Source organism: Prunus avium, chromosome 2 (genome assembly GCF_965620075.1).
Source record: "Prunus avium chromosome 2, drPruAviu1.hap1.1, whole genome shotgun sequence".
Taxonomy (NCBI): Eukaryota; Viridiplantae; Streptophyta; class Magnoliopsida; order Rosales; family Rosaceae; genus Prunus; species Prunus avium.
Window position 1 is genome coordinate 41,233,909 of NC_142285.1, and position 239,857 is coordinate 41,473,765.

The 239,857-nt window shown below is 38.8% G+C and overlaps 32 protein-coding genes, 2 long non-coding RNA genes, 6 other non-coding genes and 8 pseudogenes across 61 annotated transcripts; 31 read left to right on the forward strand and 17 right to left on the reverse strand.

The window, feature by feature from the left end:
* Positions 1-8,510: 8,510 nt before the first annotated feature.
* LOC110768858 (putative casein kinase II subunit beta-4) lies at positions 8,511-10,839 on the forward strand. Its single transcript, XM_021972722.2, has 5 exons — positions 8,511-8,895; positions 9,446-9,667; positions 9,778-9,890; positions 9,973-10,138; positions 10,235-10,839. Exons 1-5 carry the CDS (start codon positions 8,748-8,750, stop codon positions 10,366-10,368), a joined length of 783 nt encoding a protein of 260 aa, XP_021828414.1. The 5' UTR covers positions 8,511-8,747; the 3' UTR covers positions 10,369-10,839.
* A 105-nt stretch (positions 10,840-10,944) lies between these two features.
* Positions 10,945-17,306, reverse strand: LOC110768843 (DUF724 domain-containing protein 7-like). 11 transcript variants are annotated; one of them, XM_021972703.2, is made up of 12 exons: positions 16,674-17,306; positions 15,275-15,703; positions 14,648-15,022; positions 14,258-14,342; positions 13,929-14,077; positions 13,327-13,423; positions 13,159-13,212; positions 13,010-13,081; positions 12,419-12,493; positions 12,275-12,343; positions 11,866-12,036; positions 10,945-11,791 (listed from the first exon to the last, which is right to left on the reverse strand). In XM_021972703.2, the coding sequence occupies exons 1-12, from the start codon at positions 17,145-17,147 to the stop codon at positions 11,151-11,153; spliced, it is 2,691 nt and encodes an 896-aa protein (XP_021828395.1). In that variant the 5' UTR covers positions 17,148-17,306; the 3' UTR covers positions 10,945-11,150. The 11 variants fall into 11 exon arrangements, with proteins under 11 accessions (XP_021828395.1, XP_021828394.1, XP_021828393.1 ...); XM_021972702.2 differs by having other exon boundaries at positions 12,419-12,484; positions 14,198-14,342; XM_021972701.2 differs by having other exon boundaries at positions 14,198-14,342.
* A 143-nt stretch (positions 17,307-17,449) lies between these two features.
* LOC110768844 (DUF724 domain-containing protein 3-like) lies at positions 17,450-23,474 on the reverse strand. 5 transcript variants are annotated; one of them, XM_088248179.1, is made up of 11 exons: positions 22,904-23,474; positions 21,528-22,004; positions 20,947-21,306; positions 20,609-20,672; positions 20,271-20,413; positions 19,576-19,642; positions 19,427-19,498; positions 18,897-18,971; positions 18,748-18,816; positions 18,405-18,575; positions 17,450-18,327 (listed from the first exon to the last, which is right to left on the reverse strand). In XM_088248179.1, the coding sequence occupies exons 1-11, from the start codon at positions 23,375-23,377 to the stop codon at positions 17,687-17,689; spliced, it is 2,613 nt and encodes an 870-aa protein (XP_088104305.1). In that variant the 5' UTR covers positions 23,378-23,474; the 3' UTR covers positions 17,450-17,686. The 5 variants fall into 5 exon arrangements, with proteins under 5 accessions (XP_088104305.1, XP_021828399.2, XP_088104304.1 ...); XM_021972707.2 differs by lacking the exon at positions 18,897-18,971 and having other exon boundaries at positions 18,670-18,816; positions 20,947-21,300; XM_088248178.1 differs by lacking the exon at positions 18,897-18,971 and having other exon boundaries at positions 22,904-23,473.
* A 735-nt stretch (positions 23,475-24,209) lies between these two features.
* On the forward strand, positions 24,210-36,008 carry LOC110768830 (metacaspase-1-like). Its single transcript, XM_021972693.2, has 6 exons — positions 24,210-24,467; positions 33,513-33,864; positions 34,388-34,718; positions 34,932-35,052; positions 35,142-35,345; positions 35,692-36,008. Exons 1-6 carry the CDS (start codon positions 24,456-24,458, stop codon positions 35,749-35,751), a joined length of 1,080 nt encoding a protein of 359 aa, XP_021828385.2. The 5' UTR covers positions 24,210-24,455; the 3' UTR covers positions 35,752-36,008.
* A 440-nt stretch (positions 36,009-36,448) lies between these two features.
* Positions 36,449-38,215, forward strand: LOC110768855 (metacaspase-1-like). The gene is made up of 5 exons (XM_088247938.1): positions 36,449-36,848; positions 36,939-37,269; positions 37,360-37,480; positions 37,587-37,790; positions 37,955-38,215. The coding sequence occupies exons 1-5, from the start codon at positions 36,500-36,502 to the stop codon at positions 38,009-38,011; spliced, it is 1,062 nt and encodes a 353-aa protein (XP_088104064.1). The 5' UTR covers positions 36,449-36,499; the 3' UTR covers positions 38,012-38,215.
* Positions 38,211-39,415, reverse strand: LOC148297050 (uncharacterized; annotated as a pseudogene).
* Positions 39,416-39,907: 492 nt separating this feature from the next.
* Positions 39,908-42,636, forward strand: FSD2 (Fe superoxide dismutase 2). Of its 2 annotated transcripts, none has more exons than XM_021972727.2 (9): positions 39,908-40,088; positions 40,183-40,235; positions 40,388-40,465; positions 40,892-41,080; positions 41,418-41,589; positions 41,689-41,807; positions 41,921-41,947; positions 42,067-42,090; positions 42,200-42,636. In XM_021972727.2, the coding sequence occupies exons 1-9, from the start codon at positions 39,995-39,997 to the stop codon at positions 42,407-42,409; spliced, it is 966 nt and encodes a 321-aa protein (XP_021828419.2). In that variant the 5' UTR covers positions 39,908-39,994; the 3' UTR covers positions 42,410-42,636. The 2 variants fall into 2 exon arrangements, with proteins under 2 accessions (XP_021828419.2, XP_021828420.2); XM_021972728.2 differs by having other exon boundaries at positions 40,391-40,465.
* On the reverse strand, positions 42,240-45,778 carry LOC110768862 (cell division cycle 20.3, cofactor of APC complex-like). Its single transcript, XM_088249365.1, has 8 exons — positions 44,830-45,778; positions 44,584-44,682; positions 44,165-44,356; positions 43,808-44,077; positions 43,593-43,695; positions 43,182-43,498; positions 42,904-43,068; positions 42,240-42,807 (listed from the first exon to the last, which is right to left on the reverse strand). The coding sequence occupies exons 1-8, from the start codon at positions 44,902-44,904 to the stop codon at positions 42,664-42,666; spliced, it is 1,365 nt and encodes a 454-aa protein (XP_088105491.1). The 5' UTR covers positions 44,905-45,778; the 3' UTR covers positions 42,240-42,663.
* Positions 45,779-47,575: 1,797 nt separating this feature from the next.
* Positions 47,576-51,215, forward strand: PABN1 (polyadenylate-binding protein 1). Its single transcript, XM_021972687.2, has 6 exons — positions 47,576-47,830; positions 47,926-48,028; positions 49,051-49,121; positions 49,830-50,021; positions 50,130-50,254; positions 50,802-51,215. The coding sequence occupies exons 1-6, from the start codon at positions 47,708-47,710 to the stop codon at positions 50,845-50,847; spliced, it is 660 nt and encodes a 219-aa protein (XP_021828379.1). The 5' UTR covers positions 47,576-47,707; the 3' UTR covers positions 50,848-51,215.
* Positions 51,216-51,854: 639 nt separating this feature from the next.
* Positions 51,855-54,669, forward strand: MED31 (SOH1 family protein). 3 transcript variants are annotated; one of them, XM_021972692.2, is made up of 7 exons: positions 51,857-52,021; positions 52,243-52,340; positions 52,449-52,545; positions 52,714-52,792; positions 52,928-53,196; positions 53,318-53,379; positions 54,410-54,669. In XM_021972692.2, exons 1-6 carry the CDS (start codon positions 51,975-51,977, stop codon positions 53,328-53,330), a joined length of 603 nt encoding a protein of 200 aa, XP_021828384.1. In that variant the 5' UTR covers positions 51,857-51,974; the 3' UTR covers positions 53,331-53,379; positions 54,410-54,669. The 3 variants fall into 3 exon arrangements, with proteins under 3 accessions (XP_088103986.1, XP_021828384.1, XP_088103987.1); XM_088247861.1 differs by having other exon boundaries at positions 53,318-53,374; XM_088247860.1 differs by lacking the exon at positions 53,318-53,379 and having other exon boundaries at positions 51,855-52,021.
* Positions 54,670-55,894: 1,225 nt separating this feature from the next.
* Positions 55,895-59,022, forward strand: LOC110768827 (glutamate dehydrogenase 2). Its single transcript, XM_021972685.2, has 8 exons — positions 55,895-56,306; positions 56,416-56,529; positions 57,260-57,556; positions 57,650-57,766; positions 57,849-58,099; positions 58,282-58,357; positions 58,444-58,530; positions 58,629-59,022. Exons 1-8 carry the CDS (start codon positions 56,199-56,201, stop codon positions 58,812-58,814), a joined length of 1,236 nt encoding a protein of 411 aa, XP_021828377.1. The 5' UTR covers positions 55,895-56,198; the 3' UTR covers positions 58,815-59,022.
* Positions 59,023-59,210: 188 nt separating this feature from the next.
* On the forward strand, positions 59,211-60,650 carry LOC110768866 (light-harvesting complex-like protein 3 isotype 1, chloroplastic). Its single transcript, XM_021972729.2, has 3 exons — positions 59,211-59,893; positions 60,067-60,204; positions 60,358-60,650. The coding sequence occupies exons 1-3, from the start codon at positions 59,530-59,532 to the stop codon at positions 60,624-60,626; spliced, it is 771 nt and encodes a 256-aa protein (XP_021828421.2). The 5' UTR covers positions 59,211-59,529; the 3' UTR covers positions 60,627-60,650.
* Positions 60,651-64,081: 3,431 nt separating this feature from the next.
* LOC110768852 (receptor-like protein EIX1) lies at positions 64,082-65,849 on the forward strand. Its single transcript, XM_088247859.1, has one exon. The coding sequence runs from the start codon at positions 64,095-64,097 to the stop codon at positions 65,847-65,849; it is 1,755 nt and encodes a 584-aa protein (XP_088103985.1). The 5' UTR covers positions 64,082-64,094.
* LOC148297051 (receptor-like protein EIX2) lies at positions 65,846-67,155 on the forward strand. The gene has a single exon (XM_088247858.1). The coding sequence runs from the start codon at positions 65,846-65,848 to the stop codon at positions 66,983-66,985; it is 1,140 nt and encodes a 379-aa protein (XP_088103984.1). The 3' UTR covers positions 66,986-67,155.
* Positions 67,156-67,912: 757 nt separating this feature from the next.
* Positions 67,913-68,965, forward strand: LOC110768860 (receptor-like protein EIX1). The gene has a single exon (XM_021972723.2). The coding sequence runs from the start codon at positions 67,913-67,915 to the stop codon at positions 68,963-68,965; it is 1,053 nt and encodes a 350-aa protein (XP_021828415.2).
* A 183-nt stretch (positions 68,966-69,148) lies between these two features.
* LOC148297052 (receptor-like protein EIX2) lies at positions 69,149-71,062 on the forward strand (annotated as a pseudogene).
* A 295-nt stretch (positions 71,063-71,357) lies between these two features.
* On the forward strand, positions 71,358-74,688 carry LOC110768861 (Mitochondrial import inner membrane translocase subunit Tim17/Tim22/Tim23 family protein). The gene is made up of 8 exons (XM_021972724.2): positions 71,358-71,840; positions 72,091-72,230; positions 72,340-72,439; positions 72,550-72,648; positions 72,786-73,133; positions 73,548-73,640; positions 73,758-73,964; positions 74,179-74,688. The coding sequence occupies exons 1-8, from the start codon at positions 71,496-71,498 to the stop codon at positions 74,437-74,439; spliced, it is 1,593 nt and encodes a 530-aa protein (XP_021828416.2). The 5' UTR covers positions 71,358-71,495; the 3' UTR covers positions 74,440-74,688.
* Positions 74,689-74,904: 216 nt separating this feature from the next.
* LOC110768856 (Ankyrin repeat family protein) lies at positions 74,905-76,862 on the forward strand. 2 transcript variants are annotated; one of them, XM_021972720.2, is made up of 3 exons: positions 74,905-75,575; positions 75,930-76,436; positions 76,512-76,862. In XM_021972720.2, exons 1-3 carry the CDS (start codon positions 75,003-75,005, stop codon positions 76,695-76,697), a joined length of 1,266 nt encoding a protein of 421 aa, XP_021828412.2. In that variant the 5' UTR covers positions 74,905-75,002; the 3' UTR covers positions 76,698-76,862. The 2 variants fall into 2 exon arrangements, with proteins under 2 accessions (XP_021828412.2, XP_021828411.2); XM_021972719.2 differs by having other exon boundaries at positions 74,906-75,575; positions 75,930-76,862.
* Positions 76,863-77,316: 454 nt separating this feature from the next.
* Positions 77,317-78,420, forward strand: LOC110768837 (uncharacterized; annotated as a pseudogene).
* A 1,514-nt stretch (positions 78,421-79,934) lies between these two features.
* Positions 79,935-87,460, reverse strand: SRS2 (P-loop containing nucleoside triphosphate hydrolases superfamily protein). Its single transcript, XM_021972694.2, has 27 exons — positions 87,210-87,460; positions 86,518-87,127; positions 86,263-86,426; positions 85,922-86,177; positions 85,738-85,843; positions 85,518-85,651; positions 85,302-85,376; positions 85,028-85,153; positions 84,796-84,927; positions 84,623-84,706; positions 84,149-84,262; positions 83,915-84,015; positions 83,561-83,627; positions 83,121-83,171; positions 82,885-82,962; positions 82,524-82,730; positions 82,339-82,377; positions 82,071-82,142; positions 81,904-81,990; positions 81,781-81,837; positions 81,299-81,504; positions 81,121-81,214; positions 80,979-81,029; positions 80,768-80,830; positions 80,558-80,617; positions 80,403-80,465; positions 79,935-80,284 (listed from the first exon to the last, which is right to left on the reverse strand). Exons 1-27 carry the CDS (start codon positions 87,368-87,370, stop codon positions 80,195-80,197), a joined length of 3,348 nt encoding a protein of 1,115 aa, XP_021828386.1. The 5' UTR covers positions 87,371-87,460; the 3' UTR covers positions 79,935-80,194.
* Positions 87,461-87,590: 130 nt separating this feature from the next.
* LOC110768847 (U6 snRNA phosphodiesterase-like protein) lies at positions 87,591-89,163 on the forward strand. The gene is made up of 6 exons (XM_021972713.2): positions 87,591-87,765; positions 87,872-87,964; positions 88,138-88,387; positions 88,512-88,608; positions 88,786-88,851; positions 88,946-89,163. The coding sequence occupies exons 1-6, from the start codon at positions 87,615-87,617 to the stop codon at positions 89,138-89,140; spliced, it is 852 nt and encodes a 283-aa protein (XP_021828405.1). The 5' UTR covers positions 87,591-87,614; the 3' UTR covers positions 89,141-89,163.
* A 93-nt stretch (positions 89,164-89,256) lies between these two features.
* Positions 89,257-92,263, reverse strand: LOC110768846 (protein ORANGE-GREEN, chloroplastic). Its single transcript, XM_021972711.2, has 8 exons — positions 91,726-92,263; positions 91,365-91,479; positions 91,178-91,288; positions 90,953-91,039; positions 90,680-90,756; positions 90,266-90,393; positions 89,730-89,863; positions 89,257-89,567 (listed from the first exon to the last, which is right to left on the reverse strand). Exons 1-8 carry the CDS (start codon positions 91,923-91,925, stop codon positions 89,490-89,492), a joined length of 930 nt encoding a protein of 309 aa, XP_021828403.2. The 5' UTR covers positions 91,926-92,263; the 3' UTR covers positions 89,257-89,489.
* A 1,634-nt stretch (positions 92,264-93,897) lies between these two features.
* LOC148297053 (small nucleolar RNA SNORD34) lies at positions 93,898-93,992 on the forward strand. The gene has a single exon (XR_015834262.1). It is a non-coding gene; the product is annotated as a small nucleolar RNA SNORD34 (small nucleolar RNA).
* A 3,934-nt stretch (positions 93,993-97,926) lies between these two features.
* LOC148297054 (uncharacterized) lies at positions 97,927-98,955 on the forward strand. The gene is made up of 2 exons (XR_015833541.1): positions 97,927-98,348; positions 98,818-98,955. It is a non-coding gene; the product is annotated as an uncharacterized LOC148297054 (long non-coding RNA).
* LOC148297055 (small nucleolar RNA Z107/R87) lies at positions 98,051-98,155 on the forward strand. The gene has a single exon (XR_015834245.1). It is a non-coding gene; the product is annotated as a small nucleolar RNA Z107/R87 (small nucleolar RNA).
* LOC148297056 (small nucleolar RNA R30/Z108) lies at positions 98,252-98,352 on the forward strand. The gene has a single exon (XR_015834243.1). It is a non-coding gene; the product is annotated as a small nucleolar RNA R30/Z108 (small nucleolar RNA).
* Positions 98,441-98,529, forward strand: LOC148297057 (small nucleolar RNA snoR31). The gene has a single exon (XR_015834244.1). It is a non-coding gene; the product is annotated as a small nucleolar RNA snoR31 (small nucleolar RNA).
* LOC148297058 (small nucleolar RNA snoR31/Z110/Z27) lies at positions 98,601-98,697 on the forward strand. Its single transcript, XR_015834240.1, has one exon. It is a non-coding gene; the product is annotated as a small nucleolar RNA snoR31/Z110/Z27 (small nucleolar RNA).
* A 1,590-nt stretch (positions 98,956-100,545) lies between the features above and the next one.
* On the forward strand, positions 100,546-101,303 carry LOC148297059 (uncharacterized). Its single transcript, XM_088249555.1, has one exon. It carries the CDS (start codon positions 100,582-100,584, stop codon positions 101,089-101,091), a length of 510 nt encoding a protein of 169 aa, XP_088105681.1. The 5' UTR covers positions 100,546-100,581; the 3' UTR covers positions 101,092-101,303.
* A 581-nt stretch (positions 101,304-101,884) lies between these two features.
* Positions 101,885-103,794, reverse strand: LOC110768848 (cyclin-U4-1). Its single transcript, XM_021972714.2, has 2 exons — positions 103,250-103,794; positions 101,885-102,445 (listed from the first exon to the last, which is right to left on the reverse strand). Exons 1-2 carry the CDS (start codon positions 103,594-103,596, stop codon positions 102,175-102,177), a joined length of 618 nt encoding a protein of 205 aa, XP_021828406.1. The 5' UTR covers positions 103,597-103,794; the 3' UTR covers positions 101,885-102,174.
* Positions 103,795-106,112: 2,318 nt separating this feature from the next.
* LOC110768850 (peptide methionine sulfoxide reductase A1) lies at positions 106,113-107,965 on the reverse strand. The gene is made up of 2 exons (XM_021972715.2): positions 107,308-107,965; positions 106,113-106,604 (listed from the first exon to the last, which is right to left on the reverse strand). The coding sequence occupies exons 1-2, from the start codon at positions 107,836-107,838 to the stop codon at positions 106,353-106,355; spliced, it is 783 nt and encodes a 260-aa protein (XP_021828407.1). The 5' UTR covers positions 107,839-107,965; the 3' UTR covers positions 106,113-106,352.
* Positions 107,966-108,592: 627 nt separating this feature from the next.
* On the reverse strand, positions 108,593-111,901 carry LOC110768854 (stellacyanin-like). Of its 2 annotated transcripts, none has more exons than XM_021972717.2 (3): positions 111,716-111,901; positions 109,152-110,726; positions 108,593-109,056 (listed from the first exon to the last, which is right to left on the reverse strand). In XM_021972717.2, exons 2-3 carry the CDS (start codon positions 109,315-109,317, stop codon positions 108,665-108,667), a joined length of 558 nt encoding a protein of 185 aa, XP_021828409.1. In that variant the 5' UTR covers positions 109,318-110,726; positions 111,716-111,901; the 3' UTR covers positions 108,593-108,664. The 2 variants fall into 2 exon arrangements, with proteins under 2 accessions (XP_021828409.1, XP_088105095.1); XM_088248969.1 differs by having other exon boundaries at positions 111,626-111,901.
* A 2,036-nt stretch (positions 111,902-113,937) lies between these two features.
* On the forward strand, positions 113,938-117,787 carry LOC148297060 (8-amino-7-oxononanoate synthase-like; annotated as a pseudogene). The gene is made up of 11 exons (XR_015833518.1): positions 113,938-114,285; positions 114,375-114,478; positions 114,557-114,664; positions 115,033-115,272; positions 115,373-115,414; positions 115,549-115,638; positions 115,887-116,020; positions 116,273-116,361; positions 116,863-117,013; positions 117,097-117,157; positions 117,525-117,787. The product of XR_015833518.1 is annotated as an 8-amino-7-oxononanoate synthase-like (transcript).
* Positions 117,788-117,919: 132 nt separating this feature from the next.
* LOC148297061 (uncharacterized) lies at positions 117,920-119,063 on the reverse strand. Its single transcript, XM_088248709.1, has 3 exons — positions 118,876-119,063; positions 118,441-118,672; positions 117,920-118,357 (listed from the first exon to the last, which is right to left on the reverse strand). Exons 1-3 carry the CDS (start codon positions 119,061-119,063, stop codon positions 117,920-117,922), a joined length of 858 nt encoding a protein of 285 aa, XP_088104835.1.
* A 574-nt stretch (positions 119,064-119,637) lies between these two features.
* Positions 119,638-120,798, reverse strand: LOC110768838 (uncharacterized). The gene is made up of 3 exons (XR_015834076.1): positions 120,768-120,798; positions 120,262-120,696; positions 119,638-120,113 (listed from the first exon to the last, which is right to left on the reverse strand). It is a non-coding gene; the product is annotated as an uncharacterized LOC110768838 (long non-coding RNA).
* Positions 120,799-152,503: 31,705 nt separating this feature from the next.
* Positions 152,504-156,404, forward strand: LOC110746989 (uncharacterized). Its single transcript, XM_088249544.1, has 5 exons — positions 152,504-152,793; positions 153,236-153,377; positions 153,906-154,105; positions 154,936-155,193; positions 155,784-156,404. The coding sequence occupies exons 1-5, from the start codon at positions 152,752-152,754 to the stop codon at positions 156,030-156,032; spliced, it is 891 nt and encodes a 296-aa protein (XP_088105670.1). The 5' UTR covers positions 152,504-152,751; the 3' UTR covers positions 156,033-156,404.
* Positions 156,405-157,403: 999 nt separating this feature from the next.
* LOC110746988 (putative expansin-B2 pseudogene) lies at positions 157,404-159,466 on the reverse strand (annotated as a pseudogene).
* A 5,733-nt stretch (positions 159,467-165,199) lies between these two features.
* On the forward strand, positions 165,200-167,044 carry KUOX1 (KAR-UP oxidoreductase 1). The gene is given in 4 exon segments (XM_088247742.1): positions 165,200-165,436; positions 165,531-165,778; position 166,335; positions 166,475-167,044. Coding segments are annotated over 4 exon segments (1,056 nt in total).
* An 889-nt stretch (positions 167,045-167,933) lies between these two features.
* Positions 167,934-168,626, forward strand: LOC110764779 (uncharacterized). Its single transcript, XM_021967802.2, has 2 exons — positions 167,934-168,274; positions 168,418-168,626. Exons 1-2 carry the CDS (start codon positions 168,013-168,015, stop codon positions 168,609-168,611), a joined length of 456 nt encoding a protein of 151 aa, XP_021823494.1. The 5' UTR covers positions 167,934-168,012; the 3' UTR covers positions 168,612-168,626.
* Positions 168,627-169,920: 1,294 nt separating this feature from the next.
* Positions 169,921-173,335, forward strand: LOC110764710 (GTP-binding protein YPTM2). The gene is made up of 8 exons (XM_021967723.2): positions 169,921-170,135; positions 170,766-170,838; positions 171,471-171,518; positions 171,598-171,645; positions 172,121-172,192; positions 172,289-172,444; positions 172,550-172,653; positions 172,902-173,335. The coding sequence occupies exons 1-8, from the start codon at positions 170,122-170,124 to the stop codon at positions 172,993-172,995; spliced, it is 609 nt and encodes a 202-aa protein (XP_021823415.2). The 5' UTR covers positions 169,921-170,121; the 3' UTR covers positions 172,996-173,335.
* A 505-nt stretch (positions 173,336-173,840) lies between these two features.
* On the reverse strand, positions 173,841-176,176 carry LOC110764777 (myb-like transcription factor family protein). Its single transcript, XM_021967799.2, has 6 exons — positions 175,733-176,176; positions 175,030-175,244; positions 174,847-174,909; positions 174,708-174,767; positions 174,504-174,620; positions 173,841-174,337 (listed from the first exon to the last, which is right to left on the reverse strand). Exons 1-6 carry the CDS (start codon positions 176,034-176,036, stop codon positions 174,047-174,049), a joined length of 1,050 nt encoding a protein of 349 aa, XP_021823491.1. The 5' UTR covers positions 176,037-176,176; the 3' UTR covers positions 173,841-174,046.
* Positions 176,177-179,413: 3,237 nt separating this feature from the next.
* Positions 179,414-180,676, forward strand: PEI1 (Zinc finger C-x8-C-x5-C-x3-H type family protein). Its single transcript, XM_021967686.2, has one exon. It carries the CDS (start codon positions 179,513-179,515, stop codon positions 180,353-180,355), a length of 843 nt encoding a protein of 280 aa, XP_021823378.1. The 5' UTR covers positions 179,414-179,512; the 3' UTR covers positions 180,356-180,676.
* A 9,057-nt stretch (positions 180,677-189,733) lies between these two features.
* On the forward strand, positions 189,734-193,194 carry LOC110764677 (cyclic nucleotide-gated ion channel 2-like). 2 transcript variants are annotated; one of them, XM_021967688.2, is made up of 8 exons: positions 189,734-189,939; positions 190,026-190,617; positions 191,250-191,471; positions 191,551-191,840; positions 191,925-192,036; positions 192,132-192,368; positions 192,447-192,533; positions 192,630-193,194. In XM_021967688.2, the coding sequence occupies exons 1-8, from the start codon at positions 189,920-189,922 to the stop codon at positions 193,107-193,109; spliced, it is 2,040 nt and encodes a 679-aa protein (XP_021823380.1). In that variant the 5' UTR covers positions 189,734-189,919; the 3' UTR covers positions 193,110-193,194. The 2 variants fall into 2 exon arrangements, with proteins under 2 accessions (XP_021823380.1, XP_088105414.1); XM_088249288.1 differs by having other exon boundaries at positions 192,465-192,533.
* Positions 193,195-211,387: 18,193 nt separating this feature from the next.
* LOC148297062 (small nucleolar RNA R71) lies at positions 211,388-211,494 on the forward strand. Its single transcript, XR_015834233.1, has one exon. It is a non-coding gene; the product is annotated as a small nucleolar RNA R71 (small nucleolar RNA).
* A 3,583-nt stretch (positions 211,495-215,077) lies between these two features.
* Positions 215,078-219,207, reverse strand: LOC110764678 (protein-tyrosine-phosphatase MKP1-like; annotated as a pseudogene).
* A 74-nt stretch (positions 219,208-219,281) lies between these two features.
* LOC148297063 (uncharacterized) lies at positions 219,282-221,996 on the reverse strand. The gene is made up of 3 exons (XM_088248711.1): positions 221,907-221,996; positions 219,482-220,060; positions 219,282-219,362 (listed from the first exon to the last, which is right to left on the reverse strand). Exons 1-3 carry the CDS (start codon positions 221,994-221,996, stop codon positions 219,282-219,284), a joined length of 750 nt encoding a protein of 249 aa, XP_088104837.1.
* Positions 221,997-222,607: 611 nt separating this feature from the next.
* LOC148297064 (uncharacterized) lies at positions 222,608-223,435 on the reverse strand (annotated as a pseudogene).
* Positions 223,436-225,140: 1,705 nt separating this feature from the next.
* On the reverse strand, positions 225,141-227,117 carry LOC110764679 (beta-glucosidase 32-like; annotated as a pseudogene).
* Between the last annotated feature and the right edge of the window lie 12,740 nt (positions 227,118-239,857).

A 239,857-nucleotide genomic window follows, 5' to 3' on the forward strand; every position in this document is an offset into this window, starting at 1 on the left:
TTATCTTCCCTTTTCCCGATATTGCGAAGGGAAAAATAGAAAAAGACATCATAGAAACTTCCTTTCCAATGTCTTTATATGTATATACACATATTACATGAAAACATATCACAAATTATCGTCCAAATGATTACTATGACACATGGAAATGCCCTAATTAGTTCAACAAACTAGATGAGATAGGAAAAATAGATCAGTGCAAGTTTATCATGCCGCCCATCTGAAGGCGATCCTTTTTCTCTACTAACAAGCTAGCAACTTCCTGTTTCTTCTCAGTCCCTTGAAATGGTCTTTCACAAATACTGCAAAAGTATGAGCGGAAGCTGGATTATAGAGTGTAATCCAAAAGACTGCTATCTTTGCACATCCCCTGGGCATCTTCATCCATCCACAGGCTACGAATTGCATCCAAGCATTCATTGACCTAAAGTTTGTTGGATAATTTGTTTTATGGATGCTACTTTTCCTGCAAAACATTATATGAAATAATTATTAGAAAATTGTAATTTACATTGATAGAGTAGATTAAATAAAATCAATGAAAATTACAGTAAAATACTTATCTTTTGGGATGTAGAAGTTGGTCTCCATTGATACTTAATAGTTTTAGGTTGAGGCGTGTAGTCACTGTCCTTAAGAGTAGATTTCGCCCCTCGGAGACAATGTCTCGGTGTAGCAAGGTTGTATGGCGCTCTACACTCCAGGATACAACAACCTATGACCCTCATAAGCGTACACTCACAATACTTGGGTCAGATGAACAACTTGAATCTTTCCCAAGATAAAAGAAAACAAATTGGAACACAAACTCAAGAATGTGGAGGAGAAAATAATGAAGAAATGTGTCTATCTAATTTCTCTTCTCATCTTTAACACATAGCTCGAATGGTTTATTATATTGGAGATTGCCAACTCCAAGTGAACGTTGGGTTTTTAACCAAGCAATTAAACCACATAAAACACTTGCATGTTAAGAACAAAATTTGATCCCAACTAAGCAATTAACTCACGCAATAAAGATTGGAATCAAAACTTTCACCAACTATTGTAAACCAAATACATTTAACTTATTTAAATGATAAAATAAATTGATATAAAAAGTAACGGTAATAACTCAATTAAAACCAAAGAGGAGATATCAAAACCGACAACGCTAACAATTAATATAAAAGTATCAGGTCATAGATTTTATAAATATAGAAAATAATTGCAGTTTTAAAGAAGTAATCAAACCACTCAAAAATCTGGAAATATAAGTTCAACATAAAATAAGTAATAAAATAATTGTTTGTATTTTGAAATACTTACACAAATTCCAACAAAGTTCACAACAAACATTATAGATTGAAATCAGAAAATTCTTTTGCTATCACATCCAACTGTCAGCCAACGAGTAATACAACCATATGCAACACATGAATGTGATGCCCATATCAAATATAACAAATTGAAATGAAAATTGCTATATAGAATTTCCCTTGCCCATCTTGGCGAAGACGTTTGAAAGGTCAGTTTGAAATAACAATCAACGTATATTTTCTGATAATAGCCCCTCAATTTTGTCCACAAGACTTAAAATACTCTGTTATGTGACAACATTTAAACAAAATGGTAGTCAAGGGTGCATAGATAAAACAGCAATAGGATTGTAAAAACCCCTCCATGATACAAAAGATAAATGGTGTTTGTGCCTGAGCAATTATGTGATCATTGTTCATATGCACAACAGCTGACTCGTCAAGCCTTGTTCAGGTAACAGTAAGTACACTAACAACACATTATACAGCATGTGATGCTTGCAAAAGCTTGCGTTCCACACTCACAACTGAAAGATACTTGAAACTAACTATAATTAAATTAACCACAAAACATAACTGATACCTCAAGGCTGATCAGGGAACTTGACATCTTGTTTTGATCACATTGAAGGGAGTGGTGAGATATGCACTAAATGCTACTTGAACTTGCGCGCGTATGAATTTTTTCTTCCCCTAGCCAGTCAAATACTCAAGCCTTCATAAGAACCTGCATGGTGCAGATAATAATCATAATTTTGAAGAAATAAGAATCAGAAGTTATAAAGGAAAGAGCAACAGATAAAGACAACTAAATCATTTAGAGGCCAAAATCCTAACTGCTTATGATTCATCAATGATCAAAAGACGGTATGTCTGAACTTTCCTTGCTGGGACAAAATAAAACAATAAACTAGCGTGGTGAATGTGTGTTAAGAAGTCACAATCCTATTTGAAAAAAATTTAGTCATTTGGAGTTGCAATCCTATTTTCCCAGTGGTACAAAGCAAATGACGTAAAGGCAAAAATAAAACAGTGAGACATACAAACTATCACTATTCTATACACCTACCATTAGACCAGCCAAATCTACATCCCTTGCAGTGCTGACCACTATCTGCCTAATGAAAGAAAAAATAAATCCACAATTACGCCACAACAATATGATCATAAGTCATATGAGTGCATATGCCTGCCTTTCGGTCAATGTTGTGTGAGGGTGCATACATGGATGGGGCCACAAGCAACAGGCTCCAGTATTTTATTTGAATATTAGACTCACGGTGAAACTAAATTGGACGTAGTACAACCTCAAACTAAGTCAGTTTTTTTTTTTTTTTTTTTGGTAAGAAGCACATAATTTATTAATGATAAAAGAGTTAGAAAGGGGATGAAGGCGATATCCACCTAAAATCCTGTTAACATCCTCAACCCCAAACACAAAGTACTATATAATCAAACTAACTACTGTAACCAAAAAATATATATATATTCAACCTAACTGTGTGGAGGACACATAACAGTCTTCATGACTCTTAATTGCCTGATCGCAATCATAATGTAAAATAGAGAGAGGAGGGAAGCAGGAGGAGGGGATACCATACATTTGGATACCAGGCTTCAAAGCTAAGCTATAGAAAGACTATACCAAGAAAATGAAATGCCATATCCAATGCTTGAAAACTTACTTTCTTACAAAGAATCTCTATGAAGTTCAATGCCATCCATATGATTACTGTTGTAAAATTGGCTCACATTTAGTATGCAAGCGAAGGAGTGAGCGACCGGTCGCAAGGTTTGGGCGACCGGTCGTTTAGAAGCAGAGTCGAAGTCTGAAAAATTCGCAGGAAGCGACCGGTCGCAAGGTATCAGCGACCGGTCGCTATGTATCCAAATGGTCGTAGCGACCGGTCGCAAGGTATCAGCGACCGGTCGCCCCTGTGCTGTGCTGATGTTTTCCTTACGTGTTTTCAACTACTTTTTCGGTGGCTATCGCTTTCCACAAGATTGCAGGTGTTTAATGGGTCACTTTTGAGGTAAAAGAAGGTGGACTACCTGCTGTATAGTTGGGAGAGCACTCATTGCCAATTGGTTGTCTTGGTTTGGAGAATCCATTCTCCATTTTCTGGTTTTGTGGAAGGTGGCTGAAGTGGGATTTGTTTACTTGCATGATCTGATCTTTAGTCTAAGTGGGAGACTAAAGGAAGGAACGTGGAAGACAAGATGGTGCCTTATCTTGTGTCCATTGGTTTGTGTAGGTAATGGAGATAAAGCAAGACATTATAAGATGAGAAAGCAAGTTGAAGTTATGTGTGGTTAATCTCAAGGTGGTCAAGTAGCTGGGTGCTATTGTGTTCAAAGGAGGTTAACTCACCAAGGGAGAACGTGAGGGAGAGCAATCAGTTCAAGTTAGGAGCTAAGTTGGGGTCTTGAGAGTCTAGACACCAAGGAGGGAAACACCAAGGGTTGTGAGAGTGTTCACAAGTGCATCAAAGTGTTGAGCAAGGGGTGTGAGAGGAAAGAGAGCTTGGGGAGAGAATAGAGTTCTAAGGGGGTTTTTCTGTGTAAAACCAAAGTTGTAACTTATTCTTTCATGAAGTGAATTTCTCAAGGGGATCACCAAGAGGACGTAGGCAATTGCTGAACCTCTATAAATTCTTGTGTCACTTTGTGCTTGGTTGTTGTCTCAAGTGTGTGTGTAAGACTCATCCATCATTGAGTTCTTTGTCCAAAGTCCATCAACAACAAGATCATTAGGGGAGTGAGTGAAAGTGTTTGTCCATTTTTCACAACAAGTGGTATCAGAGCTGTGTTGGAGCAGCAAGTGCTAGTGTGTTGAAGATGGCAAGTGACAAGGAAGCTGAAGGTGGAAGTAGCTCTATGCATCAGAGGCTACCACAATCTGTCAGCATGAAGGTGGAGTTGAAGCCTTTCACAGGGAAGGAGAACTTCACACTTTGGCAAAGGAGGATGAAGTCAGCCCTTACACAACAAAATCTCAGTGTTGTCTTGGAAGGCAAAGAGAAGAAGCCGGTTACCATGACAGATGCGGAGTGGGGTGTGCTAGATGAGTTGGCTAGAGGAGCCATCGAGAACTTCATCTCCGATGAGGTGCTCATCAACGTGATGAAGGACACAGCGAAGCAAACATGGGAGAAGCTCGAAGAGATGTTTGCAGGGAAGTCGCTGTCCAACAAGCTCTTCCTCAAGGAGGAACTCCTAAATCTTCGGATGGCGGAGGAAGGAAATCTAATGGAGCATTTGAGCAGCTTCAATAGATGTGTTGCTGACTTGCAAAGAATGGATGTGCTGTATAATACGGAGGATAAGGCACTCATGTTACTAACATCCTTGCCTCCGTCTTATAAGCATTTCCGAACTACACTTATGTTCGGGAAGAGTACTTTGAATTTTGAGGAGGTGGTGCAAGATGTGATGTCGCATCACAGGATGTCTCAACGTTCGGAGGAGAACTCTCAAGATGCTGGTTTGTTCGCAAGGAGTCGTTCAAGCAAGCAAGAAGGCAAGGGCAGAAAAAGGAATACTAAGTCCAAGGACAATGAAGGGTGCTTCGAGTGTGGATCTATGGATCATTGGAGACGAGATTGTCCGGTATGGAAGGAGAAGCTGAACAAGATGAAGAAAGCTGGAAGTTCAGCCCACGTGTGTGATGAGGACACATGTGATGAACTCTTGACGGTTACGGATGAAAGTAACGGGGAAGTCATGGCAAGTTCTTCGTGTAAGGATTCTTCTTCAAGTTGGATTTTAGATTCCGGGTGCTCATATCATGTGTGTGCAAATAAGTTGATGTTTGACACGTATGAGGATAAGGATGCATGCAAGATTATGTTGGGAGACAAAACTACATGTGAAGTTTTGGGCATAGGGACTGTGAAGATCAAGTTGCAAGGTGGTGAAGTTTGGACTCTTAGTGAGGTAAGGTTTGTACCTGCACTAAGAACGAATCTAGTCTCTCTTGGTTCTTTGGATAGAGAAGGTTGCTCTTACAAGGCCAAAGGAGGGAAGCTCATGGTCACACAAGGTTCTGTGGTGGTTATGAGGGGGGAGATTCAACCAAACAACACATACAAGCTCTTGGGTGGTGCAGAGATTTGTACCAAGGAAGAGCAAGCAACAAGTCTTAATGTCAAGGAGCCAGTCCAACATAATGTAGCTGCAAGTGTGCTCAAGAGAAGTTGGGCAAGGAAGGTTAGTCAAGGTTGTATGACTAACGGTTCATCATCAAAGGTGCTTGATTTCAAAGCTGCAGAAAGTGTGGAGAGGAATATCCACAAAGGTGAAATCAAGACAAGGAATGATGGGGAGGATGTTGTTGAAGAGAAGCTTCTTGCCAAGGTGGTCATGGAAGGGACTCCATTTGAGGTGGAGCTTGACACAAGGGCTGAAGAAGGAGGGCAACAACAACAAACTTACAAAGGGGTTCTACTTGAGGTGGAGCCATCATCAATTGCAAGGTCCGAGCCCAAGGAATCCATCAAACCGTCCCTAGGTTTTGGATGGAAGGACCAAGTAGTTCCAGCCACGTTTCGGAGTGCTATAGGGAGCATGAAGCGGGAAAGTTGGAGAGGTGCATTGATGAAAAGAAAGGTGTTCTTAAATCCAAGAGCAAGAAGTGCTAAATGGGGATTTAGTGAACAAAGGTTTGGTATGTGGTTTGCATATCAAGGGAAGTCCAAGGTTCAAGGTTCCAAGGAAGCAAGGAGCAACGAATTTGGCAAGGGGGAACTCTTCTCTGCACAAGAGGTCCAAGTTACTCAAGTTTAGGCTTGGGTGGAGCACCTTCCACCAAAGGTGCATTGAGGCAAGAGGTGTATTGCCATGGTGGAGTTCTTGGAAATTACTAGAACGATTTCTAAGAGGTTGAAGATGTTCTAGAGGTCAACAATGGTCCATGGGGTGATTAAATGGTTCGCCAAGGTGGAGATTGTTGTAAAATTGGCTCACATTTAGTATGCAAGCGAAGGAGTGAGCGACCGGTCGCAAGGTTTGGGCGACCGGTCGTTTAGAAGCAGAGTCGAAGTCTGAAAAATTCGCAGGAAGCGACCGGTCGCAAGGTATCAGCGACCGGTCGCTATGTATCCAAATGGTCGTAGCGACCGGTCGCAAGGTATCAGCGACCGGTCGCCCCTGTGCTGTGCTGATGTTTTCCTTACGTGTTTTCAACTACTTTTTCGGTGGCTATCGCTTTCCACAAGATTGCAGGTGTTTAATGGGTCACTTTTGAGGTAAAAGAAGGTGGACTACCTGCTGTATAGTTGGGAGAGCACTCATTGCCAATTGGTTGTCTTGGTTTGGAGAATCCATTCTCCATTTTCTGGTTTTGTGGAAGGTGGCTGAAGTGGGATTTGTTTACTTGCATGATCTGATCTTTAGTCTAAGTGGGAGACTAAAGGAAGGAACGTGGAAGACAAGATGGTGCCTTATCTTGTGTCCATTGGTTTGTGTAGGTAATGGAGATAAAGCAAGACATTATAAGATGAGAAAGCAAGTTGAAGTTATGTGTGGTTAATCTCAAGGTGGTCAAGTAGCTGGGTGCTATTGTGTTCAAAGGAGGTTAACTCACCAAGGGAGAACGTGAGGGAGAGCAATCAGTTCAAGTTAGGAGCTAAGTTGGGGTCTTGAGAGTCTAGACACCAAGGAGGGAAACACCAAGGGTTGTGAGAGTGTTCACAAGTGCATCAAAGTGTTGAGCAAGGGGTGTGAGAGGAAAGAGAGCTTGGGGAGAGAATAGAGTTCTAAGGGGGTTTTTCTGTGTAAAACCAAAGTTGTAACTTATTCTTTCATGAAGTGAATTTCTCAAGGGGATCACCAAGAGGACGTAGGCAATTGCTGAACCTCTATAAATTCTTGTGTCACTTTGTGCTTGGTTGTTGTCTCAAGTGTGTGTGTAAGACTCATCCATCATTGAGTTCTTTGTCCAAAGTCCATCAACAACAAGATCATTAGGGGAGTGAGTGAAAGTGTTTGTCCATTTTTCACAACAATTACATACCAAAAAAGTGAGCTTTACCCACTAGCCATGGATGTTACATCTATAACATGTTTACTCTATTATCATCCTGACTTGCACAAGGAAGAGATTGGCCCCAAAATTCCCCAGCTCCCCCGAGCAACTCCCTCCAAACTACATTGACAGACTAAAAAATCAATCACGGAATCCCTACAAGTCCTTAAATATTACACAATTCTACTATGAGACAAAAAACGCATAACCAGACAATTTTATACACATTGGCATATACAAATATACATTCACTAAACATCAAAAACCTTAATTTCTTCTCTCCCAACAATATTTTTCCATAAAGAAACATAATTTTTGCGTTTGATTTCTATCTTTGTGTGAATTGGTTCTTTACAATATTGCAAAAAAGGGTTTCCGGCTGCTTCAAATTCCAAACATGTGTAGTCAATGGTTGCATTTTTCTACAAGATTAAAACTTTATTCTTTCAATTCAACTGCTTGACGTCAGAATCAAAATTTTCTTTTTGCTTTATGAAATTCTGGCTATTTATATGAATTGGGAATGTAACTGGAATTCCAAACAAAAAGACAACGAATTGGTGGGGTTGTGGTCAAATGGGATCAGAGTTGAAAATGTGTGAGCTCCCATCACTCCCATGGTTCTTCTTGCTTGTTGCCATTTGAGAGGAGCGAGGACGGAGAAAGCCTAGCCTTTTCTCCTGCCGTCGATCACATCTCTCCCATATCTATCTTGGTCAGATCGTTTCGTCGAACGGTAATCTGACTCTGGGGATGATTTTTAATCGTTGGATTTGATGTGGAGAGGCAAACACATGTCGATCGAAAACTTTTACGACATGTTGCTAAATTGAAAAGTCAATACTACCCTTAAGGTAGGGCCAAAACAACAACATGGAACAAAATTACCAATCAGCAGGATGTGACGATATGACCCAACTAAAATAAGATTGATGGCATGTTTACTAATCCGTAATTGAATTAGATAGAATTCAATTCTTGATGAGAATTTCAATTCCTGATTAGTAAACACACCATAAAAGTCAATTTGGCCAAAGAGTGTTGGTGGAGTTGGTAAGAATCGTTCTCTTTGCTATCAAGGTCTAGGTTCGAGTCCCTCTGTCAAATAAATAAACATTATTAAGTAACATTATCTAATATAATTTTTTGATTCGCCTCCTCTTGTATGTTAGAATAATTTACAATATGGCTTTGTTAAAAAAATGTATAAATAAAAGGTTTTTTTGTTTCATTTTTTCTTTTTGTCTTCTCTCTTTGATTGCCACTGCAGGGCAGATCCAAATGTAAATTGAAATCGCCATCGATGCATGATCGAAACTTGAGTGTAGGAAAAATCCAAACTTTGTTTTGAAGGTTAATTAGTGGTGCATTAACATTTGAGAGAGAGAGAGAGAGAGAGAGAGAGAGAGAGAGAGAGAGAGAGAATGAAAAATAAAGATGAGCGAGGTGTAATTAGATCACGTTCTGAACCGGCTTTGAATCCCAATCGACTCAAAGACAAATCTTTGGCTCCCTCTACCTCTACCTCACTTGCCGCCAATTATCGCAATATTGATGCATCCTATGATCAGGGTCAGTTTCACTTTCAATGCATAATAACATGCATTTATTATATGATAAACTTCATAACAATCCATCATATTATCATATATAATAATAATTATTATTATTTTCCTAATACTGGGTTTTGCTGTAATTCATATGTATAATGTTACGTTATGATATGATGTTTTTTGTTTTCGCACAATGTTATGATGTTTTTACACAAAGTTACTTGCTCTTCTACTCTGTCTTTTGATTTGTGAGGCCTGTTATTGAAGTTATTCGACTTCCTCGTATGTTTTATCCAAGCAGTTTGAAACTTGTTTGGACAGACTAATTCATGTATATATCTTGAAGAGGTTCTGTATTTGGTGTCAAGCTATTGACTTTTCTCATCTAAGTGATCATGCTGCCAAAAAATCTTTTGTTGAAATAGAGTTATCTCTCTAGCCCATCTTAGTTTAACAATTTTGGTTCTCATTTTGATCATATGAAGGTTACATTCTTGCTGAATATATTTATAGTTTTCTTTTCTTTATTGTGTGGCTTTCAGTTAGTTTTTTCTTTCTTTATTGTGCAGGGGAATCAGCTGAAACAAGTTGCAAAGGTTCAGATGTTAGATGCCTTGATGATGAAGATGCATCTTGGATATCATGGTTCTGCAATCAGAAAGGGAACGAATTCTTTTGTGAAGTGGACGACGACTACATCCTGGATGACTTCAACCGTTCTGGTTTAAGAAATCAAGTCCCATTCTATGATTATGCACTGGACTTAATTTTGGATGTTGAGTCTTCCAATGGTAAGATATTTGCCTATCTGCAATATGAAATCAATAACTTCTTATGTAACCTGTAAGAAATGCTGTTTGAACATGAATAATAATTTGTTCTCCATTGGGATCAACAACAGATGGTACTTTAACTGATGATGAACAGAACAATGTGATCGAATCCTCGGCAGAGATGCTCTATGGTTTAATTCATGGCAGATACATAGCTACTAACAAAGGATTGTCTGCAATGGTAAGGTGTTTAACAATGCAACTTTATATGGTTTTTCATGATGTTGGATTTCAGGCTCCTAATGCAACAGTGTGCAATTCAGTTGGAGAAGTACAGGAACTATGACTTTGGCAGATGTCCAAGAATGCACTGCAATAAACAACGATGTCTGCCTGTTGGCCAGTCAGACATCCCAAGGTTAAGTACTGTCAAAATCTACTGTCCCAAGTGTGAAGACATTTATGCCCCACAATCCAGACACCAAGATCGTATCCTTGTAATAAAATCTTTATGACTTTTGCAAATGACTTCAGTTATGTTTTGTTGAACAGCAGTTTTTCAATGTTTCCTTGACAAACTCTTAGAAATTGATGGAGCATATTTTGGAACCACATTTCCGCACCTTTTTTTCTTGACCTACGGCCATCTTAAACCGCAGAAGGCGAGTCAGAATTATGTTCGGAGAATATATGGCTTCAAAGTCCACAAGGAGGAATGATCAATCTTTTAGCTGCAAAGGTGCTCCTCTTGATGAAGAAAGGTAAGGGGGTCCAAGCAGTGTTGTTTCCCCTTGTAAGGAAAAAAAAACACAGGGCAGTTCCCAAAAGCCCTGTTTTCATTGTACGTACCGGGTTGTTCATAATGGTTATTTAACTTGTTTAGGTTGAGCACCATGATTCTTTGGCAGTTTTAAGTGGAAAAGTTCATATTCTTTCGCGTCATGATCGATATGTGGATGGTGGCCATTTACTTTCTGAATAGAAAATTTGAAGTGTGTCATGGGGCTTTCCAAAGAAGCGTACCTTCTTTCAAATTTCATGCTTATAAAAGCTGAAGAGCAACCTCAGCCCTACTTATAGTGAGTTTTTTTAATTTTAACTTTTCTAGTTTTACCACCGCTCTGCCTTTCTAGCAGATAAAAAGCTCATAACTTGCTGAAAGGAACCAGAAGCTTTACTACCAGGAAAAAATTGTGGACAAGACATTTTATAGGAAACCAAGAGAGTGATATAGGCAGTAAACCGGTCTATAAATATGTCTTGAGTAGCATTAAGTCTAATACTGGCTGAGGATATGGTAGTACAGATAACTGTTACCAGCATTCAAAGGCAAATATCTGTTACAAAAAACAACAGTTTGGTATCACTTCCATCATTACATTACATTCAAAAGGGTATAAATATTATATATCAGTTTCCATGGACAAACCTATCTCCGAACCATTCAAGGGTTGGGTAAAAGAGTGCTAATCTAAAGGGTCATCCATCAAAATCACAACAATCACCACGCTGCAGCAGCTAATTTCTCAAAATCATGATGGATGCTCTGAATGCCTTCAGTGATAGCATTTACTTCTGATTGCAGCTTGCTAATTTCAGAACCTTTGGCCACATCGATTGACATCAGGGTCGCCCGTTTTTCCTTCAAGTCCTCGATCTCCTTATCAATCCGACTGATTGTTTCACTATTTCTGATTCTGTCAAGAGTACACTCCGTGATCTGAATGTCAACTTCTTTTGATTGGTTCTCAAGTTGCCCCAACTTAACTTTCATTTCAATCAATTCCTTCAGACGATGCCGTACTGCCGTGACATCAAATCCCAACACTTCCAAGTCAACTAGTGCCTCCAAATTGCTATCAAATAAGTCTCTAGGATCGCCAACTTGCAACTTGGAAGTCTTCTCCACCAAAGAGGCAAAGGTTATCATATTTCCAAGAGCGGATCCTTCACGACAAACCGCTTTACACTTCATCAGAGGATGAAAATGTGGCCTTTGTGGAAATCTTTTGAATACTTCCATGGATTCAATACTTTTCCAAAATGGAGAACTTCTCACAAAAGGTGAATGTGGACTGTCTTGTTGCTCAACTTGTGTTCCTCTAACATCATTTTGTTGGTTGGCAGTCCTGGCAGGGTTACCTAGAAACAGTCTTGATATTAGTCAAACTAATGACAGCCAAAGGAATCCATTGAAAATTTTCACAGTAGCTTACTTGAGCACTCTATGGCTTTTACAGAATGCATTTCATCTATGCACAGTGATAAAGGTTGATCATGGGCAGATGCCGTTGCAGATATTCCGGTCACAGCCACCTGAACTTCTTTTGTCGAGTAATCCATTGCAGAATCCACATTTTTTGTCTCTTTCATCACTTCTTCAGAAGCTGCAAATTTAAGAAAGACAAGAAATTTTAGACAACACAAGATAAAAAAGAATAGGATAAGCAAGTACTTCCAAAAGGGAAAAACAATAAAGGAAAAGCATATCCCTATTATGTTAAGCTAACATTTTTTTTTGGTCTAGCAACACTTCGAATACATCCGTGGTTTCAAATATTTTTCCCAACTGGAGAACTTTTTAGAAAAGGGAGAGTGTTTGACTGTCTTGTTGATCAGTGTCACCTGTTAAACCAGTTTCAACCTGTCTTCCTCTGACCTCATTTTGTTTGCTGGAAAACCCTGCAGGGTTACCTACAACACAACCTTAATGTTAATCAAACAAACCAAAGCCAAAGAAATACTCTGACAACTTTCTCAATTGCTTACTTAAGCCCTCTATTATTTTCTCAATATCCATTGCAGTATCTTCAGCTTCTGCTTCGACCGTTGCATCTTCAAAACCTCAGATTTTAAGAAAGGTATGAATTTTATGCTACGCAGGATAACAATAAATAGGATTAAACAATTACTACCAACATTTTAAAAAGTGAGAAAAGGATAAGTAAATCCAAATTATTTTCCTTTTTTTTGTTCGTCTACCAATATGTTGTACTTTTCCTAATTGACTCATTTTGACAATAGAAAAATCTTACGGGACTTAATTGTAGCTCCCTCACACATGATTCAGTTGCAGAATCTACACTCAGTATTACCAAAATCAGTGTATTTCTTGAACTGCAAAATCATGGTTTCTTTATTATGTTTCACTACCTCTATTCCTTGACTCTTCCAGTTTCATTTTCCTAATCACTCATCCAAATATTGTAATTGACGAGTATCTCTTTCACAGCAAAAAATTATAGAATAAAAAAGCAAAAGCATACCAGTCATGGGGAGCATTCAAATTAAATTGCACACGAGTTCCTGTAATTCTTTTTACATAAACTAAAGGTTTTTCCAGGTTCTGATGTACCATACCATTATCATTGACAACTTGAGTCTTAGTCGATTCAACTTGAGCAACAACTCCAGTTCCGTTGTGCTTCTCACCTGCAAAAAATAGAATTTATTCAGGCCACAAGTTTTCTATTCCATTGTGCTTAATTCAGGTTGTTAACTACTCATACCTGTCAAATCCCACATTGTTATTACAGGCAATTCAAATATATCATTCGCATGATCTGCAGCAAAAGATCCAACGCCATTATGTGCCTCACCCATATGCTGGTACAAATTAGATTTTCAAAATATACACGTCTATCGAGAATTGTGTAGCTCTGACATATTATACACACCTGTTGCTGGATCTTTTGGGTGTTCAACAAGATATTCAGGCAGTTTTCCCTTCCCTTTTATTTCATTGCTCACCCCATTTTCATTCCATTCAACCTCCTGAATGAATCAATAAGAAATATGATGATCAACAAACTTGGGTTAGAGGGAAATAAATCTCAATAGGATGCCTCAAAAATTAAAATAAAACATCATAGTTTTTTCTATTAACAATTGTCTTTTAAAAACAAAAAAAACAAAAAAAACAAATCCTCTAGTAAGGTCAATATTAAAGATTTCTAGAATTATGGGCATGCGCCATCTTAGTCCTTCCTTTCACTTTTACCTCTGAAGTATAATTAAGCTCTCTTGTTTTATGTAACACTGCTATATATAATTAAAAAGAAAAAAAAAAGGCCACTCTGTATTTCAACCGTGACTACTTTAATTGCCAAATTAGCATGTATCCAGTTAGCTAACAGGAGAATCATTCCTTTCTCTTGAACATAAATGTTTTATTCCTTGTCATCATATTGGCCTTTCTACCCCAAAGCTTAATGCAGACCGCAGTTTTGATACGTAAAGAGATATAGAAGGAAGCATAGCATACAGGCTTCAGATATACCTCTACAGGGAGCAGACATGATGTTCCAGCATGAGATCCCCCTGTTAGCTCAGAATCTGACCTTATACCAGAAGATTCAATGTTGTCCAGTCCATACTCATCTTCAACATCTTCTTCATCAGCATTTTCAATTTCACTGCCCTTCTTGACTGCAACAATTTATGCAAATTTGTTTTATGTGGATTACACAATGAATATGTTAATACAGAAATAATATCATGTAATGTTAATCACTGTGGATATATGCCTCTGGCTAGTGATATTTTCACCAGGCAATTTCAGTGGCCTGCCCCTCCCCTCATGTCTCACTCTTGGCCAAGGGATATCACCTTGAGAATTTCGTGGTTTTCCTTTTTGTTTATAAGAAATGATTTCTTGATTGTCCAGTTCTCCAACCTGTTGTTGCTTAGTCTTCTGCAATAGGAATAAAATGCATTCCAATCAGGACCATCAGGTGTCAGAAGAAACAAATCTCGAGAAAAAAATAATGCCTCTCTTTGATTTTTCTTTTTCTTTTTTGTTTATATAGCACTTCTTACTTTCAAATGGCAGTCTTCAGATGCTATCAACGCTATCAACTTATAAAATTCATAGAATGAGAGCAAGTTAATGAGGTTTTGAGAGGGAAGACTTGAGTCATGGTTTTGTTTACCCCAAAGGAACACTCAGCAATAGGAGAATATATATACCAACAACATTTGTTTTGACAGATCACTTACCGCACCCTTTCTAACTGGAGCTTCTTTTTTCAATGTTTTAACTGGCGTTCTCCTTGAAAATGATGGTGTAAAAGATAAGGAGTCTTCTGGATGTCCCCATGTTAACTTCTTGGAAGGACGTAAAATTGTTGCATCATCATTAGGTTTCTGATTAATTTTTAGTTTCTTTTTGGTCTTTCCATAAGGTGATTTATCAATGCAAGGACTCAAGTGCTCCAACTGATTCTTCCATGAAATCCTTGAACAAGCTGTTTTTACTTCATTATTATCCTTGGTAGCACCTGAACTTTCAAGTGCTGTAGCTACCTCGGAGCTTCTGAAACTCTCGCATGCACGCTTTGATTGTACTTCATAATCCACACTAAAGTGAGCATCCTGAAACGAAAGGCCAAAACTTTAGCCACCCACCAATAATTTGAGCCCATGTATGCTTTCCAGCATAGAAACTTAAATTTACCTGATAAAATTGCATCTTAATGATTATATTTCGAAGACCGAGGATGATTCAAACATGTTTACAAGTTTACAACTATACCCACAAAGACACAAGCCATGACAACTGCGCAACCCCCTCTCCTCTCCCGCTCTCTTTTTTCCCAATATAAAACAATGGAAAAATATGCATACCTTAGAGCAATCAACCCATGTTCCATTGGTCTTTGTAATCCATCCTCTCTCCGTCCATTCCACATGAGGCCTCAATTCTGAAGGACTGCATTCCTTTACCTGCTTTGTGAATTTTAAACGGACCATATACTTTTCTTCTGTAAGAATTTGTGTAATCTCTCCGACCCACCAACCCATATCATAGAATGCATCCACCATTTCCATCAAGTTAAAATCTCTTTTGCCTGACTTCGGAGGCTGAGGCCGAATCTGGTGGCCATTTACTACCACTTTAACATCACAGTTGTTTGTGCTCTTATATTGAAGCAAGAAAGAGTTAACCCCTAGTTCACCAAGATAAATTGCTGGGAACCAAGCATACAATAGATTGTTTTCGTTGGGATTTATTTCCACTGCTGTCCCATGGCTGAAAATTGTCTCCTCTATCCTCTTTGAACCATTAGTGACAAAGATCAGTTTTCTTTCTCTCAAAAGCATAGCATATAGAAATTTGTATCATATCTCAAAAATAGAAGGAAGCCAGATATATTGCTAATGAGATAAATGAATAAACTGAGATGGCACGAAGTTGCAAACATACAAGTAAAGACCTCTGTAAATCCAAACTTCAAACTACAGAAAATCACAAGTTCGTGATTTGAAATACCCCAAGTTTTAGTGCCATGCTTAATATTACAAATGTTCACATGATTAATAATCATTCAAGTTTTAGTGCACCATTTTTTGCTTTAGAAAGAAAAAGATAGCAAACGCAGAACCATGGATCTTTTTATAAGTAAATTGATACTGATAGACAGATTACTAAAAGTATCTGCTTTCTGTAAAATTTCATCAATTAATGGTAAAAGATTGAGTTCACAATAAAACCGTTTAACTTAACTTGCCCAAATATGATTTAGGGGGAGGGGGGACTTATTTAAGAAACACAAAACCCAGAAGAAAAAAAATTAGAAAGCATAAACAAACATGATATCCAGTACTGGTTCGGATCATCACATCATCAATTCCCCAAGCAATAAAATAACAACTTTGGTTGATAATTCAGGAAAATCAATAGAATAGTCAAGAGAACCAATGATACCAATGACAACCGGTATTAAAAAAACATGAACACGGATAAACTGCTCTTAAAAAGTGCAACAACATAAAAAGATGATCTTTTTAGGAAAATAGAAATCTTTTGAAGGAAATAAAAAAGAGAATCTAAAAGCAGAACAACAAAGGCAAGGCCAATGTACAATAAACAACCTGCATGTTCTTAAATCATGAAAACCAATGGTAGAAAGCTCCAAAGAAAATTCATAAATAAACAAAAGAAAGCGCATGCAAGCATAAACCAAGTACAAATCCTGTTTAAAAAGACAAACCCACATGCATTATTAAAATGTAGAACTAGTACCTCCTTCCGGGCTCGAATCCATACGCCGTCCAGAAAATCCCAATGAGGCCGCAGCTCAGAGCGCCTTAACTCAAGCAGATCAGGTGGGTTTTTGAAACCCACCGTATACTTGTCATCCTCAAACCTCATCACAACCCCCACCCACCAAGCTTCAAGGTAAAAGGAGTCTACGACGTCTGCGGGCTCGAAGGGCTGGTCAGGATTGTCAGGAGGAGGCACGGGCCGGATGGAGCACACGTCAACGAGCTCAGTGAGTGGCTTGTTTGGGTCATCGTCGGAGACCAGAGTCTCGTACTGCACCAGAGCCTTGCTTGAGTTGCCAAGGCTCTTCCTTTTCTTCTTCGCTGAGAGATCTGAGGGTTGTGGGTCAAGGATTATGGCAGGGAACCATGCACCTCTGTAACCCTCTTCGTTGCTGCAAACTTCCACCTTTGAATCCTTGCTCAAATGCGCTTCGCTCCGCTTCACCACCATTTCTTACTTGTTTTCTCTCACTCTCCAGAGAGACAAACACACTATATTTAGTAGTGTTTAAGCAGAGCGGTCAAGGTCAAGTTTTGGGAGAAAAGTAGGACTTTTTTGTGTCCTTCGATCATAAATGTTTCATTGCTCCAAGACTCTCATATCTCTAGGTAAACGACGGATCGTAAAATTTGAACGATTTGTCGTGTAGATCAAGTTTTGTTGGAAACGACAGGCGTTAGTTCCCCCACTGAGAGTTGTTGGATTGGAATTTGGATGTTTTGGTTGTCCCTAGACCCAAAGCTATACTGGTGTAGTGTTGTTGGGCTTCGGCCCACATTCATAGCACTGAGGATATGGTAGTACATGGTACATACAGATAATTGTTTGTTACCAGCATCCTAAGGCTAATGGCTGTCATAATAAACTACAGAACAGTTTGGTATCACGTCATCATTACATTCAAAAGGGTACAGATATTATATATCAGCGTCCAAGCTTAGCAAAAGGAGTGGTAATCTAAAGGGTGTCATCCATCATAATCACAACAATCACCACGCTGCAGCAGCTAATTTCTCAAAATCACGATGGATGCTCTGAATGCCTTCAGTTATAGCATTTGCTTCTGATTGCAGCTTGCTAATTTCAGAACCTTTGGCCACATCGATTGACATCAGGGTCCCCCGTTTTTCCTTCAAGTCCTTGATCTCCTTATCAATCAGACTGATTGTTTCACTGTTTCTGGTTCTGTCAAAAGTACACTCCGTGATCTGAATGTCAACTTCTTTTGATTGGTTCTCAAGCTGCCCCAACTTAACTTTCATTTCAATCAATTCCTTCAGACGATGCCGTACTGCCATGACATCAAATCCCAAAATTTCCAAGTCAACTAGTGCCTCCAAATTGCTATCAATTAAGTCTCTAGGATCGCCAACTTGCAACTTGGAAGTCTTCTCCACCAAGGAGGCAAAGGTTATCATATTTCCAAGCGCGGATCCTTCACGACAAACCGCTTTACACTTCACCAGAGGATGAAAATGTGGCCTTTGCGGAAATCTTTTGAATACTTCCATGGATTCAATACTTTTCCAAAATGGAGAACTTCTCACAAAAGGCGAATGTGTACTGTCTTGTTGCTCAACTTGTGCTCCCCCAACCTCATTTTGTTGCTTGGCAGTCCCAGCAGAGTTACCTAGAGAACACAATCTTGATATTAGTCAAACTAACTACAGCCAAAGGAATCCATTGAAAATTTTCACAATAGCTTACTTGAGCACTCTTTGGCTTTTATAGAATGCATTTCATCTATGTACAGTGATAAAGGTTGATCATAGGCAGATGCTGTTGCAGATACTCCAGTCACAGTCACCTGAACTTCTTTTGTCAAGTAATCCATTGCAGAATCCACAGTTTCCGTCTCTCTCATCGCTTCTTCAGAACCTGCAAATTTAAGAAAGACATGAAATTTTTTACAACACAAGATAAAAGCGAAAAGGATAAGCATATCCCTATTATGTTAAGTCTAACAGTATACATCCATGGTTACAATTTTTTTCCCAACCGGAGAACTTTTCAGAAAGGCAAAGTGGATTGTCTTGTTGCTCAGTGTCACCTGTTACCCCAGTTTCAACCTGTCTTCCTCCGACCTCATTTTGTTTGTTGGAAATCCCAGTAGGGTTACCTAGAACAAACCTCAATGTTAATCAAACAAACCAAAACCAAAACCAAAACAATACTTTGAAAACTTTTTTAATAGCTTATTTAAGCCCTCTATTATTTTCTCAATATCCATTGCAGAATCTTCTGGTTCTGCTTCGGACATTGCATCTTCAAAACCTGAGATTTTAAGAAAGGTATGAATTTTATACTACGCAGAAAACAATAAATAAGATTAAAAAATTACTACCAACAGGTAAAAAAGTGAGAAAAGGATAAGTACATCCCAATTTTATATTTTTACATAATATTAAGGGATTTAAATGTAGCTCCCTCACACATGATTCAGTTGCAGAATCTACACTAAGTATTACCAAAAGTATGTGTTTCTTTAATTGCAAAATCATTCTTTCTTAATTATGTTACACTACCTCTATTTATTGACTCTTCCGATTTCATTTTCCTAATCACCCATATATGTTGTAATTAACTTGTATCTTTTTCACGGCAAAAAATTATAAAACACAAAAGCAAAAGCATACCAGTGGAAGAGAGCATTCAAATTAAATTGCACATGAGTTCCTTTATTCTTTTCACATAAACTAAAGGTTTTTCCAGGTTGTGATGTACCATACCATTAACATTCGCAACTTGAGTCTTAGTCAATTCAACTTGAGCAACAACTCCAGTTCCATTCTGCTTCTCACCTGCAAAACATAGAACTTATTAAGGCTACAAGTCTTCTATTCCATTGTGCTTAATTCGGGTTGTTAGCCACTCATACCTGTCCAATCCAACCTTTTTATCACATGCAATTCACTGCTCGCTCCATCTTCATTCCATTCAAACTCCTGAATGAATTAATAAGAAATAGCATGATCAACAAATTTGGGTTAGAGGGAAATAAATCTCAATAGGATGCCTCCAAATTCGAACTTATTCCAGACATTAAGTAAAGTTGAACACATTTTTTGAATTAATTAAAGACAAATTTAAAATAAAATACCATAGTTTTTTATTATTAATAATTGTCTTTTTCTAGTAAGGTCAACATTAAATATTCCTAGAATTATAGGCACAGACCATCTTAGTCCTTCCTTTCACTTTTACAGCACCCTCTGAGGTATAATTGAGCTCTCTTGTTTCATGTAACACTATTTCAAACATTTTTTTAATATATAAATTTATTTAAATTAAATAATAATAATAATATAAATAAATAAATAAAAAAGACGCCACTCTGTATCTCAAACCATGGCTACTTTAATCACCAAATTAGCATGTACCCAGTTAACTAACAGGAGAATCATCCCTTTCTTTTGAACAGAAAAGTCTTATTCCCCGTCATCATTTTGGTCTTACATTTGTTTGATAGAAAGCACACTGGTCTTGCATTTTTACCCCAAAGCTTAGTGTAGACTGCAGTTTTGATATGTGGAGAGATAGAGAAGAAGAATAGCATACGGGCTTCAGACATACCTCCATGGGGAGCAGACATGATGTGTCAGCATGAGATCCCCTTGTTAGTTTAGACTCTGTACCAAAAGATTCAATGTTGTCTACTCCATACTCATCATCAACATCTTCTTCATCAGCCTTTTTTATTTCCCTGCCCTTCTCGACTGTAAAAAATTATACACATTTGTTTTATGTGGATCACACAATGTTAATATAGAAATAATATCATGTAATGTAAACAGTGTGGATATATGCCTCTGGCTATTGATTTTTTCACCAGGCAATTTCAGTGGCCGGCCCCTCCCCTCATATCTCACTCTTGGCCAAGGGATATCACCTTGAGAATTCCGGTACTTTACCTTTTCGTTTAAGAGAAACTATTGCTTGATTGTCCAGTCCTCCAACCTGCTGTTGCTTAGTCTTCTGCAATAGGAATAAAATGCATTCTAATCAGGACCATCAGGTCTCAGGAAGAAACAAAACCAGAGGGAAAAATAATGCGTCTCTTGCATTTTTTGTATATAGCACTTCTTATTTTCAAATGGCAGTCTAAGATGCTATCAACTTATAAATTCATAGAGAGCAAGTTAATGAGGTTCAGAGAGGGAAGACTTGACTCATGATTTTGTTTACCCCGAAGGAACACTCAGCAATAGGAGAATATATATCAACAACACTTTTGTGAGAGTTCACTTACCACACCATCTCTAACTGGGGCTTCTTCGCTCCTTCGAAATAATTGTGCAAAAGATAAGGAGTCTTCTGAATGTCCCCATATTAACTTCTTGGAAAGACCTAAAATGGTTGCATCATCGTTAGGTTTCTGATTAATTTTTAGTTTCTTTTTGGTCTTTCCATAAGGTGATTTATCAATGCAAGGACTCAAGTCCTCCGACTGATTCTTCCACAAAATCCTCAAACAAGGTGTTTTTTCTTCATTATTATCCTTGGTAGCACCTGAACATTCAAGTGCTACAGCTAACTCAGAACTCCTGGAACTCCTGCATGCACGCTTTGATCGTAGTTCATAATCCCTGCTAAAGTGACCTTCCTGAAACTAAAGGCCAAAAATTTAGCCACCACAAATAATTTGAGCCCATGTATGTTCTCAGCATAGAAACTTAAACTTACCTTATGAAATTGCATCCTAATTATTATATTTTCAAGACAGGGTGATCCAAACATGTTTGCCATCATATCCCATAAAGTAACAAGTCATGACACCACCCTCACACCCCGGCCCTTTTCCCAACATAAACAAGAGAAAAATACACATACCTTAAAGTAAGGAACCCAGTTTCCATTGATCATTGTAACCCAGTTTCTATTGATCATAGTAACCCGTTTTCCATTGATGATAGTAACCCATCTTCCATCCGTCCAGTACATGTGACGCCTCAATTCTGACTGACTGCATTGCTTCACCTCCTCTGTCAATTTTAAACAGACCAGATACTTCTTTCCTGTAAGAACTTTTATAATCTCGCCGACCCACCAACCCATATCAAAGAATGCATCCACCTTTTCCATCAAGTTAAAATCTCTTTCAGCCAACTTTGGAGGCTGAGGCCGAATCTGTTTGCCACCTACGACCACTTTAACATCACAGTTGTTTGAGCTCTTATATTGAAGCAAGAAATAGTTGGCCCCTAGTTCACCAAGATAAATTGCTGGGAACCAAGCACAGAATGGATGTTCTTTGTAGAGATTCACTTCCACTGCTGTCCCAGGGCTGAAAAATGATCCCGCCATCCTCTTTGAACCATTAGTGAGAAATATCAGTTTTCTTTCTATTAGAAGCACAGCATATAGAAATTTCTATCATCCCTCAACATAGGAATCCAGATATATTGCAAATGAGATAAATGAATGAACTGAAAAGGCATGGACTTGCAAACATACAAGTAAAGACCTCAATAAATCCAAACTGAAAACTCCATAAATCACAAGTTCATTATTTGAAATACAAAAATCAAAAAACAAAACAAAAGAAGACATGAAAGAAAAGATCTTTTGAGTTAAATATCCATATTGAGAAGCAGACTGCATCAGACCTAGCTAGATGCTGTGGCTAACGCACCATTGGCCATCCATAGCACTTAAATACTCAATAGTACAAATGTTCACACAATTAGTAATCATTTAATTCATGGTAAAAGATTATGTTCACAATAAGACCGTCTAACTTAACTTGCCCAAATACGATTTAGGGGGAGGGGAACTTACTTAACAAACACCACAATATCAGAGAAGTCCCATAAAAAAAATTAGAAAGCACATACAAACCTGATGTCAAGTACTGGTTCGGACCAAGGACAACAAGCAATAAAAATAACAACTTTGGTTTGGTTGATAATTCAGGAAAATCGATAGAATAAACAAGTGAACCAATGATACTCATGACAACCGGTATTAAAAAAACATGAACACGGATAATGGTACTCACTGAGCTCGTTGGCCTTGTAACATAAAAAGATCATCTTTTTAGGAAAATATAAATCTTTTTAAGGAAAAAAGAAGAATCTAAAAGCAGAACAACAAAGGCAAGGCCAATGTACAATCAACAACCTGCATGTTCTTAAATCGTGAAACCAAGTACAAATCCTGTATTAAAAAACAAACCCACATGCATTATTAAAATGTAGAACTAGTACCTCCTTCCGGGCTCGAACCCATACGCCGTCCAGCAAATCCCAATGAGGCCGCAGCTCAGAGCGCCTTAACTCAAGCAGATCAGGTGGGTTTTTGAAACCCACCGTATACTTGTCATCCTCAAACCTCATCACAACCCCCACCCACCAAGCTTCTTGGTAAAAGGCGTCTACGACGTTTGCGGGCTCGAAGGGCTGGTCAGGATTGTCAGGAGGAGGCACTGGCCGGATGGAGCACACGTCAACGAGCTCAGTGAGTGGCTTGTTTGGGTCATCTTCGGAGACCAGAGTCTCGTACTGCACCAGAGCCTTGCTTGAGTTGCCAAGGCTCTTCCTTTTCTTCTTTGGTGTGCCATCTGAGGGTTGTGGGTCAAGGATTATGGCTGGGAACCATGCACCTTTGTACCCGTCTTCGTTGCTGCAAACTTCCACCTTTGAATCCTTGCTCAAATGCGCTTGGCTCCGCTTCCCCACCATTTTCTTGTCTTCTCTCACTTTCTCCAGAGAGAAAAACACACTATATTTACTAGTGTCTAGTAGCAGAGCTGTCAAGGTTTTGTCCTCCTTGTTCTTCCAGGACTCTCAAATTGTGCATAACCCAAAGAAGTGTACTTTTGTTGGGCTTCGGCCCACAGCCAACCACTCCTCCACCAAATGGAAGATTCCAAACATTTCCTAGTGTAAAGAAAAACTCTAAAAACGTTGTCTTGAAATTTGAAGTGTCTTGCTTGGTCTTATTTAAAGCGTGTCATATTTACAGTTACATCTAAGATTCTAGAAGAAATATACATCTGATATATGTTTTGTAATTCACTTATAATGTTTTAATCCAAAAGTTTTAACTTATAATGTGATTTTATTTGGACATTACATCTGATTTTGTATCTCAATTTACTGGTCGTCTCAAGCTAAAATGGAAGAGTAAATGAGAAGTAAAATCTTTTTATTTTTTTCTCAGAATAAATGAGGTGTAAATGAGATGTAAAATCACTATCTCTCAATTTGGTGGTACATTGCAAAATGCAAATATTATTATTTTTTGTTTATGAAAGAAAAGTTTAGGTGGAGATTAGTTATTCTTATCATTAGTGCTAGGACATACCCACAACCCTCAAGCCAAAAAGACTTATGCATGGTACCCGCTGTCACAAGTATGAATTTATCTAAGAAAATGCAAATATTCTTTAATATTAATTTTTTTTGGCCATTAAGAATATAATATTATTTGGCAATTGTGTTGTTGGTCCAAATAATAATTAAAGCAAAGTCAAATTTGTCTCCCTCTCCCTCTTTTTTCTCTCGTTTTTCTCGTCACCTTCCTCCCAACCCAAGTCATTACCCACTCAGCCATTTCCACAAGTCAAAGAAACCATCTTTTTAACCAATCTCCCTCCCCATGATCTCATTTTTCATCAAACCCATCTCTTTCCTTCCCTTTCTTTCAAAATCTTAACTTCACAAACACCTCCCTCATTCTCAATTTCTCACATTCTATCATTCTATCTCTCAATTCAATTCAATTCAATTCATCTCACGAACCAGTTTCTCACCCACCATGTTGATGCTGGTAGATGTAGTGTAGATACAGCTGCACCAAAATGGATTCAGTTGCATCCTCAACTTGTGATACTCGCAAGTGCACGAGCCGTTAGGTAGTATAGCATATGTAAGTGCGAGGTCGATCCCACGAGGATTGGTGATTGAATGATCCAATTCATTTCCCTACACAAAACATAAATGAAAACAAAAGGAAATAAATAAAACAAGGAAGAAAGAAATAACTAACTCAAGCAGATAAGTTCCCAAGTTCAATTTAGATTAATGGATTGATTCTAGCTAAAGTATGATTAAGCCATGGTGTGTGGTCATAACCTTGTGTTCCTAATTCCCTAATTTGATCATTTGTTGTCTAACCTAAAATTAAGCATTAGGAACCCATTAAGCATAGAAGAACATTTTAAACAACCAAGTATGTATCTAATCCCTGTTGTCGAATGTCCATACATACTCTTCCTATTCATAGTTCAATTCGAATTAAAGCATGGTGTATACTCTTAATTCAAACCAAGATAGCTAACATGCAAGCCTAAATGGTGATCAATCATTCAAACTAGCATATTAACTTATAAGCATAATGAATAAGAACATGAACCATAATTGAAACTTGGAAACTAATCAAACTTGAAAAACTAAAGAAAAGAATTTACATAATGAAAAGTAAAGTGGAACTAAGAAAAACTTAAGGAAAATTTTAGCACAAAAGATTTCATTACAACAATTGAAAACTAGAAAATGAAACTAAGAGAATTTGAGGGAGAGAAGGGAAGGGAGCTCTAGAGAAGTGTTTGAGAGCTCCCCCCCTTGGGGTGTTTTTACAAGCTTGGGAAACCTCACTATATATAGGCCTAAGGAAGCTGAAAATCTGAATTAAGTATGGCTAATGCATACAACACTTGTTTTATAAAATCTGAAATGGTTGATGCACTTCACTAATGCATACAACACTTCCATTATAAAATCTGAAATGGTTGATGCACTTCACTAATAAATCCCACCAGCAGCCCTAGCTCATCTTCATGTCACCATGACCAAGCTTCCAACCAGAAATAATAGCTCATCCTGAGGTCAGCATGACCAGCAACTTCAAGGGCTTACGAATTGGGCTTCCCTTAAGCAAATTAAGACTTTAAGCACTCAAACTTGAAGTTCAGAATGTCTTCTTTCCAGCCATATATCATTTGGGCCAATCCAAGGTCGGAGGAGGAAGTTAAGGCCAAAACAAATTGCTAACTCATTTTGCGCGCTGATAAAATCCATCCTGAGCATGGCTCTGTGTTTGCTAGGTAACAGACTCCACAATTATCCAATGGGGCTGAATTTCGGATATGTTATAGTATACACCCATTGGAACAACTTTCACGAAGAATGTGGCCTCAACCGAGCTATGTAGGTTGCTGAAACAAAGCTTGCAATATGACCTACGAAACTGGGCTGGCAGGGGACTGTAGCCAAAATTGAGTTTGTCTTTAAGCTCTTCATCCATTCATCCAAATTAGGCCCTAATATGCATGGATTGCATCATTTACTATCCAAAGCCCTCATTATTACCTAAAGCTCAATGAACTGAAAGATAAACACAAAAAGGATTAAAAGCACAAGTTTAACTCAAAAACATAACCAAATCATAAGCTAGAAGGGTACAAAATGATATACAATTATGAACCGATCAAATACCCCCAAACCTAGATTTTGCTAGTCCTCGAGCAAAACAACACAAAACAAAGTTAAAAACAAAACAAGAAGTTAACTAGACCACTTTCGTAGGTAACTCGATTGCATTGAGCGAATGCAACAAGCCTTTAAACCTCTAGGCATCCCTAGTAGGAGGAGTTGTGTCTCCTGAGGGTTTAACAGTTACGATACCCACAAACGTTTTTCTAACTCTACAAAACAAAATGGTTAGAAAACTTATTAGATTTGTTAGTTCTTAAGCAAAACCAAAACCAAAAACAAACATAAAAATAAAAACAAAACACAAAACACAGAAAATAAAAAAAACAAAATCAAAATAAAAACTCAAAACAATCTTTCCGAACATTTTGTGAAGAGAAATGACTCATGCACATGACTTAAACGTTTTGACAATAAAAGCTCAATTTTAGACATTATTCACAAAGCGGCAAAGTTCAAAACATAATATGCTCAAAGTGTAGTAGTGTGATAGCCAAATGCAACAAATTCCCCAATCTTAGTTTCCACACAATTTCAAAAATCATACCAAGCACAAATGCAACTTCAAATCTCACCAAAGTTGTCCTCTCACAAATGAATCACTCAGAAGAGGGCTACAATGCAACACTCAGTTATAGACATGGGATTAGAGTTAAATCATAAGGTACTTAACTCAAAAATAGGAAGATGAAGAACTTGCATTAATATGATCTCAAGAAGGAGGCCAAACACTTAAAAGTAGAAAAATGAATGCAATTCAACCACATGACATTTAAGATCAATTTAGGTCTTTATTATAGGTTGTAATGGGGCCAAGGGTGTAAGGTGAGTGAGAAATGAAAGGTATGGATAATACAAAGTCCAAGGAACTCAAAATGTAAGAGCATAAAATAATTGTTTACAAGACTTCGAATCATTACGATTAGATTTTTTTCTTTTACATAATCAAAACTCCTTATACCTTCATTTACATTGATTCAAACTCCTTTCCAAACACCAAATTATTTTGAAGGCCCAAAAATGAAACCCAAAAATGAAATTTCATTCAACCACCACTTAATCACAATTTTTCTCTTTTCTTTCACCAATTGTGTGATTTTTTTTTTTTTTTTTTTTTTCTTTTTTTTCTTCTATGTAATATTCCTTCCCAAACTTAGCATGAAAAACACATCCGAATTAGAGCTCATGAGTTCCTTAGAAAGGTAAATATTTGTTTTTCGGGCTAAGGCGAGGAAATATAATTGGTAAAATGAAAGAAAAGGTTTACATGTAGGCTCAAAATGGTTAACAATGGAAAATCATGCTTAAGCATGCATAAGGTTAGCTTGAAAGGCACAAACGATCCAAAGAAGGCCTTAATATCATTTCTTTAAATGTCATGAAATCAAATTGCATAAGAATGAATGACTTTTAAGTGTTCAACCAAATCAATGAATAATGAGATCAAACAACAACTTTGATGACAAGAAAATAAGAGTATGTGTATAACACTCATGAAATGAAGCACAAGGCTCAAAAGCTCACATTATATGGTTATATAAGTCTAATTTATGCTTGATACAATTCTTTGGGTCATGCAAATCCTTTAATTGGAAAATTATGAAACAAATGGCAAGTGCAAAGAAGGTTTCGAACATATCATGCTAGAACGATGACAAATTAATTAATTAATGAATTTTTTTATTTTTTTTTATTTTACAAGAAGAATTTACAAGGAACAAAAAATAAATAAATAAATAAATAAAATTCAATTTTCATTTAAGTCATGCAAACATTTATCACAATCTCATCAAATGTGTTCGGAAAGTGACTCAAAACAAAACAAGACTCAAAATATAGAAAAAGAAAAAAAACAAGCAAGAAATATATATATTTTTTTTAATAAGAGAAACTAAATTTACTTGGTAAACTCCAATACCCCCAAACCTAGATATGAACATTGTCCTCAATGTTTAAAAATTAGGAACAAGCAATGTCATAACAAGAAATGAAAGGTACTAAAGTAAATATAAAATCACAAAACACATAAGAATTGAAATAAAATAATTACAAAATAAAAATTACAAACAAACAAAAAAAATAAATAAATAAAAAACGAAACAGTAAAACACTCGAAACAGAAAACAAACAGTCTTACACAAACCAAAACCCAAACGATTGAAAGCCCAACCCAAAAGAAGTTAACACACTTTGAAACCTAACAAAGGTGAAAACCCGAAGCCCACAATGAAGTCCGAAGCCCACATGTTATTATTAATTTATTTATTTTATTTATTTATTTTAATTTAATGAAACGTGAATTGGGAGTGCGAAGGCGGGTATTTACGAAACAGAAAAAGTGTGGTCCTTGATGCCTTGGTTCCTGGGAAGTCACGGGGAAAATAGGTGAGGGACGTGTCGGCATGCAGAGGCCGCTTTCACATCCCCCAAGCTAGAATTATTAGACTCGTAGGAAGGCGCGACGACTTTTTCACTTGAAGGTGGTGAAAGGTGAAAATGCAATTAAGGGGGTTGGGAAACGGGTGCGGCGACATATAGAGATAAGTGGTAAGGGCCGCACAGAACTCAGAACCGCAGCGGCTAGGGTTTAGCAGACTAAGTCTATAAAAGGTAAAAAGAAAGGGTAAAAAAAAACACAAACTCAGAAACACACAAAAGAGAAAAGAAAGAAAGAAGAAAAGAGAGTGAGAAATCAAATGGCCTCTAACTACCCATTTTCGTTGGATCTCAACCTAGCTCCACCGACTCAGACACGAGGCCAAGCAGCGGCACCAGTATGGATGCCCTACTTTGCTTCCGCACGGGGGCCTGTGACAGTAACTGACTCAATACTCCTGGACAACGATGTTGCCATTGGAGTGGCTAGAAATTTAGTGACTCCTAAAGATATACGTGTTCTGGGGACAAGGGATGACAACCGGGTCGTGAGCGATGCCCTGGCACTGAGCGTGCAGAGTACAGCAACAGTCGCAAGTTTGGGTCATCGCCTACTTGCGAAGTCCCATGAGGTAGAGGTGCTTAAAGCTCAGTTGGCGGCGGAGCGAAGTATGGTTGAAGAGTGTCAGACTGCTATAAAAAGCTTGAAAAGGGAGAGGTCAAGGATAGTGGAGGTGAATCGACACCAGCTAGAAGTATTGCGGGACGAGAATAGAAACCTATCAAAGATGGTAGAGTTGTACTCTCGCGACATGCGAAAACAGCTGGAAGACCTAGACCGACCGGGTAAACGCAAGCAAGCAGATCGTGAGAGTAGTTACGCTCAAGCTAAGATTGCGATCTTTGGGAGCTCAAGTGGTGAGCCCCAAGAGGCTGTGCATGAAGCCCAGGAAGAGGACAGCCAGAGGGCCAAACTCAAAGCTCCAATGGTCGAGACACCGAGCACTGTGAAGAAATGACTTCTACTGCATTATTGATGTTTTTATTTTAATTTATTTTATTTTTTTGGTTGTTTTTGTCTTTATTTTGTTTTGGAAATAAAAGAGTAAATTTGCAGAAGGAAAAAGAAAACGGAAAAGAAAGCACACTTTCCAAACTTAAATCAAACGAAGACGACAAACGGAAATGGAAGCACAGTTCCCTAACTAAAATAAAATAAAGATGACAGCTGAAAGGAAAAAGCAAAAACACAAAGCTCTAGAAAATGAAAGTAACGGGCAAAAACATAAAACACCAGAAAACACGGAAAAAAGAAAAGTAAAGTGAAAGTAAAGGTGCTCCCCCTTGAAGCGATTAGGTCGAGCATGCCCGGGAAATCCGAAATGGTGTTGGCTCTCTCTCTCATCAGCGTATGTCTATTTAAACCACACCTCTGCAAGCGGATGATACCCAGCATTTCTTCCTGCAAACTCAAGGAAAAACATCAAAAAATTCAGAAGCAAAACAAATGGCATCCTCATGCACTCACCTTGATGATCTCGACCTTGAGCTGTCCCTTGCACCTCCGAATGCCCAGATAAGGGCTCCTCCAAACCGTGTCTTCCCAAACTCCACATATCATCACGGTACGGCCTCAAACTTTGCTGAGGCAATACCGAACTTTTCTGAGGCACTGCCGAACAGAGCAGTGCTGCTAGGAGGCATGATTAGCAGCAAGCTCACTCCGACAGATCATCTGCATGTGGCACAGAGGTCTGACAAGGCAGCGGTAGAGGAGTCCCACAATTTAACTGTGCTCCACGCGGTCTCCGCTACCAATTTGGGCATGCGCCTACTAGCGAGGACAAGGGAGTGTGCCGCGATGAGCGAGGAAATAGCTTCCTTGAAGGCTATGGTGGCGGACTTGCAGAAGCGGCTCTACGGTGCCAATCAGCACGTGGAAGCACTGCAAAGAAAAAATGAGGACCATGTGGAGCTGCTGCAGATTCTACAAGTGCGAGAAAATAGAGGCAATCCATGATGATGAAGAAGATGAAGAATATTTCTTTTTTTTTTTTTCTTTTTTTTTATTGTTTTTATTTTGTTTTTGTTGTTTTGTTGTTGTTTTTTTTTTTTTTTAATTTATGCAATGTTTGAAATAAAAATGTGTTTTAACACTCAGAAATAAACTAACCAACCAAACCACGTAAATAAAAACATAAACTAACTTAACGAAACAAAAACAAAAACAAATCAAAAACAAAGACTCAACAGAAAAGAAAACAAAGAAAATAAAAATAAACTTAATTTAAAAACACACGAATATACAAGCAACTCACGGATGACCAGTTAAGGGCCTCAGAAAACACAGCCAGGGGATCCGGGAAGGTTGGAGGGGTCACAATGGTCCCGCTTAAAACCCAAACTTCTTAGACACCGAAGGTGTCGCCTATAGAACTCCTAGACACTATATTGACGGAAGTGCTCACTGGAGTTACCATAAGTCAGCTCATATGAAAAATCTTTTTAAAATTTTTAAGATAAGAAACAAAAACAAATTAAGATAAAATGGAACAACAAACCATAAACGAAAATGAACTAAGTACTCTAAACAAATTCAAACAAACAACATAAATTGTTGTACTAAAAGAAACAAACCAATAAACCAAAGAAAAACACCAACAGCACTTTTTATCACCCGTTTATCACCATTTGGACAGATTCGTTTCTCTGTTTTTCAGCTTCGACCTCTGTTCAGTTTTTAGGCTATAACTTTCCAACCGTAAGTCCAAATTTTACGTTCTTTATATGGTTGGATTCAGAATAGAAAAACAAAGAACTCAACGCGGACCAAAAGGCAAAAACAACTACGAAAATAAACAGAATTCAAAGAAGAGAAAGGATTGAAATGCTCCCCCTTGAAGCGATTAGGTCGAGCATGGATGCACTTGGAGGTCGCGACTTCTCCCACTACTCCACACTTCCTATCTTTGAAGTTGCCATCTCTCTCCATTTTTATTGAGCTATTTACATTGCTAAAACAAACACATACAAAAACTTGAAACGGAATTAAAGGATTACGAAATATATATAAAAAAACTAAAAATGAAAGGGAAAATCAACACAAGTCCAATTCCATGCTTCAAAGCAACAAGCACCAATGGGTTGTGTAAGCTGGGACTTAAACCCAGTTCTCTTGCTTGTTGGGCAATTGTCCTTTTCTGTTGGACTACAAACACAACTTGTCCATTAACGTCATTAACTTTAAAACTTGAAATTGTCTAGTTAAGAAAAAAAAATAATAATAAAGTAGGAAAGCCAAATAGAATCAAACAATGTTACCGATCCCCGGCAACGGCGCCAAAAACTTGTAGTGTAGATACAGCTGCACCAAAATGGATTCAGTTGCATCCTCAACTTGTGATACTCGCAAGTGCACGAGCCGTTAGGTAGTATAGCATATGTAAGTGCGAGGTCGATCCCACGAGGATTGGTGATTGAATGATCCAATTCATTTCCCTACACAAAACATAAATGAAAACAAAAGGAAATAAATAAAACAAGGAAGAAAGAAATAACTAACTCAAGCAGATAAGTTCCCAAGTTCAATTTAGATTAATGGATTGATTCTAGCTAAAGTATGATTAAGCCATGGTGTGTGGTCATAACCTTGTGTTCCTAATTCCCTAATTTGATCATTTGTTGTCTAACCTAAAATTAAGCATTAGGAACCCATTAAGCATAGAAGAACATTTTAAACAACCAAGTATGTATCTAATCCCTGTTGTCGAATGTCCATACATACTCTTCCTATTCATAGTTCAATTCGAATTAAAGCATGGTGTATACTCTTAATTCAAACCAAGATAGCTAACATGCAAGCCTAAATGGTGATCAATCATTCAAACTAGCATATTAACTTATAAGCATAATGAATAAGAACATGAACCATAATTGAAACTTGGAAACTAATCAAACTTGAAAAACTAAAGAAAAGAATTTACATAATGAAAAGTAAAGTGGAACTAAGAAAAACTTAAGGAAAATTTTAGCACAAAAGATTTCATTACAACAATTGAAAACTAGAAAATGAAACTAAGAGAATTTGAGGGAGAGAAGGGAAGGGAGCTCTAGAGAAGTGTTTGAGAGCTCCCCCCCTTGGGGTGTTTTTACAAGCTTGGGAAACCTCACTATATATAGGCCTAAGGAAGCTGAAAATCTGAATTAAGTATGGCTAATGCATACAACACTTGTTTTATAAAATCTGAAATGGTTGATGCACTTCACTAATGCATACAACACTTCCATTATAAAATCTGAAATGGTTGATGCACTTCACTAATAAATCCCACCAGCAGCCCTAGCTCATCTTCATGTCACCATGACCAAGCTTCCAACCAGAAATAATAGCTCATCCTGAGGTCAGCATGACCAGCAACTTCAAGGGCTTACGAATTGGGCTTCCCTTAAGCAAATTAAGACTTTAAGCACTCAAACTTGAAGTTCAGAATGTCTTCTTTCCAGCCATATATCATTTGGGCCAATCCAAGGTCGGAGGAGGAAGTTAAGGCCAAAACAAATTGCTAACTCATTTTGCGCGCTGATAAAATCCATCCTGAGCATGGCTCTGTGTTTGCTAGGTAACAGACTCCACAATTATCCAATGGGGCTGAATTTCGGATATGTTATAGTATACACCCATTGGAACAACTTTCACGAAGAATGTGGCCTCAACCGAGCTATGTAGGTTGCTGAAACAAAGCTTGCAATATGACCTACGAAACTGGGCTGGCAGGGGACTGTAGCCAAAATTGAGTTTGTCTTTAAGCTCTTCATCCATTCATCCAAATTAGGCCCTAATATGCATGGATTGCATCATTTACTATCCAAAGCCCTCATTATTACCTAAAGCTCAATGAACTGAAAGATAAACACAAAAAGGATTAAAAGCACAAGTTTAACTCAAAAACATAACCAAATCATAAGCTAGAAGGGTACAAAATGATATACAATTATGAACCGATCAGTAGACTGCTCAGGCTGCCGCACGCCTCTGCAGCTGCCACCTGGAGCTCAAACCATCCGCTGCGCCGTCTGCCAAGCCGTCACCCGCGTCGCCGACTCGCGCGCTCTTCCTCCTGCGTCCTCCTCCTCCTCCTCCTTCCACCGCCCACCTCCTCCTTCCACTTCTCCCTACAACCACGCACCACCGGGGCCTCCTCCTTCAGCTCACGGACGCAAGCGGGCTTTGATATGCGCCGTGTCGTATAAGCGCTCCCGTCATGAGCTCAAGGGCTGCATTAACGACGCCAAGTGTATGAAGTACTTGCTGGTCAACAAGTTCAGCTTCCCCGAGTCCTCCATTCTTATGCTCACTGGTAGCTCTCCATTCTCATTTCTTCAATGTTTGGTCTTTTTTATGTTGCGTGTGGTTTGAATTTATGGGTTGTTTTCTAATTAGACTTTAAATTTATGGGTCAGCAAAGACTAGTTCTTGTGTTCTTATCCTACAAACTTTTGCAATTGGATCGTTGAATTATTCTGCATTGGTAGTAAAGCATCGATCTTTTTTTAAAAACTGATGTGTTTCTGTTGATTTGAATGTTATATATATTATGACTAATTCTGTAATTACCAATTAAGTGATATTACTATTACATTTAAGAATCTTTACTTGGGTTATCTTTCTCATGTTTCCATAAACAACTGAGTTTTGTATTATTAGTAATTGAGTATGTCATGTTGTTCCACAATTTCAATGATGAGATATGGTTGTAAAAAGTCAAAAACGGGGGTTATGCTGATGCACCATGGTTTGTTTTAGAAGGTAATTGAACAATGTGCATAGCATGTAATGCAGATAAGTTCTGATCTTAATCTCTATGTGACTGTAACTTGCAGAAGAAGAATCTGATCCTTATCGGAGCCCAACCAAACAAAATATGAGAATGGCGATGTTTTGGCTTGTGCAAGGTTGTCAAGCTGGGGATTCCTTGGTGTTTCATTATTCTGGTCATGGATCACAACAGAGGAACTACACTGGAGATGAGGTGGATGGATATGATGAAACACTCTGTCCCTCGGATTTTGAGACTCAGGGAATGATCGTGGATGATGAGATCAATGCGACAATTGTCAGACCTCTTCCTACTGGGGTTAGGCTCCATGCTATTGTGGATGCTTGCCATAGTGGTACTGTGCTAGATTTACCATTTCTCTGTAGGATGGACAGGTAACTCCAGTTTGATATTTTGTTTCTTCAGATCTTATCTTATGTGTCTTTGCATAGTGTAATCTAATCTTTATTCTCCATCTCTGCCCATATTATGAATATATGAAAGTTATCTATGCTTTATTCTTTACTCTCCATAATGTTATTCTGTATTGTTTTGTGCTTAATATTGCTCTATGTACTTTCCCTATTCATTCTTGTGTGTGGATGTAGAAGCGGAAAGTACGTATGGGAGGACCATCGCCCTCGGTCAGGTGTTTGGAAAGGAACCAATGGTGGGGAGGCCATTTCCTTTAGTGGCTGTGATGATGATCAAACCTCTGCCGATACCTCGGTAAAGTCTTATTTCAACTACATTAGCCATCATGCCTTTTTCTATCCTAAGGATATTATAAGAACAAAGCTAACACTTCATCTGTGCAGGCCCTGTCAAAGATTACTTCAACTGGTGCCATGACTTATGCTTTCATCCAAGCCATCGAGCGTGGACATGGAAATACATATGGGAACATGTTGAATGCAATGCGATCTACCATCCGTAACACAGATAATGATCATGGAGGTGGTATTGTGACGTCTCTTATCTCCATGCTTTTGACAGGAGGCAGTCTTGGTGGATTGAGACAGGTATGATTGTCAATCTTTCAACACCAGTTTGACCATATAACAAAATCTGATGTTTCTTGGCAGTAGTTTGATTAAAATCAGCATGCCAAATTTTGTGAGCAATTAATTGATTCCTAAAAGTTTAGTTAGACACTGCAGTATGAAGGAAAATATAAAAGAAAAATAATGTTTCATATCTTTAGAAGATGTGCAGTCCTCTGTTTTTGCACTGTGAGAAATGCATTGGTAGATCTTAAATTTTATTTTTGTGTATTCGCCATATTGCGTTTTGTTAAACTTGATCTCATGTCTAGTAAGCTGATTTCAGTTAGCATCTTAACTTTCCTTTGAACTGTCTTTGCTGCAGGAACCACAGCTAACTGCCAATCAACCATTTGATGTGTATACAAAGCCTTTCTCCCTTTAGTCAGTGAAACAGTATTTCCATCTTCTAATCATCCAGCGCGTCCCGACCTCCCAGAAGTGCGTACAGTTCTTCCCAGGGAAACCCAATTTTGTCATCCGATTGCTTCCAGTTTTATTGGTTGTTAATCTTATATTTTATAGAATGGGTGTGCACCTTGTAAATCCAATTTCCAGCAAACCCTGACCTAGTTCCTTTTGATGGAACATAATTGGTCTTCAACAAGATCCAATGCAAAAATTCCCCCGATTCCTCCTGGTTATTGTTGCTTATCAAGCAAAGCAGAACGAAGAAACAATGGAAACAGCTCCAAAACGAATGATTTTCACATAATATATATTTTTTCCAGTTATTTTTATAGATTCTGTCAAAAGCTGAGGCATTTCAAATTATTTGATAGCTTAGATCTTGGGCATGTATTTTGAATTCTTCCACAAAGTTCTTATTCTTTGTCCTTGAATTTTCACATATGCATAGATTGTGGACTGATTACAATAGAAAGAGAACAAAACAATGAAAAAGAGGCAAATGCATATAAATATATTCCAACAGAATAGAATACAAGAACAATATGTGAAGTATTGTAGCCAAAAAGAAGATGCAAAAAGCATCACGGATAAAAGTAAAAAGAAAGTAAAGATATGTTCGAATCTGATAAAATTAACATGAGAAGTTGGAATGTATAAAGTCCCATGATTTTTAGGACAAGATCACAACATCTTCTCTTCCCTGACCCTCAGACTCTCTCACTATGTTGATGCCTGTTCAGTGCTCAAAATGCCATAAAAATGTGCAGCTACTACCACCAGGCGCACCCTCCATGTGCTGCCATGTTGCCGCCTATGCAGCTCCATACTCCTACTCCCACCACGATCCACCTCATCAACTGCCACTCACCGCCCTGCCTCCGCCCCCTTACAGCCACTTGCCACCCGGGTCACCTCTGTTCACCCGTGTATGCAAGCGAGCTGTGATATGTGCCGTGTCTTATAAGAACTCCAAGCATGAGCTTAAGGGGTGCATCAACGATGCAAACTGCATGAGGTATTTTCTTGTCAACAGGTTCCACTTCCCAGAGTCCTCTATTCTCATGCTCACCGGTAATTTCGATGTGAAAACAATGTTCCTAAAAATTTTATGCAGATAATTATTTGTGATCTTAAATCTCTAGCTGAGAGTTACTCTTGCAGAAGAAGAGGCTGATCCTAATAGGCATCCATCCAAACAAAATATGATAAAGGCTCTGTGTTGGCTTGTGCAAGATTGTCAACCAGGAGATTCTTTAGTATTTCATTATTCTGGTCATGGAAAACGCAAGAAGAACAACACTGGGGATGAGGTGGATGGATATGATGAATACTTGTGCCCGTTGGATTTTAAGACTGGGGAACTGATTTCAGACGATGAGATCAATGCAATAATTGTCAGACCTCTTCCTCATGGGGTTAAGCTCCATGCATTTATAGATGCTTGCCATAGTGGTACTGCTCTAGATTTGCCATTCCTCTGTAGAATGGACAGGTAATTAAGTCACAGCTTAATACTTTCGTTGCTTAAAATCTGATGTGGTTAAGTTCAATCCCAGATTTTAGTATTGCTTTATGGATGCAGAAGTACGAGATATCTATGGGAGGACCATCGGCCTCCATCCGGTGTTTGGAAAGGGACAAATGGTGGGAAGGCTATTTGCTTCAGTGGCTGTGATGATCACCAGACCTCTGCTGATGCTTCAGTACTAGAAAAAAATCTAAGACACCATCTTAATTTCTTAAACTAAGTATTCTGCTTAGAAGTGACTCATAAAAGAAACAGGGCTAATGCTAATTTTGTATGCACAGGCTCTGTCAAATACTACTCCAACTGGTGCAATGACTTTTTCTTTGATACAAGCCATTGAGCATGGACATGGAACTACATATGGAGACATCCTGAGTTCAATGCAATATACCATCCGCAATGCAGAGAATGAAGACTGTGACACTGGGACATCTCCTCTTCTCAATATGACTAGAAGAGGGAGTCTTGCTGCCGGGTTTACGCAGGTACATATGATTGTCAATGCTTTCAAATTAGTTTGAAAGCATAGGAAATTCTGTTGTTTGTTGTCAGTATTTTGCTTGGATTAATAAGGGTGTGCGTTTTTGGTTATCTTTACATAAACTTGACCTCATAATCTTCTAACTTTCATTTATCCCCTTTTCTGCAGGAGCCACAGCTAACTGCAAGTGAAAAGATTAAGCTGAAGAAGCCATTCTCCCTGTGATTTTTATCATCTGTTTTAGCTCTACTGTTATATAATAAGCAAATGCACAATGTCCACAACACTAGAAAACCACAGGCTAAATCCCATATGAAAAATCCCATTACAAATTGCTAAAACCATCTCATCATGTCAAGAGAAAAGGGAAATGTAAAAAAATACTAATAATAAATTATAATAAACATCTGGAAGCCATGTCTTTCTATCCACTTCTTCTTCCTTTTTGCAGTACTCTGAGTGGCTTTCCCATCAACTGCATGCATTGCATCTTGTACCTTGCATTGTCCTTCATAGCCATCTCCTCGTACAACTACAAAAACATATTATCATATTTTAGTTCTCTTTTCCTTCCAAAATAAACTAAAAGAAGAAAGCTGAATTGTTCATGATTGAAAAAAATCAGAGAGAGAGAGAGTGAGAGAGAGATTGCAATGCAGACCCTTTTCTCTGTTTGAGGGAGTTGGCACCACATTCGACCAAGTTGCTTACGTGTTTCACCAAATGAAGAGGACTTAATAACACCCCAAGTTGCCATCACAAAGAAAGAATAAGAAGTGCATGGCTTTATAGGGGAACTATGCCTTCTAAGCACTCTCTCAAACACATCAAGCTTTCCTCTGTTTTTCTTCCTTGATTTCTCACTCCCACCACAACAAGGCCTCATTAAACTCCTGCCTGATGATATTGGAGGAAAATAGTTGACAGGAGATATCACCCCACTTCTCAGCCTTGTCACAATATTTCTTGTCTCAATAGACTCAATTACTTCATTACCCTTTGAAGGTTGTGTACAAGAAGCACTTTGGTGATCTTTCACTTCTTGAACAGCATTTGGGGTCATATATGAAGAAAAACTTGAATTCTCAGAGAAATGGTTTTCTGGGTAACATGCATTTGCATCCAGAGAGTTGAGGAGGCTGTGGTTCTGATGATCAGGTGTATGTTTTTCTGCACACTGAATTGTACTGAGAATTTCAAATTCCCAGTGTCCCCTTTGACTTCAATAGTGTCTCCACTGAGAAAACCAGACAGTTGGAGAGGTGTTGAAGGCATTACAGTGTTTGGTGATTGAATTGATTGGTCAAACTGCATGTCTTCTGCCATTGAAGACCAAAATCCAAGATTGTAATGGAGGGAGGAACTGAGAGAAGAAGCAAAATGGGTTGGTTGTAAGTTTTGGTGATGGTCGTTAGAAATTTTATTGCATAAATGTGAAATGTTGCATCTTTTGGCCATTTGGCACCTTCTGCATAACGTCGTTTCGTCACATGGCATTGGGTTTGCTTTGAACTCTCGAGATGCCAGATAGATGATGTGCGAAATCAGTGGAACCGGTGTGTCGTTTTAGAATTCAACACAGTTTTGTGGTTTTAGTATTGGTTAATTAATGTTTATCAATGTAATTTTTTTTTTTTTATCAAAGAGAGAAAGAAATTCATTGAAGAAACATTGGATGTTTATCAATGTAATTAGATGAACTTATTCCATTAATTATACTATTTATATATGTAATTATTGTCTAAGAAGGTAACAAAATATCATAACAATACCAGCCAAATCATCGAAATGTTGATACCTCTTTCAACATTAGAAAGATAAATACCACTAGACCAATAGTTAGTTGGTCATTGTGAGCTCAATCATTTCTTCTAGCTTGTATAAACAGAAATATATAACTTAATTTTGTTTTTGTCTATGCCACATTACCTAATTTAGGTACATCATGTTGACATATAAGACCCAACAAAATCGATCAATTTTACATATAAAATACCACTAAACCAAGAACTACTTGATGTATGAACAGAAATATATCTTAATTTTGTTTTTGACAGTGCCACATTACCTAATTTGTCGACACATAAGACCCAACAAAGTTGATATATTTTAATATTTTCACACTTGAATTGAAGCCCCTCCGAAAATATAAAAACCTTCCCCTGTTAAAAGCGTTCAGCTTTATCCAAAGTTTTCAACTTTGTGGACATGGTTGCACCACCAGTAGCAGTTGCAACAGCGGCAACAACAGCGCTAGCTACGCCTAGTTCGCTAACGTGCGCACTGGTTCCATCATGGCAAGGTCATTAGACTCATTACCGGCCTCCCCGCTCCATCTCTTCCTCTGTGTGCAAATGGGTTTTGATTGAATTTTAATGGTTAATCTAAATTTGCAGGGCTTCGTGGAAGTCTGGGACCAGCTCGAAGCTTGCAATGGCCAAAGAAACAGGTTCGCCTACTTCGAAATTTTGATTTCGTTTCACACTTGCATAAATGGGCTTCCTTTGGTTTCTGAGAAAATTGAGAAAAAGTTTGAAAATTTTGAGTTGGTTTTATGTATAAATTTGTTGTATTTGATTTGGAATTTTAATGTTGTCAAAGCAGAGACAATGCAGAAGGAAAGCCGGTGGCACTAGTGTTACTGCCCAATTTGAGCTAAAGCCTCCTCCATATCCACTGGTAAGATACTAAAAGTTATGAGGTTTCTCTTTGCAAAGTTTCTTATACATTATTAGACATAAGCTGATTTTGAGTAGATAATTACTATTTTACCAGTGGGTTTAGGCTTCATGCACCAAGTTCCAAATTTAGTGTGTGAGCTCAAGTTAAGTTTAATTACTACTAGCCGCCCTGGCGTTTGTCAAATTTACTTGACTGCTTGGTGTAAAAATTCTTGTTACAAATAAAAATTTTCAATCAAGTTTCAATCTTTCATCTTTTATTTACTATATTGAATGGAAATCTATTAGGAGAAATATACTGAACATTGTAGCAACTTTGGCTGAAAATGGGCAGTAGAATTCGGGGCACTGGTTCACTTTAGATGACAATGTGAGCCAATATTGTTTAAATCATAACACTGCTTTGATATTTCATATTGAGCAGGATGCACTGGAGCCGCACATGAGTAAGGAGACCTTAGAATATCACTGGGGGAAGCACCATAGGGGTTATGTGGATAACCTAAACAAGTTAATAGCAGGAACTGAACTAGATGAATTGTCATTGGAAGATATCATACTTGCTACATACAACAAGGGGGATCTTCTCCCGCCTTTCAACCAGGCAGCACAGGTATGCTATCCAGGAGATTGAATGCTTACCATTATCTTGAATTGTTTGATGTGATAATGTTTTGAGGTGCTTGGGGAAATGCATCGCAATTTGAAATTGTACATTTGCGTCGAAAATTAATGTTAAATTCAATATTGGTGAAGTTATAACTACTTAATGTTAAGGTAGATACTGATGAAATCCACCTGATGCGTCTGTGACAATTTATTTAAACTTCAAGCATGTATTAGATTGACTATATCAGTATATGACTCATACATATACTGCACACAGAAGCAGTCTTTTTTATGAGTGATTCCTGAAGTTAACTACCTATTGCTTTTTCACCTGTTTGCAGATCTGGAACCATGACTTCTTCTGGGAATCAATGAAACCAGATGGTGGGGGAAAGCCATCAGGTGAACTTCTAGAATTAATTAATAGAGATTTTGGTTCTTTTGAGAGATTCATTGAAGACTTAAGGTCAGCTGCAGCTACACAGTTTGGTTCTGGTTGGGCATGGCTTGCATGTGAGTGGTTGCCGTCCCATTTGACATCTTTAAGATTGAATTCTGCTGTCACATTGAATTTGGCGTATGCTAATATATCCTTGTGTTTTCATTTTCCAGATAAAGCGAATAGACTTGATGTTGGAAATGCAGTAAATCCTAAACCATCAGATGAAGACAAGAGACTTGTAGTTGTGAAGGGTCCTAATGCCGTAAACCCCCTTATTTGGGATTTTTCTGTGAGTATTATGACTTGTTCAATTCTTCCTAACTCATTTTTCATGTCAAGATAATTAATATAGTACTCTATAGGAAAATATGTATAATGACTTTTCTTATTCATTTCATGCAGCCGCTCCTTACTATTGATGTTTGGGAGGTATTTGACATTTACCATGTTTCTTCCTATTTCAAAATGGTTATATTTTATAGTGATTTTGTTAAAAACCATTACTGACTGATTGTTAAATCACTGGAAATTTGTTTTTGTTTCAACAGCATGCTTACTACCTTGATTTTCAGGTAAGCCTCCTTTTATTGAACATATGAATTTCCTTCTTATGAGAAGGGATCTATGCATTCTGTCCAATACAAGTACATCTAACAACTGAATCTCTGGTTCTTCCTCCAGAACCGGCGGGCTGATTACATATCAATCTTTTTGGAGAAACTTGTATCATGGGAAGCAGTCAGTTCTAGGCTTGAAATTGCAAAGGCTCGAGCTGCTGAAAGAGAGGAAGAAGAAGAAAGGAAGAAAAGAGAGGAAGAGGAGAAAACATCAGATGGCGAAGTTGAAGAGATTTATGTGGACAACAAGAGTGATGACTCAGAGACTGAATGAATTCAGTTTATTTTGCTTGCAGTGAAGATAAACTGGAAACAATTTTGGGTTGGTTGCCTTCTGGTTTGCAGTAAATGTGATACATACAGAGGTCATTCGAGTTTAGGCAGCATGTACTAAATTGTATTGCACCCGAGTAGATAGAATTTAGGATCTTAGGGGAGCATGTATATCTCTGTGGTTTTCTACAAAATATAAAGTTGATCATCTACATTTGGTTTTCTCTATACCCTAAACTACATCTTGTATTCATATCATCTTATGGGAGAAATCTTAAGAGACAATAGACCATCCAGAGGGGAGATCCTTGATTTGTCAATGCTTGGTGGTCCAAAGACCTCCAAAAATCGAAGAGAGCCATCTGCCACAGCTGATACCACAGTTAACCCATCAGGGCTCTGCAACAAAAATCAATAAAAAGAAACCATGTCAAAGGCATCGGACAGTCAAAAGGACCCAAAAGAGTTGAAAAATGAAATTTTGGGTTTTCAAACCTGAGAAAGATGAAGGACTCTGGATGTGTAGCGATTCAAGCTTCCGACTTTATCCATGGAGGGATACCTCCAAAGGCATAGCTGATTCTTGATGAGCTCGCTTGCACTATAGCCATGGCCACTCATTATCTCCTTGTGATGCCTGTTCCACTCCAGTCCACAAACCTAGAAATATAGCACAAAGTTATACTTTTTGTTAATTGAGTAGAATATCATAAAAATAAAAACATGAAAACCAGGGAAATCTTGTAAAATGGAGATCAAATCCTATAACTTGCCTGAGATTCGGTAGCAATGCTTTTGATGCAGGTTCCCTTTTTCGTGTTCCATATCTTAATACACCCATCTTTCGTGCCTCCCCCAGAGGCTAGCACTTCAGACTGATAAGGACACCATGCAAGGGCCTTGACTGCAGCACGATGGTCTTTAAGACGAAACAAGAATCTCTGTGAGTTCATTTTGGAAGAGTCCCATATGTACAGAAGATTTTCATTGCCGCCGCTTGCCAATACATTGCCTTCTCCTGACCATTTCAAACCACAGACTTCTTCAGTGTGTGTCCGTAAACGGCAAGTCACATTGCTTCCTGCTCTGACTGTCAAAGAGACTTCTTCAGTGAATTGTTCCATTAAATCAATGATTTAGAATCAGAATAGAATTGCTAAAGGTGAAAGGGTGTTTGTCACTACCATCATGGTTGATGATGGACTTGTCGCGGCTGCCGGATGTTAATGTGTGGCCATTCCAGGTAATGCTTGCTATCCTGTCCTTGTGGCTTTCTAGGCTTCTAACCTTTGTGTAAAAAAGATGAACCAGAAAATGGTTTGAATTGCATCATCAACTAAATGTTTCAAAACAATGGATAAATTTAACAAGCATGAGGAGGTGTTTGAGAGAGCTTTACAAGCTTAGAAGTCTCAGCATCCCACAGTTGGAGTTTTGAACGCCTAAATCCAACTGCTACAGTTTTGGCATCTTGAGACCAGGCTACACTTGATGGAAAATCGTTCAGATCATCAACTTGCAACAGCTTATGAACCTCTCGGTTCTCTGCGTTCCAGAGGAATAAATCTTTGCCTAAAGCAATTGCAATTACATTGTTCTTCCCCCAATCCATGGTGCTCATGTAAAAGTCATTTCTTATGTTTGGTGCATCCAGAATTCTAGCTTCCCCCTGCAGCATTCCACACTTAGAACAAAGTAATCACAGAGAGCAAAACAAGAAGGAAATGGGAAGGAAAAAGTGATATGTTTATAGTACCTTAGGCAATCTTCGAGGCTGATGGTGTTTACCATTACCATCCAATTCCTTTGCCTCATCCTGTCGCATCAGATCAACACAACGAATGGACTTTCTGTTTGATTTTGGACTTCCCCTAAAAACCAACATCCTAAATGGGTTCCCTTCTGAATCCAAAGTCAGTTTGTCCTCTATGCTCTTCCTGTACACCTCCTGGAAGACCCAAGAACTAAGGATATCAGTTCAAGAATTGTTTACAAGAAACTAAAATGCAACTACGACATACCCAATTCTTGAAATTCAGCAGAAGATAACATGCAACATTCAAAAAACATCAAGATCCCAAAACAAAGTCCTTTTTTTTTTTTCCAAATAGAAGTAAAAACTAAAACCCAATTAACAATTTATCAGAAAAGACTAAAAAAGCAATTAATTTTTACATTGAAATTGGAGTTCCGGTTTGGTGTTGTCCTGTTTGACAGTAAACTGCGGGCTTGATCAAGATCCATCAAACTCCTATTGGGTATAAACCGATCTCCCTGAATTTGCAGATGCACAAAACCCAAAATTCAAAGAAGAACAAATCAGCAACCAAACGTCAAAGCAACAGTAAGGCATAAGGGAATGACATAAAGAAAAGTGAAATCTTGCTGAAGATAAAGGGAAATGTATAGAGTAATTTGTACCGGAAAGTCGTATTGGGTAATGGGGTTGCTGTTCAGGCGAGTAGGGGAGTACCAATCCGATTGAAGTTCCCACATTCTTGATAAACTGGTTTCTCTCTAATTGCTAATGCAGAGAATAAACAAACTCCTTCTTCACCAGGCAATAAAGAAGAAGAAGAAGAAGAGAGAAGAAAGAAGAAATCTTTAACTAAAACAGTGGCATCTCCCGCCAAATAGATTTATGTATGGTGGAAATCCAACCGTTGTTTCTGTTGAGACAATAATGAGCAAGAACTTGGGTTTTGACTAAAAAGACAAAGGGTTTACTTGGGCTTTAAAAGCTCAGGCCGAGGCCCAGCAGGCCCAATACCTTATTGCTAATAATGCAATTATGCAATGCAATTGCAAGAAGTGAAGAACCCTTATAGCTAATAATGCAATAATGCAATGAAAATGAAAAAGGTCACACCTTTTCTTCAACAAAGAACCCTCATTTCTCCAGTTCTGATCATGGAAGAAGAGAAGGCCTGGCATGAGGAAGAAGAGCCTGTCAGTTTAGCCTGGATGACTGCCTGGCCAAACAGAAGCTTCCAATCCAACGAAGTTACACCAATGGAGAATTGGTCTCTCTGGTAGAGCAGGCAAGTCATCCTTGGCTACCAAACTAGGCTCTTGCTCTCATGTTAGGCCTCCCTTCCTCTCTCTCCCTCCACTCCTCCTGCAAGGCTGCAATGGGATGAAAAATATTGCATTTTGAGCTCTCTCTTTATAGCCTGTAAAAGACAAAGAAATATTGCAGACCAAATCTTTTTTATTATTTCATCTGTGTGTTTGCACCATTTGGCTGACATGATGGAATATATTCTTTGGGGGAAAAGGAAAACCCATGGAGGTCAATCTGCCACACTGATCAGCCAAATTGATCAAATGTGTCTCTTGACTCTTCTATGAAAAAACAAATGCTTTCACAGCTGAGTTTTGGTCATGGGCGTGCAAATTAATGCTTTTAAGTCGAAATGGTATATGTATATAATAATGAATTGGTTTCTTGCCTCAAACAGCCAGTTGCCATTTCTGGCCAAAAAGGAGTGATGGGTTTTGGCCTTTTGGGTTTTAAAATGCAAATCAAACTTCAAAGCATCTTTTAACTGCTCATGCCCCAACCAGAGTCCTTCACTTTATGCTAACAGTGATTCTTGTGGGGCAACACCAACATCAACCAAATTGAAATGCCCCACCTTGAAAATTAAAGTCAATGCCTTGGCCACTAACAAAGATTTTGGGGCTCATCACTTGATCCATTTGGTTAAAGGTCTTTGCTTTGATTTATAGATAGTTACCTTTTCAGGTTTATGCAGAAACACATTCATTACAGTTAGCATACAAAGGAAAAGAAGGGCACATTCATTACATATATCTATCTATCAGAATGCAAGAAACTGAAAGTTTTGAAGTTCAACGTGATTTGGCAAAATTCATCTATAGGCATGGACACAAAATAATCATATAAACACTGAATTACCGAAATTCCTAGAGATTTTCTATTCAAACCCTGCACTTCTCTTTATTCACCCCAATACTTAAATCATTAAGCTGTAAGTTTTATTATTGTGTAAAAAGACAAAAAAGGTCATCCAACTTAATAATTAACCCTAGTACATCTATACACACACCCCCACTCTTCATATCAAGTTTTAGAAAAATACAAACTCATCTACATCATATTGCCAAATTACTCTTCTCTTTTAAAGACATAGAAAATTAACAAGCCTACCTCTTTAAATATGCGAGGGAGTTGATGGAAAGACTTGTTGATTATCAACTCAACAATACCCAAGTGTTGGAATTCCAGTTACAGTTCTTGAAGAGAGGTAAAGTTGTTCTCTTTCTCTAGAAAGTATTAACTTTCGGGTTTAGGGTTCTATTTGTTTGTGGTTTTTTTTGTTGGAAACAAAGAAAATTGTGGGGTTTAAATAGAAAATCTCTTTTATTTCTTATTTTTTTTAGTTTGGGGTGTATTTAAGGGTAGTTTGGGAAGATAGCGGGGTTTTCTTAGAAATTGTGAAAATTTAAATTAAAAAATGGGGTGAACTAAGAGAAGTGTGGGGTTTAAATAGAAAATCTCAATTCCTATTATACAAGATAAAAATAACCTATATCTATTTTTCGATTCCTTAACTTCGTCATCATAACATAAAACACGTTTTTAGCGTATAGTATTTCGTCCATCTTAATTAACCATCTACTATTTATGAATAAAATGATATTTCTCTATACTTCGTTGGATAATATTCAAAGTTTGAATTTTTTCTGTCCTCAAATTAAAGACAAAAACTTTCTCATGTTTACATGAAAGGTTATAAATAGGGCAAACCAAATTTTATGAATCGCATCTCTCTCACTACCTTTGGTTCTATAATATCGCACATGCATCACATTTTGTGTGACACTTTTAGTAATAATTTAATATTTAATTTTAGTTCTTACTCTGAGAGCTTAGAATAATAAAAGCCAACGACGTCGTTTAAGGGCAGCTAACTAAAGCAAAATGAACTAGAAGAGAAGAAACGAAACGCAACCGAAAGATTTTTTTTTTCTACGACGTGGTACAATCTCGTACGTTCATCATCAGCCCGACGCAAGCAATAATGCAATCATCAAGTAGAGTTTCCGAATCCAATGAGGTAATCAAATACAAACGGATAAAAAAGGCAAAATCCCAAAGTGCCCCCACGGGTTCTCAAAATTTCAAATTTGAGCCACGTTTCTCCTCAACCCCAACCCCAACCCCATACACATCGACCGCCCGATCCCAAATATATAATCCCCAAACCAAAAACCTCACAAAACCAGACACACCTCTCCGAATCACACTCACGCAGACAATAGAGAGAGAGATATGGAGGAGCAACAAGAGCACGAGGTTTACGGCGGCGAGATCCCAGCCGACGACGGCGAAGACGTCGACATGTCGTCCAGGGCCGACGACGACCAAGACTACAACGACGACCCTAACTCCAAGGTACTGCAATTTAGTCTCGTAAATCTCGATTGGTAGCTTCTTGTTTGTTTGGACCGGTTGGGTTGATTTAGGTTCGGTTTTTCGTTGTGATATAGGAGCTGGAGGACATGAAGAAGCGGCTCAAGGAGATAGAAGAAGAGGCCGGCGCTCTCCGCGACATGCAGGCCAAGGTCGAAAAGGAGATGGGCGCTGTTCAAGGTATCAATCCCCTCCCATTCATCCACAAGAAACCCAAGTTTTAGTGTTCTTTTTTTTTCTTGCTTTCTTTAGGTATTGTGGGCGTGATTTGTTGAGCTAGGGTTAGGCTGCATTTGATTCTTTTGTGGGTTTGAGCTCAGTGATAACTGTTTAGCTAATGCTAGGTCAGAATCCACTTTGTAGTCCTTTTGTGCTGTATGATTGGTGAATTCTTACATAAAAGCTTAAAAGAACATGGAAATTTGATTCTTTTGAATATTGATGCGTTGAACTGACCACGTTGTCACTTGGCACTGATTAATTGGGTGAATAACCCGAATTGGAAGGTTAATTATTTTGCACAATTGGAGTTTGGTAGGTTTGATGTGTGTATGTGCACGAGCACGTGTACCGTCTCGAATGGTTATACTAGAGTTATTGTTCTCTTATATAAGATACTGTAAAGACAGGAAATTTTTAATTATTTCGAGTCTTGATGCGCCGACCCTGGTTGTTAGTTGTTTGTCGCTGATTAAATGGATCGATTGCCCAAGTTCCAAGGTTTCTCATATTGTATAATTGGGATTTTGTAGATTTTGTTCTGCATACGTGTACGCTTATCGTCTTGAATTTTTTTACGAGGAGTTACTGTCCTTTTATATAAACCCGATTGGTTCTAGTGCATAACATTGTGTCTCTAATATGATAACTAACCGGATTCTCTTAGTTGCATCTCCACCCTCTGCCATTGTTGTCTAATTGTGCGTCATTTGTATTTTCTTTGTTGGTCAGCCCATCGAGGGCACCGTTGAATTATACATACAACGGTTCTTGTAGAATCTTTCTGTCATACAATAGGCTTTTATAATGTGTATCAGCAGTAGTTTTGAACTGTTCATGCTTTAAATGTGATAAAACATGATTTCCATGGTTTGATGGTGCTAGATTTTAAGTTTTACTTCAAGGTTTATTGTTTCAAGTAATGATATCTATCAATATTAGCTAATAGTTTTTGTTTTTATGTGTTTTGATTGTGAATGAAGATTCCTCTAGTGGTTCTGCAACTCAAGCTGAGAAGGAGGAGGTGGATTCTCGATCCATCTATGTTGGTAATGTGAGGCCCAACAATCCTATCTTTGTTTCATTTTAATTTGGAATTCATTATACTATATTTAGTGTGGCATGCTCTGCTCTACGTCTTTATCATTTTCCTTATGAAAATTAGTTCTTGGAGGGATCAATCTTTTAGAATTAGAAGATATCATAGTTTAGGATATCACTCAGTTTCCTAGCAGACATTTTATTTGTTGCTTTTGGAGTTCCCTAGGACTGAGTGGCATCCATAGAGTTTGTTTGTTGCCCTTTTTTGCATTTACTCTGTGATTGTTATGTTTCTTTAGATTTTTTTTCCTGTGGGCTGCAAATTATTGAAGGTTTCTTAGCCTGATTAAGTTGTAGTTTGAGATTTGAATTTCATGTAGCCATCTATCTTCCATAGCCATGCTATCTTGAAAGAACTAGTTTAGATAATTTCTGGTGCAGATAGAGTTGGGTTGATAAACTTAAAAAGTTTAATGATATTTGGTATTCATTAATGTATAATTCAAAACAATTTTAAACAATTTAGCCCAGCATCTTTAAGTTAGCTCTATGTAGTTTTTGAGATGCAGTCTCAAATTAGTTTGATTTCCTTTGTGTTTTGATTAAGTCCAACTGCAATAGGTCGAACGTTCTTTCTAAATTGTAACCATATGTGATGTTTTATATCGTCTCTGGAAGCCTCAAGACCAAGAGTGAGAACTTCGTTTGATTTTAACTTCAGGTCGACTATGCATGTACTCCTGAGGAAGTCCAGCAGCATTTTCAGTCTTGTGGAACTGTGAACAGAGTTACAATTTTGACCGACAAGTTTGGTCAACCAAAAGGATTTGCTTACGTTGAGTTTGTTGAAGTTGATGCTGTTCAGAATGCTCTCCTGTTAAATGAATCAGAATTGCATGGCCGTCAATTGAAGGTACTTGATTTATTTTATATAGATAGTTCTCTATACTCATTCGAATTAGAGTAATAATTTTTTGGTCAATCATTTGAGCTATAGTGATTGGTTTTGGTATATTCACAGGTCTCTGCTAAGCGGACAAATGTTCCTGGAATGAAACAGTATCGGGGAAGGCGTCCTAACCCATTTTTTCGATCTCGGAGGCCCTTCATACCTGCTGCACCTTTCTTTCCTGCGTATGGTTATGGGTAAGCCCTAGGATCTCTTTGTTCTACTTGGTTGCCTTTAAGGAAGTCAAAGAGGCATGCGAATTTGGAAATTACTATTTCTCTCCATCAAATTCATCCTTTACTTGCCTTATGACCATTTAGTCTGCTTGAGTGTAGATTTTAGATTCGTATAAGACACACAATATATGTGAAATGATATAAGGCCACACAACATGCGCTGCTGAGAGTATATAGACTTTAGTGGTATTATTTGAACTAAAGGTAATATTGTACTTTGCATGCCTCACACACTTCCGAAAAAAATAATAAAAAGGAGAAAAAAATGAATAAGCTGAAACTGCCAAAACTAGAAACTATGACAATCTTAAGCACCTAGTCAATTTCTCCTAGGCTGTGCGGCAGGTCCTTTGACAAATTGACCAGGCTGCAATATTGGCAGCTTGTTTGTGTTATTTCCTTACCTGCACTGCTGGAAACTGTAGGTTTTTGTTTGTCTTGCTCACTCTGAGATACAAATAAGATTGTTTCTATACTTATGCATTCATTTGTTTTTTCTTGTATGCAGGAGGGTTCCAAGGTTCAGGCGGCCCATGCGATATAGACCATACTAATGATGAATAACATCACCAGGTGGCCACGTTATGTGAAGGCCATGTATGTTTTATTATGGTCATATACCATTCTAATTGTGCAAGAGCCATTTATGTTTCATTATGGTAGTATCTATAGTTTTGGGAACTGGAGAAAAGAAGTTGAACCATCATTCGCATGGCAGAGGCCAACTTGATTCTTTCTCAAATTTGTAGCGCACAAATGGTTTAGTTCATGTGTGGAGGGGATGAAAGAAGGCAGATATGCAAATGCTGTATTAGAGATGAGTCCTTTTTACAGAATTCTGTGCTAGATTTGTAGTTTTAAGATCAGTGTGGATGTTTTTTTTCAACATTGAAGGAAGTGTTTATGCATTCAATTTTATGAATTCGAGTAGTGAATTATCAATATAAAGTTGTCTTTTTTTGGTCAAGACAAAAGTTTGTTTGTCCAAATGACATGATGTGGGCATATATTTTCCAATAAAATATACGCAGGTGGAGGATTTGTGCAGAACAGGAAGTGTTTCAAATTGATTCTAGCCTCCGTTCTTGAATGAAGCTTGTGAAATTGGACCGAGTCTATTGTGTGTCGATTGCTTATGAATGGGATCTGTTTATAGCCCTTGATGTGAATTCCAACAGATTAAATCACTTTCTTAGGCATCCTCATCCCAGGATATCTTCTCAAAATGAGTTTAGGTCTGAACAAACTAGACAAGTAACGTTGGTTGTTACATCGCAATATCTTCTTGTTTCAAAATCAATTTTGATGCAAGCAAACAAAAACACTATCCCATCCTATCAGCTGGGATCTCAAACTCGAGAAATTGTTTTAATGACACTGAATTTCTACTGAATATCAATATACCATGAGCGCATCGCCTTAAAAAAATATTTATTATTTTGTTGGCTAAAAATTAATCAAGTAGCAATTTTGAGATTGGGCTCAGACCAAGGCAACGCCGGCTTGGCCCATCTCCGCTGCTTTAGTTGTTATGACTGTTACGGATGCTACTACTACTAGAAAGGGGGCGCGTCTTCTTCAGTCGTTAAATAAAGAATCAAGTTAAAGTAGAAGGGAGGGAGAATACCAGAAAATCGCTCGCAAAATCTGATATCTGAGTGCGTGGGAGGCTTGAAATTGAATGGCGTCTGGCACAGAGAGTGACGAAACAGCCGATACTCCACCCTTGTAAGCAAACCCACCTTCTTCCTCTTGGCTTTCAAATATATATAATTGTTTTTACTTTTTATTTTTCTTCTGATTTATATGATTTTTTGTCGATATCCTAAACTTTCCTGGGGTTTGTGGGAGTTCATTTTATCTTAATTAATTTCTCAAACGTTTTACCCATTTGATTGGAACAGAGAAAGAACTTGTTCAATTTGATTGATTTCTACTGGTAATTGCAGGACAAATACCATATACAAGGACCCAGATGACGGCCGTCAACGCTTCTTGCTTGAATTGGAATTCGTCCAATGTCTTGCAAATCCCACCTACATTCACTGTACTCACCTTTCACTTCGCTATTTTTCTTTCTTTTTGCATTTACTCTATCTTCATGGACATGCAGCATTGTTATAAAAGTACCTTATTCTTTGTCTATTTGCTACAGATTTGGCTCAAAATCGTTATTTTGAAGATGAGGCTTTCATTGGGTACTTGAAATATCTTCAATATTGGCAGCGTCCTGAGTATACGAAATTTATAATGTGAGTGAAAACCCATGTCTTATAATAACTTTGTGGTCATTTTTGTCTTAAAAAAAAAAAAAAAAAAAAACTTTGTGGTCATTTTGAGTTCATTGACTGGTCTAACGTTCTTTTATAAGGGTTTTTTTTTTCTTTCCACCCTTGATATAATTTCCTGTAACTATTTAGGTATCCTCATTGCCTATTTTTTCTTGAGCAACTTCAAAATGCCAACTTTCGCAACGCAATGGCCCATCCTGCCAACAAGGTCAATTTCTGATGCTTCTATGTTGTTCCCTTTTGAGTCACTTCTGGAATTATGTTTTTCTCCCGTAAAATTTAAAGTGTTTGGAGCTATATATTGGAGTTAGCAGTAAATTCATCTGGTTCTTGTAACTTTTAGGAATTGGCACATAGGCAGCAATTCTACTTCTGGAAGAACTATAGGAACAACCGTTTGAAACATATATTACCGAGACCCCTTCCTGAACCTGTTGCTGCACCTCCTACTCCTGCTCCACCTCAGCAACCTGTGCCTCCTGTGCCAGCTACAACTGTTTCGGTGACAGCAAATGCTCCAGCCCCTTCTCCTATGCAGTATGCTGTCCCCCCGGGGTCTGCTCTTGCAAAAAACGAAGCAAGGAATAGTGGGGTTGATCGAAGAAAGAGGAAGTATGTTGATTCTTTTATTTTATTTTTTTCGTCATTGTGGAAGCACAAGTTTTCTGCAATTTTTAACCAAAAAACCATACTAGATCAGTGTCCTGATTTATGCATGTGGTTATTACTATAGGAAAGAAGGTTAACTTGACAATATCATACATAATAACAGCAATGGAAAATATATCAGGTGAGGTAAGTTTTAATTTCTTGATCTTCAGGCTTATGAGATTAGCATTATTTCTTATTCAAAATCTATGATACAATGATCAAGCTCATATGATAAGGTCCAAGTTTTTCAAATATGGTAGATAATTGTATAGCATTATGATAAATGTCTAATATCCACCCTTTCTGCATTTTTCTTTTGCTTCTTTGATAGTGATTGGCGAATTCATGACATCTTTATGCTCTATGAAATTCTTGGTTAGAAGTAGTCTTCAGCAACTTGTATATCTGATTCCGCATGTTCCATCAGATCAATTATGTATTTTTCAATGCCAGGGGAAAAAATAAAGAACCAAAGAAGTTTTCTTTTTCGTTCCATGGCTGATTCCCATTTTCTTCTTTGGTGCAAACTGGGCAGCTGTGCCAGGTCTTTGTGAACATGTCATGCCACTCCTAAGTGTTCATCATGTTACAGTTTTTTTTCTTTCTCCTCCCCACCTTTTATATGGCGATGATGATGTGCTCTTATTAAACTACACCTCTCAGGATGAGAACAGCTACTCTGTAGTTGTTCTTTGAGCAGATCTAGTAAAACATCTGAGCCATTTGGCGGGAGTGAATTATAAGATGCTTATTTCAGCTTCACATCCTGCCAGGCTTATTGTATGGAAGGGGCTGGGTTTTATTTATTTATTTATTTTAAATCTTTGATGTTTTGGTTGGGGGTAGGGGTGGGGACTTTAATTTTTGTTTGGTCTACACATGAGGAAAATGCGTTGTGGTAATGGGGTCCTTTGTATCAAGTGTCTTGCACAATGTTCATTCAAATTAAAGTATGTGCACAAGTATTCTAAATGCAATTGCATTCTTACCGTTTTTGTTGACCATTTGGGTTTATGACAGAATCTTGGCACGTTTAAAATTCACAACATTGTGAAATCTTCTGAAGAAATAGCCTTTAGCTGGGATGTATAAGTATTTCTATAACATTTTATATGTGTAAACCATATTTCATGCTTTTATCTATTCATTTTGAAAGTTTTGTCACTGATTGTAGGAGAATGGTCAAGAACTGAAGGTGCAGGACTTTCCATCTTTCAGAGAGATTTTGACATTATAATGTTAGTTCCTTTGAGACACTTTATGAGCACACGTGGGAGTTGAGTGAGACTGTGACCATAGCACAAAACTTTTATAAGATCATCTGGTAGTTATCTTTGTACTGAATTGTATGCCTAGTAAGTTGTAAGATTGCCTACTTATGGTTGGAATAGATTGCTTGGAGGATAATTTATTTCCTTGAATAGTTTCGATTTAGTTGAGGTGCCTAACTCAAAAATGTCCTTTGATTGTGTTGTCAATCAATTTGCTTGTTGTTGGTCTGAGTCGAATGATTTTGGTTTGCCTTTTGTTTTTCTCCCAATGAGAACTCCTCCATGGTCTAAGAAAGTGGTTGGCTTACAAGAAAAACTGTTTTCATCTTAGTCAGGGCAAAATTGCAGACGGAACTGATCAGATCATATTGCGAATTAATGGTTTGATTTGTTAAATTGTGTTTCTTTCAATGTCTCCTCCAAGCTGATGTACCAAATCCCAGCAACATTCTCTATTGAATTCTAAGATACAACATTAATTTGCTGAAAACCAGGTTATCGATGGATTTGTGCAGAACATGAATTGTTTCTCGAGACGCTGGCTGATAGGACACGTAATGAAAACGTTAAAAAGATGGTGTGTTTGTTCTTGGCATTGCTTACTTGCAGAACAACCAAAGCGAAATTGAGTTTTGATAGCACAACACAAATGGAAGCGTTGTTTGTATAATCTAGTAGGGTAAAAACGACATTGTCTATTTAGCCTTATTCACGATTTGACCCCGACCGAGGTCTGTTGTCTGTCTTATTGGAAATTTGCCAATTGGTCCCTTTTTCAGTTGAGACCTGTTCGGATACTCTCAAGCTCAGCTCTAATTTTCCATAGCCTTCTTTATTTTATTCAACTCCTCACCTTCCTTTTCAAAGCATATCTGTCCACCTCATCCCCAATACGCGGCGAAGCGTTGGTCCAACTTAGGAACCTGGCCCACGTCAATTCCCACGCCACGTGGATAATACTGATTGGCGATTGCTCATCTGACTCCAGTTAAGTCTGAGTTGTCGTGACGTAAGGTGTTACAAGGGAAGTTAGGAAGGGGATGGATTGGGATGCCACGTCATCCTCCGATTGTTGAACTGCCCAGATACGCCTTCTTCCAAACTACGTGGATGCCAAATATAATAATTGTAATAGAAAAAAAATTCATTTGTTTATAGAAACAACGGTCATTATATGCATGCGCATCAATTTCACGTGAAAATCTGCCCCCCTAATTTCTGCTACGGTGAATCTAAATAGCTGGCTTTGCTTGACTACTGTATATATTTACCATTATGCCCTTGAAGGTCAATAGTAACACATCAGCTTAGTGCTGTGATTGACCGAGCTCCTCAAGCTTATCCCTACAATTTGGTTACACACATCTCTCTCTCTCTCTCTCTTTCTTTCTTTCTCCAAAATCTCTAAGCAAATCCGTAACATCACCAACAGTAGCTGGCTGGCACCTTCATTTTCAACCACTCTTTCCCTATATATACTAACCAACCACTTCACTCTTTTTTTCATCACCGCTTGCTTAGCTCTCTTTGTCGTCTTCAATTTTCACCTTCTCACAAATCCCATTGCGTTATTTTGGCCACCATCCAATTTTGATTCCCTTTGGCTTGGAGTTCTCCTTCGGTATCTTGAAAAGTTTTCCCATCACTTTCTCTTTTCTTGGTAGTCTCTGTTTTTGAGTTTTGTTGGAAGCCATGAACGCCCTCGCCGCAACAAGCCGCAATTTTCGCAACGCTGCTCGTATTCTTGGATTGGATGCTAAGATTGAGAAGAGTCTCTTGATCCCTTTCAGAGAGATCAAGGTTCATCTGCTGTTTCTTTCTGGTCTTTTGATTAAAGTTTGATTATAATCTGATAAGTTGTGATTGTTTCTCGAGAAATTGTTGAACTTTGTCTGTTGTGGTGGATAAGGTGGAGTGCACAATTCCGAAGGACGATGGAAGCTTGGTTTCGTACGTTGGATTCAGAGTGCAACATGATAATGCACGTGGACCAATGAAGGGAGGGATCAGATATCATCCTGAGGTGATGTGTTTCGTTTTGTTTCTGTTAGGTTTTTGTCTTTTGCGTTGTTCTTTTTCATGATCTGTTTATTTTGTGTTCTGCATAATGTCATTTGGGTTTTGGGGGGTTTTTGGATTTTCTTTGTGGATCCAATGATTTGATTGCTTTCTGAGATAAAGCTGAAAGATCATCATACTTTACAAAAAGGTCAGGAGGGAAGAGTAATAATTCAAGATATAAACTTTGAGTCCTAACTTTTGGTCACTAATCGAATTGGTATAATGTGCAAAAATAAATAAATTTTACATGAAGAAATATATAGTGTAAGACCAAATAGCAATAAATTATGCTTTTGGGTATCTGTATTGTGTTTTGGCTTACAAAAGTCAGCTAATTGGTTTGGCTAAACAGTTCATGTGCAAAGTAATCATTCAAGGTTCTGTCTTTCCACAGGTCCCTTAAGTAGTTATGTTTTCAACAAATGTCATTTTGCTTGTTTATTTGTCACTTAGCCTTTCTTCTTTTCTTATGAGAACTGAGAACCCAGATCCCAGATCATTCCCCCTGTTTCGTGCCAACAATATGCAATGTTTCACATTTCTCTAGTCCAGTCCACATTTCTAGGAGATGATTTCATATAGAACCTCTGCCTGGGCTTTAAAAAAGTTTGAAACCAGCAGCATAAATTAGAGAAATGTATATGCTTTTTTGTGAATTCTATATTGAAAGTTTTCTTATTTGGTTTTTAAAGGTTGATCCGGATGAAGTAAATGCCCTGGCTCAACTTATGACCTGGAAGACTGCTGTGGCGGACATTCCATATGGTGGAGCGAAGGGTGGAATTGGATGCACCCCAAGGGAGTTAAGTAAAAGTGAGTTGGAGCGTCTGACTCGTGTCTTCACTCAGAAAATCCATGATCTCATTGGAACTCATACTGATGTTCCTGCACCTGATATGGGCACCAATGCTCAGACAATGGCATGGATTTTGGATGAGTACTCCAAATTTCATGGTCACTCACCAGCTGTTGTGACTGGAAAGCCCATTGTAAGTACTGAACACTGTGAAATTGGGACACATGAGTAACATATAGAATTCTCTCATTCTTATCTAAGTTGTCTCTTGTGTTTGTGTTTTTAGGATCTTGGGGGATCACTAGGTAGGGAGGCTGCAACTGGACGTGGTGTTGTTTTTGGAACGGAAGCTTTACTTGCAGAATATGGGAAGTCAGTTAAAGATTTGACTTTTGTTATTCAGGTAGAATCCATTTGACATTGTCTTCTTTGTTAAAAACGTTTTGTGATCATATCAAAAATGATTGTTTGGTGAACTTTTATAGGGTTTTGGAAATGTGGGATCCTGGGCAGCAAGGCTTATACAAGAGAGAGGTGGTAAGGTTATTGCTGTGAGTGACATCACTGGCGCAATTAAGAACCCAAATGGAATTGATATCACAGAGTTGATTAAGCACAAGGAAAGCACTGGGAGTTTATTGAATTTCGGTGGTGGAGATAACATGGACCCTAATGAACTGCTAGTACATGAATGTGATGTTCTCATCCCTTCTGCTTTAGGAGGAGTTCTGAACAGGTTTAACCCTTTTACCAACAAACTCACTGCTTTCCTTGGTGTTTCTTATCCTATGTTTTGCATCATCAATTCTCTTCCTTCTCCTCTCTCTTTCCCTCCCTTCATCGACAAAAGAGGTAGTTTTTTAATTGCACTTATATAATTCCACTTATTTTACTTATATCCGTCATTCTGCTGTAAAGGGAAAATGCTTCATCTGTGAAGGCCAAATTCATTGTTGAGGCAGCAAATCACCCTACTGATCCAGAAGCAGATGAGGTATTATTGCATATTCTTTCTTCTGAGATTTTAAGTTGGAGAAAAAGACAGTTACAATTCTGATGGATGATTTCTAATTGATGCAGATTCTATCCAAGAAAGGAGTTATAATACTCCCAGATATATATGCAAATGCTGGTGGTGTGACTGTTAGCTATTTTGAGTGGGTTCAGGTGACTGACAGAGGAAAAACTTTATCTCCTATTGATTTTTCTGAGTTTGATTAGGGACATAATTTAACATGCTGAAATTTGATTATATTTTGTCACAGAATATTCAAGGTTTTATGTGGGACGAAGAGAAGGTAAATAATGAGCTCCAAAGGTACATGACTCGGGCCTTCCATAACATCAAGAACATGTGCAAGACCCACGAGTGTAATCTCAGAATGGGTGCCTTCACATTGGGTGTAAACCGGGTTGCGCGTGCCACCGTCTTAAGGGGTTGGGAAGCATAAAGAGCTTCTGTCAGTCTGTTGGTTTTCTTCTTTATCTCTTCAATACACAGTCACAGCCGAGGGCTGAAGAGGCAGCTTGAAGCCATTCTTAGCAACCTCCAAAATTCTCTGTTCTCTTTTTCCGCAGTTAATTGTGGCATTTTTTGGCAGATTTTGTATCGATTAGAGGAAGTGACTAATGAAGAAAAATATGATTTTCTTGTTGCAATGTGGCTGAAATGATAATTTGGTGGTTGCTATTCTTATCCTTGTATTAGTGTTGTTATCATTTGACTTAAAGTTAATTAGTCAGGTGAATTTGGCCACAATTTCTGGTTCACTGTTGGCTTTGAAAGAATGATTGTCCTTTGGCCTCCCTTGTTTATAAAATATAAAGAAAATCCAACTGAATTTATCCACCCAAGTTTTTATAGATAGTTTGCACCAAGTCTAGAGTGATTTAAACTATAAAGATTCAGTGAAAAATGCATATTAAATTTCTTGCCAGCAATTTTTACCAATTCTTTAAAAAAATGCAAATGGTTAAAGCAGATACACTAAAGAGTTTGCCCATAACTTCACTGACAAAAATAAGGAAGGGAAGATAAGCTTTCAAATTCCCAAGCATGGGCTTCCTCCCTACTTTCTATCTATAAGATCATTTTGATAAAAAGAAAAGAACAACAAACTGAAGCACCAAACTAGCAAGAACAAAGGAGGAGAGCTACCTTAAGGCATGGCTTCCTTGGCCATTTCTGCTTCATTGCAAACAGTTTGCAGCTCACATCAAGCCACTAAGAAACAACAGCCCCAATCCAGACCAGCTGCTCGCTCATTGGGGACAAAAGAGGCCACCCATCATGTTGTTGCGCTGGATGTGAAAGCTCAAAATTGTTTAAACATAGAGAAGCAAGAGAAGTCTGCTTTACGCATCGATAGGCCTGAGGCAGAGGATGCTGCAGACTACAAATCACAGCATGGTTTGGGTACAGAATTGCCTGTTGTGAAGTTCAACGACAAGCGGTGGAAGAAAGGGACATGGGATCTAAATATGTTTTCCAAGGATGGCAAGTTGGACTGGGATGGCATCATTCTAGCAGGTGCTCTGCTCTAATTGGTCTTTCTCAGATTTATCACAAAAGTTGTGTTTCTATTGAAATATTCATGTTTTATATAGGCTAATTGGTCTATGTTTGTGTCCTATTTTAACTTTTTTATACATTGCATTAAAAAAATTGTTTATTTTATATGTATTGGCAATTTGGCACTACAGAAGCAAAGAGGAGGAAGTTTCTTGAGCTTCACCCAGAATCAGCTACCAACGACGACCCGGTTGTGTTTAGGAGCTCCATCATACCATGGTGGGCATGGATGATGAGATCCTATCTCCCGGAGGCTGAGCTGATCAATGGTTGGTTCCGATCATCGATCACTTCACACACACTTGCACTTCTTAGTTCTTAGAAATATGCATGCATTTCTTGCTGCATGCATTGCATTATTATATTTCTTAGTTCTAATTAGAACTATGTATCTTTTGCTACATGAACTATTTTGGATATAGGTCGAGCGGCGATGGTTGGGTTCTTCATGGCATATGTTGTAGATGCTTTGACAGGGCTTGGTGTTGTAGGACAAACTGGCAACTTCATATGCAAGGCAGGGTTCTTTGTGGCAGTCATTGCCATAATATTCATCAGGCGAACCCAAGATTTTGAGAACCTAAAGAAGCTAGCTGATGAAGCTACTTTCTATGACAAGCAATGGCAAGCTTCGTGGATAGATCAAAATGCAACAAGTGGCTCTTTAGATCAAACTGGAAAGAAAATTTAAGCCTGCCTTCCAAAAGAAATTGTATTTATCTTACTAGTTGGACCACAGAATGGTTTGTTAAGCTCTAGTATTAAATTACAATGACATAATCTAAATATTTTGATTGACCTAAAATCATTGTTTTCAACTCCAGTGCTGGTCAATGATCAATCCATAAACCATTCAAATTTACAATCCCCAAATTTTCTGCTTAATTTTTTTTCCCTCTTATAACATTGGAGACCCAATTGACATTTCACTGCCTTATGCATTGTTCGTTTTTGAGACGGTCGTTGTGACATACGGTGGTCTAAGTTATGATAACTTGTTTGACTCCATGGTGGATGCATTACATGCTGCATTGGAGAAAGCAGGGGCGCCCCAAGTCCAAGTGGTGGTGTCCGAAACATGCTGGCCCTCCGATGGAAATAGGAAGGTGACAACACCAGCCACAAATGTACAACTCGAACCAAATAAGCCACACGTTTATCCAATCAGTTTTCTGTGAACAAAAATTAAAGGACAAAGCATGGTTTCAGTAACTTATGCGATCGATTATACAATTAGCTCAAAGAGCAATTAGAAAGCGTGTTTCTGGTCATAATTAGAATGTGATTGTCTCCAAATAATGCAACATTGTAAGATTTTTTGACACTAGTCTCAGTTTTTCTTTGTGTTATCCAATTTCACTCTCTCTTCTTTTCTTTTGGTCTGTTTTTGCCCTAATACTTTTGACGTGATAAGGTAAATTTAAGACAAGTTCTTTTTTCTATATTCAAATTTTGCACCATTCGATGTCATCTATTGGTTCTTTTTATTTTTGTATTCGTTTGATGAAGACATGGTATTCGATTTTGGGCCAGTCCTGACTCAGCAGCCGAACGGGAATCTCATTACAAATGGCAAAAATATAAAATTGTGATCAAGAGTCAAAATAACGTGTCGAATAAAATTATCCCCTCAAATGTTGGATAGAGAAAAGGGTTGATTTGTAGGCCAAAGAAAGATCAAATAATGATATAAGTCAGTGCCCCAACATTTTCCACTCAAAAGTTATTGTTCATGCACTTTACACAATATAACTGGATGAAGATAACCATGAGAGCTGTCTTCCTTCTGTTCAGGTTTCTAAGCACTATTTTAACCATAACTATTAGTCTATTAGTATTGGTTTGTGCAATAGGAATCTGGGATTTGCTCGCAAAGAAAGTGAAAGACAAGCTGTGCAGTTAAAAAAATTAAAATACGGTGTATCAAACGAGCCCTTATACTATTTAGTAAAAAAAATTAAAATTAAAAACAAGACCCATCTAGCCCCTAGCACCTAGGCGGCCGATTATATTTTTTATTTTTAAATAATATAGCCGCGCGGCTATATTATAAATTTTTAAAAAATTAAAAAACCGCAGTATAGCCGTGCGGCTATACTAAGACCCTAGTATAACTTTATCTAATAGTGCTAAGGCGGCCGATCTTTATTTTTAATTTTTTTTTAAAGAGTATAGCCAAGCGGCTATACAAGGGTCTTAATTTCTCACTTTACACCTTGAATCTAAAATTTTCTCACTTAACCCTCTAAACTGAAAAGTTCGGCCACTATATAATATTTTAACATAATTTATTTAAATAATTTAATATATATTATTTTTATTCAATAATATGTAAAAATTATGTATATAATACGTGAATTTTGTGTGCATTAATGAAAATTTTATAAAAAAACACATGTATTAAGCATGAAAAATACGTATGTATGTGTATTGTACGTTTGCTTTTAAAAAAAACGTGTATTTTACCAAGTGTTTAAGACGTGTAAGAAAAACGGAAGTATTATTAAAAAATACATACATACGTGTATAATACGAGTATTGTTGGAGAGGGTCAATTAACCGGAAGAATAGTTGTACTACTGGAGACGTCAAAATATAGCCCAGCACTATTCCTTAAAAAACTATAAATGTGTGCTAAAATTTATTGGTGGGCTATGTTTAGCCCTCCACGTACAGTTGGAGATGGCCTAAGGTAATGATATCATTCGTCCTCTTAATTGCCTTAACACAAGTCAAGTCAACATACATCCTTAACGTTATGAAATATTTTGTTATGAAAATTCTAATCACAAAAGTCACTATGATAGCCCCCTCCATGATTCTTTCTTAATTTTGGATGACCCAATCAAAACCTTGTCTACTTATCGCACATCCATTCTTCCATTACAAAATTTCCACGAGTCTTCTCATCCATTACTCCTCAACTCAATCAACTTCCTATTCAAACCCAAGAAATAAGTTTGTCTACTTATCGCACATCCATTCTTCCATTACAAAACTTCCACGAGTCTTCTCATCCATTACTCCTCAACTCAATCAACTTCCTATTCAAACCCAAGAAATAAGAAAAAAGAAAAGGAAAAAGAAAAAGTGATTATTTGATTTGGATACTCTTCATCATGCATCTTGCTTTCATCTATCAAGTCGATCAATATAGTGTGATCCAAACTAATCGAAAATTCCAAAATTTATTCAATTACTTAAGTCAAGTCAATACTCACCCACTTAATTGCATTGTGTGACAAGACCCGCCCTGAATTCCTCAGAATTCGTGATGAATCTTGTGATTTTTTCCGACATCCAATTGATGTCGGCCCCACTTACAAATTTTAAACATCCTTTTCCCCTAAAACAAAGAAAAAGAGGGTCGAGATTTCTACCTAAATTTCGGCAGAATCTCCCATGAACAACGGACTTTACCACATATATGCCACATCAACAAACTAATGGAGTTTTTTAAAAACAATTTAAAAATCATAAAATTTAAAAATGAAAAAACCATTTATAGAAGGATTTTAACCTTCAGGACCATTTATGAACCATAAATCCTTGGTTTTTTCATTTTTAAATTTTTTTAAAAAAAAACTCCATTAGTTTGTTGATATGGCATATATGTGGAGCCTACATCTCCAATAATATAGTGTCACGTATATTTAAAATATAATATATATTTTTAAATAATTTAAAATTCATAAAATTTTAAAAATCAAAATCAAAATAAAAATTTATGAATTTTAAATGAAAAAATCAAAAAAATTTGCAGGGACCATTTGTGATAGGTGTGTGAACCTTAGGATGTTTTGTGATATATATGCCACGTTAGCAAACTAATGGAGTACGGAACCTAACGGCAGGGGCCATTTGTGAACACACATACTAACCTTGAGGACCACGAATGACAAAAAAAAAAAAATGAAGGATGCAATCTGATAGTTTCGTAAACCTTAGGGACGTTTTGTGATATTAAGCCTTTGTTTTATACAAAAAAAAAAGTCACCCTGCTTTTAATGTGTCCTCTTTTTTTTCTTCTTCCTCTAGAAGAGCCCTGCCTGCCTGCCACTGATGGAGATGGATTTAGAAAATTTGGTTCTCCTTTTGTTTTGACTTAGTCAAGACATTAATACATGCCCTTCCTGGCCTGGTATATAGCTTATTGTCCATGGCTCATTATTCATACATACACATGGAGAGAACAATGAAAGCTGTTTTACTTGTCAGGTTTTTAACTATTGCAACCATTACAATTGGTATTGGTCTATGCAATGAAAATCTGGGTGCCACTTCCAAAGAAGGCGAAAAACAAGCACTTCTGAAGTTCAAGCAAGATGTTGAGGATCCTTCAAATCGGCTTTCGTCATGGTTTGGTGAAGGAGACTGTTGCAATTGGACTGGAGTTGTCTGTCATAACTTAACCGGTCGCATCAGTGAGCTCCATCTTGGTAATCCCAACTCGTGGTCGCATCTCGACCTTCAGTCTCAGATAGATTTCAACAATAAATCAACTTGGTTGGGTGGTAAGGTAAATCCTTCTTTGCTCAATTTAAGTCATCTCAACTACTTGGACTTAAGTTACAATAAATTTCAAGGTACACCGTTTCCTAGCTTCTTAGGTTCTCTTAAAAGTTTAAGATATCTTAACCTCTCAGAAGCAGGGTTCCAAGGGATAATTCCTCCTCAACTGGGAAATCTCTCAAATCTGCATTATCTCGGTCTCCGTCAAAGGAAGTTGAAGGTTGAGAATCTTCAATGGATTTCTGGTCTCTCTCACTTGACACACCTAGACATGAGTTATGTTGATCTTAGCAAAGCCTCTGATTGGTTGCAGTTGACAAACATGCTCCCCTCTTTGGTAGAGTTACGTATGATCAGTTGTAGACTTCATCACATTCCCTCTCTAGGTCTAGCTACCATAAATTTTACTTCACTTTCCACCCTTGATCTTTCTGAGAATAAATTTAATACTTTGGTGCCTAGGTGGGTTTTTAGTCTTAAAAATCTAGTTTCTCTTCATCTCAGAGCTTGTGGTTTCCAAGGTTCAATTCCTAGTCGTCAACAAAATATCACTTCTTCTTCTTCTCTCACAGAAAATGATCTTTCGTTGGAAAATCTTTGTAAGTTGGTGGATCTTGATATGTCAAGCAACAATTTCATTGGAAATGTATCAGAAATCTTGGAGAGTCTGTCTTTGTGTAGTTCAGATCGTATTGAGTCATTGCTATTAGGGTACAATAATCTTTCAGGCCATTTAACGGAGCATCTAGGAGATTTTAAAAATTTAAGGCGCCTTCATCTCTCTGCTAATTCAATATCAGGTCCTATCCCAGAGTCCTTAGGAGACCTATCATACTTAATGGAATTGACCATTCCTGACAACCAGTTTAATGGAACTCTCCCACAAAGTATTGGTCAACTCAAAATGCTTACCTTTTTGGACATATCTTATAATTCATTTGAAGGTGTAGTGTCTGAGGTTCATTTTACTAACCTCACAAAATTGGAACATTTCATTGCAAGAGGAAACTCATTGACTCTCAAAACTAGTCGAGACTGGCTTCCTCCTTTTCAACTTCAGCGCCTATGGTTGGAGTATTGGCACCTAGGGCCAGACTTTCCAATGTGGCTTCGGAAGCAAACACAATTGGTGGTTCTAAGTCTACCAAATACAGGAATTTCAGATACCATCCCGACTTGGTTTTCGAACATATCTTCCCAGTTGTTGTCTCTAAATCTCTCTCACAACCAACTGTATGGGGAGATTCAAAACATAGGTGGCAGGCTTCGGTCATCAATTGACCTAAGTTCTAACCAATTCACCGGTTCGTTACCTTTGGTTTCCTCCACAGTAGGTACACTAGATCTTTTTCGAATTCATCATTTTCTGGATCTATCTTCCACTTCTTTTGTGATAGGATGAGTGAACCAAAAGAACTTTATTCTCTTTATCTTGGGGAAAATCTTCTCAGCGGAAACATTCCTAATTGTTGGATGAATTGGAAAAACTTGGTCGTCTTAAACTTAAAAGGCAACAATTTAACTGGGAATGTTCCAACCTCCATAGGATTCCTACACAAGTTGACATCATTACAGTTGCATGATAATCAGCTGTCTGGAGAATTACCTTTGTCCATGCAAAACTGCACGAGTTTATTAGTTGTTGATCTTGGAAAAAATAAGCTTGTTGGAAGCCTGCCAATATGGATGGGGAAAAGCCTTTCAAATTTGAAGGTTCTTAACATTCGTTCAAATGAGCTTCAAGGAGACATTCCTCATGAACTTTGTTATCTGAAAAATCTCCTAATCATGGACCTGGCAAATAATTCCCTCTCAGGAACAATTCCAAGATGCTTCCACAATTTTAGTGCAATGGCCGCCTTGACAATATCAAACACGCCCATTTCAATAGCCGAATATGTTATGGATAATGTGATGTTGGTGACTAAAGGGAGAGAAATGGAGTATTATTTCAAAATGCTTAGATTGGTAATAAGCATAGACCTTTCAGACAACATCATATCTGGGGAGATCCCAGAAGAACTGGCCAGCCTCCTCGGCTTGCGATCATTGAATTTATCGAAAAATCTTTTGACCGGAAGCATTCCTTCAAAGATTAGTAACATGAAATGGTTAGAATCTGTGGATTTGTCAATGAACCAACTTGATGGTGAAATTCCTCAAGGCATGAGGAGTTTGACATTTCTGAGTCATTTAAACCTGTCCTACAACAATTTCACTGGACAGATTCCAAAAAGCACTCAGCTGCAGAGCCTTGATCAGTCTAGCTTTATTGGCAATCATCTTTGCGGACCTCCACTCAACGACGATTGCGGTACTGCAAATAGGATGATTCCACCAACACTTGAGCAAGACAGAGGATACCATTTACTTGAAGACAAGTGGTTCTACCTCAGCTTGGGAATAGGATTCGCGTTGGGGTTTTGGAGTGTACTAGGTTCTTTACTGGTGAATATGCCATGGAGCATTCTTCTTTCTCAATTCCTCAATAACATTGTATTTAAACTTCATGCTGTAATTGTTAAATTTATTAGCTAGTTTTGTACATTGCAATAAGACTTGCTTTATAAACAAGTCTAAATATGCACTGAGGTTGTTAAGGTCTTTTCTGTTATCTTATGAAGAATATCGTTGTATCACCTTCACCTACACCATAAAAGCTATTCTTGTTGTCTCACACACATCAAATCAAATGGCTACATATTCTTACGATGTGAAATTCCTTTTCTTTCTCTTCTAAATTTCATTTTCCTCTGAACAACAAGAAACTGGAATTTCTTGTTTCGCAATGTCAAAAAAGAAGCCTTTTTTTTGTCCCACTATTCAAGCTAATTAGTTTCATCATATCAGTGTAAAGTAGAAATTAGATGTTTGGGTTTGGATTTATAGACTAATCACCCTGATATGATGAAAGAAGAAGATTTTCCACCATACCCTGCCGTTGTCAGTAATGAGGATTTCGACATGTGCATGCAAGAAAAGACTTCGCTTTCTTCTAATTGCGGGGGAGACTCAAGGACAGAGTCAAAGCAATTTATCGGTTCCAATTTCATCTATGGATTTTGATTTGGTGGAGATGCAATGCAAGCTAGAAAAATCAAAGCTTTTGATTACTATTCTGTTTGAATTTTCAAGATTTGATTTTAGTTGTCGTGGCTGTGGCTCTGGCAAGAGCAAAACAAAATGGACTGGCCATTTTCCTCACATTTGGTCTAGAAAGCACTGTTTTGAACTCCACTGCTGGTCAAATTTTCATATTCATTAACCCAAAATTTCCTCTTCCCCAACCTTTTAACATTGTCAAAGATTCAACAAGTCTGACTGTAATTAATTTGATGGGGATGGATTTAGAAAAAGTCTCTGCCGTTAACCTGCGTTAACCCTCCTCAGCTAGTATATATAGCACTACTCTGGATGGCTCATTGTTCATACACATAAGTAACGTACATCATATAACTAAGCTTTATGGAGGGGACCATGAGAGCTGTTTTACTTCTGATTAGGTTTCTAACTATTGCAACCATTACAGTCAGTATTGGTTTATGCAATGGAATTCTGGCTGGCCCTTGCAAAGAAGGTGAAAAACAAGCACTTCTGACTTTCAAGCAACATCTTAAAGACCCTGCAAATCGGCTTTCATCATGGGTTGGTGAAGAAGATTCCAACTGTTGCAATTGGACTGGAGTTGTCTGTGATAACTTAACGGGTCACGTACTCGAGCTCCACCTCGGTAATTCCAACTCCTTATTGAACTCCAACTCTTCCTTGGGTGGTAAGGTAAGTCGTTCTTTGCTCAGTCTAAAGCATCTGAACTACTTGGACTTAAGCAACAATGACTTTCAAGGAATACAGATTCCTAACTTCTTTGGTTCTCTTATAAGTTTAAGATATCTTAACCTCTCAAAAGCAGGGTTTGAAGGAATAATTCCTCATCAGCTGGGAAATCTCACCAGTCTACGCTACCTCTGTCTTGGTGATTACAACCTGAAGGTTGATAACCTTCAATGGGTTTCTGGTCTCTCTCATTTGGAACATCTGGACATGAGTTCTGCAGATCTTAGCAAAGCATCTGATTGGTTGCAAGTCACAAACGTGCTCCCCTCTTTGAAAGAGTTACATTTGTTTGGTTGTGGACTATATCACATTCCCACTCTACCTTCGATCAATTTCAATTCACTTGCCATCCTTGACCTTTCCGCTAACGTATTTACTTCTTCGATGCCTAAATGGGTATTCAGTCTTAGAAATCTAGTTTCTCTTTCCCTCAATAACTGTGGTTTCCAAGGTCCAATCCCAAGTAATCCACAAAATATCACATCTCTCAGGGAAATTGATTTCTCATGGAACAATCTTAGTCTTCCAATACCTACGTGGCTGTTTAACCACAAATACCTTACTTCTTTGAATCTAGGATACAATTATCTTGGAGGGACAATTCCAGATGGAATTGCAAATATGACTGGCCTTAAAGTTCTTAATCTCGAGACGAACCTCTTCACTTCTACCATACCTAAATGATTGTACAGTTTTAGCAATCTTGAGTCCTTAATTCTTTCTGGCAATCACTTGCAGGGTGAAATTTTGAGCTCCATTGGAAACTTGACATCCATTGTTACTCTTCGCTTGAATGATAATCAGTTCGAAGGGAAGATCTCAAAGTCATTGGTAAAGCTATGTAAGTTGGTAGATCTTGATCTGTCAATGAACAACTTCACAGTTGGAAAGGCATCGGAAATCATTGAAAGCTTGTCCAGTGTGTGTCCTTCAGATCGAATAAAGTCTTTGTCGCTGAGGTATTGCAATCTTTCTGGTCATTTAACAGAGAAGATTAGAGATTTTAAAAACTTAAGCTACCTTGATCTTTCTGGTAATTCAATATCAGGTCCCATTCCAGTGTCCCTTGGAAATTTGTCATTCTTAGTATACTTAGACATCTCTGACAATCAATTCAATGGAACTCTTCCAGAAACTATTGGTCAGCTCAAAACGCTTACAAATTTGGATATATCTTACAATTCATTAGAAGGTGTGGTGTCTGAAGTTCATTTTACTTATCTTACAAGATTGGAGGAGTTCAGTGCCAAAGGAAACTCAATGACACTGAATACTAGTCGAAGTTGGCTTCCTCCTTTTCAACTCCAACAGTTGTACCTAGATTCTTGGCATTTGGGGCCTGAATTGCCTAACTGGCTTCAAGGACAAGCTCTGTTATGGACTCTAAGCCTGCCGAATACAGGAGTTTCAGGTATCGTACCGACTTGGTTTTGGAACTTATCTTCCCAATTAGTTTATTTGAATATCTCACACAATCAATTGTGTGGAGAGGTTCAAGATATGGTTGTTGGCCCTTCACTGGTAATTGACCTAGGTTCTAACCAGTTCAATGGTTCATTACCTTTGATTTCCTCCACAGTTCACATGCTAGATCTTTCCAATTCATCCTTTTCAGGATCTGTCTCCCGCTTCTTCTGTGATAAGATGCACGAACCAAAACAACTCTTTCTTCTTCATCTAGGGAAAAATCTTCTCACTGGAAAAATTCCTGAATGCTGGATGAATTGGCAAAACTTGGCAGTTGTAAACTTCGAAGGCAACCATTTAATTGGGAACATTCCACACTCCATGGGATACTTAGTAAACCTCAAATCGTTGCAGTTGCGAAATAATCACCTGTCCGGAGAATTACCTTCATCCCTACAGAACTGCACCAAGTTGTCAGTTGTTGACCTTGGTGGAAACAAGTTTGTCGGAAGCTTACCAATGTGGATAGGGAGCCTTTCAGATTTGCTAGTTCTGAACTTTCGTTCAAATAAGCTTCAAGGCAGCATTCCTTCTGAACTCTGTAATCTCATAAACCTCCAAATCTTGGACCTCACAGATAACAATCTTTCAGGAACAATACCAAGATGCTTCCACAAATTTAGTGCCATGACCACATTGTCGAAATCAAACAGTCCGAATATTTTGTTGTACGACATTTATTCTTATGGGAGGTACATAGTTGAAGCAATCTTGGTGACCAAAGGGAGAGAAGTCGAATACAGAGAAATTCTTGGATTGGTAACTAGCATAGATCTTTCCAACAACATTATATCCGGAGACATCCCTGAGGAACTGACCAGCCTCCTCCGTCTGCAAACACTGAATTTATCAGAAAATCTTTTGACTGGAAGAATTCCTTCAAACATTGGAAACATGACACGAGTAGAATCTCTTGACTTTTCCATGAACCAACTTGATGGTGAAATTCCTCAAAGCATGACGAGTTTGACATTTCTAAGTCACTTAAACTAGTCCCACAACAACTTGACAGGACGGATTCCAGAAAGCACTCAGCTTCAAAGCCTTAATGAGTCTAGCTTTGTTGGTAACAAACTTTGTGGTCCTCCGCTTGAAGAGAAGTGCGGTGCGAAAAGGGCAAGACCGGCAGCAGTTGAGCAGGACAGAGGATACAATATGGTTGAAGACAAGTGGTTCTATCTGAGCTTGGGATTAGGATTCATGTTTGGTTTTTGGAGTTTCCTTAGTTTCTTGCTCGCTAACATGCCATGGAGCATTGTTTTTGTAAGATTCTTAAATAGGATAGTACAAAAGATTTATGGTGTAATTTGTTGAATAACTATTCTTTTGTTCCAAATGTTATCCTTTTGTTTGGTTTTGTAAATTTTTTTTCTTTTGACCCTCATAAAATTGAAAAGAAAAAAATAATTATTTAGGACTTTAGGGAAATATTCCTTTCATTTGAAGTGCCCAAAAATCCGTTATACTAGGAGTCTAGGACTTTGGGGAGGGAAAAGATACAAATGACATCAATAAAACCCGCCATGACGGTTCGGATAACATCCTTTTGCGACTTTATGAGTTTCTTTGCTAATACCAACATGAAACCATTTAATGACATCATCATAAATTATAACAGTAAAATAAAAAGGCATACAGACAGTCTCCAATCCAAGCCCAGCGATCCTTCTCCCTCCATTGCAGCGTCTGCTTCTTCGCAGATGCCAAACCCTAAACCCAAACTCTCCTCTCCCCAACCACAACCACAATGTCGTCGTCGTCGTCGTCGTCTCTCTCCAAAACCCCATCCTCTCCCCCCTCTCCGCCTCCCTTAGACAGCTCCGACGCCGACCGCCGCCTCCGAGAGGCCGAGGACCGCCTCCGCGATGCCATCGAGGAGCTCCAGCGCCGCCAGCGCTCCGCCGCAGCTCGTGGGCCCCAGCACCTCCCGCCTTGCGACCACGCCAGCGACGAGTCGTGTATCGCCCACGCCATTGGCAATCTCTGCCAGAGCTTTCTCTTGTCGTATGGCGTACGAGTCGGAATTGGCATCCTTCTTCGCGCTTTCAAGCTCGCCCGCAGACAGTCGTACTCTTCGCTCCTCGATCTCAAGGTATGGATTGGCAGTTTTTGTAATTACTCTGCATTTTCGTACCCGATTGTGTTCCTTCCTCTTGGAGGTGAACAGTGATAAGATTGGGTCCAAATTGTTCAATTAGCGACAGTGAATGTGGATTTCTCTTGCAAATTTCAGATAGGATACTTGTGAAGGATTGAAATTGTATGCTTTTGGAATGCCTATAGTCTATAGGTTGTTGAAATGGTAAATGATTGATTTTTGTTTCTTTTTTGTTTTACTACAGCAACTAGTCTCAGAAAAAGATCTCATTGTAAGAGAAGAAGCATGCCGAATCGGTTTATTTTTTGGTGGCTTTAGTGGTTCTTATCATGCTCTTAGATGCTTGTTGAGAAAGTGGAGAAAGAAAGAGACACCATTGAATGCGTGAGTTTTCTTCTTTATGTCTGTGTATGTGTTTCTGCATATATGCATTGAAATGTTTTGAAACTGTTATTCCTTATGTATGACTTTGTTTAAGGGGATGATGGAGCAGAATTTTAGCAGGTTCAGTTGCTGGTTTGTCTATTTTAGCGTTAAATGACTCAAACCGAAGGCGCACACTTTCTATGTACTTATTGGCCAGGCTAGCCCAGGTAAATTAATGTATATTGTGATTGTATCTCTATAGTAGTTTTTCAAAAGTATGTGAATTGAGGTTTTTGTTGTTCTTTCCTATCTTTTGACATTTCTTTTCCGTCATCAGTGTGCTTATAATTCTGCGAAGTCTAAGAACAAGTTTCACTTTTGGGGAAGCCATTGGAGGCATGGGGATTCTCTACTTTTTTCAATTGCATGTGCACAGGTAACATTAGTCTCTGTTTTTTTGTTGAGATTGTAGTCTGTCATGTTTGCCACATCCTTCTCTCTCTCTCTCTCTCTCTCTCTCTCTCTCTCTCACATGCTGTCCAAGATTGTAATTATTTTAAAATTATGTTTCAGGTTATGTATGCTTTTGTAATGCGTCCTGAGAGCTTGCCAAAATCTTATCAAGAATTTATCCAGAAAACTGGGCCAGTTGCACAGCCTGTGTACAAGGCTATAAGGGAATGTTGTAGAGGTTACCCTGTGGATATTGCCTCACTATCTGATTATTTGTCTGAGAGAACGAAATCTGACTCTATAAAGTTGGAAGAGTATCCATCCATATTTCCTTGTTCTGTTATTCATCCAGACACAAATTCTTGTTTAGCTCACAATGCAATTGCAACATCAGCTACCTTTAGGAAAACGTTTCCACTTTACTTCTCTTTGACATTTGTACCATTCGTTGTTCTCCGCCTGCAGAAGGTAAATTTTTCGAACTTGTTATTTATTTCATTTTTCTATATGATTTTGCTTCTTTAACAATGACTGTCTGAGATGCTGCAATTACCTATTAGTTGCATTTGACCATGATATTGGATTTATTGCCATGCATGCACAATATCTTTTTCTTATATTTGTGCAATGGATATAATCTACTAAATGTTTCTCCTGGATTGCACTCTTTAGTCATGATTTCTTTTCATTGCTGATGTTTGTATTATGTTGATTGCCAAGCCTTTTTACTTGTTTTTAGGAGTGAGAATTTTTGTTAATCTGGAGATTGTTGTAAACAAAAGAGGATAGTTAGGGAGCTGAATGTATGCTTCCTCGGTTTTCTTTTCTTTTTTGTTTTTAAGAAGTCTCTTTATATTAATTTTTCAACTTTATGCCCTTTAGTTCATGGAGGCCCCTGCTCGTACCTTTTTGGTTGCTCTTAAAGATGCTGTTCGCTCAACAACATTTTTGTCTGCTTTCGTTGGGATCTTTCAGGTAGCTTTTTTTCCTTTTTTTTTTTTTTTTTTTTTTTTTTTTTTTTTCTTGTTTTGTACTTTTCCCTACCTGTATAATCTTCATGGCTACATTTTAATGTTTCTCTTTTGGTGCTAGGGTGTCATATGTTTGCATAGAAAAGTTGCATCAAAAGACCACAAGCTTCTATATTGGATTGCTGGTGGAATATCTGCTCTTTCTGTTTTACTGGAGAAAAAGGCTAGACGTGGTGAACTTGCTCTTTATGTTCTTCCGCGAGCAGGAGATTCTTTGTGGTATATCTTAGTAAATCGCCACCTGCTTCCAGATATTAAAAATGCTGAGGTACTATTTTATTACCATGCCACTTATCCCTCAACTTTGATCTTCTACTCACCGGTGAGAAAGAGATGTTATTTCACTAACCCTTGGATCAAAATTTAAGTTTTGATATTTACTTCTTTTTTCTTTCTTGTTGAATTTTGATTAAAAAAGTAATTGCTTTATACTGGGAGGAAAGATAACTGAAAGTAGGTAATTCTTTTTTGAATGGTTACAGGTGTTTTTGTTTTGTTTATCTATGGGAGGAATCATGTACTACTTGGAACATGAGCCAGACACTATGGCTCCATTTCTCAGGGGTCTGATCCGTCGGTTCCTTGCTAGCAGAATAAGCAACCCTCTCTCTGCGTCCAATAGGAGTTCCTCCTACACATATTTGCAGAGTCTTGATGCCATGAAGAAGCCGAAGCCCTTAGATAGTCGTCGTACTGAATCACCTTCCGAGAAGTATAATCTTGAATCAATACCGGGGCTGTGAAGGGTTGAGGTGGAGACTCTCCTGCTCCCAATTTTTTTTTCCTGGGAGTTTCAATAAATAATATGTATTGGGACTCGACAATGTTAAAATTTTCTCTTGTTAGCTTTACAAAGGAAAAAAAAAAGCAAGTATTTCATTTTTTGTCTCATTTTCTGTATGGTTTTTTGTATAAAGTTGAAGTTGTGCATTGATGTACTTGATTTTGAAGACAAGAACTACAATGGAAGGCAGTTGCCAATTTTTTTTATAGCAGATATATACCATTCCAATTTTTGTTTCCAATTTCTAACCTTTGACCCTGTTGAGAAGACACCAATATTGTAGGATACACGCAACAGGGAATTCTAACCCAAATTATTTCAACGGTCCACCTGAACTATTTTAGTTTTGATCATCAATAAATTAATGATTATACAAGGAAATTCTAACCCATATTATTTATTCAATTCAATGGCCCTGCTACGTGTCTACTCTGATCCAAGGATTTGTATCTATGAAAGTGCATACCTTGGTTATTGTCTCGGGAAGAACTCACTACATCGAGCTTAAGAGAACCCACAAGAATGGATATAAGACTGTTTGAGGCATCTCATACAGGAGATGTTCAACTCTTGCACGAACTGCTTGCAGAGAATCCACTTCTACTCCATAGCCTTGCGCTAGCTTCCACAGAGAACCCCTTACACGTTGCTTCGATTGCCGGCCATGTTGACTTTGTTAAGGAGATTGTGAGGTTGAAACCAGCTTTTGTGAAAGAACTCAACCAGGAGGGTTTTAGCCCCATGCACATCTCATCCGCCAATGGGTATTTTGAGATTGTAAGGGAGCTGCTGAAAGTTGACCCGATACTGTGCCGGCTAAATGGAAGAGATCAGTGGACTCCTCTTCATTATGCAGCTGCCAGAGGAAGGGTAGATGTTGTTGGAGAAATGGTTTTGGCTTGTCCTGAAAGTGTTGAAGATGTGACCATACAAGGGGAGACTGCCTTGCACCTTGCTGTTAAGAACAGCCAGTTTGAAGCAATTAAAGTTGTGGTGGAATTGGCCATACAACTGAGGAAGGTGAACGTCCTGAATATGAACGATAAGCATGGCAACACAGCTCTTCACCTAGCAACTTGGAAGAAACAACACCAGGTAAAGTACAATAATTTAGGTTTCCATTACGAACCGACCTTCCCTCTGAAACAGAGTGCAGGCATTCAAGATGAATGATTAACCATGGAGTGCTTGCGTGTGAGCTTTGCCCCCCTGAAAGTTAATGTTGACTTTATTATTTTTACTAAGGTATACAAGTTGTTTCATAAATTTTGATCACAATCCAACCTAGAAAGAGGCGACTTATCAACTTATTTCAAAGGAAACAAAGATAAAAGGTGGAGTAGAACTTGTTTGATACTGCAAATGCCCAAATTATTAGTCAATCTTACAGATTACAGGCAAAATTCAAAATCTTAAGAAAAAAAATCTAATGAAGTAGAAATTTCACAGGTGGTGGAATGGTTAGTTGGCATAAATGGAACAACACCAGGTGCGTTGGAAATAAACAATGTAAACCAGAGCGGTCTCACACCTCTTGATCTGCTGCTAATCTTCCCAAGTGAAGCCGGTGATGGGGAAATCCATGAGACCCTTTGCCGTGCTGGAAGTTCAAGAGCACAAGACATAGCCCGTTCTGCTGTTCCTTCATTTGACTCTCATACCCTCTCACATTGCCCCATGGCATCAGAGACCCCTCAACTGCAGCAGTCAAATAACTTGATGGAATACTTCAAGTTCAAAAAGGGCAGAGACTCTCCTAGCGATGCGCGTACCGCGCTGCTAGTCGTGGCAGTACTGGTAGCCACAGCAACCTTCCAAGTTGGGCTCAGCCCTCCAAATGGTGTTTGGCAGGACAATGCTGGCTTGACCAAGAATGGGACTGGCAGTGCTGAACCAGCACAGTTAGCAGGGAAGTCCATCTTGGGTTCTTATAATGCAGTTGCATTTGTCGTCTTGGTATCTTTCAACTCAATCGGGTTTTCGGTTTCCCTTTACATGATCAACGTCCTCACTAGTAATTTCCCTCTGCAGTTGGAGCTTCAAATCTGCATCCTTGCAATGTACGGCACCTACAACACTGCAATGATGAGCATTGCACCAGATAACACAAGGGTCTTCATCATTGTGTTAACATCAGTTTTGCCTAGTTTGGTATCAGTTGCTGCCAAATTGACTAGGCACTTTTTCATGAGGCTCAGAGAATTTCTAGCAAATTGAATGCTTAGGCTTCATATGAATTAGTCTTCTGATAAACTTAACTCTTGGAACACCATTTTTTCCACCGTCATTACCAATTAACGATGAACAACGACCTGTGATGGCGATTGTATCATCTTGTAACGCTGCAATTATTTGTAAAATGTTATTTTTCTTTGTTCTAAGACTCTTATCACTATTCTCTGATAAAAATAAACAAACTTTGATCAGTAGTTTTCTTGTAGAAGATACATATCATTCTCAATATTTACTTCTACTTTCCAAGCGTTGACCCTGATGCAGTTCAGATGTTCCACCATATGAAAACAGAAAATTCCAACTCAGATTATTCTAAGGTCATCCTGAATGATTATAGTTATCTCATCAATAGATTAAGAATTTACATGACTAGAGTTCTGACAACTGCTCTGCTACGTGTCTGATCCTAGGTTTTGTACCTTAAGGCACAGGTTATGTTTTATCTGGTGAAGAACTCTTTAACCTTGATAGATTAAGCAATGCATTTGAATCTTGAGTCACAAGCTATTCTTCATCCAGTGAAGAACTCATTCACCTAAGCAGGCATATATAGTGACTTCAATAGAGATGAGGTGCTTAACGATTAACATTACCCGCCACAATGGATATAAGGCTGTTTGAGGCTTCTCGAACAGGAGATATCCAACTTTTGTACCAACTTCTGGCGAAGAATCCACTTCTGCTCCATACTCTTGCCCTAGCTTCTTTAGAGAATCCCTTACATGTGGCTTGCATTGCTGGCCATGTTGACTTTGTCAAGGAGATTGTGAGGTTCAAGCCAGATTTTGCCCAAGAAATTAACAATGATGGGTTTAGCCCCATGCATATTGCATTTGCATCTGCCAATGGGTATTTGGAGATTTAAGGGAGCTGCTGAAAGTTGACCCCCGACTCTCTCAGCTAAAAGGAAGGGATGAATGGAATCCTCTTCATTATGCTTCTAGCAGAGGGAGGGTAGATGTTGTTGTTGAAATGGTTTTAACTTGCCCAGAAGTGTTGAAGATGTAACCGTACAAGGGGAGACTAGTTTGCACCTTGCTGTTGAGCACAGCCAGTTTGAAGCAATTAAAGCCTCGGTGGAGTTGGTCAGAGAATTGAACAAGGTGAACATCCTGAATATGAAGGATAATAATGGCAATTCAGTTCATCTAGCAGGCTGGAAACACCAGGTAAAGTACAATCTGATCAGTCGTTTTGCCTTACAGACCTTCCTCTGAAACTGATCGCACTCAAGATGAATGATTTTTCATGGAGTGCTTGCGTGTGAGCTTTGTCACCCTTAAAGCTAATGTTGACATCATTATTTTACTAAGATGTACAGAGTGGTTTCGTAAATTTTGACCAAAATCCAACCCAGAAAGAGGTGACTCTGACTCACCAACATATTTCTATGGAAACAAAGATAAAAAGAAGAGTATAACTTGTTTGATACTGCAAATGCCTAAATTATCAACCAAACTTACAGAATTCATAATCTTAAGAAAAAATCTAATCACAGGTGGTGGAATGGTTAGTTGGCATTAATGGAACTACTCCAGGTGCATTGGAAGTAAACAATGTAAACCAAAGTGGTCTCACACCTCTTGATCTGCTGCTAATCTTCCCAAGTGAAGCCGGTGATATGGAAATCCACTAGACCCTTCGTGGTGCTGGTGCTGGAGGGCTGTCATTATTTTTCATTTTTCATTTCCGTTCATGTATGTAATTACTTGGCTCATTTCAAATTGAATAATATAATTGAATTTACTTTAAACTTTATTTGTTATTTCTTTTATAAATTTACAAGAGGAAAGAGAATTTTAAAACCGTGATATATAGGTGAGAACGCAAACAACAATAGGTTGCACTTGGCACAAGTCACCTGAACGAAAACTGAAAAAGTCAAAAATATCCTCGTTCTAGTTCGTTGACTAGTGGGGTATGAAAACGACTTTATGCATTCTTTGTATTCGCAAATTCTGCCCAAGGTTATTCTTATTGGTTGTAAGAAGGAATTCCTGCTCAATTTTAAAGAGTCAAGATTTTTCCTTGTTTAAAATCTCTCAAGTCTTGACGGTTGGTGATTGCTCGTTAGGAAAATATTGTCATGATATGAAAAGATAAATACAGTAGAGTGAAATGAGTGGCCAAATAACATATTGGGTCATCAAGATAATATTTATAATTAATAATAATTCGTACTAGTAGTAGGAGGTGATGGTCATGTCCATGCATCTACGAAGACCATCGTCATAACAAAGTTTAAATTGATCCGGATTAGCAAAAATCCATCTTTTGTGCTCCTCGCAATTCTTCTTTTCAACTGCGTCTATTTCAAATATATAAGGCATATCTACTGGTGTTGAAGGACGAGGAACCCTAGCTTCGTTTCGATATTTCTTCACAATGTCCTCAGGATTATAAGCTATGTATAACAAAACGGATGTTAGCCAAACCACATTGAGGAATAGGATAGAAAGCTCCTAGTTATTGCATATTGCTTGCACACACCAGAATTGAAATTTGAGGGTGTGTATGTAAAGCTCCTAGTTAATTATTTTGTTAACACTTAACATCAGTTTTGTCACAATAATTAATTACTCCATTTTATGCCCAAGTGTGCGAGAAGATTCGGGAAAAGAAAACATGAATAAGAAAGAATCTTATTAGGCTTATATTATATGGCCTTACACCTTATAGAAAGAGGCGAAGCATTTTTCATAAATATATTGATAACAACGCTCGTATCGATTAGGATCATGGCTAAACCATACTCTGCAATGCCTATGTGCCTTGAGTTTGCAACTTGTAATAGGAGGACAAGCAAGAGGATCATAGCGGAGTGGTGGGTGGAGAGGACCTAGACATGCATGCATTCAGACGTCGGAAAAAGAGAAGGGGAAGATGAGGAAGTGGACGAGGAGGTAGGGCTGTGAATATGAATGGTCAGCTGAACAAACACTAGGGCAAGCAAAAACAAGAACATGCTCATCACCACAAGGCGAAGAGCAAATTTGTTCATCATGTCATTTTCTTCCATTGCTCCCCTAATTCTTTAATTTTTGCTTCATAAATTGAACTCCTTTTATGTGAAAGCCAATTTATAACCCCCCAACCTTCTATCTATTTCAATTTTTTCATCTTTAAATTAAGTTTTCGTCTATATAGATTATATAGCAAAGTTTAACTATATATTAAAATAGCAGCCAAGAGATGCTTAGAAGTGACGGCCTTTTGGAACCATTTTGATATGGGTACAATTTCTGTCATGGGCCATAACAGAGCATTTTATTTACTATTAACGATATGTGGTGAACACATATTAACAGCGAACAAATGACATTATTATTTATTACAATAAACAGGAAATAAATTACAAGATAAGATGGTATTTACAATAAACACGAGTCAGGACAGAAACTTTAACAAAATATGATCACCATTATTCTCGTTAAGAAACATGATCACCTTTCCAGAGACATCAAAACGACCATCTTTATTCACAATGACTTGTACTGCTCAATCAAGCGAGAAGCATGGAGGCGCGATGTAGGAGCCACGGTGCAGCCCAGATTTTGCAGATAAGAAATCTGATCATCAAATATGAGAAAGGATTTAGAATTTGGTCTCCTGACCATCCTAGAATCAACTTAAAAGCTCGACTGAAGTGTTTAACAAGGGACTAATTTAATGGTGAGTGTTAGCTACCTGTTTTGATGTTGGTGCAGACGAACCCATTGAGTTCTCGATCCTTAACTTCTGGAAATGCTCCTGAAAGCATGTGTTGAATTACAACAACGACAACTAAATATGATTTAGGGACAATGTATGACAGAGCAAACTATCTTAAACTAAAACCTAACCTGTTTTTCCCGCATCAAATGAGCACGTTGATCAGCAGGTATTTTCTGCCATCTCAAAACCTGTGACAAAAAGGTATAATTCTGATATGAAGCTGTGCACAGATCTATTGAATTCAAATATTGATGACAAAGAAAGCTAAATTTATACATTCTTTTGTTTAATTTCAGAAAAAAATTTCTTCAACAAATTGGTAAGTTCAAGTATCTTACATATTGCACATAATGAAATGCATCGTCACATTTCAGGCAAGACTTCAGCAAGCGCAAAACATCCTGAGAGTTGCATAGGAGTTAATAAGTGATATAACAAAGTAGATACATCACAAGGGTATACACAAAGTATGCAAACAAAAACGAAGTGAGCTAAAAAACAGAGGTAGAATAGTCATTTTATTGAAATTTAAAGGACTAAATTTATAACCTTGTGTTTATAGTTCTTGGCTCGTAGGCGTTCATCTATTACAAAACCAACCTGTTAAAGGTACAATTAAGCATCACCATTCACATGGACTCCAATTAAAAGTTAGAAAGTCTATAGTCAAAACAGTGTAATTCTCATCTACCTTGTCAAGCAACCTCTTAGGATCTTGAAATGCTTGCTTCTTAGACCACTCATTAAATAAATGTGAGACAATCGATCTTTCATCCACACTGAATCTATTAGACAGTGACAGAAGAATAAAGTTAGGCATTATTATAAGCAACCAAAAATGCTCTACCCATCAAAATTGGAAGCAAAACCTTTTTAAGAAACCATTTCCACTATTTCCCTCTGCAAATTCTATCAACTCTGCTGAAGCTTCATCAAATTTACTATGATGAAAATCATTTTGTACTGAATCTACTTCAGAAGGTTGGACGTTTGGTTGTAGATCAGCTGTAGACAGAGTAGTTCCTTTTGAAGTGTCAGGATTCTTTGATTGCAAGTCTTGTGTACTTATGTCAGCCTACAAACCAAAAATTTCATTCATCCACACCAGACTCAAGATGATATAGCATTATGGCAAGTACAATTAAAGCACTTCGACATGCAAACTCAAACATTGATGTAAAAAAAGTAGTTAAAAGACTAAGATTTCTCATTGCAAGGCGCCAGTCTCAGCAGCAAGTAAACATCAGTTGATTTTAATTGCAAACATTGCAACACTTATTTGTGATTCTTTGTTACTTGTAAGTTTGACTAGACGTCAGAACAATTAAGGATAATGAACAGTAAAACACACCTGGACTTCTCGAAGATGATTTGGAATTTCTTTGAGAAAACGCGAAGGTTGAAGCATCTGAAGGAGTCACCTTATTAGTCAAAGCATAACAAGAAAGAAGGGAAAAATAAAACTAAAACAAACCTGCCAATTGGAATCCATCGTTACATAAAGAATGAAAAGCTTTCTCCGAGCACGAGTCATTGCAACATATAACAGGCGTCTCTCCTCCTATGATTTAGAGTGGAATCATTGAGTACGACAATACAAAATTTGTGTGTAACGAAAATGTTGAAATATTTAGTGCATACCTCAATGGAGGTCCCATTTTCTTTTGCAACCCCATTGAATTCATGCAACAACGGAATCTCAGATTCATTTACCTGTGTTATTGATATGAGCATTAAAGCAAAGCTAATATGATTTTGAAGAGATTGTAATATCTTCATGAATATAAGGGTACAGAAATATCAGTTAGGTATAGCATCAGCATATCTAAGAACAAAAAACAGATCAACTATAAAAAACTGAATGAACGAATGAAGTGACAACGAGAAAATCATTATGCAGGGCAAGTACCTTAATTATAAAAACAATATCCCACTCTAAACCTTTTGACTGCAAGAGAAGGAAAGAGAAAGGCAGTAAGCCAAGAATATTTGCAGAACTCCAGAGGAATACCAATAGCAAAATGTTCACAAATATAAGAACTTTGGTTCTTAAGCTGATGGATGGTAGTCAAGGGAAATATCAACAAGATCTACCTGATGGATGGTAGTCAAGGTGACAGAACTCTGGTTTTCATGTCTTCGGGAACGAAAATTTTCGCTCTCCCGCTCAGATATGCAGTCAATGAAAGCTTTGAGTAAACTAACACAACCTTTTTCTTTTACAACTTCTCTATCCCCTTGTCCCGCAACAAAATGAGTTGATAAGAAATCAGATATGTCATCTAGTAGGTACTGAAGAACCTGCAGTGAGAATAATCGCATCACAACCACACAGATGGACCAAGATTTATATGGGAACAAAGATTAATTTAACTTGAACAAAAATAGAAATTAAGTTCTCACAATCATTATGTAATTGACCTCTGTTACCATCAGCATAAAACACCAAACTTACAGATCTCACATCATTGTCTTCATTTAGCAATTTTCCTCCATCAACATCGACGACCGCACGTTGCTCAAGAAGGTACTTCTAAGAATTGAAAGTCAAACGAGAAATTATTAATGAAACATTGAATATAAGCATAAACACAGAAAATGGTATAGAATGGTGCTCCTCATTCCTAAAAGTTAATAAGGAAACAATTCGATTAAAAAAACCATGTCAACGGTGCAAAATGGAAGACGAACCTGTGGTACCATGTTCGCCACTGAAGTTATGACAGCCGAAATCGATTGTTCCTGTATGCATCGATAAGTGAGACTACTACGTAAATTTACAACTAAAGTTAATGACTAAATGCCACATTTATCTCATTATAAGAAGACAGAGACTACGAGAACAAACTTTACCTCTTTGGAAACACATAGATCTAACAGAGGCTATAAAACTTTGCATTATATATTGAAAGAATTAAGAACATAGATCTAACAAGGTCGCATGAAACTATACAGCGTTGCAATAATGGATAACTAGACCAAATTACAAATCACCAAAGGGGAAAGAATTTTTTATCCTCGCATTTTTAAAAACTATATTCTTTCTATCTCTTAAAATTCACAAACGACTACGGCGACATCCCACAAGAAGCAGTGAGTCAGATCTACTACATTTTACCAAATATATTTACCCTGTGAACAAGTTTTGAAATCATCTCTAATGTTAACAGCACCTTGCGTCCTTGGGTAAGCTGAGTCCTATAATCAATCAAAGAGACCACAACTCATTACATAACCAAAAGATTTTAAACGCTTGTCATATGAAATAAGAACAAAAAATAAAAGACGAGAGAGGAGAAAAAATATATATAAATGGCAGTACATATAATGATTAATAAGCCTGAATAGTGAATAAATTGCTGGACCTACAATTACTTTACAGCAAAACTTATGGATACATAAATGTACTTTCTCACTAAATAAAAAGATACATGTATATTTAGAGGTAACCATGCAAAAATGTTAAAGAATATTATTATACACACCTCTTCAAGGTACCAGAAAGTTTTGCACTAAAGATGTCACAAGCAGCTGATATGAAGCTGCATTTTCTATGAGCCGAAATTTTGTCTATATATTCAATTACCTGAGAGAGAGATACTCAGAGACGTGAGCCTAAAGACTACGGGTGATAAAAAGGGAGATTAAATCTCAATAGCACAAGCAAGTACAACTGTAAATGCTGAAAAGAACGTTAAAAATGATGTTCATTGTGATACCTTCTTTTTTTCCTCTTTCTCAAAAGGAAGTAAAGCCTTGAAGACTTGACGATACGATCCATCATCACAATCAGGCAAAGTTGTTTTAACCATAGCAATAATGGCTCTGACTACCTACCATAAGACACATACTACATCAACAACCAATAACTACAATCACAGAGTGTACCCAAAACCTTCGAATCAATTTCACAAATTACTCCGCAGTTGTATACCAAAACCCTTGCTGGAATAGCCGGCCAAAATGGCAATGAAAATCAAGTAACAAAAAAGAACAAAAAGGGCCAGTGATGCCAAGATTCAGGTGAAAAAAAGAAAGTGAAAACCTTACGTCAATTACAGTTCTTGTTTGCATTCTTACTAGCATAAGCTGTGTATTACAGCAACTACCTTATGAAAAAAATAATAATAAATTGGCAAAATAAATAAAGAGCTGAGAAAATAGGTTCTGTAATCTGGAAAAGTACTAACTACCTTCTTCCTATAAACGGCCACTCCATGAATATTAAATGGTATCTTCCTTTCACGCAAGGCTGTTTGGAAGACTTTTCCTGATACCTGTTGTATAAAATACAAAGTAAAATATGTCAAAGATGTATTATATGATTCACTTCATTCACATTCACACTAGGGCAAGTAAGCTTGACCTGCCTCCGGTAAAGGATTGCTATGTCTCCATAGGAGCACCCTGCATCTGACCGGTTAGATGCAGTTTCCAGGATCTTGTCAACAACAAAGGCACATTGTGCATCCTCATTGTGACTTTCCTTGATAATTACCTAAGTTTTGCCAGCAAAACCATTTAGAATTGTGTCACTAATTAAAAGGATTGTAAATGACATCAAATTTTACTTGTTAGAGCAGGGAAAGGTTAAATACCTTAGATCCAGAAGAGTTGTCGGTCTCAACATTCTTTAGTTGGCATCGCTTCTTGTTGTTTTTTATAACAGAAGATGCAGCTTCCACAATATAGCGTGTGGACCGATAGTTTTTATTAAGTCTAATCTGAATCATAAAGTTATATCAAATTCCACATACGCCCATAAAATAAAACTTCTTTCTAGAAATTATACAATATATGAATCTGTTCTGTATAATAAACAAGAAACTATGAATGACATGAGATAACATAGCAGTCAAGTACAAAGCGAACCTCTTTGTAATTTGGAAAATCTCTACGAAAGGAATCAAATCCAGAAATGTCTGCTCCATTGAAACTGAAAATGGACTGCGACAGGATATATGCTACTTAATTTAGAACAGCTGAGGATCTTGATTAGAATGAACTCAGAGAGAGAGAGAGAGAGAGAGAGAGAGGAAAAACAATTCGACTTCCATAAAGTGGTAGTTCAAGAAATAAACAGCATACCTGATCATCATCACCAACAATGGTTATGTGGTTATGAGATGCAAGAATCCGCAGAAAACTATATTGCATAGCACTTGTGTCTTGAAACTCATCTATCACAATAGATTTCCATAAATCCTGGCACTCCTTCAACACTTATTAACAGAACAAACAAAAAGTATTAACACTTAGCTTTTGTGAAATTCGATAAATTAAATTAATGTACTTAGATGATACAGACCTTCAGGAAAATCAGTGAGCAGCTTTACAGAGCAACTAATTAGGTCATGGTAGTCCAAAGCGTTACAAGATTTTAAGATATCATTGTAGTTCCCAAGAATTTTCCCCTGATTCAGATCCAGAGCTAAAACTCATAAGCAATAGTACAAGAAAAGCTAACTTGAAACGTCTAGTTATGAGCTTACTCCTGTCTCATCACCCATTTTTCTGCTTTCGGCTGGAGTCTTTCCAGAAGCTTTTGCCTGAGTCACAAACTTCTGCCATTTCCTTGACGCATCCTTATAATGATGTGGAGACGTGATACTGTTAGACTCTTCGCCAACTATGGCAACATTATGATTCTTTCTACTCTTTTCATCTTCTGATAACCGCACAGCTTCAATAATGGCTCTTCTCTGTTGTCCATGTCCATATATCAAGAACTCCGGTGTGCGCTCAAGTCTAAAGCATCAGTCAGACTCAGTTATCAATAATATATTCATGCTGTTCAAGAATCAAAATCAAGGGAGGTGAATCTACAGCATACTTCTCCGCATGTGATCGGCAAAGCTGCAACGAAAATGAATGAAATGTGCTGATTGTAAGCTGTTTGGCAGTTGCTTTCCCAGCCACAGCTCCAATTCGATCTCTCATCTCGGCAGCTGCTGCTGTAGTGAAAGTCATGGCTAGAATATTCGATGCACTAATGCCCTAAGAATACAAAACAAAACGAACGATCATAAGATAAAAAAAGAGAGGGGAACCAAAAAAGATTCAAAATTTAGAGGAAAAGTGGTAACACCTCATTAAGCAGCATCAGAACACGGCCAACCATAGTCGAAGTCTTTCCGCTTCCGGGGCCAGCAACAATCATCAAAGGTATTGAAATATCGCTGCAAGCCGCTTCGCGCTGCCTCTCATTGAGAGAAAGCAAATACTTCGAATACTCATCTGGCATGTTCGGCAATCCATGGTTGATAGAATCTGTCTGATTATCAGCATTCACAGGCAGCACTGAAGCGGTACTAGCATCACCATCACAACTCTCAATATCATCATGGTGAATTTCCACGCTTGGTTTCTGCTCGATCAAAGCGTCAATTTCTTGCAAAATACTCTCATCGAAATCATCTTCGTCTAGAAATCGAGGTGCGGAGAAAGAATCGAATGAAGTTGAACATTGGGGTTGCCTCATTGGAGTTGTGAAAGAATCTGATCCTGGTACGCTTGATTCAATCCGGTTAATGCTTAAGCCACCAGAACATGAAGCGCTGCCATATTCGCCACCATTTGACTTGCAGCAATTCGCCGAGAATGGAGACAGAGATGGCGTGTTAGGTAGCTCAGCAAGAGGAACTCTCTGGATGCTATTCAGCTGAGCTGGTGTTTGAATTCCGTTTCTACCACAAATACTGGAATTACAAAACACGATGGAATTTTGAATTAATCATTTACCCTAACAGCAAACAAAGAGTAAAAGGGTGTGAGTCTTACTTGTTATGAGGAAAGTGATCAGGGGAAACGGCGTCGTGGCGAGGGCGTTTACGAGCAATGAGGGCCTTGGCGGCTCTGAAATTCCGAGAGATTCGGTTTCTTTGTTCCTCCGTGAGTCCTCCTCCGCCGCACGTTTGAATGTTTTCTTTGGACGTCGACATTATTGTTTCGGAACATGCGACGGAAGCTTTGCCTGACGTACTGTCCAGGCAAACCCTAGAAGAAGGAGCGAAAGGGGCCAAAATGTGTCCGTTTTGTTTTGGTTTTCCCCCTCAATTTTGACCGTTCGAAATATGGGCATTGGGCCTTTTCACAGCAGCCCAATTATCAGGCCTACTAGTACTACTTGCCCAAAGTTAATAGCAAGACTCGAGAGTGTGGTTCAGTTTTTGCGTGAGGGTGAAAATGGAGGCCCTGATAGCCTCGTACGGAGACTCGTCGTCGGACTCGGACTCCGAGTCGCCAGCTCCACGTCCAGAGCTCAAAAACTCCGAAGAATCGAGCTCTGCTCTGCCCCCACCTCCTCTGTCACTTCTCAACAGTCCCAATTCCTTTGGTAACTACAAATTGCAATCAATTTTCTCTCTTTTTGACTTGTTTTGGTATGGTTTTGAATTTTCGATCGTGTTGTCGACCAAGTGTTTGATGTTTTGACTGTGAAGGATTTTTGGACTTCTCGCCAAGCGCTCAGCCGAGCAGAATGAGGAACTTTCCTCACGTGGAAGGGAACTACGCAGTACATGTCTACATCCCAGGTAACCAAATTCTCTAATTCTCGGTTCCATTAGCAAATGCCATGACTTTGAGCTTAGAGCGTTTAGACCCTTGTTTAATTCAGTACTTGCAGTTTCATTAGCAGATTCCATTAGCAAATGACATGACTTTGAGCTTAGAGCCTTTAGACCCTTGTTTGATTGTGTACTTGCAGTTTATATACCACCAGCACCAAGGAAAGAGATGGCCTTATTTTTGAACAAGCTAGCTTCTCTGGTGCCCGGTCTCCATGCTGTCGATGTTGACGTCCCTCTTGAGATTTTGCGCAAGGATGAGCACAAACTTGAACAGGTTGCTTTGGGTAGAGAGTTCCATATAAGTCTGGGAAGAACTGTACCAATCCGAGTGCACCAGATTGACTCCCTGGTCACAATGCTTCGGCAGAAGCTTCAGATTCAGAGGCGGTATGGTTACTTACATTCTATTGTGTGCATGAATTTTAGTTCTTTTGTTGAACATAATGCTGCAAATTTGCCGTTACCCATTTCCCATTTTTGGTTTCTAACACATTTTGCTATGGTAAAACAGGTATTGGATTGATTTTAGCAAGTGGGAGGTTTTTGTTAACGATGATCACACCCGGACCTTTGTGTCGATAGAAGTTATTGCTGCTGGGTTAGCTGAGGTATGATTGCAAGCTCTCTCTTGATACAATTCTTATTGTTCTGAGTTTTTATATAGATGTAAAATTTAGGAACCAGTTAGCCAAAAACATGGGATTTTGAAACATTGATATCTTGCTTGCTTGCTTGCTTGCTTGTTAGCTCTAAATGTGATAATGTTCATCCTCAATTGATTTCAGATAACAAAGCAGATTCAAGCTGTCAATGAGGTGTATAAGCTTCACAATCTTCCTGAATTTTACAAGGTTGGCATTGGTTAATTGGAGCAAGTGAGTGTGCAAAAATTTACTCATAATTCAGAAAAAACGAATTCACAATATTGGATGTTGTTCATGGCAGGATCCTCGCCCTCATATATCGGTAGCTTGGGCATCGGATGACATCAGCAGTTCCCTGAAGCAAGCGGTTGAAGAAGAAAGAAGAAGATCTACTGTCGGAGGATCATTACAGAAATGTCTTTTTACCAGTAAATTCAATGGCATCGAATGTAGGATTGGTAGTAAAACCCATAAAATATGTAAATTTTCTGAATAATAGTATAACTGTTAATTATACAATCCATTTTTGTTGCATTTGACAAAAGCGCACTTGTCAGGGAAAAAAAAAGGCCTTAAGTTCATTATCATCAGGGAACCAATTGACTCAGTATGTATGCCTTGTCCGACCTCATCACTATTGAATTTTATTTAAATGGCAAAGTTGCACAAGTGAAGAAAACCTTTCAATTGCGTTCAGAAGTCTAATCATATTCTTGAACAGTTAATATATGCACAGAGTTCCTCGGTTATGTCACAACTCAGATGGAGGATATATGCATGGCATCAAAAGTAAGAAAAAGAGGTTTAAAGTGGTAAAGGGCGCAACTAATGACGGCGGTGTGCTTCTAATCAAAGGGATCGATCCGAGGGTCATGTTCGCTTGCCATCGCCATTCCCGTGCAAAGGCATGTAGGGCACATTACCTGCCAAATCACAGAACAGTGTTAAATATAGCAAACATAAATCAGTCATCAAACATCTGAAGCAGCAAGTCAATATGTATGATGAGGCAAATGCACTTATATGGCAACAGGACGAGAATTTTAGTACACAATAAACATTAAGTGACATTTTAAATCTCCAACCTTTCCAGCTCCTGAGCAATTTGAACATCTTTCCGCTTTCGGCAGTGATAGGGGCTGATCTCCATCGACTGCTGATATTGGTTCGATAAGAACCAGGGTTCCTGTGCTTGAACAGCGGGCACAAGCGAGATATCCTGCATAATTATCAAATACACAGGTCAAGAATTAAAATAAACACTCTGAGTTTGAATAAACTATTTGGTTGAGCAATTCATCAAACTGTGAACACATATTAAATTGGAAGTATACGAATTAGGGAACTTCCAAGAACGTTAGCACGTTCATAGTGAATATAGAAAAGGTAAACATAACGAAATTACACTAAGTGCATGTATAAGCCAGGACATGGTCAACTTGGAGAGGAAAAACTTGATAGGCCTACTTCCTAACTGAAGATGCAGCCATAGATTTAGCTATATTCAGATAGTCCAACCCAACTAGTTGACATGCAAACAATACAAACATCTCAATCATAAACATTAAAAGCTACACTAAAACCTATAACTAAAAGTCAGAAATATAGGACATTGTTATACCAGTTCCAACACAATATTTGCATCTTTTTTGCTCCTGCTGTTTTACGTTGTTGATTTCAACAATCATCAATGCAGAGATGACACCAACTGCTCCTCCAGAGAAGGATGCCACTATGGGATCAACTTGACTGCAATGTGAAAGCAAAGCAGGTCAATAAACCATACTAAAAATGTCGTATGGACATAATTTAGCTTCATGTCAAGATAGATGACATCCTAGTTTTTTTGTCCAAAGTGCAAAACTTGGGGATCCTCGTAAGGTTTAGATATATTGGTCCGCGTAGTAAAGCTTAGTACTTTTGGTTCCCACATTTCAGTCACAAAATGGGTTCATGTCAAGATAGATAATCTGATATTTCAAAACAATAATTAGTAGAGTGATGGAGGGTTAACAGTGCGAGATATGAGCCATACCTCAACTGCAATGGCAGATGCACACTTTCTATAAAATCTTTGTATGAGGTGCCTCCTATTCCCAGTTTCAACTCCAACTGAAAGATTAATATAAAGGGAGGGGTAGGAAAAGAGTTTAGAAACGTAGTTGAATCCGTGTTAAATTGAAAATTAAAAAGATGCTTATTTGATAGGTTCCTCATTTTCTGACTTTTCTACTTGCAAATTCAGAAAATGTTGACCAATATACTCTCTTATAAGTTATAACTAAAAGTTAGTGCATAAACAACTTACAGTGGGTGCTAGGAGGCCACCGAAAAGGATAAACGCCGTAATAATTGAACAACAAACAACATAATACTGCTTAAGGTTGTCTGAACTCTGCAAGCAATGCATTCACCATGTGATTTTAACAGGAAACAACAAAATATGGATGAAACAAGTTGGGGAAAATGAAATGTCAAGGTTACTGGAACCTTTATTAATCATATAAATACAAGTTTCGAGAGATAAGCTCACCAGGGGAGGCAAGAATGGAATGAAAGATGGGAAACTAGGAAGTTCATTTTCTTGATCTTCATTTCCAAGCTCTGCGCTTTTAATCCTCTGTTGTATCCTCAGCCTGCGAACCTACACATATTGAAGCTCATTTATTTTACAAAATTAATAACCAAAGCAGAACTGAGAAAGGGAGAGAGTAGCTCACCTCCTCCATATGCAAGAAAATTTTGTTGCGTCGACTTCGAATATTATCCTGAATTTCTTGCAACTCCATTTTGGCAAAGTCTTGGACTGTTTCAGGCCCCTCTATGATACAGAATCTGCAGAACAACCCAATCACATAACAAGAATCTTACTATAAAACGATGAAGATATTACCAGTCACAACATTATTTTTCACACACATTAGGCACATGGCTTTTAGCATAAAATTTGAAACACCAATAACTGTTTGCAAGCTACAGTTAAAGTTTTCGGTTTCTGTTATTATTTTCCCACCTATTCTTAACTGCCAAACATGAAGATAGAGAGAGAGAGAGAGAGAGAGAGAGAGAGAGAGAGAGTACCCGGCGGGGTTTGTATCAGTGGGATCGGAGTCGATAGAAGGAGCAAAAGAAGAGGACTCGGGCTCGGACGCCATTGATCGCCATCTGGAGCTCGATTTGGGGCTTGCGTAGCTGAATCTGAAGCTGGAGCTCTGTAAATTGTACGGGGAATACCGGTTTACTGGAAACGAAACCGCCAAAAGTCGACCCGAACAGAGCATGTCTCTCTATCTCTCTCTCGCTTTTTAAGAAGCACCCAGAAAACAGAAAGCAGAAAGCAGAGAGCTCTGTTTTTCTCTTCAGCTTTCACTAGTTCCAAAGAAGGCAGAGAACAACGCTCTGAGTTTAGTTGTGTGTGTTTCGTCTTCCCAGTGGAACGAGGCAAGTGGAGACAAAAAAATATTTAAAAATACAAAAATTAAAAAGAAAATTGAGCACTGAAACTGAATGTGGAGAGCACTTGTGTAAATGTAAAAGCTACCAAACATTTGAAGAGAGCGATGGAAAAACAAAAAATAATAAAATACTTCGGTTTTCGGGGGAAACAGAATTTCGAGCGAACGGCATTTCCCTTTTTTTTTTTCTTTAACACCCAAAGATAAAAGGAAATGCCAAAATATGAAAAGTCAATCGGTTTCGTTATCTACTACAAATAGTGTCGTGTGTTTGGTTAGCTAAATGAAAAGGACCTTTGTATGTTTATTCTATCCTGGATAAGGCATTATGTGTATGGTATGGATGGATATATGGAAAATGAGGTATTGTTTCAATTCAACTTTCCCAAATAATTCTTGACCATGGAATATTGTTTGGCCAAAAATGCAATTCCATAAATACCGTCTGCATTCTACACTATTTTCCAAACTCTATAGACTTGGACATGGAATATCATTTTGTTAAAAACGCCAAATTTCTCAATAAATTCGAACTCAATTTAATGTATTAGAAAACAAGATATGCCATGGATGATGGATGGGAGAAGAACTTTCATTTTCATGTCATTGTCTGATTGAAGCCTTAAACTTTTTTTCTTGATTGGCAGTCACTTGGGAGTTGTTTGGTTTTTGGAATGAAATCAAGTGAGAAATGGAATTCATTCTATTGTTTGGGTTGCAAATTGGAATCAAGTTTTAATTCAAATTTGGGATAGGTTCTTAAGTTTTAATTCGAAGATTCGAGTTTAATATAGTATATGATGGGATTCGAGTCTTAACTCTTGAATCAAGGTAATGTGTTTGAGTTGCACGTGTGCATTACAAGTCCAAATGTCTACGATTCAAATTTCGAGAGTTTGAATTTTGAGCTCATAATTGCAATGATTTTTTGAGCAAGAATGCCCTATGTGTCAACTCTCTCACAATGACATAGCGCCTGAATTCACATGGGGTCACTAGCTTGTTGAGTTGCACTTGTGCATTACGAGTCCAAAGGTATACGATTTAACGTTCGAGACACATGTCTCGAGTTTGAGTTTTGAGATCATAACTACAAGAAACTTTAAACTTTCCTATGTGTCAAAACTCTTACAATGACATAGAATTTGAATCCACATGAAGTCGCTAGTGTTTGAGTTGCATGTGTGCATTACGAGTCCAAAGGTCTAGAATTCAATGTTCATATTTCGTGTTAGAGTTTTGAGATCATGACTTCAATAAATTATAGAATGAGACTACTCTATGTAGAATGAAAATTCTTCTTCAACCAAAAAAAAGAGAGAGAGAGCGGTCCGGCATATTCCCGTAGATAACTTTCTTGGGGACTATAAGGTAACGGTTCCCTACATTTGACAATCAAAACCATCTTTGATCCGACGGTGATGATTGGCGAACCCACTTGAAGGAGTCAAACTCAAAACGCGCGTTCGCTCCCTCTCTTTTACAAACCCTAACAATCTGTCCCTTATAAATAACTTCACATCCGCCGTAGGAGCCACCAAAAGCTCCCATTTCCCCTTCCCATTCATACAATCACATCCTATCTGTTTCTGTTTCTGTTTGAAGAAAACCTCAGAGATGATCGGAATGCAGTGCTTCTCCATTCGATCAAAGATTTGCATGTCCATCTTTTACACCATCGCCTCTGTTTATTTATTTTCTAAATCTCGAGTCATTTTCTCTATTCAGATTTTAGATTTTTCTGGTTTTATTTGATCTTCAAAAGAAAATCACAATCAATGTTTTGTTATACATTAGGTGAGGCCAATGATGATTTAAACATATTTTGCCTACATTGCTTGAGTATCTCATTTGGATGAGATAATGATAAACTGAAATGTATCTGAGGCCTCTTCTGCTAACATGCTTTACACTGTCTCGTCTATTATGACAATCCAACTCAATGTTTTTTTTAGGTCAAAACGATAAGACCATGAAAAAAAGCCCAGCAATGTCATGAAAAATGCCCCTCAAACAACACATCTGGAGTTGTTTGATTGCAAACAGCGTCAATCACGATTTTTGAGTCAACCCGTTGCCATCTCTTAGCCTTATTTAATTACTTTCATTAGTAATTATGTTTTAATTATTATTTCTTTAGTGAATACTTACCATTAAATATTTTAATTAACTTCACAAATTATATTACTTAATAAATAGTTTTTCATTTTTTAATTTTTTTTCTTTCATAAAATATTTAAATACTAGTTATTCACTAAGTAAATAATAATAAAAACATAACAATTAATTAAAGTAATTAAAAAAAAGAAATTCAGAATATGCTATTCAAAGGGTATAGCCGTGCGGCTTTACTTTTAAACAGTCTATTTATACAGTATAGCCGCGCGGCTATACACTTAATGTATTCTATTTATACGGTATAGCCGTACGGCTATACTCTTATACACTTAATGTATTCTATTTATACGGTATAGCCGAGCGGCTATACTCTTAAACTTTTAAATATTCTATTTATACGATATAGCCGATCGGCTATACTCTTAATATACTCTATTAAAAGCGGCTACACGTTTAAAATATTTCTATTTACAGAGCGGCTATACTGTTAACACTTTCTATTTAAAGGTTTAGCCGCACGGCTATATATTTAAAATTTTCTACTTATAGAGTATAGCCGACCGGCTATACGTGTAAAAGTTTCTATTCATAGCGTATAGCCGCGCGGCTATACGCCTAATGTATTATATTTAAACGGTATAGCCGCGCGGCTATACTATTTGAATGTTCTATTTAAAGCGTATCGCCGCGGGGATATACTTTTAAAATTTTCTATTTATAACATTTTCTTCTAAATATTTCTATTTATAGAGAGTATCGCCGCGCGGCCATTGATCACCATCTGGAGCTCGATTTGGGGCTTGCGTAGCTGAATCTGGAGCTGGAGCTCTGTAAATTGTATGGAAAACACCAGTTTACTGGAAACGAAACCGCCAAAAGTCGACCCGAACAGAGCATGTCTCTCTATCTCTCTCTCGCTTTCTAAGAAGCAACCAGAAAACATAAAGCAGGGAGCTCTGTTTTTCTCTTCAGCTTTCACTAGTTCCTCAAACAACACATCTGGAGTTGTTTGATTGCAAAGAGCGTCAATCATGATTTTTGAGTCAACCCGTTGCCATCTCTTAGTTTTATTTAATTACTTTCATTAGTAATTATGTTTTAATTATTATTTCTTTAGTGAATAATTACCATTAAATATTTTAATAAACTTCACAAATTATATTACTTAATAAATAGTTTTTAACTTTTTTAATTTTTTTTCTTTCATAAAATATTTAAATACAAATTATTCACTAAGTAAATAATAATAAAAACATAACAACTAATTAAATTAATTAAAAAAGAGAAATTCAGATTATGCTATGCAAAGGGTATAGCCGCGCGGCAACCCTGTTAAATATTCTATTTATAACGTATAGCCGCTCGGCTATACTGTTAATGTATTCTAATTAAATGGTATAGCCGACCGGCTACATGTTTAAAAATTTTCTATTTAAAGCGTATAGCCGTGCGGCTATACGCTTTAACTTTTCTACGTACAGAATCCAAACGTGCGACTATAATGTTAACACTTTCTATTTAAAGAGTATAGCCGCACGGCTATACATTTAAAATTTTCTACTTATAAAGCATAGCCGCCAAAAGTTTCTGTTTATAGAGTATCGCCGGACGGTTATACTGTCAACATTTTCTATTTAAAAAGTATAGCCTCCCGGATATACTGTTAAAATCTTCTACTATATAGTATAGCCGCATGGCGATACCCTTTTAATGTACTCTAATTAAAGATTATAGCCGTTCGGCTATACCTATAAAAGTTTCTATTTATAAAGTCCAGCCGTTCGGCTATACGCCTATGTATAATACTTGGGTTATTCGTAGCAATGGTCCCTCAACTATACCAGTAATTACACTTTGGTCCACCAATTCAATTATTAGTTGCAGGGGTCCCTCAACTAGGTGCTATGTTGCACTAGTAGTCCTTCCGTCAAGTTTGTGACTTTTTTCGTTAAAAATGAGGGTAAATTCGGAAATTCATCCACAACCCTCCCTTTCCTCAACAATCCTCCCCTTCCTCCCAGTGGTCCTCCTAGATGCTTCCTTGGTCCTCCAGTTGATCCTCCACTTGGAAGGAGCTTGAATGGTGGCTATAGGTCTCCACCTCATGGCTGGGCTAGAGTTGGCCCTAGAGATTTTGGCGCTGGGATGCCACCTCCAAGGCATGAAGGCAGGTTTCCTGACCATCAAATGCGAAGAGATCAATTGGATTACTCAGACAACCATAGAGGAAGAACCAAGTTCGATCGGTTGGATTCTTCACCACCAAAAGATTATAACCGGCCTATGTACATGGATCGAGGACGAGATGATCGTCGCGGCATGGGGCAAGGCTGAATTGGCTCAACCCACGCCTTCCTCCTCCACTCACGCTTGAAGAAGATGGGCCATGGATCGAACTTTCGCAGCTTTGATTTTCTCTTCTTTTCTCTCTAACCAAACGGACGAGAAGTGGTGAAACGCTACCTTGGCTTGCGAGCATTTGTTTTGGTGCGAAGCGAGAGTCGTCGAGAGAGTGAGAATTGGGTCTGGAAGTGCCGAAGGCTTTTACTGCACAGATCGAGTTGGGTTTATTTCTGTGTTCTTAATCTTTTAGGTGAAAGTTCTGTTTTTGCATTTTGGTTATGGGAATGAAGGGTGATTTTCAATTTGGGCATGATTCAAATTCGTTGAATCTTCTCTCTGAGGTTTTTGTTATCGTCAAAAATTGGAAGAAAGATGATGTTAAGAAGGCCATGGCCATGGCTATGAGAAATTGTTGCTGCAACCCACTTCGTGGATATGGATTTGATGGGTGTTTGATTCCTTAGAAGGCCATGGTCAAGCAAAACAAAAGGGTTTTTTCATCATCATCATCTTCTTCTTCTTCCTTGGATACGTTGGCTGAAGTTGCAACCCAACAATTGATGGAGTTGGGGGATGGGAATGGACTCACAATCGAGTGGGTTTTTAATGAAAAAGCTGTTCTTGCAGAGTTCTTTAGTTTCTGTGCTAAAAAGAAAAGGTGATATGCAGGTGATATGCTGAAAAGAAAAGCTGTTCCGAATTTACCCTCATTTTTGACAGAAAATTTAACAGAGTTTGACGGAGGGACTACTGGTGCAACGTAGCACCTAGTTGAGTGACCCCCGCAACTAATAATTGAATTGGTGGACCAAAGTGTAACTACGGGTATAGTTGAGGGACCATTGCGGCGAATAACCCTATAATACTTTAAAGGTATAGCCGATCGGCTATACTGTTAGAATGTTCTATTTAAAGAGTATAGCCGCCAGCTATACATTTAAAATTTTCTATTCATAGAGTATAGCCGACCGGCTATACTGTTAACATTTTCTTTTAAATTTTTCTACTTATAGAGTATAGCCGCCCGACGATACCGTTAAAATTTCACAAATTATATTATTTAATAAATAGTAATTTAATTTTTTTTAAAAATTCTTTAATAAAATATTTAAATACTACTTATTTACTAAGTAGATAATAATTAAAACATAACAACTAATTACAGTAATTAAAATAACTTTTTTCTATTTCTATTATTATCAAGAATCCCAAAAAAAAAAACAGAAAAGAGATATTGGGGTTTGGGTCGAGTGGTATATTTTTGAAAGCCCAGTTAGTTGCGCGTTTGGTTGATAATATTGGCCCATTGAACGCCGAAAACCCTAGCTCTGTCTCTATAAAATGATGCCCAACGACTGCATTCCACAGTCAACCCCGCCCCTCATCTTCATCTAGGGTTTAGTTTCACTAGCCAAGCCTCCAAATTGCCCTGTAATTGTTTCAATGCTCGAAAGCTAGTTTTTGTTTGAAATGAGTCGATGAGAGAAAGAGATGGCGGTGATGACCCAATGAAATTCAAGCTCAACAGACCGGAATGCAGGCTTCTCTTTCATAGAGAAGTTTGCGTGTCGACAACCCCGCTGAACTGAGCCATCTCTTTCTCTTTCTCATTTGATTTCCCAGAAATTCGTATGCTTTTAATTTATGATTTTCTATGAAAATTGTTTTTAATTATAAATTTTTGTGGGAAACGAAATTGCTATGAGGATACCAAGCTCCCTCTTCTGAGTTAAAGTTGAGGAAAATTGCTGGCAGAATCGAACCTAATTATTATATCGCCACCACTGAGTTAATTTCACTTTCCCACTTGAAACTTTTTGTGTGATGTTTGTAATTGTTGTTTTTCTCTCTGTTTTTGAATTCTAGTTAGTCATGGATCATAGATTGGGATGAAGCAATCATATTATCCAACACTTGATCTGAGATATTCAATATCGAGTGATGCTAACTGATACACTTCTGAATCTAATGTCTTGATTTGCTTTTGGGTTTGTGTTTTTGAATCATATCAAAATTGTTTTGATGGGTTAGTCAGATATGTTCATCATTTGATGAGATATGGAATAATCTTAGGACACCTTCCTACACAGCATAAATTTTGCTGTGGATGAGAACAACTTTCCATTCTGATGATGATTTTTGTTATTTGTTCTTGTGTTCACTTCATATAGCCCTTTTTTATTTTATAATAATCCATCGTAACTAATCTGTCTTATTAATACACAAACATTGCCCCATGATTTTTGAGCTTGTGCAGGGTTGATTTGGAGCTTTCAGCGGGCGAGTAAGAACTTGGTTGCTGTACTAGATTTGTAAAGAATTGTTTTTCGATGTTTTTAATGTAACATTTCAAATCATCAATAACAATTCGGTGAGACCAACAATTCGTTTCGTATATTCGGAAATTGTTGGAATTGGACTGAGCCCAACTATTTATAAATGTTTCCCCATTTTGGATTTGGACTGTAAAGTAATTTTGTGGCCCATAAACTGGGCCTTTGAAATTCACGTGAATGCTTCATTGTGGGATTCTAATATTCTGCTTTGTATCCAAATTGGCCCAAATTAGAGTGAAACACTATTGTAATCTCAACTCGGCATCAAACTTTTGGTTTGCCGAAACAGTATATGCAAGAAAATTGTTCATTTGTAAACATTGATAGAAACCCAATAGGTTCAATCTTGAATGTGCTTGTCGCATGGGCTGGGTCATGTGGCATAAGTTATTGGTTCAACCTGTTCGATCCGGATTCGACTAGTGGCCCAATACAATAGGAATTTTGCAAGACAGAATTTGTTTTGAACTGATTGGATCTACTTTTCAGTTTGGTCATTCCATTCCATCATTCATATTGTTTTTTTTACCGTTGATTCGGTATGATATAATCAGAAATTCTCCTATGTAAATATCGGTACGTTATTATTGTGCATACGTTATGTATTTTTTATCATCCCTTTTTGCTTCTTTCGATGTGTAGCGGTGTTTGTGGATCACTAGGCCCATTTTAGCATTGGCAAATGCGTTACAGCAAGGATTGCCCTACATTTAAAGGCCCATATATATATAAATTATAAAAAAAAGCAAAAAACTCAGATCTATAGCAAACTAATGGGGATTGGGCCCAATTGGAGCTTTTAGCATGTGCAAAATCTGTGCATGGCACTAACACTGCTCTCTAGATTCCAGACAAATCCAAAGTCCCAGCTAACAAGACATTTGTCTCTCAACTGGGTTTGAAGTAACCTTGTATTGTATTTAGTCATCCCTTACATTATTATTACATTACATTTTTTGCTTAATATTTTTATCAAATTCCCCCAATAAGTGAGAGTGACAATGTGGTCCATTCCATTCCATATGTCTAAGATATTTTGTCACTTGCCCACAACCAGAACCGAGTCACCCACTGTCAAAGCCCTAAGTCCACCCACTGATCCCCATCGAACTTTGACATCACTGATCTGATGTACACTTGTCGAGATCGATCAAGACTCTTTCTTTAAAGGATCAGGATGAGCTTCAACGTCATCCAAACTCCAACCCAAAAACGTGGAAAGTCAGAGTTATTGCAGCCACTACACCGTTTAAACAGAGCCCAAAAGCCCCTTTTTTTTACTTCTGCTCTCTCTCTCTCTCTCTCTCTCTCTCAGGTCTCATCTCAACTAAAAGCAAATTGCAATGGTGCTGTTTGCCTTGCATGCTTACGTTGCCACGTGCCCTCCCGGGCACCAAACTTCTACTTCTCCAAGTCCCAGATGATCATGTTTATAATTTAGTCAGTTGAAACTTGAAGGGCGGTGGTGGGTTTTATCTGTGGTGTCGTTTTAGTGGTTGGTTTTTGTAAATTGTGGGTAAAATTGTCCCAATTGTCGACCTTTGAACCACATAAACATAGCTGTGCATAGGCAAAAGCATATCCTAATTTCTCTCTCTCTCAGACTCAGTTATTATTAAGTATTTAATGTCATGTCACGGGTGCGCCATTATGCACATCCACGTCACCCCCCCATTATAAGTAGCATGCACAATCTCATGCTAGGTTTTCCAACTACAAGAAGCTTCAATTCAAACACACAAAAAACACCCGACTCAAAAATGCATCTCAATACATTTCAATTCACTCTCTTTCTCTTCCTTTTCATCTCTGCTACTTCTTTTTCTTGGGCTTCTAGTGCTGCCGTTTTTGGTGGAAGAAAGGGCAGTGGTTCTAAGGACATGTCTTCGGGGCTGAATGCGGAGACAGGACCGCCAACCAGCGGTAGCGGCTCGGCTCATGGTCCCAACTGGGGCTACAGCTGGGGGTGGAGCGCGTCCCCAGGAAGCGGGTGGGGTTATGGGTCTGGGTCTGGGAGATCACCCTCTGGGTTTGGGAGGGGGTCTGGTTTCGGGTTTGGCTCTGGGTCTGGCTCTGGGGGTGGTGGAGGTCACGGTGGTGGCTATGGATCTGGTTATGGAAATTCCGGGGGCGGGGCTGGTGGAGGTGGAGGAGGAGGAGGAGGAGGAGGAGGAGGAGGAAACAACCATGGCTGAGATATTGGCTGGGAGTAGTTCATGATTGTCATGACCGCGAGGCCCGTTGCACTATATATGAGAAGTATTATAGCTAGGTACATGTGTTGTGTAAGCTTTATATGTATCTATACATAAGATTGCAATAAAAGCATTGCTAGTATATTTAATATGTTGATGTAGTGCATAGTTTGATGAGTTGCAATATAATCTACTCTCCCCATCATATATTAGACCTCATGGTTTTAATTTACAAGATTCTTTTACGTTGTGTCATAATATTTTTCTCAATATGTTTTTTTTTATGTAAGTAGATAAACTAATTTCCCTTATGCATGAACACGCATAATTTAAAACTTTTTATTTTTTTTTGAGGTTGCACAATTGAAATATTCAATAGACTATCGGTCACTCTTTGATCTAAAGTAGGATTTATGTTAACTTGACGGAATTCTTGGTTGAATAGTGATTTCACGTTGAATAGTATTTTTGAAGTTTCCAGTGTCTGGACTCATGATACGGGAATGACGGGACGAAGTCAAGTTATATTGATTTGCCATAACATAAGGGCAATTTGGCATTTTAATATCGTTTATTAGGTTAAAAATAGGTTTAAAGTTTTATGGTTATTTTCATAATATTTCCTTTTGGTTTTTTTCCAAACCCTAGTTTGGTAGAACTATTGAAGTGAACTTCAGAATTTCTCTTAATTGTCTTGTGAATTCCACAACCTTTAAGGTGACCGCTTAAGATCCCTTTGTTACCGGTTAGTTTCCCTGCGTCATAACCAAACTGCAAAGACAAATTCTCCATATGCACAACAAACCACCGTTTCGAGAGTACCAAAAAGAAGAGAAACTAAAGTACATAGGAAATATGTGGGCACCAGCAAAGCAAAAGCTTGAGCGCATTACGAGTTTGATTGGCCTCAAGCGAGAAAGCTTCGACGACTTCTTTTGACACCATATACGCTTTTCAACTATACACCCAAGCTCAGGTCAAATGGGCTTAAGCCCATATAGACCATAAGTGATACATAAACCCACATCTCCCAACCTTTTCTGATTTTTTTTTTTTTGCAAAACAGAGAGAAAAAGACAGGGACTAAACAGCAAGCTGTTTTTGATGGGCGGATTCATCTTCATTGAAGGAGCAATGAAGCTTTAGACGTCTGGCCAAATTCAGAGGAGATTCTGCTACATGCAGAGGAGATTGCAATAACATTTCTCTTTGAAGATAAGAACAGTAGGTGTAAAAAGTTGCAGGTGTGACATTCAATTGGAAGCCCAAACCAAACAACAAGTCCACCTCAAGAAGGTTCATCTCTGCTGTGCTGATCCCTCCAACTCTAGCATAATAGGCATTGTTGTAATATCTGCAACAAACAAACCCATGTAGATAAAAATGATTAATTATATTTCTAACCAACCAAAGAGCATGAATAATTAAAGTAATTAATTTAATTAAACCCACAAGTTAAATATACAACTATCATATCATTGCTGTCATATTGGACCACCACATGGGTTTTCTTGCTGGCATTGCAAACAAAGAGAGTGAGCTGAGAAGCAAAGTGTTCGTGTTATGGCAAATGATTAACATTTTGACTAAAAGTCCACATGGCCTTTGATTGAGCTGTCATTAGCATCAATTATGACAGATTATCTGTCATGCTCGCATGGAATTTTACACCACATCTTAGATGGGCTTTGTCTAGTAAAAGACGGAGGCCTTCACATGCCTCATCTCTTTCCCTCTTTTTGGCGGTGGTTGCTTCCAAACGGTGATGCCATTAACAATTAGGATATGAACCTCATTTTGGAAGAACATGGAACCAACTTGTTTTCCAAGTCTTCCATCACTTGTTTTATGTGCATATGTGACCGAATTCATCAGAACAGAAAAATAAAAAAGAGATTGGTTTCAATCAAAACAATCAACAACTGAACAAGAAGATGACCAAATTATATAATCACACAGAGAAAGAGACCATGAAAGTATAAATTCAACTTATGTTCTGTAAAAAGCTTGAATCTTGAAACTCGTAGAAGAAGGAACCCATTTGATTAACTATGCAAAACCCAGAACTAAAATCCTAACAAGAAGATCAAGCATTTCAAGCAAGTAGAAAAAGAAAAAGAACCCAAATTCAAGAAACTAAAACAGAAGACTGGCTTACATGTCATCCATGAACTTTGCAGAGACCAAGACGCTGGCGATGAGCAAGCGATGGATATTGAAGGAATCGATGGGCAACAATGGCTGCGTCTGAGTGAAGCGGTCGAGGTAGACGTAGGCAACGACGAAGCAAGAGGGGCTGCAATCTGCGTACTTGAAGATCCTCTGGAGGTAGCTGTGGATTGTAATGGTGGGTGTGGTGAGGCTGTGGAAAACCGACAGCCTCTGGGTCGGCTCGAACCGCCGGCTCAGGTCGTTGGATTTGGCAACTCGTTCGAGAACTGAGGACATGAAGTCTATCATTCTTGGCATGGCCTCTGGACTAGTGCTCTCAACCTGATCAGCCATTGTTTTGCCCTGTTTCTGTTGGCTGCTTCTTATTTATATATGTAATATTACGATGCGCTTGTGTTGTTACGTGTCTGAAGGGTTGCATTTTCTTTCTGGTTTATATATTAGAAAAGATTTAGTGATCCTTGATTGTTTATGTTAGCCATAAATAATGGGTTTAGCTGCTGCTGGTGGCTGGTGATAGAAAGGTTGTTTGTGGGGGCACGAAAGTAGGGCTAATGACTTGACTTGTGAAAGAAAATACGTGCTTTGTGTGTGAAATAATTGGGATTTGTGATGGATCATGATTCATGATGGTTAAAGAAGAATTTCAAGTGCCTTTAGTGAGTATTTTCTTTTCTTTTTTTACCAAAAAAAAGTGAGAGAATGAATTCAAACTTGTGTGCGAAGTTAAATCTTAATGAGAATTAGGGGGAAATGGAAATGGTTCACAAAGTCTTTTTAATGTGTACTCTAAATCCAATAAAGTTCATGTTGTCCCTCACTTCACTTCTTTGTCTTTAGGGGTTGGGGTGGTTTAAAATGGCATAATCTTTAGAAGTAAAGGTGAAGAGATAGGCCAACTTCCTATGTAATTTTCCAGCTACAATAATTCTGAACAAAACTGACTTTTCCACTGTGGATATGGACTTTAATCATCACAACAATTGCCAGCTTTCCTTGCCAAGCAAACAAAAAACAAAATATAAAAATGGCAACAAGCTTTCATCAATATATATATATATATAAAATAATAATAATAGTGACGTGTGATTGCAGTAATTCCTCATCCACCTTCACCTTCTGGCTTTTTCTTGGATGACAGCTTGTTTCTTGTATGAATTACAATTACAATTTCTTTTTTTTTTTTTTTTCTTTTTTTTTTTTTAATTTTGAAATGAAATACTGAAATCAGGCATTTCTAATAACAGTAAGAAACGTGGCTCAAAAAGCTCTAGAACGTTAAAAAAATTAACAAGCAACTTTCCTAACAATAACCACCAAACTGATGAATGATTTATTGCAGCAAAAAATAAAAGAATCTTGCTTTCAAGTTTCATGTAGACCCAGCCAAGCCAGCCCAATTACGATCGACCATGATGCTGATTTGAAATCAAATAATTGTTAAATAAACAAAGAGGGTACGTAGCAAGAGGATTGACCAAAGAAAGAAAGAAAGAAAGGAAAAGAAAAAGGATTGTCTATTCGTGCTCATTAACATGCTGGCATTCACTGTTTTGATCTCTGCAATGACCGTGCCGTCACGTTTATTCAAAACGCATGTTGATTTGATACTCAGTTTTGATTTTAGTTTATAATTTGGATGATTTGTAACTTGTATGCACGCATCTATAAAACTGTCAAATGTTTCAAAACAATATTAGCGAGATTAAGGGTGGAGGAATCGAATATAGAATCTTTAATAAATGTTTCAACACGAAATTAAGGGAGGAGGAATCGAATATAGAACCTTTAATAAATGTTTCAACACAAACGTATTATCTAATGTTTATTTTATAGGTGCAAAGTTAGTCTTTCTTACTATATATACAACTAGGGTGGAGTGTAAATTTGGCACTCGGGGAAGGGAAGGGAAGGGGAAGGGGAAGGGCAAAGAATGTGGCCCCTTCACCAACCGTGTGTTCTTTCTTATGTGAACCAACACCTAATTGCTAATTCAAATAGCAAACACATGATTTCTCAAGCATAACAATTCTACTAATACTTACTCAATACAAACAATAAGTGACTGGATCCTTTATTAGTTTTTATTGTGATTGAATTGAACACCACTTAGATTAGATGGGGTTCTCTTCTCTCTTTGGCTGCTTTCATATCTTATATTTATGGGGTAGGAGTGGGTCTCATGTACCTTAGAATTTGACCTTGTACCTACCCACTTTGAGTAGAGTTTTCCACAAATAGAGGGAGAAATGTGTGAATTGGTCATACAGAAACATGCCACTTATTCAGAATCTTAGCAAGCTCGTGCTCGCATGTTAATGAGAAATGCAGTGCATGTTTCTACTTATCAATGCTTCCAGTTAACCTTTGGGTTCTGATTTTACAGGACAGCTAGCTCCTTACCCAGATGCATCATGCATGAGACTATCTTCCATGGTCCTTCGCCTTATTCGCCTTTATACACGAGTCACGACTAGGGCAGACTAGGGCATGCCGTACTTACTAGGGCAGACAATGGCATGCCGTACTTGCTAAGGCAGACTATGGCATGCCACATGGGACTGTGTGAGGCTATGTATTCTTTTGGTTGACATGTCTCAGATATAGTGTCTAGCCTCACTGGCCTCCAAGCACACAATGCTCATTCCAACAGACTTGAGAAATTAACTTTGATCAGGTTAAAAGCTTCAAAAGCTCCATAATAGAATTGGAAACCACAATGATGCAACTAAGACAATTGGTGCTATTAGTTTGACTTGCAGAGAAAATATTGCATAGCTTTGGTCCTAATAATAATAAACCAGAGGACTACCTGGAACAGGTAACAGTGCTAACAACACGAATTGCTCTAAAACAAAACAGTGGAGACAACAACTCGGTTCCAAATTTTCCAATGGTGGTAGATGAGGTTCATACAACACTAAAATTTATTACTGATCCAAGCTCACAACATGGATACACCATGCATACTTACTAGACAGAGTATGTAAAAGCTAGTTACAAGTCACCCATATGGACAAAAGCACCAACCTATGAACGATACCGGGTATGGCTTGTACGGTTTTACTTTCAAGGCAGTAGCAAATAAATTAGCCATAGCATCGGATTGGATCATTGCATCCTTTCTCAGTAGATTGCTTAAAACCAAAACGGCCCCCTTTAGCAAGGTACTGCTGATGATACTCCTCTGCTCGGTAGAACTTCTTGGCTGGAAGAATTTCTGTAACAATCTTTCGGTTCATTTTATTCTGGTGTTGTTCCAAGGATTCTTGTGCTGCCTTCTCTTGCTCAGGTGTATAGAAGTATATTCCAGATCTGTACTGTGTTCCCACATCATTCCCCTGCCCATTACATATGGAAAAACCCTTATGGTTACTTCAGCCATAAGACAAATGTACTTTTTGGATCACACTCTAATTAAGAAAATCACATATCACATATTTCGAATTTCTATGAGTATAATCAGGACAAATCTATAAAGATAAAATCAATCTCTAGGTGTAGCTTATGGATATGAGAAAATAAGAGCCAACAAAAGACAAACCATTAAGAGAAAGAGGGATTTGGGGTTTATGAAATAGAGAATCATAAGCAAGGCTACTGTTTCAGTAATCATATCTCTGAAAATACTAATGTCCGGTCAATCCCAATGATCTGCTATCATAAAACTGAGATCTCGTTGACAAATGCTGCTACATGCAACTCATTGAATTCTAACAACATAAAAACCGTTAAATTTGATGAGTAAAGTAGGACTAACTGCTTCAGTACAAGAAGTTGTTCAGTCAATTACAATCTCCTTTTCTCACACATTGACACAGTTATCTACAGGGCAAAACAAGAAAAGCCCAAAAATTATCAATCAAAATTTTGTCCCTAATTCATCAATAAAACACACAAAACATATCAACCACCAAACTAGTAAAATCAAATCTTGATCCTATCACACAAGTAATTGAACATATTCCCACAATAACCAAACAAACCCCAACAAAACAACCCAACGAAAATTTTTTTCCAGAGAAAAAATTCAGAACGACTCGCCTGGCGATTGAGCGTGGTGGGGTCATGCCTGGACCAGAAGAGATCAAGCAGAGTCTCAAAGTTACACTCTTTAGGATCGTATTGCACTCTCACGACCTCGGAGTGTTTGGTGGTGCCCGTACACACGTCCTCGTAAGTCGGGTTGTGCAAGAACCCTTGGGTGTACCCAACCTCTGTCTTGGTCACGCCAGGTATTCGCTGAAAGGCCAACTCGACACCCCAGAAGCACCCGGCTCCAAACTGGGCGAACTGCTGACCTGGGGCCGGAACGTCGTCGTCTGGGCCCAGAGGAATGGAGGAAGAATCGGAGGTGGGGTCGGAGGTCTTTGGGCCGAAGCCGAGCTTGTTGAGGAGGTTCATTTGGGGCTTGTTGAAAGAGATGGGTCTGTGGGTTTGTGGGAAGGGGGAGGTGGGTTTGTTTCGGAGTTTTGAGAGAAAAAGGAAGGGCTTAGAGAGAGAGAGTTTAGGGGTGGTTATGGCGGTGGACATGAGTGGTGAAGTGGTGGAGATGGTGGCTAAGGTTTTGAGCATTTTCGGGTGTGACGTGTTCTTTTTGGTTTTATTTCGGGCTAAAGTGAGAGTTTCGTCTTGGGAGGTGGTTATTCATAATTATTTTTTTAATCGAAAATGAAAATTATACAGAATATTTTGCTTTCTTTTTTGGCCTATGGAAATTAAAATGATGGTCTTCTTCTCCAGGATTTTCTTCAACCTATTTGTTTTGTTTCTTTCTTTCTAATTTTATTTATTTTTGTATGTACATTGTTCAGGAATTGTGTGGCGCCTTCTGGCAACATGGCGGGTACCTACCCGCACACATGAGGTGGGACCGCGGGAGGATAAGAATGTAAAATATAGGTTGTTTTTGTTTAAGAAAAGCAACAAGTTTCCTCTTTTAAACAATGTTGGGAGACCATTACTTTCGCAATGTCATCAAGAGAAAAAGAGACCAAATAATATTTGTTTTCCAAGCATTGTTCGGGGTTTATGTTTCTTTTACAACTCTTTTTTGGTTTTCTTTCTTTACAAGTTGGAGAGTGTAGAAAGTCAAAGCTTTGGTTTGATGTAAGCAATGTCGGTTCAACCAAAATGACATGCTGTTGGTAGTGGTTAATCAATGTAGCTACTACAACTACAGATTAGATGATAATAAAATCAATTATAGTTGTATTTGACCCGTTTCTTTGTGTAGAAAACAAAGTTTATATCTATTGTTCATCAAAGATTCTTTCTTTCCTGATTTAATACAATCATATACTAAATTAGCACAGAAAAACTAAAGAGATTTGGAAATTTTTGTTATTTCAAAAACTGCAGGCTATATAGCTGCAGCTGCTATATATATTCATACAAGGACTCACATTTTAACATCCATATATAGCATGGAAGCTATAAGACCTAAGATAGCCAACAGAAAGACATTAGGTCCACAGTTGATGAATGCACTTGAAGTAGGAATGTTGCTCTTAGAAGTAGGTTGTGGAAGATGATCCCCTTGGCCGGAACCAGTTGCTGCCTGTGGTGCGCCAGCCGGCGCATAAGCTTGGTTGTTTTCTACTTCTACATGGAGCTTCATCCCTCCCAAGCAGTATAGCTTGTTACCACTCACAAAATACCAGTCACCAGGATGTGTCAATGTGACCGTTGTGTTTCCCCCTGTATATGATTTCACAACATTGGTTGTGTTGCAACTGTCAAAGCTTTTTTTGCTCACTTGACTAACACTATTAGATGATGAGTATTGGAACCCTGCAACCAGAAATAAACCCAAAACAAAATAAAAATTAAAGACAACAAGTTGCTTAATTCAATAAGAATTCATGTATAGTATAACTTTTACTTACAGAGAATATCGCCAACGTTAAATTTTTTGTCGTTGGACCATGTACTGAGGTCAGTGCTTATGTCCCAGCCAGAGGTGTCCCCTACTGTGTAAGTTGTAGCAGAGCATGTCAATGCAAATCCAAGGACAGCAAGACCAAAAACAAGAACTGGAAGCAGCTTTCCCATTTCAATGGAGAATGAGAATGTAATGTAAGATGAGATAAAACATAAGAGGGGGATTTCATTTTATAGATTTATGTGTTTGAGGATTTCCTATTATTAGATGACCTAACTTCAACTGTGAGAATGACTTGCATTCTTGATCAATTCAAAGTACATATATTGTTCCTCATAAGCAAGTTGGTGAGCAGTTAAACATCTCCAACTCCAAACTCTTTTTTTGCTGACTTTGCCAACAACATATATGTTTGTTTGCTTTGTACAAGAAATTAAGATGAGAAATTAGTTTGCTTGTGCAGACACTCAACACAAATCTTGCAGCTTCCATATTGCAAATGTGATTAAGTGTTTCTGTAGATTTTTCTTCACAATGATAAGAAAAAACAGTCAAAATAATATTTCTTTTCTTCTCCCCATTGACTCTCATCATAACTATGGAATAATGCACCACTCTTTTTTGTTCCAACAATCCATGAATGCACGGATTCATACATTAACTAGGGACCCTCAATAATCTGATTTGCAACTGAAGCAGCCCCAACATGAGAAATTGCTGGTTCCCATATTCCAGTGAGTGTGCATACAGAAGGGGAAGAAAGTTATGATCCACAAGTTCAATTTCCCAATTCCCATGAGAATGGAAAAAGAGGGAAACTGTCTTTTATTGGTTGCATCCGATCTCTACACAAAGTCCAAACAAAAGCACAATGTTGTCTCTTTCGAGAAAAGTTGTACCAAAAATTAAGATCCTTTTGCTATCACATTTAACTGTAAGCCTATGAGTAATACAACCATATACAAAGTTTACACATGAATGTGAGGCCCATATCAAATATACCAGATTGAAAGGCAAATTGCTATATAGAATTTACACATGAAGTTGCCCATCTTGGCGAAGATGTTGAAAGGCCAGTTTGAAATAACAATCAACGGAAACTTTACTGAGTATATTTTCAGACAATAGCCCCTCAATTTTGTCCCCAAGACTCTGTTATGCGACAACATTGAACCAAAATGCTAGTCAAGGGTTCATTGATAAAACAGCAATAGGATTGTAAAAACCCCTAAACGATACGAAAGATAAATGATGTTTGTGCCTGTGCACCTATATGATCAGTGGTCACATGCGCAACAGCTCACTCGTCGAGCCTTGTTCAGGTAACAGTAAGTACACTAACAGCACATTATACAGCAAAATATTTTTGTCCCACACTGACAACTGAAAGTTACTTGAAACTAATGATAATAAAATTAACCACAAAACACAACTGACACCTCAAGGTTGATCAGGGGACCTGACTTCTTGTTTTGATCCCATTGAGGGGAGTGGTGAGATATGCACTAAATGATACTTGAACTTGCGTAAGAATTTTTTCTTCCCCTACTCAGTCAAATATTCAAGCCTTCATCATAACCTGCATAGTGATCATAATTTTGAAGAAATAAGAACCAGAGGTTATTAAGGAAAGAGCAACAGAGTAATGACAACTAAATCATTTAGAGGCCAAAATCCTAACTGCCTATGATTCATCAATGATCAAAAGACGGTATGTCTGAACTTTCCTTGTTGGGACAAAATAAAACAATAAGCTAGTGTGGTGAATGCATGTTAAGAGTCGCAATCCTATTTGAATCAAGTTTAGTTATTTGGAGCTGCAATCCTATTTTCCCAGTGGTACAAAGCAAATGATGTAAAAGAGTGAGACATACAAACTATCACTATTCTATATACCATTAGACCAGCAAAAGCTACACCCATTGCAGTGATGACCACTATCTGCCTAATGAAGGAAAAAGAAATCCACAATTGATCATAAGTCATATGAAGTGCATATGCCTGCCTTTCGGGCAGGGTTGAGTGAGGGTGCAGAGTAACCTCAAAGTAAGCCCTTTTTTTCTTTGGGTTTTTTTGGTAACAAATATGGATTTTATTAATGATAAAAGTGTTAGAAAGGGGATGAACAAGATGTCCTCTAAAATCCTGTGAACATCCTCAACCCCAAACACTAAGTACAATAAAATCCAACTAAGTATTGGAACAATAAAAAATCAAGCTAACTATGTGGAAGGCACATCATTGACCCAAAGAGGTCAACGGTCTTCATGACTCTTAATTACCTGATCCCAATCATAATGTAAAATAGAGAGAAGAGGGAAGCAGGAGGAGGGAATACCGTATATTTGATACCAGGTTTCAAAACTAAGCTATGGAAAGACTTTACCAAGAAAATAAAATGCCATATCCAATGCTTGAAAACTTACTTTCCTACATAGAATTTCTATGAAGTTCAATGACATCTATATGATTACATACCAAATAATCGAAATTCTCGCTATTTATATGCCATAAGATCAGTCTAAATCCAAATAATCGAAATGGGAAAATAGAGAATTGAAAGGCTACCAGAAAAAAAAAAAGGCAAGGAATTGGTGGGGTTGTGGTAAAATGGGAACAGAGTTCAAAGAGTGTGCGCTCCCATCGCTCCCAAACTCCCTTGCTTGTTCCCATTTGAGAGGAGCGAGCGAGGACTGAGAGAGCCTAGCTTTTTCTCTTGCTGTCGATCACATCTCTTTCTCCTCTCTCGTTGGATCACATCGAACCGTCGAACGGGCCAACGACTCTGTTTTGTTTTTTTACGTAAATAGTATAGCCGCCCGGCTATACCCGAGCTTTTACTTTTTATCTTAATAGGAATTTAGATTTCATGCCTTGATTGTCACCTATTATATGAGGTTCCATTCTCTTGTGTTTGCAGATTGTCATACTTATATCCCAGATTAGGGTGAACTTTATGACTGTTGTTCGTATGAAATCCATTGATCAGCATGGGTTAGAAGACATTGGAAAGTTTTCATCTTTGGGAGGAGGTCTAACTAGTAATGTGGAACAGGTTTGGATTTATGGTATGGCTGAGGAATACCATTGCGAAAAGATGTCATATGTGTTGGCACCTTGAGTAAAGCTGCAGGTTGCCATGGCGGATTCATTGCTTGCTGGCAAATATTCATGTATTATAGTTGTAACAAGAATATAAATTTTAAATTATTTCGAGTTTTGAGTTTATAGTTGTAACATATACACAATGAAAATGTATGCACCAGTCCTCTTAAAGCTTAACACTTGAGGTGTTGAGATATTGAATTATCGCATGTTTGATCTCTTTGCATGTGGAAGTTAAGCATTTTCTTTTTGCCATATAAACAGCAACAAGTGGAAGCAACTCATACCAGTACCAATTGCTGATGCCGCCCATGGTTATTTGTATAATTTTGTTTGGTTAAGGTGCTTATAGTTGATGGAACAATAACATCCATTCTACATGATAGAATTGTAATACAGGTTCTCTAACACTACATTCCCTCACATTGTATGATTGTTTTTTCTCTTTATGGTGGTTCATGTTGTTCACAATACAAATATAAACTTTGCAGCTGCTCTAATTGTGGCAAGAAAGGAATCATGGCGTAGAAGGGCAATCTGGAATCAGGTGCAAGAGTTTCGTGCTCTCACCGGAATCCCCATAAACAGTTACATAATATCTCTTATCGTAGGCAGCGAGGAGAAAGCTAGACAAGCCACCCAGTTTGGTTTCGCTCTCTAGCTGTTTGTATGTGTGATTTGGAGATGATTTTTACAACTGCATCTAACTTTGTTTACCATCAATGAACATGAGTTTGTTGAAATCTAATTTCCATGTAATTGGTATCATACACCAAGTAGTGCCACCCAACTCATGCAGGTTTCTGAGTCCAATCTTTCCTCACAATTCCCCTTTATGCTATAGTAATATTTATCAGTTTGGATTGTCCCTGGGGAAATTGAAACCTAACTCATTAAACTTAGGAAAATCTATATACTATTGTAATATGTTGTTTTTTTTTTTGGTCGGAAATTGTAATATGTTGTTTGTTTGTGCACATTCTTGTATCTTTTTTTGTACTCTTTTTGGTCATGTAAGCTACGAGTGACACTGAGCGTAACGCACACAAGGGACGACATTGAGAGGATCACTGTTGCACTCTCTCGTTTTGTCAATTTCCAAGAATTCGCATCTATGGCTCAAATGGTTATGCAAGGCTTAGGATTTGATTGGTTTGGATACCAAAAGTTGATAACTCTAGTAAGAATCAATTAATGTACCTTAAGAATAATACTAGAGGCATCAACTAAATATTATAATATTTTATTTATTTTCTGTCCAAGAGTGATTGCTGTCAAATTTGTCTTTACGTATTGTTTATGAATGTTTGTAAGAAAAAAAAATATGTACGCATTGATATAGTCAATTATATCAATGCAAATGAGTGATGAAATTTGAATATGTAGAGTAATCACTGTGAAATTTGTCTTCCGAGATCGTTTATGAATATTTGTAAGAAAAAAAATACATATATATTCCAAACATGAAAAATTAAAATAAATGTTTTGACCGAAAAAAAAAACACAAATGAGATGTGAAAAATCAATAATGGCCTTAATGGTATTGTAATCTAGCAGGGTAAAAACGGCATTGCGTATCTATCTTTATTCACGAATTGACCCCAACGTGTCTTGTCTTTTCTCATTCGAAACTATTCCCAAATTGCAAATTGGTCCTTTTGCAGTTGAGGACATACGTGGTTAACCGTGCCTCTTCCGAGTAACTCTGCTCAAGGCGTTACGCTCCAACAGTCCAACTACGCCCACCGGCTTCTTCTCTCTCTGCTATGCAAATTGCAGAAGTGAGCTGCATTGAGATGTTGAGGTGGTGGGATCATTGGGTCGAAGAAGCTCTTCAGAAACTTGAACACCTGCAACTCCTCCGTTCTCTCAGACTCATTTACCTCCAAAATGGACCAACCCATGAAGCCCAAACCCCGTCGAAGATGAATCCCATGTGTTCGATGAAATGCAGCCGTGGGACCGATCCTCTGTGGAGGTCCACATTCCTGAACCCACGTTCCAGAAATGGCTCCACGACATTCCCAGTTCCGGTACGGTTCAATTCAACAACTATTTTCCAATTTGCTTTTTGTGGAATTTTCTCTGTTTTGAACTTACATTACGTTTATGGAATTCACAGGAGATGAGGAAGGTACCCATAAGTTCAGAAAGCTTCTACTATTCTCTGGGAATGACTATTTGGGCTTGAGCTCACATCCTACCATTGGAAAAGCTGCTTCCAAGGTTGTCTTTTTTGCATAATTTTTGTAAAGACTGCATCTTTAAGTTACTATGTAATAATAAGGATTTATATTCAACCAGGCAGCCCTAGAACATGGGATGGGCCTCAAGGGCTCTGCTTTAATCTGCGGATATACCGATTACCATAGGCGACTCGAGTCATGCATTGCAGACTTAAAGAAGAAAGAGGTATGAGCTGCTCTGTTCATACATTATACTCTGCTGATTTAACTTCTTTATGTGAACTTTTTCATTCATTCTCCTCTTCCTGTTTATTGGCCATGGCCCATGCATGGTGTCAAGGGTCATTTGGTAGAAATTTGGATTTAGACTATGCTAGCTTTAACTGTCAGAAATATACACACGCTTTCCCAGTCAATGAACATCATTTCCTTTTTCATTTCTAGACGAAGTTTAATTGTGTGGTTTTTTTAGAGCTCTAAAGCCTTTGATTCTGTTGTTTTGAACTTTATGTCTGGTTTATTGAAATACTTTTTAAAGGTTTTTTAGCTCAAAAGTGAAAACTGATGCAATCTTGTTTCAAATTTATCCCCTAGGATTGCCTTCTTTGTCCCACAGGATATGCAGCCAATATGGCGTTGATGGTAGCTTTGGGAAATGTTGGCTCTCTCTTGGCTGCTGGAAAAACACCTTTAACTAATGAAAAAATTGCCCTTTTTTTCTGATGCACTGAACCATGCGTCAATAATCGATGGTATTCGCCTTGCTGAACGACAAAAATCTGTATAGATATTCATCTATAGACATTGCGACATGACTCACCTTAATGCATTGTTGTAGGTCTTAAACTTTTTGTTTTGAATTTGTGTCCCTCTTCTAATTGGATATGCACTTTCTTCTGTCCATAGCTTAGAAATGCATTTTGTGTTGTGACAGATCAAGTTGCACAATGAGGAAGAAAGTCGTCGTGACTGATAGGCAAGTGTTCCTATTTTTAAATGCTACTTTCTGTACCATCATTTCAGTTGGAATCATATACACATTCATATAAAGTGTTCCTATTGATTTTATTTGTTATATTTCTTATGAATTGTTTTTGTCTTTCACTACAACTTGTTTAGTATGGACGGAGACTTTGCACCAATGATTGAGCTTGTGTGAAGCTACGCAAAGCGCATGGCTTTCTGTTAGTTATTGATGATGTAAGTCCTCTTGAGTTATTCCACAGTAAAACTTGTGAAACCTTTTTAAGGTTAATCTTGTACACACATCAATGATTGTCTTAATTATATTTTGAATGAATTCCCCAGTTACACCCAAAAATCAACTTGTCCTCCTCATTGAATAAATATGTCTGTAGTACAGGAAAAAGTTGGTCTATTTTTTTCGTTTTCTTTTTATGTAGGCATAAGGTATTAGTCATAAAAAGAAAGTATTCTCTTTGACTCAGGCTCATGGAACATTTTTTTTTTGTAAAAATGGTGGTGGAGTGGCAGAGCAATACAATTGTGAAAGAGATGTTGACATATGTGTTGGGACTTTGAGTAAGGCTGCAGGTTGCCATGGCGGATTCATAGCATGCAGGCAAGTGTTCATGCTATCTTTTTTCTTAGTAACAATAACAGATTTTGTAATTTGTAAATGTTAGGTTTATAGTAATTAGCAAATATGAAATGAAAATGCTGTGCACTATTCCTGAATTTCTCTGAAATATGCTAAAATAAGGAAGGAAAACTGTGGCAGTTGGTTTTAAAACTTCATACTTCAGGTGTTGAAATAATGGGTTCTTGTGTGTTCCATTTCTTTCTTTGTAATGGGTTCTTGCCATATAAACAGCAAAAGGTGGAAGCAACTCATACAATCAAGGGGTCGGTCTTTTATATTTTCAACTGCTACGCCAATACCAATTTCTGCTGCTGCCCGTGGTAATATATAATTTTGTTAGTTACAGGTGCTTTAGTTGAATATAATCCCTTTTAAACATGTGATACTTTTTAATATAGAAGCTTCTTTTACACTGATTCCGGTGCTTTATTTATAATAAATGTTGGTATGCAAGGACTGGCAGTCTGGCTGAGTGGTAATAGGCAAGAATGTATAGATCCCGTAGGAAGTATCAGATGAATTCACGGTTTAGGAGAGAAGCTAGTTCTGAATGTTATGTCAAATTATGGGTTTTTAGAGCCAACATATGTAATAATCACTCGAATGAGCCAAGTTCAGGAGCCGGCTCGAGCTTGGATTGTAAGCCCCATGTATGATTGTTCACAAAACGGAATGGAACAATATCATAATATTGAGCAGTCTTCTACATTACTGTGGCTGTAATTTATCATGCATTATTCACTTGCCATGATTATAGCATTTATTTTCTTATCTTTATTGAAGTTATTCCCTTTGTTAACAATACAAATATAACTATGCAGCTGCTCTTATTGTGGCAGGAAAGGAAACATGGCGTAGAAGGGAAATTTGGAATTGGGTGCAAGACCTTCGTGCTCTCACTGGAATCCCCATAAATAGTCCCATAATATCTCTTATCGTAGGGAGGGAAGAGAAGGCTCTGCAAGCAAGCCAGTTTTGTTTCCCTCTCTATCTGTTTGTGTGATTTGGAGATCATTCTACAACTGTATCTAACTTTGTTTATCATCAATGAACAGGAGTTTGTTGAAATCTGGTTTCCATGTGACTGCAATCAACAGTGCCACCCAACTCATGCAGGTCTGTGACAAGTCTTCGTTTCTGCTGCAGTATATTTACAAGTTTGGGTTGTGCTCATCTTGTTCATTTTGTATTATGATGCTTTGCTATTTGACCTGATTTAGTCCTGTTGAGTTAAATCTACCATCTAGCTTGTATTCATGAGGTCGAAAGATTAATTGACACAACCCTATTATATAAAAAATGATTGGTCATAGTGAAAATAAGTCCAAAATGCATGTAACAAAGTTTGGAAATTGAAATCTAACTCGTTGCACTTGGGAAAAATGTGGGTCTATAGTTTAGTTCCTCCTCCACAATGGATGGGTTGAAATTAATGTTGTTTCTTTGTGTACTTTACATATTTTTATTTGTACTTTTTCAACAGGCTACGCGTGACATTGAGCGCAACGCACACAAGAAACGATATTGAGAGGTTCACAGCCGCACTCTCCCTTTGTGTCAATTTCCAAGAAATTGGCATCCACGGCTGAAATGGTGGATATGCAGGGCTTGAGGATTTGATTTGTTTTAGATCCCAATAGTTCACAAATTTTAATTTAAATGAGGACCTACTTATATACAATTAATTTTTATTTTTTTACAGTTCTTTTGAACTATAATTCATCTCAGCAAGAAACAAAGTTGCAATCTTGGATTATATATTATTATTGTTTTTTTTGTTGGGGGGGGGGGGGGGGGGGGGTGGTTTTCTAAGTTGGAATTATGGCACTGTGTAAACTACCACGTATCTTCTCTTGATTTCGGACATTGGTTGTTGGCCTAGATGAAATCATCGAAAACAATATTGGGGATCAAAAGGTCTTTTACTTCTCCTAGTTTGGTACTTGCAGCATTCTCCTTAAAGAACTTCTGGCCACTTTCGCATTCAGTAACCTCCTGCCCAAACACGTCCAACGAGTCGGGAGCCATAGGGTCTTGGTCAAGTTCCTTGCATTCTGACAAAAATGGAAGGTCCAGTTGGGGCTGAGGGAGCTGAGACAGAGAGTAGTGTGGTGGGGAATCAATCGGCGAGATCATATTAAGAGGCGTGGCCTCAAGTATTGGCAGCTCTGCTTCCGCATTTTGCAGGTTCAGTTTTACCAAATCTGGCAGGGGCACCATTCTAAACTCTTGAGAATTTGAAAAGCAATTGTGGGTTTCATAGTTGCAGCATGATGTGCCGTCCTCAATAGCAGAACTGCATGGATCAGGAGGAACCTGAAAATCAAAAAATTGTAAATGGAACACACTCGATAAACATTCTGTCTAGAAAGTTTGACAGCATTAATTGCTACCTTAACCTCTGGTAATTCATGATGGACAAGAGGGCTCTTCCTTTTGTTGTTCTGGGACTGTAGTGATGTTGATTTCTGCAAAATCCTCTGGAACCGCTTCCGTCTCGTGCTACATAAATTTTTCACATCGTTGTCTGTTCTCCCTGGCAAATACGTTGCGATTTTCGCCCACTTGTTCCCGAATTGTGCTTGCAGTTGTATCACCATCCTCTCTTCCTCTGGTGAAAACTTGCTTCCACTTTGTAGTAAAGTTCACATTTTTCGTATCGTTAGCATCAATCTTAAGCATGAATGTTACAGAAACACAACAAAGATTGTCCAAAACCCAGCAAGAACCAACAAAGAAAACATGCTAAAATAAAATAAAAACCAAAACTGCATGTTGCATGTAAACACATAAATAACAATTAGTGTTTGCTGACATAAATTATGAGGGCTTACGTCTTCCAGTTGGGTCTAAGCTTGTTAACCCATCTGAGACGACATGATTTTCCAGTTCGTGGCAAAAGGCCCCTGGATCGAATGGAGCTCCAATCTCTTGGACCACATTTCTTCACATGACTTATCAGTACCTCATCTTCTTCAGCAGTCCATGGCCCTTTCTTAGCGTATGCATTTGGCCTCTCCATTTTTGAAGAAAGTTTGATCAGTAATTTTCTTCACTCCAAATTCTCCAGAACATATACTTTTCCATCGATTTTCTTAAGAAAATTCATTTGGGTTTCTTGCAAAAATGAAATTCGTGAGAAGGATACTTTGAATTGGAGTTTTTGATGTATAGCATATAAATATATACTTGGGTTTGCATGGCTCATCTCATGGATGCTAGTGTTACCAATGAATTAAGGTCAGCCGTTAGATGATCAACTTTATTAGGATTAGGATTGAGTGGGACCGTCAAGCCTCAAAGATGATGAAATTAGAGGAGCCTGATTTACTGATATCCTTGTTAATTGATCCTCTAATTGTAAATAAGAAACCCTGAAACTTTTGTGCCACTATCAGGAAAGCGGCAGTTTGGACGGTTAGTGGCAACACCCACAACCCCGCCTATTCTTCTTTGCTCAAAAATAGACGATAAAATTACGTTTCTATCCCCGTCATATCTTTTGATAATATCATCAATCTTATATGGTATTTGATCAAGAAATAAAATCAAAGCAATTTGATTATTTAAAATGAAATAAATAAATAAATAAAAAACAGAACAAATAGACCATTAAATCTATGGAATTTAACAATAGAATATCCCTTCCTCAAAGAAAAGAAAAAAAAAATCTCATAACCCCATCCTTAAAAAACACAACAAAGAAAGAAACAATAATGATGGGAAAGCTTTGTAGATGTCGGGCAATGTTGCAGCACCAATTCCAAGTGGATGAAGGGTGTTAGAATAGGAGGTGAAACAAATGTTCCAAGTATCAAATTGCCCCTGATGCTCAGAAACGTTCGAATTACCATATTGACACTGATGCTCACAAACTTGTTCAATCTGTTGACTTCGACCCATCATATTATAACTATAGACAAAACTTTAGAGAGCGGCTTTTTGGTCACTACCAAGTCATTAATTTAAGAGGATGTTACCACCTTGTCTGCTCCTCATGCTGCTGCTACTGCTGAGAAGACTCATTGCTTGCATTTCCATCTTCCCCATCCTCTGTCTTAGCCTTCAACATCTGTTTGCAGACACACGCATTAAATGAAAAGGGGGTAATTAATTTTCTTCTTAATTATTAGTACTATATATAAATAAAAAATTGAAAAAGAAAAAAAACAGAGGAAATTAATAATTCACAACAAGGGCTTAGACATATTAGTACTCACACGCGGATATTGATGACGATGGTGTCTTCTCTGGTAGGTGAGTGTCCTAGTCTCCTAGACAATGCAGTGCTAGTTTCAGAGGTGTTTTGGAGGTTATTAGGGTTAGGGTTGGGGAGCTCATTAGGGTTAGGTTGATGAGGAGTGTGTTGGTGACGGTGACACTTCTCTTGGAATTGGAGGGGGGCCCCAGGTGGAAGAAAAATAGGAGAGCAGAGGCAGAGGGTTTATAGCTCACATTGCATAAAGCCTCTCAGCTACAGGCAGGCTTGACAGGAGACCCAGGCTGAGAAGGTACAGGGATGAGGATGAGGAGGCTCAGGGTGGGGTAGAGATGCCCATGTTTGGCCACAGAAAGGACCCTTGTGGCCTGCATATCCTGAAACCACTCCTCACTCTCTCAATTTTGGCTGCCTTTGTCCTCATGACTTGCTGTTCCTGCACTAATATACAAGTGGTCATTTTTCTTACTTACTGGTGCTTCTGAGATATGCTTCTGAGATACTTACTACTTCTTAGTTTTCTTAACGAGCTCCTCCTGCAAAATCCCAACAAACGACAATTAGTACGTAGCACTTAATATTATTTAAAGCAGCCATAATCAACTTGAACCATGAAACAAATTAATAAAAATTAAAAGGTCCAAACTTTTTTAACATAATATTATATTTAAAGCAGCCAAAGTTGATAAATAATTGAAATTGACCAATATACTGGCGGCAGTACAAAAGTGATTAATTATATGTTTAGATTTAAGTGTGCAATTAAGATACAAGGGGATAATCAACATAAACAAATTAAAATGAAATGTCCAAATTTGTTGGTTCACCTTTTGGTGGATTCATGAACCATCATGTTCCCAGTCAATTTGACGTTGCCAGAGAGATTCATGAGCTAGATTAATTTAAGAAGAAAAGCAGAGAGCTAGATTAAGGGACTCACATACACATTATGCATTAAACACAGAGGACATCAATCAAAGATGAATAACATTAACATCACCTTTTTATCTTGGTTATCTCTTCCCAGCTTTTCTGATTTTAAACAGATCAGCTCTCTCCAGCCAATACTCCATGGCTCCATCAGCATTGTGCCGCCGCCTAAACCTCTGGGCTCCACCTGGCGCCACCTTGTCCGCCATGTGTTCGAGCAAATGGTCCAACAAACCCGTATCCCCAATCAGCTTCCTTGCCTCAGTATTGGGGTCCCAAATTTATCACCCTCTGTATGCTTTCCTCTGCAGCAGCCTTGTATAGACAATGATATTGAGAAAGATGTTTTTGTATTCACTTAATAATTATACAATGAGCAGTACAAAGTTTATATACAGATTTGATGATGCTAACTAGAGTAAGTGGATATGCGTTTGAATACAAAATCAATTAGAGTTAATATACAAAGTCAACATAAAGATAAATTAGGAAGGAAAGCCTTTGATTGATTCTGAGGAGTTGACGATGGAGCTGCTGGAAGAGCCTTATTTGGTAGCGGCAAGATTGCTGGAGATGAGGCATTGATTTGCATGATTTGCATTGACTGTGGTGATTCCTTTATACGCCCCCGCAAGATGGTGGCGCCGTCAGCAACACCAATCTTGGACCGGAGTAGTTGAAAACGGTGGCGAGACAGAGGCTTTGTGAGAGCATCGGCGAGTTGATCAGTGGTGGAAACATGAGATACTTGAAGGAGCCCACGAGTGACCAAATCACGGACAAATTGAAAATCAATATCAATGTGTTTCATGCGAGAGTGGAGAACAGGATTGGCACAGTAGAAGGTGGCACCAATATTGTCACAAGAAATGATAGGCGTGGAGGAGGGCATAACACCAAGTTCACGAAGCAGGGATTTGATCCAAGCAAGTTCAGCGGCAGTGCAAGCAATGGCACGATACTCAGCTTCAGTGGATGAGCGAGCAACGGCTCGTTGTTTGCGGGAGCTCCAGGAAATGAGATTACCGCCAAGATAGACAACATAGGCTGTGGTGGATGTTCGATCATCACGGTTGCCGACCCAATCTGCATCGGAAAAGTCAGACAAGGTTGTAGTGCGAGAGCGTTTGAGAAGAAGACCATGGTAGATGGTGCCTTTGAGGTAACGAAGGAGACGCTTCAGAGCTTGCCAATGAATGTCAGATGGTTGATGCATGAATTGAGATAGCTTGTTGACAGCAAATGAGATGTCAGGGCGAGTGAGACTGAGATATTGAAGACCACCAACTAGTTGGCGATACTTCGTTGCATCGGTGGGAGGAGAACCATCATGAAGCACGAGAGGATCGGATGTGGCCATGGGTGTACTGACTTCCTTGGCACCATCCATGTGGGCCTTGCTCAAAAGATCACAGATATATTTGTGTTGAGATAAAAAGAGACCAGTGGTAGTAGGCACAACTTCAACACCGAGAAAATAATGAAGGGATCCAAGATCCTTGACAGAGAACCTTCTAGCAAGAGCATGAACAAACTGAGAAACCAGTGAGGCATTATTTCCTGTAACAATAAGGTCGTCAACATAGACAAGAAAATAAATAACAACGCCTTTACGGCGGTAGATAAAAAGAGAAGCATTAGAGAGAGCATTTAGGAACCCATTAGAAATCAAGAACGAGCTCAACTCTTTGTACCAAGCACGCGGTGCTTGTTTGAGGCCGTACAAGGCTTTACGAAGTTTGCACACATGACCAGGGAAATTGGAATCAACGAAGCCGGGGGGCTGAGACATATACACATCTTCAGTAAGGACCCATGAAGAAATGCATTATTAACATCCAGTTGTCGTATAGGCCAGCTAGATGAGAGGGCAAGATGCAGAACAACCCGAATGGTAGTGGGTTTCACAACAGGACTGAAAGTTTCAGAGAAATCAATGCCAGGGCGTTGATGAAACCCTTTAGCCACCAAGCGGGCCTTATACCGATCAATAGTGCCATCAGGATGACGTTTGATGCGGAACACCCATTTGCACCCAATAAGATTGTGACTCAGCAGACATTGCAGCACGCCAAAGAGGGTCCCGAGTAGCCTGAGAAACACATGTGGGTTCCAAAGATGGGGGAAGGGGATGTTTGGTTACGGCATAGAGATGCTTGGGCTTGAAGATGTTGTTTTTGGAGTGGGTAACCATGGGATGATGATTGGGAGCAGTAATGGGATGTGGTGATGGGGAAGGTGGGTGAGGAGGTGCGGGAGATGTGGGGAGGTGCTGGACAGATGAGGAGGTGGCCAAGGTCTGGTCGAAGGAAGGCAATGGCAGGGTTGGAGAAGGGGAAGGGGTGCTGGAGGGTGTACTTGAAGGGGCGCCGGAAGGTGTGCCTAAAGGGGTGCCAGAAGGGGAATAAGGGGCTGGAGAGCGGATCTCCTCCGAGGGCAAAGACGGCAGGGGCTGAGGGCCCTGTGATGGTGGCGAGTCGATTGGCGGTGAAGGAGGGTGTGGCGTGGTGGCGTGGCGGAGAGGAACGGAACTTAGAGGGGGGTGAAGAGCTGACTAGGTAGAAAGACTCGAAGATGAGACACAAGAGGCAGGAAGATCATGAGTAGCAAATGGGAATGTGGATTCATCAAATTGGACATGGCGAGAAAGGAAGAGACGGTTGGTAGACAGATCAAGACATTGATACGCACTTTGTGAGATGGAATAACCGAGAAAAATACACGGACGAGACCTAGGAAGGAGTTTGTGAGAGTTGTAAGGACGTAACCAAGGATAACACACACAGCCGAAAATACGAAGTTTTTGGTAATTAGGGTTTTGGCCAAAGAGAGCTGTATAAGGGGAAATATTTTGGAGAGTGGGGGTAGGCATGCGATTTATAAGGTAGGCAGCTGTTTGGAATGCATAGGACCAATAGGATAAAGGCATGGAAGCATGATGGAGTAAGGTAAGACCAGTTTCAACAACATGACGATGACGACGTTCTGCCATGCCATTAAGTTGAGGCGTGTGAGGTGGGGTGGTGAGATGGGTAATGCCACGAGTGGCAAGAAAATTTTTTAATTTCACAAATTCACCGCCTCCGTCGGAGTAAAGGGTGATAATTTTAGTTTTGAAATAATTCTCCACAAGAGCTTTGAATTTTGTGAAAACAGAAAACACATCAGACTTGAATTTAATTGGATATAACCAAATATATTTTGAGAAGTGATCAACAAAAATGACATAATACTGAAAATGGAAGGTACAACATGTGTAATATGTAAACCTTTACCATTACCAATCACAATTTCATCAGGACCTTCGTAGGGCAAGTGCTGAGAGAGATTGCTGGGATCAGCTGTGACATGATGGGAGGCACCGGAGTCAAGGAGCCAAGTAGGAGAGGGTGAAGTGCGAGAGCTAGTAGTGGGATTTGCCACGGGTTGGTGGTGCTGAGCAAGCTGTACACGAGGGCATCGTTTGGCGCTGTGACCTTGTTGATCGCACAATTGACAGAAGCCCCTATAACCAGTACCAGAAAAATTGGTAGAACGTCGAGAGTTAGACCCACCAGAGTAGCTGCGGGAAGAGAAGTGACTGCCGGATGAATTGGCAGCAGCAGAATCACGAGAATAACAAGGACCAGAGGTGGAGCTGGGGCGGGATTGATTGGGTTGGTTGTTGCGAGGTCCTCGATTGAAAGATCGAGATTGCTGAGCAGTATTTGCTGTGATCACAGGTGCAGAAGTGGTACTTTCTTCCCGTTTGAAGGCTGCTTCATATTCCACAAGTTTGTCATGAAGAGTCTCGAAGGAAATAGACGAGTCACGAGCACGGACAGCGGCTGAAATTTCTTTGAACTCAGGGCCGACGCCATTAAGGATGTGGATGACAAGATCGTCATCAGAGAGAGGGACATCGATGAGAGCGAGTTCATCAGCTATGGCTTTGACACGCTGAAGGTACTCAGAAACAGGTTTGGAGTCGCGTCGCATGAGCGAGTTCAATTGGGTTGGTTGTTGCGAGGTCCCCAATTTTGTTATACACCACTTCCCCAATTTCTCACTAACTTGAGGCATTATAGAGGCATTCTAGAGGCACTATAGAGACGGTACAAAGGCAGGAGAGCATAGCAAAGACAGAGACCCTTAGATCACTACCAATTGAAAATTGATCAATATGTCACATCAGGTTGACACGTGTCCATAGATACAATCATGAAGGGCTTGTCGGCTTGTCATGCTGCTGCTGCTGCTACTTAGAAAAGTCATCATTGCTTGCATTTATATTAAAGATCACACTTTTTGTTACCAAAAACAAAAAAAAGATCACACTTTTGACTCACTTCAAATGTTTTTCTAGAACTGGCCTTCTACCTTCCCTTGTGGTTGAGTGCGTCTGCACTAACTGCTGGTGGTCTTGGGTTCGAAGGTTGGTGCTTCAACATTGTTGTTTACAAACCCCATACTAGCAACAAATGTGCTTCTAGAGACACTACCTTATGTTGATTGACAAATAATTGATGTATAGGAACTTTTTATATGTAATTTCCAGAATCAAAATGCTTTGATTTAATTATGACATCTCAAGGCTTTTTACCATATATATTCATGTTAATTATCACTACAAATAGTCTGATATGAAATCCAATTACTTCAGTAAATTTTTTGACATCATGTTATTATACACGAGACCACTTGTATTAATATATCATTGGGCAAGATATCATATTGAAATTATTTAATTTTCTTTTCAAAATCATGCATATAGAAACCTATGTCAAATTTTGAGTCCATGAAATACGTTAGAGCTGTGCAATTTGAGGCCAAAAAGGAAAATGAACAGGTCAAGTGAGGTGGGCACTACACCCAAAATACAGGTGGATTTACTCTATCTACGTGGATTTGTAAAGCCCAAGATAGCTCTGCTGATGTGTCAAAATTATTATAAAAACTTTAGTACACTTTACATAGAATATAACTTTTTATTTGTTTATCAATATTCAATTAACCTTTATCCCTCATCCAAGGAAAGAGCAATTCTTCCTATAGCCTTTCATTAATATTATTCTTTATTAATCACTAATTATCGCTATGAAGATATTACATAAAAGACTATAGCCTTTCATTAATATTATTCTTTATTAATCACTAATTATCGCTATGAAGATATTACATAAAAGACTACCGTAATTTATAACTAGTTTGGAAGTGTTTATACATAAGTAATTTTAGCATAATCGCTTTATGCTAGGAGCGCTTTTCATTTTATTGTATGAATACCAACATAAAAGTGCTTTTATACTAAAATATTTTCCCACTTACCCTCCGTATGTTATATCCAAAGATTTCACTAATTCAAACACTAATCCACTAAACTCTTTTTCCACCCTCCAATACCATCAACGCACCCGTATGTGTTTCTTATTGCACTATCTTCTTTCCCCATAAATCATATTCATCCTCCTTTGGCATCCATCCATTACAAGGTGCGTTAATTTTATATACTATTTTACTGTCATATTTTGGATGGAGACATTATTTTTACTGTTTTGTGCCTCTCAGGCTATTACATTTTCTTCTATACTTTTGTTTTGTTAAAAAATAATTCAATATAATTGGGGAGAGAGAAGCGAGGGAATTTGGGGAGGCCAACAAATAATGTGAAAACTGAAAAGTCGGTTAAGTTTTTTAATATTTTAATTAATGAAAATTATAAGAAATTGATATCTTAAATTTATTTTAGAATTTTTTTAAAAAATAATGGGTAGTTGTATTCCATAAAAATAGGATCCATTATCTGATTTTTCTTTTAATTTTACTTTTTAAATATGAAAAAGTGTGAACTTACCATATTATCCTCATTTAATTAATAATTTCAATTGTTAATGTTTGCATTAACCAATGACATTTTTTGGTATTTTGAATATTTCACCATTCTCTACCTTTTGCTTTATATATATAGATATATAATTTTAATGAGGGAATTTGGGGCACTATGTTTATATGATTATATAAGAAATTATAATGATTTCTTATATAAGAGGAGGATATGCAGACCAGCCCAGGCCAAAAGGAACCTTTCTATATTTGCCCAAATCAAATAGCAAAAATCTCAATAATGACGTTTGGACTTTTGTGGGGGTGTTTCCCTCTTTTCGGCCGGGTAGGCCGATTGAAGGAGTTTTTGGTCCTTCTTCTTTTGGATGCGGGGCGTGCCACCACCAAGCCCCGAATTTGGGCTTGAATGGAATGTGAGTAGATGGATGTGTTGCGCTTCTAACTTCTGATCAAACGATTGATCGGCCAAGCAAGGAACCTCCTCTTGGCCTGGGTTCTTTCACTTCCTCGGGCTCGAGGATGGTTAGGTTTCGTACGGATGTTTTTATGATTTTTAGGATTTTAAGTAAGAATAGTGCAATTAAACTAAATGTGCGAAAAACGTAAAGACAAGAATTGAAGTGCGATAAAATAAATCAAAGCAATAAATAAAGCGAGAATGAAAATAAAAGCGATAAGAACAATAAGAACGATAAAATAAAGTAGACTTGAAATTGAACTTAATCGAAGTGCGATAACAATGAAAAGCAAAGCAATGGAAATAAACTTGAATCTAAATGACACAAAAATATAAATTGAACAAGAATTGAAACTTACACTAGAAAAAGGAAGAACTCGCTACACTAGGTGCTTGAAAATAAAATCCTAAGTCTAGGAAAAGAAAAGTGCGAGACGAAAGATAGGTTTGTCTGTATGATGTTGTGTGTCTGTGTCTTCACTTGGTGATGTTTATATAGGGCACTCGTCAGCCCATGGGCTGGCCATTGACTGGCCAATGTCAACTCTTCTTAAAGATCTTTCCTTTTGAAGCCCTCCTAAATCCGTGGGATTGCATTGATTGAGATATTCTGACATGCTTGATTCTTCCTTGCTTTGGAACTTTCGGATTTATCAAACTCATTGATTTCTTTCCTTGTGATGCTTCCGTTACGTGCATATGATCCTCCGAAAATCTGGGCTTGAATTGGTGGCTTAAACTTGGGCCTCCGATTTCTCTTATATTGCCACCCATATAATATACATTAAATTCCAAATATATATAAGCCTAAAATGGGATGAATAAGGCTTAAACTTGGGAGCTGGCCGCACATGCGTATTCATCTACTTATATATACTTATATATATATATATATATATATATATAATATTATATTATCACAATATATGAGATGGAGGGCTTAAGCTTGGGAGCTGGCCGTACATGCAACAACAATTGCATTTATATATATATAATATCAATACAATATTAGATAAAGGAAGTTCAATAAAGCCCCGGCCGCATTTATATATATATAATATCAATATAATATCAATACAACTCTAGCCATACTTCGCACACACTTGGCCGCCTTCAATCTCCAACCACGCTTGAAATAAAATCCAGCCTCGATTGAGCAAGGCCCGACCGCACCTGGTTGCCCAGCTCCGTACCCGGCCGTGCCTTCCAGCAGACCCGGCCGCAACTTGCGAGCCCAAGCTCCTTCGACCGCGCCCAACCATGTTCGCACGTAGCCCGGCCGCATTCAAAACCTCAAGCTATTTTGGCTGCTTCCTACTAGCCTTCAAGCTTCGGCCGTAGCTCCGCAACTCAAGTACCCGGCCGCAATTTTCCAGATTTGGCCACGCCCAGCTGTCTCGCAAGCCCATGTTTTTTTTCTAGTCGTGCCCGGCCTTTTCGCAAGTTCCCACTCTCGACCGCTGTTCCTCCAATCAAGTTGTGTCCGGCTTTGCATTTGAAAACCCGGCTGGGCATAATCCAGCCGCCCTTCTTGAAGCTCCAAACCCGATTGCCAAGTTTCAATATCCCAAGCCGCTTGAATTTCATCAAGTGCTCGGATTGGGTGGATTTTCAACACGCCCAAACATTGCCCCCTCGGATTGCTTGGCTCGGATTCTGCGTAGAGGTAAGCAAATCGAAGCCCAAAACCTTTCAATTTCTGAAATTTGAGATTTTTCTTTTTTGCTTGCCTTGCACGTTATTAAATTTTGAATCGGGTAGGAATTTAGGAAGACACCAATTAAATTGGAGGGACTTTTGAACTTCCTATCCGTTAAAAACCCTAGATATTACAAATATCCAAGAGTTCTCCTTCATTTTCACATAAACACTTCCACCATAGCTATAGGCTTTTAGAAGGTTTCCTCTCAAAACCCATATTCTTTTTCCTTCAAATTCATCATTTCGCACACCGCATTCACCCGAATCAACATCAAACTTGAGATTTGCAAGCTTCTAGGTACGTTGCACTAATTCTTGGTTGATTTTGGCATGATTTTGATGCATTTGTAGCTTTCAAAATTTTAGAGTTGAAACTTTGAAGTATGAATAGTGCCATGATGTTCTTCGTGTTCTTGCTTTGAATCTTGCTTGCTTCACCATATTTTTCTTTGATTCGATTTTGCCTCATGTTTGTAGGATGGAATCCATTCCAAGTGATAGCGCCCAATTTTTTGAAGACATGAAAGTGGCTATGGAAAACGATTTGGGCAAGCAAGTCTTCGCCTACTACCTCAATGCTTTTCCCAATTCCGCCCAATACATTCTCGGCCCATTTTTCTCCGCCTATCCGGAGGAAGTGACGAGGGTATGGGTGACGCAGCCGAGGAATGGCCCAATTTATTTTTCAGACTTCACATGGGCAACCGTTTGGGAGAGCACCAAACCATTCAAAGGTTGGCCAACGGGAGGCCCCATAAAAAAGGATTCCGCCCCAAGTAAAGAAGCTCTTTCAAAGAAAGCATCATCCGCCGCCGGGAAGCCCGACCACTCAAGCTCGGCGGATGGAAAGTTTGATTGGTATCATTGGTTCAAGGCATTGGAACCAAAATTGAAGGGCCATTGGAAGAAAATTGGAATATATGATACATTACTCCTATGTGCGGAGAGCCCCTTTCCTTGCGACCGCTCTCTCATCATCGCGGCCCTATGCTTTTGGTCTTCCTCCACCAATTGCATGAGGCTCCGTTTTGGGATGATGACGCCCAACTTGCTAGACTTGGCCGCTATCGCCGGCCTTCGCCCTCATGGAGATGATTTCTCGGCCGCCAACCTTCCGGAATCCAAGGCGAGCTTAGATTTCCACAAGTCAAGCAAGACCTTTGGGAGTTGGGTGAAGACATATCTTGGCCATGGCGGAGAGCCCACCGATCCTCCTTCCATCAATGGCGTCTCCTACATTGAGCATGTGGCTTTCCTTGTCATGTGGCTATGCAAGTTCTTGGCGTGCCCAAAATCCGGCGGGATTACTAAGGAGTTCCAAACCTTGGCGGAGGTACTTGTGGATGGCCATCAAGTGGCCATGGGCCCAATTTTTCTTGCCTATCTTTATAGAGGGCTCCGCGAGGTAATTGCTAAACCCATGGATTATCATGCTTCTGGCCCTATATGGATTTTTCAGTTGTGGCTCCAGCTTTATTTTCCGGAGCTAAGTCCAACCTCCGTTTGCCCCAACGATAAATCTCTTCTCGGCCCGCCCTTGCTCAACGCCCCACGCCGGAAGCATTATGTTGAGGATTGCTTCCGATTTTTCTATGGGTGCCAAGATAGGACTAGGGAGCATCTCTCTATTTGTCTAGACCACCGTTTCCCAGATTATCTAGCCTTGGATCTTTCCTCATTTCCTACAGCGGAGACGAAAGAGGAAAGACATAATATGTGGGCAAGCATCCTCATCAGTCGAGATCTTCCATCCGGCCTAATGGTGAACAAAGGTGGCAACTATCATTGTGGTGGTGAGCTCTATTATCCCGCCGCCGCGGGCTACCAACTTGGTTTTATACAGAGCATCCCGATACCACCCATGGATTCCGTCAACCTACTTTCATCTTGGCGGGCGGAATTTAAGGATGCAAAAGAAGTCACCACCTTGACGAGTTTCAACCAAGACTTGGTGAAATCTTTTAGCATTCCGATTAGAGATCCCCGATTTGGTGACTCCGATATTTTCGTCCATTGGTGGAAAAAGATGTCGGCCAGTTGGTTTTCTAAGCCATGCTCGGAGATTGAAGATAGGATCTTCAAACATTGCCCGTGCTCATTGGCCTACCAACAAGAGAAAGAGAAAAAGAAGGCCCAAGCAAAAGGTAAAATATTTATACTTCTCTTCATTTTAATTCTGGCTATATTCCTTCTTTCTAACACTTCAAATCTCATAGCTGACACCACGGAGAAGGAAAATCCTCCCGCCGACATTATTGAGAAAGAGGGCTCCACCCATCCCGCCGATGCCAATTCTGGGCGGGGCGTGAAGAGGCCCAACGCCCCCATCCAAGGTAGGCTATTCTCCATGATTTTTTATTTCCAAATATTCGCACTTCTTATTTTCTGAATTTTTTTTTTTTTTTTTATGGGCACCTTTAAAAGTTTAAACCCTCAAATTTTTAGGAGATACGCCCGCCGAAAATATTGTGCCCTCACGAACATTCCTTCGGCCCAGAAAAGTTCCTCGGAACCTCTCACCTCAAGGTTTGGCCGTGCACTTTTTTTTTTTTTTTTTTTTTCTTTTATAATAATTAAAACATACTTGTTGCAGGTTCCCCAAGGCCGGCGGAGCATCCTTCTCCTTCTCACTCGATCGGGGCCGTGCAATCGGCCACTACTTCTTCCGTCGCTCCGGTAAGCTTATATCTCTACATACTTTCATTTATTAATTTTAGAAGGCCCGAGTTCACCTTTATGCCCAAAAATGTAGGAAGCTCAACCTTCCGCACCTGAGACGGAAATCGGGGCGCAAGTCATGCCCCCGGTGGTCGAAGATGAGGTAAGCCCAATTCTTTGGCCGCTTGAATTTCTTTTTTACACAACACTTCTTTTATGCTCAGTAAATTTTCAAACTTAGTCGGCCGAGGTCAATACTAATGGGCACCCGGAGGAGGCTTCCATGGGGTCACACGAGACTATTCCCATGCCTGATGATCACGCCCGTGAGCACGTGGCTGAGCTAACCGAGGAGGACTTCCCACACGCTCCGAACTCTCAGGTTCATTGAAATTTCATACATTAAAAATTTCTTTTACACTTGCCCCCAATTTCTTATTTTCAATGTTTGCACATGCTAGCGGGCCACTTTCGGCCCCGACCTTTCTTCACCCGACACTACGGCCGTTGAGGCCAACTTTCAGCCTCTTTTTGCCATGAGTTCGGACCCCCTCTCAACTTGCCCTCTCGAGGCGCCTCGAAGTAGCCCGACTTTTCAGGTGATATTATTATCCTTTGTCACTTTTCAAAGCTTTCTAGTTGCTAGAAAACTCATACTCTCCTTATTTAGGTGGATGTGGTGGAGTCTACCACTATCCCGGTCGACTCTACGGTTGTCACCAGTAGTGCGCCTTCCACTACTCCCACCGACGGAAGTGCACCACTTGAGCCTATCCTTATGTTGACCTCGGAGGCTCCCGCCTTGGTGGTTGATATTATTCCGCCCGAACTTCTACTTGAGGTAAGCCCCAAAGCTTTCATACTTTTTTCAAATATATGGGCCATTATTATAACTCTTATGCCCTTTTGCCAGGTTGGAGAGTCTTCACCCCTTATTCCCGCCGAGACTATCACGGGTCCACCGGCGGAGGATGGAAGAAGCTTGGCCATGGTCCCTCACAAAGAAGCCCCTCTACCATTCCCTGATCAGGTATGAAGAGTGAAATACAAGTCTTTATATGCAATTTTACTTTCCCCACTTGAAAGGAAAAAATATAACGCCCATTATTTTTCTTGTAGCCCTCCGGTGATATTTTCGACTTTCTTGATCAGTGGGATGCATCCATATCTTCGGCGGAGGCTTCTACCCGCCTTGCCACTTCTTCCACTACGACCGGGGCCTTACCAGATTCTGGGGCTGAGGCCCTACTTCGGTCATACAGAGATAGAGACCTCGTATCCTTGGAGGACAAGGATGAGAGGGCCAAGCTTAAGGGCGTCATTGAGACTTTGGCGAGCTCGGGCTTCTTCCCAGATCCTCGCTCGGCGGCCATGATCACCTATCTCTTTGGCCAAGTGGAGAAGTTTGCCCCCCGTCGTCGTTCTCTTCTAGAGGAGCAAAGGCTGGGCCAAGCCTTGGAACAGCGGATTACCTCATGTAGTGCAACCATGAGGAAGGAGATTGAGATTGTCCGCCAGATGCAACAGGAGGCCGCGGACATCGATGAGCAGATGAGGCAGCTTCAGGAGAGGAAGGCCGCCATTGTTGCCAGAGTCTCCGAGATTGCTCGGAGCAATGGGCCTCGAGAGGCTCAACTTCGACAGGACGCGGCGGCAGCGGGAGCGTACCGAGAGAGGAAGTTGACACTTCAGTCTACCTTGTCGGTCGGAGATACCGCGATGGAGAGCTTCAGGACTGCCCTTCGCACCCTTTTTCCTGATGCTTAGGTTCATACTTGGCCATTAGTTGGCCCATTTTGTACTTAGCTAGTTTCTTTTAGTTGGTCACCACATGTGGTAGAACTAGCTTAGTTTTTTGTGGATGCTTAGGCCATTGCTTGGCCCCATTTTGTAGTACACTTTTGCCCACCTATATATATATGACACATTTTGGAAAGGATCCTTTTATAATGCCCACCTTTCCAATAAAAATTGCTATTTCACTACACAAAATTCCTTTGCGGCGGACTATTTTTCAGCCATCTCCCAAATCGTTGGGTAATATTTTTTCAAAAATCGACCATTGATCGGAGAGTCATGGACCCGACCATTTTGGTCACTTAACTTGTAAGCCCCCTTCCCTAAGACTTGGTGGACGAGAAATGGGCCTTCCCAGGTTGGAGACCACTTGCCAAACTTTGGATCCTTTGATCCCACCGGAAGAATGGTCTTCCATACTAGATCTCCAACTCCAAAACTCTTGGCCTTGGTTCTCTTGTCGTATGCTCGAGCCACCGCCTCTTTTTGGGCCCTCAATTTTTCTAAAGCGCCCAACCTAACTTCATCGAGGTCATCTAACTCTTGCGCCATGGCTTGCTCATATTCGTCCTTACTCCATTCGGCATGACGAACTACCCTTAGAGACTTGACCGAAATCTCGAGTGGTAGGACGGCATCATGGCCGTAGGTGAGGGCGAATGGCGTCGTTTGTGTGGCAGACCTTTTTGAAGTTCTATATGCCCATAGAGAATTGGAGAGAAGAGAATGCCATTCCTTGGGATTATTGTCTATCATTTTTTCCAAAATCCCTTTTATCACCTTATTGCTAGCTTCCGCTTGGCCATTTGATTGGGGATTATATGGAGTGGATTGGACCATCCTAATTCCCCAATTCTTTGCGGCCGCTTGAATAGCCACGCCCATGAAAGCCGTTCCTCGGTCGGTCATGATGGACTCGGGCAAGCCAAATCGGTGGATGATATTCTTCTCAATAAATTCTATCACCTCGACCTGGGTAACTTGCTTGAGTGGAACGGCCTCCACCCACTTTGTGAAAAAGTCGGTAGCCACCAATATGTACTTATGGCCCTTGGACGACTTTGGGTGGATTTGGCCAATCACATCCATTGCCCAACCTTTGAAAGGCCATGCCCTGACAATTGGATTCATTGGTCCGGCCGGGACATGTTGGATTGGCCCATGCTTTTGACAATCTTTGCAACCCTTAGCATATTCAATGCAATCTTTGAGGATGGTCGGCCAATAATAACCGTGCCTCCTTAAAAGCCATCTCATCTTGATGCCAGCTTGATGGGCACCGCATATCCCTTCGTGGACCTCAGTCATTGCTACGAGTTGTTCCTTTTTGCCCAAACATTTCATGAGCAAGTCATCGGAACCTATGCGGAACAATACTTCATCTCTTATCACATAATATTGGGCCCTCCGCCGAACTTGTTGACTATGTGATCCATTTGGAGATTTCAAATATTGCACTATGTCGTGCCTCCAATCTTCCGGGGCTATGGTTAACACCATGACTTCCGCCGGAGCCCCTCTTTCAAAGACGGAGGAGAGTGATCGTTTCTCTACCTTAAAGAGCTCCTCAGAGAGCCCCTCGGAGATTTGCACTCCGGATGCTAATTGGGCCATAGCGTTAGCCTGAGAGTTATGTTCCCTTGGTAGGTGAGTGAGTCTCACATCATCAAAATCTTCCATCAATTGGCTGGCCAAGGCATGATACCCGAGCAAAGCTTGGCTAGTCACCTTGTAGTCTCCGGACAATTGTTTTAAGACCAACATTGAATCTCCCATAACCGACACACTATTTACCCCAAGTTCTCTCAAGATTTCCAACCCGATGATCAGGGCCTCATATTCGGCCTGATTATTGGTACAATTAAAGTCTAATTGAAACGAATAACGAGTTCGGAATCCTTGGGGCGATTCAATGATGATACCTGCCCCACCCATATTAGATGTTCGAGACCCGTCAAAATAGAGGCGCCAAGGAAATAAACTCAACGTGCCCACCTCAAGGAAATCCATGTCTTCTATTTCAACACAAGGGTGGGCCGCCAAGAAATCGGCCAAAGCTTGCCCCTTGACGGCCTGCTGGGGCACATATCGGAAAGTGAACTCCGCCAAAGCCATCGTCCATTTTCCTATCCTCCCTCTAATGATCGGCCGAGTGAGCATGTATTTTATCAAATCAGTCTTGGCGATTATATGCACTACGGAGGGCAACATGTAATGCCTTAACTTGGTCGCGGTAAAGTATAGGGCCAAGCAAAGTTTCTCCACCGGCGAATATTTCCTCTCGGTGGCCGTTAGAATTCGGCTGAGGTAGTATACCGCTTGCTCTTTCTTCTCATCGTTGTCTTGGGCTAACAAACTTCCGATGGAATTCTCCGCGGCCGAAATATATAATTTCAAGGGTCGGCCTCGCTTTGGTGGAATAAGCACCGGAGGATTGGCCAAGTATTCTTTAATGGCGTCAAATGCATTTTGGTGAGTCTCCTCCCACCGAAATTTCTCTTCATCCTTGAGTTTTAACAAAGATGAGAATGGCTCAACTTTTCCGGCGGAATTGGCTATGAACCTTCGGAGAAAGTTAATTTGGCCCAATAAACTTTGCACACCTTTCTTATTTTTGGGCGGGGGCGCATCAATAATAGCCTTGGCCTTATTTTTGTCAATTTCAATTCCCCTTTGGTGCACCAAAAATCCTAAGAAATTTCCGGCGGACACCCCAAAGGCACACTTCTTTGGGTTCATCTTCAATTGATGCCGCCGCATTCTCTCGAAAGCCGACCGAAGGTCTTCTAAGTGACCTAGTCTAGACTCCGACTTTATGACCACATCATCGATGTACACTTCTAAGTTTCGACCGATCATGTCATGAAAAATAGCATTCATTGCCCGTTGATATGTGGCCCCGGCATTCTTTAGGCCAAAAGGCATCACCACATATTCAAAGGTTCCAATGGATCCGGGGCACCTAAAGGCTGTTTTGTGGACATCTTCCTCGGCTATAAAAATTTGGTTATAACCCGAGTGCCCATCCATGAAGGATAAAATTTCATGCTTGGCCGCCCCATCAACTAAAAGGTCGGCCATGGGCATGGGATATTCATCCTTGGGAGTTGCAAGATTAAGATTGCGAAAATCAACACATATTCTTATTGCTCCCGTTTTTTTCTTTACAGGTACAATATTTGAAAGCCACTCTACATATCTAGCTGGCCTAATAAATTTGGCTTTCACAAGCCTTACAATTTCTTCTTTAACCTGTAACTCTACTTCCGCCGACATTCGGCGGGGTGGTTGCTTGAAGGGCTTGAAATCTTCCACCATAGGTAGGCGATGCTCAACCAAGTCACGACTCAATCCGGGCATCTCGGTGTAATCCCAAGCAAAGCAATCCTTGAATTCTCTTAAAAGTTCTTCCATCTTGGCCCGAAGTTCTGGCTCCATTAAACCACTGATGTAGATCGGTCGATGGTTGTCTTCCGTCCCTAAGTTGATCTCCAACAGAGGGTCTTGGACTTCCGCCTTCGAATCATCCATCTCGGTTGGCGCCAACTCTACTTCCTCGAGCTCGAGTGCATCATCATCCGGACCTTCATGAAGAAATTCCACCAAGTTAACAGTGGACCCATGCTCGGCCGCTCTTTCGGCCCAAAAACCGTATAGCCGTCTCAAAGTGTCTTCCACCGCGGCCTTCTTCTCTTCCTCTATGGTTGTATCACTCATTGAGGGAGAAAAAATCAGCAATAGTGGGGCGCTCCCCATCTGCTTGGGCATCATGTGCCCCCAAGTCTATTAACTTTTGGGCCGAGACTCCCGTAGGTCGGCCGTTCCTATCTGAACCCGTAAAATAAAGAGGCCCAATGTCATCCTCATAAAACTTTGCCTCCACCGCATTGGCGGAAGCCATAAAGGGCCGTCCATCGGCCTGAACAGTCTCTACACTCCCGTCCTCGTGCCAAAATTGTAAAAATTGATGAAGTGAAGAGGGCACACACATACTTCCATGGATCCAATCTCGGCCTAATAAAGCATTAAAATGGGCCGTTGTCTCCACCACAAAGAAAGCAGTCATTCTCACCTTTTGCCCCACTCTGACTTGAAGTGGGATAATTCCCTTTGAAGTCGTGGTGTCTCCCACGAACCCACTGACCGTTGTTTCGGTCGGAATCAATTCATCCGAGCCCTTTTTCAATTTTCTCATGATTGAGGCTGGGAGAATGTTGACCGTAGCCCCCATATCTACAAGGACCTTGCTCACCGGGACTCCATCAAAATGGGCACCCACGTATAAAGGCTTAAGGTGGGAGGACATTTTCTTGGTGGGCATCTCGTAGCACACCTTCTCTGGCAATTTCTCCTCCACTTTGGGCGCCACGATGCAAGGTTGGGCAGTCCCTTCCTTCGAAATTTCTCGGGCCATCTCGATTTCTTTGGCCCCTTCTATTTGGACCATGGACTCAACCTCATCAAAAACATCTCCGTCCATATAGTTGGGCTGATCCGGTCGTGCTTCAAAAAATAGTGGGAGTGTAACAACCATGGCGCTCACTTCGTCAAAATCTCCAAACTTGACCTTGCCCACTTTTAATTCGTTCTCAAACTTGGCCATCTCTTCTTTTCGTTCTTTCTCCAAGTGTTCCATAGCCTCCTCAGGTAGATCCTCTAGGTACTCATCATCAGCATACTCCTCATCGTCCCCATAGATATCTTCGTCGTCGGTTGCCGAACCTTCAAGATTCTCTGATGGCTCCTTAGCTTCTTCCTCGGCCGTGTGCCCAACTTCTTTTTCCACCATGTTGGCGTCGACCATGACTTGGTCTTCTTCGGCCCCAGGTTTGCTTAATATCTCATGGGGCTCATCCCCAGCTTCTTGGACCATGTTTTGGTCCTTTTCCTCTTCTTTCTTCTCAACCTTGGTGGATTGAGCAACTTTAGTTACGGTCGGGGCCTTGGCGATCAGAGGCTTGCTTTTGGTTTGAGTCGCCCTCATCTTCTCGCCTTTCAAAGGTGTATCTCCCTTCATCTTGGTTGGCCTACTGACTTCAACTTTAGAGTTATTTGCCTCAAAAGCCCCAGTCAAATGGGCCTCCAACTCCGAGATTGGCTCTTCCGAGGCCGTGACCACCACTCGGCCATTCACCCATTCTCGGCGTATTCTTATTTCCTCGGCCGCTGCTGCCTCCAAGGAAGCCACGGCGTCGGCCTTGGCCAGCTCTAATTCCTCCAACCGAAGCTTCTCTCGAAGTTCGACTAATCGGTCAAGTTGAGCTTGCCTCTTGTCCGCCCACTCTAACTCCGCCTTGCAAGTGGTAGCATATTGCCTTTGAGCCCTTCTCGTTTGAGTCTTACTCAAAGCTATTGGGGGAAGCTTTGCACCCCTGCTTCTATACCATTGGCCCACCTTAGTGTTTGGCACCTTGAAAGTTGGAACACCATTACCATTCGCTGGGCGGGGTCTCGATACATAGGCCACATCTCGGCTTTTGCCCTCGCCCACCGAGATCCACATGCTTCTATTTTGGCTTGAGTTTGGCGAATCAACGTCTCCATACCTTAAAGGGGCATGTTGATTTCTCCTCTTAGGCTGATATCTCGGCCTCTCATACCTATCTTGGTACTCATGCAATGGCCGTTTGTTCGGCCTCATTTCCATCCCGCCCCTTGGGCTATGTAGGCCGTAATTCTCGGCCGGACTTGTTATCACATTCTTTTCGAAACCCCTAGATCTACCTACTTGGACTTGATCCTTGACTTGCTCCTTAGTTGGTTCCTTGGTCGGCTCCTTGAGTTTTGGCTGGACCACCTCGAGAGTTACCTCGCATTGGCATCGACTGCATAGCACAATTGCCTTTGGAGGTTCTTCCTTGGTCGGGACCTTGGCCACCTCTGAGTACATTTTGGCCTTGCCTTTCGCCTTAGGATCCGCCGGGATTTCCCTTGCCCTTCTTTCCGCCGCAGCCCTTGCCGAGCCACCCAAGTCCAACCTTGACCTCGGTTGGTCTGGCCTTGGGAAGTTGGCATTCACCATGTTGACTTGAGCATTTGGGAAGGGATTCTGGTCGACACCCATTGCAGCTTTCTCCGGAAATTTCAAGATCTTTCGATCGATGAGATCCTGCACAGCATTCCGAAAAACAAGACAATTGTTAGTCGTATGAGACCACACATTGTGAAACTTGCAATAAGTTTTATTTCTAAGTTCATTGGCCGACGGAATATCATGATCATTAGACAATTTTATGATCTTCTCTTTCAAAAGTTGGTCGAAGATTTGTTCGGCTTTAGAAATATCAAATGTGTAGGACTTTGTCACGACCGCCTTTTGGGAGGTTCCACTAAACTTGGAAACTTGGGCCGTTGTCGGCCTTTGATCTTTAGAGGCTTTAAACAAAGCCTTGCACACAAATGGCCCTTTGGCCACAATCTCGGCCAAGTTTACCTCAGCCGACTCTTCCTCCTCTTCTAAGTAAATTTCATCATCCATTTCTTCCAAGTCTATGTCTTTAATGTCCACCGCGTGGATCGCCGTAGTTCTAGGCCCGGAAGGTTTGGTCGAATTCCCATAGAAGGTTGGCCGAGGTGCCGGCCGCCCCTTTTGTTGCTCTTCTTTTAGAAGGGCTTCATATCGGTCCACCCGAAGTAGGAGGTCATAAATGTCACGGAACTCAATTCCTTCGAATTTCTTTCGGAGGTCGAGCAACAATCCTCCTTGGGCCAATTTCGCAAACTCGTGCTCCGGCATGTTGACCGTGCACCTAGCCCTTGCCTCTCTGAATCGCCCCAAGTATTCTTGAACTGACTCATTTTGCTTTTGGCTTATCTTTGCCACGTCGGCCATTGAGACTTCTGGCTCCGGCCGATAGAATTGCTCATGGAAGATTTGCTCCATGACTTGCCAATTTGGGACGGAGTTTTGTGGAACCTTGACATACCACGAGAAAGCTGGGACGGAGTTTTGTGGAACCTTGGGACGGAGTTTTGTGGAACCGTAAGGGTACTTGGAAATAACCTTAGTTTCAAGCCCTCGCGATGCCCAATCTCTGCACATTGGGCCGTGAATCGGCCAATATGTTCTACAGTCGACTAAAGCCCATCTCCCGAAAATAGTGCAAAATCCGGAACCTTGAAACCCCTCGGAAATTCCTCTTGATCAAAGTGCTCCGGATATGGCCTTCGGTAGACTGGCCTACCAATCCTCCTAGCATGGGCACCATATCTTGAATCATTTGTTCGACCGCACCTCGGTCGATTGCTTGATTTCCTAGCAACGGGTTATTTGCATTCCCGCCGAGATTATTCCAACCACCGACTCCGACAAATTGGTTGATATGAGGCCCAGCAAAATTGGCTCCGGCCCCTTGGTGAGCTTGTGGGCGAAATTGATTATATGGCGGGAACACTTGAAATTGGTTGGCCGCCGCATATGGGTTGTTGCCCATCAGCAGAACATTAATCGCTGGGGCTGGGTTGCCCCCAGCTGGTGGATTAGGTTGGGGCGGATTTACTCCAAAGACATTTGGTTGGGCCTCCATTTGAGGCCCCGCCGCTGGTACTCCATTTTGCGCCCCTTGGTTCCCATTTTGGCCATTTTGTTGGCCTATCCATCGATCAAACCTTTCATTGATTTGAGCATTTTGAGTGACCATTGTTTGTGCCATTGTCTCCATGACACGCATGAGTTGTTGGAGTTCCAATGAAGTGGCCGGATTCGGCCTCAAGACTGGTCCCCCAATGACTTCCGTAACATCTTCGACTAACACTTGATCGTGGCCGACAGCCGTGGCTCGGCCGGGGCCGTTTTGCTCTTGTTGAGCGGTCGGAACATTTTGTGGCTGAGTATTCATAGGGAGTGATCCAGCCATGCTTGTCTCTGATTCCGACCGAAGTCTAGATTCTTCAGATTCTTGATCTCTTCTAGGATTCCTCCTAGTGTTTACGACCATGCAAAACCTAGTGGTCCCACCGGGCGTGCCAAATTATGTTTCCCTCTTTTCGGCCGGGTAGGCCGATTGAAGGAGTTTTTGGTCCTTCTTCTTTTGGATGCGGGGCGTGCCACCACCAAGCCCCGAATTTGGGCTTGAATGGAATGTGAGTAGATGGATGTGTTGCGCTTCTAACTTCTGATCAAACGATTGATCGGCCAAGCAAGGAACCTCCTCTTGGCCTGGGTTCTTTCACTTCCTCGGGCTCGAGGATGGTTAGGTTTCGTACGGATGTTTTTATGATTTTTAGGATTTTAAGTAAAAATAGTGCAATTAAACTAAATGTGCGAAAAACGTAAAGACAAGAATTGAAGTGCGATAAAATAAATCAAAGCAATAAATAAAGCGAGAATGAAAATAAAAGCGATAAGAACAATAAGAACGATAAAATAAAGTAGACTTGAAATTGAACTTAATCGAAGTGCGATAACAATGAAAAGCAAAGCAATGGAAATAAACTTGAATCTAAATGACACAAAAATATAAATTGAACAAGAATTGAAACTTACACTAGAAAAAGGAAGAACTCGCTACACTAGGTGCTTGAAAATAAAATCCTAAGTCTAGGAAAAGAAAAGTGCGAGACGAAAGATAGGTTTGTCTATATGATGTTGTGTGTCTGTGTCTTCACTTGGTGATGTTTATATAGGGCACTCGTCAGCCCATGGGCTGGCCATTGACTGGCCAATGTCAACTCTTCTTAAAGATCTTTCCTTTTGAAGCCCTCCTAAATCCGTGGGATTGCATTGATTGAGATATTCTGACATGCTTGATTCTTCCTTGCTTTGGAACTTTCGGATTTATCAAACTCATTGATTTCTTTCCTTGTGATGCTTCCGTTACGTGCATATGATCCTCCGAAAATCTGGGCTTGAATTGGTGGCTTAAACTTGGGCCTCCGATTTCTCTTATATTGCCACCCATATAATATACATTAAATTCCAAATATATATAAGCCTAAAATGGGATGAATAAGGCTTAAACTTGGGAGCTGGCCGCACATGCGTATTCATCTACTTATATATACTTATATATATATATATATATATATATATATATATATATATATATATATATATATATATATAATATTATATTATCACAATATATGAGATGGAGGGCTTAAGCTTGGGAGCTGGCCGTACATGCAACAACAATTGCATTTATATATATATAATATCAATACAATATTAGATAAAGGAAGTTCAATAAAGCCCCGGCCGCATGTTTTGAAGTTCCAGCCCCACTTATTTGAATATATATATATATATATATATATATATATATATAATAATACAACTAAACTTTCCAACTCAAACAAATCCTTTAGCCCAATTTGCAAATAACCTAGATGCCCCAAACGTGGCCATTTCCGCACTTTAGTCTAAAAACCTTCGGCCGCATCTTCCTCTCAATATACTTCGGCCGCATGTCCCTTGGAAAAACCCCCGGCCGCACTCTAGCCATACTTCGCACACACTTGGCCGCCTTCAATCTCCAACCACGCTTGAAATAAAATCCGGCCTCGATTGAGCAAGGCCCGACCGCACCTGGTTGCCCAGCTCCGTACCCGGCCGTGCCTTCCAGCAGACCCGGCCGCAACTTGCGAGCCCAAGCTCCTTCGACCGCGCCCAACCATGTTCGCACGTAGCCCGGCCGCATTCAAAACCTCAAGCTATTTTGGCTGCTTCCTACTAGCCTTCAAGCTTCGGCCGTAGCTCCGCAACTCAAGTACCCAGCCGCAATTTTCCAGATTTGGCCACGCCCAGCTGTCTCGCAAGCCCATGTTTTTTTTCTAGTCGTGCCCGGCCTTTTCGCAAGTTCCCACTCTCGACCGCTGTTCCTCCAATCAAGTTGTGTCCGGCTTTGCATTTGAAAACCCGGCTGGGCATAATCCAGCCGCCCTTCTTGAAGCTCCAAACCCGATTGCCAAGTTTCAATATCCCAAGCCGCTTGAATTTCATCAAGTGCTCGGATTGGGTGGATTTTCAACACGCCCAAACAGGGGGAGAGCAAGTCGTTGAAGCAGGAGACGGAGGAAGAAAGCTTGAGTCTTTTAAGACTTCGCCCCCTGCCCTCTGCCCTACTGCTCTACTAAGAAAACCTGCCCCCTGCCCTCTGCTCTACTTTTTCTTCCGGGAGCATTTTTGCTCACCACTTTAACCATAGGTGTATCCTCACCATCATCCTCAATGTTTGACACGTGTCCATAGGTATAATCATGATTCCATAAATACAAAGCAAAAGTTAACTATGGTTATGTCTATGGACACGTGTCAAGCATTGAGGATGGTGGTGAGGGTACACCTATGGTTAAAGTGGTGAGCAAAAATGCACCCATTCAGGGAGCATTTTTGCTTACCACTTTAACCATAGGTGTATCCTCACCACCATCCTCAATGTTTGACACGTGTCCATAGGTACAATCATGATTCCATAAATACAAAGCAAAAGTTAACTATGGTTATGTCTATGGACACGTGTCAAGCATTGAGGATGGTGGTGAGGGTACACCTATGGTTAAAGTGGTGAGCAAAAATGCACCCATTCAGGGTGCATTTTTGCTCACCACTTTAACCATAGGTGTACCCTCACCACCATCCTCAATGCTTGACACGTGTCCATAGGTACAATCATGATTCCATAAATACAAAGCAAAAGTTAACTATGGTTATGTCTATGGACACGTGTCAAGCATTGAGGATGGTGGTGAGGGTACACCTATGGTTAAAGTGGTGAGCAAAAATGCACCCATTCAGGGAGCATTTTTGCTCACCACTTTAACCATAGGTGTATCCTCACCACCATCCTCAATGTTTGACACATGTCCATAGGTACAATCATGATTCCATAAATACAAGGCAAAAGTTAACTATGGTTATGTCTATGGACACGTATCAAGCATTGAGGATGGTGGTGAGGGTACACCTATGGTTAAAGTGGTGAGCAAAAATGCACCCATTCATGGAGCATTTTTGCTCACCACTTTAACCATAGGTGTATCCTCACCACCATCCTCAATATTTGACACGTGTCCATAAGTACAATCATGATTCCATAAATACAAAGCAAAAGTTAACTATGGTTATGTCCATGGACACGTGTCAAGCATTGAGGATGGTGGTGAGGGTACACCTATGGTTAAAGTGGTGAGCAAAAATGCACCCGTAAAAATATAGGTGAGTCCATCCTAACAACTATTTCTTTCCCTCCCTCTCGTCTTTGAGCTTATTCAGATTATTAAGCACCTCCTCCATTTGTTTCTCCTGAAGGATCATTCTTGCTATCAATTGTCACAAAAAAATAATGTCTCAAAAATAATTAAAAATTAAATAAATAAATAAAAAAGGAAAAACCCCAGAAACCTACAGTTTGCATCTCCACACCATCTTTAGGCTTGCCCTCCATCAGTTTCTCCTCAATGACTGTCATCCTCTCCTTAAGAATTACAACCTCCGCTTCGAGTTTGAAGGATGCCAGGACAGCTGCCGCAGCACCTCCGATTCCCACCTTGCCCACTGTATAGGCTACCTTAGAAGTTCCAAAATTGGCGGCCAGAGTGCCGTATCCCTCTGTGGCTCCCTTAAAAACTCTTCCGAGCTTGGGTGCCTTACTGAAAATTTTTCTGAAGTTTTTGAAAAAAGAAGCCATCTCTTGGCCCTGGAAAAAGCTGAAAGGATTGGAAGGATGTTTACTGTTCCCTCTCTCTCTATGAAAGGATTGAAAGGATGTTTACTGTTCCCTCTCTCTCTATGTATATATATATATAATATCCATGGCAATAAGACCCTCCAAGTGTTTCTCTATTGCGAAAAAACTTGCCTGCTGCACCGGCCCCTCCAATCGCAGCCTGCCATATGTCCAACTTGTCAGAAAATGGACAAGTGGCGGGCTGCGATTGGAGGGAAATAGGATTGTAGTCCTATACCCGGTGCAGGCAAGTATTTCTCCCCAATATTGATGTTATAATAACCTTTTCTTTTTTCTTTCTTTTTCTTTCACTTTTGTCGTTTCATAAAGAAAAGACCAAAATTCACCAAATTAAAGACCATGATATAAAGCTGGTTCCTTTCCTTAGTTTTTTTGTAACCAAAGGCTGAAAACATGCTGAGCCTTTTGTAATTTTTTTTTCCTTAAATTAGTAGAACCTCCACAAACTAGTAGTATACCCGGTGCAGGCAAGTATTTCTCCCCAATATTGATGTTATAATAACCTTTTCTTTTTTCTTTCTTTTTCTTTCACTTTTGTCGTTTCATAAAGAAAAGACCAAAATTCACCAAATTAAAGACCATGATATAAAGCTGGTTCCTTTCCTTAGTTTTTTTGTAACCAAAGGCTGAAAACATGCTGAGCCTTTTGTAATTTTTTTTTCCTTAAATTAGTAGAACCTCCACAAACTAGTAGTATACCCGGTGCAGGCAAGTATTTCTCCCCAATATTGATGTTATAATAACCTTTTCTTTTTTCTTTCTTTTTCTTTCACTTTTGTCGTTTCATAAAGAAAAGACCAAAATTCACCAAATTAAAGACCATGATATAAAGCTGGTTCCTTTCCTTAGTTTTTTTGTAACCAAAGGCTGAAAACATGCTGAGCCTTTTGTAATTTTTTTTTCCTTAAATTAGTAGAACCTCCACAAACTAGTAGTATACCCGGTGCAGGCAAGTATTTCTCCCCAATATTGATGTTATAATAACCTTTTCTTTTTTCTTTCTTTTTCTTTCACTTTTGTCGTTTCATAAAGAAAAGACCAAAATTCACCAAATTAAAGACCATGATATAAAGCTGGTTCCTTTCCTTAGTTTTTTTGTAACCAAAGGCTGAAAACATGCTGAGCCTTTTGTAATTTTTTTTTCCTTAAATTAGTAGAACCTCCACAAACTAGTAGTATACCCGGTGCAGGCAAGTATTTCTCCCCAATATTGATGTTATAATAACCTTTTCTTTTTTCTTTCTTTTTCTTTCACTTTTGTCGTTTCATAAAGAAAAGACCAAAATTCACCAAATTAAAGACCATGATATAAAGCTGGTTCCTTTCCTTAGTTTTTTTGTAACCAAAGGCTGAAAACATGCTGAGCCTTTTGTAATTTTTTTTTCCTTAAATTAGTAGAACCTCCACAAACTAGTAGTATACCCGGTGCAGGCAAGTATTTCTCCCCAATATTGATGTTATAATAACCTTTTCTTTTTTCTTTCTTTTTCTTTCACTTTTGTCGTTTCATAAAGAAAAGACCAAAATTCACCAAATTAAAGACCATGATATAAAGCTGGTTCCTTTCCTTAGTTTTTTTGTAACCAAAGGCTGAAAACATGCTGAGCCTTTTGTAATTTTTTTTTCCTTAAATTAGTAGAACCTCCACAAACTAGTAGTTTTCAGCCTTGTTTGAGATTTTTTTATACTGCTTCCCTTTAAAACAGGTTAATTTAGTTCAATTGCTTCAATGCCTTCTGCAACGTTACTCCGGTGAGATATGATGTGCACTAAGATATGATGTGCACAGTCTAATATGGACAATTTTAGTGTTACGATAATTTTTGACAGAGAGAGAAGTGGAGAGAGGAACACACCAAATGTCCCCTTCCATCCCCAGAGAAGGGAGAGACGCTGAGTTGGTTTGGACTTGTTGAGGCTTTTGTACGTAAACATTAAAAATATGATACTCTTTTATGCCCCTACCCCACCCTAGGAACCCCCCTAGTGTTATCCCTACTAATAGGACAATCTGCCCTCTCCTCTCCTTTTTTCTTTCCCACAATCCCCCTCTACTAGTCTACTACTACTACATTGCTTTTTTTTCTTTTTTCTTTTTTCTCTCTCTCTCTCTCTCTCTCACAACCCTAAATCAACTTAGCAGTGGACTGTGGCGTGGGAAGGAAATATCTTGGAGGTCACGTGCTCCTTTCATATTGGAGTGGTCCCCTACTTTACAATACTCCCACGGTCCCACCCCCGTGTTCAGATCCTTCACAAGAAAGAAATCAGGAAATAGTTCAATAGAAGTGTTATTTTGTTTATTGAATTTAGAGACAGAGATCAAATCTTTGCGAATGGAAGGTACACATAACACATCAGAGAGAGAGAAACGGTGAGATGAAGGAGAAGAGAGATGGGTGGAACCAACATGTGTAATATGTAAACCTTTACCATTACCAATCACAATTTCATCAGGACCTTCGTAGGGCAAGTGCTGAGAGAGATTGCTGGGATCAGCTGTGACATGATGGGAGGCACCGGAGTCAAGGAGCCAAGTAGGAGAGGGTGAAGTGCGAGAGCTAGTAGTGGGATTTGCCACGGGTTGGTGGTGCTGAGCAAGCTGTACACGAGGGCATCGTTTGGCGCTGTGACCTTGTTGATCGCACAATTGACAGAAGCCCCTATAACCAGTACCAGAAAAATTGGTAGAACGTCGAGAGTTAGACCCACCAGAGTAGCTGCGGGAAGAGAAGTGACTGCCGGATGAATTGGCAGCAGCAGAATCACGAGAATAACAAGGACCAGAGGTGGAGCTGGGGCGGGATTGATTGGGTTGGTTGTTGCGAGGTCCTCGATTGAAAGATCGAGATTGCTGAGCAGTATTTGCTGTGATCACAGGTGCAGAAGTGGTACTTTCTTCCCGTTTGAGGGCTGCTTCATATTCCACAAGTTTGTCATGAAGAGTCTCGAAGGAAATAGACGAGTCACGAGCACGGACAGCGGCTGAAATTTCTTTGAACTCAGGGCCGACGCCATTAAGGATGTGGATGACAAGATCGTCATCAGAGAGAGGGACATCGATGAGAGCGAGTTCATCAGCTATGGCTTTGACACGCTAGAGGTACTCAGAAACAGGTTTGGAGTCGCGTCGCATGAGCGAGTTCAATTGGGTTGGTTGTTGCGAGGTCCCCAATTTTGTTATACACCACTTCCCCAATTTCTCACTAACTTGAGGCATTATAGAGGCATTCTAGAGGCACTATAGAGACGGTACAAAGGCAGGGGAGCATAGCAAAGACAGAGACCCTTAGATCACTACCAATTGAAAATTGATCAATATGTCACATCAGGTTGATATGCACTGCTTTAGGGGGGAGAGAGAGAGAGAGAGAGAGAGAGGACCAAGTTGATAGCAGAGTTATTCACAGAGGGAGCATTTTTGCTCACCACTTTAACCATATGTGTATCCTCACCACCATCCTCAATGTTTGACACGTGTCCATAGGTACAATCATGATTCCATAAATACAAAGCAAAAGTTAACTATGGTTATGTCCACCACCATCCTCAATGTTTGACACGTGTCCATAGGTACAATCATGATTCCATAAATACAAAGCAAAAGTTAACTATGGTTATGTCTATGGACACGTGTCAAGCATTGAGGATGGTGGTGAGGGTACACCTATGGTTAAAGTGGTGAGCAAAAATGCACCCATTCAGGGAGCATTTTTGCTCACCACTTTAACCATAGGTGTATCCTCACCACCATCCTCAATGTTTGACACGTGTCCATAAGTACAATCATGATTCCATAAATACAAAGCAAAAGTTAACTATGGTTATGTCTATGGACACGTGTCAAGCATTGAGGATGGTGGTGAGGGTACACCTATGGTTAAAGTGGTGAGCAAAAATGCTCCCATTCAGGGAGCATTTTTGCTCACCACTTTAACCATAGGTGTATCCTCACCACCATCCTCAATGTTTGACACGTGTCCATAAGTACAATCATGATTCCATAAATACAAAGCAAAAGTTAACTATGGTTATGTCTATGGACACGTGTCAAGCATTGAGGATGGTGGTGAGGGTACACCTATGGTTAAAGTGGTGAGCAAAAATGCACCCATTCAGGGAGCATTTTTGCTCACCACTTTAACCATAGGTGTATCCTCACCACCATCCTCAATGTTTGACACGTGTCCATAGGTACAATCATGAAGGGCTTGTCAGCTCGTCATGCTGCTGCTGCTGCTACTTAGAAAAGTCATCATTGCTTGCATTTATATTAAAGATCACACTTTTTGTTACCAAAAACAAAAAAAAGATCACACTTTTGACTCACTTCAAATGTTTTTCTAGAACTGGCCTTCTACCTTCCCTTGTGGTTGAGTGCGTCTGCACTAACTGCTGGTGGTCTTGGGTTCGAAGGTTGGTGCTTCAACATTGTTGTTTACAAACCCCATACTAGCAACAAATGTGCTTCTAGAGACACTACCTTATGTTGATTGACAAATAATTGATGTATAGGAACTTTTTATATGTAATTTCCAGAATCAAAATGCTTTGATTTAATTATGACATCTCAAGGCTTTTTACCATATATATTCATGTTAATTATCACTACAAATAGTCTGATATGAAATCCAATTACTTCAGTAAATTTTTTGACATCATGTTATTATACACGAGACCACTTGTATTAATATATCATTGGGCAAGATATCATATTGAAATTATTTAATTTTCTTTTCAAAATCATGCATATAGAAACCTATGTCAAATTTTGAGTCCATGAAATACGTTAGAGCTGTGCAATTTGAGGCCAAAAAGGAAAATGAACAGGTCAAGTGAGGTGGGCACTACACCCAAAATACAGGTGGATTTACTCTATCTACGTGGATTTGTAAAGCCCAAGATAGCTCTGCTGATGTGTCAAAATTATTATAAAAACTTTAGTACACTTTACATAGAATATAACTTTTTATTTGTTTATCAATATTCAATTAACCTTTATCCCTCATCCAAGGAAAGAGCAATTCTTCCTATAGCCTTTCATTAATATTATTCTTTATTAATCACTAATTATCGCTATGAAGATATTACATAAAAGACTATAGCCTTTCATTAATATTATTCTTTATTAATCACTAATTATCGCTATGAAGATATTACATAAAAGACTACCGTAATTTATAACTAGTTTGGAAGTGTTTATACATAAGTAATTTTAGCATAATCGCTTTATGCTAGGAGCGCTTTTCATTTTATTGTATGAATACCAACATAAAAGTGCTTTTATACTAAAATATTTTCCCACTTACCCTCCGTATGTTATATCCAAAGATTTCACTAATTCAAACACTAATCCACTAAACTCTTTTTCCACCCTCCAATACCATCAACGCACCCGTATGTGTTTCTTATTGCACTATCTTCTTTCCCCATAAATCATATTCATCCTCCTTTGGCATCCATCCATTACAAGGTGCGTTAATTTTATATACTATTTTACTGTCATATTTTGGATGGAGACATTATTTTTACTGTTTTGTGCCTCTCAGGCTATTACATTTTCTTCTATACTTTTGTTTTGTTAAAAAATAATTCAATATAATTGGGGAGAGAGAAGCGAGGGAATTTGGGGAGGCCAACAAATAATGTGAAAACTGAAAAGTCGGTTAAGTTTTTTAATATTTTAATTAATGAAAATTATAAGAAATTGATATCTTAAAAAATACTAGCCTCTTTGCAAGCTCTTCCGCGCTTGCGAGAGGCTTTTTTAAAAAAAAATTGAAATTTATTTTAGAATTTTTTTAAAAAATAATGGGTAATTGTATTCCATAAAAATAGGATCCATTATCTGATTTTTCTTTTAATTTTAATTTTTAAATATGAAAAAGTGTGAACTTACCATATTATCCTCATTTAATTAATAATTTCAATTGTTAATGTTTGCATTAACCAATGACATTTTTTGGTATTTTGAATGTTTCACCATGCTCTACCTTTTGCTTTATATATATAGATATATAATTTTAATGAGGGAATTTGGGGCACTATGTTTATATGATTATATAAGAAATTATAATGATTTCTTATATAAGAGGAGGATATGCAGACCAGCCCAGGCCAAAAGGAACCTTTCTATATTTGCCCAAATCAAATAGCAAAAATCTCAATAATGACGTTTGGACTTTTGTGGGTGAGAGCAAGTCGTTGAAGCAGGAGACGGAGGAAGAAAGCTTGAGTCTTTTAAGACTTTGCCCCCTGCCCTCTGCCCTACTGCTCTACTAAGAAAACCTGCCCCCTGCCCTCTGCTCTACTTTTTCTTCCCCACAATTCCCCTCACCGAAGTCCATTTACTTACAATTAAAATGTGCACGCCACAACGCCGACCACGATTAAAACATCCAAACATCCTTGATCTGACCAAAGGTCATGAACATCAACGGCTCTGATTAAAGGACCCCACGCCACGTTACAAATTCAAAGGCCGCGCTCAATTGAAAATGAGGGAGTTGGTTAATATTGTTTTGTTTTTATCAGCAAATTAACTTTCTGTTGCACATAAAAATGAGGGAGCTGCCCAATTGAAAATTGATCAATATGTCACATAACTTGGTGGTGAACATAACATTCTCAAGAACGAGATTTTCTACACCTTTATTTAATTAAAGTAGACAGATCATATATATGGTTTTCACACACACATATATATATATATATATATATATATATATGATTATTCATTACTTGAATTAAATTACATTCATTTACATGCATATTGGCGTTAGACTTTATTGGTAATCTTATGGGTTAATTGATGTAGCTATCAACTATGTCGTGTTTGGTTTTTAAATTCTATTTGAGGAGCAATTCATCATGATATTCAAATTTCCACACTTTGTTTCTAATTTTGTCCCCAACACTAATTTGGCTTCAGTCAAATTGTCAAAACCTGGTATATAGATATATGTATGTGTAAAAATTTGTCACATTTACTATGTTGTTTGTAGCAAAGCTTAAGAAACAATTGTGTTAGTTTTTAGTGTTAGGTACATTTTATTTTTCTTGGGTTGTTTGAAGCATATGATCAAAGTGGGCCAAAAATCATCACTTATGCGCTTCAAAATGAATGAAATGAGCCCAATAGGCCCAAAGGCCTTTGTTTCTTCACCTCACCTCTATCACAGCCTCGTACAATTTCATTGTCGAGACAAATCAAGGATCAAATCAGTAAGGTAAATGGGTTTACTTCCAATCAGAATAAGATTCCAGAACCATTGTTCAACACAATTGCTGTCTGCTTCATCCCACTGCACTCCAAATTCAAGACATTTTTCACAGATTTTGAGCAACAATAAGAATTTGAGCAAGTGTTTACCCTTTACACTTAGGACCAGTAGTTAGAGCACTTGCCACTGAATCAGCATCACCAGCAGCAGCAAAGATGGTCAAAGCCATTCGAGTCCATGAGCTTGGTGGACCTGAGGTCTCTCTCTCTCTCTTTCTCTCTCTGTTTCCATACATATGCTTTTATGTTTGAATTGGCCGGCTATTGGGTTGTGCTTTTTATTTTTATCAGATTATCAAAACTTACTTGTGTATAATTACTGGTTACTTGTCTTTATTTCTATCAGTGTTAAAAGTATTTGAGATTGCTGAATTCAATTCGCAGTTTGTGTATAGTGTATCAAGTGTCTTCATAAATAATCCTTCACATAAGTCGGCCGCTAGATCAGAAAACAATATATAGTTTTTGACACTGATTATTCAGTATCCATTACTTTTTTTTTTTGGGTTAAGGCCGTATCAGTTTGTCTAGTTTTGCTTAAAGAAAATTTATCTTAGACCTCCCATATTTGTCAGCTAAATGCCATTATTCCTTTACTTTCCTCGTCATTTTACTTATTTTTGTCATGTGATGGTGTTAGGTCTTGAAATGGGAAGATGTAGAAGTAGGAGAGCCAAAGGAGGGAGAGGTTCGTCTGAAGAACAAGGCCATTGGGCTTAATTTCGTTGATGTATACTACCGCAAAGGCGTTTATAAGGCTGCTACGGTCCCCTACACCCCCGGTTTTGCTGCATTTCTAAGATTATTATTATTATTATTTTGAATAGAAACATTTGTATTGATAATCAAGAGGAAAAGCTATCCTCGATTATACAACAAAGAGAGAATCTGCTCATTATAAGCAGAAAGCAAGAAAGATTCATCTAAAACTACTCCAACCAAAGATAGGTTAGAAGCTAAAGCACAACTTAAGTAAACTTATCTTAAGACAGCACCTTTACCATATAAGATTATGAAGATACAGTTCAACCAAGATTGACTTCTAGCCAATTTTTGACTTCATGTTCTTTTTAAAAACTTTGGTTTTTCTTCACAGTTTTCTCTAATAAACCTTTACCATGAGAGTAAATTTTTTGAAATATGGTTAGGAACGATTGGGGTGAACCTAATACAACCTAATACAAGAATGCAGAGCATGAAATCAGAGAACGATTTCCATTGTTAGATTTGTTGTATATATTTACATCTAAAACTTGTTGGCTTTGATAATGGATTTACACAATTTATTTACAAATCAAAACTGATTTCAGTTGTTGAGGCTTGTGGAGTTGTGACAGCTGTGGGACCAGGACTAACAGGCAGGCAAGTTGGAGATCTTGTAGCCTATGCTGGTCAGCCAATGGGCTCATATGCGTCTTATATGCGGAAGAGCAGATCCTTCCTGCAGACAGAGTTGTGCCTGTTCCTCCTTCCATTGATCCTACTGTTGCTGCATCCCTCTTGCTTAAGGGTATGACAGCCCAGTTTCTACTACGCAGTTGTTTCAAGGTAGCTTTATATTTATGCAGCAGCATCTGGAATTTCAGGAACCACACATTAAGTCTGTAAATGAAGATAGTTTGAATTACAAAACACGAGATAACCACATCCTGGTTGTGATATTTTAGGCCATGCTAGTTTTAATATTCCTTGAATATGCATGTGGCATTGCAAAACATTTTTATAGAGCTATTAGCATGCACCAATGAGTTTTCCTGTCGTGGAGAATATTCATTTCTGTTAATACTGTTTTGATCTTTAATGTTATCATTGTAAAACTCTTTGGGCAGAATTGCCCCTGTTTTGACAAAGTATGCTCAGTTGTGTTTGAGTTAGTCTTTTTCATTTGTTAATCATGAGCACTCATGGGAGTTGAGGAGCTCTCTCTCTCCCTCCCTATTTATATTTGTTCCTTTGAGACTATAAATTTTAAAAACATGTCCTATCATTATCTGATGTAAGATAAAACTACCATTCTTGTTCTCTTTCACTTTTTCATTTGTGGCGCACTTGTTGATTCCATTCCACCGGACAATCTGTGGAAAGAAAAAGAAACATAACAACTAAGTATGAATTCAATGAGTAAAATGTCCGAACCATCAAGATAGTACACCTTAAAAAACAAGCTCTATTGTAAACCAGCAACGTGTAATCAGCTAAGTGCTTCAATCTTAATTTCGGTTCATTCTACAATTGCATGCTTAACATAGCACATCCTCTTTCCTAATGTTATATATGTTTAAAAAATTTGAAACTTATGTTGCTTTTGTTATTAGGTCTGACTTGAGTGTTGTTATACAGGTTGAACCTGGACACACAGTCCTTGTCCATGCAGCAGCTGGTGGAGTTGGATCCCTTTTATGCCAGTGGGCTAATGCCCTTGGTGCCACTGTCATTGGAACTGTATCTACTAAAGAGAAGGCAGCTCAGGCCAAGGAGGATGGATGTCACCATGTCATAATCTATGAGGAAGAGGACTTTGTTGCTCGAGTGAAAGAAATAACATCTGACAATGGGGTCGAGGTTGTTTATGATTCTGTAGGGAAGGATACTTTTGAGGTAAGCTATACTTTTCTTCTCTCTTTTTTCTACGAATTAACAAAAACACAATCAAGGGTGTTTAGGGAGAGATCATACACTGTTCAAATTCTGCATGAGTACATTTGAGTGGGCTTCCTCTTAACATGGTGCTGAAGTTTCTCAATGCTAGACCAGGCCTACGAAACTAGTTGTTTTTGAATTTGAGCCAGGTTTATGAATTTTTTAAAAGATGAGGGGGTCCATTTAGACGGAATGCTTTAAAGTTAGGAGTTGGATTTTGACAAAAGGCTTTTCTGTTGGATCAGTCAATCTAGCTATATTTTATTTACTAAATTCTTAGACCTGAAATCACTCTTCCTTAATAGACCCTAAAGTTAGTTACATTGTGATTGTGGTAGTGCAAACAGTTGGTAATCAGTAATTAAAAGAGAAGAAGAAAAGACACCCTCAAATAAGTGTGTTGTGGCGTGATTTATCCAAATGTTGCAAGCCCAACTGGTCTCCCAGATCAACATAATCTGGTAGATAATGAGTTCTGGGTAGGCAGTCTTTTGCTAATTTGTATTTTGGACAAAGAATCCTTAATTGGGAGTTATTGTTGTATTCAGGGATCACTGGCATGCTTGAAGACTCGTGGATACATGGTGAGTTTTGGGCAATCATCAGGTGCGCCAGATCCGGTTCCATTGTCAGCCATTGCAGTGAAGTCACTGTTCTTGACTAGGCCTAGACTCTTCAATTACGCTGTAACTCGAGAAGAATTGCTAGGGATGGCGGGAGAGGTATTTGGTAATGTTCAATCAGGTGTATTGCGGGTTCGAGTAAATCACACCTACCCATTGTCTCAAGCAGCATAGGCACACGAAGACCTTGAGAATAGGAAAACATCTGGATCTGTTGTGCTTATCCCCTAAGGCAAATATGAGTTTGGTCTGTTAATTTTAAAGGCAACGTGATGGGTGTGTGTGAAAATGGATAAGGAACGTTTGCCTTCATGTTCGGGATAGCTGCTGTGCCAAATGAAATGGATGTCTCCGACTGCAGTCATCAAGAGACTTTGTTAAGCTAGCAATAAAAACAAGAAAAACTGGACTTTTTCCATCTTGCTGATTTCTAAGTTTTATCTTGAATTTATTGTAATCTATTGCAAGTACAAATTATCTTTTTCTTTGTATAATTGTGAAATTGGGGTATTATAACAAGGAGGATAATGATATCAAGGCTTAAAAGAGTAGAAAGAGAATTTATTCCGAATTGGCAATGTAATGTACCCTAATTAATTTCCATGAACATGAAACCTTGCCGATTTGTATGAGCAAACTTAGCTCAGCAACAGTGTTGTTGACATACATAACCGGACGCAAATATTTGTCTCTTTGAATGTGCTTGCTTATAATTTACAAGAAATATGCCGGAAATATTGTTGGAAAATATATTGGGCTGTAAAATGTGCAAATGAGGCCCGAGACTCTATTTCAGACTAGATTGCACCAAATCAGGCCAGTTCTATGTCATTAACCGTTTACAATCTATGCTTTTGGAACCCATGTCAGATTCTTTTTTCTTAATGTAGAGTAAAACTTACGCGTAACCTACACATATTTTGTCTATCTCTCTCCTCACGTGAATGATTGTGTATGCTCGAGTTACAAACGTTTCTCTCGACGAAGCATCCTCAAATTCTACTACGTGGAAAAAATGCAATGGTGTAACCTCACACACAATTCTCACTATGAAAACCATGGGCTCCTAAGGCGGTTTCTTGGAACTTGTTACCTTGAGGCTTCTCTATAAATTAAGGGATCCTAGTCCTATGACCACAACACACACTCTTAGAATTGGTTGAGTTGAAATGGGAGATAGGCCTCCCAGAAGCCAATGGGAATGAGTGACTTGGAGGGTTCCTCAGAACTTGTTTTCATCTTCTTCATGAAAATTGAGGAGGTGAGATTATAGGAGTTCTCTCCCAAGTCACTCATTTCTATTGTTTCTGGGAGTCTCTCCCTTTTCTCTACATACCAGACGCTCGAGATTTGGATAATTGTGCTACGTTTTGTTTTTCTTTACAGAACGTCATGATTAAGTAGGCGATTGGAGATTTACTATGTGCACCAAGCTGGACTTTCAATTATAATTGCAGAATTTGGTCACATTTTCCTGGTTTTATTCTACTAATACATATTTCCTGGCTCATATATTATTATTATTATTATAGGGTAGAGACTTGGTCATAGATAATTGACCGAGGATCTATAGGTGGCACCAGGTTTCCACCCAACTGGAATTACATCTTTGGCCAGCAAAGTTTGGGCTGAATACTGAGATGTCAACCTTATTGACAATGGAGGATGCAATTCTGAGCCTGCATCAAGTTTCCACACTGCACCTCATGATTGTTGCATGGCACGCCATTCATCACCACCGTCCGATGAGGAAGCCTCCTTCAACTCAACACCAGCAAGGTCACCATCTTCCCCCTCAAATTCAATCACAGCAGCAAAATAGTTTGAGTTTGAGCCCTGGTCCATGTGGAATGCAATGGTTTTTCCTGAATAGTCACATGCCACACTGGCGAACACTAAAGTTTGTCTACAGTTATTTATACGTCCAAACACTAAAGTTTTATGAATGTTAGCTATTATAAATAATGGGCTTCTTAGATCTAGGTCCACAACGATTAGCTATCATTGAGTTTAGTCCTCGCGGTTTTAGTTTTAGATGCAGGTCCTTTTACATTTATTACTTTTTTGTTGTGTCAATTTTACCCTTTGAGGTAAATAAGGAAAACACATTGAAAATCTAAATTTAATACATTATTTCCTTGTAATTGAATTCCATAATTTAAATTTTGAATTCTTTCCTTCATAATATTCCTAATATATGGACAAAATACAATTTAATCAATACAAAGTAAAGACCCACAAATTATACCAATACAAGCACCCACATTAAATTATATACCTGACATACAAGTAAATAGTGTTATTATTAGTAACGAAAAATACTTAGTGATAAATCATGTTACCTATAAGTTAGGAACATAAATTAGAAAACTACCTATAAGTCAGATAAAAAAATAGAAAACTACCTATATCTCCGGTACATAAAAAAGATAAATGGTAAATCGTATGTTACCTATAACTTAGATTCATAAACAAAAAGGCAAAAAAGTGTGGTACCTATATCTCATGTATGTCAAAACACAAGTCAATTAATAACTTTTTTTCTTCTTAAAGGAATATGTTACCTATAATTTAGATATATATATATATATATATGAAGAAAAATATATCAAAAAATGTATTACGTACCTATGTCTCCGGTATACTATACATAAAAGAACAACTAAAAAGAACAAAATAACTGAACCTGATTAAAAGTTGAGCATATATTCAACATAGAATAATAATAATAAGATTACCTCATTAAGAGTTGTTGGATGAGGAAAGAAATATAATATTGGCTAATTATCTCATTAAGGTAAGTAATCTAAGATAATGGGCAAGGGTAAATTGGATAAGGAAAGAAATATAATATTGGCTAATTATCTCATTAAGGTAATCTAAGATAATGGGCAATATTGGAAAAAAAAAAAAGATTTTAAATATATAAAATAAAAAGATTACATCAGACAATATTCAAAAAGGAATGTAATCCTATGTGGCACAAAAGTCAAAGGACTTGTATCAAAGTCACCAAATCCGAGAATTAAACCCAACTTCTAGATGAGAATTTGGATCTATATCAACTTTTCTAATAAATAATAGAAGAGTGACGTAACATGCCTTAAAAAGAATATAAAATCCCAATTTATTATAAGGGGTGCGTGCAATTACCACCTAGAAAAAATAAGAAAGGAGAGGAAATACTTTGTACCTAATAACAAGCTCCACATTCCTTGCCTGATTTGTACAGAGAAGGGCCTATCCCAGTAATCATAGAAGAGAATGGACGCCGTGACACCAAATTTCCATACCCACAAGACCCGCCTGCATTTACAATTTGTTAACTAAGCAACATCATTATTTCTTAACCAAGATTATTAAACGTGCACATATTAATCATGCATTAATTACCGTCACTTCCCGCACCGTCAGGGCTGCCATACCAAGTAGCTCCGGCAGGGTACCAATGGGTGGCAGCGGTCAGACAAGTTTAAGTGCTTGCGATTAACGGCAAAACACAGCTTAAAGTAGCAAAATACAGTGATTAAGTACCAAAGGGGTTTTAAACCAGCTAAGGGTAGCTTATTAAGAGTGGCCATGGCTAAGCTGCACTGCACTTAAGTTGATATGGCCAGTTTAGAGTGTGGTTTTTATAGAGGAAAATATCATGTGCCTGTTGCTATCAATCCAAGTCCAATTATTTTTTTTAAATTGGTATTATTAGTGGAGCGAATTGAAGTAACATGGCTTTTTCTACAGGTCGCCTTAATTTGACACAAACTAGAGGACACTTTTTTGAATTACCGTATCTTTTATTGAGAGGAAAATAATCATAGACTAATCTACATGTGGTTTGAATTTGCAGGCTCAAGTTCTGCAGATAAGCCAATGGAAACATGGTTTTACTTGCAAATCTTCAAGGGAGGATTTCAAAGTAAAACCCATAAATTTAGGCTGAGTATGTGGGGTGTTGGTGCTTTATTGACTTTATTTTAAGAAACTGGGGAAGATTTCCAAATGAATTTTCACTATTTTTTCACTGTCCAAAATGTCAAATTCAGAGCTCATCAAGCTCAGAATTGATAACCATAAGCTGACTAGACTAGACGAGACGAGATGCGAAGCCAAAAAATGTGCTTCTAGAGACACAACTTTTAACGGCTTTCACATCCCCAAGGGATGGAAGGTATTATACTTGGTATTTTTCTACAGTGTATTTTTATGAAAAACGTAAATGCATCGTCTCTATACATCATCGATATAATTGTTAATATATATATATATATATATATATATATATATATATATATATATATATATATATAATGTTGTCGAAATGTAAATAATATTTAGTGCCTCTAATTATAATATCAGGTGTTTTATGCTACACACATGGACTGCAACCTATTTGAAGATCCAAACAAGTTTGATCCATCACGGTTTGAGAGCTCCAAGAAATCATCATATCCCCCATACACATACATTCCATTTGGAGCAGGCCCTAGAATATATCCCGGCTTAGAATTTACAAGGGTTCAAGTGCTGCTCATCATTCATCATTTCATTACAAATTATTCTTGGGCACCAATCATCAAGAACGAGCCCATAAGATGTGAACCCATGCCATATCCAGTTAAGCTTCGTGGAAAATGTCATCATAACGTCAGCTTTGATTGTTCAAAGTCTTTCTCGATGGTCAATCATAGGGAAGTTTTTCTCCTTTCCACGAGTACCCACGTGCCACGTCCTCACACAGTCGCCAAATGGGACCAACCTCCCCCTCCATGATTTTATCATCCCACCCCACGCGACCCACAATCAAACTGTGCACGCCACAACGCCGACCACGATTAAAACATCCATCACCCTTGATCTGAGTCTGACCAAATGTCATGAACATCAACGGCTCTGATTAAAGGACCCCACGCCACGTTACAAATTCAAAGGCTGCGCTCTTCCGTCCAAAGTATTGGAACAATAAAAAATCCAGCTAACTATGTGGAAGGCACATCATTGACCCAAAGAGGTCAACGGTCTTCATGACTCTTAATTACCTGATCCCAATCATAATGTAAAATAGAGATAAGAGGGAAGCAGGAGGAGGGAATACCGTATATTTGATACCAGGTTTCAAAACTAAGCTATGGAAAGACTTTACCAAGAAAATAAAATGACATATCCAAATAATCGAAATGGGAAAATAGAGAATTGAAAGGCTTACCAGACAAAAAAAAAAGGCAAGGAATTGATGGGGTTGTGGTAAAATGGGATCAGAGTTGACAGTGTGTGAGCTCCCATCACTCCCAAACTCCCTTGAGGAGCGAGCGAGGACTGAGAAAGCCTAGCTTTTTCTCCTGCCGTTGATCACATCTCTTTCTTCTCTCTCGTTCGATCACATCGAACCGTCGAACTGGACTACGACGCTGATTTGTTTTTTCGTAAATAGTACCGCCGTACGGCTATACTCGATTTTTTTACTTTTTACAAAATCGTTAGACAGATCCTTTTTGTTTTTTTAAATAAATCGTAGAGCCGCACGGCTATACTCGGTTTTTTCATGTCTCTTTTGACACGTGGGCAGCTAGTTGCTTTGCGGGGTTCTATGTTTTAAAAATAAATAGTAGAGCCGAACGGCTATACTCGGGTTTTAATGTCTGTTTTGACACGTGGGCAACTAGTTGCTTTGCGGGGTTCTCTTTTTTTTTTTTTCAAAAATAAGCTTTTGACCTGTGAGTAACTAGGCGCTATATATTTGCTGCTGCTCTGTTTTGTTTTTTCATAAATCGTATAGCCGAGCGGCTATATGCAATTTTTTTTTCTTCAGAAAATTAGTATAGTCACCCGACTTTACTGGGTTTTTGGGTTTAATTCTTATAATAAGTATAGCCGATATATATAGATATATTAGGATCCTTTTTTTCTTTTAAATTTTCCCCGATTTTTGTTTATCGATAATAGTAGTTTATAGCATTATCCATTATTATTAGGCTATTATCCGAGTCTCTATTGTCCCCTTTTAATGTTTTACTTTCCCAGAGTTTTTATATGTATAAAGAATTTAGCATTTACACGGTTAATACTTTATTATATAGGTATGTATGTATTTTCCAATTGTACATCTGTATTTTGTACACGTCTAAAGTACTCGGAAAAATTCACGTATTTTCCGATTATACATTCGTGTTCTGTACGTATTTTTCAATTAAGGATTGCATTCAATGATGAACTGCTGGTGTGAAGCCAAGCTATTGCTAGCAGCAAGGAATAAAACACATATAAGGTTAAGACAAGAATCTATTACATTCCATTATTACAATCCTATACTTCCTTTTTTCTTAAAATTAAGGTTAAGACAGATCACATAGTACTATAAGGAGACCTTGAGAAAGATCATGTTATGGGGAATGTGGTTGTATATGTTCTCCTTTTCTGCTCCTATTCTGGATCTACTTTGTCCCGGAATTGCCTCTGTATTTTGGTGGCTTGGGTGGTTTCCCCTATGGCCGCCGCAGTTGGTTTATTGTTTCAGTTGTTGTGTCGCCGGCCAATTTTTTTTGCTCTATTTGTTACTTTGCAGATTTGAGATTTGGAAAACTATTTCAGATCTGTGATTTGGTGGCAAACGGGGTGACCAAGAGTGCTGTGCGATTCTGTTCAGCCTTTCGTGCTGCTTTTGTGTTCAACCCGATTGTGGTGTTGATCAATATTCTCTTCTAGTTTTTATTTGTAAGAGCCTCTAGTGCTTGATATGCATTTTCTCCTCCTACCAATGGCGGCTATTTCTCGGCACCTTCCCTTCACCACCATCTTCAGCACCTCGATCACACGAGGGTCTCCTCTCCTTGGTGACTCTTATGCAGTTGGGGTTGCTTTTAAAGTGCTTATGTCACTTATTGCTTGGATTATGGTAGCGCTCTTTGTAGCTTTGGTGGCTTGTCCACTACCATTTTCTGTCTCGAGCATTGGTTACTGGTTCCTCTCTGGTGGGTGTGGGTTTGTGTTGATTATGCTGTTGTTTGGTTATGGGTGGTGTGGCATTTCCCTGTTTTGTATTCACTGCCTTTTGTGTGCACTTTGCTTTTCTGGGCTTTATGTCCTCTTCAAGTTGTATGATGTAGTAGGTTTTATGCCTTCTTGTGTTGCAGTTGGTTGAATTCCTTTGTGGAGCTCACTTTGTTGTAACCAGCTTTTGCCTTCTATATAATAAAATTTGATTCCGACCAAAAAAAATCCAGTCAAGTCTAGCATAATTTAATGGGGGAAAAGGCCAGTGGCATTGAAATCTTGGTATTACATTTACAGTTGTACAAGCAAAAACAGCGGCACCAAAACCAGAATAGTTTTTTAAAAAAACTATGAACCTGAAATTGAGGGACAAGTGGATGGAGCTCGCCCAGCTGCATAGCCAAATACAAGGAGGATATGTTGACGTGATTCATTTCCCACTATCTGCCAAATTCATACTTTAACTAGTTTCCCCAACATTTATTCTTCACATACGACAAATGTCTAGTTTATTTCCCTTGTTTTGTAGCTAGCCCCATGGAACTCTCTAGATTTACATGAAAAGGCAATTAATTAAACATTAAGAAAGTGCTTTTGGACCTGCTTTTGATTTGATAGTTTTGTGGCACAAAGATTTTTTTTTCTTTTGGTAAAACGGGGGGGCAGAGCCCCGAACAAAAAAACTAAGCAAAATTAGAACAAATTGCACGGGTTCTAGGCACCCTTAACATATCATCCATCAGACAGGAACCCACCCAAGTAGGCGCCTGATCAAAGGTGTATAAACCCAAATCCACGTTGTAACTCCATTTGGCAAGACAGTCGGCTACCCCATTCGTCTCTCTGTAAATGTGTCGTAAGACACAACAGTCAAACCGATTCATGAGCTCTCGACAAGTAGAGATCACCCCAGCAAGAGGATGAGAGTTGAGAGCATCAGTCATTTGGGTAAGTTGCACCACACTGGCAGAGTCCAACTCAATAATGAGTTTAGAGACCCTTTTGTCAATAGCAAGTCTGATTCCAAAGAACAGACCCCAACATTCAGCATCCAAGATTTGGCCTATTCCCATGTTAACCGTGAACCCACCAAGCCAACCACCTTCAGAGTCGCGAATCACACCTCCTGCTCCAATAGTACCAGCTCCAAGTCTCCGTGATCCATCCACATTTAATTTAAACCAGCCATTGTCAGGGGGTTCCCAGACAAGAGAAATCAAGGTTTTATCAATTTTTGGTGTAGGAATATAAGCATTCATAATCCATTCCTTAGCACCAGTCACTACAGTATTCAGGGGACTAAGAGGCAACTCCTCCTCAGCTTTGAATATGAAATTGTTTCTCCATTTCCAAATAAACCAACAGGTGAATACAAAAACCAAGCTCCAGGATAGGCTAGTACCCCACTTGAATTTGGATAGAAGATTACTTATGATCCAAGGTTGCAACTCCGCTTGGAAGAACCTGGAATGTTGCTCAGGGAGTAAAATACTTTTCCAGATATATTGGGCTCTAGGACAATCTCTCAAAGTGTGGAGAACAGATTCAGTAAACCACCCACAAATCGTACATGAGGGATCATCCTTTATCTGTCTCTTCGCACATTGCTCATTGACAAGAATTTTTCCTTGGTAGACCAGCCAGAAGAAGATCTTCAATTTAGGAGGAATTCTCAGCTTCCATAAAGCATCCCAAAAAGGATCAATTGAGCCATGATTACACACAAGTAATTCATAAGCAGATTTAACGGTAAAAAGGCCGTTGTGAGAATGCTTCCAAATCATGGAATCCTGCAAATTGCTACCAAAACCAACAGGGCAATTAATAATTTGTTGAACAAGATCTTCACTAAGAACAGACCTAAGTTTTTCAATATCCCACCAATCGTCTTTGACAAAGTGAGAGATCTTGGAGTCCAAAGTATCAATAGGCAGCATACCACTTTGAGACAAAAGAGGGCCATTAGAGACCCAATGATCCGTCCAGAAATTAACAGAGTCTCCTTTGCCAATTCTCCAAATCAAACCTTTACCAAGAAGGGCAGAACCATGTAAAATGGCTCTCCAAGTGCTGGAACTTCCATGTTTACCTTGCAAACAACCATCCAAGACAGAGTGGCCTTTTAGATACTTCTCTTCGAAAATTTCAGCTAGCTAGATTTATGACAAACCAAAAGGCCCATATACAAAGTGCAGCCAGTATAAAAACTTTACTATATAAACCCCTCCCTCATTTTACATATTTGTTTGCATCAAACCATTACCTTGTTCCCTTTGTGTGTCACAAGATATGAACCTTTTCATTCTCTGCTTCTGTTTGAATTCTATAGTTTGCTAGCTAGCTGAGGCAACTTTATGGATGATGATAAAAGTTGTTCAAGCTCATTTTCAATCGGGAAGAGTGCACAAGAGAGGGGCTTGTCATATGTACCCGAGTGCTATGTAATTCCAACTTCACATCGTCCAAGTTTGACTCCAGAGGTTGCCAATGTCCCCACTATTGATTTTGGCAAATTGAAACAAGGTTCTCATGAACGAGCAATAGTTATTCAAGAAATCAGAACAGCTTGTTGTCAACTAGGATTCTTTCAAGTAAGCTTAATCTCTTTAATTTTCTTTTGGTTAGATGATCTTCATGTTCCATTCATAACGTAACCATGCATATATATATATAACATGCAAACAGATTGTCAACCATGGAATCTGTCAATCGGTGTTAGATGAGGCTCTTGCTTCGGCCTCGGAATTTTTCAAGTTGCCAGGTTCTGAGAAGGCCAAGTTCATGTCTAATGATGTTCACAAGCCAGTGAGGTATGGGACAAGCTTCAAGGATGGAGTTGATAAGATTCAATTTTGGAGGGTGTTTCTTAAGCATTATGCTCACCCCTTGGCAGATTGGATCAATACCTGGCCTAACAATCCATCTAACTATAGGTATATACCCTTATATTTTCTTTGTATTTCCAAAAAAGAAACAAAACCAAAAAAAAAACCCAAAAAGAAGAGAAAATTAAAATAAACATATGTACGTACCCAACTATATAACTAGCCACACATCTGATTTAAGAGCATGGTCTTCAGCTAAATTGTTGTCTTGTCTTATTTTGTCATACTTTTTGGTAAATCCTTGGGCAGTTGCCGCTCTTGACTTTTGGCAATCTGGAGGCCTCACATTAAAATATTTCAATAAAACATGGTCACTCTCACTAGCTAGTATACATATATCGAATCCAATGATCCTCATAAATATCAACCATCATGGAGCATAGTCTAGCGCTGACAAGCATGGCAAACAGGAACAGATAATCGTTTCTAATGTAGCTTTCATCTTTGTACTCAATTTGTTCTTTTACCCATGCGTCATCAATTGATTTTCAATCTTTGAATGCTTTATTCATATGAATCTAGGATCATCTGGAGAAATTTTTGGGAGGATTGTGTCTTTTAAGTTCTCACAGTCACCTTATCACATGATCGGTTATTGTAAAAGAGTTGGCCGGTTATTGTAAAAGAGTTGGCCCATACGCGACCACCTCAGTTATTAATATTGTTGCACAAGTTTATTTTTTATTAATTAGTAATTTGTTCTCATCACAAATCTTAATTGATTAGTACATGAATATCTCTAAGGAAACCATGGGAAAGTATTGCAAAGAAGTGAAGAAACTAAGCTTGGAGATAACGGAAGCCATCACTGAGAGCTTGGGGATAGGCCCAACCTACATGATCAACAAAATGGAAGATGGGATGCAAGTCATTACAGTCAACTGTTACCCACCATGCCCAAATCCTGAAATTGCACTAGGGTTGCCTCCTCATTCAGACTATAGCTGCTTAACCATTGTCCTTCAGAGCTGTCAGGGGCTCGAAATCATGCACGCTGAGGAAGGAGCCTGGAAACAAGTCCCCCAACTTCATGGTGCCCTACAAGTCCATGTGGGTGACCATTTTGAGGTGCTAAGCAATGGGTTGTACAAGAGCGTTGTGCACAGGGCCACATTGAACAGTGAGTGGACAAGAATCTCTATTGCAAGTCTGCATAGTTTGGGATTGGATGAGAAGATGGGGACTGCCAAAGAGCTTGTGGATGAGGAGCATCCTGGGAGGTACAAAGAAAGCAGCTTCAAAGATTTTCTGAATTTTCTCTCCACCAATGATCTAGCAGAGGGGAAGAGCTGAATCAACACACTCAAAATATAGAAAAATAACAATTTCAAGCCTTAAGCTAGCTCTATAGTGAGTGCTCTTTTTTGTCTGTTGATGTTATTTATTTTCTCAGTTTTTGGAAAAGACTACTTCTTAGTTTTTTTTTTTTGGGACCAAATTAAGAGTCTCTAATTATCTCGGAGAAGGGTAGCAGACTGAAAGGCAAAGTTAGCTTAATAGTGCCACTATTTGCTGGCTTAGAATTTGGCTTTGATATCATGTTGTTTAATTTTCTTTCTTTGCATCATGTGTATTAGCCCGAAAGGCGTGTTTAGGGGTTTTTTGGAGGTGTTTGAGCCTCAACTTTTTGTACGTCTTTTTAAACAGTATTGCACCTTATTAACCTTTTTTTTGGGGTTAGGCTCGTTAATCGTTACGGTTAATCAGCTTAGATTAAGATTAGTTATATAAAGTATATAACATAATCGGTAATTACTGCAAAATTTGACATACTTAACTGATCCTACATCTAAATTGGATATTATAAAGAGGAGCTGAAATTGACTTGAGGGAGCATATATCCAAAGAAAGAGCATTTTAGTTTTAATTACATTGGTTACTGCTACAAGGTCCAGGTTACCACCAAATCTATGTGGAATGGATGTGCATTTTTAATTAATAGAAAGGACATGAGAATATTTATTGCAGAGTCAACATAATGATCCAAAAAACTAGTTCTGATCCAAAATCTTAGCCGTACTCCTTGACCTCGGTATTTCTTTTGCTTTCTCTCTCTCTCTCTCTCTCTCACTTCACACTTTATACTCCAATCAACATCTAACGAACACACATACACAACCTTTCAAACCCCCTTGCTCAATATTGTATGCTTCCTTCACTCATTTCTGATCATCATTCTCATTACCGATATACATCAATTTAAGTCTTATTTGTCACGTACTAGCTATAAATAATAAAATAATTTAATTTAATACACACTAATATTCCAAGAAAATTAGGAGATGCATAGATCGGCAAGCTGGAGCCGGGCGGATGAGTACTTCATGCACCCAAACTCCTCCCCGTCAGCTGGGAAGGGGCCGTCGGGGCTACGGGTGTCAGTGTCGTTCGATCAAGGCGGTGATCAGCTGCCGGTGTACGATCCCATAGCGGAGTTGGCCAAGAAGGAAAGGTCTCGTGTTAAGTTTGCTGAGAATGCCGTGCATGTCATCCCCATTGTGCTTCTTCTATGTGCCTTTGTTCTTTGGTTCTTCTCAAATCCAGGTAATTAATCATAAAAAATAAAATCATTTGTACTATTTTAGACCACGATGTAGTATGAGATGATACAGATTGTTTATAAATTTGCATTAATATATTTTATTTTTCTTATATATATATTTTGTTGGTGTATATGTAATGCGCAGAGATAGACGTGCGGATTAAAACGGATCCAATAGCAGCAAGAATTGAAGGACTGACGTTAGAGGGGGAGATTGAGAGTGATAGTGACGGGACTCAAACAGGCGGTCTGCCCATTCTGGACTCGGGACTGGACTTGGATCAAACAACAACGACAATATCAACAACAACAAAGCAAATCAAACATAAATTAAAGTGAATTAGATTTAGATGATCATCGATGCATGTGTGGTGGCTTACATTTCTGTGGACGTTGGGAGAATTCAAATTAATAAATTAGGAAAGAAAAAAAAAACCTTGTGGTTTATATATTTTCCTCCTATATGTATTGTTCTCCTCAAGTGCTAATACTGCTCTCATTGTACTGGTGTTTTGGTATAATGTACATTATTTGGATGTATTTTGGAGCATTTTTTGGTTCACTCTTAAATTAACCTGCCATGTGCTATTTTTTTAAATACAAGTGATAGTCTAAATTGATCTAATCTACGAAGAAAGGGGATTCGAAATTATTTGCAAGGGGGTGGGCTCACTGCCTTAACCATTGTGTATATAAGGTGATCCTCGCCATGTTAGCAATTCCTTAAACCAACACCTCCTGGTCTTGAAGAATATTGTTTGTATAATTTTGCATTGGATTATAACAAGTCTTTTCCCCTTTTTATTTTTTTGGTCAAAGTTAGGAAGAGAGAGGGAGGAAACTCACACACACACACACGCTTGGAAGCACACTAAATGCCTGAGCCAATCCAACTAACACCCCCAATAGACCGAGCAATAGGTTTATGCAATGAAAAATAATTAATCATATCCCGCATGCTACATAATATAGTAATAATATCTAAACATCTTTACAAATAAGAAGAGTAAAAATTCAGAGAAGTATGGCAAGCGGGAAAGTACTCCACTCATTTTATTCACCAACAACATAACACATTAATTTAGATAGTAAAATTGTTCCCATTTTCTTAAGTTTCAAACAAACAATCACCAATTGTTCGGTTCAGCAAAACTTTATAACTTAAACTTCGGCAGTCATTTCTTATGTTCTTCTTGCAGTTTTTTTTTCTATAAAAATTTTTAATCCCAACACCATTAATTACTTTTAAGGGTATGGTCGCTATTTCAAAACTTAAGATTTAAGACTTAGCTCTTAGTTTTTTATTTTCATCACACAAAATAATATGCCTAATCACTGATTGTAAATAATCGCGTGATATAGAAGCATCTGCTCCAAAAAAAAAAAAAAAAAAAAACATTAGCATCATAAACTCAATAGGGTTCATATTCAAATACACCCGATTACATCCAAAGTGTTTTTGGTCATATCGCGAATACATTTGGGCTTCATGCTGATTGACAATATTACACTTAACGGGCCGAATAGAGGACCATGGCCCATGCCCAGCTGCAGGCCCAAATGTAAAACGGTAAAAGCGTTATTTGGCTCCAAATTTTTTCGTGTTTTTCATTAGAAACGTTTCACCTTTATATAATCCGAACTTTTCGGTTTCATCATCGCTTCGTCATACCAGTTGTTTTTTCCAGTTCTCCTTTTTGTTCTCTCTCTATCTCTCTCCTCTTCTCTTCCATTTGCCTTCTCTAAAGCTTTCCCTCCAGAGAATCTAAGCTGGTCTAGATTGTGTTCTGGCTGGACCGGTCCAATCCCGGTCGAGTTCTTCGTAGATCAACCACTTGCAGTCACAGTCATGAATCCTGAATAGTAAGCCTCCGATCTCTTTTCCCTTTTCCCTTGTTTCCATTAACTTTTGCCCCTCTTTGCATCTGAATATATTTATGCCATGAAAAAAATCAAAAATAAAAGTGGGTATTTTTCCTGCTGTTTTCCTTTGGATTCACCTAAAGCAGTTCTTTTTTGTCCTTACAACAATTATTCTTTAGATCCGTGATGATTTAGGGCTAAATTGTAATGGGTGTGTGGTCAATTTGTGTTTCCTTCTAAAAAAAAATTATCAATTTTGTTGAAATTCTGTTTGTTGACATAAGAAACTGAAGAAATTGAAACCCAATAGGATAGATTTCCAGTTACTTTCATTTCCTTGTGCCTTATACTTTAATTGTGATAACTGAAACCGAAAGCAGCGTAATTGATTTATTTTGATATCATAAATTTTAGCTTGGATCGTGTTCTTGAGGTTAATGGGTCAACTAAACTTTGGTTTGAGATCTTGATGTTCAGTTAGTTCTTGGGCTTAGTCAATGCAATTTGTTAAATGTAATTTAATTTTTGGCTCAACCAAATAACTTAAGTTTTAGTTTGCTACTAAACCTGTTGAATTCAGATTTAAAGTATTGCAAATGAATGATTATGTTCAAATGTTCTCTTCTGCAGTGATTACTTGTTTAAACTTTTACTGATTGGAGACTCTGGGGTTGGCAAATCATGTCTTCTTCTGAGGTTTGCTGTAAGTTGTTGATACTTTGACCCCTTAGTCCTTTATTCTCCTTTATTCGTATATGGAAATTGTAGTGCGTGTTAAAGTTTGTATTGGATTTTTTTGTCCGATTCGTTGTGTCCATTACTTGCCTCTCCCGTTATAGTTAACTGATTAGTCTTTACTGTTCTGATAATTCCTTACTGTGCTCATGCGTTTGTTTCTTGCCGAAAAGGAAATACAATGTTTTGCTTTATACTAAAGTTAGATATTTGGGGAATCTAGAAGTTATTTTGCTCTTCGATGTTTATGGGTAATTCAAAAATGGGAAATTCATTGATGTAAATGATAAGAAAGGAAGGCTTCAAGGAACCAAGTGAAAATAAATAGAAGTTTTTAGAAGAGAAACTTGTAATTTCTATCCTTTATTGTCAAAAATGCTGATTCCTTATCTAAACAATTAAAAAAATTGAGTATTGATTTACTTCAAATCGACGAATGCAATTAAATAACATATGCATGATTCGTTTTTGTCGTGTAATACCTATTATCTGATGTGTCATCCTAGGCAGGTGTTCATGTTGTCTCCCATGGAAATATTATTTATATTGATTACTCGTACAATTCCTCAGGGCTGACTATTTTATCTCTGTATGATACAGGATGATTCATATCTGGACAGCTATATTAGCACAATCGGAGTTGATTTTGTAAGCTCTATTTTCTGGGTCAAAGTGGTGTTATAGAAAATACGACTCCTAATTAATTTTCTTGTTCTTTTATCTGTAGAAAATTCGCACAGTCGAGCAGGATGGGAAGACCATTAAACTTCAAATTGTGACTCTCTCTCTCTCTCTCTCTCTCTCTCTCTCTCTCTCTCTCTCTCTCTCTCTCTCTCTCACATGGTAGTGCGTGGGCATTAAAGCCATTCAATAGTTGAGGAATACCTATTGCTTACGTACCTGAACTGTTGATGCCAAAGTGTTGTTGGTTCATTTTTTCCTTTCCCTTTTTTCTTCTTCTTCATGTGCTTATTCGCAACTGTCTGATGTAACACATTCAACTACTTTAGTAGAATTTCTTATTTCGTGAGGTTTTTTTGCGGCGTGTTTGCATTTAGTTGATTGACCTTGCTTATGAAGAAAGCTGTACTGTGTCAATGGAACACGTAGGGTCTTATCATTAGGCTTAAATTTAGTTCTAGTGCATGTTTGCAATATTCTTGTAGCACATATGAATTGTTATTTAGTCAATGAGCTATAAGACTTATCTGTCATATTTTCCTTTTTCCTTTTTCCTCCGGGAAATGTAGTGGGACACTGCTGGACAAGAACGTTTTAGGACAATTACTAGTAGCTACTACCGTGGGGCACATGGAATTATAGTAAGTTTTTCCTTTTTGTTTCATTATTGTGGTCATAGTTTTTCCTTGAAGTCTTGTAATGTGGATTCTATTTATTAATGTTGGTGCATGTGGCAGATAGTTTATGATGTGACAGACCAAGAGAGCTTCAACAATGTTAAGCAGTGGTTAAATGAAATTGATCGTTATGCTAGTGAGAATGTAAACAAGCTTCTTGTTGGTAACAAGGCTGACCTCACTGCTAACAAAGTTGTGTCTTATGAAACAGCTAAGGTGAAAAGAACCTTCCCTTAGTTCCTGCTACCATATTTTTTTGTCTATTGAAGTATTCAATATTTAGATAATGACTCTTCCCTATCGTCATTGGTTTGTTAAAAGGCGTTTGCGGATGAGATTGGGATCCCTTTCATGGAGACTAGTGCAAAAAATGCTACTAATGTTGAGCAAGCTTTCATGGCAATGGCTGCTGAAATAAAGAATAGGTACTTTTGTATATGTCGTGTGTTTTCTTTTCCCTTGTAATGTAATAAGAGAAAAGGTTAAACAAGGGACAGGATTCTTTTGAAAAATAGTCATGCGTCGGTTTGCTGCGTCTTTGAGTTGAAGTAAATTCTGATACTATTCTTCTAAAAAAGAAAGGGTGCATTTTTGTTCTAAAGCTCTCCAGCTGTGCTAGTTTATAATTTGGCCTCTTCAGTAGTTCACTCATTTCTTTCATGACCCAATGCAGGATGGCAAGTCAACCAATGAACAATGCAAGGCCACCGACAGTGCAGATCCGAGGACAACCTGTCAACCAGAAATCTGGCTGCTGCTCCTCTTAGTCGATTCTATTGCTCGTCTTCTGTGGCATGAGTGCATGCGCATAGGAGAAGGCTTCACTTCATTCTTGTCTAAGCTGTAGGGGACCATTCGTGCCTTGTGAAACCATATATAATAACTTTGCTCGTCAGTATGTTTTATAAAGTCACAAACAAAACAAATTCCATTCTTTTTAGTCTCTTAACTGGTATGTACAAATGATGTCTGCTACTCAGCTACATTTTTTATTTCTCTGTTTTCTTCTGTTTAAAGTGACTTGCTAAATTGTTTCATGTGGATGCTTAAAGGAAATTTGTACGTTTCAAATGTTATAATATGGCAAGTAGCCAATTTGTTATAGAATCTTGAAATAGTGACTGCTGCAGATGCTATTTGTCTTCAATGTCTCTACAGCTAAACAAATTAGCTCTTTAACCATGCGTTCCTCGGATTAAATTACTAGATCGAAGCATAGACCAGTCCATAGGACAATTTTGTCCCCTCTATTTCATAAAGTCACTTCCGCTCTACCTCTCTCTTTAAGCTGGATTTTTCTTTCAAATTACCAATTTATCATAAATAAATTTGTTTCGTTAACGAACTTTTAATTTAGTGGTATTTCTCAGTTCAAATTCGAATTGACACACCATAATTTGGTAAAGCTACTATTCCATTGAGTTAACCTTGGTAGAATGAAACTCGATTCTGCTTTTGAACACACCCAAAAAGAAAACCTTGGTAGAAAGTGCTTTCGTAAATGTGAGTTAAAGAAGGAAAAGTTGAGGAAAAAAAAGTTGAATTGTATAGCATTGTCCCAAAACATGATACAGAACAATTCAGCAGGATACACACAAGCCAGCCCAGCCATGCTTGTTATGTAATGCATCAATCAAGCTATCTATCTCATTTTACCATCAACTGTGGGACACTTGGAAAACTTCTTCCGCATTATACAATTGTACACCTCTTCCATGAAAATGAACCAACGTAATTGATTATTCTCGTGATACTTCTACCTCTCAGCTTGAAAAATCAAAATTGCAAAAAGAATCTGGCTGTAACATATATCATTTTCTATGTCACTCTGATGGCACCAGAAGTAGGGGAAGACAAATTGGCTCCTTGAGAAGGTTGAGGCTGCCCAATTTTAAGCTCTAGAGCATCTTTTTCAGCAGGTGAGCTCATACCGATACGGCCCGTCATAGATGGGCTGCTTGGAAGAGACCTTGGTGACGGAATTCCAGAAGGGTGAGAAATAACAGGTGCACAAGTAGCAAAGTTACCATGTGTTTTGATCATATAGTGGAAGCTTGGTCTGGCAAAGTGCATCATTGGGGCGTATGGGACATTTTCAGGAATTCCCATCTGTTCAAACATTAGCAAAATCATCATCATAAACAATTCTGGCACAACAACTTCAAATGAAAGCAAACAACAACATAGCCATAAGAAACAGCAACTAAAATCACATAACTTTTCTTTACAATTTATAGTTCCCTTCAAAATGGGAAAAAGAATGTTAATGAATTACCATATATGGGAAGACAGGGTAATTTGGAACATTGCAAGGTGGAGACACTGGAGCAGCTGGGGGGCTATCCAAGCATAGATGTGGAAATCGGTTTAGAATCTGAGACGGAACGCTTGCCTGTAAGATTATTAAAAGTCATTAATGTAAATGATGTTTATAAGTTAATGTTCTTAAGGTTGATGATATATAAGCTGGTGGATTTACCTGTGGTGGTGAGCTATTAGCTGTATTAATCTTCTGTGGCAGAACTTTACAGCTGCTACCCTGCACCACAAGCAGCCATTACAAATAGGTTCTAGCCTCATCTTGAAATGAGCTTTGATGACACAATTGATGGGCTTACCTCTGATGAAGTTTCTGTAGCTGTTCTTGTTGGTGAAATTGGAGAATCTTGAAGACCCTGATCCTGCAGGTCCATCCAGTATAAGTCATTTATATTAACTAATTAAGATGTTTAGAACTTGAAACCAAAATGAAAATGCATAGAGGATTGATCTGTGAGAAAGAGAGGGGGAGAGAGAATTACAGAGAGTTCTTTAAATTGCATGTCAAAGAGGCTTGATCTGCGTTTTCTCTTATCATATGTAGCCTGCCTGAGGAAATATTTTTGTGCATGACTAGCAACCTGAGTTGGGGTTCTGGTGGTGACAAAATTTCTTGCTATTCCTCTCCAATCTCCTTTCCCAAGCTTCTTCAAACCAGCTAGAAACACCCGGTGCTCTTCCTCTGTCCACGGCCTCCCTGAGGACATATATTTATTCAAATTCAGCCAAAACCAAACCTGAAGAAGAATCTATATGCAAAGCTCTTATATAATTTGTAGCCATCAATGTTAATTAAGAAGTTCATTAGCACCCATTAGCAAGGCTCATTAATGATTCTACTTCATTATGGATTGGTTTAAAATTTCACTTAGTTATCATAAGCTCTGAAAACCAATTTGAAGAGCATCATTATATCATCTGCTGCAGTATTAATTTAATTAACAACTGCAAGATTTTACAAAGTACTTTTATTTTGAACAGAAGTTTTGAAAAAACCTAATAATTTCGAACAAGAGTCGCAGAAGAAACTACTAGAAAAACAAAGCTTATACAAAGAAACAAACATCGAATGAAACATGCATTCTCCAACACATGACACAATTCATAAAACAGCAACAAGAAGAAAGCCTAGACGCATAAATTAATCACTTAACAAATTGGTTATTAAATATTTATTGTATGTACCTTTTTTTCTCTCATGGGCGGCTTTGTGTCTCTTGTTGTGAATGAGGCCGTCGGAGAGATAGCCGGCATCGTGATCAATTGTGACAACGTTGTTGTTGTGGTCTGCATTGCCTGCCGCCTGCAGATTGCCCATGCTGTAACTCTTCTTCATCGAATCATCTTCTTTCTCCATAATGTTTACGCCGAAAAGCTTCAAGCAAACCCCTTTATTTTGTCCATGGCCAAGGCCATTGGTGTTGCACGTCCTAGAGTTATGCCCGTTGTGCCCGCAATGCGAACACTTTCTCATTGATTCTTTCACCATGTTTGGTAATATAACAACCCTTTTCGCTTTAATCTCTGATCAACACAAATCTTTTAAACGAAAACTATGAAGATGGAAGATGATGGGTTTTGCTTGATATATTGATTTGTGGATTAATTTGGTAGGGATAGAAGAAAGAAGAGAAGAATTAACCTTAATTTTTCTGTTTCGTGCTAAGGAAGGTGTTGGAGTATTTATGGGGCTTTTAGTTTCCTTTTCTATAATAAGTCTATAACAATCAAACACACGTACCCAAGTTTGTGTAACATTTTCTCCTTTTTTCCCTTCACCACTAAGCTCACTAAAAAAATATAAATCTTTTTACTAATTGGATTTTGGGAAAGTCATTGAAAGGTTGGGATTGGTTCAGTGGTGAGTCAACCGGATTGTAAGCCGTTGGATTAGAATTGAAATTCGTTTGATGCTTTTTTACTGCAATGGGTGACTTCCACGTGGCAGTAGTATGCAGTTCTGTGTGAAGCTGGTCTTACGCGATGATATAATGCGTCTCTCTGGAAAGTCGGTACGCGTCCCTGGTCCTAGCTACTAATTTTATCTTTTTACCCAAAAATAAAAAATAAAAAGTAAAAAAGAAGAGCACCTTTTTCCAGCTTTTTTGTTGATGCTGGTCAAAATCCAATTTTAGCTCTCTAATTTGGGAGATCAAAATATTCAAAACTTTAATCAGGACAGCTAATCTGGATTTTCAATTCAAGTCTCCCTGTGATTTTGTACAGGCAGGTAAAAGCTTACCTGGTTGCCTTGAGTCGTTGGGACTCAGAGATTCATCCAATTGGACGGCCAGGATTTGTTTATAGTTGATAGACTTCCTAGTTAGGCAAAATCAAATCACGTGAGAAATTTGGAAATAAGATTTGGTGTGGTAAATCACCAAGAAAAAAGGTGGTGTGGTCAAATTGAAACACAAGAATGTGCACACTCGATTATCTCTTTTAAGCTCAATAATTATGACTGAATTAATATAGATTTGTTTAGATAAATACTGGTGTCAATGTAGTTAACACATATTAGACTCCAGTTTATTGTTCTTTTCATTTTTAATTAGCATCTTAGCGATAAGCTTATTTAAGGCTGGCAATTTATTACTTGCATGCCAAGCAAATGACTTATAGGTAACGGTGCCTTGGAACAAACAAAATAGTGTTTGCTAGAAAATCAAACTACACTACAAACTCCTTTTCTCGAAGTTATCTTTCTAAAGTCAAAATCGAATTCTCGATAAGTTATTGAAACACATTGCATCTAAAAGTTATCTTTCTTATTTTGGCTGGTATCTAAAAGATATCGTACTAAGTACGAAATTGGAAATAGAATTTGAGTGTAGATCAAATAGGAAAAAATCTTCACAAGAAGATATCTTTCCTATCAAGTAACTTACTTTCCACAAGAGATTATTTAGGTCGATTTCTAAACTTGATGGAAGAATGATTGATTGAGAAAGCCATTTACATCACAATTATCCAAGCTTCACTTAATTGCACATTCAATAAGAGATTAGTTTCAGATTTTCAGGTTTTTAATAAGGAATCAAGATTAGAATGAAGAAAATTAGATTGTACAATAAAACCATAATTCTTTTGTTTGTTTTTTTTTTTGGGAAATATTTTTGCTCACCACCGTTCTTAATACTTAAAACGTGTCCGTAGGCATAATCCTGATTAACCTTTTACTCTGATTTATGTAACTATTGTTATATTTATGGACAAGTGTCAAATGTTGAGATGGGTGGTGAGCATATGCCTTGGGTTAAAGTGGTGAACGAAAATGTTCCCTTTTTTGGGGGGGAGCGAGTCCAGTGAGCTCCAGAAGTTGGCCCTATATATTTTGTGAAATTACATGAAATTATTTTTTCTATCTGAAAAATAAATAACAACTTTTGTAGGGGCCTGAAATAGCAAAATTACGAGTGAGGTCAATAGAAGTTAGTTTGGTGGTTACGTCGTTTTATCAACAAACAATGAAAGAAATGCATGCTTGACGTAGGCAAAGACAAAAGAGAGAGAAGTCAGCACCACATGCAGAAGCTAAAAAACTTTGTCATTATATATACGTTCCTTTACTTTACTTATCAATTCACCACGTGTTAATATGCATGCGCTTCAATTTTTACTCTGCTGGCTCTTCTGCTTGATCATTCGATGCTCTTCGACGCAGAGAAAAACTGTGTCGTTTTCTTCTCTATGAACGTGGTTCTTGAGGTATAAAAGGGTCCCACTCATCTTCTTGACGTGTACAGGGTCCCACTCCAGCCCTAAAAATAAGGGGTAGGCTCCACCTCTCAACTTCTAGATGTAATCAGAAGTTTAGGAGTCTTTCCTTCCTAAGATGGTATATTAGCTAGTCACGCTTAAGTCTCGAGTTTTATGCGTAGAAATCGAGACTCAATCTTTTTTAATGCTAATTCATATACAAGTTGTTTTCTTTCACTCATGCAACATTTGATTTGGTCCATCAAATGAAGATATCCACTATCATTAATTTCATGAAATGAACATGGAAGGAATAATGTTAATGTTTATGCATCAACAAATCACACACCCACAAGTCTTCATAAGCATAACAAGAGATTAATTACCAGACATAATCTATCTCTTGCTACCTTCCTAAATCTGTTCCATATTGTTACAGATAATTTCTAGGTCTTTCCAATTAAATGAACAGGTTGCACCGGTCTCCGTATTTTCTTCAAGACTGGACTGGTGGATTGACAAGCTAAGCTAGCTGGAGCGATTTCAGTGCAAATCGTCAAGATAAGTTAGTTTCGTTGATTTGTCTTGTAATTACCAGACCCCACCCCACCCCACTGCAAAGTGAAAAACGCCCGCAAAATTCAAGGACACCTCTCTCTCTCTCTCTCTCTCTCTCTCTCTCTCTCTCTCTCTCTGTGAAACAAACTCCCCGACTTAAGTCCACACCCTTCAACACATGCTCCACACAATGCATGTACATGTTTCATCGCCCTATAAGCCAGGGCCCTTATTACCTACACGTGTGGCTCGCCATGCAAATTACCCCATCGCAGCCGTTAATAATTGCCCGCGGTAACACCAAACTACTGCTCACTCCGTTTAAGTTAACGACACTGGTCCCCAGGGGCATAATTGGGAACTCGATTTTAATGTGACATGGTGGAAGCCTGCTCCTTTTGACCCACCAACTGTCTCGCTCTGGTTATCACAACCTTCCCCATGGCAAGCAACCCAGTCATGCAAACGCAACTTCTTCCGTCACACCCACTTATTTGATCAACACCACCCCCACTACACGTCCGTCACCGTTAGATTGACGGTGGTTAAACCCGGTTAAAAATTTAACACAAGCAGAGCTCTTGCCACCATAAATACCTCCTCTTCTCCTCACTCTCAACTCACTCCAATATCCATATCCTCTTCTGCTTCATGGATATGTAATGTCTTAAAGTTTTCAAGTTCTTTTGTGTCAGCAACAGAAACACAATGTGGAGAGCCGTGCATCAAGGTTACTATGAGCTGCCCGACCCGTACCTGAGCCAGTACCCGTACCAATACCAGTACCAGTACTATCCGGGTTACCTGATGGGTCCAGGCCAGTACAACGACCTGATCATGGACAATGCAATCTACGGGTCGGACGAGTTCCGGATGTACGCCTACAAGGTCAAGCGGTGCCCTCGCATGCGCAGCCACGACTGGACCGAGTGCCCCTACGCCCACCGTGGTGAAAAGGCACAGAGGCGCGACCCGCGCCAGTACTTGTACGCCGCAATCGCGTGCCCCGCGTACCGGAACGGGAGGTGCCACAAGGGGGACCTCTGCGACCTCTCGCACGGCGTGTTCGAGTACTGGCTCCACCCAGACAGGTACCGCACCCGCGCATGCAATGGGACACCGCATTGCATGCGCAGGGTGTGCTTCTTCGCGCACACCCCTGACGAGCTTCGCCCCGAGCCCGAATTTTACCCGCGCAAGTTCTATGTGCCGCATCCGTACGATCAGTACCCTCGCCGCCCGTACCGTCCTCATAACTGTGCGTACCGGGCAGTTCCGGTGGGGAGGGGGATGTACGGAGGCGGACATCGAGGTGGTAGGTCAGCGACCGTGGAGGAGTATGAGATGATACTGAAGAACAAGAAGATTATGGACGAGTCTTTTGAAAAGGTGGAGAGTTTCCTGAACAATCTGAGGTCCTTGACGCTGAGTGATGAGCCTTTCGAATTCGAAGACGAGATTGAGGCGATGGATAATTATGAGATGGTAGAGGCAGCACCATCGGTTTCGGAGCTGCCGGAGTTCGACTGGGTTACAGAGCTGTTGCAGTAAATAATTCTCTCATTAGAGAGAGAAGGACATTCTCATTATGGGGGTCGCTGTGTGAAGAAGATTAGTGTCTGTATGTATTTTCAGTTTGCCGTGTTTGAATTTCAGTGTATGTACGAGTCGTCGTCGTCGTTTGGTGGTCAACCAGTGTCGTGTGTTGTAGTAATATTGTGGGTTTGAAGCTATGTATGTGTAATGTAATGAAATAAATAACATGTAAATCATGTTCAGCTGAATCCCTTGTAAATGTGGACTTTAGTCCCTCTTTATGTAAAGAAGGGTCAGCTCAATCAATAAGTTAACAATAATGTTCTCCTTCTTTAATTTCCTCCACTTTCATTCATTCAAGCTCATTTAAACATGATTTTTTTATTAGAAAAGTTGATAGAGGTCCAAAAATCCAACCAATAGTTGGGTCTAGTCCTCGAATTATTGTTTGTTGATACAAGTCCTTTGACTAGTTTGCCATGTAGATTACATTCCATTTTTGACATGCTGACTCAATCTTTTGTATTTAACTGATTTGTATTTAAATTTTTTGTTCCTATTATATCCCTATTGTCTAAAACGGGTAAGATGAGGATTTATAAGCCATTAATGATTAGATTTCATCATGTAATTAAAGGAATAATTACATTTTGAATGTAAATGTCGGACCTATTGTACTCGTTTATTTCTTCATGAACTATTAATATTATTCTTAAATTTGATAATCCTATTCTTCAGGTACAATACCCTACTAACCATTGAACTTGATACACCTATCTAATAGGTATAGAACATATTTGATGCACCTCAGTACTAGGTAAAACACATATTGGATGTTCCTCAGTACTAGGTAAAACACATATTGGATGCACCTCAATGCCAGGTAAAACACATATGTTTAAAAAAGAAGAAGTTATACCTCCATACTAGGTATATTAAAAAATTAACATTATGACAAAAAAATTCCATAAAGAATTTTGAAAAACTCAATATATAAATTTATAGCTAAAAGGTAGGTATATGCTACCAATTTAATAAAGCTACGAATATAGAATTCTAAAAAATATCATATATGTATATAGCTGAAATTTGAATTAAATAGGTTTTTAATCTGTGAGCCATGAAATCATCATTTAAATTGAATGTCATAAGCTTGATTGTAGGAGAAAACTGATATTTAAAAGTGGTATTTGCATGTACTTGCCATTTTCAACCAATGTCATATATTGTAAATGTCTCGAATATGGTGGCTACAAGGTTTGCTTACCTGGCCATACAATTGATTGGGAGGACCGCAATTGAAGAGAGTCCAATTAGTGTCCTGCATCCGTTGTATGTAAATGAAAATGGACCCATATCTAAGAAGCCCTTTTTTTTATTTTATATACAAGGAATCAAACAAGATCTTGGGTGCAAGAGTGAATGTCACTTAATAAATCCCTTACCAACACGAAATAAATAAGAATTTTGTTTTCTTTTTATAGTAAATTGAGCTTAGACCCCTAAAATTCATTTTAAATCACCTACAACCCTTTCCTTTAGTTTTCTATTTAAATACCCAATTTTTTCAAATAATACCCGATGACTAGGATCCAACTAAGCAAGTTACCTAATATAACTTAAAATCTGATTTATTGTATTTTTTGGATTCCAAAACTACCCATATTTATAAGTTAATGTGTTATGGGGGGTGTAACTAGTGACACCTGTCGAATTTGGAAATATCTCCAAATAGTTGTAATGGATGTAGGAACTAATTTAGAAACTTATTTGAAATTAAATATTAAATTCCACATTAAAGTATTAGTAATCTATTTTACGACTAGTAATCTATTTTTGAATTAATGGTGTTTTCCTTCTATGAATTACGACTAGTAATCTATTTAAAGTATTAATAATTTAAATTCAATATTAAATTTAGGAATTAATGTTGTTTTCTTTTTATGAATTATACGATCAGAATTCTTTTTTATTATAGTTTTATGAATAATAGTGTACATTCTAATTATGTTGAAAAATAATTTGATAATCTATTTATTGTTTTGTTTTTATAACATTTTTTTTAATGACCCTATTTTTTTTCTTTTCAAAAGTGACGATTTTACGAGTAAATGAGAGAGAGAGAGGTGATCTTTTTATTTTTTGTTTTATGAAAACCATATTTTTTAAATGAGCCTATTTTTTCTCTCAAAATAATGTACCTAGTAAAATAATTTACCTAGTATAATGAACTTTTTTTTTTCTCTAATAATGTACCTATTTTTTTTTCTAAATAATGTACCTATTTTTTCTCTCAAAATAATGTACCTATTTTTTTTTCTCAAATAATTTACCTAGCATAATGAACCTATTTTTTTCTCTAAATAATGTACCTTTTTTTTCTCTAATAATGTATACCTAGTAAAACAATTTACCTAGTATAATGAACTTATTTTTTTCTTCTAAATAATGTACCTATTTTTAATTTATAAAAAATGTGCATAAATTTTAATTATACAATGTACCTATTTTCTATAAATTATTGTGTACCTATTTTTAATTTATGAAAAATGTACGGAAATTTCAATTACAAAGTAATTGACCACTTTTTGATTTTTTTTGGTAAATAATATATATATATATATATATATATATATATATATTTTTATATGTATATATTTATATTTATATTTTTTATATGTACATTATTGCATATATAATTTACATATTTTTTTTATTTGCAATTTTAAGGGGCCATATGTTAGAGGGAATGGCAACCAAAAGAAATGGGGTGATTGATATGCTATTAATAGGGAGTTTTAATTACAATTATGACAGTTAATGAAATGTGTGGAATAAATTATAAATAAAATATGAAGTCTGATGGCAAGGATATAAAAACATAGGAATAGTACGACCTCTTATATCCTACTGGTCATTTAAGTTTGAAATTGGGTTTTATACATAGATTTATAGAATGATGAGTATATGTCTAGGAAATAGTAAATGTAGGGACCTATATTGGACAAGCCCTTCTTTTTAAGTGGAGTGACCAAATTATGGTTAAAATGTTCTTGTTAATTTTTTGAACAAACAAGCGATAGTATTTTATTGTATTAATTGAAAACGTATATAGAGAGTCATCTCGAATAGTAATACGATGAATATGAGTAAAGCGTCCCCATTGACCAAAGTCAACTCTAGAGCTGAAAGGATTTGAAGAGAATAAATCACAAAGAACTTGTCTAAAAACCACTATCTACCGTCTAAGTTGTCCTAGATCAAGTTAGTTACATCAAGGACAAAACATGGCCGCTAATCGGCATAACTTAGACGGTATGGCACCTTCGATGCCATCGCTGTCACTTCCAAGGACTCGTAACCATATTTAGAGGTTTTTTTTGTTACAAAACTAAACCCTCAAACTACTCTACCATACCGATTATAACATATAACATCCGATATTACGGCCGAAATTATAACATCTGAAATTACATCCGATTCTATGACAAAGAACACAATGCAAATCTTAAAATACTGGTGCTTCACGGAGCTCGCTTCTCCAAAATTTCAATTGCTTCGTATACCTTGATATTGTCCCACTTAGTTGAACCAGCATCAACAAGTTGAGCGTATTTCCTAAACATCTCAAAGCCGATCTCAATCCCGCCATTGTAAATGTTGTATTTGGTCACTGATTTTCCTTCACGAAATATGTTGTTACTAGCCTTGGTGGGAGGCTTCATGACATCATGGGCTCGAGTCACTCGTTGGCGGACATAATTCGAAGAATCATCATCATCATCATCACCCACCCTCTTGTTCTTAGGCGTGGAGGAGCCTCTTAAGCTACCAACCATTGAATGTGACATATTGTTTGAGTTTTCTTTTTCCTCTTTCAGATTGTGTGCAAGACGCATGAGTGTAAGTATGAGCAATGTTATTAGTTAAAGATGTGAAATTTTTGGCGTTGAAATGTAATGTCTGTTATAGGAAGTAACTCAACTTAAATAATCCTTGGAATGTAGTTGGTACTTGGTAGTGGGGTTTCTTTTTCGGGGGAACGTCGAATTTTTTTGAACGAACGCACCCCCTTACGTTCAGTTGAACATACACCCCGTTTGTTTGAAAAAGTAAGTTCGTTGGGGACATTTTTTCGGGGATCGAGTAACTTTCCTTAACGAATGCACCCTTTGCGTTTAGTTGAACAAACACCCCATTTGTTTGAAACATTCAGTTGGTTGGGTCCATTTTAACTGCGAACGGGAAACGTTAATGAACGAACACACCTCTTGCGTTCGCTTGAACAAATATCCCGTTGTTCGAAAAAGTAAGTTGATTTGGGATATTTTTCGGGAAAACGGGTAAGTGACCAGTTTAATGTGATCTATAGAAACCCATAAAACTGCACAAAATCAAACATTTGCGTCCAAACGAATGAGAAGCAGAGAAGAAGAAGAAGAAGAAAAATAAGAGGAAGAAAGATCCAAAAATATCTTTAATTACAATATTATACGGGGGTGCTGCAGCAGCAGCAACTTTGGACTCTTTTAAAAATCAGGCCGAGTCTGCCAAGCTGAGGGAGAAATTTAGAGTGTTGGATAAGAAACTCAACGAGTATCGGTCTGAAGATACTGAGGAGGTTGGTTTTTGCACTTCTTCATTTTATTTCAATTTTAATTTTTTTTTTAACTATTTTTTTTTTGTGACAGATGAAGAGGCATAAGAAAGAGATAAACGAGGAGCTTACTGAGGTCAGGGACCAGATGCAAAAGATGAAGAGGGAGAAGGAAGAGATGAACGAGGAGCTTACTGAGGTTAGACCCCAGATGCAGAAGATGAAGAGAGAGAAGGAAGAGATGAACGAGGGGTTTACTGCTCTCAGGGACCAGATGCAGAAGATGGATGAGAAGAACAAAAATAGGCTTTAGGGTTTATTTTTTCAAACTGTTAATTAAGTAGCCACACCATTATCTGCACAGAACAGCGGATTCTTGTTTCTTTTTCAGATTTGCTTTTGATTTTTGGAACTTTGGATTGTAATGAAGTACACCACCGCTTTTGGATCTTTCTTCCTCTTCCTCTTCTTCTTCTTCTTCTTTCCTGCTTATCTGCAAATGTTTGTGTCCTTTTGGTGCCGTAGTCGTTCCTGAAGGTCTCAAGACCTCTTGCGTTCGTGTTAACAAACACCCTGCTTGTTTAAAAAAGAAAGTTGGTTGGGGACACTTTTTCGGGGAACGAGTAACTTTCCTTAACGATCGCACCTCTTGCGTTTAGTTGAACAAACACCCAATTTATTTGAAAAAATAAGTTGGTTGGGGACATTTTTTCGGCAAACGGGCAACTTTCCTTAACGAACTCACTCCTTACATTCCTATTAACAAACACCTTGTCTGTTTGAAAAATAAGGTTGGTTGGGACCATTTTTCCGGGGAACGGAAAACTTTACTGAACGAATACAACCCTTGCGTTCGCTCGAACAAATACCCCGTTTATTTGAAAAAGGAAGTTGGTTGTGGACATTTTTTAGGCGAAGGGGTAGCTTTTCTCAATGAACGCACCTCTTGCGTTCGTGTTAATAAACACCCTGTTAGTTTGAAAAAGAAAGTTGGTTTGTGCCATTTTTTCGGGGAACGGGAAACTTTACTGAATGAACAAACCCCTTGCGTTCGCTCGAACAAATACCCCGTTTGTTTGAAAAAGAAAGTTGGTTGTGGACATTTTTTAGGCGAAGGGGCAGCTTTCCTCAATAAACGCACCTCTTACGTTCGTGTTAATAAACACCCTGTTAGTTTGAAAAAGAAAGTTGGTTTGGGCCATTTTTCCTGGGAATGAGAAACTTTACTGAACGAACACACCCCTTTCGTTCGTTTGAACAAACACCCCGTTTGTTTGAAAAAATAAGTTGATTGGGGACATTTTTTCGGCAAACGGGCAATTTCCCTCAACGAACTCACCACTTGCATTCGTGTTAACAAACACCTTGTTTGTTTGAAGAAAAAAAAAGGTTGGTTGAAGCCTTTTTTCCGGGGAACGTGTAACTTTACTGAACGAACACACCTCTTGCGTTCGCTTGAACAAATACCTCATTTCTTTGAAAAAGTAAGTTGGTTTGGGCTATTTTTTCGAGAAACGGGCAACTTTCATCAACAGACGAACTCCTTGCGTTCGTGTGAACAAACATTTCGTTTGTTTGAAAAAGTAGTTGATTTGCTCCTTTTTTCGGGTGAACGTCGAATGTTTATGAACTAAAGCACCCCAGCATGTGCCAAGGAGCTAGTATATATATATTGTAGAGTACAACCCTAATTTCTACTCTTACCAAATAATCTCCATTAATTTCAAGAATTCTCTTCATCTTTCGACTGCAAGTAAGCTATTTTATTTTTCTCTCTAATTCTTTGCAACTGTAATTTGAAGTTCTGTATATTTTTTTTTTTTCAATATATTAGTTATCTTATTCATTTATGTGATATAGTAGAAATTTGACGTAAATGTATCATACTTGTATCTTAGAAATAATAATGGTGTTGTTTTATAGCTATGAATCAAAAAGATCCTGCGTGGAAGTATGCAAAAGAAATAGAGGGGAAAAAATACTTGAGATGCGCATTTTGTGATCAAAGATGCAATGGAGAAATTTCTAGACTTAAGCATCATTTGGGTCAACCATGTAAGAAAATTTCTAAGCATGTGAAAAAAGAGTGCCGCAACTTTGAAAAATTTTCAACTTGAAAAAAGAAAGAAAAATGAAATGCTTAGAAAGATTGGGGATGGTCCACGAGGAGGGGTTTAGAGTATGGAAACTTCATTGAATAAAGAATATGAAATACCTGGTACTAGGAGTGTTGCAGTTGATGAGGCTATTAGAGCACAACCTAAATGAAAAGGACCAATGGATAAATTTGTCACTTTAGAAGCTCGGCAAATTACATTAAATTCAGCATACAAACAAGAAGAAAAAAAGGAAGTTTGTTGAAAGATTGATCGTTTTTTCTTCTCCAGAGCACTCCCATTTAATATTGTAAATGACCAATTTTGGCTACCTATGGTGAAAGGGATTGCCACATATGGTGTAGGATTTAAGCCTCCATCAATGCATGAGCTGAAGACTTGGATATTTAAGGAAGAAGTTGGAAGCATCACGTAGGGAAATATTGTTAGACGGCGACACCGAAGCTACACTCGCCTACATGAAAGCAAAAGCGTCAGTGGATTTTGAATTTTTTTGTAAGTTCAGTGTAGATGAGGAGAATAGACTTGCTAACTTGTTTTGGAGAAACTCTATTTCACTTTTGGATTATGGTCCTCATATTCGACAGCACATACAAAACCAATATGTATGACAAGCCTCTAGTGTTATTTGTTTGTTCAAACAACTACCGGGCGAGTGTTGGTTGTGCCCTATTGCTTGACGAGACCTTTGGAACATAAAAGTAGTTATTGGAGACATTCATATCCTCCATGAAATGCAAGAAGCCTATATCAATACTGATAGATGGGGATGAGGCGATGCGCACAAAGCAATTGAGTATGTGTTGTCCATGTGTAATCATAGGTTGTGCTCATGACACGTGGCTAGGAATGCACAGAATAACTTAAAGGATGAAGAATTGGTACGATAATTTCAAGCATATCTTTGGGAACCAATTACTGTCAATGAGTTTGAAAATAAATGAGAGTTTTTGAAGGATAGAGTTATTACACATAAATAAAAGGATGACTGCAAATGATGTATGCAAAACGAGATGCATGGATGAAATCACGCCTTAGACCCAAATTTTCGGTGGTATGTGTACTACTCAATGCGTGGAGTATATGAACAAGTTTGTAAAAGATTACTTGAGGAAATGCGTTAAGTTGTTTGAATGCATACCACCGAAAACAGTCAAAGAAAGTGTTTACAACAACACTGAAAAGTCTTGAGCAACATGCTTCCCAAATTTACACACATAGGTATTTTTTATTGGTATGTAACGAGATCAATGCTTCGTCGGCACTCATTCTTGAAAACATAATTCATAATTTCGGAGGACGGTTGTATATTTTAGTGAAATACGATGAACCGCAAAATAATTGGAGTTGTGTGTACCTTGGCGAGAAGGATATTCGAATAGAGTGCAGTTGTCAGAAATATGAAAGCGAAGACATCCCATGTTTTATGTGATGAAGTGGGAGCATGTTATGAAAATTTCATCGTCACTCATAATGAAGTGATGTACAAAAACTGCCTGAATGGACATTGGATATGCATTTATGTCAGAAAATGATAGCAAGGAGGTTGTACAAACCGCGAGATACGAAAATTCCCACGTACTATTCGTTAAGCACTAGAATATGCTTCGCCAATGGTTTTGTGTAGCCTCCTTCGGTGATAGGAGTGTGCAGAGTGTGAATGCTTGGGAACCTCACAGCCACTCTGAGAGCCACCACTCACCTGCATACACAAATGCACACAAAACTCCTAACCCATATGAAAACAAAAATCACAAATGGAAAAAAGAAACAAGAATAGTGCGGTTCTGGGAGGGAGCTTAGAGTGGTCGATTTCATAGTAAGTGCCCACTTTAATGTAATCTATAGAAACCCATAAAACTGCACAAAATCAAACATTTGCATCCAAATGAATCAGAAGCAGGAAAGAAGAAGAAGAAGAGAAGGAAGAAAGATCCAAAAATATCTTTAATTACAATATTATAAGTCTGAGTTACAAAGTTTGAAAATATCATCCCTAAAAAGTAAAATAATGTTAAACCCTAAGCTATTTTTTGGTATTTTTCTTCTTCTGCTCCATCTTCGGCTTCTGCCTTTGCTGCAACAGCCCATTCATTTCTTCAATATTTTTCTTCATCTCTTGTTGGTTTGTTATGAGTTCCTTGTGGTTCTGTGACCAAAAACAGAGTCTCAACAAATATAACATATAAAATACAACAAAAATACAAAACAAACTCACCACTTGCATCTGATCATATCCTTGCACAGTCTCCTGTATTGCCTCCTCCAACTTCTTAACTTGCTCCTTCAGTACAGCGGCTTCCGATTGGTACTTAAATGCCTCCCACTCGGCTGTAGTAGCAGCAATAGGCCCCAACGTGGCCACCGTGTAGACCGCCTTGGAAGTGCCAGCGATAACATCGAAGGTGCCATAGCCGTTCCTGAAGGTTTAGTTTTGTAACAAAAAAAACCTCTCGTTAATTAGTATCTTTATACACACACAGTTGATGTAGCTAGTCCAACTGTATATATATATGCATGTAACGGTCGAGTTGACAGCTGCAGACATGGACGAAATATAATATCAAAACTTGTAACTCATGCATGCACTACACACCCAAAACCCCCTCACGTTTCTCATCTCATCCTCTGTATATAAATGCTCTATATATATGCTGACATTGACTGGGTCCATGGCCCCACCCCCGGTCCAACTAAACCAACTCCCCGACAACCTCTACCCGCTTCATCACCACTTCGCCACCGCCACCTTCCTTCTCTGCTACGTGCCCTCAACTTATCATATACTCCCAATTTTACCATTATATCCCCTCCCCTTCTTTTTTCATTTCATTCCAAAAATATATCCCCACTTCATCTTCAGCCATGCTGCCCTCTCTCCCGAGGTAACTTGTTATTCATCATCAATCTTTCTTCTTATAAGAATTACAATTGCTCTTAATCTATCGGTGCTTTTTGGTTGAATTTTCAGGTGGAAATTGAATAAAGTCAAGCATTGTTGTAACAACATTAATGACAGTGACGACCAGGACGACCCAATCTTCAATTCCAAAGAATGCTACGCTTGCACTCAGGTTGGAGTTCCAGTTTTCCACTCCACCCGCTGCGACCCGAACCACCAACCTCAACTCCTGTGGGAGCGCACCGCCGGGTCTTCCATGACCCTACTCCCCACCTCGACGGACCTCAAATGCCGCCCTCGCGCCATCGACCCACGTAGCAGCAGCGTCAAAAGGTGGAACCGCATCGTGCTCATGGCACGCGGCCTGTCCATCGCCGTTGATCCTCTTTTTTTTTACGTCCTGGCGCTGAGCCAGAGTGGGGCTCCCTGCTTTTACATGGACGTGGCGCTTGCCCTCGTCGTCACCGTCGTTCGCACGTGCTTGGACGCGTTGCACATGGCCCACATCTTGCTTCAGTTCAAGTTGGCTTACGTGTCGAGCGAGTCGATGGTGATTGGGTGCGGGAAACTCGTGTGGGACTCACGTGATATTTCTCTTCATTACATGCGGTCCCTCAGGGGCTTTTGGCTCGATGCCTTTGTAATTCTACCGATTCCTCAGGTGCCCCCCTTCATTTCATCTCATTTACTCCTTTTATTTTCCAGCCAGATTTCAATTCTCAATCACTTGAAAATTATGGGATTATGATAAATTCATTAAAATTTTGGTAATGATGGCATGAAATGGAACTAATACATGTGCTATTATTTGTATCATATTTTCATATCAGGTATATCAGTGAGATTCCTTGTATTATTAGATGTGCGGTAATTTTTTTTTGCCATTAGATATGTGGTAATTTCTTTTTAGCCATTACATATGTGGTAATTAAACCTACCATTACTCTACTTATTTGGTAGAGTACATCTTATGATAATTTTACTTAGCTAGTGTTATTCGCTAAAGTTCTCGATTCTTCAATACAGGTAGGTTCTTGTTGTTTATCGACAATTTTTATATGTTCCAAGTACAGTATGTGACTTTTACCATCCAATACGTAAAGGACATATGGAATTATTCTTGTATTGTTTTTTATGATATGTGACTGGCTGCATTGGAAATATTCCACATGTCCTACGTTTATTGGATGATACACTAGCCACGTGATGTACCCAGAACACCAAAAAATTTAGTCCAGTTATCTAAGTTTCAACGTTTGACTCTCAAATTTCATATGTATATTTGTTTTGCAGACCGTAATTTGGTTAATTGTGCCAAGGTTGCTTAGAGAGGAAAAGACTAGACTGATAATGACGACCCTCTTACTAACCTTCCTGTTTCAATTCATCCCCAAGCTCTACCACAGCGTTTACTTGGCCAAAAGATTCAAGAAGGTCACAGGCTACATATTTGCATACGGCAACATTTGGTGGCGTTTTAAGCTCAACGTCATTGCCTACTTAACCGCCTCTCACGTACGTAACCCTGCTCTAATCCTATATTATATATAATAATTCCAATCCTAATGAAGCTGTGTTGGTTTATTATATTCAGATTGCAGGAGGGTGTTGGCATGTGCTTGCAACACAGCGTGTAATGTCATGTCTCCAGCAACAGTGTGAAGCAAGTAGAAACTGTAACCTCTCTATCTACTGCTCAAAACAAGTTTTTTCAGCTGGAAAGCTCTCTGGTGGCAATGCATTCACAAAGATAACGACAATGTGCTTGGATGAAGATACTACATTTGGGTATGGAATTTATAAACCCCTACTCGTGGTCTATGCTGGCAACACACTCGCCGTTCGGATCCTTTACCCCATATATTGGGGTTTAATTAACCTCGGGTAATAACCTATCAATCTACTTAATAATCTCCTAATCATAAAGCATATTGTATTTGATACCTCTTGGCATAAATTCATTTGCAGCTCCTTTGCCAACAACCTTATCCCTACAAGTGACTGGCTTGAACTCATATTCTCTTGCTGTGTAACGCTTGTGGGCTTGGGTCTCTTCATTACATTGCTTGGAAATATCCAGGTCACCCAGAACAGAGATTTTCATAGTTAATTATAATAACTAATAACTTAATGCTGATTGTTGATGGTGTTGTGTTGTGTTGTATTATTGTGTAGATATTTCTGCATTCGGTGATGGAAAATAAGAAGAAAATGCAGTTGAAATATCGAGACATGGAATGTTGGATGAAGCGAAGACAGTTGCCATCTCATTTGAGGAAGAGAGTTCGCCATTTTCAACGTTGCAGTTGGGCAGCCATGCAAGGGCTAGATGAGCTTGAGTTGATCCAGCATTTCCCCGATGGCCTCCGCAGGGACATCAAGCGTTACCTTTGCCTAGATCTTGTCAAGCAGGTAACACCTTCCATGACCTTGATTTTGTGACAAATTTTATTCAACCTTTTGTATCTCTGCTCATCTAATCATTATTAGGTACCGTTATTTCATAAGTTAGAAGATGTTATTCTTGACAACATCTGTGATCTTGTACGGCCAATTATCTACTCCAAGGGTGAAAAGGTACGAAACTATAGCGTCATATGTATATTTGTTCGAGTGTTGCTACCTAAATACGTATATAGTTGTCTACTGCTGATGCATGAAATGACTATATAGTTGATTAGAGAAGGAGACCCCGTACAAAGAATGATGTTCATAGTTCGTGGACGCATAAAACGCAGTCAAGGCCTCAGCAAAGGGTTCCTAGCCACCAGTGTGCTTGAACCCGGCAGTTTCTTTGGTGACGAGCTTCTCTCGTGGTGCCTTCGCCGCCCATTTAGAGGTCGACTTCCTCCCTCTTCAGCAACATTTACTTGCATGGAATCAATTGAGGCATTTGGTTTGGATGCAAATTGTCTTCACTACATCATCGATCATTTTCGTTACAAATTTTCGAATGAAGGGCTCAGACGTACAGCGAGGTATTACTCGTCGAATTGGAGAACGTGGGGGGCTGTGATCATACAACTTGCTTGGCATCGTCATAGAATGAGGACTAAGGATGTGATAATGGTGCAAAGTGGGGACATTGAGAATCGGCTTCGGCTATATGCTGCTTTCTTTTTGTCGCTAAAGCCACATGACCATCTTGACTAGAACCTTTTTGGGTGTGTTAATCATATAATAAATGCACAACTTGCGCAATGTGTATAAACAATAAGAGAAAAAAAATCTCTTCTAATCGATTCACCAACACCAGGATGCCTAACCTTTACGGAAACTACTATGGGCTTCACCTCTTGACCAGGATATTGTACAATGAGAATGAGGTATTCCTCTAGCAGAATCTGTGTTTCTGACTTGTAACAACGGCATTTGCAACTTTCCTAAAACCTCTCAACGTCAAAAATCTGCGTTGAATCATCAGAAATTAAAGGCGCTAGAATCATCAGAATAAATAAATAAATCAAAAATATAAAAAATAAAAAATTCAGCCTAGGCGCTAGGCGGGTCTAGGCGGTTTTTGTTAAAAAAATTTATAGATTTTTTTTAACCCTCACGCTGTTGCCTCCTTCACCAAATTCAAGAAAATCAAGCTCTTTAATTACAGAATATTGTGCTTGATAAATCATGACAAGTTTAGACCAATATGCAAGAAGAGAGAAATTAACTGAAGAAACAGAGCTCACAAGTGTTCTTTTCTTCTTCTTCTTCTATTTCATTTTTTTACCTGTAAAAACAGAGAAATGGCTTCGAGGCGAAATGCATAGTAGAAATCTGGGTCTTTTGAGCAGCTTAAGGAATTTTGTGAGGGCAAGGCAGTTCATTAATTGAAATCCAAATTAAAGAAATCTCCCAAAACGACATTTTGCTAAAGCAATACGAATCTTAGTTCAAAAAAGAAAAAGAAAAAAGCTAGCATCCAGAACTTCGATCTCATTTCCAATGGAGCAGGGACAGAGTAGAAACTGTTATGCCTTCCTTTACACAAGAACACATTAATTGGTTTTTTTCTTTGACAAAACGATATTCTAAACTATTCTAATGTAAAGGATGAGATCAAATTTGAGAAAGGGACAGACACACTACATTGACTAACTGGCGTAATTGGTTAATTGATTATTAATAAGAAATTTTTTTGTCTGAAATTATTAATAGAAAATTAGTAATTAAAATAGGGAAGTATATAGATGATATATATAAAGGAATTCAGACCTCCTCCATGCCAGCATTAACCCCTTAAGTATAGTTTTACCAGAAATGGTAGACATAGAGGCTTCACTTCCAAATTGTCCATGATCATATATGTAACAACACCCTTCACATACCCTCCCTCGCTCAACGTCCCCGTTTCAACATTGCTACTAGGTGCTTGCGTCAGAGCAACATAATTTACTGGAGTGGAGATAGGACAATAATGTGTGCACTGTGAACAAGCAGTTCTTGGAGAGGAGCCTAACCACGGTGCTGACGGGCAAAGAGAGAAGGGTGAAAAGAAAATCCACAACCTCCTTGGTCGCTTCAGCAAACAGAACCTTGGGACCCTTTGTGTGGACAAGAAGCTTCAGTGTCACGCTAGTGCTCTTGGAGGGTGCCATTGATGCAAATATTGAAGACAAATAGGCATATGCATATTTCTAAGCCTTAGAAAGACCTAACAATTTATAGCTTTTCAAATTCATTGATATCGAAGCTGAAGAATCACATGAGAGATATACACGCAAGACATTTAGCTCTCTAAATAGATCAACAAGCCACTGATAAGAGAGTTAGAGAAATATGTAGGACATGAAACCTCCTTAACTTGAAGTGCATCAATCCCCTTCACATTGAACTTTTGAAGTACTGCAACACTTGATTCGGTGGTCATTGGCTTCACTTCCAAATAACACCACCCTTGACATAGCCTGCCTTAATATTGTTGGAGGTTGCTCCAGTAGGAGCAGATGGAGAAACATAAGACACCGGGGTGGAAATATTACATGCTCTCAGAAATACAGTTACCGCACCTCACACAAATGTAGAACAATTTAGAAAGATTCTAGTCATTGTTGGTCGGCAATGGCAATTGAAGGATATTGGCCCCAGAAATTGTTGTTTTGGGTTTGAGCAGGGTGTCCTTAAGATTGAGTGGCAAGTATGAGTTGACACTAAGGGTTTCGGCAATCTGGTAAAGGTTGCCTAAGCAACCAACCATACCATCAGTTGAGAGGAGCCTAGTAACAGTTGAAACATCATGCAAAGACAGAAAACTGAAAAGGAAATCAACAACTTCCTCGCTTTCTTCAGCAAACAGAACTTTGTGGCTTTTTGTGTCAATCAGAAGCTTCAAACTCACGCTAGCGCTGTTGGTGGTAGTCATTGAGGGGATATTAAGGACAGACCTTCACAAAAAAAGTATCCTAAATTCAAAATTTCAAAAATGGCAATGGTGAACGGATCAAGAGGGTCAGTCGACCACAAAGCAACTCTACATATACAAATCTGTCATTACCTATACATAGGGAATATAATCTACAGATGAGTGAATAAATATGTATTTATTTCCACTAGGCAGCCTAGGCGGCTCTAGGCGGCCCTAGGCGGTCCTAGGCGGCTCTAGGCAGCCTAGGCGGCCTAGGCGGCTCTAGGCGGCTCTGGGCGGCCGTTTTGCCGTTGAGGCGTGGACGAAGGGCTGTTGAAGCGCGCAGGATCCTCAGCTTGTTAGGAAGAAAGACGGAGAGAGAGAGAGAGATCGGGACGAAGAGGAAGGAGAAGGCAACGCTGGGAAGAAGAAGATATCTGACCTAATTTTTAATATAACTAACGGGTTGGGTTTTGTAAAATGGCCTTAAACATTGTATTAAAATGGGCCTATTTTTTTTGTGTCAATCAGAAGCTTCAAACTCACGCTAGCGCTGTTGGTGGTAGCCATTGAGGGGATATTAAGGACAGAGAAGAATGAGCATGTGCTTAAGCCTTAAACACCTGGGCGGATATTTTGAGTGAAATGTACGTTGGACAAGTTGTTACAGGACTATCAGAAATATGGCGCTTGCAATTACACAGAGGTAGAACCGTTTAGGCGCATTCGAGTCATTGTTGGCTGGCAATTGAAGGATGCTAGCGCCAGAAATTGTTGTCTTGGGTTTCAGCAGGGAGTCTTTGTTAAGATTGGGTTGCATGTATGTGTCACTGAGATTTTCGAGGCTCTCGTAAAGTTTGCCTAAGCAACCAACCATGCCTCCATTAGAGAGGAGGAGCCTAGTCACAGTTGCAAAATGCAAGGACAGAAGGGTGAAGAGAAAATCCACAACTTCCTTGCTTCAGCAAACAGAATTTTGTTGCTTTTTGTGTCAATCAGGAGCTTCAAACTCACAGTAGCGCTGTTGGTGGTAGCCATTCAGGAAATATTGAGGACAGAGAAGAAGGGCAGCATATGCATAAGCGTTTAAAAAAAGAAGGCTTAGAAAGAAGTCCTAAATTCAAACAAATTCAAAAATGGAATGGTGAATGGATCATGAAGTGGGAGGATCACCTCGGACCCTGCATCAGTCGACCACAAAGCCAACTCTACAGGTACAAATCTGTCATTACCTATATGTAGGGAATATAGTTTACAGATGAGTGAATAAATGTGTCTTTATTACTAATATAACATCAATTTCTTTTTGTCATCTCAAGGGTCGCCTTATAGTTGCTGCTGGTAAAGCAATATACATCTTGTGGGACTATAGTTCCTCTGCAGCGTGGACAAATAGCTTAGGGTTGTCTGAGACATACCAGCAACTGGTTGCATAACAGAACTTTTCAGCGGGCCTTTGGATCATCGGTGGTCAAAATCCGAAGGACATTAGCTCCAGCAGAAAGTGTCGTAGGTTTCAGCAAGTCCTCCTCCTTGTCAGTAGCAGGTTGTAGTATGTGTCACTGAGATTTTCAATGCTCTTGTAAAGTTTGACTAAGCTTCCACCCATGTCATCCTTGTTAGAGACGAGTTTAGTGGCAATGCCTAGAGGCAAAAGACAAGACTAAAAAGCAGATCCACAAAAGTGCTTTCCCCCTTCAGCAAACAGAACTTTGTGGCCTTTTTACATGTACTTAATTTTGGCGATTGCCATTGATGCTGTCAAGAAGACTGATCAATAATTTTGTTTGAAAAGCCTTAAGTGAACTGATCGTGAATACCGGTTGACGGATAATATCTTTACCCCACAACTAGGATTGTTGTTTTTATCTCATTAATTATCATCCTCTGTTTCAGGATTTATCTTCAATAATTACATGATTAATAGATCATTATAAGGCTGCTTTTGAAGATGAGAATTCCTTATTTCACAAATGATAATCCGTATAGAACAGAACAGCTAGCTGGGTTATAAGATTTATTTCATTCATATGACTGGGATTTAGATCTTGGACTGACTAAACATGGATCTTAATAGCTCAATTTAATTATAAATTGTACTGATCAAATCCATTCACGCATCCTAAACCAGACAAAACTGATTAATCACATATTCTCCCTGATTTTGATGAGAGTGCTCAATGGAATCAAATTGTTACAACCTACAACCATTTTCATTTATCATTAAGTTGGGAATGCTATTGAAATCTAAGCCCGCGTACATCGAGAGAGAGAGAGAGAGAGAGAGAGAGAGAGAGAGAGAGCATTAAGAATGGAACGTTTAATATAAATTGCTTGGCCTGAAAAGGCATTCAAGAATTGGTCCTTGTATTAGTGAATATACAAGAAAAATCTGATTATGAGTTACCAGGGTGTTACAGCACTCTACAACCAGTTGATTAGCAACAAACGAGGCAGTTAGAGACCAGCATCATCCTCCTCCTCCTGTACATAGCAAAATCCAAAACACATTATGTCAGGATTTGAAGAACACAGCAAACTGAAGACTCATCAGGGAAAATAAAGGTCAACAATCCTGATTGGAATTAATATGGATCCAGTGTTGCATTCCTAAAAGGACACAATTTAATGTGCAAACAACCAATTAAAAATACCCGCAAGTGCACGAATCTATCGAAGTATAGATTGTATAAGTACGGGGTCGATCCCACGAAGAACTTGTCGGTTGTCTATAAGTTCTAATTCGAGTACAAAAAGAACACTTAACTAACACACCACAATGCACAAATGAAAATTTGGAACTAAAAAGAAATATAAAAGAAACAAACAAAACAAAACAAAAAAAAGAATTGTGCTGTGAACAGTGACCAGCGACCGGTCGTTTGTTAAGAGCGACCGGTCGTTTTAGTACAGAGTCGAAACTTCAGAATTGTGTGCTGAGCGACCGGTCGTGAGACACTAGCGACCGGTCGTTCTTGGGCAGAGTCGTTTTCTCTGTTTTTCCAGTTTCGACCTCTATCCAGTGTTTTGCCTATAACTTTCCAACCGTACGTCCAAAATTCACTTTCTTTATACGGTTGAATTCAGAACAGAAAATGGAAGAACACAACGCGGACCAAAAGTCCAAAACAATTACGGAAACAAATAGAATTTAGTAACAAAGACACGTAACGTGTCAAACACGCAACTCACACACACATTGGGGGGGGGGGGTTTTGATTTGTTTGAAGTAACCTATTTCTATTGCATGAAAGCAAATGGACTTTGAAATTAAATGAGAATGGCGGAGATGAATTATCAAGATGTGAAATCAAAATGTAACAAACACTAGGGTTTCGGAATCCACCCTAAACAATTCTACCCAAGTTCATGAATACTCAAGTAATGAACTCTAAACGTGTTGATGAAGATGTTCGCAATCAAGACCATGGGTCGTGGCTCAAGACGCATTGATTCTCTCTAATATACGTAAAGTGCATGGTTCGTGCTACAATACTTGTGCCCTCCTCATAACCGAACCTAGGTATGGTTCGTACTTCGATTCAATTACAAGGAGAACCCATTAAGTTCAAAGAGAATATGAACATCACAAGAATCCTAATAGCATGGTGTTTACATTAGGTATTCAAGAAACCAATTCACATAGATGATTCTTACTTCATCCATTTATTGCTTAGGATAACATGAGGATACACATAATCCCAACAATCTCAAGAAGCATGCTTTCAAAGGTGATCAATCAAAGAAGAACATACATCAAGGATAGATTAATTTGGTGAATTGGAATTCATCAACAATATCTAGAAATTCATACACTCAAGCATCAAAACAAAAAGGTAATCATGTTTAGGGCTTCAACCTAAGCCCTAGCTATGGAGTTTAGTTGCTCATACTTATTCCAAATACAAATTCAAAATAAAATTAGAAAGAGTTTACAGATTTTCAGAAAATGATGAAAGCTTCAAGATCATCAATGGTGGAAGTCTTCTTCTCCACTTTTCTTGGCTGCACCTTGGCTTTCTCTTAGCTCCAACTCTCCCAAAATCTGCTCTCAATGTGTAGACTGATGGAATAGCCTCTCTCTCCCGTTGCAAAGCTCCCCCAAATCAGATTGCCCTTTGACTTCTTCTCCCTCTCTCCTCCTTTCCAGCTTTTACCTTTTAATATAAAACTACCACCTTTGATAAAGCCTTAGCCCATTGTCCCCTTGCCATCATGAAGCTTTGTCCTCACAAAGATGCCAATTGCTTCAGAAATTATCTCAAAGCTAAGGTAACTTCTTGTTACCAAGAGTTATGGTAACAAGAAAATCAAAATAACACAAAGGAGGTAAAAGCTGGCCAAGTTCGGATTTTCAGAGCTGTGGTAACATGCTGGATTTGTTGGATGGGCAATACTTGTCCAATGGAGCTCAAATTTGGATATGTTGTAGTTAACATCCATTGGAACAAGTCTCGTGAAGATCATGACCTCATCCGAGCACCGGAGCATGTTGATCCCAGGCCAAGAAGTTGACCTACGAAAATGAACAAAAACAGAAATTATAACAAATAGTGCACTTTTAGCTCATTTTCATTCCAACCAAGGTAAAATCTAAGAAAACACAAAAAGGAAGTAAAAAGCTATAAAATGTCAAGAACTAACTCAAAATAGTGGGTGAATAACATGAAAAATCATGTGTAAAAATGAACCGAACAAACTTCCCAAACTTATCTTTTGCTAGTCCTCGAGCAAAACAGAAACTAAAACAAGACTCGAAACAAAACTTTCCGAACACTTTCCAAAGAGAGAGTGACTTATGCAAATGACTCAAAAATTTTCACAAGAAAAACTTAGTTTAGACATTAGTCACAAGGCGGCAAAGTTCAGAACACAACATGCTCAAGTGTAGTAGTGTGATGGCCAAATGAAACTCATTCTCCAATTTCAGTTTTCACACAACTTCAAAAAATCATACCAAGCACAAATGTAACTTCAAATCTCACCAAAGTTGTCCTCTCACAAATGAATCACTCGGGAGAGGGTTACAATGCAACACTCAATAATAGACATGAGAATAGAGTTAAACCATAAGGGACTTAACTCAAAATTAGCAAGCTGAAAAACATGCATGAATATGATCTCAAGAAGGATGCTAAACACTCAAAAGCTGAAAAATGTGTGCAAATCAACCACCTGACATTTAGGATCAATTTAGGTCTTTATTATAGGTTGTAATGGGGCTAAGGGTGCAAGGTGAGTAAGAAATGAAGGGTATGGATACAACAAAGTCCAAGGAACTCACAATGTAAGAGCATATAATCGTTGACTAAAAGACTTTGAAACATCACGCTTAAGATTTTCAATTTTTTTTATTTTTTATTTTTTATTTTTTATTTTTTATTTTTTAGGGGTGATCAAATAGACCGCAAAGCCTTGTACCTCCACTAATTATGATTCACACTCCTTCCTTCCATTCGAACAACCAAGAAACATGGAATTGGATTTGAAACCATTGCCACTTAACCACAACTTTTCTCTTTTCTTTCACCCTTTGAGTGAAGTACTCTTTTTTTTTTTTTTTTTTTTTTTTGAAATGTAATAACCCTTCCCAAACTTAGCATGAAAAACACATCTAAATTAAAGCTCATGAGTTCCTTAGAAAGGTATATTCTTGTTTTTCAGGCTAAGGCTAGAAGTAAAAATTGGTTACTTGAAAGAAAAGGCTTACATACATATAGGCTCAAGGTGGTTAACAATGGAAAATCATGCTTAAGCATGCATACGGTTAGCTTGAAAGGCACAAACGGTCCAAAGAGGGCCTCAATATCATTTCTCAAATGTCATGTAATCAAATTGCACAAGAATGAGTGACTTTTAAGTGCTCAACCAAATCAATGAATAATGAGATCAAACAACAACTCGGATGACAAGAAAATAAGAATATGTGTATAACACTCATGAATTGAAGCAAAAGGCTCAAAGCTCACATTATATGGTTATACAAGTCTAATTCATGCTTGATACAATTCTTTGGATCATGCAAATCCCTCAACTGGAGAATTATGAAACAAATGGCAAGTGCATAGAGGGTTTCAAACATATCATGCTAGAACGATGCCATTTAGTGAATAACAAATTTTTTTTTTTATTATTATTTTTTTTAACATCTTCAATCAAGTCATGTAAACATTCATCACAATCTCATCATATATGTCCGGAAAGTGACTTGAAAACAAAAAAGACTCAAAACTGAAAAGAAAACAGAACAAATTAAAGCAAGAATTTAAGCGAAACGAAAAAGACTTGCTATCCCTTCCCAAACTTAGAAATAAACATTGTCCTCAATGTTAAAGAATTCAGGCATTAACAACGTTATAACAAGAAATAAAGGGAAAGAGCAAGTAAATACAAAAACAAAAAAAAGAAAAACAACTACAACACGGTTGCAAAACAAAACAAAACAAAACAACACCAAACAAAACCAAACAGTAAGCCCTAACAACAATCTTACACATGCAGAAATCCAGCCCAATGAAATGCACAAACCAAATGAAAGCCCAACCCAAACGAAAGCCCAAAAGCGAAGAAAGTAAATAAAAAAATAATAAAAAATAAAAATAAAAAACAGAGAAACCAAGTCAGAAGCACAAAGAGCGAGGACTCAGTAAAATAGAAAAAAGTGGGCCCTGAAGTCTCGGCACCTGTGAGTCACGGGAAACAAAGTGAGAGACGTGTCGACAAGCAGCGGTCTCTCTCTCGGTCCCAAGCCAGAATTATTGGCTTCATAGGAAGGTGTGACGACTTTTGTTTCTCAAAAGTGCTGAAAGGCAGAACTGTAATTAAAGGGGTTGGGGACCAGGTGAGGTGACCTAAGGGGATAGGCCGTAAGGGCCGCGCAAAACGCAGAAGCGCCGTGTCTAGGGTTACGTAGAAACTAACTCTATAAAAGAAGAAGAGAAAGAGTTGGGGAAAAACACACAAACGCAGAAACACACAACAGAGAAAAGAAAGAACAAAAGAAAAGAAAGTTCAAATGGCTTCTTCCTACCCATTCTCGCTGGATCTCAACCTAGCTCCACCGACTCAGACTCGGGGCCAAGCAGTGGCACCAGTGTGGATGCCCTACTTTGCCTCTGCACGGGGGCACGTGACAGTGAATGACTCGATACTGCTGGACAACGATGTTGCCCTTGGAGTTGCTAGAAATCTAGTAACTCCCAAGGATATACGGGTGCTGGGATCAAGGGATGACAACCGGGTCGTGAGCGATGCTCTGGCACTAAGCGTGCAAAGCACCGCAACAGTCGCAAGTGTGGGTCATCGCCTACTTGCGAAGTCCCATGAAGTGGAGGTGCTAAGAGGTCAGTTGGCGGCGGAGCGAAGTATGGTGGAAGAGTGCCAGAGTATTATTAAAAGTTTAAAAAGGGAAAGGGCAAGGATAGTGGAGGTGAATCGACACCAGCTAGAGGCGTTGCGGGAAGAGAACCAAAATCTCTCAAAGATGGTAAGTGTTTACGCCCATGACATGAGAAAGCAGCTGGAGGACCTGGACCAACCGGGTAAACGCAAGAAAACCGATCGCGAGAGTAGGTATGCTCAAGCTAAGAGTGCGATCTTTGGGAGCTCGAGTGATGAGCCCCAAGAGGCTGTGCGTGAAGCCCCGGAAGAGGATAGCCATAGGGCTAAACTCAAAGGTCCAATGGCCGAGACACCGAGCACTGTGAAAGAATAATTTCTAATGTATTATTGGTGTGCCTGGTTGTCTTTGCCCTTTCCGTGTATTTGTTTGTTGTTGTTTTTTTTTTTTTTTTTTTGTCAGAAATAAAAGAAATGAAGTTGCAAAAGAAAAAGAAGCACACTTCCCAAACAAAACAAAGACGACAGCCGAAAGGGAAAACACACTTCCCTAACTAAAATAAGACAAAGGTGATAGCCGAAAGGGAAAGGCAAAAACACAAAACACTAGAAAAACACGGAAAAAAGAAAAGTAAAGTGAAAGTTAATGTGCTCCCCCTTGAAGCGATTAGGTCGAGCATGCCCGGGAAATCCGAAATGGCGTTGGCTCTCCCTCTCATCTGCATATGTCTATTTAAGCCACGCCTCTGCAAGCGGAAGAGTACCCTGCAATTCTTTCTGCAAACTCAAGGAAAACCATCAAAAACATCCAAAAACAAAACAATGGCATCCACATGTACTCACCTTGATGATCTCAACCTTGAGCTGTCACTAGCACCACCAAATTCCCAGATAAGGGCTCCTCCAAACCCTATCTTCCCAAACTCCTCATACCACCATGGCTCGGCCTCAAACTTCTCTGAGGTGGTGCCGCGAAGGGCAGTAATGCCGGAGGGCATGACTGTCAGCAGACTGACAGTTGCAGATCATCTGCATGTGGCGCAGAGGTCTGACCAGATGGCAGTGGACGAGTCCCACAATCTAACCGTGCTCAACGCGGTCTCGGCCACAAATTTGGGCATGCGCCTACTGGCGAGAACACGAGAGTGCGGGGCACTGAGTGAGGAGGTGGCGGCCCTGAAAGCTCTGGTGGCGGACCTGCAGAAGCGGCTCTACAGCGCCAACCAGCATGTAGAGATGCTGCAGAAAAGGAACGAAGATCATGTAGAGCTGCTGCAGATTCTACAAGCAAGAACAGACAGAGGCAATTAGCAGAAGCCTCAGCTAGCTCAAAATGCAAAAGAAACAAGTGATTCATAAATTTATTGTTTTTTTTTTTGTGTGTGTGTGTGTGTGTGTGTGTGTGTGTGTGTGTGTGTGTGTAGAATCACATGTTTTGGAATGAAATAAGCATTTGAGCCAAAATTCTGAGTGCAAAATCATAAAGCAACCTACTTCCCAAACTTATATGAAACAATGTTTATAAATGATGGAGATTTAATACTAAACAATGCCATAAAGAAAAATTGGGATGGATAATCACAAAATAAAAGAAATAGTAAACAATTAAAAGTTGAACTAACAGTAAAAGTTGAAACAAACAAACTAATAACCGTCTCAAAATAAAACCCAAAAACAAAATAAATTAAAAGTTCAAAAGGGTACAAAGCTCAAAGTACTACTGATCATCATCAGTCTCATCATCATCATCACCATCAACATCATCACCATCAACATCATCACCATCAACATGTGCAGAGGTCCCGGGATGACCTGGCATCTGGAGGTGCGTCCAAATGGCGTCAATGGAAGTGCTCATATGCTGCATCTGCTGATACTGGAGCATCTGCAAGTCCCAAATGGCTTGGAGAGAGGGCTCCCAAGCAGAAGTGTCGACAGTGGGAGCAGGCGGGAATGGCTGGAATGAGGCCGGCCCGTGTGGTGGTGGTGGTGGCATATGAGGCGGCACTGGAGCAGGTGCGGGTGCAGGTGCATGTGCATGGCGCCTCTGAGAGATACTCTTGGACACAGAAGTGTCCGAAATGGGACCCATGGGCTCAACATATATATCAGTGGAGCGAGCCCGAACACCTGAGCGGTCACAAATCATGCTAACAAGGCAAGGATAATAAATTATGCTTTTCTTACGTGCACAAGCCTTCAGGCGTTCAAAAATGATGTCAACAACTGGTAGGATAAAAGTTCCCTCATGCAAAATTTGCAGGAGCTTGACCCCTACTGATGGAATTTCCGACCGTTGGCCGGATGGATAAATGTTGTGGCGCACAAAGCTCCACAGGATGGCAAAGTAGGGTGTCAACTTACCCTGAATGAGGACAGTCTTTTTAGTTTGAGATGCAAAGGCAGCAGGGTCAGCATAAAAAAGTGTTTCAGCTGCCCTTTGCATGTCAAAATCCTCACCCAAAAATTGTCTCCAATTAACAGTATTCTCTCTGTCACTTATTTGAAGAACCTCAGAGATAATGGAGGTGGATAGTACAATATTTTTGCCCCGAACCTTAAGGGGCACCTCTGCATTACGTCTAAGTTCTTCCCTAGGGAAAGCGGCATAAAACTCACGCACAATTGATTCATTATATTTTGCATAGATGTGAGCTAAGGGTAGGAGGTTTCGGTCCCTAATAAGGTGCCGGACTTGAATAAGTCCAGCGGTTTGGATGGAGGGACTAAGATCTAAGTTACGCTCAGTAACCACAGTGGCAGTGAGCATTGCCTCTTCCGGTTGAGGTGCACTTCGTGAAGAAGATGCACCCCCTCTGGTACCCTGTCTAGCTCTAGACATCTAAGGAGAAAAAAACCAATATGCACAAAACAAATCAACAACAAAATTCATGCCACAATTCCCAAACATGCAATACGCCACAATTATACCAATATCAAAACCAAAATGCATGCACATAGCCAAAATTTGCCACAATACAAATATACACCAATTCGAACGAGTCAACAATTTAATCACAATGTAAAATACCACAATGCCACAATATTAATCACAATGCACAATTAAGCCAAAATTCCAAAATGTAAACAACATTCCCAACATTCAACCAAAATGACAAAATTCCAATAATAAACACAAATAACAACAACAATAATCAAATAAGAGATTGAGAGTGAGAAAAACATACCCAATTGAGGAAAATCACACCAAATGATAAACACAAGCCAAACCCAAAACAAAAACAAGAGAAACAACAAATTAGAAACAAAACAACTATAGGAATGCATTAGAGTAAGAAAATCAAAGAGAAAACACCAAGAAAAATTCGAAAATTACCTTGGTGCTACAGTAACCCTAACTGAAAATCACCTCCAATTGAAGAAAACACTTGAAATTTCAAGGAATAGATGCCAAAAACGGATTCTACTCGAAAAATTAAGTGAGAAAAGTGTGATTTGGGTTAGGATTAGGGTGGGTTGTGAGGGAGGTAGAGGGAGGGAGAAGAGAGAAGTCGAAGGGGGGGGTGGGTCTGTCGCTGGGAAGAAGAGGAAGTGAGGAGAGAGAAGAGAGAAAGGAAAGAAAAAGACGGTTTTTAAAAAAAATTGCGACGAGCGACCGGTCGCGAGTGAAAAGCGACCGGTCGCTTTGAAGCAGATTCAATTTTAAGAAAAACGACGAGCGACCGGTCGCGAGTGAAAAGCGACCGGTCGTTTCGAAGCAGATTCAATTTTTTCTGAAACTCCAAACGAGCGACCGGTCGCGAGGCATGTACGACCGGTCGTTCTCTCTCTCTCTTTTTTTTTTTTTTTTTTTTTTTTGGGTTGAAAACTTTATTAAGGACTTACCTTCCCAACTCAGTTTTGCATCCCCGAATGTATATCAATGAAGTGAAGCACTTCATCTTCTTGATGCAAAGTATTTTCGTGGTAGATTTTCAACCTATGCCCATTAACTTTGAATTCCTTTCCTATGCCTATTGGTCGGATTTCAACTGCACCATAGGAAAAGACATTAGTAACAACAAATGGGCCAGTCCAGTGGGAACGAAGCTTACCTGGAAAGAGTTTGAACCTAGAGTTAAAGAGTAATACTCTTTGCCCTACTTCAAACGACCTTCTAATGATATGCTTATCATGAAACGCCTTTGTTTTTTCTTTGTAAATTTTTGCGTTCTCATAAGCATCATTGCGAAGCTCATCCAGTTCGCTCAGTTGTAACCTTCTGATATCTCCTGCTTCCTTCATGTCGAAGTTGTACTTCTTAATTGCCCAAAGGGCCCTGTGTTCAAGCTCAACAGGTAGATGACAAGGTTTACCAAAGATTAAGCGAAATGGAGACATACCGATTGGAGTTTTGTAAGCAGTTCGGTAGGCCCAGAGAGCATCGTTAAGGCGCAAAGACCAATCCTTTCGAGTAGGACCAACAGTCTTCTCTAATATATGCTTCACCTCTCTGTTAGAAATCTCCACTTGTCCACTAGTCTGAGGGTGATAGGGGGTGGACACCTTGTGAGTTATGCCATACTTCTTGAGTAGGGTCTCAAATGATCGGTTGCAAAAATGGGATCCCCCATCACTAATGATGGCCCTCGGTGTTCCAAACCTACAAAAGATATTGGCTCGAAGAAAGCTAAGAACAACTTTCGCATCATTAGTCTTGGTTGGAATTGCTTCCACCCATTTTGAAACATAATCAACCGCAAGTAGAATAAATAGATTTCCAAAAGATGAAGGAAATGGACCCATGAAATCTATTCCCCAAACATCAAATATTTCAACAATTAGAATTGGGTTTAAAGGCATTTGATTTCGAGATGAAATGTTACCCATTCGTTGACACCTATCACAAGATAGACAGAATTGTGATGCATCTTTGAACAAGCTTGGCCAATAGAATCCACTTTGCAAAACTTTTAAAGCTGTCTTCTTGGCTCCAAAGTGGCCACCACATGCGTTCGAATGACAGAATGTGAGTATGGACTGAGATTCGGTCTCGGGAACACATCGCCTAATCACGGAGTCCGAACAATACTTCCACAAATATGGGTCATCCCACACATAGGACTTGGTGGTTTTCAGCAATTTGTCCTTTTGACCTCTTGACAAATCCCTTGGTATATTTCCTGTAGCGAGAAAGTTGATAATGTCAGCATACCATGGGTCAGAAATTTGTAATGCAAAAAGTTGCTCATCAGGAAAGGATTCACGAAGAGGAAGAGTGTCTTCTTCGGTATTGGAGTTAGTGATCAATCGGCTAAGGTGGTCAGCTACCACATTCTCCGATCCCTTCTTATCTCTGATTTCAATATCAAACTCTTGGAGCAACAAAACCCATCGTATCAATCTTGGTTTTGCTTCCTTCTTTGCCAAGAGATATTTCAAAGCTGCATGATCAGTGAAAACAATTACTTTAGAGCCTATCAAGTACGAACGAAATTTCTCTAAAGCAAAAATTACAGCTAACAGCTCTTTCTCAGTAGTTGAATAGTTCAACTGAGCATCATTAAGGGTACGGCTTGCATAATATATTGCATGCAATCTCTTCTCAACTCTTTGTCCTAATACAGCTCCAACTGCAAAATCAGATGCATCACACATTAATTCAAAAGGTAAATTCCAATTTGGAGGCATAATGATAGGTGCAGTTGTGAGAAGAGTTTTGAGCCTTTGAAAAGCTGCCAAACATTCATCATTAAGATCAAAATTTGCATCTTTGGCAAGCAAGCTACACAATGGTCGAGAGATCTTAGAAAAATCTTTTATGAATCTTCTATAGAACCCGGCATGTCCTAAGAAGGATCGGATCTCTTTCACTGATGTGGGAGGTGACAACCCGCTTATCACATCTACTTTGGCTCTGTCAACCTCAATGCCTTGACTGGAAATCACATGACCTAAAACGATTCCCTGTTGTACCATGAAATGACACTTTTCCCAATTGAGAATTAAGTTGCATTCCCGGCATCTTTGCAAAACTAAAGACAAGTTGTTAAGGCATGAATCAAATGAATGACCAAACACACTAAAATCATCCATGAATACTTCAATAAATTTTTCTACCATATCGGAGAAAATACTCATCATGCATCGTTGGAAGGTGGCCGGGGCATTACACAATCCAAATGGCATACGCCGGTAGGCGAAGGTACCATAAGGACATGTGAATGTCGTCTTGTGTTGGTCTTCAGGAGCGATGGCAATTTGATTGTATCCTGAATAGCCATCCAAGAAGCAGTAGTAACTGTGACCTGCAAGACGTTCAAGCATTTGGTCAATAAATGGTAATGGAAAATGATCTTTTCGGGTGGCGGTATTTAATTTTCTATAATCAATACAAACACGCCATCCCGTTTTGACACGAGAAGGAATAAGTTCATTTCCCTCATTTCTTACAACAGTTATTCCTGACTTTTTAGGAACCACTTGGACCGGGCTTACCCACTTGCTATCGGAAATAGGATAAATTATACCCACATCCAATAGCTTCAGAATTTCTTTTCGGACTACCTCTGTCATGATTGGGTTTAACCTGCGTTGAGCATCCTTTGTGGGTTTGGAATCAATTTCCAGTAAAATTCTATGCATGCATCTTGTTGGGCTTATTCCCTTGATGTCCGCAATACTCCAACCAATTGCTCCCTTGTGTTCTCTTAACACTTGCATCAACTTCTGTTCATTTTCCACATTGAGATTGCTAGCAATAATCACGGGCAATGTCTCTGTTTTACCTAAATAAACATACTTCAAGTGGGATGGCAATGGTTTGAGCTCTAACTCGGGTGCCCTGTCAAGAGAAGGAACAAGCTTTTCAGTATTGACTGGCAAAGGTATAAAATTTGGAGTGTACTTACGTGGTATGGCTGGACATGCATCAAGGAATTTCACAGCCTCAAGTAACTCATTATCAACAATTTCAGCAACTTGAGGATTTTGTGTCAACACCTTTTCTAATGAATCTGTACCATGAGTACTATTAAATGTATTTTGCACAATATGACACAATGTATCAATACGAAAACATTCATGTTCATCATTGGGGAGTTTGAAGGCATCATATACTTTGAACTTTATTGTTTCCCCTTGAACTGTCATTGTCAATGTTCCTTGTCGAACATTGATCACAGTATCTGCAGTGGCCATGAAAGGGCGGCCAAGAATCAATGGAAGATCCGCACCCGGAATAGGAGCTTCTTCCATTTCTAGCACCAAAAAGTCAGCTGGTAAAATGAGATCATTTACTTTCACAAGTACATCTTCCAAAATTCCTCTTGGATATCTCACTGATCGGTCCGCCAATTGAATGCTGACAGAAGTTGGTTTAAGATCACCTAAGTTAAGGGCTTCAAAAACAGAGTAAGGCATCAGATTAATTGAAGCACCTAAATCAAGTAAAGCTTTGTCAAACAATTTATCTCCAATTATGCAAGGAATTGTAAAACTTCCTGGATCTTTCAATTTGGGAGGGAGCTTCCTTTGCAAAACAGCAGAAGCTTTTTCCGTTAGTGCAACCGTTTCATGATCTTGGAATCTCCTCTTGGTGGTACAAAGGTCCTTCAAAAACTTTGCATAACTCGGAATTTGCTTGATTGCATCCAAGAGAGGAATATTGACTTGCACTTTTCTGAAGGTTTCCAATATTTCCTTGGCTTGTTGAATTTTTTTGGAACTCATAAGCCTGTGAGGAAAAGGAGCACGTAAGATTTCTTCGTCAGTAGGTTCACGACTTACCTTCTCCTTTCTTGCCCTTCTTGCAAGTTCATGCTTTGGGATCCACTCGGATGAAGAAGCTGCTTGCTTATCTTTCTCTTTGTTGCTTTCATCCTTTTCTTTAGGCTCAGCCACTTGTTCAACCTGCATGTCATCAACATTGTGAATCAAATCTTTAGAACCATTTATTTCACCAATTACCTTACCAGTTCTCAAGGTAACTGCTTGAACATGCTCACGCCCAGTTGGATTAATCTCTGGTTGGCTAGGCATCATACCAGGTTCCCTTTGACTCAAAGCTTGAGCAATTTGTCCCACTTGATTTTCTAGATTGGCAATGGCCTTATCCGTTTTCTGCATGTGGGTGTCATTCCTCTGCATGTAGCTTTTTGTCTCAGTGATGAAACTATCTGTGTTTCTAGCCATGGAAGCAACAAGTTCTTCCAAAGATTTTCCTGTAGATTGTGGTTGAGGTGGTGGTTGTGGTGGATTGTAGTAGTGCATTTGACCATGAGGTGGGCGAGTATGTTGTTGACCTTGAGGTGGGTGAGTTGGCCCTTGAGATGGTTGAGTTGGCCCTTGTTGAACATTCGAATTGTCACTCCACCTGAAATTTGGATGATTTCTCCACCCCGGATTGTATGTTTGTGAGAAAGGATCATTCTTAGGCCACTGATTTCTCTGAAATGAGCCCACTGCATTTGCTTCCTCATGTGCCAAGGGACAATCTTCAGTGTCATGACCAATTGTGGAGCAAAATGCACAAACCTTGGATGATCCCGGTGCCAATTTCTTCACCATGTTGGTTAGGTTTGCAATCTGAGCTTCCATACTAGAAAGGGTACTTACATCATAGGATTCCCCTTTTCTGACTGGTCTTTGCCTTGAATTATATTGGCGAGCATTTGCAGCAACAAGATCAAATATTGCTCGCACTTCTGTTGGAGTCTTGGTCATTATAGTCCCTCCTGCAGCTGCATTCACATTATTTTGGTCCGCTTCAAAAAGTCCTTCATAGAAGTGTTGCATTAGAAGCCAAGCTTGTATGTTATGATGCGGACAAGTGATTAGAAGCTTCTTGAAACGGTCCCAATAATCCTGGAAGCTTTCTCCCGGCCTTTGCAGAATTCCTGTAATCTGACTTCGGAGTTCATTTGTCCTTTGTGCTGGGAAAAAATGTTGCAAGAACTTTGTAGCAAGATCCGTCCACGTTGTGATGGAATTTGGAGGTAGATAGTGAAGCCATTCCTTTGCTGTATCCTTTAAACTAAATGAGAAAAGTCTCATTCTTATCTCATCACTACTCATGCCTTCGATCTTTATTGTGGAACACACTTCCTCGAAGTCTAGGATATGTGCATTAGGATTTTCTCCAGGATTTCCCAAGAACTTAGGCAATATGTGTATCATGCCCGATCTCAACTCAAAGTTTTCCAAAGTGCTTGCGGGATATACTATGCAAGATGGTTGTCCAGTTGTTGGCGGTGAAGAGTATTCTTGCATAGTAAGTTCCGCATTTGCAGCTGCTGCCGCCATTGGTGAAGGTGGAGGTGACTCGACTTTTGGTGAGCTTGGTGATGATGAAAATGGCGAGAGTGAAAAAGGCAATGGAGTAGACACAGCTAGTTGGATGTTCCTTTCTCTCAAAGCTTGAGCTTGGATATCTTCTACAGTGCTATCTAATGAAATATCCAAATTCAGAAGGGACATAAGCAAAATGTTCCTGCAATAAGAAGAAAACAAAAACAAACTCAAATAAAATGAAATGACAAACAAGGAAAAAAAATGAAAATAAAATTAAGTACTCTAAATATACTCAAACAAAACATATAAGCAACCGTGCCAGTTCCCCGGCAACGGCGCCAAAAATTGTTGCATTCCTAAAAGGACACAATTTAATGTGCAAACAACCAATTAAAAATACCCGCAAGTGCACGAATCTATCGAAGTATAGATTGTATAAGTACGGGGTCGATCCCACGAAGAACTTGTCGGTTGTCTATAAGTTCTAATTCGAGTACAAAAAGAACACTTAACTAACACACCACAATGCACAAATGAAAATTTGGAACTAAAAAGAAATATAAAAGAAACAAACAAAACAAAACAAAAAAAAGAATTGTGCTGTGAACAGTGACCAGCGACCGGTCGTTTGTTAAGAGCGACCGGTCGTTTTAGTACAGAGTCGAAACTTCAGAATTGTGTGCTGAGCGACCGGTCGTGAGACACTAGCGACCGGTCGTTCTTGGGCAGAGTCGTTTTCTCTGTTTTTCCAGTTTCGACCTCTATCCAGTGTTTTGCCTATAACTTTCCAACCGTACGTCCAAAATTCACGTTCTTTATACGGTTGAATTCAGAACAGAAAATGGAAGAACACAACGCGGACTAAAAGTCCAAAACAATTACGGAAACAAATAGAATTTAGTAACAAAGACACGTAACGTGTCAAACACGCAACTCACACACACATTGGGGGGGGGGGGGGGTTTGATTTGTTTGAAGTAACCTATTTCTATTGCATGAAAGTAAATGGACTTTGAAATTAAATGAGAATGGCGGAGATGAATTATCAAGATGTGAAATCAAAATGTAACAAACACTAGGGTTTCGGAATCCACCCTAAACAATTCTACCCAAGTTCATGAATACTCAAGTAATGAACTCTAAACGTGTTGATGAAGATGTTCGCAATCAAGACCATGGGTCGTGGCTCAAGACGCATTGATTCTCTCTAATATACGTAAAGTGCATGGTTCGTGCTACAATACTTGTGCCCTCCTCATAACCGAACCTAGGTATGGTTCGTACTTCGATTCAATTACAAGGAGAACCCATTAAGTTCAAAGAGAATATGAACATCACAAGAATCCTAATAGCATGGTGTTTACATTAGGTATTCAAGAAACCAATTCACATAGATGATTCTTACTTCATCCATTTATTGCTTAGGATAACATGAGGATACACATAATCCCAACAATCTCAAGAAGCATGCTTTCAAAGGTGATCAATCAAAGAAGAACATACATCAAGGATAGATTAATTTGGTGAATTGGAATTCATCAACAATATCTAGAAATTCATACACTCAAGCATCAAAACAAAAAGGTAATCATGTTTAGGGCTTCAACCTAAGCCCTAGCTATGGAGTTTAGTTGCTCATACTTATTCCAAATACAAATTCAAAATAAAATTAGAAAGAGTTTACAGATTTTCAGAAAATGATGAAAGCTTCAAGATCATCAATGGTGGAAGTCTTCTTCTCCACTTTTCTTGGCTGCACCTTGGCTTTCTCTTAGCTCCAACTCTCCCAAAATCTGCTCTCAATGTGTAGACTGATGGAATAGCCTCTCTCTCCCGTTGCAAAGCTCCCCCAAATCAGATTGCCCTTTGACTTCTTCTCCCTCTCTCCTCCTTTCCAGCTTTTACCTTTTAATATAAAACTACCACCTTTGATAAAGCCTTAGCCCATTGTCCCCTTGCCATCATGAAGCTTTGTCCTCACAAAGATGCCAATTGCTTCAGAAATTATCTCAAAGCTAAGGTAACTTCTTGTTACCAAGAGTTATGGTAACAAGAAAATCAAAATAACACAAAGGAGGTAAAAGCTGGCCAAGTTCGGATTTTCAGAGCTGTGGTAACATGCTGGATTTGTTGGATGGGCAATACTTGTCCAATGGAGCTCAAATTTGGATATGTTGTAGTTAACATCCATTGGAACAAGTCTCGTGAAGATCATGACCTCATCCGAGCACCGGAGCATGTTGATCCCAGGCCAAGAAGTTGACCTACGAAAATGAACAAAAACAGAAATTATAACAAATAGTGCACTTTTAGCTCATTTTCATTCCAACCAAGGTAAAATCTAAGAAAACACAAAAAGGAAGTAAAAAGCTATAAAATGTCAAGAACTAACTCAAAATAGTGGGTGAATAACATGAAAAATCATGTGTAAAAATGAACCGAACATCCAGCTATTCAAAATCCGTATTTGAAAACTCTATCTTCTTTTTTTTTTTTTTAATTTACTTAGGAAAGATGACATCAAGGAAAATATTTTGAAGCATTTTCAAATGGAACTTTTTCCATTTACCTCAACTCTTTTTATATTACTTGGTTTTGGTTTTGATGATTTGCTAGCAGTATCAGACACTACCATCCAATCAAAATTCACTTCTAATTGGGGATTTTTAATATAAATGGAGACATTAATAGACTTTTCAAGGGGCACCTACTGCAGCTGGCCCCAAATAATAGCAAATAAGGTCTGGTTCCATATAGCAAGTGATTCAGCAACTTCAAAGATAAAAGGTGCATAAGCAAAAACATGTTTAAATGCAGGAGATGGAACAAAATCAAGTGAAATGGCCTAAGGTTGCATGCACCCTATTAGTTAGTATTTCAGTACAAGATCATCAGACTAGGAAGGTTGATTCACTAGTGACCTGCCACATGACTGTGAAAACAGTGTAATCCTAATTCCACGCCAACCAAAAGCTCATTATCTTTCAATTTGGAACCAACTTAAGTCAGTTCCGGTACACCAAGAGGTACCCTTCCAGGATGTGGCATCTTGATAACCGGTGAATTTGTCTAAACAGAATAGCCATCTAGAGTTACTATCCCACTCGCAGTTCCTAAAAATATTGCATTAGCATGTCATATATATGGAGGAAATTAGTTCAACAATGGTTACCATCAACTTCATTACCTCAATGGTTTTTGCCACTGAAAATGTTGGACTGCAAATTAAGCCATGTGAAGAAACAGAAAATTGATTTGAGCAATGGGAATATAGATCTCTCCTCATTTGCACTGGCGCTACATTAGACTCAACAATTCAAGAAACTCCACTGGTTCTTCATTTTCTTTAACAATCTGTTCAGATACAGCATTCAGTGGTCACAGTTAGAAACCCTGTCGGATTTACCAACAATTGACAAGCGTGCATTCCACAGGCTTTAATCCAATAGAAAGTGATACTTTGAAGAAATACAGAATGAATGAACACTAAGAAATCGACATAGATACCTTATACCCCAAACAAGCCATAAATGAACACATTAGTACTTCCAGAAATATAAATGGTCACTGCTGAGTAATGACAACGGTTTAATAAATAAGAGTAATGACTACTGAGTTTGGTAACAAAATAAGTTACACAATAAATCTAAACTCCAACAAACAAACAATTACAGATGACAAAGTCCACCAAAAAAAACACTGATAGCTGTCAAAACTCAACAATCACAAGTCAAATCCCTTGAGATGCAAAATAGTAAGAATGGATATAGAAGATAGCAACAGAAACCTTACAGCAAACAGACTAAATTTACAAGAAGCCCCATTAACCGAGCCCTAAAAACACAAGCACCAAAAATAATTATGAAATTAAGAAATAGGTCGAAGTAAACTCAAATTTATATTCCATACCTTAATTATTGTGTCCTTTTGCATACCCATTTGGATAAGGACATCACAGCTAACTTGATCCCAGTCAGTCTCTTCTACATAAGTTCTCTCTCTGCCACTATCTAATTGAATCGGAAAATTACCACAGTGAAAAAATCTTCCTACCCAAAGATACAAAACACTGTCTTCACTTTTTCCAACACCTGTATTTGGTGAGTAAATAGTGAAAGCAGATTTAGAATCTAGTTCCCTAGCACCAAATGTAGCAATCTTCTCTAAACTGGGCCAGCGGCATACAAAAGGTTGCATAAAATTACATTGAACTGGACAACTTTCCCTAGTCTCCTTTGAGGCAGAGGACCTGGCACCTTCTTCCAAAGGGCAATTTTTCCAAGGTTCAGCAGAATGTTTGATAAAAGAAGGTTCCTTCTGGCATATGTTGCACTGTGTTGTGAAAAAAAATGGACAAACACTTTCACTCACTCCCCTAATGATCTTGTTGTTGATGGACTTTGTGACACACACAATGATGGATGAATCACACACACACACTTGAGACAACAACCAAGCACAAAGTGACACAAGAATTTATAGAGGTTCAGCAATTGCCTACATCCTCTTGGTGATCCCCTTGAGAAATTCACTTCATGAAAGAATAAGTTACAACTTTGGTTTTACACAGAAAACCCCCTTAGAACTCTATTCTCTCCTTAAGCTCTCTTTTCTCTCACACCCCTTGCTCAACACTTTGATGCACTTGTGAACACTCTCACAACCCTTGGTGTTTCCCCCCTTGGTGTCTAGACACTCAAGACCCCAACTCAGCTCCTAACTTGAACTGATTGCTCTCCCTCACGTTCTCCCTTGGTGAGTTAACCTCCTTTGAACACAATAGCACCCAGCTACTTGACCACCTTGAGATTAACCACACCTAACTTCAACTTGCTTTCACAACTTATAATGTCTTGCTTTACATCCCATTACTTACACAGACCAATGGACACAAGATAAGGCACCATCTTGTCTTCCACGTTCCTTCCTTTAGTCTCCCACTTAGACTAAAGATCAGATCATGCAAGTAAACAAATCCCACTTCAGCCACCTTCCAACAAAACCAGAAAATGGAGAATGGATTCTCCAAACCAAGACAACCAATTGGCAATGAGTGCTCTCCCAACTATACAGCAGGTAGTCCACCTTCTTTTAACTCAGAAGTGACCCATTAAGCACCTGCAATTAGTTGGAAAGCGATAGCCACCGAAAACACAGTTGAAAACACGTAAGAAAACATCAGCACAGCACAGGGGCGACCGGTCGCTGATACCTTGCGACCGGTCGCTACGACCATTTGGATACATAGCGACCGGTCGCTGATACCTTGCGACCGGTCGCTTCCTGCGAATTTTTCAGACTTCGACTCTGCTTCTAAACGACCGGTCGCCCAAACCTTGCGACCGGTCGCTCACTCCTTCGCATGCATACTAAATGTGAGCCAATTTTACAACACACTGTTGTCTTGAATCTTCCCCTCCATTTTGAACACCATCCTTTGGCTCTAATACCTTGTCAATATCATCTATGTGACCTACAGAACAAGTACTGTCATTTATCCTAACACCATCGTCTTTAGTGGAAAGAAATTTTGAGGAAGTACTCATCAGCCTCATCTTATCGCTCATCACAGGCAACTTGAGAGACAAACTACCTCTGCGCTCAGCAAGCGAAGATAACTTTTTAGATGGTAATGAGGTTGATCGAGAATAGGACTGTGAACTACAATTGGAAACAACGTTTTCTGGACTGTTACACATGGGTTGATCAGAAGATTTAGATGAGAGGAGAGACATGTCAGAATCATTTGACAATGTTGAAGAGACTGGAAGAGAGCATGAAGCTGCTGATGGAGAATCCATAAGGATTCTGAAAAGTACTTCGAACTAGTGCTTGATTCAGAAGATATGGAATCTTGTGATAGATGTACAGGTGAAGAAGAGGACGACGAAGATGAAGAGGATGCTGATGAGTTATTTTTAGCTGTATGAACTAACATCATACAATCTGACAAACAGCCCCTCTTGCATCCCTTTCCATGATGGCCTCACAATTCTTACCAATCCAAACATATATGGCAGACGGTATATGAACAATAAATGCAGCTCTAGAATCCAGAGCAGAAGGTGATGGATCATCAACATTTTTGGGACAAGATGCAAAGGATCATAGGGTGAATGTGGGGCAATTCTGTACATCCTCAATAGTGAACTCGGGCTAAGAGGAAAAGCATGGACCCTCTTTTGGCACTGTAACAACTGACAAGCAAAACCCATATTCGGATCAGCAATGCCTCTTGCTATTTCCACATACTGAAATGCATCATCAAAACTCTATCCTTCTCTCCACATAAGATACGCAATCACCAATGAGGTGGACCGAGATACCCCTTGACAACAATGAACAAAAACTCTTCCTCCTTGTTCCCTAACATCTTCAAAGTAATAAAAAATATCATATAAGATACTAGTACGTCCTCGGTCGGACTGTCCTGCAACCATAGAGTTCTATACACAAAACCCTGAACCCTAGGCGGCCCTAGGCGGTTCTAGGCGGCCCTAGGCGGCTCTAGGCGGCCTAGGCGGACCTAGGCGCCTCTAGGAGGTTCTAGGCGGCCTAGGCGGTTCTAGGTGGCCTAGGCGGTTCTAGACGGCTCTAGGAGGGTCTAGGCGGCCCTAGGCTGCTCTAGGCGCCCTAGGCAACTCTAGGAGGGTCTGGGCGGGCGTTTTGCCGTTGAGGCGTGGATGAAGGGCGGTTGAAGCGCGCAAGATCCGCTGCTTGTTAGGAAGAAAGACGGAGAGAGAGAGAGAGAGATAGAGAGAGGAAGGAGAAGGCAACGTTGGGAAGAAGAAGATATCTGACCTAATTTTTATATTTGAAAAGTATAGCCAATCGGCTATACTATTAATTAGAAAAAAAAAAGGAAAAAAAAACACGGAGTATAAAGGCGCGACCATACTATTTTTATATATTATATTTAAACAGTATAGCCGTCCGGCTATACTATAAATTGGAATAAATTTTTTTAAAAATGGATTATCGCCGCCCGGCTATACTATTAATTTCAGGGGAAAAAAAATAAAAAATGGAGTATAATCGCTTGGCCGTACTCTTTTAATATGGGTTAGCAGAAAGAGGGCGAATGCCATGGATATTGTGAAAAAAAAAAAAAAAAAAAAAAGCAATGTGTGTGGTGGTGGTGGTGGTGGTGGTGGTGGTAATTTCAACCCTCGGTAGTCGGTATAGATATGCAATTATGAAGATCAATTAATTTGATGTTGCTTGAGAATTGTCGTTCCCAAGTGACATCATTGCATTTTCAAGAGAGAAGAAGAAAGCAGAAGAATATGATCTTTTTGTATTAATTTGAAGTCCAATACATACCCAATCCAATTCATTCATCCAATTAATATTCTAAAACAAAGGATACATCATCCATATTCAAAAACAAACATTCCAAAAGAAGCTTCAAAATGTCAACTTGAAATGCTGCTAAAGGGAACACATTCGTCAGAACTGCATTTGACTACAACGATGCCTTTCAACAATTTCAAACCCTAACAAGGAAATTAAACAAAAATGCTCTTCATCATAAATTTTTATAGAATATCAAGTGCAATATTTGAATATATAGAATGGTAATTTATCACGTTAGAAAAAAATAATAAACACAAACCTTATCCTTATCGAGAGGAACCACAATCTCTTCAAGTGAATGAACATCCCTAACATCGAAGTTTTTAAGCAGAGCAATAATTGAAATGGCAGACATAGGCTTCACTTCCATTTCATCCGTTATCATGTAAGTCACAGCCTCTCTCACAAACCCACCTCCCTTGCCGCCGGCTGCAATTGCCGGCCGAGCAATATAAGTCGTGGGTTTAGAAATGAAGTTATGGCACTTTGGACAAATGGCCTTAGGGTCTTTGGCCACATAACATATCTTGCCGCCAGAGTGGGAGTAGCTTGACGGCTGACATGACCAACATGTGTACGATGGTTTACCGTTTGATTCACCGTCGGTCAATGCAGGAAGGAGTTGATGGGCGCCACCAATTGGCATTGGCAGCTTCTTAGGTTTTAGAAGAACATCCTTGTTGAGGTTGGGTTGTAAGTATGTGTCGTTTAGGTTTTCTAAGCTACCGTAGAGTTTGCCTAAACAACTGACCATGTGTTTCCTAGAGAGGAGCCTGATCACAGTGCCGACGGGTAGAGGCAGAAGGGTGAAGAGAAAGTCAACAAAAGTCCTTGCCAGCTTCGGCGAAGAGAACGTTTTTATGCTTTCTGTCAATGAGGAGCTTCAAACTAACTAGAGAAGCAAAGATTGATTTGGTTTTGGGTTTGGATTTGGAGGGGGCCATTGAGGAAGAGTGAGTAGGATGGAGGACATGCGCGGCACAACTCTATATATATATATGGAGAAGTAAACAAGATTATTATGGACCTATTTATTTGTAGACCCACTACTTTGAGAAACTGAAACGTTTTTTAATTGTCATTTGGATGGACCTTATCCAAGTTATACGTTTTTTAATTGTCATTTTGGGGGAAATCCTCTTCTTTTCTGGCATAGATTATTCAGTTATCTTTATGAGATAACCTAACATGACATTTCGTATTTTTATACATGAGTTTACGCGATGTTGCATGATATTCATTCTCGAACCTTGGGGGTGAAGGTTAACTAATCAAATTAAGCAAAACAATTTCTTCATTCAGAAGGGAATGAGAAAATATTGAAATCCGAAATAGTCATTACATAAATCCAAAATAAGGAAACCTCCAAATTGACATCATAAAATACGAATGTCATTTCACGAAGCACAAACATTTGAGGCTTAGGAGGAAGACTTGTAATTTATAGGCGTACAGAAAAGAAAACCCTATTTAGTCATAAAAATATGCAACAAATCTGCTCAAAATTAAAAAATGGGAATGCGTGCATGGCATTTTCCAAACCCTACGGTGAAGGGATGAAGGTGGAGGTTGGATGGTCAACAAATGGAGATTCAAGTTAATCCATATTAATTATAACTTGCCATTATCTATGCAAATGTTGACCTATCTTTTAAACGTTACAACTTATCATTACGTACGTGACCTTTCATTTAATTTGAATTATTCAATCGTTTATTAAAAGTTGCAGAGTTTCTTTTTCTCGAACCTCAAGGAGAAGGCGTGCATGAGCTAGCTAGTTAGGGCTAGCTCATTAATCAAATTAATCAAGTAGTTGCAGGAACAAAGGAGAAACCTAAAAGGCATGCAGTTCATTAATTGAAATCCAAATTAAAGAAATCTCCCAAAACGACATTTTGCTAAAGCAATACGAATCTTAATTAGTTCAAAAAAGAAAAAGAAAAAAGCTAGCATCCAGAACTCTGATTCCATTTCCAATGCAGCAGGGACAGAGTAGAAACTGTTATGCCTTCCCTTTATGCAAGAACACATCGATGAGAACGGTGTTGGACTCCAACGATGCCTTCAGTGGCTTCAAACCCTAAGAAAACGAAAGGACAAAAAATATACAAAATTAGTGACAACCTATAATATACTTTAACTGAAGCATCAATATAGTCTAATATTTGAAAACAGAGTCAACTAATCGATTAATTGGTTTTTTTTCTTTGACACAAAACGATATTCTAAACAATTCTAATGTATAGGATGAGATCAAATTTGAGAAAGGGACGGACACACTGCATTGACTAACTGGCGTTAATAAGAAACTTTTTTGTCTGAAATTATTAATAGAAAATTAGTAATTAAAATAGGGAAGTATATAGATGATATATATAAAGGAATTCAGACCTCCTCCATGCCAGCATTAACCCCTTAAGCATAGTTATACCAGAAATGGTAGACATATAGGCTTCACTTCCAAATTGTCCATGATCATATATGCAACAACACCCTTCACATACCCTCCCTCGCTCCACGTCCCCGTTTCAACAGTGCTACTAGGTGCTTGCGTCAGAGCAACATAATTTACTGGAGTGGAGATAGGACAATAATGTGTGCACTGTGAACAAGCAGTTCTTGGAGAGGAGCCTAACCACGGTGCTGACGGGCAAAGAGAGAAGGGTGCAAAGAAAATCCACAACCTCCTTGGTCGCTTCAGCAAATAGAACCTTGCGACCCTTTGTGTGGACAAGAAGCTTCAGTGTCACGCTAGTGCTCTTGGAGGGTGCCATTGATGCAAATATTGAAGACAAATAGGCATCTGCATATTTCTAAGCCTTAGAAAGACCTAACAATTTATAGCTTTTCAAATTCATTCATATTGAAGCTGAAGAATCACATGATCAATGGAGATTAAACCCCTATTGATCGGAACTGAAGGATGATCATGATTCACATTGACCAAGAAGGCGGAGGGTTAGCAAATTAAACTACTGGTATTTATTTTTTGGACTTAGTGGTTGACGTTGATGATGAAAGTCATGGAAAAACAATTATTATTTGTCATTCATTTCTTTGAAACTAGGCTTTGCCTTTTCGAACTCCTTGTGTTGGTTTAAGATTTTTTTCTTTTTTTCTTTTTCTTTTTTTGAGCTTCCATTTTGGGCTTCTTCCATAGTTTATTTTGACCATCAAACAAAAAACCATCGAGCTTCACTGGACTATTGTTAAATAAAAAGGTACAATAGATGAAGACAGAAGAAAAACCTTCAACATGTAGATATGAAGTCATTAAATGCATTATGCATATAAGCACCAAAAAAAGCTCCAAAATGATAATTATTGCATAACAAAACACATCTCGCTTCAGAAAAACAAGATGTTCAGAGTGGCTCCAAAATGTTCATGCCGCCAACTTCATCCCAAGTAACACATCAGTGAGGACTGTTTTTGACTCTGAAGATGCCTTGAGCAATTTCAAACCCTAATGAAGAAACACAAAAAAAAGTTAGAATTACGCATTTTAGCATTGGTGCTTTCTTTGAGCAAATTATAAGATGAAATGAGAGAAGCATAATCAAATGATCAAACCTCTTGCAGACTAAGCTGAACCACCCTCTCTTCAGAGGCTCCAACATCCTTCACATTGAACTTGTAAAGCATGGCAATGCTTGAAATGGTAGACATAGGCTGCACTTCCAAATCATCCAGGATCATATACGTAACAACACCTTACACATACCCTCCCTCGCTTGACAAAATTGTATCTCGTGTAGACGTTGCTGCTGGTGGAGCAACATAAGTCATCTGCTTGGACATTGTTCTTCCGCACTTTGGACAAAGGGCTGTAACGTCATCCGACACATTCCGCGTGCTGCTGTTTTCAGTCACAGTAGTAAAATTTCGTAGCTTCCGAATCCGATTTCTTGTTGGTCAACAAATGGAAGATATTAGATCCAGCAACAGCTGACTTGGGCCTGAGCAGGGTGTTCTTGTTGAGATTAGGTTGCAAGTATGTGTAGCTAAGATTTTCAAGGCTCACGTAGAGCTTGCATAAGCAACCAACCATGCCATCCTCAGAGAGGAGCCTAATGACGGTGCCAACATGCAAAGACAGCAAAGAGAAGAAAAAATCAACAACTTCTTTGCGCACTTCAGCAAACAAAATTTTGTGGCTCTTAGTGTCTATTGGGAGCTTCAAGCTCACACAAACGTTGGAGGTTGCTGCCATATTGAACTAGTGATGAGGAAGACAGGGGAACTATGCGGCTATATATTCCTTAATAATAATTGTGTGCCAATGTTATTTTTGTTTTGCCTAATTATAGTTGTGAATTGAAGCGCTCAAACGTACGTTGCCTTTATTGCAGTGAAACTCAACATTGTGTATCATAGTACAGGGCATTGTGCCAATGAAACTCAACATTGGAATTTGGTCTTCATCAACATGCATCTAGATCTTGATCTCTATTCTCTTCTCTCACCCTTTGACGAATTTAGGGAGCCACTTAGCAGACTCTTTGGGAATGCGCGTGAGATTGTTTTTGTAATCGATGTAGTAGAGCCCGAATCTTAAGGTATAGCCATCACCCCATTCATAGTCATCAAACAGAGCCCAGTGGAAATATCCTTTCAAGTTCACTCCACTCTTCAATGCCCTGTTCATCCAGTACAAATGCCTCATATTATTTTCAAGGGGTTCTTAGATCTAGGTCCAAAACGATTAGCTGTCATTGGGTCTAGTCCTCGTGTTTTTGGTTTTAGATGTAGGTCCTTTGACATTTATTACTTTTTTGTTGTGTCGATTTTATTCTTTAAGGTAAATAAGGAAAATACATTGAAAATCTAAATTTAATGCATTATTTCCTTGAAATTGAATTCCAAAATTTGAATTTTGAATTTGTTTTTCCTTGATAATATTCCTAATATATAGATAAAATACAATTTAATCAATAAAAAGTAAAGACTCACATATTATACCAATCGATCAGACAAGCACCCACATTAAATTATGTACCTGACATACAGGTATATATGTACCTAACTTATAGGTAAGTGTTTTTTTCTTGAGCTTTCTTAAGCAGTTTTTTCTGGAGGTTCATATTTATATACATACGTACATGTCTTCCATGTAATAGTGTTTTTTTTTTTTTTCCAAAGAAATTTTGTATGGATTTTTATCTCAGTTGAGTTTAAAGATCCATACCAAGATATTATATGAATTCAATTAGCTGGGCTAGAGGGTATAACTACCTAGACTAGAGGTAATTTATGGATTTAATTACTTGGACCAGAGGTAATTTATGGGTTTAATTACCTGCATACAAGGTGTATGCATAAGTACCTTACCTATTGTTAAGGTATGAAGTTTTTATGAACTCTTATTACAAATTTTGATGTCGGTATGCCTTGGGAAAATTTCAGAATTCAATAAATAGATTTGTAATTAAATTCAAATCAAATATGATAATTAATATCCTACAAATCAATAACTTACCAGTTTTAGGAATTCATAATTTACCTTATTTATGTTTTAGGTGCATAACTGGAACAAAAAATAAAAAATAAAAAGAAGTAAATATCAATAAATTGAAATAGGCATGTAATCTTATGTGGAGCAAAAGTCAAAGGACTTGGATCAACAACAATGTCTGAGTGGATTGCACCCAAAATCTCTCCTCATAATTGGACTTATGTCAAATTTTCTATATTTTCAATTCTATGTGGATCCTTCAGTGCAGCATCAAGTCCAAGTTTATTATCCTTTGGCTCAGTAATTTCATTTTCAGTAATGTAGATTATCAGATTCCGATAATTTTTATTCATGAACTCCAACAGTTTGTTCACACCCTGTGGATAAATAATGTAGAGGATCGAGTTTCCTTCAGCCTGAGGACCAATAGGATCTCCGTTTTTGTTTTCGGTTAGTGTTGAAGCTAAAGGATCGCTGCGGTAGCAGAAGCTCTGTCTTTTGAAGATTCTGAGTAAGGCTCAACAAACTGTCCTACAAGACTAATTCCACTTTCTCCACCTTGTTTCTCTTGAAACTTCTCTCTATGAAGCTCAACAACAGTGGCATGGGCTAGGAGAAGGTTATGGCTCACAATGTAAGGTTCAGTGGCTGAATTGCCAGCGCTATGCATGGAAACCCTGCTGAAATAGAACACCTTCCTGGCGCAGCAATTCCATAGTCATATCCAAATTTGGCAATGATCAACTGCTCGTTGATTGTGATCCAATTTTTGACCCTATCTCCGAATGTTGTAAAACAGATTTCAGTGTAAGCCTTGAAATCATCCACAAAAGAACGGTTCAAAGGGCCTAAGTACTTGTCTTCCAAACCTTGTGGTAGATCAAAGTGCAATAAGGTCACATAGGGTGTGATCCCATTCTCGACTAATTCATCAATAAGGCTGTTGTAGTGATCAATGAACCAAGTATAGCCGGTCGGCTGTACTGTTTGAATATGATATATTTCAAACGTATAGCCGGCTATACTATTAATTTAGGGAAAAAATTAAAAAAAGGAAACACGGAGTATAGCCTATCGGCTTGTTTTTAAACGGCGTATAGCCGGGCGGCTATACTATTAGTTTAGGAAAAAATAAACATGGGCGTATAGCCGCGCGGCTATACTCTTTTAATATATTATATTTACACAGTATAACGGCGCCTCTACACTATTAATTTCAAAAGCAATTTAAAAAAACACCGAGTCTAGCCGCCTGGCTATACTCATTTAATATAAATCTACACAAACCGGGCCAAATTGTTTGAGTTCAATTCTAAAATATACGCAATAGCTGCATTTGATATGTTGTGAAATTAAAGTTAAAATGAAATCGTAGAGAAACGGCTGCACTCAAATGGCCCTTTGTGTCAATCAGGAGGATAGGCTTCGACAATTCATCAGTTTCTTCAGATGTTTTGAATCTGTATATATAGATGAGTTTGATTTCTTCAACCTCCCTCAATACAAAATTGGCCTCCTTATTTGTTTTGGATCAAGGATAAAGCTGAATGATAGTTGCAATGGTGGATGACCGTTTGATTCGAGATATAATGAATGAAACCGATAGAATCAATGGACCAAAGTTTACATGATCCAAAGTAATAGAATAGAAATCCCAATCCAGAAACCAAAATGAAACCCAAAAAGCTCAATGTCGCTAGAGGACCAAAGTTGAAAAAAGTTTGTGCTGTTTCTTTCAAAGGAAGACATTGGTAAGAGCGGTATTTGACTCCAATGATGCCTTCACCAACTTCAAACCCTACAAGAGAGAGAAATATACACGTAAGACATTTAGCTCTCTAAATAGATCAACAAGCCACTGATAAGAGTTAGAGAAATATATAGGACATGAAACCTCCTTAACTTGAAGTGCATCAATCCCCTTCATATTGAACTTTTGAAGTACTGCAACACTTGATTCAGTGTCATTGGCTTCACTTCCAAATTATGCATTATCATGTAAATAACACCACCCTTGACATAGCCTGCCTTAATATTGCTGGAGGTTGCTCTAGTAGGAGCAGATGGAGAAACATAAGACACCGGGGATCTGCACTGTGGACAAGGGATTCCATAGCTCTCAGAAATACGGTTACTGCACCTCACACGAATGTAGAACAATTTAGAAATATTCTAGTCATTGTTGGTCGGCAATGCAATTGAAGGATATTGGCCGCAGAAATTGCTGTTTTGGGTTTGAGCAGGGTGTCCTTAAGATTGAGTGGCAAGTATGAGTTGACACTAAGGCTTTCGGCACTCTGGTAACAGTTGCAACATGCAAAGACAGAAAACTGAAAAGGAAATCAACAACTTCCTTGCTTGCTTCAGCAAACAGAACTTTGTGGCTTTTTGTGTCAATCAGAAGCTTCAAACTCACGCTAGCGATGTTGGTGGTGGCCATTGAGGGGATATTAAGGACAGGCCTTCACAAAAAAAGTATCCTAAATTCAAAATTATTCAAAAATGGCAATGGTGAACGGATCAAGAAGGTGGAGGGTCACCTTGGACTCTGCATCATCAGTCGACCACAAAGCAACTCTACATATACAAATCTGTCATTACCTATAGGGAATATAATCTACAGATGAGTGAATAAATATGTATTTATTTCCACTGAAAAAACTGTAATCTGAAATAGGTTCGAAAAATCGGCCTAGGCGCTAGGTGGGAGGACAACGCCGCAATTTCACCCTAATCATTAGGGGTAGGCACCAGGGAGTTAGGCGGCCACTGGGCGCCCGCCTAGGCGGCCCTAGGCGGCTCTAGGCGGCCCTAGGCGGCTCTAGGCGGGTCTGGGCGGGCGTTTTGCCGTTGAGGCGTGGACGAAGGGCGGTTGAAGCGCGCAGGATCCGCAGCTTGTTAAGAAGAAAGACGGAGAGGAAGGAGAAGGCGACGCTGGGAAGAAGAAGATATCTGACCTAATTTTTAATATAGCCAACGGATTGGGTTTTGTAAAATGGCCTTAAACATTGTATTAAAATGGGCCTAGTTTTTTTGTGTCAATCAGAAGCTTCAAACTCACACTAGCGCTGTTGGTGGTAGCAATTGAGGGGAATTAAGGACAGAGAAGAAGGAGCATGTGCTTAAGCCTTCAAAGACCTATTTTATAAGCTTCATAAAAGAAGTATCCTGAATTCAAAATTATTCAAAAATGGGAATGTTGAATGGATCAAGAAGGCGGAGGGTGGGTCACCTTGGAGACGCTGCATCATCAGTCGACCACAAAGCAACTCTACATATACAAATCTGTCATTACCTATACATAGGTAATATAATCTACGGATGAGTGAATAAATATGTATTTATTTCCACTAGTTGGCATTCATCAACTAAACCAACAGCCAGATTTACAATTGGTTTTGTTTTGTATTTGCTTTTTCATATTATGTTGGAATTTAGTAGGTGTGAGGTGTGATGTGAGTTACTTTGATACCACTTGTTCGTTTGTAGGGGAAACAAAGTGATTTTATTAGATTTGGAGGAGAATAGTACATAGCTTGGTATAGGCTAATTGGCCTCCTTAGCATATTGGCTTATTGGCCATCACACATGACTTAGATTAGTTTGGGCTATTTGGCCCTACACTTAGATTGGTGAGCTTATTGGCTCCCTTAACATAGCTAGCTTTGGGTAGCTCTTGGCTCCCTAATGGTTTGGAGTTTGGCTTCTTTGCTCCCACATGGATTGGGAGTTGATTGGTTCACTCCCAACCTACTCACTTTATTCATTACATTGGATGGCTTGATGCCTATTTTATAATTGTTCCTAACCGACATAGCCCAAGTTCCACCGACTTGGCTTCTTCATTTACAGCCACTAGCATATACAACTTTCTAGACTTAACTATATTACTCTAATATAATATCTAGTTAATGTAGTCTTGCTCTAGAGAATTCCTCCATAGATATTTATCTTTAGCCATATGTGTCTTGCGGCCATGCTTTAGTCCCACTGATTTGCTCTCTTTTATCCAGCCACAAGTGTGGCTTCATCTAGAATATTCTTTGCATATTTATTTTTGTGTTGCCGACATTCCATCATCTAGTTTGTAGGTTCTTGAGTTTTCTAGAATTGTGTAGTTACATCTACACAAATATGCATTACTTTTTCAACATATTAGTTGTACTGTATCTTCAGACTTCACTAGTTTAGAGGCCAAAGACAATGAAAAAGTCAACTAACAGGTCTATGCTCCCTTCAGCAAACAGAATTTTGTGGCTTTTTTACATGGACTAGGAGTTTCACCTTATTTTTGGTGATTGCCATTGATGACGTCAAGAAGACTGATCCATAATTACATGGATGAGTTTATTCTTTGGAATGTATGATGAACTTCATAGATCAAGTAAGAGGAGAGAAATTTGATAGGTAAAGAGAGAGAATATAATAGATCACTAGAACATGTAATTTTGTCACACGTTTGCATGAGTATGGATTAATTAATCTGGTGTGAAAAATAGGAGAAGCGGTAATGCAAGGCATCAAAAAGCTTTTATACGCTTGCAAACTGCCACTTCAGGAACAAAACTACATTTGGTGTGTTTAGAAATTGAAGTAAGAATTTGTGTGACATGACAAGGGTTTGAGTTGCAAGGTGTAGAAGGGTGAAGAGAAAATCAACAACTTATTTGCTTGCTTGTAACTCTGTGTGCAAAGATGACAGAGAAGGACGACAGACGTATAATATGTCTAAATAGCCTTAGAAAGACCAATGTATAAGCTTAGACAAGCCTTAGAAACCATCAACAGCAATTCAAACTGAATCAATGGTACTAAATCCTAAGAACTCATAAAACTGCCCAAATGGGGGAAAAAAAACAGAGAACTGTTGTAAAAGTTGGTCTCCTGTCAACTGGTTTGAGATTTGATCATGCCGAAAAGAATCGAAGAAATGGAGGCCCAAAACATAAAATCAACAGAAAAACAAAAAACAAAACAGTACAAATGCCTTAGAGAATCAGTGCTTCATAAAGTCCACATTTATCCTTGTGGAGCAGTGTAGATGAGCAAGTTTACATCAGCTATATGTAGGGAATATAGTTTACAGATGAGTGAATAAATGTGTCTTTATTACCAATATAACATTTCCATCAACTAAGATACAGTTCCAATTTCTTTTTGTCATCTCAAGGGTCGCCTTATAGTTGCTGCTGGTGAAGCAATATACATCTTGTGGGACTATAGTTCCTCTGCAGCGTGGACAAATAGCTTAGGGTTGTCTGAGACATACCAGCAACTGGTTGCATAACAGAACTTTTCAGCGGGCCTTTGGATCATCGGTGGTCAAAATCCGAAGGACATTAGCTCCAGCAGAAAGTTCGTAGGTTTCAGCAAGGCCTCCTCCTTGTCAGTAGCAGGTTGTAGTATGTGTCACTGAGATTTTCAATGCTCTTGTAAAGTTTGACTAAGCTTCCACCCATGTCATCCTTGTTAGAGACGAGTTTAGTGGCAATGCCTAGAGGCAAAAGACAAGACTAAAAAGCAAATCCACAAAAGTGCTTTCCCCCTTCAGCAAACAGAACTTTGTGGCCTTTTTACATGTACTTAATTTTGGCAATTGCCATTGATGCCGTCAAGAAGACTGATCAATAATTTTGTTTGAAAAGCCTTAAGTGAACTGGTCATGAATACCGGTTGACGGATAATATCTTTACCCCACAACTAGGATTGTTGTTTTTATCTCATTAATTATCATCCTCTGTTTCAGGATTTATCTTCAATAATTACATGATTAATAGATCATTTTAAGGCTGCTTTTGAAGATGAGAATTCCTTATTTCACAAATGATAATCCGTATAGAACAAAACAGCTAGCTGGGTTATATGATTTATTTCATTCATATGATTGGGATTTAGATCTTGGACTGACTAAACATGGATCTTAATAGCTCAATTTAATTATAAATTGTATTGATCAAATCCATTCACGCATCCTAAACCAGACAAAACTGATTAATCAAATATTCTCCCTGATTTAGATGAGAGTGCTCAATGGAATCAAATTGTTACAACTTAAAACCATTTTCACTTATCATTCTTTTTAAGTTGGGAATGCTATTGAAATCTAAGCCCGCGTACATCGTGAGAGAGAGAGAGAGAGAGAGAGGAAAAGCATCCTCAATAGTGAACTCGGGCTAAGAGGAAAAGCATGGACCCTCTTTTGGCACTGTAACAACTGACAAGCAAAACCCATATTCGGATCAGCAATGCCTCTTGCTGCTTCCACATACTAAAATGAATGATCAAAACTCTGTCCTTCTCTCCACATAAGATACGCAATCACCAATGAGGTGGACCGAGATACCCTTTGACAAAAAATGAACAAAAACTCTTCCTCCTTGTTCCCTAACATCTTTAAAGTAATCAAAAACATCATATAAGATACTAGTACGTCCTCGGTCGGACTGTCCCGCAACCATAGAGTTCTATACACAAAACCCTGAACCCTAGGCGGTTCTAGGCGGCTCTAGGCGGCCTCGGCGGCCCTAGGCGGTTCTAGGCAGCATAGGCGGCCCTAGGCGGTTCTAGAAGGCCTAGGCGGCCCTAGGCGGTTCTAGGCGGCATAGGCGGCCCTAGACGGCTCTAGGAGGGTCTAGGCGGCCCTCATATGCTCTAAGCGCCCTAGGCAGCTCTAGGAGGGTCTGGGCAGGCGTTTTGCCGTTGAGGCGTGGATGAAGGGTGGTTGAAGCGCACAGGATCTGCTGCTTGTAAGGAAGAAAGACGGAGAGAGAGAGAGATCGAGATAGAGAGAGGAAGGAGAAGGCGACGCTGGGAAGAAGAAGATACCTGACCTAATTTTTATATTTGAAAAGCATAGCCGCTCGGCTATACTATTAATTTGAAAAAAAAAAATGAAAAAAAACACGGAGTATAAAGGCGTTGCCATACTATTTTTATATATTATATTTAAACAGTATAGCCGCCCGGCTATACTATAAATTGGAATAAAAATTTAAAAAAACGGATTATCACTGCCTGCTGCAATTGTCGGCTGAGCAATATAAGTCGTAGGTTTAGAAATGAAGCTATGGCACTTTGGACAAATGGCCTTAGGGTCTTCCGCCACATAGCATATCTTGCCGCCAGAGTAGGAGTAGCTTGACGGATCCTTGTTGAGGTTGGGTTGTGAGTATGTGTCGTTTAGGTTTTCTAAGCTGTCGTAGAGTTTGCCTAAACAACCGACCATGTGTTTCCTAGAGAGAAGCCTGATCACAATGCTGACGGGTAGAGGCAGAAGGGTGAAGAGAAAGTCAACAAAAGTCCTTGCCAGCTTCGGCGAAGAGAACTTTTTTATGCTTTCTGTCGATGAGGAGCTTCAAACTAACTGGACAAGCAGAGATTGATTTGGTTTTGGGTTTGGATTTGGAGGGGGCCATTGAGGAAGAGTGAGTAAGATAGAGGACATGTGCGGCGCAACTCTATATATATATATATATATATATATATATATCAGTCTCGTTCTCTTGGACCCCTATAGTCCAAGGAAACTGTGGTCACCCACCATTAGATTTAATCTAATGGTTAAGAAAAAAACAAGTTTAAAAATCAATATGTTATCATTTTATATTAATTTTATTTAACAAAAACTCAAATTAAAAAGTAAAAGAAAGCAAATGAAGAAAATGAAGAACATGTCCTTGCATCCAACGACGCTCACAGCCACCAACTCCGGTTGAAATTACAACAAACTCGGGGAAGTGAGCTTGATGGCCTCAACAAGATCCGACAACTTCCGTGGAGTTTGCCTAAACAACCGACCATGCATTTCTTAGAGAGGAGCCCGATCACAGTGCCGATGGGTAGAGACAGAAGGGTGAAGAGAAAGTCAACAAAAGCCTTCCCAGCTTCAGCGAAGAGAACTTTTTTATGCCTTTTGTTGATGACTAACTGGAGAAATAGAGATTGATTTGGTTTTGGGTTTGGATTTGGAGGGGGCCATTGAGGCAGAGTGAGTGAGATGGAGGACATGCGCGACGCAACCATATATATATATATATATATATATATATATGGAGAATTAAACAAGATTATTAAGGACCTATTCATTTTGGGGGAAATCTTCTTATTTTTTGGGATAGATTATTCAATTATCTTTATGAGATAACCTAGCATGACATTTCATATATATTTATTCATTTACGAGATGTTGCAGAATTCATAGTAAGCTTTAAGTGAGGTAGACATGAGCTAGAGTCCATGTTAGGGGCAATGCAGAAAGCAGGTGATCTTATTTTGTTCAGGTAGGCAAAGTACTATTAAACTTTATAGTAACATTAATCGAACATATTAATTATAGATTAAATCTAAACAGGAAATGATTTATGCAGATAGAAGTGAAGAAAATTACATATATTATGACATGCAAGTGAACCTAAGTTGCCCGATTACTATATGGTAAAGTAAAATTGACAAGCCAAAATTTTGTATATAGAAAAATGGGAAATGTGGAAGGTATATTTCAGACCTCATCCATGCCAAGATCAACCACCTTCTCCTCTAGAGCACCAACCTCCTTCACTTTGAACTGGTTTAGTATGGCAATACTTGAAATGGTGGGACGTTGGCTTCACCTCCAAGTTATCCATGATCATATGTCACCACGCCCTTGCGTCTTTTATGGACCTTAATTTGGGATTGACTGGAAAAGCAATATTCATGGATTCAATAAACTCAACACAAGCCCACTTGTTAAAGTTTTTTTTTTTTCCCTGAAGCAGCTGGCAGTTACGCACAATAAGACAATTGAAAAGAAGCCGGTCGGTTCTTTCGGGTGTCTTCACGAACCCATGTTCTTGTCTTGTGGTTGCAGTGGTGATGAACTTGTGGCGGCAATGATCAGGGCAACGGATGTTGGTTTATAACCGTCTTTGGTAGGGTTGCTAGGTTTGTAGTAATATTGGGCTTTTTTTTTTTTTTTTGGGTGAAAATAATATTGGGCATTTGATTATGAGCTTAGTTCCCCTTTTTTTTTTTTTTTTTTTTTTTTGGGTCAACAATTATGAGTTTAGTTCAGTTTATTTTATTTTGTTATGTTGAAATGACATTGGACCTGAGCTGTTACGTATTGGTTTATTTGTGATTGTTACAACACTCTCTTAAAGCTTTCCCAAGCTACCAACCACGCCATCTTTGGAGAGGAGTTTGATCCCTACAGGCAGAGACAGGAGAGTGGAGAGAAAATCAACGACATCCTTGCTTGCTTCTGCAAACAAAACTTTGCCACCCTTTGTGTCGACATCCTTGCTCTCGCTTGTGGTGTTGGAGGTTGCCATATTGATGCAATGTTTGAGGCTTAGGAGGAAGACCTGTAAATAATAGGCGTACAGAAGAGAAAACCCTATTTAATCATAAATATATGCAACAAATTTGCTCAAAATTAAAAAATAGGAATGCGTGCATGGCATTTTCCAAACCCTACGGTGAAGATGAAGGTGGAGATTGGATTTTCAAGTTAATCCAATATTAATTATAACTTGTCATTATCTATGCAAATGTTGACCTATCTTTTAAACGTTACAACTTGCCATTACGTACATGACCTTTCATTTAATTTGAATTATTCAATCGTTTATTAAAAGTTGTAGAGTTTCTTTTTCTCGAACCTCAAGGAGAAGGCGTGCATGCACTAGCTTGCTAGGGCTAGCTCATCAATCAAATTAATCAAGTAGTTGCAGGAACAAAGGAGAAAACTAAAAGGCAGTTCATTAATTGAGAAATCCAAATTAAAGAAATCTCCCAAAACGACATTTTGCTAAAGCAATACGAATCTTAGTTCAAAAAAGAAAAAGAAAAAAGCTAGCATCCAGAACTTCAATCCATTTCCAATGGATCAGGGACAGAGTAGGAACTGTTATGCCTTCCCTTTATGCAAGAACACATCGATAAGAACGGTGTTGGACTCCAAGGATGCCTTCAGTGGCTTCAAACACTAAGAAAACGAAAGGACAAAAAATATACAAAATTAGTGATAACCTATAATATACTTTAACTGAAGCATCAACATAGCCTAATATTTGAAAACAGAGTCAACTAATCGATTAATTGGTTTTTTTTCTTTGACAAAACGATATTCTAAACTATTCTAATGTATAGGATGAGATCGAGAAAGAGACGGACACACAACATTGACTAACTGGCGTAATTGGTTAATTGATTATTAATAAGAAATTTTTTTGTCTGAAATTATTAATAGAAAATTAGTAATTAAAATAGGGAAGTATATAGATGATATATATAAAGGAATTCAGACCTCCTCTATGCCAACATTAACCCTTTAAGCATAGTTATACCAGAAATGGTAGACATATAGGCTTCACTTCCAAATTTTCCATGATCATATATGTAACACCCTTCACATACCCTCCCTCGCTCCACGTACCCGTTTCAACAGTTCTACTAGGTGCTTGCGTCATAGCAACATAATTTACCGGAGGGGAGATAGCATAACAACGTGTGCACTGTGAACAAGCAATTCTTGGAGAGGAGCCTAACCACGGTGCCGACGGGCAAAGAGAGAAGGGTGAAAAGAAAATCCACATCCTCCTTGGTCGCTTCAGCAAACAGAACCTTGCAACCCTTTGTGTGGACAAGAAGCTTCAGTGTCACGCTAGTGCTCTTGGAGGGTGCCATTGATGCAAATATTGAAGGCAAATAGGCATATGCATATTTCTAAGCCTTAGAAAGACCTAACAATTTATAGCTTTTCAAATTCATTCATATTGAAGCTGAAGAATCACATGATCAATGGAGATTAAACCCCTATTGATCGGAACTGAAGGATGATCATGATTCACATGGACCAAGAAGCTCCAAAATGATAATTATTGCATAACAAAACACATCTCGATTCATAAAAACGAAAAGTTCAGAGTGGCTCCAAAATGTTCATCCTGCCGACTTCATCACAAGGAACACATCAGTGAGAACTGTTTTTGAATCTGAAGATGCCTTGAGCAATTTCAAACCCTAATGAAGAAACACAAAAACAAGTTAGAATTACGCATTTTAGCATTGGTGCTTTCTTTGAGCAAATTATAAGATGAAATGAGAGAAGCATAATCAAATGATCAAACCTCTTGCAAGCCAAGCTGAACCACCCTCTCTTCAAAGGCTCCAACATCCTTCATGTAACACCCCGACCCTAATTTAATTATCCATTTAAATTAATTACAAGTTTGCCCCAGGGGTAGGGTTAATTTGGTCACTTTTTAATCAGGATGGATTTTGGGGAAATGACCAGTACTCTTACATAGATCGTGCCGAGATGAATCCGTAGACACGTAATGGGCTCGATTCATAACTGTAACGAAGAAGTTACGATCAAGAGAAGCTCAGTGGCGCAACCGGTTGACGGATAATAGCTTTACCCCACAACTAGGATTGTTGTTTTTATCTCATTAATTATCATCCTCTGTTTTAGGATTTATCTTCAATAATTACATGATTAATAGATCATTATAAGGCTGCTTTTGAAGATGAGAATTCCTTATTTCACAAATAATAATCCGTATAGAAGAGAACAGCTAGCTGGGTTATAAGATTTATTTCATTCATATGACTGGGATTTAGATCTTGGACTAACTAAACATGGATCTTAATAGCTCAATTTAATTATAAATTGTACTGATCAAATCCATTCACGCATCCTAAACTAGACAAAACTGATTAATCACATATTCTCCCTAATTTTGATGAGAGTGCTCAATGGAATCAAATTATTACAACCTACAACCATTTTCATTTATCATTCTTTTTAAGTTGGGAATGCTATTGAAATCTAAGCCCGCGTACATCGTGAGAGAGAGAGAGAGAGAGAGAGAGAGAGAGAGAGAGAGAGAGAGAGAGAGAGAGAGAGCATTAAGAATGGAACGTTTAATATAAATTGCTTGGCCTGAAAAGGCATTCAGGAATTGGTCCTTGTATTAGTGAATATACAAGAAAAATCTGATTATGAGTTACCGGGGTGTTACAGCACTGTACAACCAGTTGATTAGCAACAAACGAGGCAGTTAGAGACCAGCATCCTCCTCCTCCTCCTGTACACAGCAAAGTCCAAAACACATTATGTCAGGATTTGAAGAACACAACAAACTGAAGACTCGTCAGGGAAAATAAAGGTCAACAATCCTGATTGGAATTAATATGGACCCAGATATCCAAAATCCTTATTTGAAAACTCTATCTTCTTTTTTTAAATTTACTTAGGAAAGATAACATCAATGAAAATATTATGAAGCATTTTCAAATGGTACTTTTTCCAAGACAATGTTAGCATTTCTCAATTCATTTGCCTCAACTCTTTTTATATTACTTGGTTTCGGTTTTCGATGATTTGCTAGCAGTATCAGACACTACCATCCAATCAAAATTCACTTCTAATTGGGGGTTTTTAATATAAATGGAGACATTAATAGACTTTTCAAGGGGAACCTACTGCAGCTGGCCCAAAATAATAGCAAATAAGGTCTGGTTCCATACAGCAAGTGATTCAGCAACTTCAAAGATAAAAAGTGCATAAGCAAAAACATGTTTAAATGCAGGAGATGGAACAATATCAAGTGAAATGGCCTAAGGTTGCATGCACCCTGTTAGTTAACCTAGTATTTCAGTACAAGATCATCAGACTAGGAAGGTTGATTCACTAGTGACCTGCCACATGACTGTGAAAACAGTGTAACCCTAATTCCACGCCAACCAAAAGCTCATTATCTTTCAATTTGGAACAAACTTACATGAGTTCCGGTACACCAAGAGGTACCCTTCTAGGATGTGGCATCCAGGGGTAGGAGCCAGGGAGCTAGGTGGCGCCTCAGCGCCGGCCTAGGCGGCCCTAGGAGGGTCTAGGCGACCCCAGGCGGCTCTAGGCGCCCTAGGCGGCTCGAGGAGGGTCTGGGCGGGCGTTTTGCCGTTGAGGCGTGGACGAAGGGTGGTTGAAGCGCGCAGGATCCGCTGCTTGTTAGGAAGAAAGACGGAGAGAGAGAGAGATCGAGACAGAGAGAGGAAGGAGAAGGCGACGCTGGGAAGATGAAGATATCTGACCTAATTTTTATATTTGAACAGTATAGCCGCGCGGCTATACTATTAATTTGGAAAAAAATTAAAAAAAACACGGAGTATAAAGGCGCGGCCATACTATTTTTATATATTATATTTAAACCGTATAGCCGCCCAGCTATACTATAAATTGGAATAAAAAATTTTAAAAAGGGATTATCGCCGACCGGCTATACTATTAATTTCATAAAAAAATTTAAAATGGAGTATAACCGCTCGGCTGTACTCTTCTAATATGGGTTATCAAAAAGAAGGCGAATGCCATGGATATTGTGGAAAAAAAAAACGATGTGTTGTGGTGGTGGTGGTGGTGGTGGTAATTTCAACCCTCAATAGTCGGTATAGATATGCAATTATGAAGATCAATTAATTTGATATTGCTCGAGAATTGCCGTTAACAAGTGATGACATCATTGCTTTTTTAAGTGAAAAGACATCATTGCTTTCTTAAGAGAGAAGAAGAAAGTAGAAGAATCTGATATCTTTGTATTGGTATTCCTCTAGCAAATTCTATATTTCTAGCTTGAAACAACGACCTTTGCAACTTTCCTAAAACCTCTCAACGTCAAAAATCTGCGTTGAATCATCCACTACTAAAAAAAACCCCTTGCGCGACCAAACAAAATTCGTCGCGCAAAGTGACTTTGCGCGACAAATATTAACCATCGTCGCTCAAAGTCTTATGCGACTCAATTTTGCGCAACGAAAAAAAAATCGTCGCAAAAAGTCACTTTGCGCGACAAAACTTTGCGTGACGACAAAGCATCGTCGCGAAAAGTAACTTTGCGCGACGAATACTAGAATTCGGTGCACACAGTTTTGCGCGATGAATAGTGATTCGTCTCGCAAAGTATTTACAAAAATAAATAAATAAAAAATTATTTTAAAAAAATTTTGGATGCCTTTGCGCGACGAAATAATAATCTTCGTCTCGCAAAGTCTTTACTAAAATTAAAATTTAAAATTTAAAAAATTTTGGATGACTTTGCGCGACGAAATAATAATCTTCGTCTCGCAAAGTCTATACAAAAATAAATAAAATAAAATAAAAAAAATTTAGAAAAATATACTATTGTAGTTCGGATTGGGTTTTTGTAGAAAATATATATTTTAAATTGACGATCAAATTAGTTCATTGTATTCATATAGGGTCAAGGAATGTAGCTGTAAAAAATCATCAAAATCGAAATTGAAATAACCGTTAAATCGTGATTTTTCGTTTATAACCGTCGAAAAGTTTTGTCTTATTACTTGATCTCTGAATGTTTATTGTTTTCCGATTTTTGGCGTATATGATCTCGAAGTATAAACAAACAAGTTTGACGGTTGGATCGTTGAAACTAGTTTCGTATAATGCGTATGCCATCAAAACAATATATTCACTAACAATTAAGAGTTTATAAACTTTCATTAAATACAATATAACATTTTGTAGTATCCACTAGTGTAAATATTTTCAATTGAAGATCAAATTGAGTCATTGTATTCATATAGGGTCAAGGAGTGTAGCTATAAAAAATCATCAAAATCGGAGTTAAAATAACCGTTTAATCGTGATTTTTGTTTATAACCATCGAAAAGTTTTGTCCCATTACGTGATCTCTGAATGTTTATTTTTTCCGATTTTTGGGGTATACAATCTCGAAGTATAAACAAACAAGTTTGACGGTTGGATCATTGAAACTGGTTTCATAGAATACATATGCCATTAAAACAATATATTCACTAACAATTAAGAGTTTATTTATACTTTTGTTAAATATAACATAAGATTTTTTGGTATCCACTAGTGTAAATATTTTAAATTGACGATCGAAGTGGTTCATTATATTCATATAGGGTCAAGGAGTGTAGCTGTAAAAAATCATCAAAATCAAAGTTGAAATAACCGTTAAATCGTGATTTTTCGTTTATAACCGTCGAAAAGTTTTGTCCTATAACTTAATCTCTGAATGTTTATTTTTTCCGCTTTTTGGCGTATATGATCTCGAAGTGTAAACAAACAAATTTGACGGTTGGATCGTTGAAACTAGTTTTGTAAAATGCGTATGCCATGAAAACAATATATTCACTAACAAATAAGAGTTT

Excerpts from the sequence above, each read along its gene's own strand:
- LOC148297061 (XM_088248709.1), bottom strand. The coding sequence starts at position 119,063 with ATGGAGAGGCCAAATGCATACGCTAAGAAAGGGCCATGGACTGCTGAA. Across the intron at positions 118,673-118,875 it reads CTTAGACCCAACTGGAAGAC|TGGAAGCAAGTTTTCACCAG; the intron begins GTAAGCCCTCAT and ends TTTACTACAAAG. Across the intron at positions 118,358-118,440 it reads TCCATCATGAATTACCAGAG|GTTCCTCCTGATCCATGCAG; the intron begins GTTAAGGTAGCA and ends TTTGATTTTCAG.
- LOC110764779 (XM_021967802.2), top strand. The coding sequence starts at position 168,013 with ATGCATAGATCGGCAAGCTGGAGCCGGGCGGATGAGTACTTCATGCAC. Across the intron at positions 168,275-168,417 it reads TTGGTTCTTCTCAAATCCAG|AGATAGACGTGCGGATTAAA; the intron begins GTAATTAATCAT and ends TGTAATGCGCAG.
- LOC110768855 (XM_088247938.1), top strand. The coding sequence starts at position 36,500 with ATGTTGATGCCTGTTCAGTGCTCAAAATGCCATAAAAATGTGCAGCTA. Across the intron at positions 37,270-37,359 it reads TTCCTCTGTAGAATGGACAG|AAGTACGAGATATCTATGGG; the intron begins GTAATTAAGTCA and ends TTATGGATGCAG. Across the intron at positions 37,481-37,586 it reads AGACCTCTGCTGATGCTTCA|GCTCTGTCAAATACTACTCC; the intron begins GTACTAGAAAAA and ends TTGTATGCACAG.
- MED31 (XM_088247860.1), top strand. The coding sequence starts at position 51,975 with ATGGCGTCTGGCACAGAGAGTGACGAAACAGCCGATACTCCACCCTT. Across the intron at positions 52,022-52,242 it reads ACAGCCGATACTCCACCCTT|GACAAATACCATATACAAGG; the intron begins GTAAGCAAACCC and ends TGGTAATTGCAG. Across the intron at positions 52,546-52,713 it reads GAGTATACGAAATTTATAAT|GTATCCTCATTGCCTATTTT; the intron begins GTGAGTGAAAAC and ends GTAACTATTTAG.
- LOC110768850 (XM_021972715.2), bottom strand. The coding sequence starts at position 107,838 with ATGCTCAAAACCTTAGCCACCATCTCCACCACTTCACCACTCATGTCC. Across the intron at positions 106,605-107,307 it reads CCACCACGCTCAATCGCCAG|GGGAATGATGTGGGAACACA; the intron begins GCGAGTCGTTCT and ends TGTAATGGGCAG.
- LOC110768866 (XM_021972729.2), top strand. The coding sequence starts at position 59,530 with ATGGCTTCCTTGGCCATTTCTGCTTCATTGCAAACAGTTTGCAGCTCA. Across the intron at positions 59,894-60,066 it reads GGATGGCATCATTCTAGCAG|AAGCAAAGAGGAGGAAGTTT; the intron begins GTGCTCTGCTCT and ends TTGGCACTACAG. Across the intron at positions 60,205-60,357 it reads GGAGGCTGAGCTGATCAATG|GTCGAGCGGCGATGGTTGGG; the intron begins GTTGGTTCCGAT and ends TTTTGGATATAG.
- SRS2 (XM_021972694.2), bottom strand. The coding sequence starts at position 87,370 with ATGTCGACGTCCAAAGAAAACATTCAAACGTGCGGCGGAGGAGGACTC. Across the intron at positions 86,178-86,262 it reads TGCCGATCACATGCGGAGAA|ACTTGAGCGCACACCGGAGT; the intron begins GTATGCTGTAGA and ends CTGATGCTTTAG. Across the intron at positions 80,466-80,557 it reads ATTTGATGCGGGAAAAACAG|GAGCATTTCCAGAAGTTAAG; the intron begins GTTAGGTTTTAG and ends ACATGCTTTCAG.
- PABN1 (XM_021972687.2), top strand. The coding sequence starts at position 47,708 with ATGGAGGAGCAACAAGAGCACGAGGTTTACGGCGGCGAGATCCCAGCC. Across the intron at positions 50,022-50,129 it reads TGCATGGCCGTCAATTGAAG|GTCTCTGCTAAGCGGACAAA; the intron begins GTACTTGATTTA and ends GTATATTCACAG. Across the intron at positions 50,255-50,801 it reads TTTCCTGCGTATGGTTATGG|GAGGGTTCCAAGGTTCAGGC; the intron begins GTAAGCCCTAGG and ends TCTTGTATGCAG.
- LOC110768858 (XM_021972722.2), top strand. The coding sequence starts at position 8,748 with ATGAAAAATAAAGATGAGCGAGGTGTAATTAGATCACGTTCTGAACCG. Across the intron at positions 9,668-9,777 it reads GGATGTTGAGTCTTCCAATG|ATGGTACTTTAACTGATGAT; the intron begins GTAAGATATTTG and ends GATCAACAACAG. Across the intron at positions 10,139-10,234 it reads ACAATCCAGACACCAAGATC|AAATTGATGGAGCATATTTT; the intron begins GTATCCTTGTAA and ends ACAAACTCTTAG.
- LOC110768830 (XM_021972693.2), top strand. Across the intron at positions 35,053-35,141 it reads AAACCTCTGCCGATACCTCG|GCCCTGTCAAAGATTACTTC; the intron begins GTAAAGTCTTAT and ends TCATCTGTGCAG. Across the intron at positions 35,346-35,691 it reads GTCTTGGTGGATTGAGACAG|GAACCACAGCTAACTGCCAA; the intron begins GTATGATTGTCA and ends TCTTTGCTGCAG.
- LOC110768861 (XM_021972724.2), top strand. The coding sequence starts at position 71,496 with ATGTCGTCGTCGTCGTCGTCGTCTCTCTCCAAAACCCCATCCTCTCCC. Across the intron at positions 72,440-72,549 it reads TATTGGCCAGGCTAGCCCAG|TGTGCTTATAATTCTGCGAA; the intron begins GTAAATTAATGT and ends TTCCGTCATCAG. Across the intron at positions 73,965-74,178 it reads CAGATATTAAAAATGCTGAG|GTGTTTTTGTTTTGTTTATC; the intron begins GTACTATTTTAT and ends GAATGGTTACAG.
- PEI1 (XM_021967686.2), top strand. The coding sequence starts at position 179,513 with ATGTGGAGAGCCGTGCATCAAGGTTACTATGAGCTGCCCGACCCGTAC.
- LOC110768844 (XM_021972706.2), bottom strand. The coding sequence starts at position 23,377 with ATGGTGGGGAAGCGGAGCCAAGCGCATTTGAGCAAGGATTCAAAGGTG. Across the intron at positions 20,673-20,946 it reads CCCCAGTTAGAGATGGTGTG|AAGACTAAGCAACAGCAGGT; the intron begins GTAAGTGAACTC and ends TTCCTATTGCAG. Across the intron at positions 20,414-20,608 it reads AGTTTCTCTTAAACGAAAAG|TCGAGAAGGGCAGGGAAATA; the intron begins GTAAAGTACCGG and ends AATTTTTTACAG.
- LOC110768854 (XM_021972717.2), bottom strand. The coding sequence starts at position 109,317 with ATGGGAAAGCTGCTTCCAGTTCTTGTTTTTGGTCTTGCTGTCCTTGGA. Across the intron at positions 109,057-109,151 it reads TAACGTTGGCGATATTCTCT|GGTTCCAATACTCATCATCT; the intron begins GTAAGTAAAAGT and ends TTCTGGTTGCAG.
- LOC110746989 (XM_088249544.1), top strand. The coding sequence starts at position 152,752 with ATGGTCAAAGCCATTCGAGTCCATGAGCTTGGTGGACCTGAG. Across the intron at positions 154,106-154,935 it reads TGCATCCCTCTTGCTTAAGG|GTTGAACCTGGACACACAGT; the intron begins GTATGACAGCCC and ends GTTGTTATACAG. Across the intron at positions 155,194-155,783 it reads TAGGGAAGGATACTTTTGAG|GGATCACTGGCATGCTTGAA; the intron begins GTAAGCTATACT and ends TGTTGTATTCAG.
- LOC148297051 (XM_088247858.1), top strand. The coding sequence starts at position 65,846 with ATGAGTGAACCAAAAGAACTTTATTCTCTTTATCTTGGGGAAAATCTT.
- LOC110768843 (XM_021972701.2), bottom strand. The coding sequence starts at position 17,147 with ATGGTGGTGAAGCGGAGCGAAGCGCATTTGAGCAAGGATTCAAAGGTG. Across the intron at positions 13,424-13,928 it reads CATGTCTGCTCCCTGTAGAG|GAGGTTGAATGGAATGAAAA; the intron begins GTATATCTGAAG and ends TGATTCATTCAG. Across the intron at positions 13,082-13,158 it reads AACAATGTGGGATTTGACAG|GTGAGAAGCACAACGGAACT; the intron begins GTATGAGTAGTT and ends TATTTTTTGCAG.
- LOC148297063 (XM_088248711.1), bottom strand. The coding sequence starts at position 221,996 with ATGGCACCCTCCAAGAGCACTAGCGTGACACTGAAGCTTCTTGTCCAC. Across the intron at positions 220,061-221,906 it reads TTGCTGAAGCGACCAAGGAG|CTGGCAAGGACTTTTGTTGA; the intron begins GTTGTGGATTTT and ends TCTTCGCCGAAG. Across the intron at positions 219,363-219,481 it reads TTCCTCTCGATAAGGATAAG|GGTTTGAAATTGTTGAAAGG; the intron begins GTTTGTGTTTAT and ends TTTCCTTGTTAG.
- LOC110768848 (XM_021972714.2), bottom strand. The coding sequence starts at position 103,596 with ATGGCTGATCAGGTTGAGAGCACTAGTCCAGAGGCCATGCCAAGAATG. Across the intron at positions 102,446-103,249 it reads GCAAAGTTCATGGATGACAT|ATATTACAACAATGCCTATT; the intron begins GTAAGCCAGTCT and ends TGTTTGTTGCAG.
- LOC110768856 (XM_021972719.2), top strand. The coding sequence starts at position 75,003 with ATGGATATAAGACTGTTTGAGGCATCTCATACAGGAGATGTTCAACTC. Across the intron at positions 75,576-75,929 it reads CTTGGAAGAAACAACACCAG|GTGGTGGAATGGTTAGTTGG; the intron begins GTAAAGTACAAT and ends GAAATTTCACAG.
- LOC110764777 (XM_021967799.2), bottom strand. The coding sequence starts at position 176,036 with ATGGTGAAAGAATCAATGAGAAAGTGTTCGCATTGCGGGCACAACGGG. Across the intron at positions 174,768-174,846 it reads CTACAGAAACTTCATCAGAG|GGTAGCAGCTGTAAAGTTCT; the intron begins GTAAGCCCATCA and ends CTTGTGGTGCAG. Across the intron at positions 174,621-174,707 it reads CTAATAGCTCACCACCACAG|GCAAGCGTTCCGTCTCAGAT; the intron begins GTAAATCCACCA and ends ATAATCTTACAG.
- LOC148297059 (XM_088249555.1), top strand. The coding sequence starts at position 100,582 with ATGCACAATCTCATGCTAGGTTTTCCAACTACAAGAAGCTTCAATTCA.
- LOC110768862 (XM_088249365.1), bottom strand. The coding sequence starts at position 44,904 with ATGTGGGAACTTCAATCGGATTGGTACTCCCCTACTCGCCTGAACAGC. Across the intron at positions 44,357-44,583 it reads ACCGGAACTCCAATTTCAAT|GAGGTGTACAGGAAGAGCAT; the intron begins GTAAAAATTAAT and ends TGGGTCTTCCAG. Across the intron at positions 43,696-43,807 it reads ATGCTGAGACTTCTAAGCTT|GTTAGAAGCCTAGAAAGCCA; the intron begins GTAAAGCTCTCT and ends TTTTACACAAAG.
- LOC110768827 (XM_021972685.2), top strand. The coding sequence starts at position 56,199 with ATGAACGCCCTCGCCGCAACAAGCCGCAATTTTCGCAACGCTGCTCGT. Across the intron at positions 57,557-57,649 it reads TTGTGACTGGAAAGCCCATT|GATCTTGGGGGATCACTAGG; the intron begins GTAAGTACTGAA and ends TTGTGTTTTTAG. Across the intron at positions 58,358-58,443 it reads CTGATCCAGAAGCAGATGAG|ATTCTATCCAAGAAAGGAGT; the intron begins GTATTATTGCAT and ends TAATTGATGCAG.
- LOC110768852 (XM_088247859.1), top strand. The coding sequence starts at position 64,095 with ATGGCTCATTATTCATACATACACATGGAGAGAACAATGAAAGCTGTT.
- LOC110768846 (XM_021972711.2), bottom strand. The coding sequence starts at position 91,925 with ATGCTCTGTTCGGGTCGACTTTTGGCGGTTTCGTTTCCAGTAAACCGG. Across the intron at positions 91,040-91,177 it reads TTCCATTCTTGCCTCCCCTG|AGTTCAGACAACCTTAAGCA; the intron begins GTGAGCTTATCT and ends CATTGCTTGCAG. Across the intron at positions 90,394-90,679 it reads CATCTGCCATTGCAGTTGAG|TCAAGTTGATCCCATAGTGG; the intron begins GTATGGCTCATA and ends TTCACATTGCAG.
- FSD2 (XM_021972727.2), top strand. The coding sequence starts at position 39,995 with ATGGTTGCACCACCAGTAGCAGTTGCAACAGCGGCAACAACAGCGCTA. Across the intron at positions 40,089-40,182 it reads ACTGGTTCCATCATGGCAAG|GGCTTCGTGGAAGTCTGGGA; the intron begins GTCATTAGACTC and ends CTAAATTTGCAG. Across the intron at positions 40,466-40,891 it reads AGCCTCCTCCATATCCACTG|GATGCACTGGAGCCGCACAT; the intron begins GTAAGATACTAA and ends CATATTGAGCAG.
- LOC110768847 (XM_021972713.2), top strand. The coding sequence starts at position 87,615 with ATGGAGGCCCTGATAGCCTCGTACGGAGACTCGTCGTCGGACTCGGAC. Across the intron at positions 87,766-87,871 it reads CAACAGTCCCAATTCCTTTG|GATTTTTGGACTTCTCGCCA; the intron begins GTAACTACAAAT and ends TTGACTGTGAAG. Across the intron at positions 88,609-88,785 it reads TTGCTGCTGGGTTAGCTGAG|ATAACAAAGCAGATTCAAGC; the intron begins GTATGATTGCAA and ends AATTGATTTCAG.
- LOC110764710 (XM_021967723.2), top strand. Across the intron at positions 171,646-172,120 it reads AGACCATTAAACTTCAAATT|TGGGACACTGCTGGACAAGA; the intron begins GTGACTCTCTCT and ends CGGGAAATGTAG. Across the intron at positions 172,445-172,549 it reads TGTCTTATGAAACAGCTAAG|GCGTTTGCGGATGAGATTGG; the intron begins GTGAAAAGAACC and ends GTTTGTTAAAAG.
- LOC110768860 (XM_021972723.2), top strand. The coding sequence starts at position 67,913 with ATGGAGGGGACCATGAGAGCTGTTTTACTTCTGATTAGGTTTCTAACT.
- LOC110764677 (XM_021967688.2), top strand. The coding sequence starts at position 189,920 with ATGCTGCCCTCTCTCCCGAG. Across the intron at positions 189,940-190,025 it reads ATGCTGCCCTCTCTCCCGAG|GTGGAAATTGAATAAAGTCA; the intron begins GTAACTTGTTAT and ends TTGAATTTTCAG. Across the intron at positions 191,841-191,924 it reads TGGGGTTTAATTAACCTCGG|CTCCTTTGCCAACAACCTTA; the intron begins GTAATAACCTAT and ends ATTCATTTGCAG.